The 288,358-nt window shown below is 38.0% G+C and overlaps 1 protein-coding gene across 3 annotated transcripts; it reads left to right on the forward strand.

Annotated features, from left to right (window-relative positions):
* Positions 1 to 39,336: 39,336 nt before the first annotated feature.
* Positions 39,337 to 212,193, forward strand: CDH12 (cadherin 12). 3 transcript variants are annotated; one of them, XM_086609021.1, is made up of 13 exons: positions 39,337 to 39,558; positions 72,562 to 72,570; positions 79,741 to 80,035; positions 129,642 to 129,761; positions 135,759 to 135,926; positions 158,714 to 158,901; positions 169,382 to 169,635; positions 191,777 to 191,913; positions 200,541 to 200,662; positions 202,194 to 202,311; positions 208,356 to 208,607; positions 209,512 to 209,513; positions 211,678 to 212,193. In XM_086609021.1, the coding sequence occupies exons 1-13, from the start codon at positions 39,337 to 39,339 to the stop codon at positions 212,191 to 212,193; spliced, it is 2,403 nt and encodes an 800-aa protein (XP_086465147.1). The 3 variants fall into 3 exon arrangements, with proteins under 3 accessions (XP_086465147.1, XP_086465148.1, XP_086465149.1); XM_086609022.1 differs by lacking the exon at positions 209,512 to 209,513 and having other exon boundaries at positions 211,694 to 212,193; XM_086609023.1 differs by lacking the exons at positions 129,642 to 129,761; positions 209,512 to 209,513 and having other exon boundaries at positions 211,694 to 212,193.
* Positions 212,194 to 288,358: the final 76,165 nt, after the last annotated feature.

Consider the following 288,358-nt stretch of genomic DNA (forward strand, 5'->3'; position numbering starts at 1 on the left):
TTATGAAAATATCAAGTTAACAATAGTTATATAATTACAGAAGGGATTGAGATTTGTTCGACACAACAATGTACAAAGCAAATTAGCTGTAAAGGAAAGAAAAACTGCCATCGAGCAGAAAAAAAATAAATCAGAAAACTGTCTGTGCTTTTGTGCTTAACTTTTTGAGGGAGATACTATTGTAGCATCTATGATTTGAAGGTGAATAGGGAGTCTCATGAGTTTAAAACAATTTTTATTCATGCTGCTCTGATAAATTTGAATTCTTAATACTAATTTCCATATTGCTCTATTGATTAGTGCTGGATTAATTATTCCGTGTGTTGAGTCTTTTTCTGTCTCCAATAATGAAGTCTTTTCTCTTTCTCAGAAGGTCTTTTTATGATATGCTGAAGAGTGAATGTTCTGTCAAGGCAGCATTTTCTCATGAAAGAAAAAGTTATCAGCACTTTTCTTATCAATAATGTCATCCTCAATACAAAAATATGTATCAGATGCAATTTAGAGATCCATGGCTCTGGGAGAAATGAATGACAGTCGACTTCGAGTTTTAAGAGTCTAGAGAGTTCTCTATAGTTCTTCTGAGAGAGCTGTATGCAGCCAGAAAGAGCAGTAGTGATGACATGAACCAAAGTGAAGCCTAATTAAAGCCACTGCTGTCAACAGCTCAATTTCACGAGGACATTTTATTTCTCTGGAAATTACAGGTGTCCACTGTGTGAAGCTAACCATTAGGCTGCGTTAGGTGTATCTGATTTTCATTATTATTGACTGTATTTCTATAATATAAGAATATATGTAGTATATATGTGTACGTTATTAAATATGTACACAGTCTTCAAAATTAGGTTTAGATTGTGATTTTGGTGAACTATGCAAAATAAAATATCTCATATATGTGAAGTTGCAGTGTCACAGTGCAGCAGATCCAGGCTTCTTTGAAGTGCTCTGAATGTTCCCCACTCTCTGCTCCTCCAAACTGCAATGCAGTTGATGGAAATTTTACTATACTTCAAGAGCTGAATGTAAATTTTTTAAGCTCCTTGTAGAAGAGGTGAAGCAAATAGTGTGTAAACTGCAATTCCCTTCTCAGTCACCAAAATGTTCAGTCGCATAGTTTTGTTATTTTCTATTGTCTGTTTCATTTATCAGCAAAGGGAGTGTGTTGAGAGAACATCAAAAGCCACTAGTACTCTTTTTCAAAAAAATGAAAAACGAAATAGGATGTGATTCTGTCAGTTACAGACGAGTAAGCAAAAAGTCCTGGAATATGATGATTTTCATTTTAATCGTGTTTTTATGAAATATTGTAATATAAACACAGATTTACAGACATTTTAAATAGTTTTCTGAGCTGAATTTCCATCACAGCGCCAGGCTCCAGAGTGTAGGAGGCTGGAGATGCATAGCACCGTGGCAACTGGTTAAGAACACTGGAAATATTGTCATGTGGACTAAATGAAGTACTGCACGTTTTTAGATTTAATTTAATAAACTCTGTCTGAAGATAAAAGGAATAAACCAGCATGGATATATTAAAAAAACACGCATAGGTTCAGACTCGTCTATTCAGTAGCTTTCTGTCCTCATCCCTTTTCAATGTTTCCTTTTTGATGTATTCACTTTGGAGGGAAATTTCAGATCTTAAGGAGGTGTGCAGTTCAAAAAGGATAAGAGTTTTACACACTGTATTAGCTACTTGCTGCATATTTAATTAACTAGAAAATTAGCTACCTACTGTGACTTGATGATATCAGAAGTGGACTGCTAGTTTTCTCTTTAGTGTCTTAATAGGACAACTGTGCTGTATATGCATATATATATTAATTTAACATTACTGTTAAAAGCAATTATGTGTTAGAATAGATCTTAAATCCTTTTGTAAGTATGACAGATAACAGTGAAAACTGAGCTGTTGATGTGCACCAGTTGCTGGCAAACAGTTATCTTTTCATGTAATGCTGGTCACAGTTTAGAATTTATAGCCTGCAGCCCCAATAGTTTAACCTTCAAAATTTACTTAAAAATCTCTGGAAAAACATATAGACCACTTCCTAGCTACTTCTGATGTTAGCACTCTCATTCACATGCATATTTTAATGTCCTTACTACTTACATACTCTACAAAATGTAAGTCATAAGATAACTTTTTTTTTTCCCCAGCCAATGGATTCTGAGGTCTTTACGCTTTATGCTTACCTTTCATTCTTTCTAGCTTTGCTCTACATTATCGTATATAATGGGGAGTCCCATATATTTACTAAGGCTATAAAGCAAAGCAATAATACCCTCTATATGGACAGACGTCCAAAGGTATTGTCTGTGGCCCTCTTTACTCAGTGACCCCTTAGACATGAGTAGTATTGATTGCATTGTCATGACAATCTGCTCCTTATAGCTTTTTCTGCTATGTCTTCTTTTGCTTTCTTTTGCCTCTTGCCTCTCGTATGACTAGCAGCATGTCTGTCAAGTGGCAGTTTCTCATTTGGTTGTGTGATGGAATCATATAGATGTAACTGCATCATGTCATATTATGCAATTTCTACACATGCTGTCACATGAACAGATACATCATCTGTGAATCTAACACATGAGGGACAGAGCAACTTGATTTTTAGTCTTACAAAGTTGATCTTCTGGTCAAGAAAAAGATCAGGATACATTTCCTTGAATATTAGGCTAAGAGACTGTGTGGTTTCCTGAGGCATATGAAGGTCTGTATATGAGGAATTTTGCAAATGAATGGATGATGGGGAAAACATCAGAAGACATGAAAAAGTGGCTGAAAGAATAATCCAACTCTTAGCTGTATGATTCAGTAGTATTTATCAAAGAAATCTTACACCTTGAACTGATATTTGAACCATCTGATTTCATCCAGAGCTGCTGCTTCTTGTTTTAATACCACCTTCCTATCAACATGTATCCACAAATATTTTCAGACATAGTCTAGCTAGTCATAAATCATTTGATTCATGATCTGTAACATTATGGACTGATACAAAACTAGGTCACTTTTCAATATGTATAGTATTGTGTGCAAAACTTTGAAGAGAGTTTGAGAGAAATGCCAGGTTATGATACTGACTGCTCAAAAAACCACAAAGTAGATTCTTACCACAGAGAAATGAGATAAAAAACGAACATGTGGATATATGTGTTCTCCTCCATCTGCATCTGGCTTTGGGCTGGTAGCTTTAACTAGAAATTTAAAACAAAATTAAAAGTAGAAACACTTGATGATCAATTTGAATTTGTGTCATTGCTGCATCTCAGTGCACTAAAGGTACCTAAAAGCATTAAGGGCTGAGTTTTTCTGAGGTAAAACAAAAAGCACTCTTACCTGAATTTGCTTTTAAGTGTCCCTGTGTCAGTCTGATGTGACCAGATCTACTATAGAGCTTGAAAAATGCCATGTTAGTTCTGTTCTCAGATATATGACTTCAAGGCCCAAGGGGTTGGGATGAATTAATGCTAAGTTATATGAATCTGTAAGTATATGGAAGAAATACAAAAGATTAAGCAAGACACTTTGATATACTATCTGGACTTATTAAATACATATGCCAGAGGGCTCTGCTTGGATTTCAGAAACATTCCTATCACTTTTTCCTTGCTTGTTCTTACAGGCTGCTTTGCAGATAATCATGTTATATGCACGTGGTCGTGAGATTTGTTATATTTTCCTGAAAAGATGAAAATGCTGGCTAGGAAACCAGCAAACAGAATTCAGAGCACTACCAACAACCCCAGACAAAATGCTTGAAGCAGAAGTGCACACACAGTTTAGAATTGGAAGCAGTCTATTGGAAATATATAGTCTATAGATATAAGTAAATACATGCCTATCTGGAAAGAGATGGATGCACTGTAATAGGCCACTACTTTGTGAGAGGTAGTGCTATTTAGAGGCTGGAAAGTGGCAATTTTACCCGTATTATTAAAAGTATCTGAACTACATGTGTAGGTTAATGAACTGCAGAAAGAGTGACAGTTTGTAACAACGTCTTGGTAAAAGACCTGGAATTGTCAAGAGATATTGTTTTTATAACATTTTAAGAGATGCAAAGTATTTTGGAGTTCAGAGTCAAAGCAAGATTCCAACCCTACTTGTGACTCATGTAACTAGGAAGTTCCCCTTTCCCTGGGGAAAAGTGAAAATCCATAATTAAGTTTTTTGAATAATAAGCAAATGATATGTAGTAAGTATTTATTTTGAACCTGTTCTAAAAAAAACCCAAACCACGACAAACAAAACCAAAATCCAAATCACCTGTACCTCCAAAACAAAATTATGATGGAATTCTTTGCATATGTAGAGAGCCAAATAATTCAAGAAATTTGAAAAAGGCAATTTTTTTGTGGTACTAAGAAAGAAGAAATTCTAGGAGACATGCTTTTTCAGTGTTTTTATTAAAAAAAAAAAAGTCTTCAGATTACTTTTTGGATTGCCTTTTGCATCTAGGATATCTTCTGGGAAAATACAATTTTTTGATATATTAGAGAACATATTGGACATTTAATCAGGAGAGAAGAAATAAATGGAGGAGGATGACCAGGGATTCTGAACAACACTGGAAAGAGCTAAAAATTTAAATTATATGAGACAGAGAAAATAGGGAAACTAATAAATAGAGAAAGAGTAGGTAGGAAAAGTAGAGGGAAAAGGAACATAGAAAATAGTAAATAAAACAAAATGTATAAATATATCTCAAGATATTTAAGTCCATCTCTGGAATAACTGCTTTAGCAGTGTATGGATACAACACATCCATGGATTGGTAAATACAGGGGAAAAAAAAGCAGTTTTTGGAATCTGGATGATACATAGGACGTAAAATAAAATGTAACTTTCAGTAAGCATTTTGAGAAATTGAAGGAGTTTCTATTAGAGAGATCAAGTCCTGTGATATTTTATTAGGAAGCAATTATTCAGGTTGTCTGCTGATTCTTTCAAGTAGGATATTGGCACAGATACTGTGGCTGATATTTTCTAGTAATTATATCAAATAGAAGCCTCTGCTTTGATAAAGAAAATGTGAACAGAAGCTGAAAATAAACATTTTTAAAATGAGAAAGGGATTTCAGTCATGTTCCATGAGAATGTATAAATATATTTTTATAAAAGGATATTAAGAATTGCTGAAGCTGTTATTGATCCTTCTACTAGTAGCTCGGTGAAAAGATCTTTAGAGTGTGAGATTTTGCACAAATCACAGAGAGCACTCTTTACAATATTTTAGGTGCTCATGGTGCAAAGATGGGAGCTTGATTGCAGGTCTGTCATTCAGTAAAGTGCAGTCCAGCAACAACTGAGCATGAGACACTGCAGATTTATTTAAGTCATTGGAGCCTGGGACCTTATACATACTCCCTTTCGAAGTTACCCCATGTGTCATTATTACTACAGACTAGGAATTTAAGCAAAGTTGACAGACTTGTGACTCTGTGCCACTGCAGTAAAACATATTTTTGTAACAGTGCATGAAGGCTATTTGAACTAAAAAAAAAAAAAGTTTGACCTATTTATATGAACCTCAGGTGTGAAAGCCCATTGCATAGGCCAACAGTGCAAGCTGTAGATTACAGAGCCTAAACTGGTGGTTAGTAAACCAAATAATACCTCTTACTCAGCAATTGTAACATTTCTTGCTTCCAAAGGAACACTGACTGCCTTAAATTTGTAAAAAGTATTTCTTACCAACTTGCTAGAGACGTTTTCACTTTCATTCAGAGTACAGAAGAATCATGCTAAAATGAGATCTCATAAAAGACAAGATACAGTTTTTTGCTTTATCCAATTCACAAGCAGAGAATCACAGAGTTGTAAAAGAATTCCAGCAAGTGGCAAGGAAGGAGAGTCATGCTTAATTTTCATCTGCTGTCCTATACTGTCTTACACTGAATTAGTAAAATGACAGATTGCCAATAAAACTGAAATAACCACATTCTAGGACAACATGAGCAATATGAGGAAATATGTAATCCATTTGTTGTGTTGTGTCTTCTGCTGGTAATGGAAAGTGAGTAGCTAGCTGACTTTTAATTTGAAAAAAAAAATAAAGCTAGCTAGTTACATTTTATGGTAACATGACCTTAATTTAGTGTCTGTGCTGGGCATGCCTAGTTATCTAAGAATACATAATACAAACTTGAGTTCTTTGCAAAGCTGATAGAATGCAGACAGGAAAAGTAATGCTCAAAATATAGGATTTTAATAATCACTTTCTTCAACTGAAGAAATTACTCTTACTCTCCTATATTTCTATGGTGTTTTCCATTTAGTGATACAGGAATGAAAAAATTATGTTAACACTTCAGTTTGAGGTTTCATGCAGTAAAATACTGAAGGTCTTGTATAAAAAAGTAAAAATTGACAGTAGCCTTCTGTGGGACTCAGTAATCCACATAATTCATACGAAAAGAATGAAATGACAGTGGTCTTCAGCATTTGCTAATGAAGGTGGAAGATCCGGGTCTGCTTAGCATTGTACCAATAAAAACTAGGCTGAGTCAGAAGTTGACAGTGGCTTGGAAAAAGACATTGAAGATCAGTCACCTAAGAAGGACTAAATACTACCATATTTTATCTTAATAATAATAATAATGAGCTACATATCTGTATAAAACATATGTCTAAGGAAGTAGAAAAGTACTTATTTTATTCAAAAAACACAGTCAGCTGATTTTCTGTGTAGGTAGCAACTATAGCAATTTTCAAGGAGAAAGACTGTATCTGCCAGGGTGCTTTGGGAGACTTGACAGGGGAGCATGACTATAAGAACGTAACATTTCACCGAAAGGTAATGATTTTTGATGAAGGTGATAAAGCAAGAGTGCTATCTGGGATATAAAGTAAGGAAAAGATTATGAAATCCTTACTGCCATCTTCCCTGCAAGAGCATAGCAGCTATATCTGGTTTGGAGAGGAGAAGGAAGAACATTCAGGTTTAACCTTAAAAAGTATTATTTTGAAAGCTGAGGGAGAAATATACATTTTACTTCAACTTAGATTCAGTTAAGTGATTTTTAAACGTGTTTGTAACTGCTTGTTTCTAAGATATTATGAACATAAGGATAGAACAAATCTAAACCTTATCTCTCCAACATAGTGTTTGGGGCATCCAGAAGATAAAAGAGCAAGTCCCCATTTCATGTGCATAGATCAGGCACCATAAAGATCAGAAGATCCAGAAAGGTTTTCCAATTACTCATGGTAGCCTGCAACACACTGTACATAACACACTGCTAGGATGCATGTGTGAATGCTGAGGATTCTCAGGAAACATGTCGTTTTTGCAGAGTAAATATCATTTGTGTCTGTTCTCCTATGAACTAAATCATGGTTTATCCATCACACCAGTCACACGCAATGTTACAGATTTGGTTTGGTTCTGTTTGTTCTAGAAATTTAAATTAGGGAAAGTGAAAATACAAATACTAAAGCAGAAGTCATTTTTGGAGAGTTGACATCACCTAAGTAAGAAGAGGCTGAATCATCTGGTCGTGATGGACAATCTCTCTGGTAAAGCAGTGATGTTTTAGAATAAGTATATGAATTGCAGTGGTCTCCATGGAATGTGATGCAACTAAGTATAAGTGAGTGAGTGGCAGGGCAGATAGATTTTCATAATCAGTGGAGGTCCTCATTTGAATTGTGAAAATTGCATATATTAAAAAAAAAAACCAAACACAAATCTCTTGTTCTAATAACAGTGTAGTTATTACAAAATAACAATTCCTTAAAATTCTACAATACTTTTTCTGCTTACCAAAACCAATCAGTGCGTTGATTTAATCAATATGTCAGTAATGTCTATCGAAATTACTGTCCTAAGGGGAAGAGAAATAAGCTGTATAAGATGTTGCTTGAAATCACTGTTTTACACCAGTTTCAATTTTTTAATCCACTAACATGTGCCATACAGAAAGCTTTATTAGCTCATTTTAGTTTCTTCTGGATCGGCTGTCAAAAGCAGACATTTGTATCTCATTGAAGGCCACTTATGATTCCTCTAGGATAAAACAGGCTTTAAATACACTAGTTGTGAGATGAATTGTGAAGTATCATGTAGTATTTTACATATTTATATGATATAAATCAAACAACCACATCATGCCAGAATACTTGAGAGTGAGAACCTTGACAATAAGCACCTATCATCTTGCGTGAAGTCATTAACACTCAATTTGGGGGGCTGATTTGGATGAGTAGACTTATATTTTTATTAATATATGGAAGTTTTCTGATCTTCTGCAAGCCCAGTGAGGGTTTTGACAATGAGAAATACCGAAAGAGCTGGTTTTCTCATTGAGAGTTTCAAGAGGTAGTTTGTGCAACAGCTTCTTGAGCTACAGGTCAGGAGACCTGAAATCAAATTCTGGCCCTTTGTTCTTGATCCTGTCTAAGCCTTTGAGCTCTGACATGAGCACAACTGTTATTCTCTGAAAAGATTAATACAATCACCTCTTTGGTTATATGGACAATTGAAAACTGAAAGGGTAGAGAAAGGTGCAGATGGACTAAATTTTTAAAAATGTATCTATTTGTAATCACTCTTTAAATACTATTTGATCTCTTAAAAAGACAACCTGATTTTGCAGTACAGGAAGGAAAATAGAAATATCACAGGGTCTGGAGTGCAAATGATGTAATACGTTCCTGCTCACCAGTGGACTTTGGTTCCTATGTGATGTTACTGACAATTTACCTGATTCAGGGAAACTGAGATTCCCTGAACTCATTTGTTTTTCTTCAAGCACGTTTGATAAAGAAAGATGTTGAAAAATAGTTGATATATTTGCTGCTTTTAAAATGTAGTGGGATTTTGGGCTTGTAAAAGCCATCTAAGTTATTCAGAGTCCTACTACTGTCTTTTGTAATGAATGTTACCACCTCTATGAGAAAATGGATCCATGTTGTCTATAAATGAACCAGAATAATAAATCACATACATTTCAGGCAACCACTTGTTTCCGTTTTTCTGCTGCTGATCTGATACAAGCAGCTTTCATTGTTGGAACTAGAGAAACATTTTTTCATTCTCTATTTTATTAAATGAGAATGAAATCTTTTTGCTCCATGGATTGGGGGAAGGGGGAAAGTGATGATGGGTCGGACATGAGACTTTCCTAAGCAGAAAGCTGGTGTGGGAACAAACACAAAGTGGAAGGGAAACAGCCACTTTCACTCATCCGAGTAAATAGGTGGAGTAAGGCTTGTTCAATAAGGAGAGCTTATTGTGTAACAGAAGCATGGAACCTCAGATGATGTTTCATCTGAGGTTTTTTTTTTTGTCTTTCTGAGATTTTAATCAGGTATGAACTTCTTATATGAGAAATTTTCTTTGATGCCTACAAACCATTTGTTCTTTCAGCTGTATATACTTCCTCGTGTTACCATGTTATTGATAGTTAAAATATGCAGAGTTTAAGGTCAGCTTAACCACTTTAAACGTGTACATAGTTTGTGAATCAAACAAGAAAACCAATTCTTGATCAAGGTATAGAAGTCAAATTCAAGATAATGCTGTGCTATCATTAATAAGTAATACTAAAAATATATTACCAATTCATCTTGAAAATAATGGTGCATTTCAGCAAGCTTCTGTAGGATACAAAGCATATATTAAACAAAAGCAGTGAAATATGCACAGTGTTATTAAAATGTAATTGTAATAAACAGAGGTTTTATAGAGGATGGTCGTTCACTCTGTATGGGGAAGAAGAGTTCAATAGTATTCATGGCATAGTGCACCTGAATAATCAAGTTTCTTATTCTTTTCTACACAGAATGACTTCCCTCTGAACACAGTACACCATTTAGAATAACCAAAGATTATAACTCAACGACTAAATTGCTATGCATTTTCTATAGATTGCAATCAGCCTGGAAAATTGAAATGAAGTGGAGGGGGTTTTCTTCTTTTTTTCTTTTTCTTTTTTTTTTTAATTTTTTCTTTATCTTTTTTTCTTTTCTTTTTTTCTTTTTTTTTTTTCCCCCTGGATGGCTTTCCTTCACCAAAGACTTATTGGTTTGTGTTCTCATGGATCTTATAAGCTATTAAAGAAACTGGTGGTGTTTTGGATGCTTTATTTTTGATTGAGTGTAGACATTCAAGGTTATATGTGTGATAGATCATAAAACCAAATGCATGTTGCATGCTCTGTGCATATAAATTCCTGCAATATGATGGCATCAACAAGACAATCTTAGAAGTGAAATCTCAGAAGCTGAGGAAAGCATTTTCTGTGACAAGTCATGTAGTTTTTAAGTAACATTGTCAACTATTAATCCAATTTTGTATTCTCAGGATGCAGTTTTTAAAAATGACATAACCTTTTAGATGTGAACCTTTTGTTTTATTAATCTATCACTTTAAGCCAAGAAGGACCAAGTAAATGCTGAAGATAAAGGGTTGGATTTAGTTCAAATCCTGGCTCTGGTATATTCTATTGCTTGCTCTGATGGAATTTTCAGATCATTTCTCTCTACCTTCGATTCTGTCTTTGTGAAATATAGTTACTGTTATTCATATTCTGTGAGGATCTGTAAAGATGTTTTATTCATTAATGCCTAGATAGTCATATGTGCTACACTCTGAAGCTTTTATTAATATGGTATATATGGGCGTATAAATAAGCAACCCTGCAATATACACTAGTTAATATAATTTGTAGCACCATTTAGTTTTTTGGTCTTTGGAAAATTATGAAAGAAATTTTTATGTAGTAAATATGTATTTCTTTAATCTTTAAAAAGTTTGATATGCTTCATGCTCACCACCATCAAAATGTGTGTATTATAAACGTCTTTAATTTGTGGGTTTTTTACATTAATTATTAATTCCTCAAAAATGTTTGTTGTTTGCAAGTTTGGTTTTTTTTCTTCTCAAATAGAACAGAAAAAAATGAAAACTGATTTTTGTTTTGTTGTAATGTGTATTTTCTTGGTTTGCCTGCACAACAGTTACCACAGTGTGTCAGTTTTTGTTTTTTTTTTCCTGAAAAGTTCAGGAATAAAGTTCAGGATAGCAGTGGTAAAGTATCTATTAATATTGTAACTGTAAAGCTTACAGTAGAACTTTAGTTGTGTCAGTATTTTCAGAAGGTACATACTAAGTGTTTTAGATGCAGGGGACACAAACTCATTTTCCTTTACAATGGAAGCTCTGCCAAGAGCTCATATAGTAAATATCGTGAACTTACCTTTAATAAACAGTGTATTGACGGTCTATGGAAGGACATTATACCATACAAAAAGAAAGTTTAACTACCTCTGTACGTGGAATATGATAAAATTCTACCTGCATCTTCTTCCAATGTAAAATGGAATGGAGTATTATCCATTTTCGTTTCCTCAACTGAAAAGGTAGCAGAAAAATTCTCCTTTAATGTATTACTATTTGCAGTGGGTGCAAAAGACTATAGTATGAAAGCCAAAGAATGAAGTTTTAATTGCCTTGTGATTTAAAGATTTTTTAAAAGAAGAATATTTTTAACTTCTTCTCTCTCTTCCTATTTTTACTTATCATTCCTCTGCTTGACTGTAGTTCTTGGAATTGTTTCCAGTGTTTCAGCTTCCAAGCTGAGAAATAAGTTTGTTGAATGAGAGAGCACATCCTTTTGAACAGAGAAATGGTAGAACCAAAAGCACCATCAGTAAAAACGGTCCATAGTGACCAAAGGAACATCACACTGTTTATCCAGGGCCCTGTGTATTCACATCCCATCATGCTTTGCAGCTGTTCAAATAGAAGTACTGGATGTCCTAGAACGTGTTATCCGCAGTGACCATATGCAGAAAAAGGAGCAGTAGGAAATTTTTAGGCTTTATAAGAAACATTCACAGAATTGCAATTGCACTATATCCTTGAAACAAATTTGTTTCCAAATCCTTGATTAAGTTACTGAAATTTGCAGCACTGAGTGTGTATGCTTTTCAATATTTCTAGTATAAGAATGCGAAAACTCAAGTATCCATTTTTCAGGATATTAGGGACTTGAGTTCATTTCAGGTGAAACTGGAGTTTACTGATTCTATTTTTTCCCTTCAAACTACTTTTTCCTCTTCTGAAATGCCATTTTAAAATGTCTCCAGATCCTATGTTCATAAAGGTTTGTTTTGTCATTCATATCATTGCTCTAAAATGCATTTGGCAAAAGTGGAAAGAAAAGTGGTAAATTATTTGTCAGGTTTTAGGTAGCATCATTTTCACAAATGTTTCCCTTCTCTTCTCCTTTTCCTTTTTCTTGGTCAACTTTAGCAAAACAAATGGGAGCTAATGGACTCACAGAGATGAATTATAAACAATGGACATGCCATTGACTTCATGATGTATGTGGATGCAAAAAAAGTTAAGATTTTTCACTAGCGCCCACTCATAGATTCATAGATTCATAGATTTCTAGGTTGGAAAAGACCTTAGAGATCATCGAGTCCAACCATCCCTAATCCCCATTAAACCATATCCTCAAGTAGCTCATCCACCCTATTCTTAAACACATCCAGGGATGGGGACTCAACCACTTCCCTGGGCAGCCTATTCCAGTGGCTGACAACCCTTTCAGAGAAGAAATACTTCCTAACATCCAACCTGAATCTCCCCTGACTAAGCTTATGCCCATTTCCTCTTGTTCTATCTCCCATCACTAATGTAAAGAGCCCTTCCCCTACCTCCCCACCATCTTTTCTCAAGTATTTATAGGCCGTAATCAGGTCTTCCCTCAGCCTCCTCTTCTCCAGGCTAAACAGCCCAACTCCCTCAGCCGCTCCTCATAAGTTTTATTTTCCAGCCCCTTGACCAGTTTAGTCGCCCTTCTTTGGACTCGCTCCAGGAGCTCAATATCTCTCTTAAAGCGAGGGGCCCAAAACTGGACACAATATTCCAGGTGCGGCCTCACCAGTGCCGAGTACAGGGGCAGGATCACTTCCCTGCTCCTGCTGGTCACACAACTGGTCACACTCCTGCTGGTCACACACTCCTCCCTGTGCTTCTTTTCACTGATATTTACCCATCCTATTTCTTCGCTCTTCATAAGAAAAAATGGGAGTGGAAGGTGGGGTTACAGATTAGCCTGTGTTTCTTCTGGTGGGGGTGGGTGGGGGGTGGTGGTGGTGGGGGTGTTGCGGGGGGTGGTGTAGGGTAGTTGTTGCAGACTCTATGAATGCTATACTTTTCAACTGGATGTTTCTAGCCTCTCTAATAAGCCTTGGCAGATTTTTGTGTCAGTTACACTGATAAGAATCTGTAACAATACCTTGCTTGTCCTTGGTGATTGTCTAGATGTCTATCTGTGTACCTGAAATCCAGGTACTTTATTTTTAAAGTCTGATCACTGATTGCTCAGGAGAAAATAGTTTCAAAAAGACCCACATCATTGACTTTTAAGCGGCTACAAATTTAGTAATAAAATAAATGCACAAATTCGAGAAAAAAAATAGTTAATGACAAAAAATACTCAGTAGTTCACTGAAATGTATTTACTGAAGATGATGGGACTATAAGAAAGGGATCTGAGATTAGAAACATTTTCTATCAGTTTTATCCTAATCCCCACAGGAATTTTATTTTCTTCCAAGCTCCAAAGTGCCTGTGCAAAGACAAAAAGTGCATCTCCCTCCTTGAGAGGGTCCTGTTTCAAGCAATGTCATAATGTGCCCAGGCTCTCAAAGTGACATTCGAGACTTTCCCTACCCTTGTCCCTCCTCTATGAAATATTTCATGATGGAAGAAAAGTGTTAGGCTCCTCCGAGTGATTTCTGCTCAGCCAAACTAATTCCATTATCCGTTAGTCATGTTTACATCAAGCTAACAGATAATAACTCATGTGGAACTCTGTAACTATCTTTAATCTTGTTCTTCATTCAAGCCAGTGCTCCAGGAGCCTGGCTTTCTCTGATTATTAATGGTGATGGGTAAGTGTCCTGTCAGGCTTCTGCTCACGGAATCAGAAAGAAGCACAAGGTCAGTCCTTTCAGACCAGCTTTCTCGAGTGACATATGGTAATCGCAGGTACCCCTCGTCCTAAGGGAAAGAGCCGATTATCTTGTACAGAGTCTCAAAATAGTCATATAGAGCATGTTCTCACACAGCCCATTAAATAGTTGAATTTTCACTTCTGAAGAAGTTGGAGATAGAGGTAGAGAGAATTGTGACTGATGAAAAGTCTGCTGTCAGCTCAGTGGCAGGCTATTTATATCCAAGTGAGTCTTTTTTTGTACTAAAATGATCTTATAGAAGATTTCTGAATCCCAGTAGACATAAGATACCAAAGGATGCTCTCAGAATGAAATAAAGCATGGATGACACATTGTGAAAAAATTACTTTTCTGACTGACTCAAATGATTCAGACTACCAACAGTATTACAGAGCAATAATTATTTTGTATTAAATTGGTAAAATTTTTATATATGAGTACTTGAAGGTATGAATAGGTATTATAATTCTCATGCATGTTTATGTTGACAGCAAAAAATATTAGTCTCAATACAGTAATGTCAAATCACATCTTTAACTTGAGACATTGTTGGATAAGAGAGACTGAAGTAGGAGGAAGAACTTATTTAAGCAGATCCTTTTCAACAGGGTACATATGCTCTATTGTTACAATCAGAACGAGTAGAGTGTTAGCAAGTGCAGGGTAAGTGATCATGCTTTTCGTCCTAGACAGTGCTTAAGAAGCCTGTCTTTCTTTACTGAATAAAGATGATGTGCAAGTATCCTGTCAAGCTTCAGTTCATGGAATCTGAATGAGGCCAAGAACAGACCTTGCTAAGATATCTATAATTTATGCAGCCCTGAAACGCCGAACCTACTTATATAGGAATGTTACTGTTTTTCTGATTTAAAAAAATAAAAATAAAATAACAAAACCACCAAAAACAAACAAAAGAGACCGTACTAAAACCCACCACAATTCTTTGCTGTGAAGGAAACAAAAATAAAACTTAATATCAAAATCGTCTGTATACCACGTGCATGTACTGCGTTCTGCAACTCTCTTTTATCCATTCCAATGTAAAATCTTTAAGTCTGAAATAGGCAACCAGATCCTTATCTCAACAAATACCACATCTGCAAACAAATAATGGTAATCGAATAAAAGGAAAGTTAAGGGGTATAATGGGATCTGTGAACTTGTGGATTGTCTCTTGACAGAAGCGGAAAGCAATCTGCTAAATCAGGTGATGTTTAAAACTTGACTGCATCACCATATTGTAAGAATAATTACAGAATTAGATGAATAGTCATAATGGACTTTAAAATATTTTCAGCCATTTGAGTTGATAATTTATATAAAAAAATTTTTCTTCCTTTTTTCTTCCAAAACTACTAATAGTTTTTTTTTTTTTTTACGAGGATCTAATTCATTAATGATACCTGGTAAATAAACATTTGGGGCTGAATTCAGTATTCATTTAACATATAAAAAACCAAAGCAATTTTATACAACTCCACAAGTATTTGAACTGAATGATTTTGCTGTATGAAGTTGGCACTTTATTCATTATTCTTCAAAGTTGTTCATTGGTAGCTGTGAGACTGTGAAAGTATTTTTTAGACATTAAATTTTTGTGAATGAATGAATTACAGAATGTAATTAAATTATAGAACAAGAATATAGAGCCAGATTCTGATCTCCACTAAGACTATATTAAATGCAGAATAACATGCTGATTTTCCTTGCATCACAAAACTGACACTTTTCAACTCTTTACTTTTTTTTAATTAATGTAATCACTCATTACCTTCGTGGGTAAAAAAATAAATATAAGATAATATTCCTAATTCAGACAATGGAAAAAACTACTGTGGCTAAAATGTTTGGTTTTTTTTTTAAAAAGAAAAAGTTCAAATGCAATAAAGATTAAATTCTGTTAAGCATTTTTCACCATTTTTTGGTATGGAATGAAGTGTAATCTGTTTAACCCAGTTATCTTTACTGCTTCACTTTCTTAAATCAGAAGCACCAGGTTTCTGGTAGCAGTGATTCAGTAAGATGGAAACCTTAATTGACATAGTGACCTTTGGCTCAAAGCAAGGACTTTCTGTTAATGTATGTAATGGAGAAAGATGAGAGGAGAACAGAAGTGGGTGATGAAAACAAAGGCAAGCTTACGGACCCCTCCAAGGCTGGTTTGCTAGCCTTGAGAGCTAGAGCAGGTGCAAGCATACAGATTTGCCAAGAAACTTTGTGTTGACAGCATGATGGAAATTCATGCAAATAAGTGTTTCATGTCATAACTCAGCATTTGGTACATGAAAATTATGCTGATTTTATAAAATTAAACTGTCATTTTATGGAGAGAAATATTTAGAGCTGCTGTGTTCTAGTATTCAGTCATGTGAACCTAAGTACAGTCTGGCTTCAGAATCTTTCCCTCTGAGTCCTCGCACTTCCTGCCAGGTTCCAGGAATGTTATAGCCTCCTTTGCATAACTCTTTCTGCTGCTGAGTCTTTTGTGCATGTAGCTGCTGAATTTCTGGACTCTCCAACTCGTAAGGCCATTGTCGTCCATCATGGGGACATAGATTTTACCTCTCTGTTAATATGGACACGTTTAAACCATCTGGGCAGACTTCTGGCTTATGTTCTAGATTGAAAATTACTTTTATTGTTTTTCTGCGTTTGCTTTGTTGGATGGCATCTTGTAATCCTCTCTCTGTAATTCCTCTTTTGCTTTTACTTCCCACAACTGATAACTCCAATTGGACTTACTCATTTAATTTTTGATAGCAGTGGCTCCAGGATACAGGGCTACAGATGTATTTTGTTTTTGTTTTTTGGTTTTTTTTCTGATGTTTTTGTTCATAAAGGTTTGCAGAGTTTCTACTATTAAAAGAGAATGGAAAACAATTGTTAGATAATTACTGCGTCATACTGTTTTTATGAGAGACTTTACCCTAAAATGCTTTTTGTATTAAAAAATATGGTGGTTTTTTTTCTTTTTTTTCTGTTTAAAAGTCCCTTTAGAAAGAAACCTTGTTTTACAAATGTTCGTGATTGCAACTTAGGGTTGATCTAAAAAGTTGATAATCCTATGATAATCCTAAAAAGAAAGGATTTTTTTTTTTTTAGGAATAAAGCATAATTTGCAAATAAAATATTAAATTTCAAAAAGCTATATGAAATGAAAATGTAATAATTTTTGTTTGTTTTTGAGTTTTGAGGTCAATAGGCACATTGTTTTCAATGTTGATCATTTTTATTTCAAAATGGTTTAGTTTTAGAAGGTATTCTATGTCAAAAAAAAAATAATTTTGATAAACTCTGAGAGGGAACAGCATTTTTAAAATACTTCCTCATTTTGTTTCTAAAATAATTTTTCTTTAGTTTTATGTGGTTTAACTTAGTTTAACAAACAATATTACTTCTGAGAGGAAGCATTTCACATAAATTGTCAGTCATATTTACTTTTCAACAAACAATTGAAGGACAGTTCAGAACAAAGTCAAAAAGAGAGACCTTTCCACTTTATGAAGTTTCCTATTTCATATAATCCTGGTAGAGTATATTTTACCTTAAATCTCATTTCATTATTTTTGCTACTGTATGCGTATTCTCTTTTCTTTCTGTGCCTCTATTTTCTACAAACTAAAAAGGAAGAATTTTTAAAGTTACATTTGGGATTTTACTGTGAAGATCCATCAGATTAAATCTTCCTGTGAGTCCCAGAATCCCACAGTGTGGATATAACCTCTCCACTCTACACTATCAATAACATGCAGTGTCATGTGGGAGGTACGTTACCCCCCTCTACCCAGCCCAAAATCCTGATGCTAGTAATTAAATTTTACATGTAAGAAGACTTCTGTTGGGTTAATTGAGAGTCCACCCCTGTGGTTAGCCTTAAGCTTCTCTGTTGTGACCAGAAATCAAAGAAGTAATTGTACTGCTAAAATTTCGCTGGGAATAACTATCTTCTGAAATCCAGGCTGACACCGCCATAGCTGCTGATGTGCTGTTTTCAGGCTGAGACTTTTTTATGGGCAGAAAGTTTCAGACTCCAGGAGGCACGTCAGCTTGTTCAACTCTTGGCTTTCTGGCCAGCTCCTGTTTGTGGAAATAGCAGACTTGCATCTCCTGGCATGCAGCAGCAGCAGCAGCAACTGTCTAAGACATCCATATGCCTAACAAAAGTAATATTCTCTACTGCCTCACCACTGAATGTTACATCACCACTTGGGTGTTAAAAGAAAAATTTCGTCTCTTTCTTGGACAATGAAGGAGGTATTCCAAACTTGCCTTTAGAAGTAGTAGATTCTTTATTTCTCATTGCAGTAAAATAATAACCTTACTAAAGCAGTAACAGAAGAAAAGGTAAAATATCATAGAAGAGTGTATGAAAAGATTGGCCTTTTAAAATTGTTACTCTTCTACTTCTGTCATGTTTTCTTTTGAAATTTCTCATCTTCTTTAAATCTCAGCAAGCATCCAATTCTATTTTTCACAGCTTTAATGTTTTCTAGACTTCTTAGTTGTGTACCACAGTATGAATTTGATAAGTAAGGACTATTTCTTTCATTGATAGCTTACTTTTCAAGAATGCAAAGTATGAATTATCATCTGTTGTGAGTGTTTGCAATTTATCCATTCAGTCTTAAATTTTCATCACATTAGAAACACAAGATACTGAAGGCTCCCTGTCCCATCTTCACCAGGGGGAATGTAACAATCAGGATGATGAGGGGCAATGGCAACAAGTTCATGTCCAACGTAGCAGGTGTATTGCCTTAGCAAGTCCCCCACCCTTCCAGGTGCCCATAAGTAATAGATATGAGGCTCTGCAGGTTGAGTGAACCAGCCACAAGAGAGAGAACTCATTAAGAAGGGAAACTTCAATTAGGATCAATCAAAATAAGCCTAACTTAAAAACTGCTGCAACAAAGAAGAAACGTCCGGTCATTGTCATAGGTGACTCTCTTCTGAAGGGAACTGAGGGCCCAATATGCAGACCTGACCCACTGCGCAGGGAGGTCTGTTGCCTGCCCTGGATCTGAGTTAGAGATGTGGTGAGGAAGCTTCCAACTCTTGTGCAGCCTACTGATTATTACCCACTACTAACATTCCAACTAGGCAATGATGAAATTTCCCAAGCAAGAAGCCTGAGAAAAATCAAAAGAGACTTCAGGGCCCTTGGGAGACTTCTTAAGGGATCAGGAGCGCAAGTGGTGTTCTCCTCAATCCCTTTAATGGCAGGGAATGAAGAGGGAATAAACAGAAAGACCCACCAGGTCAACACCTGGCTTCAAGCCTGGTGTCTTGTGCAGGGCCTCGGGTTCTTTGATCATGGGTTGCTTTTTACTGCACTAGGTTTGCTGACATCTGATGGGGTACACCTGACAAATAAAGGGAGGAGGATCCTTGCACAGGAGTTGTCAGGGCTTATTGATAGGGCTTTAAACTAGATTTGAAGGGGGGAAGTGGATACAGTCTGGCTTGCTGGGACTAAACCTAAGAGCTGCACAACATTGTTAATCAGACAATGTCCCAGAGAGTTACATGGGTATGCTGCACCAGCAGAGACTGAGTGCACTACGTTTGGAGATGGGTCAGACCCAATGGTCACTGGCCTGCCAGGTGTTGAGGCAGTGACAGGGAGAGGTCAAACAGGAGTCAGGCTTTCTCCCTTTAAGGAAAAGATGAAATCACTAGCCCAGTTAAAGTGCTTCTATACCAATGCATGCAGCATGGGCAACAAACAGGAAGAGCTGGAAGCCATTGTGCAAAAGGAAAACTATGATATAATTGCCATCATGGAGACATGGTGGGATGACACACACAAGTGGAGTGCTGTGTTGGATGGCTACAAGCTCTTCAGGAGAGATAGGCCAGGCAGGAGAGGAGGGGGAGTGGCTCTGTACGTTAGGGAGAGTTTTGAATGTCTGGAGATCAGCAATGGTGATGAAAGGGTAGAATGCTTGTGGGTCAAAATAAGGGGGAAGGCCAATAGGGCTGACATCACAGCGGGAGTCTGCTATAGACCACCCACTCAGGAAGAAGATGTAGATGAAATATTCTGCAAACAATTAGAGGAAGTCTCACAGTCACAGCCACTAGTTCTTGTGGGTGACTTCAACCTACCAGATACTTGCTGGAATTTGAATACAGCAGTGAGGAAACAGTCCAGGAGGTTCCTAGAGTATCTGGAAGACAGCTTCCTGATACAGCTGGTGAGGGAACCAACCAGAGAAGGCTCCCTGCTGGACCTGCTGTTTATCAATAAGAAGGACTCATAGAGGGTGTTAAGGTTGGAGGCTGTCTTGGACACAGTGACCATGAAATAACAGAATTTTCAGTCACAGAAGCAGTAGGGAGAGGGGTCAGCAGAACTGCTGCCTTGGAGTTCCAGAGGGCAGACTTCAACATTCTTAGGAGACTGGTTGGAATGGTCCCTTGGGAGTTGGTCCTGAAAGGCAAAGGGGTCCAGGAAGCTTGGACAATTCTCAAGAGGGAAATCTTCAGAGCCCAGGAGAAGGCTGTCCCAGTGAACTGCAAGACAAGCCGAAAGGGCAGAAGACCAGCCTGGCTGAACAGAGAGCTCTGGCTAGAGCTCAAGAAGAAAAAGAAAGACTATGACCTATGGGAGAAAGGGCTAATCACTCACGAAAACTACAAGGATTCTGTGAGATGATGCAGGGAGGAGATTAGAAAGGCAAAAGCCCAGATGGAGCTTAATCTGGCAGCTAACATAAAAGACAATAAGTTTCTATAAATACCTTAACAGTAAAAGGAGGGTTAGGGAGAATCTCCACCCCTTGCTAAATGCAAGGGGAGAAATAGTGACTGAGGATGAAGAAAAGGCTGAGGTACTCAATGCCTTCTTTGCTTCAGTCTTTAATGGTCAGACTAACTCACTGAATGATTATGCCTTTAGAACCAAACGGTGGAGATGGAGAGCTTTATCAAGCTCTCCATGAGCTTTAATAAGGCCAAGTGCAGAGTCCTTCACTTGGGGTATAAAAACCCCAAGCATCGCTATAGGCTTGGGGAATAGTGGCTGGAGAGCTGCCTGTTGGAGAAGGACCTGGGGGTGTTGGTTGACTACCGGCTTGATATGAGCCAGCAGTGTGCCCATATGGCCAAAAAGGCCAATGGGATACTGGCATGTATCAAGAATAGTGTAACCAGCAGGAATAGGGAAGTGATCCTGCCCCTGTACTCGGCACTGGTGAGGCCGCACCTGGAATATTGTGTCCAGTTTTGGGCCCCTCGCTTTAAGAGAGATATTGAGCTCCTGGAGCGAGTCCAAAGAAGGGCGACTAAACTGGTCAAGGGGCTGGAAAATAAAACTTATGAGGAGCGGCTGAGGGAGTTGGGGCTGTTTAGCCTGGAGAAGAGGAGGCTGAGGGGAGACCTGATTACAGCCTACAAATACTTGAGAAAGATGGTGGGAAGGTAGGGGGAAGGGCTCTTTACATTAGTGTTGGGTGATAGAACAAGAGGAAATGGGTATAAGCTTAGTCAGGGGAGATTCAGGTTGGATGTTAGGAAGTATTTCTTCTCTGAAAGGGTTGTCAGCCACTGGAATAGGCTGCCCAGGGAGGTGGTTGAGTCCCCATCCCTGGATGTGTTTAAGAATAGGGTGGATGATCTACTTAGCGATATGGTCTAATGGGGATTAGGGATGGTTGGACTGGATGATCTCTAAGGTCTTTTCCAACCTAGAAATCTATGAATCTATGAATCTATGAATCAAGGTTTCCTTCAAGGCCAAATGGTAAGCGAACTGCTGCACAGCTTAAATGTGCAAAAGTCTATGGAGCCGGAGGAGATCCATCCAAGAGTTCTGAGGGAGCTGACAGAAGTGCTTACCAAGCCACTTTCCATCATTTACCAACAATCCTGGCTAACAGGGAAGGTACCAGCTGACTGGAGGTTGGCAAACGTGACGCCGATCTACAAGAAAGTTAAGAGGGAAGACCCAGGGAACTACAGGCCTGTCAGTCTGACCTCAGTACCAGGTGAACTCATGGAACAGATCATCCTTAGTGTTGTCATGCATCACGTACAAGCCAGTCAGATGATGAGACCCAGTCAACATGGATTTATGAAGGGCAGGTCTTGTTTGACCAACATGATCTCCTTCTATGATAAAATGACCCGTTTACTGGATGAGGGAAGAACTGTGGGTGTCGTTTACCTCGATTTTAGCAAAGCCTTTGACACTGTTTCCCATGACATTCTTCTGCAGAAACTGGCTGCCTATGGCTTGGATGGGTATACGCTTCGCTGGATCAAAAATTGGCTGGACGGCCGGACCCAGAGAGTGGTGGTGAATGGAGTTAAATCCAGCTGGCGGCCGGTCACCAGTGGTGTTCCGCAGGGCTCAGTGTTGGGGCCTGTTCTCTTTAACATCTTTATCAATGATCTGGATGAGAGGTTCGAGTGCACCCTCAGCAAGTTTGCAGATGACACTAAATTGGGAGGTAGTGTTGATCTGCCTGAGGGTCAGGAGGCTCTACAGAGGGACCTGGACAGACTGGATCGATGGGCCGAGGCCAACTGTATGAAGTTCAACAAGACCAAGTGCTGGGTCCTGCACTTAGGCCACAACAACCCCCTGCAGCGTTACAGGCTTGGGGAAGTGTGGCTGGAAAGCTGCACAGCAGAGAAGGACCTGGGGGTGCTGGTCGACAGCCGATTGAACATGAGCCAGCAGTGTGCCCAAGCAGCCAAGAAAGCCAATGGAATCCTGGCATGTATCAAAAACAGTGTGGCCAGCAGGAGCAGGGAAGTGATTGTCCCCCTATATTCAGCACTGGTGAGGCCACACCTTGAGTACTGTGTCCAGTTTTGGGCCCCTCACTTCAAGAAGGACGTTGAGGTACTGGAGCAGGTTCAGAGAAGGACAACAAACAGGCTGCCCAGGGAGGTGGTGGAGTCCCCATCCCCGGAGGTGTTTAAACAACCATGTGTATTTGGTGTTGAGCAATATGGTTTAGGGACCCAGACAGTGCAGGGAAAATGGTTGGACTTGGTGATCTTGAAGGTCTCTTCCAATCAGATGATTCTATGACTCTACGATTATTCCTCCTGCACCACCCTCTATGACATCCAGAAGTTTCTGGCCTACATTAGGATTCATTTTATTTCTTTTCCTTGTCAAAATTAAATTTATAGTTTTAGTTTTGGCAAGAGAAAATTTGAAAATGAAGCATAGAATGTGAAAGTGTTACAGTAAGTGCTTTAAATTTCAAAGCAAATATTACGAGCACACAGCCAAATAATAGAAAGTACATGTGAGTTTGTATGGGGGGATTAGACTCTTTGACATAATGCATTATATTCAGTTGTTTTTTCAGTGGAAGAGTACATTTTGTTTTCTTATTTCCACAACTAGTTACTGTATCACTGCATTTCGTGGAAAGTGCAAGACGTGCTAACTGACTAATTTGTTGTGTTGTTTTTTTCTTTCCCATTGGAGAACAGCAACTCTATTGTTGAGAGTCTTTTTTGAAGTGCATATGGTATGGGAAGGGAAAGTTGCAACTTTAAAGAATCTGAAGAACTCATGTTATTGGTAGTGTCCTTCAGAAATGTGTACTCTGTATATAAATTTGGAAGTGGAAAGGATATTTACACTGTATTGGGAAGGTTAATCTATGTTAGTCAGCTGTCACTATATTTGGTGCTTTTTCTCACAACTTGCCACTCTTAAGATGGTAACTTACAGGATAACTGTAAGGAATACACTTTCCTTTTCTTATGAGGTATATATACAAATATTTGTAAATATATATATGTGTGTTAGTATTTTTGTATAATATACACATAGAAACAGCACAAATATAGGAAAATGTGTTGTCTTGAAATTTCTGGCCAAAGACCAAGGCAAATGTAGTTGTCATGAAAGCTTTGTCCCGCTTAATGGGGAGATGTGTCATATGAATGACTAAGAATTATTTGATTTTTGAAATAAGTTGAAGAAAATTAGAGACCTGAGGGTTTGCCTTGATTTCCTAGGAGTACATTAAAAAAAAAAAAATCAATAAGAGCTTAGTAGGAGAATTTATAATACTTTGGCTTTGCTCTGAGAAAAATAAACTTTTTTTTTCCTTTGGGAGATGGAATGCTTAATCTTTGCAGAACAAAAGGGCCATCTGGGAGGTGAAACCTTGCTACATCCCTTAGGCTGAAAGAGACATCAACTCTGAAAGTCAATTAAAAAGAAAAGTCTTAGTTTTGCTGCAAATACTCAAAAAGACTCTAGTGTTCTTGTTCAGAAGCATATTGGTCACAGTTTGGTCCCTCCATTTCAAACATCCCTTCAGACAGCAAACACGAACTAAACCATCATTAAGGATTTTTCCAGTGCTTACACAAGTAAACAAGCCCCAAGTTTTAACATCAAATATAGTCCATCCTTCTGTACAAACTGATCATGAAAAGATATATTATGCCCTATGCTGATATGCGTATCTAAAAACTCGTCCTGACTTTCCGAAGCACTCTGCGCACACAACCTCTGACTGAGAGCACCTTCAAGAAGCAGACTTCTAATTCAGGTGTCTAACTATAAACTGAATTTCTTGTGTTAACTTGCATTTTAATAAACAAGACAGTCCCATTTCCTCTCTCTTCCCTTTACCCTCCTCTAAATACTAGTTCTAAAAATTTTATGGCAGATAAGAGAGGAAGATTGGGAAGGCAATTAATAAGTGAACAGTAAAGGGGTGAGTTATCAATGTGCTGACAAGCTGGAGTGCTGGTGTTGTATTTTGTTCTTAATTTATGTAACTTGAGCCAGTTAGACAACTGGGATGCTGCAAAGTTGCTGACACTTATCTATGTATTTATGGGGCAATTAGCAATTCCATGCACCTTGTCTGCAGGTTCACTTAATAATTGTGGTGTGGTTATTTCTCAGTAATGGTAAAATAGGAAAGTCTCTGTAATCTGGCTGGAAGCTTTTATTTGCATAACTATTTTTTAGTTTTTTTCTGAACAAGAGCTGAGTAGGTAAGTCTTTTTCATTGATTAGCTGAGAGCCATTTTAGACACCTCATTAAGAAATAATCACAATAATTCTTTCTGCTCTGATTGTCTATTGCTCACAGGAGTTACTGCCCAGCCAGGCTGCCAACTATTGCCCCAGATGCTAACTAGTTAAATATTTAATTATCATTAGTGATGCTTGAATACCATAATGATGGCTAACGCAGGTAACGGAGAAGTAGAACCATGTTTACTGGGCTGGGAAGGACATTCAGAAGGCATAATATTTCTGTATTTGAGAAGTATGCATTCTAGAGGATGAATTGCTTGTTCCATGCTAATGGCAAATCTGAATCTTGGAATCTCGTATTTTCTTTTGGTTTCCTTTGGTGACAATAGATGTTCTTCCCTGAGCTTTCCATCATAACGCAAAAAAGTATAGCAGAAACGTCATGATAAATTCTCACACATAAACATGAGATTTCACTTATTCTAAGATGGAAAAGGAGACTTTCTGAATGTTTGGCAGAACAGAGAAGAAAAATACAGGGACAACCCTCTTCCCCATTATTATCAAAATATCGTTAGAGCTCTCAGGTAAGTGACCTTAGTCAGGGACTACCTAGTCCAGGGACTAACTTAACAGGGATTCTGTTTCACACATGTCAGGTGAGAGGTGTGTCTGCTGGGCTCCTGTCTGGTCTCTCTCTTGCTTTGGTCCCACCAGAAATTCCTTTCTGTCTCTGTGTCTGAATGGAGCTAGCAGGTAAATAGGTGGAAATACATCCAAGAGTTCAGTAGATGCTGAGGTATACAGGGTTGCAAGTGGTGAATTGATGAAAACATCTTGTAGATCATATGAGTTTGTTGCATTATGTTTTGTCTGCAAAACCAAAGGAGTAGTAAAGTCAATACTGGTTGACATCATCTCAAAAGTAAAACTTTATTCAATTTCTAAATTGCAAGGTTTGAGTTTTAATGCTCTTTAATGCCACAAGCCATATAAAAAAGTGTGTGTGTATCAAAAGGGGTAAAAGCAAAGAATTGTTTTAGTTCTTTTTGAAATGAAAAATAAGACTCTTCCTGTGGATGAAACCCTCCCAGAAATTTCAAAAGCCATAACAGCAGAGAAAATTTTAACTAAAGTGAAGCAAAGCCATAAAAGCAGTTCAGCTGGAATTTCTCTAAACGATAAGCTTTTACTGTCTTTCATATCATCAATTGCTTTTAACACCTTACTAACACCCATCAAAGCAAATACTTGATTTTATGGTGAATTAATTGTTCACATTATGTTTCTGAAAAATCTGTCATAAAATGATGAGAAATAATTTTACTGTCTCTGTTAGAGAAAGTAGGAAGCTGAGTACATTTATATGGAGTATTAGAGATATAAATTAATTAATTTGTAGATATATATTATAAAGTTCCCTATGCAAACCGAGCTTTCTTTACTTACATATGAAGATTATGCAGATAACAATTGTGTCATTAAACAAAGTTTGACTGTTACATTTATGATAAAGTATCACCCAAAAGCATTAAAATATAGAGCTTTATACGAAAAGAATATTTTTCATATAAATATTTTAGATATCCATAGGTGAGCTAGTATTTTTGTTCACTATTTGTTTACTAAGACTTAAAATGTTTTCTTCCAAACAGCATTTATTTGGTGAATTTAATATCTATTAAGTATCTGCATGTTTATTGCTATAAATTTGTAAGTCTTTAGAGTACAGAGCATGTCTTGTTCCTTGAAAGCGTTCTAAGGATTTCACCAGGTAGTTGAAGTCTCTAATAACTCTAAAAAATCAAAATACTTTTTATGTTTCGAGCTCTCATATTAACAAATGCATTTATTAGTAATTATAAATAGACACTAATGCACTTAAAAGAAGAAATGGGGAAATAATTGAAAAGTGAACTATAACTAATTCTAAAATTCCTTGGGACTTTCAAACACTCCTTTCCTAGGAGGAAAAGAAGAGAGTTTGACAAATGAGAGTTTATTTTGGCTCCCTACTGGCTTGGCATGAACAACAAAGCTATTTTCATAAAGGGACTTGGTCATAGTGCTTGTGCGTGAGGCTTCGAAACTCCAGAAAACCAGGAAGTACTAATGGATAGAGCTAATGGATAGAGCAAGGAAGATTTACCCTCAGTGGAGGAGGACCAGATTGGGAGAACTTTAACAATCCGGACACACGTAAATTCCTGGGACCTGATGGGTTGCATCTATGAATGCTGTGGGAGCTGGCTGGTGTCATTGCAAGGCCACTCTTAAGTTATCTTTGAAAGGTCATGACAATCGGGAGAGGTTCCTGAGGGCTGGAAGACAGTAAATGTCACCTGTATCTGCAAGACAGGTAAGAAGGAAGATCTGGGGAACTGCAGGCCAGTCAGCCTCACCGAAGTACTTAGTATTCTTAGGTGAAGAGCTCTGGAAACCTGGAAACCATTTCCAAACACATGAAGGACAAGAAAGTGGCTGAGAGTAGTTAGTATAGATTTACAAAGGAGAAATCATGCTTAACCAACTGGTAGCCTTCTATAAGGGGTGAACTCGTCTGGTGGATGAGAGGACAGTGGTGAATGTTGTTACCTTGACTTTAAAATGGCTTTTCAAAATGTCTGGCAAGCATCCTCATATAGAAGCTGATGAAGTACTACATTAGATAAGCAGACAGTGAAGTGGATCAAAAATCTGTCAGAATGGCCAAGCTGCTGCTGGAACAGGTTGCCAGAGAGGTTTGTAGAGTATATGTGGAGAAATTCAAAACCCAACTGACATGGTCCTGGCTAACCTGCTGTAGCTGACCTGATTGAGCTGGGGGTTGGACTAGATGAACTCAAGAAGTCCCTTCAAATCTCAACCACTCTGTGTTTCTATGATTCTGCAGTAAGCAAAACTACACAATGAGTCACACTTGACCACACATCAGAAGTTACATCAGGGGGAATATATGTTTATTTCCACCAAAGCAATAGGTCCCTCTATGATTTTTCAGTGCAGAATATTGGTCTTCCTTCTATCTTAGTCTTTGGCCCAGTACTCCACTTCTATCTGGACAAAATGTGTATGACGACACCTAGCTGGGAGACTGTGTCGATCTGCTCGAGGGTAGGGAGGCCCTTCAGAGGGATTTGAACAGGACTGGATCGTTGGGCCGAGGCCAAATGGCATGAGCTTTAATAAGGCCAAGTGCAGAGTCCTTCACTTGGGGTTGTAAAAACCCAAGCATCGCTATAGGCTCGGGGAAGAGTGGCTGGAGAGCTGCCTGGCGGAGAAGGACCTGGGGGTTTTGGTTGACTACTGGCTTGAGATGAGCCAGCAGTGTGCCCAGGTGGCCAAAAAGGCCAATGGGATACTGGCATGTATCAAGAATAGTGTAACCAGCAGGAATAGGGAAGTGATGCTGCCTCTGTACTCGGCACTGGTGAGGCCGCACCTGGAATATTGTGCCCAGTTTTGGGCCCCTCGCTTTAAGAGAGATATTGAGCTCCTGAAGCGAGTCCAAAGAAGGGCGACTAAACTGGTCAAGGGGCTGGAAAATAAAACTTATGAGGAGCGGCTGAGGGAGTTGGGGCTGTTTAGCCTAGAGAAGAGGAGGCTGAGGGGAGACCTGATTACAGCCTACAAATACTTGGGAAGGGATGGTGGGGAGGTAGGGGAAGGGCTCTTTACATTAGTGATGGGTGATAGGACAAGAGGAAATTGGTATAAGCTTAGTCAGGGGAGATTCAGGTTCAGGCTGGATGTTAGAAAGAATTTCTTCTCTGAAAGGGTTGTCAGCCACTGGAATAAGCTGCCCAGGGAGGTGGTTGAGTCTCCATCCCTGGATATGTTTAAGAAAAGGGTGGATGAACTACTTAGGGATATGGTTTAATGGGGGATTAGAAACAGTTGGACGGGATGATCTCTAAGGTCTTTTCCAACCTAGAAAATTTATGAAATCTATGAAATCTCTTTGGACTGTGTCCTCTAGTAAGGTTAATTCACTCATTTTATGGAAGTATGTGATTTAGGTTGCTTCAGACTAAACGTGTCAATCTGTCTACCTTGAGGCCTGAAAGTATTTTTTTAGTACAATAGGACTGTGCCCTTAGCGATTACAATATATCTGATTGATTGACTGCAATCTATAATACTGCAGGTATGACATTATCCTCTCTCCATAATGCCATTCTTTGTGAGTTCAGCTGAGGTGCAATTTCATCAGGGACTATTTCAGCACTTTGTTTCACTGAGCTTAACCTTAAAAAGGCATTATTGATTTCCTATCTAAACCACAGTTTTGCAAACTGCAGTAACTAGATAAATTTATGCTTATTATAAAATCTAAAAGAAATATATGCAATAAACAAGCTGCTTATTGCATGTCTTGAACTAAGTGATATGAATCATAAACCACCTATTCACTATAGAGTTGCATTTTTGCTGTAGCATAGAGGGAGCTCAGACAAAAGTAAGGGAAAAACTTTGCTTGAATTACAAATGCAGAAAAAACCCCAAACCACTACCTTTTATGAAGACTGAGGATATAGGGTGTAATATTTTTTGAAAATATATAGTTTTATTATACTCTGATCTAGGTGGTCCTGCTCAGGCAGGGGGATTGGACTAGATGATCCCTTTGAGGTCCCTTCAATCCCTAACATTCTGTGATTCTGTGATTCTGTGATACTTAATTAATGCTGCTTTATCTGACTATAAAATAATTCAAAGCATGATATTAGAGAAAAAGTATAATAAGATTATATGGTTTCTATTCTAAATTACATCAGTGCTATTATAAGCTTGAAAGTGGCTTATAACCCTTTATGGACATTTTTGTTTCAAACAGAAGTATTTTGAAATTGCAAATAAGCTTTCAAAGATTGATTAGATTTTCACATTTAAAGTTGTCTATTTCCTGTATTTTTTGTAATGCTGGGAGATGGGATATGTATGAACAACAAAAACAGAGACAAAAAACTACTTGCCTTTAATTTATTAAATTAAAGCAGATACTTTCATGAATGAAGTTATGAAAATATATTCATGCCAGATAATAGAGGCCCAATTGTGTATCATATGGGGAAAAAAGAGGTCAGTGAGAGGAAGCCTCCAGTAATTTATGTTGCTGAGTGTGTGTTATACAAATGACAGATCTGTCTCTCTTCTAATATATTATTTTCTTGTCCTTTTAATTTAAAATCTAGAAGGATAGGAAAGAATCTGAAAGGAAAATTATTTCAGAAGTAAGATATGCATTTATTTCTCTGGACAAGACAGATAAGGCTGCAGTAGTTAAGTGTCATCGAAATGAGCCCTCTATTTCTTCCTGCACCACCTCATCTATTGTCTGTGCTAGGCCTTAATTGCTGATAATTCATAGCAGGCATCTATTATAAAAGCACTCAATTAGTCTTGAATTTGGGAATGAGCAGTCTCACACAAGAGACATGAGGATTTATAAAGATGGAAGTCAGGCAAGAATATTGTTTTATCTTTTCTAGAGACTATACACAAAATGCCTCATGATTGCTTTTAACATCTCTGAGTTTAATCGCAGACTTAGATTGGGAACACTTCCACATTGACTGGAGAGTGGGAGGTCTTACTTGAGTGAAAGGTTTATTGAGGAGAGACTAGCTATTCACAGACAGCTCTGATATTTGATGAGTTTTCATGAAACACATCTGGTTCTGAACAACGAAAAGCAAATGAGGATTACTTTGGCTGGTGTTATTTATAAATGGCTGTACTCTCTAGTTAGAATAGCTGTTGTCAGTCTAACTTGAGGCTGCCTCAGTTGCTGTGATGGCCTTATATTCCATGCTGTAATGATAGGCAAACCAAAGAGAACTGTTTCAAAGACTAGAAACAGAAGCCCTAGAATTACTAGTTCTGTTGTTTTAAAATCTGAAAGATTTTTTTTTGTTAGTTCATCAATGATCAGGGAAGAGTCATGGGCTTGTTACAACTGTGAGTCCTTACATAGCATACGTAGGTAGAGTGAGAACAAGACAAAACGAGTTGTGAAAAGAGATAAATTGCTAAGCATAGGAGTTATTTCTTATTGAGCATTGGAGTAAGCCCAGTGTAAACTATGTAGTTCCAGAATATTGACAGGCCTGAGCTGAATGTTCTCACAGTTAAGAAAATTCATGGTTTATCTCTCAGTCCTGTTGTCTCTGGGTCTACCTGTTAATATTCACAAGATTAATGGCCTGAAACTTGTTGAGCAAAAATTCTGTCTGACATTTTTTCCTGAAGAGGATACCATCCTCTGAAATTACATAATTCAGTACTGTTAGCACAAATATATTAACTCTGCAGAAGACCAAAAATCATGGAATCATAGAATCATAGAATGGTTTGGATTGAAAGGGACCTTGAAGATCGTCTAGTTCTAACCCTCTTGCCATGGGAAGGAACATTTTCCAGTAGAAATGTAAGAGTTGGGTTGAAAGTACAAGTCAAGCTATGGATTTCCATAATCTATTATAGAAAGGAATATTAAGGATTAAATACTTCTTAATACTATGGTGAAGGAGACAGAGACGTTTAAATCTATTTTATTCAAATCACAATAATTGGCAATGAGACGCATATTTTCAATTTTAAGTGTCTAAGGTTATACACCAAGTTTGTATTAAGCAATAATTGTGCCATTATATACACAATACATAAACAAATGCCTGCAAGGACTTGTTTTAAAATATCTGTCCCTGAGTTAGTTTTGTAATGTAGTGTATTTATGTAGTCCTTGTAACACAAGAAAATATAATGGATTGCATCAAATTTATTATAATCAGAGTCTGAGCAAGAGCAGAAAGTCTTTTAATAACGGGATGTTAACTAAAGTATGTTTGCAGTCTGAAGTAATTTATAGAATACTTGACAGGTTTGGAAAAACAGCAATATCCTAAGGAATAAAAAAATGGTACGTTATAGAGCACATTAAAATGTTCATTTCAGCATCCCATGTTACCTACAAAACTATAAATGTATTTGAGTTGCATTGTGAGATTTGTCAGTTATTCCCTTACACATATTGCTAATGCGTTGGAAGGATTTTGTTTGTCTTCTCTCCCCCATTTCATGTATTCAAAAAAACATAGGACAGTGGAATGAACGATGGTTTCTTGATTGTCCATACTTTGACATTGACAGATTCTTACCAGAAATGAAAATGTTTGTAATTTATCAAAAATAAAGAATCTAGATCATTGACAAAGTAGGTATAGATAGATTCACCATCGTACTTTTCTGAGACAAGACCAACATAATATAATACAAGACAGAATAAAAATAAAATTGATGATGTTACTTCATCATCTGACCATCTTCCTAAAGTAAAGGAAACTTTGTGCTATTCTGAAGCATTTTGTTTCTTAATTTTAGCTGATGATTAAACTGTAGAGCTGTATTATATATTTGCAGAGTAGTACTGGACTGGATTTGAATCTCACCTAAACAAACATTCATTTTTAACCTGTAGCGAAAATTTCATTTCACCTGAGTTAACTTTCAAGAGTTCAGTGAACCCTTGAGCCTTGTGCATTGACTGATGTATTTTCCTTTTCATAATGAAAGCTTCAGTCTTTTTTTTTTTTGTTGAACAGTTACCTCCCTGACATTCTTATGCATGTTTGTGAGTTAGATATGATAATTTCCCATGTAGGGGATGATGGCTCAGTGGTTTATATTTAAGTCATAAATGATGTCTTGTAAGTATTGCTAATAATCACAAAGCTGACACAATATGTGTAAATAGTTGTATATAGAACTAGTTTGTTGTTTTGCACTCAGAATATTTTTATATTGCTTTTTTTTCATCACATTTTCTATAACCCTCGGCACTGTATAGCTATGCTTTTTTGGAAGGATGTATCATTTGATTTTTGTTATGTTACCAAACTCTTTTAAGTAATCACTTTTTTATATGAGAGAAGTCAATTATTAAAGCATGTCTGTGGAGCTATATTACTCTTATTATTGTAGAGCTTTACAAATGCCAGACATAATTAGACTCCTCTCCAATATTAAGCACTTCCTAAATATGTTTATTGAATACTGGTACAGTATATCACTTGGTTTTTGTCCTGTAAGATATCTTTGTGGCAACCTTCTTACAAACACGCTAGAAGGACAGTGATACTTGAAAATCAGGGACATCTCACTTTGGGTTTATGCCAGTAAAAGCTCAATAGAATATTCCAGATGTTTTCTTAGCAAGTAGAAACACAGATTTTCTGTTATATTCAAGATATCGAGATATTCAAGGTATCTAAATAGGTTGTGAAGCTCAAGAAAGTCCAACTCACAAAGATATATGGACATGTAGAGTCTGGTCAAATGGAATTCTTTAACTAAATGCCTTTGAGAATATCAGTCTAACTGTTTCACCTAAGGTCAGAGAAAGAAAACATATCAAGGTGAGAGATGAACTGAGGTTTTCTGTATCCTTTATCGTTCCTATAACCACAAGATACATAATCTCAAATGCTTTAGCAGTTTATTTTAATAGATACTGACGGCATAGATATTTTTTCTTCTGTTGTTGTATTTTCTTATTTCAAGATATTGCAGAGATGTGAGGTTAGATGGTCAGCTATTACAGTATATCCACAGTTGTAGATCTTAGCTGGCTTTCCATCTGGCATGGATCAACCATTTTACAGCACTGCCAAGTTTTTTCAAACCTCTTTACAGGTAGGAAAATGGTTGCTCTACATTAGCTGTTTTTTCACATAAGCGAAAGCATTCTCTGTGCTGATAGATTTATGATTGAGGTGACTGCAGAAACGTTCCTGCCATCATTGCATAATGGATATTCTGTCAGCAATTTGCCTCCATTCACAGAGATGCAATTATCAATGTTGCTGGACTGCAGAAAGTTCTGAGTGTTTCATGGAGTTTTAGTGTTTCTTGCATCTCTGCATGTGACAGTAGCTCATCTGCAGTCTGATCCAAGTAGACACTTCATACAGATCTGCACTGATTTTGACTGGGATAGAGTTATTTTTCTTCATAGTAGCTTGTATGGTGCTATGTTTTGGATTTGTGATGGACAGTGTCGATAACACAGGAATGTCTTCATCATTGCTGAGCAATGCTTGCACAGAGTCAAGGCGTTTTCTGCTCCTCACTCCCCCCCACCAGTGAGTAGGCTGAGGCTGCACAAGAAGCTGGGAGGGGACACAGCTGGCCCCAACCAACCAAAGAGGTATCACATACCATATGACATCATGCTCAGCAATTAAACTGAAGGAGAAGAAGGAGAAAAGGGGGAACATTTGGTGTTACAGCATTTGTCTTCTCAAATATCCATTATGCTATGGATCCACTTCTCAAATATCCAGTGATGGATCCCTGCTTTCCTGGGGATGGCTGAACGCCTGCCTGCTGATGGGAAGTAGTGAATGAACTTGTTTTTCTTTCTCTACATTCAGCCTTTGCTTTCCCTATTGAACTATCTTTATCTCAACCCAGGAGTTTTCTCACTTTTACTGTTCTGATTCTTTTCCCCTCCCACTGCAGGGAGAGTGAATGAGTGAGTGGCTGGGTGGGGCTGAGCTGCCTGCTGGGATTAAACCATGATAAAATCAAAGATCATTCAGAGTTTCCTTTCAAAGTCTTCTCTAAATCAGGCCTATGTGCATACTAGTGATTGCAGAGGATGTATGAGTGTCCTCTATAGAAGAGACAACATTTACCAAGCTTGGTGAGTTGATTTGTGTCTGCAGTGTCATGGCTGTCTTTGATTAAGGGTTATTGCAGCAGTAATGGCATGCATCAGTTTTGCTATTCCAAAAACATTCTATTGCTCAGGCTGTTCAGATTAATGGCAGTTTAATCCAGGTCAGTTTTAAAATTCTTGCAGGAGCATCATTTATACTATATTTTGTTATTCTCAATAAATAATCATAGTAGTGATATTTAATTCATCATTTGCGTTTTATGAGTTTCTCAGCCTGCAGTTTTGAGGACAGGGTAAATAGCATCAAGATTTCTTAATTATTGTGTTTTAACAGATTGTCCATGCTTGCTGCTGGGTCATTTTACTTTTTCAAACTGGGGAAATGAATAAATGTAATCTCGGTGTATAAAAACATGGGGAGGGAGGGGTAGGTTCATACAAGCTCTCCCTCTGTAGCTCCCTTTATGAGCTAATTAAGTCACACATAATGGTACTTAAATCCATATAAGATAGTCTGAAGAAATGAATAGCAACAGCTAATCTGGAAAAAAAAAGCAAGATCTAAGAAATTCTGGCCTTACGTACTTTCATCTTTTATGGGGTAGAGGTGCATTGAGAGTGCATGTTTGTGCACAACTCTCTTACTAGATACGTATCCCTTCATAGGCAGCAGAGGAAACAATTTCCTAAAAATTAAGAAATATAGTACCTTCCTTACGGCTAAACATTCTGACTGGATTTCTGAATCTTTATCTCCTAGTCCTCATAGCAGTTTTCTGGGCACAGATATATGAAGGTGCTGGATTTAAATGTCTAATGAGCATATGACATCATAAGAGCACCAAGACAGGTTTCGGCATTCTGGCTGGAAGACTAACACATAGCTCAAAAAGTTCCAGCTGTGTTATTAAATATGTTCTATCAGGCCACTTCCACCAGGCTTCCTCCAAAGCCAGCAAATGAAATGCTGAGGAAGAAGAGGTGGCAGGGGGACACCTCAGATTCCTACTGTTCAAGTGTTACAGAGCAGCAAGGTGGAGTGGTTCTCTTGAGTGCCGAAGTACTGGATTCTCAATTATTAGCCTTCTTACTGATGAGCTTTAAATTAAAAAAAAAAAAAAAAAAAAAAAAAGGAAAGAAAATTCTTTGTGGTGAACTTTTTTGCTGCTGCTGAGGGCATACCTGATATAGGCACACCTATTAGCCTCCCATTTTTCTCTGACCCTCCCATTCATCAGCTTTTTGAAGCTGTCGGGAATGAAGCAAATGCTGGCATTGCTCTTTCCTGACTGCAGCATGTGCTCTGGAAGGCAGTCAGGGAGACCAACAGAGAAGGGGTTAAAGTGCTCTGTGTTTTGCACTTGGTTGCTAACCTTCCAGCCAAGGGGGAATTGTTCTCCTTTCATTGAAGTCCTTCAATCTCTTTTCATTACTTTTGGTGCTGTATAACATTTTAAAAGCTCCCTGACTGACAGACATGGCCGGAGGCAGAGCTCTGCTGGGTGCTGGGAGAACTGTAATGTGCAGAGCCTCCGCAGCAAAGTGGTATAGCAGTTAAATTGAATGCAGCATGATTTTGAGGTTTGTGAAGCAGTGAAGACTATCCCACCACTTTTTTATGTTGTTTATTTCCAGCTCCCATCTATGCTGGGCAATTCAAAAGGACACTTTGAGTTCTTTGTTTGGCTTTATTTTTTTTGCTATGTTTCATGTTTACTATGGTTTTGCCGTAAAAACAAGGCATGCATCCTGTAATCATGCATGAAGAGAGGCACGGGAGTTTGGAAGTCTTGGAACTGAATTATGGATGAACATAGTCTGAACTTCGTGTTAAATACCATTGAATGCATTGAAGAGAGAAGCACAAAAAGTCATGTGAACTGTTAAATAAATAAAGCTGTTAATAGAATGCGTACCAAAGATGTTAATATTGAGTGCAGTTCTCTAGTGTGGTAGGGTCCTGTCTAAAAGTTTCTTTGCTGGAGTAAAATCCATAGAATACAAACCATAATGCAAGTGGAATTTGTACCTATTGTACTTAAGAATATTTTGCTCTAGATGGAAAAATTTGAAATATCTTGAGCACAACTTAGAGAAATTTTTTTTTAGAAGGATCATGAGGAAATAGAAGTTCTTCCCTCATTTTCATCCATTCTGAAGGTAGAATTAAAACACTCACTTGCACTAGGTACCTTTTCACCACATATTTACTTTCTTCTTTATTAACACCTAAAACATAACCTTTCTAATCAGAACAGAAAATCTTGCCTTAAATTTAGAATACAAAGGGCAGTTATTTTTCTAGTGTTCTTTTTTTTCTTCTTCAAAATGTTTTAGGTTTTCTGGGCTCCCAATTATAAATCCTTTCTATTTAGATACTACAACATGTACCTAACAAATAAGAATTTCTATGTTATTTATTGTGATGGATAGTAATAATATTATTCATAAGAAAAACATAACCTTTGGCAGTGTTAGAAAATGAAAAATATATATAGTTAGGTACTTTACTATTTATTATTTTCTGAGGTCCATGTCATGTCATTGATTTTTAAGCAGAACTCTTTATTGATTTGGTAGAAACTTCTGCTTAAAAATCAATGACACAATATGGCCTAACAAAGTAGTGAATTCCATAGTGATATAAATTGCATTTTTGTTTTTAAAATGTAAAATGCATCCATCTTAAATCCTATGAGCAGTATTTCTAGTACCTGCCAACGAGCAGACCGTAGAGTAGTCCGGTACTTCATTCCTAGGTTGTAGGTCTTAATGAGACGAGATTATTAATTTATTCTTAAATCTTCAATCCACAATGGGATTTAAAATTTGTTAGCATAGAACTGTGGTTTATGGATATGTTAATTATCAGAAAACAACTTCGATCCCCTTCTTTTCAAGCCAGTGCAACACGCATCCTGCCAGCCATCCACCCCTAATGAAGAACCATGGAAGAGAAAGTGTATTAGTTAAACAGATGCCCTGGGCTTTATGAAAGTGTGAGGGTTCAGTATTAACACCTCCATCAGGACCAGCATAGGCAAGGATAGCTTCATGGAAGCCATTAAGCCATTCTCACTGTTAAAAGAATGGTCAATAGCTTGGAAGAATGGGGAAAAATAAACACTGAAGTCTTCATGTTGACTCTGTACTTAATGCTGCCCCCCTGAAAATGAAAGTAGATGTTGTGTTATTTTTTATTGCTTAATTCTAAATTCTAGAATAGCTCTGTTTGTTTCAGCATGAATTCCATAGATTTAACAGTCTTCATGGTGTCTTTACTGAAGGCTAGGTCACAGCATTTTTAGATGTGTGTTGCTGAATTTGGCACAGAGTTGCAAATTACAGCTACAGCTACATTTTATTGAACCTGTTTCATACTCCATAATATTTAAATATTTACATCTCTAATATTCAAATATTTACATCCTTTAGCACTGTCATTTTATTAATTGCAGACAATGAATCAGAACATTTCATAAATACAAAAAGAAAGCGCCTCTGTTAATTATACTGTGGCTAGAAAACACAGTATATTTTCCTATCTGTCTTTCTGTTAAAGCTGTCTGTGCTGGTATAAACGGAGCAATGTGAAAGCGTAACAATTCCTTTAGGGTTTTGTTGGTTTTTTTTTCTTTGCTGATGGCATTTGGCTGCTACAAGGATCACCACAGTTTTAATTGTCACCTTGATGTGATAGTTCTGTCTCAGTCCTGTAGTTAGTTAGCACTGATTTATTTTTAATCCGTGTACCTGGCATTTGTCAGTATAAATGAGGATCATTGTCTTATCTTACTGGCTTCTGTGTTGTTTCGTTATTTACGCTGACTGCAGTTCTATCGTTTTCTCCATATATAAGGACTGCATTTTCACTGCACTTTACAGTAGTCCTGAAGAACAATACAGCTATCATTTTGATACAAGGCTGCTTGTGAGAAGAGAATGCCAGCCGTAGACTTCATATTGTGTGTTGGCAGCTTTGTGGTATTTAGCTGTATGGGCACTATTTCCTTTTTTTTTCTTTTTTCCCCATGGAATTCATGTAAATCTATCCTCCAGAGTCCAAGGTTCAGTATAAACTTTGTCCAAGTCTACCCACAGACAAAAGGGGATGCTTCTAAGATGCTTTTCAGAGCATTCCTGCTCTGCACAGCAGGATGGAAGAGTGGGTCCTCTGTGCCCTGATGTTTTCTGTGTGAATCCAGAGTAAGTATTTTTGACATCAGTGACGGGTAACAGTTTTGTCTCATAACTGGGTCATAAAGCAAAGGCTACAGGCCTGTCCTCAGACAGACACAAAGGTAACGCTGAACAGAGCAAGAATGAGCTATTTCTGTAATAACTGCACAATGTTCTAGAGCAGCTCAGTGCTACAATCAAAATAGCAATCTCTTTTAAAACTGTGATTCCTAATCTTTTTCTCTGTCTCTAGAAACTAACTAGGTGTGAGAATTTTGATGAACGCTTCAATGTAATTTTACGTAATTTGATGTTGCCATGTAAATCTCTTTTATAGGTCCCTTTAGATGGAATTTAATGCGGCAAAAACCTTGTCATCAGAAGGATTAATGCCTGCATTAGCATTTCCGCAATAAAATCAGAAGCTAAGTGGTGGAGGCCACAGACACCTCAAACCTGGATTCCTCTGCTCTGCATTAAGTGCTGGAGTTTTTATTACTTGCTGTAGGGAAGCCGTTGCCAATGCTTACAAGGAACTGCTTATCCCTGCTTCTCTGGGTCCTGTTTGATGGAGGTCTCCTAACGCCACTGCATCCACAACCACAACAGACTTTAGAAGCAGAGCCAAGAGAAAATGTTGTCCCAGTGCCAGGGAGGAGATCATCTGCCCAGCGAGTCAAACGAGGCTGGGTGTGGAATCAGTTTTTTGTGCTGGAGGAGTACATGGGCTCCGAACCTCAGTATGTGGAAAGGTAATTTTCTACTCTTTTTTTAAAAGTTGAAATGACATAGACAAATAGTAAAATGTGCTATAATTGTGTACCTGTTTCTGGTGGGGAAAATCTTCTTCAACTGACAGTAGTTTTCTCTGTTCATCCCCTTCACCATTCAGCCTCTCATATTGCCACTATAGATGTTACTATTATTTTTAGTACACAAGTTTATAACATTGCTTTTCTTTTTGTCTTATTTCCTTATCCTTGGTTTTGGAGTAAAACAAAAGGAAAAAAAGAGAGTTCTGAGATAAGTTTGTGGTGCACAACTAACTTTTAGTTGAATTTACTGTAATAACATACTAGATTTTTAGCAATGAATGTCAGACTGATATCAGAGATAAGATTTAAATCAGAAATCTCTAGCCTGGAATGCACTGTCTTTTCTGTGATCGGTACTGTTACTCCAAGTCAGTTTTCAGCTGATGAAGATTGCTGCTTTTTGCTCTGTTACCTTATGGCTCAGTATAATTTCCTTTTATTTTCCATTGTTCAGATTGTTTTCAAGTATTTCTAATATGTTTTATTGCTTCGTAATTCAAACTCTTGCATTATAGCTTTTATACTCTGTGTGCAGACATGCTCACTCACGCATGCAGAGCGTTTATGCAATTCTTTCTTTTTTTATATGACCACAATTTCTGTAATAGGGCATAAGTAATTTCATAGCCAACTGTTTGAGGGGTGTGAGGGATGAATTTAGAAAACAGAGTTTTCAGAAAGGAAAGCTCAAAACAAGACCTGAAAAAAATAGTAACACAGTATGTAATTGCATGGTATATATAATTTTCAGTTTAAGTAAAGGCCCTTACTCAAAGAAAATAGGAGGTCAAGGATTCATTTCCTACCCAAATACCACTTCTCTAGACAGTGAGGTTCAAATTTACCTATCAAAAAAGGAGGCATCCAGCTTCAGTTTTTACTTTAATACCATGTTTTAACTTTTTTTTAATGGAAAAGCTGGGAATGTGGGGTTATTTCTAAATGTAGATAAAATTCACAGAAAATTAATTTTCCCTCCTACCCTTCCTGGAAATCGTTCTGACTAGAGGATGTATAAATAAACAGTAAAAGACTACATGTGGTTCACTAGATTATTTTACAAACCAGCTAAAAACATACTTGGATATTACACATGTAGGCATTAGTGTTAAGCATTAAAACATATTAGTCAAAAAAAATGATAAAGCAGTATATTTAGTTCACGAAGATAATATAATGAGTTTGTTTTACAGTCTGAAAAGAGGGGGATCACATAACAAAAAAATTGCATCTTTATGACATCTGGTTGACACAAATTACTTTCTCTAACACACATCTTTGTTCTCTCATCTTTGTTCACTTGCTAAAGATGCAAACAAGGATTCTAATCACATTCAATGCTGTAGCATAGGCAATGTGATTTCTGTGCTTTTTACCTCGGAAGACAGAGATGTTAGTCCTGCACCACTCTAATTCATTAGTCTCCATTCCTGTATGTAAGAGAGTCTGGATATTCATTTAAAGTCAGTTCTAAGCTGTGAAAATAATACTAATTTTGCACATTAATTGTTATCAATACATTTTAATTTGAGTTTACAAGCAATTTCAGAACTACTGGAATATTTTTATTACGAGTAACACATCATATTACAGGTTTACCTGACATGTTTTTAACTCTTAAGACTTTTTTGAATTGTTACAAGTTGTGGAAAAAACATTTTTCAAATATGAGGAAAGATCTAACTGCAGTGTAGCACATGAAATAGTGCTGTTTCTTGTCAGGATATCATATACCACTGTCACTTAATAAATACAATAAAATATGGAAGGATCTTGGTAAAGAAGCACAAAATAAATTAGGATGTTTAATTAGTACATCAGTAAAGTTAAGTCAAAAAATCTACTTCCAGAATAATGCAATTCGGATTGTGTTTGGAATTCAGCATTCCAGATGATCATTTTTTTCAACATCTATTACCTGCTAAGCATCCTTTTGATGTTTATTATAAATTATTTTATCTATATTAACTGTTTGTTCCATATTCCTGAAAAAAGACCCTGCCAGTTTTTGGATAGGTTTTCTTCGCCTAATCTCTTTTTAAAAAAAAAACAAAACAAAACCAAAAACAAACACACATGCAAACCCTCCCCCCCAAAAAAACAAGATGGCAATGTTAGTGTTTTCTCTTTATTTTCCACAAAGCTCTCAAAGAAGGCAGAGAACTGAATGGGAGAAGTTCTTGGGAGAATTTGTGCTTTTCAGTCCAGATAGTGAAAGCTATCATTAATATAAATCCAAACCGTTGTCAACATACTGAAACGTATCAACAGTGACTAATCAATATCTTTAGATCTCATGTAATTTTTTTAATCACAGAAAAGTTTTAACGTATGAAATGCAATTGAGTTCTTGATCGATTGCAGAAATACATTTGGTTTATATTTACCATAATTTAACTTTATTTCAAAATCATATATTTTCAAAGTAATTCTTTTTATAATACTACTGTGCCATATTTTAAAGTGTTATAAAGTATATGATAAAGTGCAGGATACTTTATGTGACCTGAAATCACAGAGGTTTTTATCTTCTTCTTCCAGCCATGACAGCCAGACACAATGTAGTGACATGTGCATTGGCGTTTATATTACTTATTATAGAACTGCTGCACTAATAATGTCACAGTAATTTATAAATAGGAATTTAATGTGTCTATTAAATCAGCTGACAATTTCACTAAACAGTTAGGGGTGACTAGTTAATTTTAGAAGCCACCTGTAAGAGAACACAGATTCACTGCAATAATGTCAGCTGTTATCGGCCAATGCACTTAATTTATTTTATGTCTGTTTTTAGAAGACTATCTCAAGAAGTGTCAGGTTGCAAATCAAAATATAATTTAGAAACTGATGGCGATTAGTCTCGCTCACAGTTAGAGATCTTGAAATAGTGCTTCATGTTGACACATTTAAAGCCATGTAACCTGAATATTAAATCAAAGTTTGGAAATCCTCTGCTTGTGTAATACAGAGGAGCCATAAAAATCTAGCAGATTACCAAACAAAATATAGCCTCCTTTAGTAGAGATCTATGTAAGCAGACTCAAGCTAAAAAGCAAAGTTGGAATATGGTGTTGCCATGTGACCCATGGAAATTGAAGGGATGATGGTAGGCTAGATGTAAAATAAGACTTGCTCGTGTACTTACTTTGTTGTGCTTTACGTTTTCCATGTACTGTGTAACTGCAGAAGGCCATGCAAAACAGCATCTGTCTGGACTGAGATCAAAAAGTTCATGATGCTTTTTTTGTGCCAAAGCTCAGTCCTCACTGAATGATGACAGAAATCGTCAAGAGTACCAGATCCTCAAGCACGACCATGTCCCAGCACAGTTTATAACCACTAACAAGGTAGCAGTTTTAATTACCTTTAAGAAGGGGTAGCTCAAGGAGGTGCAACCCCACCAGAACATTAAAAATCTTGCTGTAACCTTTCTTAATTGTTGTGTTTCAATAGTGACATGCAAAGGCAGCATAATAACATGAACATTCAAGAGAATAAAATAGATGAGAACAGTATAGCTTCTTCATTATCAAGATAATACTAACAAAAGTTTTCAGTTATTATACATGTGACATGCTTCCATTTATATGTGTGTCTTTGCATTCCTAATGTGAAGTTGCATTACATTTTTCTCACGTTGTACACCTGCAAAGTTGCTCTTAATAAGGATTTTTGCTGGCTGTCCTTCAAAGCTTGCAGATAAGGGCATGTGCCAATTTGTACTGAACACAGATTGGATACATAGGAAAAGATTACAAAGTCCTCTTTGAGGTAACAGCCATTTTTCCTCTGTTTTCCGGTGTGCAACAACTAAATATCATCAGCTTACCAGATATTGTCTTGCTAACGAGTAACCCATACGTTTTGCAACATTTTGTTTTCTGAAACCTACTTCACATTATACATGCAAACATACAAACTACTACAGATATTTTTTTTGTTAGATTCCCCACCAGCTGAAAAATGTAATAGTTATGACTGCAGTCCAAGGTGCACGTAACAATGTGGTATTTTTCATCTGATTCAGTCCTGAGAAACCTCATCATCTTCAGAGGTTTCCCCATATTTCAAGGCAGAAACAGTGCTGATTTGGATGAAGCAGAGCTCTGTGTCTGTGACCAGAACAGAGTGTTTTTCTGAAACCTAATAATTTATCCTCTGTATCTGAAATATGAGCATACTACTCATTTATTCATTTTATTGTGGACAGTTTTTAATGTAATGAAATTAATGTTGACCGCCTTCCATCAGGCTTAAATCAACATATCTTTCTGAATACGCGCTCAGATTTTACAGTTATTTTCCTTCTCTGGTGACTGTCTGGATGACAGGGCAGTCTGTGAAAGAAATTTTGCACTGCGACAAACAAATTTATGGTGCTGTAGCTATCATTTTGGTGTTACTCACAAGCACTGAGTTAACTTGAAAGAAAAAATAAAATAAAATAAAATTTTTTCTTTCAAGTCAACTCAATGCTTATGAGTAACAAGGAAAAAAAATACATGCAGTGAATTTGAAAGCTACTGCCATTTGAAAAAAAAAAAAAAAGCTTAAGTCTTTGTTCACAACTGTACCCTGATTAATCTGATTTGGAAAAAAAAAATATTTCTACTAAATTTCTGCTAAGAGGGTGTTGTAGTTTAGCCCAACCGGCAGCTAAGCTATCACGTGGTTGCTCGCTCACTCCTCCCCCTTGGTGAGGTGGAGAGGAGAAAAATGTAACAAAAGGACTGTGGGTCGAGATCACAGGGAGGGATAACCCACTGACCATGGCCCCGGGCAAAACGGACTCGGTTTGGGGAGAAATCAATTTAATTCGTTAATGGTTCATTCAGAGAGGATAACAAAAAATACAGCCAGATCTCAAAAACAACTTTCTCCCACTCCTCCTTTCTTCCCAGCTCTACCGCCTCCCCCAGCAGTGCAGGAGAACAGAGGATTGGGGGTTGCAGGTCAATTCATTACACGCTATTTCTGCTGCTCCTTTCTTAAGGGAGCGGACTCCTCACACTCTTTTCCTCTGCTCCAGTGGATCCCCTCCTCACAGGACATAGCCCACAGACTTCTCCAACGTGAGTTCTTCCCGCAGGATGCAATCCTTACCCATCAGACTGCTCCAGCATGGACTTTTCCCATAGAGTCACAGCTTCTTAGGTGCAGCCACCTGCTCCAATGTGGGGTTCTCCATGGACTTCAAATGCATCTCCACCTCATTTTCAGTCTCCATCAGTGTGGGGTCCTTCCCACGGAGACAAACTCTGACCTCTCTTAGGCACAGGCATCTCTGCTCCACTATGGGGTTCTCCATGGGCTGCGGGTGGATCTCTGCTCCACTGTTAATCTCCATGGGCTGCAGGGGGCCACCGGCCCTCTCATCATCGTCTGCAGGGGAATCTCAGCTCCGGCACAGCTCCCCCCACTCCATCTTCACTGCCTTTGGTGTCTGCATGGCTGTTTCTCTCAGGTCTCAGTCCTTTTTCTGCTGCAGCTTCGTTGGGCATGACTGGCCTGACAAACCTCAGCAGTCCTGGCAGGATGATCTCTCCCTCCAGAGAGGCCAGCCCCCACCTCCTGCCTTTCTTCACTATCAAGCCTGGTTCAGGCTCCTTTGTCTTCTTCCTAAATATGGCATTTGCAGTGCTGATTCGCTCCACCCTGGCCAGAGGTGGGTCTGACCTGGCCAGAGACCAGTCTGACTGGTTTTGGAGCCAGGGAAGCTTCTCTCATCTCCTTACAATGGCTATCTCTGGCAGCCTCTCCCCTGCTACCAAAACCCCATCACATAAACCAGGCATATAGAGTCACAATATTTCATTTAAAGCTGTTATAAAGGTTTTTCCTAGCTTATCAGATTCTATGCCCAAAACTGAAGTAATAATATTAGAGAGAGACCTGTATAATATTTCCATTAGACATTTGAACAGTGCCATCTTCAAGGAGATGAGAGTTGTTTCAGGGACTGCTTCCAGTAGTGTGTTAATTGACTCCCATGATGCAGAACATCACTGTTACTCATTTCCCGATGGTTATAATATGAAAGATCTTCCAAATAGTATTTATAGGAATGAGCTTGTTCAGTACATCTTTAATCCACAGGAATTCATATACTCACCTCTGTCCGCAGACATCACAGTGAAATTCTTGTTGGGCCTTAGTGGTCCTTAGATGGTAATTTAAAGCACAGTCAGGTGTGATCACATTACTCTGGCTTAGTAAACTGACTGACCGAGTTTATAGTGTGCACGTTTTCAAGTAAAAGCATTGTCACAATTTATTACAGGTAACAAAATTAGGAGAAATGAAACAATAAGAAAAGCATAAGAGGAATCAGAATAAGGGGCAGAACTCCAGACTTCTCATCTTGCTGTGTTGAGCTGAGACCTTTGTCTCTCTCACTTATGTCTGGCTGGTGAAAAAACTGATGACTTTAAAAGCTTTGCATCCTGTATATTGCATAAACTATGTGAGACACAAAGCAATTTTGATAGCTGCACGTGAAAGTGTGAGAAGGAAGTAGAACCATGGAAACATAAAACTCCCATGAGCAAATCAGACTTGCATTTAATGTTTACTTTTGAAAGCTTTTCTTTTTACAAGCTGTATAAAGACCTCGTTTTATTGTCACGTGTGGTAGAGATGAGGAACTTAAAAGAGAACATTTCTCATCCATCTACTGGCTTCATTTATTTATTGATTTACTTAGGTAGCTCATAGTGGGAAAATCAGAAGCAAAATACTGACAGTAGCAACAGCTTTTGCCTGTGATCCTTGCATTCATGAAAATTATACAAGGTAGTTGCAGATGAAATAAAGATGAAAACTATGTTTTCATTAATTGCATGAGAGAGAAAAGTGAGTTCAGGACTGAGAGATCAAAATAAAAAGGAAGGATCAGCTTCTTGAGCTGTAAACCACTTTTTAGAGGATGTAAAACGTTGTAGATACTGTTCTCTACTGCTAAGGAGGTCATGAATAGAATTAGTTAAAACTCTAAAACTCAGCAGGCTTCATTGACCAAGAATTCAGTGGACAGTGTAGGAAAGTGAAAGTCTGCAGAGATGGTCCTGTTAATACGAAGTCACCTGCTCTCACAAGACCTCTGAACACAGCTGAGTGGATGGTGCTATTGGTACCAGTATGTGTCTGAAGTTTATGTTGTTAAGAGAGATGGAGAAATACAAATGATGTTGTAGCAATCAAACTGCTAAGGAAAAGCCGTATATTTATTGTAGTTTTATTTGGAATGTTTTTGTATAAAGGGCTTCATCTGGGTAGGAATATCATTTGAACCAGGGAATATGTGAAAAGATAATTTAAAAAAAAAGATTTACAAAATATTTTGGTGGGTTTCAGGGGATGGATAAACCGAAACGTAGTCTCTCTTTTAATCCAAGCGAATTTGAAAATTTTAAATTCATTCAGTCTAAATCTGTAGATTGGTTGAGAATTGCTGGCTCACTGACAGCTGCGAACATAGTGTTTCCGAAACTCAGGTGTTCATGAGCATGTATTATGTATGTCAGCAACTCAAAACTGCATTTACAACTAGTGAAACATTAGATCACCAATTACAAGTGAAATGAAATTCAACAAGGCCAAGTGCAAGGTCCTGCACCTTGGTCAGGGCAATCTCAAACATAGATACAGGCTGGTGATGAGTGGATTGAGGGCAGCCCTGTGGAGAATGACTTGGAGGTATTGGTGGATGAAAAACTGATTGTGAGCTCACAATGTGCTCTCACAGCCCATAAAGCCAATTGTATCCTGGGCTGCATCGAAAGATGTGGAGGCAGCAGGTTGAGGGAGGTGGTTCTGCCCCTCTACTCTGCTCTTGTGTGACCTCTCTACCTGGAGTACTGCATCCAGCTCTGGGCCCCCCAAATTAAGAAGGGCATGGACCTGTTGGAGCGAGTCCAGAGGAGGGCCATGAAGATGATCTGAGGACTGGAGCACCTCTCCTGTGGAGACACACTGAGAGAGTTGGAGTTATTCAGTCTGGAGAAGAGGGAGGTCTCCCTGGAGAGGAGCAGCTTTCCAGTACTTAAAGGGGGCCTACAAGAAAGCTGGAGAGGGACTTTTTACAGGGGCATGTAGTGATAGGGCAAGGGGTAATGGCTTTAAACTGAAAGAGGGGAGATTAGATTAGATATAAAGAAGAATTTTTTTACAATGAGAGTGGTGAGGCACTGGAACAGGTTGCCCAGAGAAGTTGTGATGTTCCGTCCCTGGAATTTTTCAAGGCCAGGTTGAATGAAGCTTTGAGCAACCTGACCTAGTGGAAGATGTCCCTGCCATTGGCAGAGGAGTTGAAACTAAATGATCTTTAAGGTCCCTTCCCTTTCTCAAAATGCGGACTTTTTTGTTTCTTTTGCTAATTTTAAGGGGATGCTGAACTGGTATAAAAACACTATTATTTGAAAAACAATAGAACAGTAGGATTCAGAAATTTAAATTTATAAAATCTGTTTCATAATTCCATTTAAAATGTAAAAAATAGATATTAAAATGTGAATGTTTACATCATTTAAATTGTTTTAATAAAATAGACAGACTTACCCCATTTTCAGCCACTGCAGTTAATATCCTTGTAGATAAGTCATGAACAGAAATGAAGATAATTGGGACTGACAGTCTTGTCAGGTGCTGCAGTTACATCTAGTATGGTTTGCAAGTCAGAGTCTTGAGGGTCTTTTCACAGCAGATGTCCTAAGGTGCAAAACCCCCTGCTCTTCTGAAGTATGTATATCAAACTGCAATTTGTAACTCTATCTGATACGGAAAGAAATGGACTTAGAGCAGGTTTTATGGCACGTACCACTTCACTCTCACTCACCTCCATGTCTCACAGGCTGTAAATGATCTGTCTCTCTTCTCCCTCTAGAGATAACCATCCTCTAATACTTCCGTCTCCCTGTACCTGACATCCACTCTGTTGCAAAAGCTACAATGGCTTTACTCGTTACAGAGGGTCTGTTTCACATCCAATTAAATCCCAAGCAATGAACGTAACTTAGATTTGAGTTAGAACTCTGCAGCTTCTGTTTAGATTTGAAGTACACCTTCCATACTGAAAAACTTGCTTACGTTTTCTACGAATGTTGATGGAAGTCTAATGAAAGGAACTACTTTCATAAATGATCCTTGTATTTGTTAAAAAATAAGTTCTATGTAAAACAGATTAGATTACATTTTTTCCACGCAGAAAAAAAAAACTGCAAAAAAAACCAACATGAATGAAAAGTCGAAAAATGTCTCAACAAAGATGAAAGGTGGAGTGTGACAAGACTAAAACTGAGGAAAGAATATTACATAAAAATAAACAAATATTATTCAGAAGTCCCAGTGGTGGAAAATATTTTCATTATAGGAACACTTTTGCACAGTTCTGTCTCTATTGTCACTTGTTTCTAAACATTTACTCAATTTAAATGTAGATTATAAAATCCCAAATATTCCTTGTCAGCATTGACCTAATATATTTTTAATTATTACTTTCTAGATTAAATTTAATTTTCTTCTGGAGAAAGTTATCTTTCATAAATACATATAAGAAAAAAACCCACCCTGTTCATTCTTGCTGAATGACAAAACGTAAAAAGTGTAGGAGAAAAACAGATTAAAATAGAATAGATGAAATACGAGTTGAAGAAATACTCCAGAAGATGACAAGAGAGAGCAGTTTTATATAAATTCAGAAATTGTAGCAATGAAGGTGTAAACAGACAGTAATGGAGGGAGTCGAGATCCTGGTGGTTTTAGAACTGGCAGGACACTTGCTGTTGCAGCAGGAAAGTGGAATTGCAAAGGACGACCTGTACAGGACATCACAGTGTGCAAGCTGTTCTCTCATTGCACTAACATTTTCCATCAGCTAGTTAAACAATAACATTTTTCTTCCTCTAGATTCATGTACTTCATTGTATTCTGAAATTCTTGGTTCCAGTGATGGTAGCCAAAATGTTATGGATTGAGCGATGGCAGTGCTAGCTTAAATAGTAAAAAATGCTTCAGAAGTACAATGGGTTTTGTCTAAACAGTTGTGTGGAGTAGTTGTTCTTCTATATGCAAGAGAAAGAAGTGTGTATAGAGAACAAAGCCGAGCTTGGAAAAAAACTCCCATCTTCTAGCACCAGCTTTAATTACAGGGATTATTTTCTTGTGTACATTGCATTTATTTTGTCAGTCCCTGAACATGTAAACTAGAGTTATTACTGATACTATTGCACTAGTGCCATTACGATCCTGCTACCACTTGCTAAAAAATCAAATTTTCAATAACAGATGGATTATTCACTCCCAGTGTCATGAAAATACTTAACTGATCACTAAAAAAAAATATTACCGTGTTTCATCCTGGATACTCTTGTGCTATCTTCAGTATCGGTAAGGATTTAGGCTGAAGCCTATGTTGTTTAACGTGATTATAAATGATCTGGAAAAGGGTGTGAGTGTCCAAGTGACTGGGTTAGCTGCCCATGTTAAGCTATTTGAATTAGTAAAGACAAAGCCTGAATGGGAAGAATGGGAAAAGGACCTTGTGAAACAGGATTAAAATAATAGAATAGATTTTATATAGAGTGTTACATAGTAGGGAGACGAGGGGAATGATTCTAACTTCATCAATAAAATGTACTTTGAGGCAACATCTCTCTCAAATGAGATCTTGTTTTATAACAGTTCTATGTGCATTTGCTCAGTGTGCAGTGGGTGCTAAAAAAGCAAATGAGATGTTAAAAATTCTTAGCAACAGGAAAAGAAAATAAATGTCATTAATATAGCTTTGTATCTAAATTTCTGGTGAGCCTGTATCTTCAACACTGTGAATTATTCATTTCTGATCTCAAAGAGGACATGTGTGCCAAAGAACTGGGAAAAGTACAGAGAAAGATACAAAGGGAATCAGTACCTTTGGACTGACTTCTTGGTAAGAAAAGACTGAGTAAGATGGAATTCCTTAGCCTGGAGACAAAGAGGAAGAGATATGATAGATCTCCATAATGTCTAAGAACAGAATGGTGAGGCTAAAGGGGGAGGAATCCCTCCTTCACCAATGCAAGATAGGGGCATCAAATGAAGCCAACAGATGGCACATTCAAAGCAAAGAAAAAGAAATGATTCTTCACAAAATATGTAAATCCAAAATAGGTAGCTCACTGCCACAGGATGCTGTGTATATGAGAATTTTTAATGTGTGTGTGAACAGCATGAAGAAGTTAATGAAAAATCAATCTGCTGAAGGCTAGTAACTACAGAGTCACCACCAATATCTCCACAAATTACTGGAGTCTTGGAAATTGTGTGGGGAACTGTGCTTTCTGTAACCTTATGTTTTTTTCCAGGTATCCTTTTTTGGCCTTTGCCAGAGACAGTTCTGGGTTGGAGGCCACTTGCATGCAGCGCAGCACACCATTCTTCTCTGGGGACCATTGACAGTAACAGACATTCTCCTCCACCTAGGGGAAAATAATGAGAAGTGTTTATATTGGTCTCGTCCCCAAAAGTGGCTCATTTAACTTTGTTGAAAGTTGTTTGGACAGTTTGATGGGCAGGAGTATGATCAAGGAAGAATTCAGTTCTAAATAGAAAAATACATTTCCTCAAATATTATTCTCCTAGTGAAAACGTAACCATTACTCCTTATATGTAAAATGCAAACATCTGCAGTATTTCATGTAGTAATTGTTTCGTGAATGTGGCTATATTAGTCATAATACTAGATTCAAAAAATTTAAGACAGTGGTGGAGGTCAGCAACCTAATGTAACATTGAGAAGAACATCCAGATAGCAAGAGGTTTGTGACATGAAGCAAACACTCATGCCTTTCGAACTCTCATACTACCTACCATTTCACACTAGCTGTTCCTTTAGTTTTCTAGTCCTTGTAGCTGGCAGAGGATCTTCCTTAAAAAGATCCTTAAAAAGAGCTGCGCCTGCTCAGGCTCCCCTACAAGCCCCTCGGAGGATCTCTGAACTCTCAGGTTGGCCTAAGAGCTGAGCACCTCTGTTTCGAGTGGCCGTGGCTGTCATTGCTGTGCTGGTAGCGGAGGGAGCGAGCTTGTGCTGCAGCCAGCACACCCCATTTCCCGTGCTGCCTTGTGATTCTCCCTCTGCCTTCAGGTGAGAGGGGACCAGCCCAGTGTGTGCTTGGGCATGGGAGGGGACTCGAGGTGCAATGAAAGCTCCCAAGGAAGCTCGTCATCTACGCGTAACGCAAACATGACAAACTTGAACTGCAGCGATACCTGCACACGAGACCAAACTCAGACACGGCTGCAAAAGGCGGGCAGATACAAAGCACAGATATTCCTATGTGCTTTCTTGCTGTGATGTTTTTATCACAGGTTGCCCAAAGAGGTGGTGGATGCTCCATCCCTGGAGACATTCAAGGCCCGGTTGGATGAGGCCCTGAGCAACCTGATCTAGTTGGAGATATCCCTGTTCCTTGCAGGGGGGTTGGACTAGATGACCTTTGAAGGTCCCTTCCAGCCCTAACGATTCTATGATTCTATGATTCTATGATTCTATCTTTTGATGCGAATCTTGCACCTTTCCTAGGAAATGCAACAGGTCACTCAAAGCATACTTTGCAGTCTGGTTCATGAAACTAAAATGACCTGTGAAAGTGGGTAAGAGTTGAAATCATGTCATGTTAGTCTGACTGGCTGACAAGCTGAAAAGCAAAAAGTAAATAAAAGGAAGCTTTTGTTATACCTGCTGCTTTACTTCTGTGGAAGAAGACGTTGTTTATCTTGCAAATTCAAAAACCTTCAGAGTTCTTTATATGTTTGCATACAATCTGTATATACAGAATGAATACCACATAAACTGAAGAAGGGTAGATGGTTCATGTACAGTTTGAATTAGAGTTTAGGCCTGTCAGGAATCTGTACACCAGTCTTTTGATTTTTCTTTTCTGATCTTCAAAAGTGGGTTTTCTGGTGCTCAATTCCATTTGCCATTTAAAGAGGCTTAAGGTGAAGCAAGATGAGAGAGAATTTTCTGTTCCAATATCTTAGAGGATAACGTCAATAAATGTGGTTTAATTAGTAAAACCTTTTCTCCCTGTGACTATGGCAGTGAGCAAACCATAGTCACTGGTGATGACACTGTGCCATTCATCAAATGTTGTTCTATTCATTTTTTTTTCTGATGATGTTGCTTTTCAGCAGTTATGTCTGAGTAAAGTGTTGACCACAGCTCATTATGAGTCTTTATTTTTTTCTTGATGTAGAATTACTCTGTTGAAGATAATACAGTTTTTTAGTATTTCATAACACAGAAACCAAAGACAATCCAGGAGCAATCCTGAGGATGGCTGTGTGAGGTGCGAGCAGGTTGATGACCTGCTAAGCCGGGTGGCGCAGCTTCAGTATGAAGTGTTGGAGCTCAGGGAGGAGGTGAGTAGGTTAAGAAAAATTAGGGAAAGTGAGAGGGAAATTGACAACTTCCATAATCTGTTTGTGGCAAAGCTGAAGGAAGAAGTGGAGAGGTTAGAGGGGATCCGGGAATGTGAGGAATTAGGGGACAGGGGGCAATGGCACAAGGTTCCTGCTCGGAGTGGCAAGCGTAACTGCCTGGCAATTCCCTCACCCCCCCAGGTGTCCTTGCATAATAGGTACAGTGCTCTGTGAGGGGAACTGGAAAACAGTGAGGATGATGGTTCTCCCTGCTTGGAGGTGTCACCAAAGCCTAGTTGGACTGCCGTCGGCATTAAAACCTCATCAGTAAGGAATAAAAGATGGGTCATTGTCATTGGTGACTCACTGCTTAAAGGGAACAGAAGGCCCGATATGCAGACCGGACCTGCTGCACAGGGAGGTCTGTTGCCTCCCAGGGGCCAGAGTCAAAAATGTAAGGAAGAAGCTTCCTTCCTTAGTATGGCCCTCAGACTATTACCCCCTTTTGTTATTTCAGGTAGGCAGTGAGGAATTAAGAAGAACCACTCCAATGACAATGAAGAAGGACTTCAGAGCCTTAGGGTGCCTGGTCAAGGGATCAGGAACACAGGTTGTGTTCTCCTCTATCCCTCCAGCTGTGGGCAATGACGAGGGATTAGGCAGGAAGTACCAGCAGATTAATACCTGGCTCCGAGCCTGGTGTGTCCAGCAGGGGTTTGGGTTTTTTGACAGCAGTTGGATCTGCAAGAGGCCAGGTCTGTTAGAAAGGCATGGTAATAGCCTGTCCCACAGAGGGAGAAGGGTTTTGGGAAGGGAGTTGACAGGGCTCATAGACAGAGCTTTAAGCTAGGTGTGAAAGGGGGTGGAGTGAAATCAGGATCACTGGAAGGGAGCTGGAATGCAGTATGCCAGTGCTTGTGGGGGAGGAATGCACTAGCAAGATCGCGCAGTCTTGTGAATTAGCAAGGGATCAAGGTGTCATGCTGGGTTGCGGACGGACCCCAGGGGTTGTTGAGGGGTTGGTTACTGTGGAAACATCTGAGCATCATCAGGGGGCTCCAGGCACCGCATCAGGGACCCAACTCAAATGCCTCTATATGAATGCCCGCAGCTCGGGCAACAAACAAGAGGAGCTGGAGATGCTTGTGAGCCAGCAGTGCTATGACCTGATTGGCATCACAGAGACATGGTGGAATGACTCCTGCGATTGGTGTGTTGGACTACAGGGATATAAACTGCTCAGGAAGGACAGGCAGGGGAGACGAGGAGGGGGTGTTGGCCTCTATGTCAACGAACGGCTAGAATGCATGGAGCTCCACCTGGCAAGTGATGACAAAAGAACTGAATGCCTGTGGGCCAGGGTGAAAGGAAGGGTAGGAGACTTTATAGTGGGGGTGTGCTACAGACCACCCAATCAGGAGGACCAAGTGGATGAGGCCCTACATAGGCAGATAGGAGTTGCTGCTCATTCACAAGCCCTGGTCCTCATGAGGGATTTTAACCACCCTGATATCAGTTGGAAAAACAACATGGCGGGGAACAAGCAATCCAGGGGATTCCTGGAATGCATTAACGATAACTTCCTTATGCAAGTGATAGAGGAACCAACAAGGAGAGGTGCCATGTTAGACCTCGTTTTTGTCAATAGGGAAGGGCTGGTAGGTAATGTTGAACTCATGGGTAGCCTTGGCTGCAGTGACCATGAGATGGCGGAGTTTGAGATCCTAAGGGCAGCTAAGAGGGAGAAGCTCAGCAAGCTTGAAACCCTCGATTTCAGAAGAGTTGACTTTTGCCGCTTCAGGAACCTCCTTGGTAGTGTGACATGTGATAAAGCCCTGGAAGTACTGGGAGCCCAAGATTGCTGGTTGACTTTCAAGGATCATCTCCTCCAAATTCAAAGGCATTGCATCCCTAAAAGGAAGAAATCAGGCAAAAACACCAGGAGACCTATATGGATAAACAAAGAACTCCTGGCTAAAATCAAATACAAAAGGGGAATACACAAAGCATGGAAGCAGAGACTGATAACCTGGGATGAGTACAAGGAAGTTGCTCGTGTACTCAGAGACCAGGTTAGAAAAGCTAAGGCCCTGACAGAGTCAAAGCTGGCCAGCGATATTAGAAATAACAAAAGGATTTTATAGGTATGTGAAGAGAAAAAAGAAAAACAAGAGAGAATGTGGGGCCCCTCCAGAAAGATATGGGTGACCTGGTTACTGAGGATATTAGAAATAACAGAAAAAGGTTTCATAGCTATGTGAAAGAAAAAAGGAAAACGAGAGAGAATGTGAGGCCTCTCTGAAAGGATACAGGTGACCTGATTGCTGAGGGCATGGAGAAGGCTGAAATTTTCAACAACTTTTTTGCCTCAGTCTTCACTGGCAACCACTTGAACCACACCACCCAAATCACAGAGGATGTTGGCTGGGTCTGGCAGAGTGAAGAACCACCCAGGGTAAGAGTAGATCAGGTCTGGGAATACCTAGACAACCTGAAGGTGCACAAGTCCATGGGACCTGATGAGATACATCCATGGGTCCTGAAGGAACTGGCGGATGAAGTTGCTAGGCCTCTAGCCATCATATTTGAGAGGTCCTAGCAGTCTGGTGAGGTTCCTACAGATTGGAAAAGGGCAAACATAACCCCCATCTTTAAAAAAGGGACCAAGGACAACCCAGGAAACTACAGACCAGTCAGCCTTATCTCTGTGCCAGGTAAAATCATGGAACAGATTCTCCTGGTAGCTGTACTAACACACATAAAAAATAACCAAGTGGTTGGTGACAGCCAACACGGCTTCACTAGAGGCAAGTCGTGCCTGAATAATTTAGTGGCCTCCTACGACAAAGCTACAGCACTGGTTGACGTGGGTAAAGCAACGGATGTCGTATTCCTGGACTTGTGCAAGGCGTTTGACACTGTCCCACATGACATCCTTGTCTCTAAAACGGAGAGACACAGATTTGACTGATGGACCACTCGGTGGATAAAGAACTGGCTGGATGGTCGCACTCCAAGAGTTGTGGTCAATGGTGCGATGTCTACATGGAGACCAGTGTCAAGCGGTGTCCTTCAGGGGTCTGTTCTGGGTCCAGTGCTGTTCAACATCTTTGTCAGCGACATGGATGACGGCATTGAGTGTACTCTCAGTAAGTTTGCCGATGACACCAAGTTGTGTGGTGCCGCGGACTCACTTGAGGGAAGAGATGCCATCCAGAGGGACATGGATAGGCTTGAGAATTGGGCCAGTGCTAACTGCATGAGCTTCAACAAGTCAAAATGCAAGGTCCTTCAGCTGGGTCGGGCCAATCCTAGGCACAAATACAAAGTGGGCACAGAGTGGGTTGAGAGTAGCCCTGAAGAGAAGGATTTGGGGGTGTTTATAGATGAGAAGCTCAACATGAGCTGGCAGTACGCTCATGCAGCCCAGAAGGCCAACCGCATCCTGGCATGTATCAAGAGAAACGTGGTCAGCAGGTCAAGAGAGATGATTCTCCCCTCTATTCTGCTCTTGTGAGACCCCACCTCGAATACTGTGTCCAGTTCTGGTGTCCCCACCATAAGAGAGACATAAATTTGTTGGAGCATGTTCAGAGGAGGGCCACAAAGATGATCCAGGGGCTGGAGCACCTCTGCTACGAGGACAGGTTGCAGGAGCTGGGATTGTTCAGCCTTGAAAAGAGAAGACTTCAGGGGGACCTAATAGCTGCCTTCCAATACCTGAAGGGAACCTACAGGAAGGTGGGGGAGAGACTTGTTACAAGAGTGTCCACTGATAGGACAAGGGGAAATGGGTTTAAGTTGAAGTAGAACAGATTTAGATTAGATCTTAGGAAGAAATTCTTCAGTACGAGGGTGGTAAAACTTTGGAATAAATTGCCTAGAGAAGTTGTGGATGCCCCCTCCCTGGAGGTGTTCAAGGTCAGGTTGGACGGAGCCTTGAGTAGCCTGGTCTAGTTGAGAGGCGTCCCTGCCCATGACAGGGAGGTTGGATTAGATGATCTCTAAGGTCCCTTCCAGCCTATGCCATTCTATGATTCTATGATTCCATGACATTTTCTCTGAGGTGTCAAAATATAAATTTGGTTTGTTAACGAGAGTCATTGTGCCAAAACACATCAGCCTATATAGATGTTTATGTATTATGGTTTATGCAAATTAAAGACTACAATTTAAAAAGTTGTGTAGAGCAGCCTAATTGCTCTAACAATATGTTTTTTCTTATTTTGAGAACTGAAGCATAAACCGTCAAAGAGCAAGCCAAGAAAAACATCTAAGTTATTAGTTCAATGTATATCTTCTAGAATCTTAGAGCACTTTTTCAACACTATTATATAAGCAATTTAATAGCTCCTACTTGTCAAATCCAGCTGTATCAGCCCAACAGCAGGTAACTGCTTCTAGTTTAACCTTAATTGATGCCAATAGTAGAGTCTGATAAAAAAAAATCAATGAGTGTTTGCGGAATCAGGAGGTTTCTGCATAAGCCTAATGAATTCTGGCAGACAGCATTTGTGCAGTTTAAGAACTATAATATAGATGCTGAAAACCTGAAACACAGACCATTTTACTGAGAATTTCTTTTCAGTAAAGTTATGTGTTATTGTGACATTTTAAAAAAGTACAGTGTTTATTTCTTTTGAGTAATTTCTGTGCTGGTAGGCTAATTTGCTATTATCAAAAAGTTAAAGGTCAATAACACACTTGTTATTTATGTCAGAAACAATAATTTTGACTTTTTTTGTGTAGCAAAACATAGAATCAAAAATAAGTTCTTCTTTCATGTGGGATACAAACAAGATTGGTTTACTTTATTTACCATTTTGACATCTTCATTGCAATGCTTCATTTGCCATGTCTGAAAGCTATTGTAAAGCCTGGTTCTGAATTGCACTGACTAGATCATTCCTTCTTGGGCAAGCTGAATGTAAAATTCTGCCAGATGAGTCTGGTAGCAACTATGGCATAATTTTATTACTAGGGGCAGTAAAATTAGACATAATCTCAATTAAAAAATATATGAATGTGTAACCTATTTTTTTGTTTTGGATTATTTTTTTTTTATTTTAAGAAATTGTAATTGATCCCACACAAAATGAATTGTTCTGTCCTCTACACTTATTACCATCTATATAAAGTACTGTGATGCAGAGAGGTACTTTTATGGGCCTCATCATTAGAGCATCAGAACATTGCAATCATTATCCTTCCAGTGGTTCTGTGAGGCAAGAAAGTATTAGCGCTTTTCTGTAAGTAGGGAGTGGAAGCACAGGAAAGACTGTGTTGCTTGTCAGAGTAATTATCAAAATTTTGTTGAAGCCCTAGAGACTAGAAAGCCCATTCTTCTGATTTTTTTATTATTTTTACGTGTGTTTTTTTAAATATAAATAATGGTCTACAGTTTGATATTGTCTGAATTGATAAGTGGGGATTTCTATCTGTGCTGAGCAACATAGTAACTGAGAGTGCTGGGCAGATCTGCTTACCTGGAAATGAAATAAAGGATTACTGATTAAATTTATCTACATTCAGCCACTGCAATGCTCTGTAGATTATATAGCTAGCTTCCCAGACCATTCCTAGTCTTGACACTAATAATGTCAAATCTGTAACTGCAAGGTGGAGTAAGCTCAAGGCAAAGAAGGAAGGGGAGAAAAGTGCGATGCTGTCAATTTCTCACTAGCCTACTGTATTTATGCATCATCAGACTAGATGACAAAATTATTAAAATAACAGAGAAAACAGTCAATCAAAAGTATTGTGCTGCTAAACTTACAATTATCTGCATTATGCTTTATGCTTCTTCACTTGTGTTCTTTGGAATAGGTTGTAAACTTGTTTCTTTGGGGACCCCAGCCCCAGAGACTGATTCTGAACTAATAGCTTTGTCAGTGTATTAAATAATTTTGTCAGGTTGCTCACTTTCTTTAATTATCTCCAAGTATCAGTAATTAAAAACGTATAAAACATAATAGTATAAGTAATTAGCCTATTGGCATTATTTTCCTGTTAAGCTATATAAGACAATAAGAAATGTGTATTGAATTTGATCACATTTTATACAGTATATAGATAATTTTGCATTATTGGGGAAAATATAAAATTATATTTTTTGAGGGGGAAAAAAGGTTTATCTCTAGTGTTATTTTTCAGTAATGTAGCTCCAATTGCAGGAAAAAAATAAGTTACAAAGATAAATTTAGGTAAAATTATGCAAGGACTCTTAAAGCCATTGACAATGTATCATGATCATGTATTTAAATAGTTGAAAGTAATTTATAGTCTTAATATTCAAGGATGTTATAAACTAAAGGACGAGATGAACAAGTGCCTAAAGGAATCTCAAAAAGAAAGAAAATGGTGACATTTGTCTAAATGCTGCTGATATCTCACACATTTTGACAGACTTTATTAACAGAAATCTTTTTCAGAAAATTAATATTCAGATTCAGGATTTTTAAATTAAATTTTCATTTTTCTTCTTAAATTCCAGTTCACTTTCTTCCAGTTCACATTATGCCACCGCTGATTTTATAACCAGCTGATGAGAGATGTGTATCTTTACTTAAATTGCTTTTGTTTACAATACAAACATAACCAAAGCCCACTTGCATTTTAACCTGTGTCCAAAATGTAAAGCGGGCCTTTCCTGAATTTTTTTTTTTTTGATTCTCTCAAAATAAAGATGGGGATATTATCCTTCTTAAATACTGAAGTCCTGACCATATTTCAGAATCATGGCATTTGTGCGTTACCTGACAGCTAGCAAATCTCCATGAATGTTTTCGTTCTGATCTAAAGTGCACTTTGGAGGCAAATCTCTTGATCATTCAGTCTTACTGTAGTTTTGTTCACATCAAGGGTGGTCTTGGAGAGTACGAACTAGATCACTTCCGAATAAAAATAAGCTGAGAGTATGCAGTACATGATTTGGCACTTAGCCCATCGAACCAGATGATATCTTGTCAGTTGAAAAGAAACCTAAGGTACATTTAGTGTGGGCATCGTTCCTCAGCATCAGCTGCTTCGTTCTACAGCTTCACTCTTACTGGTTCACGTTACTTGCTAACATAGGTGCAGCTTGCTTCTAATAAAAAATAGATATGGAGAAACTACCCAAGGCTGGGTGAGTGCTGACATGCTTAGTCAGCTCTCTTTCCATACTTTTTAGTTAAATTTTCCAGTTCTTTTAAGAAAAGCTACTGAGTAGAAGTGATTTATACAGTCAAGTATCCAAAGGTGAGGGAGAAATTATGCAGAATACTAGTATAAAATAGGAAAGTATGATCTTAGTTTTGAAGTAGCTCTTTGTGATGTTTATATTTAGATTTAGATTTATACAATATATATGCATAATTATATCATATTTTCATGCTTTTAATATATATCTTTCATAATCTGCAATCTTTGAAAAGTCTAGGTACTAGAAAATAAGTCTTTACATGGTTTGCACAAAATTAGAGCAGAGACAGTCTATTGAGTTAGAAGAAATGAGCTTCCAAGGTATAGAAGCAAGAGAAATGACTGCGCAAAAATTTTTATTACTTGCTCATGTATATGTCCTGCTGTGCTGTTGAATCACTTTTTAAACAAATAACCCTCAAATTATATTCATGGAGTCTACTGTGTATATATATGTGTGTGTCTATGTATATGTACATGTATATATTCACAAAAATGTCTATGACCTACATGTGAGGTCTACAGGGGGACTACAAGTACAAAATAAAGCCTGAGTAAAAGCTTCATTTGCCCATACACCTTCTTTTCTGGTTAATGCTCTGTCTTATTTTTGTTAGAACGTGTTCAGCCATTACTTTTTGCAATGTGAAAAAAACATACAAAGAGCGATAAAAATGATGAGACACATCAAATCCATATGGAAGTCACTGAGAGATTTTCCATTTTAATAAATTTTGACTTGATCCTAATTGATTGATAAGACAAGGCATGAAACAGGAAATGCAAAGTTAAAAGAATCATGACAGAGAAATCAAATATTACTTGTTGATGTGTTTGGTTTAGAAAATACAATCTATTTAAATTGATTTTTCCCCTGTAATAATGAAAGATGACATAAAGTCTAGTTAAATTTTTTAAAATTTGAAAAAAAATTAGAATATTCCAACTCAAAAATGAATTTTTCAAAATAAAAATTTTGGTGTAAGAGAAGGGTAAAAAAAGTTATGAAGAACAGAAGTAATTTTCTAAATATTGTTTTATGCTCTTAACAGCATATTTATTCCTGTGAAGGCCAGTGCTTTCTCCTGAATACATGTTCATCAAAATATTCACTGTAATTTTTTCTAAACTCCAAAAATTAATATTTCAAAACTTTTATATATGAAAGAGATGAGAAAGAATGCATACATTATTCACAATCTGTGATAGAGAAATCTTGTATGTAGAATGCAGTCTAAAATGCCATCTGTTTTTCTCTTTAAGATTCTCATAAAATGCGTATTTTTAAAATACTTGGCTATGTAAAATTCATTTGCCCTTTCTTTTGGAAACATTTGCTAGCTGTTTTGGAACAGCCGTTAGTAAAGCATATGATTCACACATTTGGGTTTGGTTTTTTTTCTTCTTCTATTATCTTTTTTTTTTTTTCTCTTCCATGTCTCACCAGGAAAAGAACTACTCTAAAACAAGCATATGGAAAATATGTGGGTGTATGTTTGTGTGTGTAGAACCAGCAACTGAGGAAACTTCATTTGATTATTTACTTTTGTGCTGATAGATGATGTAAACTTTCTTCTCATAGGCCCTCTGGTTCCACTGTCTTGACCTTTAGTGTTTTCATCCTTAAACCTTCATTGAACTGATGCAGTGTCATATGGAAGAACGACAAGGTTGCTTTAGTTGGCAAGATCATCATCTCTGCTCTTCTTCAGAATCAGCTGGAGTTACTGAGTTTGATCATTTCTTAGGTGTTCCCAGCTGAAGCTGTATAAAGTTAGGTTATTTTGCTGCACTTCTCTGATCTTTGACTGGGTTTCTTTGGCTTGAATGAAAAGAAAATTTAATGCTTATCTACAGCTGCTATTGTGCTGGAAGGTAGCTAAAAGAGTACTGCCATTAAAGTCACTACATTTTTACTGAATTCTGTTTACAAATTGTACCATTGAGCTACTTTGTACCCTTTTATTTCTTTGTCTGTTTTGCTTCCTCTAAGTAGGGTTGATAATGCCCTCTGTAAATTGGTGTACAGTTATCATCTGTAACTCTTCTATGAATGTGGGTTTGTAGAACCTGAACATCATTAACTTTCCTGTGTCAAAGTCCATAAAACATCCAGGACTTGTGTTGACAATGTGTTGCTACTCAAATCCTATATACATCCCACAGTGCTGATATGTGCTGCTCATGTGCTGTTGCCATGACTAGATTATCGCTTTGCCTGTCCACAGGGAAAAGTACTTTTCCATCCTTTTCACAGTACTGCTTAGCAAGGAAATATAGGTGTTCTTGTGGAAGAAGTAGAGAAAGAGTTGATATTTGTTGTCCTGGCGTAGCATGACACAGATACTTCCCCTGTGGGAGAGAGGTAGGTGTAGCAGCAGGATCAGCCCACAAAACATAGTAATACTGGGAGAACAAAGCTTTATTTGCACTTTTGTGAAGTCATCTGGAAGCACCCCACAACCTTCCCTCAGTGGTTCTGGTGTGTCTGTGGTGTTGTGCTCAGGAGCGGTGCACTGCAGCCACAGGGAGAAGCATTCTCCAGCTGAGATACATAACTGCTTCTTTATAACCTCTTTATAGATAGATGTACCTCTTCTCAGCTGTGCTTTGTACAGCCCAGCCTGGCTGAAATACTTATTCATCTGCCAATCAAAGTCGTGACATTGAGACATCACGGGCAAATTGGCGAGCCACTCTGTAATATTTTTTTCTGTCTTCCAAAAATGTTTCTTGCTGCTCTTTCTAAAAACGAAAACAGTGCCTTTCTAGGGCAAATTTACTTCGGTAGAGAGACCATGTGTCAGAAACTTTTTTCAAGGGGAGGTTACTAAGCGTTTCTGAGGTTCTTTCACGTGTATGAACAATATAATTTTTTTATTTGTGGAAATGAAGACAGCTCTTCAGATTCTACCGTTGTTTTCTCTTTTAAAATACAGATTCTATTTCACATTCATCTCACACTTAAGAATAAATTTCTGTAATTTTATCTTTACAAGGGTAAAGATTAGATTTTTTCTAAAAAGAAAAATCCCAGGAATCCCATATTCCATGGTCAGTTCCATGCTGCTGATAATAAAGGAGTCACACAAGCCCCGGAATTGTCACCAGGGGTCCACAGTACTAACACAGTTGACTACAAAATAGATGCTTCAGGAAGTCAGAAATGCTACACTGCTACTAGCTGCAGCTGGTATATCAAATTAGGAAGAAAGTAAATTACTGTTGCTCCAGGTACCAGCTGTTACAGTAATGAAAACTCCACTACTTAGAAGTACTGTTTAAACCAAACTAATTTTAAGATTATTTTTATCTTATGGGAGATTGGTGTTATAACGGCTGGTTAGTCATACTGGCTAAGCCCAGTTTAAATAGGTCACTAACTTAATGAAGATATTAGCAAAGAAATCTTGACGAATTTATGATTTTCAAAATCTTCAGCAGGGGTGTCTCATTAATTTTACCTATTTTAAAAGAATATTTATAGAAAATTTAGTATTCTGTTGAATTCTTACAGAAGATCTTCATCCTTATAAGGCTGTAAGTGTGCTGGGACATAGTTTATTCATGATTTCAAAGCATGAAATTTCTTTGTGACAGGTGTTTGGCATCCCACAACACCAACTTATGCTTCCTGTGAATGTATCGTTAAAATGAAAACTATGCACTTTTAAGGCACATGTATAGTAAATCAAAAGCTCATTTTTGCTTAAATATTTTCATTTCTCTGTGCTAGACGATTTTTCAGAGCATATTTTGCAGCACTCAAAACAAGGACAGCTCGATGCCAGCAAGGGATGAATCTATTCTGAAAGCTTAAAAAGGTCCACTACAAGTGAAAGCTGTATTCTTTTCATACCCCTAAGCCTGCCTCTCAAAAGACTTAGTTTTAGAGTAAAGGATGTAGCTCTAAATTGGATCTCATAGCAGCTCAGCAAGAATGGTTTTTTCCCTGTGCAGGTGTGGAAGGTGAAGGTAGGAGTGGGAAACTCTCTGCATAAAGCCTTTTTCTTTTTCTGTTCTTATTGAGTCAAACTCCCCATTGTTCCTATAATAGAACAAGCTCTATGGGGCATGAGGCTGGTGCAAATAGACCTATGCCCTGCTGCAGATGTGGGTTTTGGCAGTTACATGTTCTCCTCTATATGTAAATAGAGTGCAGTACTACAGACTACAGCCTTGCATGTCTTTCCACGGGTGGCTTGCACACTGTTTTCAGAGGCTGCACGTGCTATGTTCATACAGTTACACATTACCATCATTGTTCAGGAGGTGGATCTTGCCTCCTAAATGAGACAGGAAAACATAGGTTGCCTTAATGCTGGAGAGCAATAGTCTTAGATTGCTGTAAGAAATACTTACAAGTGAATACTCTTGTAAGGCAGTTTTCACTACATTGAATCTGTACAATACAGTTCTGCATAAAATAAATCACCATCATATATCCTTGAAAGAAATGAGATTTTCTAACCAATAACTTGCACTGAAAATAAATATTTTAATAATGAAATTTTTAATAGAGTTAGAAACATTAGCTTTCCATGGATTCAGTAATTTGTTTATCTAGAGTACTTTCCCCTCAAAGAAGATGAGGAACAAAAATAACTACTCTTTTCTGGCTTACTCATTTTTGGTAAATTCATTAATCAATAAGTGTAATTACCTTTAGTTCATTCTTTGACTTGGTTTAAGCAAAAGCACTCAGTTTATACATTATATTCCTAAATGAATTGGATTCTTGCAATAATTGACTTTTTTCTTATGTAAATTAGACTAAATTATCCTTTATTTTTAAATTCAGTTCAATTGATGGTGCAAATATTACTAGAGTAAGAGTTTCATTAACAAACAGATGCTAATTAGTTTAGGATTAACTGATCTAATTCTAAACAGGTACCAGTGTTCTATGATCTCATTAACGAATAAGTAGGTTCTATACATATGTCTTTCAGGTATAGTTAAAATTCATCTGTCACTAGATTGTGTATTTTCTTAAAGTACCTTATTCACAGTAGAGATTCTCTATTATTCAGTAAATAAAAATATTTGTCAGAACAAAGTAGAAATTTGTTCTTTATCCTAAGTTGTGTTTACATTGTCTTTTCAGAGAAACACAAACATGTTTCTTAATCCTGATTTCTATATTTGGAACAAGTGTTGTAAAATGGTGAACTTGAGAACTGTGCTGCAAATCCATGAAACTTAAAGGCAGATAGCAAAGGAAATAGATGTTTGATGCTTAGAAAGTCTCCAGCCAATGAATTTATTATTATTTAATAGCTAAGTCTGTCCTTACATTCAAAAAGGGCATGTGCAAATCATCTATGACATCAAAGGAATATTTTTTAGGAAAATTGCTAAAAAATGCTTCCCTTTGTTAATACGACTCTTTTGATCATAATTAGCAGCTACTGTGAATCCAGGTGAATTTAGCTATCAATAGCTGCAATATTTGTCGGTGAAAGAAGCCTTACTTCTGTGAACATTCATAAACGACTAAAACCCCTGTCACATAACAAGTAATTCCTGCACCACTGGAAGGATTTCACAGTAATTTCTATCTAACTGAAGTTTTATTATTAAAATTGCAAAAAGCATTATTTGATCAAGTTTATCTCACCTCTTGAATCTTAAGTAATCACATAGTATTATCAGAGAGAGAGAAAGAGAGGGGTGCTGAACGATTTCCACACAAGAAAAGGAAAGACTTCTGGTTTGAGATCTTCACTTTGTTAAAACTTCAAAGTGAGAAGAAAATTTACCTAAGTGTGTGAATTGAAACAAAAGAGAATGTTTACTCTCACTCTACAGGAGAGTACCCTGCTAGTACTCTGCAGGAGAGTACTCTACTAGTACTTACAAGGCCCTAATTATTATTGAATAAAATTAGGGACAATGGGAGTTTTGCCATTGACTTTCTCGAGGCCAAGTTTCAAGCTTTATGGACACAATTAAGCTTCCCTGGAGTCTGGAAAGATTTTGCCCTTGTAAATTATTTTCTCCAGGACTTCTGGAAGAACCGTATGCAGAAAGATTAGGAGCAAATTAACACCTCTGTGGTTTCATTGAGCAGCTCTGTCAGAATAGGGGTGGAATATATACTCACCCAGACACATCTCTTCTACCTTGCTTCCTGCTTCTTCTTTCTTCCAAGGCCTGTGTAGCAGCAACCTTGCAACTGTCTGTCCCTGGGCTAAAATGACTCTGTTCTCTCCACTTCCTTCTCCATCCCCAATAGCAGCAGCAGAGGTGGTTGTTCTTTCATCTTGTCAGTATAAAACATAAGTACAGCCACAGCTACAGAAAACAGAGATCTTATTGCAGCCATGCAATCAGTTATGTTCCAAATTATAAAGCTCTTTAGTTTCTTTATCTATTATACTGTATTCTCCACTGATTCTTAAGAACGTTTTTCTTTATCCATTAAAAACATGAGTAAACCTTTCAATTAAATGCTATAGCTAGGATATAACTTCATGTAAACTCAATGCGTTTTTTAAAAAATTGCATTGGGACAATCCAGCAGAGACAATCACTATCCAGATTTATAATTAAACTGCTCCATTTGAGCAGAAATAATTCAGGCTTGAGCTGTGGAAGATATTTTTATTTTGCTTGTTAGTACACAGATGTGAGTTTTTATTAAGAAGAAGGCATACTAATGTTCTTACACAGTGCAGCTTAACGATATATGAAATATGAATGTATCCATCACTTACAATATATACAGGATTTCTGTGATCTGATTCAGTTCTGCATAGTACCATATAAATGCTGCTTGTTTTGAATAATCCAAGCCTGAAGAATGAATAGTATCTGACACTTTACCTGTGCCTTAAGAACTGACTCTTCCATCCAAAGGTCAATTAATTAAAAGACCCCACTGAAAGAGAAATTTTGTTGGTTTTGCAAACCTGCCAAAAAAAAGTTCTATAAGTCAAGCTAGAATAAAATGCAAACCATGCAGTCTGCCACTTATCTCTATTATACCAATTTACTTGTTTTATTATATTCTCTAACTTATTAAGTTTTAATATCATGAATAAAAACTCATATAAATTCTATTGAAATGACTGGTTCTATTCCTGAAGACACTAACTATATTCGATTGAGTAAAAAATTATAGATATGACCCTTTCGTTATTATTTCTAAAACTCCAAAATTAAAATTAAAGTTCATATCCCTGCCAGCTATATTGATAAAGTTTTTCCATTTCTAAGGAAGCTTGCAAGTAGATCAACCTTTTTCCTAAGGAGGCCTTCTCCCTCTGCCAGTATGCCCCAGCTTCCACAACTGATTTTAGTTGTCATTCTGAATAAGAAATGTCATGTTGCAGTAAGGACATCATGATGCAGGAGGTGATGTGCAAGCAGGCCTGAAATGTGTATGCTCCTGAAGTACTTTCATTTCCCTTCCTCCAGAGTGATCACGTTAACTCAGCCACCTCAAAAACATGTCTCTGCTCTTCTTTCTCTAGTAGCTCTTGTGATGGGTTTGTGCAGTGGGGTTTTGGTAGCAGAGGAGGGGCTGCAGGGGTGGCCCCTGTGAGAAGCTGCGAGAAGCCTCCAGCTAGGGGCAAGTCAGTCATCACCTCTGTGAATAACATACTTAAGAAGGGGCAAAGAAACTTGTGCCACACAGGACATGCAGCAGAGAGAGGGCGAAGGGACCAGTGACAGTCTGCACTGGGCTGCACCTGCCCTGCTGAGGGGTGGCAGCCACGATGTGGAGCAACGTGGAGCACCCATTTCCCTGAGTGACTGCTGGGTGGAGGTCATCCCACCGGGGCTGCCGAGGTCATTTGGGCCAGTTGGACCGGGTGCAGCTGCAATGGAGAGCAGAGCGGGATGTGAGAGAAACAGCTACGCAGCCACCAAGGTTGGTGCAGATGGAGCAGGAGGAGATGTGCTGGAGCTAAGATTCCCCTGCAGCCCATGGTGAGATGGCAGGCAGCCCCCTGCAGTCCGTGAACGGTGAAGCAGTCCGTGAAGACCTGCAGCTGTGGAGGACCCCATGCTGGAGCAGGTGGCTGCACCCAGAGAAGACTAACTCCCTGGGAAAGCCTGTGCTGGAGCAGTCTGTTGGTGAAGGACTGCATCCCTCAACGGGGATCTGCACTACAGCAGCTCGTGAGGAACTGCAGTCCATGGAAAGTTCTCACGTTGGAGAAATTTTTGGATAACTGTCTCCTGTGGGAAGAGACTTCACACTGAAGCAGGGGAGGAGTACAAGGAGTCCTCCCCCTTGAGGAGGAACGAGTGGCAAAAACAATGTGTGATGAACTGACTACAACCCCCATTCCCCGTCCCGCTTCGCCGCTGTTGGGGGAGGAGGTAGAGAAATCAGGAGCAAACCTGAGCGTAGGAAGAAGGGAGGGGGTAGGGGAAGGTGTTTTTAAGATCTAGCTTTGTTTCTCATTATCCGCTCTCGTGTGCAAGGTAACAAATTCAATTGATTTTTCCCCAAGTTATCTGTTTTGCCCATAACCATAATTGGTGAGTGATCCCTGTCCCTGTCTTGACCCTTGAGCCTTTCATTGTATTTTATCCTCTCCACCCCATCCTACCGGAGGAAGGGGGAAGGAGTGAGCACGTCGCTGCATGGTTCTTAGTTGCGGGCTGGGCTAAACCCCGATAGCTCTTCATTGGTCTCATTCTCTTTTTAATTTGTTGAACATACCTACATTGAGGCCACAAGATTTTGTAAGTTGCTCCTCTGCTCTTAAGTAATCACTGCTTCTATTTTACCAATTTCTGGTTGATCCTTGAGGCAAAGAATGTAAGTTGATCAGAATAGGAACTAGCTTCACCAAGTAGTTCTAAAAATTGGAGAGACTGCTGTTTATTGCATTATTGTTTGAATTATACATAGAACTCAGTCAGTGTCGCAGGAAGTTTGTCTCAACACTGTAGCAAACGCACAGCAAGTTACAGTTTCGTGCCCAAAGAATATTTTACATGAAACCATTTCGAATGTTTCAGCAAAATTAAAGAAATACGTACAACACAACCTTTTCCTATGCTGCTTCTGAAACCTGAGGAAAATCAACAGTTGCTGTGTGAAAAGGCGATTTCATTAATACAGCCGTTAAAAATACTGTTATGAGGAAATCTTGCAACTGGAACATGATTCATGCAATTGTACTTTCTTGGAATTGAGACATATGAGCATGGAAGAAATTTTCCAGCTTCTCTGCTGTACCTTCCATTTCTGTATCTCATATACATTAAGCATTATTGACTAATGACTACTCGATTATTTTGCATTTTGTTTTGTGTCGTTGTGTGCTTATTTACCTAGATTTTGTGGGCCAACTTGAAACAAGGAGACTAAAAATTAAGAAGACATTCTGTTTCACTCATAAAATTCTGTGCCTGTAAATGCCTTAAAATTATCCCTCTAATAGATGTGTTAAAATTAATAATTTTCATTTCTGTGATAAAAAATAAGGGTTTTTTTTTGTCCTGTTTAGAAGACAGAAATGATCAAATAGTTTATGATAGTATGCCTTGTCACAGTGATAGACAGGTTGAGGCAGAATCTTTCTACTCTGACATTCCCTACATGATCTAATGTGTCATTATCAGAGACACCTTAACTGATGGTGCTTTACAGCAAGCGTGATTTACAGAACAAGTTTTTTGTATTTAACAAAACATTACATTTAAATACATGAGGAATAGAGTTTTAATATTAATTTGCAATGCAATCAGTGAAGAAAAATATTTGAAATAACTAAAAAAAAAAAGTATTAAAGGAAAGCTCAAAAAGAAGAAAGTTTAATCAGCACCAGCAGAACTTAATAGGCCTTTGCTCTAAAGTCCCCTAAAGATCAGACTAGAATTGAAGAGCATACTGATAGAAATAATGAAACAGCAGAAGATTTATTTGCTACCTAAAGTTCCAATCAATGACAAATTAAGCATAAGCTTTTACAATCAGTTTAGAATCTTTGACCTATTCAAATGCAATGGACTTAAAGTGATATTTTCAGCATGTATTTCTAACGATGTGTTTACCCAAAAAAGAGGAGACCCTGCAGCTCTTTCTTTTCATATTCTACTACAGGAACCTGTTCTTTTTTTATTCATGCTAGAGTGCCTAAAGTTGTGTTTTTGTCAGTGATTTTTTAAAATTATTAAAATTATTATTGTCATCTTTGGGATATTCACACAGAAAATATTTCAGCATAAGTAAACCACTAGGTAACGTCACAGGAGTCTGCATGATGATTTGTGTCCTTTCATGTCTCTGCATGTCAGAGACTTGTGGCTTCTTAAGGCAGGGTAAACCTAGTTTAGGAAGTCTCACGGAGGGTATGCTGCTAGGAGCTATACTGAGCCTTGGACTTTCTGGAGAAGCTATATCTGGACATTTTGCAAAATTGAGTCAAGAAGCCGGAGTCAGGCTTGGAATTCACATTGTGTGTGGTCAAGTGCACCTTTTCTATGACAATGGAGGTCAGCTAATCCATAACAATGGGATTTTTTTTTTTTTTTTGGTATGTTAGGAACTGATTAACAGTAGGAGATAACTGGTTTCATGACTACTATGCCTTTAGATGTTTATGACTATGTAGTTGGAGATGTATTTCTTCTCCTAGATGAAGTCATGGTGTGGAAATGCACTCCATAGCTACTAGATAGCTACTCTCCCTCATACAGGTTGCTGCCTCCTCAGAGAAGTAACTCCAGCAGAAAGTTTGAGTTTTCCATAATTAATTTCAGAAGAGCCAGGCTTACAAAGGCCAGCTATTCAACTGCTTTAACTAGATGGGACAGTATGATATAAAGAAGTTCAAGGGAATTCAATTAGCTCCAGACATTTGGGGTGGAGAACTGAATGCCACCAAGGAGAGGAGTGGGAAACTGTTCAGAGTCATGATCTCTTCCAGCAGTGGATGTCATTCCATAGCCCCTATTTGCCGTGGCAGCCTTCAACAGGCAGCTGTCTTTTTGTCTGTCACTTCAGAAGCAGAATGGCATACAGTACACTATCTTCCCTATGACATATTCATAGCTAATCCTACAGCCTACACAAGGGTATTCCCACTGACGTCAATAGGATAATTCCTGTGAGGAAAAAAAAAAAAGGGTCATGCACCTGAGCAGCTGTAGCTATAGCTTCCATGGTAAATTGAATCACAAGAATAAAAATGTCCATGGTGTTATGACTCATTATTAGATGAGATGAGGAATCTCATCTATTGATCATGTCGGATTTGGTATTCAAGCATGTGTTCTCTTAATGCTAATGATATTTTCTGTGTAGAGCCCAGCTAGTCAACATATAACGAATAAGGAAAATAACCCATGATTTTATACTTTGTAGCTTAAGACATCTGTAGAGTATAATTCTGCAGAAAATGGATCACATTCACACACCATTGAAAGAAAATGGATTTTATCATTTCACTTCACAAGCTTAAACACCTCATGTTAGGCTGAAAATATCTAACCTTGCCAACAGCTTAATTTCAGTCACACCCTGCAATATGAAGTTCCTGATTGCTCTCAACTTTTTGAACAGTGGTTATCTGGTGATCTTCAGAAAGATTATCTTCATAAATATAATTATGCAGTCATTAAAAATTATAAACTCTCCTCTGATAGGTGTCTTACAAATTTTATTGTAAGTATAGCATGTTTCATGTAAAGTCTTTCTAAGTCTATAGTATCTATTTTTATGATATTTATTAATACAGCATAATTCATATTTTCACACATTAATCTTTTATATATGTTGTAGAAGGGATACAGCAGGGAACATAATGTAAAATAATTTATTAATGTCGGTATGTGGCTTCCAGAGAAATGCAGGTCTTTTTGATATTCTTACAATGACTCCTGTTTCACAAAGGAAATACTACAATAGCATATACTACCTGAAAAGAGCACCATCCCTCTATACTTACCGTTTTCATTAATTATAGCAATGCCATTAAATGTTTTGCAGATCTTCCACAATTAAATAATAAGAATGTAGAATTTGATGGCAATGTTGTTTTTTCTTCATTTAGTTTTTAGAATTTAAAAATAAGTGTTGCCTTGAAAAGGAATACAAGTATCTGCTGCTGTAAGCTGTGATGACATTTCCCCAGCCCACTCTGTTTATGGCAAATTCCCTTCCCTCATTTCTCAGTTTCAGGCATCAGCATTATGCTCCCACTTAGTCACCAGGACTCCAGCCAGGCACAGAGGGAGCACCAGTGCTTGCATAGGTGTAAATCAAACCAACTCTACTGATGCCAGCTGAAATGCATTCATCTGTAACAAGTGATGTCTTGCACAGACTCCTTTGAGCTAGAAAATAGTTTATAATACATTTCAAATGAACAGCAGTGAAAAGAAAGGAAAAGTCCACGTCTATGCATGAGGATACATGGCACAACCTCACCTTTCCCATCTCATGCATTAAGGTCTTTGGACTGCGAGAGTTTCAGATTCAATCCTCTACTTTGCTCCTGTTAAATACTTCGAAAATTTCTGAAATTATAAAAATTTAATGAGATGGTGAAATCATTTTCCACTGAGCTGTCTTTAGCAGCTGCACGCTTCATTGTAGCTGATATTATTTCAGCAGGATGTATAAAATCGCATTGGAGAAAGAAGGAATTGGAAGTTGATACATTTCCTTTATTTTTTCTTCTGTTGCTGTCTAATGGACAATACTGGAATTTGTTGTTGGAACCTGTGATTACATTGTTTCATTACTGTGATAATACCTAGAGGCCTCAGCAGATTCACGGTCCCATCAGCTGTTACCATTCTGCAGAACATGTCTCTCAAATGAAATTCAACATAACTATGGACTTAAACCTATCAACATACATACACAGAGCACATTGTAACATGCAGTTATATGAATTCAATGAGAATAATTTGATAAAAAAGTTAATTCTGATATTGATTCTTACATTAAAGTTTGAAAGAGAGAACTGGGACGCAGTGTTTCTATATGCATCAACTCCAGCTGAAATGATTCAATATTTTATTAATGCTTTTTTTTTTGCATTTAGCAGTACTTTTTTTCTGCCTATAAGCAATTGCATTTCGTGAAAGAAAAATGTATTTATTTTCGAATGCACTTTTGCAAGTGTTATTATTAAATTCTGCATAATGCAACAAAAATATTGTTGTAGAGCAGAATTAGAAAAATAGCAATCCCTGACCTCTCAAGTTAGTGATGTTGATAGGATTCATTTTAACTGACCAGGTCAGGTACTGTTTTTATTCCTTGCTAATGACTTATTTGCCATCATATTACTAACTGGCAACCATACTCTTTATTGGAAAAGTCTGGTCTGACTTAGTATGCTTAAACTAAATCCCTGTGACAGAAGGAGATAATGTTTTATTTAATTGGATAATCCGTGTTTTAATTTTAATTAAGCTCAGCTTTATTTGCCAAACAAGAATCATTAGAAATAGAGTAGAAAACCTTTTTATTTAATTCCTCTTGAATAAGAAAGTATTCTAATCTAATTTGAACAGTGTACAAAAAATAGTTCACAATACAGAACCATGTTGTCTATTACAATTTTTATAAAAATTAGACAGAAGAATGCCAATTCTTGGAAGTAGATATTTTACTAAACATAGGAAAATAAGCCGTAACAATACATCCCTAAGAAAATAGTTCAAATAATATTTTTTTATCCTTAGTATATTTTATGTAAAAATTTATATATTTCTAAAATATATATGCATCCTTTAATTGACATTTTTAATTAGTGTTTGAAATTCTCATAGCACTAAGAAAGCCTAGTCATGGATGGAAGTCTCTTGTAAAAGCCCTGTACAAAGCTAGTGCAAAGATATTCTTTCCTATTGCAAATAATTTTCAGTCTTGAAAGGAAACAAACCCATCTTTTCCAAATGACCTTTAACAAACATCATTCCTTTCTTTTTTTATTCATCTTTCTTTTACCGCATCATTTTGTGGTTGGGCTCGATCTTAAAGGTCTTTTCCAACCTAAATGATTCTATGATTCTGATTTTAGTTGCTACTTCTTTCCATACGCCTATTTTGCAGATTGTTGTTCATCTGACCCATTTTGTAGTAGTGTCCTAACTCCTTCCAAGACAACCTTTAGTCTGCTGTCTTGCCTGATTAATGCATGCTAACTGAATGAGAAAATGCCTCAGGTAATCAAAACTTCTAGGATCAAGAAACATTTGCACTGAGTGTCTTGTGAGCAGATTTTGCCTTGTCTCTAAACATCCTCTGAGGGGAGGTGTGGGAGTGGGGGTGTGATGGAGAGGGGAGGAAAGAGAAAATATTTGATTGGATTTGATTAGCAGCAATTTCACTGTTGGTTTTATAACTCAATTTCCTGCATTAAAGTCTCTGACACCATCCCCCCTTTTATATGGGGAAAATTTTCAACTTTTATGTATTTTTAGAGGGAAGAAAAACATGCATTTGTATAAAAGCAGTACATTAGAATTTAATTATCAGTTTTTAAAAGGAACTATGCAATCTGTGTAGACTATAGAGTTCTTACCAATCAAAAATATGTGGAGAATAAGTACCTTTTAAAGGACAATGTTCCAAATAGAAAATCTTCTTAGCTGGTTAGTATCAAAGGTTTCTCTAGGCTCGTTTACTCCCTCATCGCTGTTCCAACACACAGACTTTTCCAGTAGAAGATTGCCAAAAATCTATGCACACATCTATATTTTCCATGCTACAATGACCTTTTTTCCTTTCCTTGGTTTAGGATATAATTCTGTGTTTACAGTCTTTGGTAATACTAGAGTTGACTGGCTATTTTGAATTCTCGAACAGTTTTCATTTCACATCTTACTCAAGAAAGGGCAGAGAGAGGAGCTGGTGGCTACAAGACAAATGGACATACTTGGAAATAGATACAGGCAGAGGAAATAATAGAATAAGGTCCTAAAATACGTTACTTAATGAAAAATGATGTAACGATACAGATATGGGATGGATAACTACTACTGTTGTGCATGCAAGGAAGAGTTAATATCTTGGAACACTTAGCAATGTTTTCAGTTCAGATATGCACCGCAATATAGCCTTTAAATTGATCTACTAGTGATAAATAAATTGAACAGTTAATTTTTTTTCAGCCTCTGAAATTGGCAATAGAATAAGACTTAGAATCTCACAGTATATCGCAGAGTGGATATACCAATTTAGAGATGTTAAACATTCATTGAGATTTAAAACTTTTTTACTTCCTCCTCTACCTTTTTTTGTTTGTTTGTTTTTGGTGGGTTTTTTTTTTATTGTATATGGATGGGAAATTCAGAAAGGGAACAAGTCAATTCATAAAATAAGTTTTCAATGTCTGTATTGCCGTGAAATTAAGATCACAGCAATCTTAGTGAATGTCATAGCAGCCCTCGTTCTTGCATGGTCTGTGAGAATATTGCAATTACTTAATTTTAAGGCTAGGCCACCTTGAAATTTGTTGGGGTTTTTTGCTTCTGATTTCTTTACCTATGTCTGTGAATTTTCAAATTTGACTTTTCAAATCATTATAAGTTCATTAATGCAAACCGTTGAAGTATTTGAGAAAAGAGAAGATAAGCAGTTGAAGATCAAATGCATGAGATATTGAGGAGCAAATGAGCATCAAGGAACAAATTATTCCGATCCATACTACTGCCATGTTGAATTTAGCTAGGAGTATACAGCAGTCCTCAAAGTATGTTAGCAAATGCGTTTCTTGATCTTTCATGTGGTTTCATATGTAATATCAAATCGTTTGGGCAGGTATATGAATTCTTGAAGTGGCACAGAGTTTATAACACTGAGTTATTGAAGCAGTAAGGCTTCAATTTATTGCTAAAATACAAATACTCATACTGCTTTTTAGGAATTGGACATAACTGCCTGAAGAACCGAATAAATAATTTCTCTCAGATGTGCTTGTAGTGAATTGTTACCAACATTTTCATCCTCTCTGAAGCAAACTAGCTTTCAGCTAGTTATAAGTTGAAGCAGATTGCTAGATCACATGGACTTGTAGACTGACTCAGTCTGGCATCTGGTATTGGATACGATTCAAGAACACTGTCATAGTTTCTGCATAGGTTCACACAATGTATTTCACAATCATTTCCATCTTATTTTTTATACTTGATTTTTTAATCAGTCATTTCTTTTGCCATATGTGTTATTGTTTGCACACAGTAGCAAGAATTGAGGGATGATATGTCTTTATCTGCCATCACAGAAGAATATTCATGTTTTTCTACACTAACAGAGTTTGCTGCAAGAAATCATTAATATGACACTTGGGGCAGATTTTTCCAAAGATCTGATACTAAACTCTGTATTATGTGGGTAGTGAGAATAACAGAGCAGATTTGAGGAAATCTATAAATGAATCCTTAACATTTCCAAACCTTTAGGGCATTTTTAATATTCAAGATTTACAGAGAAAATATAACAATAAGAAAAATCTATGTGAATACAGTCATTTGTACCACCCTGTTGCGGAAAATTCAAGTAATTCTGAAATGTAAACACATTGTAGAGGTTTGGGTAAGATTTGAGCACTTGTTCTCTTGCCCTGTAGTTTTGCTCAAACAGCAGAAGAGCAAGAATTAGAAAATAAATACAAGCAAGAAGGAGAAATGGGATACAAAATAAAAAACTACTGCTGGACACAGCGTCAGAAAAACTAGTCTCTCACAAATCTTCTATATGTTTTTCTGTACAAAAGAAAAAAAAAAAGGCTTTTCTTCCAGTGCAATACAGTTTGTAACACATAAATCACAGACACACTAGCAAGCACTTATTCTTTAGCCTAAACTGCTTTCTGGAAAATTTCAAGCACTGAAAGTCAGGATTATTTTCTAGTGTCATGCATGTCCAATCAATGCTAGTTCCTCTCTCTCCATCCTTGCATCTGGATGTCAGTATTGTGTGCCTTTTATTGTTGGAGAACTTAGTTCACTTTAAATTAAATCAATCTGCTATTCCCCTACAGTAGTTAGACACTTGGTAAGGTTGAATTGCCCCACAAATTGCGTAGCTCAACGTGGGTTGCAAATAAGCATGCATGTGCCCATTGTCCAGCAACCTCATCTGAGAAACCTATGCTGAAATCAGCAGACTAGCATGATTTGATGAACAAATACGATGTGACAGATCCCAGCTAATGCAAAGCAATACAACTTTGCTTAAATCAATGGAATGGTTCCTAGGTTGTACTAGCTGAGTAATATTTGTGAAGCACAGTAAACGCATCTATAACTGTAGAATAGCTAATGCTGCTAATTATAAAACTTTTTTTTGCTCCAGTACCTTTGAAAAAAGCTATGCTTGTGCTTGTCTTTGTATTTCACCCTTCCTTCCCCTTAGAAGCTCTTGTTTTGCGTTTTCATTGTTATTTTTTTTAACTTTTTGCCTGACTAGGGGAAGCGACTGCAACTATTTGTCTCTAGTATAATTCAAGTGCTGCAATAACACATGCAATGCAGCTTGATTTGCGACTAGTTGAACATAAACCTTTCAACTGGCCATCAGAAAGACACTCAACCATCTCAACTTTAGTGTCAAATCTAATGACAGGAGATGGGAGTAGAGACAATATTCTTGACATGCTTCCCTGTTTACAAATCCCTGCTTCAAAATCACATCTTTTGCTCTGTGATATTCTTACTTCCAGGAATACGGAAAAAGGTAGACTTCACAGTAAAGCCCAGACATATTTTCTTTAATATAGGGACACAATTAAGAAAATGGTGTGGTTCCCTCTATAAAATTCTAACATTTTTTCTTTGAGCTTTCTCATCATCATTTTGATTTTTTTATTTTTTTTTTCACTCCATGTGTGCCTGTAAGCCTCCATATGATAATGGAAGGAAAATACTAAGTTTTGACTGAGCAAGGTATAATGGAACAGCAGGAAACTTGTGAGCCACTTATATGAAAATGATGAGGAAGAAATAGACATTAATTATCTTAAGCTGTATTATCTTTTCATTTTGCAAGAAAGGAAATCTTTAACACCCCAGGAGGAAAAGAATTAACTTCCTTTGAATCTTTCCACAGTAAACCAGTACTCAAGAAGCAAAAAGCTTTGCTTTACTTTAATTTTAAATCATATGCAGGGGGCAGCTAGATGAAAGATCAGAATCTAGTATATTCACTAAGCAGCAATGATGAGATGAAAAAGTAGACAAAGAAGAGACTATCTTCTTGTTCGCTCTGTCCCACAAACCATGACCTCTTCCACAGTCACAAGGACCTATTTTCAATTTCAAGGCAATAGCTATAAATGTTAATAATTGCCTTTACCTCTTTCTCTGTAGCTTAGCTTCTTGCCCCATTACCAAAACCATTTAGTTTCTCAGTAATTCATTTTCTACATAATCTCCTTTCATGTCCCATGTTTGCTCTATTGTGTTTCACCTTGGGCAGTACATCATGTAAATAAAGCCTATATCCATAATCGCTATGCTATACTGCTTAAGGGAATTCACTCTTGAAAACTCCATTCTAACTTGTGTCCATTATAGCAGATCTTTTTAGTCCTTATTAGATGGGACAAGCTGGTGAATATTTTTAAAGATACTTCAGCATCAGTGATGTAACCTTGAATGTCTATTCAAAACTTTTAGATGTATTTAAAGGATGAGCATGAAACAGATAAAGCATCTGAGAAAATTGTTCTTTATACTATATTTTAATTTCAAAGATTCTTGCATTTGAAATAGTGTTTAAAGCCTCAGTATAGTAGTACACTAACCAAATTGACAAAAACATCCAAGAACGTGTATTCAAGTATTTTTCACAATTGGAAGTAGAGATTTAGCATACTAACAGCGCTGGATAATTTGTGTATTTGTCTTTTTAGGCAGAAATAATTGAGTTCTGTATTCTTCCAGTGAGCAAGAGAACTCCTAGCTTCACACTGTCTGCAATGTGATTATCTCAGAAAGGATAGAAAGAAATTCTCAAATATTTGTGTAAAAGAGGTTGTATTTTTAGTTTTGTTTAGCATTTACTGTAATTAAGAGGTGTATATTGTCTTTTTTAAATCAAGTTTGACTTTGTGTTTGAGTTTAGGATTCCATCAAGCTCTTGTGTTTGAAATGAAGCTCAGATAGTTCCCTTCGATGTCTCTAAAAGCCAAGTGCCTGTGAAAGCTTTTGACACTCTCTCATGTCATCTCATGTTTGTTTGATGTGATTATTGATGTTTTTCCATCCTTGACTTTAATTTCACTTTATAACAAATCAGAAGCCCTGCTTCGTTGCAGTTTTAATAGTGAACGGCATCAGTCATGGGAGAAAGCAGGTAGAATTTTGAAATGCTCTCTATGCCGGGTACTAGATAGAGTTAAAAATAATAGATAACATGCTACTCATGTTTTTTCCATGCACTTAAAGGCAGTTAAGGAATTATGAAATTGCTTCCTCTAACACCTTTTATTACATAAGAGAAAAAACTTAAAATAATAATTGCCTTCCAGCCTAGGAAAAAAGCCATTAATGTTATTTTCTTGTTTTTTGTTTTGTTTTGGTTTGGTTTTGTGTTCTCAAGCTTCATTCTGACTTGGACAAGGGAGTTGGCACTGTTAAATACACCCTTTCAGGAGATGGTGCCGGCACGGTTTTTACTATTGATGAGACCACAGGAGACATTCATGCCATAAGGAGCCTAGATCGAGAAGAAAAGCCTTTTTACACGCTCCGGGCTCAGGCTGTGGATGTTGACACCAAGAAACCACTAGAGCCTGAATCAGAGTTCATCATCAAAGTGCAGGACATTAATGATAATGAGCCAAAGTTCCTGGATGGGCCTTATGTTGCCAGCGTCCCCGAAATGTCTCCAGTGGGTGAGTAAGAAGCTTTAAACACTTGATAACTAATTGTGTATTACTTAATTGTCTCAATGTGCATTTCCTGCTGAGGAAAGAAAGAGAAGGTTGAAATGAAAATATAACTTCTAAAACTTATGATCAGAAATGTCTCACTCTGTGCTTAGAAATACATAGATTGCAGTTTTGGTTTTGCTTTATTTGCTTATTTAGAAACTCATTCTCCTGTATAATGAATGCTTATGACTTCAAGTCTGAGGACAGGAGGAGAAAAAAAAAAAAAATATTCAAGGCAGGTGTGCTAAGGTCCAGGGGTTCTGTGTACTCCCAAACCTGTTGTTTCACATGATGAAGTGCATTCCCCTCTCTTCCTAGTTAACGTTGACTGTTTGTTGTACAGAATTAAATGGTACAACAGCATCTTGCCATTTACTGTTCTTGTCTTTGTGGCTGTTAAACTCCTACAGCACTTGCATGATCTCCTTAGTTATGAATTAGAGGACAATTCTTTATCCGAGTCCTGCTACGCTGTGGGTGCTGAAAGTAACAATTGCCCTCACCTGTCCCTCCACAATGCAAGCACCGGAGTCAGAAAGGCTCAGTAAGACTGGCTCAAGGTCTCAAAAACCCTCATGTCCAAGAAAATACTGAGTGCATTGGCTTCTTAAGAAAAAAAAAAAAAAAAACCAAACAAAAAAGAGAAGACTGACCGGAAACATGGTAAGTTTTCAAAAGCTAGTGTACAGAGGAGAAAAGAATTTCCTCTCCAAAGAAAGGTGGACTGTAGTAAAGATACTGATGCACTGTAATAGGTTTTTGTTTGAAGAATTTTCACACCACTGTACACGTTTGCCGGGAAAAACCTAAAGAGCATTGATCCTTCTTTGGAGCAGGAGGATAGACTCAATGGGCCTTTTGGGTCTCTGCCTGATGGCTGATTCTGTAGTGGTCTTAAGGAGTGTGTTTGCAACATAAGCACACTGCTTGTGTCCTGCTGCCAGATGGCACTTCGGTCTTCCCTGTGGGCACCAGAAATTAATTCATTCTGGGCTGGGAGGCCTTTAGCTTCCCAGTGCTAGTTTCATTTTCTCTCTTAAGCTGTCTTCTCCCAGTACTTCACAAGCCAGTGCTATTCATTTAATACTCCCTATAGTTTCTAAGAGTTTTGTAAGTTTTCTGACTCTGAAATGTGCAGAAGGATCTTGTTGCCCTTTCAGTCATGCAGCTCAGATAGTGATGGTTTAAAAGACAATCCAGGAGGCAACCAGCTGTCTACACAAGTTACTATATGGAATTAATGAGGTAGTATTTTAAATTGTGTGATAAAGAGTGGTAGAATTTGATAAAATATAATATGAGTAGACATGTAAATATGATCACGTTGATCTCATACATGTGTAGAGATTAGTTCACTATAGTCACCCACAGAGGTGCATCTGTAGGTTCACTCTATAGGTGCACTATTGTTGTTGCCCCTATAGAGATGCTTAGTAACATTACTTACAGTTACATTATTTATAGATGGAAAACATTTGTTATATTTTTAAATCTATTTCTGTGGTAAGTTCAGAATAAAATTTTCTCACCAGTGAATGTATGGTTAGTTGTTAGATTGTTTTTAAGACTCGATCAGAGAGGAATGAGCAAAATAATGAATAATGCTATTTACACGGTGGACTGCAGTGCATGCATTCATTCTCTCACTCTGCTGCTCTCACTCCATCTTCCTTTCTTATTTTCGTAAATATGTGTGTGCAGTAGCAGACAAAATGCTAAGAGTGGTTTTATTTCATGGGAAACTGTCTTCAAGGTGTGCCATGCATTGTGGCTTTTACATCGACTGGGAGTTGTATGACTAAATGAGATGCAATTGAGTATGCTGTGTCATGCATACGTTGTGTTAAAAGAAAAGCTTTTCAATTTATTCTCCTTTGGAAAACAGCAGTAGATGCCATGGCAAAAATGCGTCCTCTTGATCTTCACTTTATTTGGTCACATTCACTACCTCTAGAAGATTTATTCATAACAATTTTTATTTCCTTCTGTAAGAAAAATAAAAGATGAATTAAAATTGATCAGAAAAGAGAAGGCAAAGAAATAGTGTCCTAAATGGAGGTCTAAACTCCAATTAGTGGTTACTAAAGCAGATAACAATTTTTGCTTTTGGTCTCTCTTGCAGTAAAAATATCCAGAATTACATTCTGTAGCCTGTGATGTGCCAGTAGATTGTGCCTTCTCCAATACAGATCTCTTCACTCTCTTGCTCTCTCTTATCCATGTTTTCGCAACCTTATGCAAGTATGGATTTCACAGAGGATCTAAAGCTTCTGCTCCCTATCATCAGTACCATTTAGTTGCACCTATAGAGATGCCTAGACCTACCACTGCCTGAGGCTGACATTGAAAAACACTTTGATTTTTTAGCTGATGCAGCATATGGTTGTCTTGGCTTAGGCAAAAACTCTGATAAACTCTTCCTCTTATTTTTTTTACACTTTCATTTTCTAGTTGCCAGTTTTCAATTCCCAAATGTCCTAAACTTCACTTACTCTATTTTTGCAACAGTATTTATTATGAACTGCATTCATGCACACTGTTTGCTTTGTGGGAAATGCACCACAACATGACTTTTTTTCTGCCTTACTAGTCGTTTCTATGACCCTGACAAAATTTTGTGATGAGTGACATGCTGTCTTTTATTGCATGACACTCACATGCAAAGCTTTACTCAGTTTAATAGTTTAACCTTGGGTTATTAGTAATAAGGAGCAAAATATGGATGCCAGAGTTCATGTTGAGAAGGCAACAGAGGAGTAGAGAAGTAGCTAATAAAATCCTCAAGACTTAATGTAAATACACGGTATATATTCCGTTTGAACAGTGAAATTAAGTGAATTGTCTAAAACATCCTTGAGGTAGCACAGTCTACAACCCTAAGAGAGGATTGTGTGAGGCTGGGAAGTCTTGGGATCAAAAGTATCCTTCAGACCCCTTACATAGATTTTAGAAATTTTCGTGGCTGCACTGTTCTCAGTTTTGTAAGATCTCTGACCTTACAACTGACAATTGTTGTCACTGAAGCTTTAGTGGCTGAAAAAAATGCTGTAACATTCACTCCTGGATTCAGAGTTATAGTCACAGACTTATAATAAAATTGCCTATCAACTTTATCTTGGACCTTGATGATTTTTTACTGGAAAGGGTACTAAAAGATTGAAATTTGTAGGATCTTCAATATCTGGTTTTCTGCACATAGATATGATTTAGACATATCTGTCATATGCAAGCTTTTTATGATAGATTTTCTAAAAACTTTGTTGTTGTTATTTTCCATGCATGTTTTAGGTGGAAATGAATTTTTTACCTTCAAACTCACTTTGAGGTTATATTAAAGTTTCTTCTATGGTTTCTGTACACTGGGATTTGTTTCCTTTTCCCTCTAAGCAATACCACTCCTTAAAATATGATAATGCATATCTTTTAGCTCTTTCTGAAGAAGAGATAATTTTAGGATTGCCATTTATACTTAGTGATGCATTCCTTATTTGGACCCAAATTCCTTCATATGCTTTTTACTAAGAAAAAAATGTTAGCAGGATGTTCAGTGTGTTGTAAAACTCTAATTTAAGCCCACGACAAGTGAGGAAACCTCCCTGTTTTATGGCAAAGGCTTGAATGGTCAGATAGCCTTGCTCCTTCCGTACATGCACTGTAATCTGCTCATGTATGATAGAGAGGGCAATCAATCAGAGATATGAAAAAAAAAGATCTCTTGAAAAGCCCCTTGGTTACCGACTGATGTAACATGCAGGCTACTGTACCCATCTATGACTTCCATTAATTCTGATACTTTCTAAGTGTGCATAGCTTCTGTATTGTTGCCGAAGCATACTGGTACCTCCAAAATTGACAGTGTATTGCTCACATAATAAATAAGGTGCAAAACATTTTATGGCGAAAATTTTATTTTGGAAAGGGCAATGATGTGAAATCCCCTACAGAGAAACTCAGCAGATGGAATCAGATTACAACGCAGAACTAGTATGTTAAGAACAGAGATTGCTGTGCTGTTATCCTATGCTTGATAAGAGACTTATAAAAGCTTAAAGACTGGACTCCTAATACATTTTTTCTGATATTGTATTGGTTTTATCAATATCTTTATTTGAAAATATTGTCTTGATTTAATAAGAGTTTCAAAACATAGAACAAACCAGAAATGGAAATTTATGTATGAAGACTGAAAATGGAGCTGTGATTTCCCCATTTGTAAGTTAGTATTAGCAAAATATGTTGCCCTTAAGTATAGTTTAATCAACTGTGCTGTCGCTTCTGGAAGCTGTGCCAGCTTCTTTTGCAGTACAGCTCACGTAAGCATGCAAATATATGGTGAGTTTAAACCAAGGTTATCCTCTTATTAAAGCTATCAGTCCAGATGACTGAGAGTAGGGGCATACCAGTTTTAAACACACATTTAAGGAAAGATCTTAGTATATTTCTGTATTTATACATAGAAATGTGCACAGGAATACATCTGCATTTCTCATGCATTTCTTTCACTGATTATGCTGATTTTAATTGATCATATGTATCATATGTGACAAATTTATAATTTCTACTGTCAGTCTCCTAATTGTTTTCCAAGGTCTTTCCATTATTCCTCTACGTTTATATACAGACCAGCTAGGACTGTACTAAACCCATCAATTCCATAACATATAGATTCCATATGTTCTTTCCTAGGAAATCTCATTTCATACCTTTCCACTAGATTAACTCTTTATTGCTTAGGGGGGCTCTACAAACTCCAGATCACTATGGAAATTATTCTGCCATTTTAGTTATTAATTAACAACTAATGGAATGTGTTCACATTAAATAGCTGTATTACTGATTAGGCTTCAATATTCTATTTGAAACTGTCTCGATTGTAACATTATGTTGTAACACTAAAATGTTCAATGATACTAGAAAGTTCGTATCATGTTATTTTTACTGGGTGTCCTCTGTGCTGCAAGGCATTGAACTGAAGCATGTTATGGATTCGCCTCCCCTGGTACTGATAGCCTAAAAATAGTCTCTATAAATTTTCTGGTAGTTTTTTGTCAAAAGTGAATACTTAATTGGCTTATATTTAAGCACTGGCTTATGCTTAAACATTGACAAAGACATATATATACATTCACAAATGGAACATATACTTAATATATCCATCTATGTAGTTTCATGTGAAAGGATTACCATGCGTAGAAAAATAACTTGACAAACTGGTGAGTAGAAGCCCAAACTCTGGTTGGGCTTAGCTTAGTACCATGTGTCTGAGTTTAGCCTGAAGCTTACACTGAGCAGAGACTGGAGAGGGAAAGACTATAAAGCATTGGAGCAAATACTGAGTGATCCTTCCCTTGATATAAATTCCTAGATTCCAGTGATATATTTTTAAGAACTTCCAAAAACGTAACCAGGCTGTTGTGGAAGATATTACTTTGGGAATTTGGAGAGGCCAGAGGAATTTTTGAATGGTATCACACACACTCATGGAGAGATAACTGGTAGTATAATCCACCAGCCTCTGTCTGCAGCCTCTCTATCTCCACCCTGGTCTCCGTGCTTTCTTCTGGTGCTATCGAGTCCTTAGAGGCAATCATAGGAACTGGATGTCATATTCAACATACAAATACCTTGAATATTCTTGTTTATTTTCTTGTTTATTCTCTTTTCCTTATCTATTGATTGTCATCAACCATTTTTTCCCTTTTTTGTCCACTGTTGATGATTGAGATAAAAACTTTGGAGGATTTTCCACAGTAATCCCAAGATTAAGAGTTAATAGGTAACCAAGCTACAACCCACCTCTGTGAAAGTACTGATAAGGTATTTTCTCCCATGCCTCTTACTTTGTATTTCACAGTGTGAAATTCCCTGTCCCTAGTTACTTGTTTCATGAAGATTTCCCAGTAACACTTTGCAGTCAAGCTTTCATTTTGTCAAGCTGTCACCTGCTTATATATTCTCTTTTGCTGGCAACCTATGAGTTCAGATCCAAGTGAGATACCAGTGGCAACACCCCTGTCATCTAAAGACTGTATATTTATTCCTACCATTTGATTTCTATTTTTATTTGGATATTATCTTGGAAAAGGCTGTTCTCTCATAATCTATCTTTTTTTTTAAAAAAAAAAAAGCCTTTGCTTAGGAACCTTGCTGAAATATTTTTTGAAATTTAGATACTATTTATCTATGCAAGTAATCCAGAGCTACACACTCACTGATTCACCCAATAGTTTTAACAGGTTTTGTGAAGAGTGGCTTCCCTTCAAAAAACTATACTGACTGCCCCCTTGTAGGGTGATAGCCACACATCCTCTAATTTGGCACTTTATTACAGAGTGTACAAATTCATCCGTCTTCTGGGTCAGACCTTGTGCCCGAGGTCATACAGATCACTTTTCAGAAAAAATCATGTCCTATCATTGTCTTTCAGTTCTGCATCCTGAGGCTATGTCAGATGGCAATTTAGCCATCATAGTTGACGTTTCAGTAGTGTCTCACTTAGAACTACTTTGTTAATTACAGATCTTGTCTTTTTGATTCATTTTTTCAATTGTGAAAAGAAACAGCTACTGCACTGATCGTCAGACTAAGCCACTCTACAGAAAGATGAATTTTAAGGCAGGAGCAGAAAGAAAGGCATGTTATGGCTGCTTAGCCTGTTGTCAAAGATTTTTTTTTCCCATGTGTAAAGGGCATTGCACAAAAATGCAAACCGAAAAAACCCCAACACTGAGATGTTGAGAGAAAATTACAAGTAGGCAATAAAAGCTTTTGAAACAAAAGTGTTTCTTGACATTATGATAGATCACTTGGCAACCCAGGCAGCTTCAGCTACTGTGAAAAATCTTACAGACAAGACCCTTTTAAATCAAAAGGGAAGAAGAAAACAATGCAGAGAATCAAGCTTTGCTTGATTTAAGGATTGTGGCTATTCTCATACTCACTGAGTTTCGTTTCATACACCCTGGCTGTTGGAAATTGTCAGCAAAACAAGGAAATTTGGAAAACACTTTTGGCTGGGAGAATGTATGTAAAACGAAGGCTGTGACAGACAGGACCCTGCAAACATGCACACAGCAAAGTGTCTGAGAAGCTTTTACTGTTAAAAAAGTGAGATGCTGGATAAACATTTTCTGCTAGCTGGTTTCACAAAATGTCAATATTAGTGCTGAATTCCTGCAAAGCATTTGAGTCTTACTTCATGTATATCCAAGCCTACTTTATTGTGTTTAACTGGAAGTGGGCAAAGTAAAAAACTCATGTCACAGCAGATAGAGCCCTTATGTTTCTATCCGCATGCTGACTTTACTGCAGCTCAGTAGTGTAAATCAAATAACATTTTCTATTTCATCACACCCAAGTCTCCTGATGCAGACCCCTCTGTTAGCTTAACCAACCAATAGTTTATTAAAATTAAGCTATTTGGTTTTGCTCTGAATGTATATGTTGGTCCTTTCAATGGTGTTGAGTATTAATTTTATTAGTATATAAAAAGGAGTTTTGTAATTATTGGTACTATATTGTGGTTTGCATAATCATCTTCAGGTTCAAGATATATTGCATTAGAGCTGTCGGGATTATGTAGGTTTTCTGTCATTGCTACTATTGCTGAGAGAAGGGTATTGGCATGTTTTAGAGTAGTATGGAGAGATGTAGGAATTGTTTTTATACAGGCACATAGCATCTCTAAACATAAAACATGTTGTATTGATAGTTGTTTTAGTAGCCACTGATCAGCTATAAATGTTAAAAATTAACAAGAAGTTGCTTTTCCTTACCACAAAATGACTCTGAACATTAAATATCTTTTCAGCAAGAGCTGTTCTTTTGGCCACCAAGTGGTTTTAAACATTAAACGTATTTTAAAAGTATTACTGTTCTCAGCCGCTGAATGACTATAAACATTAAATATGTTTTATAAAAGCAGCTTTTCAAGCTACTGCCTGCTCGGCTATGAACATCATTTTTCTTTAAAGTTGCTTTTCAGCTACTGAACTATTTTTTTCTTATAAACTCAGTTCTATTTATAATTTTTCACAGAAGAAACAACTGCAAGGTTTCACTGGCACAAGGCAGCTCTTCATTTATGACAAGTAATCATGTCCTAGTTGTCTTCTCATAAAGACAATGCAGGTAGTGAGAACAGGCCAAAATTAAAATGGATTTTTATGGGTATTTTGCATGGACAGTGTGTGCATATCTAGAATTCTTCTCCCCCATTTTTGTGTATAAATCTGCAGTAAACCAAAATAATAAAAGCAAACGAGTGATATTTTGTACTAAGATAACTGGTCTGAGACATCGGTCACTGGTGAATTGCGTGAATCGATCAAGTCATCATCAGCCCTAGAGGAGGACAAAACAGAAGGCAAAATAGTCTCAAGATTGCTAAGCAAATGGGAGTCAGTAAACCAAATATGATTAAGGGCTTTAATTCTGTGTGCAGAAATAACTCTATGGGGCAAATTAGATGTAATCCTGGGAAGGCCCGGAGTGATAAGAAAAGTGTTGTTGAGAATCTGGCTTAACAAGAGCTAAGAGAAAAAAATCACTGATCACAAATATTCTGTTAAGGACAAATTACTCTCTTTTTAGAGAATCCCATAAGGCTTAAAGTCTACAGTCATAAGGCTTGAAGTCTACAGTAAAGACACTGCAGATAAAAATAATACCTTAGGAAAAAAATCTACATAAAAAAGAGGTCTAAAAATTTCTGCAGGATGAGGAAGAGCACATACTAGAGTATCTTTAAAAGGCATGTCAGCCAATTAGTAAGTATATCTGTCTGTCGACCTTGGATTTAATGAATGCTGGTTACTTAATATTTCTCCTTATTTGTAGTGTGAACAGTGTAGATGGGCAATACAGCCCCATGGCTATCCCATACACTGTAGGTTTTTCTTAACTAAGGAACCATTAAAGATCTTACGTGAACATGGGTCTCACTTCCCTCCAGCTTTTGATCATCAAGGGTCCTGCCAGTGCTGGCTGACATCTTTCCACAAGAGCCATTTTTGGTAAGTTTTTGTAGAACTGAAAGAGATGAACATGTAATTCTGTCAAAACTTTTTATGAAAAAACAGATGGCTGCCTGGTGAGTCATCCCCCAGGTTAGCTGGTGACTGGCAAACTAAACAGGTGGTTCCCAAATTAGTAGAGAGCATTCTTTATATCAACATGACAAGCCAAGCACTGACTGGCTGGGAACCCATAGGCCAGGCAGTCTTCTCTGGAGCTGGGAACCTGGCAGGTTTGTCTGTTTCCTGATTTCTCTGCTTCACAGTTGATGACAAGGCAGGTTGCCATACTTTCCAGGCAAGCTAGTCAGCCTGCAAGCTAAACAGGTCATAACTAAGTAGGAAGAAGACCAATGGAAATGAACAAAGTGTCCTTTTTGCTAAAAACTCAGCACAATGTTGGTTTCTGGAGTACGCAAATAATTTTTTTCTGGAGTGAAGCAGGATGAAGTGAAAGGCCAAAACTATCAGAAATTTCCCAGTGTTCCATTGTCCAGACACCCTCACTTGCCAGTAAAGTCTAGTGACCTTTTGTGCAGAAGACAACAGTAAAAGTGAAATCAGTGAGGGTTAGAGAGGCAAGACTGGAAATGGAGACGAGTGTTCATTTCAGGCAGGTGTGAAAGCAAAGAATGAGAGCAGAGGAAGAGGAAAAGCTTTACAAACTATACAGATTTCAGGAGCAACTGGAGAGAAATGTAACACCTTTAGTACTGCCTTGGAATTGATTCAGACTGACGCTCCTGAAGAGACTGTTATGGTTTCTGTTAACAGATCTCAAGACCATCCTTTTATTTTCATAAGAAGCTTAAAGGATATTAATTCATGAATAAATGACACTCAAGGTATGAGTGAGACTATGGAACAGTCTTGAAGGAGCCTGGAAACAGCCTGAAGCAGGCAAGAATCATAGAATCATAGAATGGTTAGAGTTGGAAGGGACCTCAAAGATCATCTAGTTCCAACCCCCCTGCCATGGATGCTCCAGCAAGGACTGCTTGACACACCAATCTGCAGCAGTCATCAATGGAGAATGCTGCAGATCTACCCTCAGAGGTGTAATTTCAACTAACCATTTGCATCTTGGTACACAACTATTTGCAACTGATGAATTCCACTAGAAATAATTGGTGGACTGCTAGTCATGCAACTGATGTTGGCATGATGTTTTGGGGACACAGATTCTAGCTGGTAAGAGATAATATGAATCCCAACAGTCAGTTCAGTAATAACCAGGTCAGAATATCTACAGCTGAAGAGTGTCTCCTCAATCACATCCTTCATTTTCTATCTGTGTTTCTTGCCATTAGTGCTGCAAGCATCGATATTAACATTTGTTCTGATCTAAAGGAGTATCCTAACATTTGAAACATAAGATAATTACATAGCTAAGTTTCCAATATTGTAGGAACATCACCTTAGAAGCCTATCTAACCTCCTGTCTCTGTAAATGGACAGAAGTAGAGGCTAAGAAAAAGTTAAACACACATTTAGGTAGATTATCATATCACAGACTATCTGGGGGTAGGTTTTATCCAAGTACATCTTACTTGTTTATTTTTTTAACTCTGTTAAAAAGATTATTGTTAGAGTTCACAAGAATGTCAAATACTTCTCTAATCCTCATTTTGTTAGGTCTAGTGACTGTCCAGTCTCTAAATTGATCATGTCATTCTGCAAAGCATTTCTTTTCCTATTTTTAATATTTTTCGACTTTCAGTCTGAAAGATAAAAGATTAATAGGAACAGATAATTTCACTTTGGTATAGTCCTAACTACTGTATACATCTCTATCATGATCTGTTTATTTGTGTCATTTCTAAATTAAATAGATGAAATATTTGAAGTTCTATGTGGAAAACTTGTCATGTCTCAATCACTTTCACTGCTTGCCTCTGAGCCCCCTTTATTTCTGCTGTCCTTTTAACAACAAGGCAATAGTAATCAATATTTTCAACAATCTTGAGATAATTTAGGTGAGAAAGATGCCTGAAGGCCAGGGTCAAGTGCTCAAACCTGCAATTTATTGTCTTGCAAGAGATGATATAGGCACAGATGCTCAAATTATCAACCCCACTTGCAACTTCTCTGGTTCAGTGGCTCCAAATTCATCCACTTTTTTTTACTGCTTTCACTCTATATCGCCTCATGCCTGAACACAAACCAAACCCTGTCAGACAGTTTTCAGCAGATGTTTGATAATCCTGGCATTCTTTCATGGTGATTGCCTGTGATTCTGAATGAATTCTCTGTTCACAGATTTTAAATCCTAAACCAATATTAATCACTGAGCACAATCCAGTGAGACGTAGCACCTCACTGTTCAAACACCAGATGATCCTATGTGCCTTCAAGAGATCATCCAGTTGCTAACACAGCAGGGTGGGGGGGACAGGGTGGCGGGGTGATGTCAAAATTCTTCCTCTGGTTGAATAGAAAAAAAAAAAACGCTTTGCTATGATATGTTAAAGAACTGTGTTTGATAGTTTTATTTGCAATACTGGTGGAGGAATAAGGAGGGGAACTGTTAACGTTTGTGGAGGGGAGGCAGTGGCTGAACATATGTAAGTTGCTGCTTTTATTTGCCACAACCCAGATTCAAGCACTGGTGTACTAGGAATTACTCCAACTTAAAATAAAGGATAATTAGTTCCTATACCAGCTTTTTGGGGTAACAAATAAATAAAATCAAATTCTAGCCTTTCCTTCTGAAGAAAATCTTTCGTGAATGACATGAAAGATGCCAGTATGTCAGACTCTGCCTGGATCAAAAGATGGCAGCAAGACATCAGGTCCTTAAATTCCAAAATCCATATGAAGCTGGTAATTGAACTGGCAAGTTGTAAAGAAAGAATCCTTTCTTTGGGCCACTGCACAGCAATAAGAGATCTCTGAACTGCTGATTTAGAGGAAAGATACGGGATAAGAACTGCACCAGCACATCCTACTGATTTACTGTAGAGCTGAAGTTGTGGCAGTTCAGTAATGCCTATGTTGCAATCTGGATGCTTTATATTTTAGCCACCTTTATCAATTTGCTTTGGGTAGCACAAGGGGACGGTAACAGTGATGACGGGGTAGGTTTTATGGCACAGTAGTACAAGGGATTTTGGGATACTAACTCACCAGCTACCTTGCAGGGATGTCCTAATGGTTCATTTCCAGTGCTATTGTTACCCAGACTGCCTACCTTAAAGCCCATTTGAGCCTCCCTGCCCACGTTTCAAATGTGTTTTACGATTTGAGTGTTGACTTACTCATGAACACAGTGTGCATCATGTTGGTACTGCTCTCACCATCAGTAAAGGTTTTAGACTTGTTAGTAGGATCTCATTAGTGAATGTTTTTCATCAGCACATTCTCAGGCCAGATTTTTAAAGGTAACTTGGCACTAAAAGAGTTTTATAGGCATCTTGTGGGTTTGTTTTTTCTCTTGATATCACTAAGTGCAGGGCACATAAATGGTTTTGAAAACCCTAGTCAGTCTTTAGACTCCCAAATAGCTTTTAATAGCTTGAGCTGTATCACCAAGTTCCTCAAGTAGTGCTGAGCATCTCTAATGTATAGGTACCTAAATTTTGCTGGCATAAATTATAAATACAAACCTAAATGTTCTGGAAATTTGGCCAGGTATTCTGAGCAATATCTCCGGAGCCCAAATAGATCAGACTTCAAAGATCAAATTCAGTACTACTACAGTAGGTGATTTGAGGTATGCCATTTGGGGTTAGATGTGCACATGGATTTATTTGTCTAATTCCAAATAAAGTATCTAAGTACATGCCTGAACCTAAAAAAAAAAAAAAAAAAATCTATAAAATTGTTTCATGGATTCCTAAAATGCCACCTATGCCTGTTCCCGATCTGCTTGCACACAGAACCACCTGTACTTTACACTGCTGAGCAGCTAGATGCCAATTAATGCCAAGCACTGTCAGATATCATAAAGTAGATATGCTTAATTCTTTTTCGGAAGCCAGTCAATGACATTTGCAGAGTTCAGAGTTACATTCCATGCAAAATGTGACTGGAGGAGAGGTTACATGGATTTGATTTTTCAGTGAGGCAGGTAGAAAACTCACATAAGATGCTGCAGATGCAGCTTTAATTCTTTCCTTTTTTTTAAAACCCCTCCTCATATTTTAACCACCAGACCAGAAAGCCTTTCTTAGTCTTTCTCCCTTCTCCCTTTTTTGGCCTGAAGAAAATTAAATGATACTATAAAAAAAAGATCATCTTCCTCTTTCTTCAAGAGAGTGATGATGTGAGCGTTCACTTAAGAGGAGATAAGCATTCAACCACCATATAACAGAAGAACGACTTCAAATAATCTCTCTCTCATGCATCCACTGGGCATTCAGGAGGGACCATCATCTCCTACATTTTGTCAGAATAAGGTTGGTTTAAGCTGTTAACACAGAAAAGGGTTCAGAATTGATTTTGTCCAGTGAATAATTTCTGAGAAAGAACATATCTAGGATGCAACTTTTCTCATTGTTTCTTACAAGCTACAGCGCTGTTTCACTAATAAGCTCACTTGTATGGATCTCATTGTTAGTCATCTAAACAACACCAGGTAGAAAAAACCTGCATCTGGGCTTATTGCATTTCACAGTGGCTCTTTTTATGATTCATGTCCTCAGTATTTCTGTGCTGTAGTTGTTGTGTATAGAAGCACTGCATAACGTTACTTCTCTGTTTTATAGGTGTAGTCTTGAAGGAGGTGAAAACTGAGATTGAATGTTCGTTGCAGAGCATGTTTCTTAATGTGTATATGTTACCAGAGCTGAAAAAACACAAACAAGAGTGTATGTGCAAGGGAACCGGGGGAAATAAACCTTAAAAAATACTATGTCTTTTTTAATATGTTTGTGAAGGATTCAGGAAAAAAAAAATAAGATGAGGAATAGAAAAAATATGGAATAAAAAGCTAGACAGTAGCTCATAGGTGAATAACAGGATAAGAGTTTAATACTCATTAAAAAATCTGAGCAGGATTAGTTTAGTGAGCTAAGATGATAGCCATGTTGTCTGTCTTTACGTATGTGGGAAGGACTGCGCGTGGATTGTTAAAATCCACTTAATAGTTTTTTTAACAAACCTTCATAGTTTTGTGGCTGTTTGCTGTCTGACTGAGACTGAAAAGTGCCTCATTGCCATCCTGCAAATGGTGACCTGTATCCAACCTCCAACTGATGTGGCACTGAAAGACTAGTGGGTTGTGATAGTTGGAAAATCTCCTACTGTTAAGTGGGTATATATGTATCTAAAGAAGTGCCATTTAGGGTCTGGGGTTTTATTATGATCATATTTATTATTTTTTTCTTTTTGACATTTTGCAGGAAGAATTATATACTTGTTTCCTGTAGCTTTGCTCTGAGCAACCAGTTAGGAAATAATCAAGTTAAAGAAAGTCAACAAAATAACATGTTCCAGTATTTCATTTTATTTTAATTTTGAAACAGGGTTGAATATGAAATTGTTTGAGCAACTATAAATAGAATTCTAGTGGTATGATTCAAATTCCAGCTATTAAAAAAACTCTGATTCATTTCAGGGATTAAAATGAACATCCAGCTGTCTGCTAATGAATTTATAGCACACTTTTTTACTTTTCTTTAATTTGTCTTATTTTATTTGGGCTTAGGATAAAATTTTGCTTTGCAGGTCTTACCACTCTTGATCTTTGCGCAAAAGCAATATCTTCGATTGTAAATTATTTAGAAATTTCAGTTGTATATGCAGTATATTCAGGGACTCGTCCCTGAATACACTGAATATGTTCAAATTTTAGATACTTGATACGTAGGTCTGGATTTGAATTTTAACAGACGTGGATTCATCTGTAAAACAATGACATAACAAATGTTCAGCAAATATTTTCCTAAGAAATGTAAAATTCCTTTTTTTAGGAGCTAAGCAATAAGTTGCAAGATACCTAGACCATATTTAGAGGCATTTAATTTTAGCTTCGATATTTCATAAGTTCAGAATTTTATGTACATCAAGGCTTACTTATCTCACAGATTTTAGAATTTATGAATAAACGTAAAGAAGTTGGCAGGAGGGGGCCGGCATAGAAAGGCGAATTTGTAGAACAGAATCCTGACTGCAGTTGGAGAAGGGTGAAACCGCACTTGAGCCTGGACAACAATCAAATATGGTTTGCTTGCAATGCAAATGCAATCAGAGGAAAAAAATAGAATCATAGAATCATAGAATGGTTAGAGTTGGAAAGGACCTCAAAGATCATCTAGTTCCAACCCCTCTGCCATGGGCAGGGAAATCCTCCACTACACCAGGGTGCCCAAAGCCTCATCCAACCTGGCCTTGAACACCTCCAGGGATAGGGCATCCACAACTTCTCTGGGCAACCTGTTCCAGTACCTCACCACCCTCAATGTAAAGAATTTCTTTCTTATATCTAATCTAAATCTGCCGTCTTTCAGTTTAAATCCGTTCTCCCTTGTCCCATCACTATACACCCTTGTAAAAAGTCCCTCTCCAGCTTTCCTGTAGGCCCCCTTTAGGTACTGGAAAGCTGCAATAAGATCACCCCGCAGCCTTCTCTTCTCCAGGCTGAACAGCCCCAACTCTCTCAGCCTGTCTTCATAGCAGAGGTGCTCCAGCCCTCTGATCTTCTTTGTGGCCCTCCTCTGGACTCGTTCCAGTAGCTCCATGTCCTTCTTGTGTTGGGGACTCCAGAGCTGAACACAGTATTCCAGGTGGGGTCTCACGAGAGCTGAGTAGAGGGGCAGAATCACTTCCCTCGACCTACTGGCCACACTTCTTTTGATACAGCCCAGGATACAGTTGGCTTTCTGGGATGCTAGCACACATTGCCAGCTCATGTTGAGCTTCTCATCCACCAGCACTCCCAAGTCCTTTTCCTCAGGGCTGCTCTCAATCCATTCTCCCCCCAGCCTGTACTTGTGCTTGGGATTGCCCCAACCCATGTTCAGGACCTTGCACTTGGCCTTGTTGAGCTTCATGAGGTTCTCACAGGCCCACCTCTCCAGCCTGTCAAGGTCCCTCTGGATGGCATCCCTTCCCTCCAGCGTGTCCACAACACCACACAACTTGGTGTCATCTGCAAACTTGCTGAGGGTGCACTCAATCCCACTGTCCATGTCTCCAACAAAGATGTTAAATAGCACTGGTCCCAGTACCAACCCCTGAGGAACACCACTCGTCACTGGCCTCCACATGGTCATTGAACCGTTGACCACAACTCTTTGAGTGCGACCATCCAGCCAATTCCTTATCCACCGAGTGGTCCATCCATCAAAACCATGTCTTTCCAGTTTAGAGACAAGGATAAGATACTGTCGTGTGGGACAGTATCAAATGCTTTGCACAAGTCCAGGTAGATGATGTCAGTTGCTCTTCCCCTATCCATCAATGCTGTAACCTCATCATAGAAGGCCACCAAATTAGTCAGGCAGCATTTGCCCTTAGTGAAGCCATGTTGGCTGTCACCAATCACCTCCTTGTTTACTATGTGCCTTAAAATCCCAGAGCAGGCTCTGAATAACTCTAATAATGATTCAAACTCCTATTTGGTAAGAATTGTGGTTTCTACCTTAATTATTGCAACAGCATGAAGTATAGAGTTAGGCATTAACTAGAATTTTCTATATCATCGCTATGTCATACAAATATTGAAATATCTGTATTTATGCATGTATGGATGGTCACAATTAATTTGTGTGTTGTACTGGTCTTTTTTTTCTTCTGTTTTGTTTAAAGGACATAATGCGTTGCAATAAGATTGATATTAAAAAAGCCCTTGAATGAGTTACAAGAGCCTATAATTAAAATTTAAAAAAAGAAGGCTGTGACCTTACTAGAGAGAGAAAGAGCACACTGAGGCAGCAGCAGCTTATTCCTTTAGATATTGAAAACAACTAAATTTAGCGTCAGTGTCTGATTGTACTCTTTTTTTTTTCAAAGTTCAGGTATTTTAATTAAGGAAATAATATTTTTTCAATATATTTCTTTTTAAAAATCAGATAACAAGTGAATTATTTAGAGAGTGTATAAATATAGTCATGTACACCTTGACTGACATCAGGAGAAGGCTGCGTTGTAGTCACTGATGTTTACAAGGTGTTCACTTACTAAGTGGTGTGACACCGCAGAATTTTCAAATAAGAGAAATTCGTCTCAAAGAAAAATTATTTTAAACGCTGTGATAAAGATTTGTCTGTCCATAGTGCAGTGATAACACAGGAAGGTAAATAAATGTTTTCTGCTTAGATTTTACAGTTGGGAAAATGAGCAGGCAAGGAAAGTTACAGAGTTACAGTTTAGATTTTTCCTCAGAGCTTTCTGGCTACTAGTTATACTTCTAAACTTTTGGCTATGGATAAGGAACAGAAGAACATGATGAAGGAATTACCATGCATTAAGGGAATGAAGCTACTTACTATATTACCATATACCCTTCAGTCACTCCAATAATATATCCCAATTAGCTTTTTTTTGTGTATAATTATTTGATCTCATTGGCTTCAGTACTTTTAAAAGAGTTCTTTAAATTAACAGTATGCCTAAGTGGTTTGCTGAATACTTATGTTCTTAAAGGTTTGTCTTGAAGCCAGGCTTTCATTCGTATTTTAGATGGCTCCAAGGAAGTGCTTATCCAAAATATTTGTTCCTTGGAGCGATGTAATAAGAGCCGTAAGTAGAAATGCTGACCTGGCCTGTTCGTCTTTTTACCCAGGGACAACTTTCCATGAAGAGGGAATAACTTCTGCTGCTACTCTTTGATCACTGTAACTTTTGACAGCGCTTGAGCGATAGAGAAGGGAGGAGGGTGAGCCACCCTGGGTGATGGGAGGAACTCAGGACAGGGCGGAAGAAGCTGGAAGGAAGTTCTAGAAAAAGACACCCTGAAGCCATCATGCAGGCAGGGTTCAGTGCAGAGCGCCTGCTGAAACTGCTCAGAAGTCCTCTGAGAAAAGATCTGAAGAAATGAGGTGTTTTGGTTATGTATAATTTCTATAACAGAATGGCTGGGATACTGCACTCATGAAGATGTGAAGGGAGAGTATCACGTAGGCTTCCGAGGGATGTTTTTCAACATTAACTTCTAAAAACTCAGATAATAGGCAGAAATTCACAAATTTGGGTGTTTCCGTTGCCATAACCTAGAGCTGATGTGCCCCTATGTTTCTGATATTGCGAAAACATCTGTTTCAGCACATTTCATCTCTTTCAAGTGGTAACAGGCAGATGGCACATGCAGCAGCATGGCAGCCCTGCTTGGTGACTGGCTGTCATGGTTTGACGTGGGGGGGAGGTTCTGGTGGCAGGAGCTGCCCACCAGATTGGACTCACATTCCCCTTGGGGCTTGAGCCAATCGGCGCCTCTGCGAATTGCCCTATTTACATCTGGACAAAGGAACTGGAAAGGTGTGCCTTTGCCCAGGAGTGAGGAGAAAAGAGGGGGGTGCTGCCCCCGCTCGCCGATGCCCGGCTGGGTGGCAGCCCGCGCCGGGCCGGTGCCACTCAATGAGGATGGTGGCGGTGGAGCCGTTTGGGGAACTCGGGGAGAGCCCTGCTCCCGGGCTGCCCACCGGGCCAAGTTCACCCAGAGAGGACTGAGAGCTGAGAGAAATGGCCACATTAACACCAGGTCAGTGAGATGGAACAGGATGAGGTGTGCCAGAGCTGAGTTTTCCCTGCAACCGGTGGCAAGACGGCAAGCGGCCCCCTTGCAGCCAAAGGTGGTCCTCGGGGGAGCAGAGACCCACTCGCAGTCCGTGGAAAACCCACATCGAAGAAGAGATGCCTGAGCCTGAGGACGATACACATCTAGAGTCTGTGGGACAACCCCCATCGATGAGGAGGTGTTTTGTTTAAAGGAGATGCCTGAGCCCAAGGACTATTGTGAATCATGGGCACAGGTAGAGACACATTCACGCATTTATGCATTTAAAGTCTGTATGGAGACGCATTTAAAGTCTATGTGATGACCTACGCCTGAGTGAGTGGCAACAGCTCCCTAAGAATCCGAGACTTTGGTAAAGCCTGCATTGGAGCAATCCGATGGGGTAAGGATTGCATCCTGTGGGTAGGACTCACACTGGAGAAGTCTATGGATTTTTCTCATGAGTAGGGGATCCACTGGAGCAAGGGAAACTGGTATAAGGACTCCTCCTTGAGAAAGGAGCGTCAGTAACAACATGGAATGAACTGACCTACACTCCCCCATTCCCTGTCCCCCTGCGCCGCTGAGGGGAGGAGGTAGAGCCGGGAAGAAAAAGAAAGGGGGGTGGAGAGGTGTTGTTTTTAAGATCTGGCCTTGTCTTGTTTTCTTTTTATCCTTTTAAGTAACTGATTTTGCTTGTCTTTATTCTTCTAAGTAACTGTTAATAAATTGTTTTGCTTTAAGAAAGCTGAGTCTGTTTTGCCCAGGACCATGGTTGGTGGGTGCTCCCTCTGTTCTTGTCTCGACCCTCAGTCCTTTTATTATATTTTTCTCCTCTCCACTTTACTGGAGAAGGAGCGGCTGTGTGGGGTTTAGTTGCCGGATCGGCCTAAACCACGACACTGGGATAAGTTTCACAGGTCACACACTTGTTCTTTTCCCTTCATACATTGTGTTAGCAAACTCTTAAACCCTGTCATAAAGTTTGTCTGATAGAGAATAACAAATACTGTTTTCACTGTTAGAAATACCTTCATTTTTATCATCAGGAAGATAAACCACAGGCATGCCTTTAAAATCCAGTCTGTGCTATATGCTCATCTATACTGTATTCTGTCTCATCCCAACTAGACAAATAAAATGCCATATTGAATTATTTCTTTTGGTATCAATATTTAATCTTAACTGTTTGGTACCTGGGTATATGTTTGCTTTCTAACATCTGGGGGAAAAAAAAAGAGACTCCCAGTTTTTTGATTTTTTTTCGCTTTTTCGTAGCTACTTGAGCCACACTGTATTTTTACAGCTTAGCAGATGAAGGGTCTGACACTGTATTCCAATTTGCAGAATACAAAATATTATCTACTGAAAGTCTACTGTAATGAACTAATATTTCCAAATTTTTAATTCAAAACAGAATCTGACAGGATTTCAGTTTTAAGGTAAAACAATATCAGAGTTACAGAACTGCATCTGTATTCCCATATGCAGAAATAGATAAACTCAAGCTCTTGGATAGATTTATGAATCTGGGCAACTCAGAACCTCATTCTTCTCCTTGGCTGTTTTTCTCCCTAATCTCCTGTTCTCATTTAGGGACTCCCTTCTGACAATGAAGTAGTACTGCAATATGAGAAATGGAGTCTAGCCAGAACTCCCAGGCCCATATTAATTTTCTTGATTTATTTTGTTTGCTGTTTTATATTTTGTTTGTCCAATTCCACATGAGAAATATGATTTTATCTGTGTACATTAGTAAACAAACTTTTTTTTTGCTGTTTACCTATGGGAAACAAAAAAAAAAATCTCATTTTCTGAAAAAGTTCATCATATTTGTAGAAAGAATAGGATTCTTTCAATCTGGAGAATTTTGTGAGATTAGCTGTTGTAAGACCAAGAGGAGTACTGCATGTAGCAGTATATTCTGAAAGCACAATTGGAAAAGTTACCAAGACCATAGATTTCATTAGGCTAATGAATTCCCATGAACTTTCATTGTTATAGATGTTCACATCAGTTCTGAGCATTTTTCAACTTTATAAATTAGTTTTGCATTTCTGTAAATTCCCAAGCATTCCTACAGATTTTATACCCCAATTCCACAAAGCAATGTATCATTTAATCTTGCATTGATTTCAAGCATATTGAAGTACTTCTTTAAAAGATTTAAAGCATGCAGCTTTTAATTTTAAACTACTGCTTGTCTAAATATCCATACTATATGTAGAATAACAGATGACCCATACTAATTACATGCTTATTAAACTAAGAATACTGAGGAAAATTCTGCTAGCAGTATTTAAGATAAGAGAGAAATAATATAAGCATGTCAGACATTTGCTGTCAAAGCTCTTTTCCTTAAAGGATATTTTGTCACCTGTATTTTAGTGCAATGCAATTTTAAATTGTGCATTATGGTGACATACAACATTCAGTGTTGTTCTTTTTTTTGGTCCACAGGCCATATGAAAGGCTAATGACCTTTAAAGATGTTTTTTTCATACACTTGGGATTTTTGTTTGTTTGTTTGTTTTTTTAAGAAGGTGCTCACTGCACCTTTCTTTTACATTTGTACAATAAGAAAGGGCATGTCACACCTAGGTAATGTACAATATATTCAGTTTTGCCACTGGTCGCTTTCCTTAAGCAGATGTTTAACTCGTGAGGAGAAATTATATTTTCCTTTCTTGTCTATTTTTCATCTGAGGACCAAGCTCTGACATGGTATTTTCTTGTTTCAAAAATCTCATGTTTTGCAAAACGTATGCTGATGCCCTGGAGAGTCATCAGGACCTATTCTTATTGGGCAGTCAGAGATCTATTTAAAAACTATTTACTTTTCTTTTAATGTTTCCTTTTGTACCATGAAAATAAAAAGAGTTATGATGTACAAATATATCTGTACAAGCAACTTTTTTTTCTTAGTTCACTGACCTGGAAGATTAAGGTGACCTAAAAAAATTATTAATTTTGGAACCAAAGCATGAAAGTTCCAAAACAAAATGATTTCACAGTTTTCAGTATTATTTCAGAAAAATATGTGGTGAAGCTGTTCATCACAAATTTTGAAGTATCTCTGATTAAGCTGATCTTCAGTTTTTCAGTGATTTCTCTACTCTCCAAAATTCAAATAGTGTTTAGGATTTTGTTCCCAAGGTCAAAACCCATAGCAAAGCCTTTTAAAGACTTTTTAACATCTGAAATGTTTGTAATGACAATCTTAGCTGAAGATCAATTGTCTTTTGCAACATGGCTATTGCAAACTTCTGTGCAGACTCAGTTGTGCACTAAGAACTAGATCTGAGATCAACTTGGAGGCTGCATGGTATGTGTTGTGCGTGTTAAGGTTTTTTTAACAGTAGAGTTCCCAGAAGACATGTAAACAGTCTTTTATCCTAATGTCAATGTGCAAGAGGTATGTAAATGCAGATCTGTAAACACAGCCAAAATATTCATATATATTAAATATTTCTAGGATTTCTTGGGTTTTTTTCATAGACTTTTCCCAGTATTTTTATCTTCTCTCATATGACAAATATCAGCAGAGGAAACAGTTTCTTTTCCTCTAGGAGAGGCATAGAATTACACCCTTTTTTTCCATCTGTCTTGAGTATTTTACAAACACAAGCATAGCTAAATAGTTTGCAAGGCACTCACTATTTTTGTTTGCCTCTGGTCCCAACTGGTTTAATGCATTTCTGTGTTTGCCATTAGACTGCCGAGTTCTGATCACCCTCGTGACATTGAGTGGATGCACTGTACTGTCAAAGCTGAGGCTGCTGATCTCCAACCATTTTCAAATTTAGTCACTACAGTGGCTTTCACTAATTCACAGTTTTATTAAGCTACCAGTAAGAACCTGACAAATCTCCTTTCTATGCCTGAAAACCCCACTGAGCCTGTAAAAGCAGGTGATAATTCTGAGAAGCTGCATTGAATTCTAATTGAAATTAGCCTAACCTGGAGGAGGAATGTATTTTTCTTCCTAAGAATATGGTTAATATTGCCATTGCTGTAGGTAAAAACATCATTAATATTTACAATTCTGTAATGGATTATATTACACCGTATTCAGATCACCTTTTATGCAGGAAAATTATAATGCTCGAATGCAAAATATTCAAGTAAAATGAAGTAAGCAATTCTCTGGCAAAAGGGAATGCAACCAGTCACAGCTCTTCCAGATGTTTACAGAGCCATCCACATCTGATGTCAACTTGAAAGATGGGTATCTGGAGGTGTCTATTCACAACTGGCTTTAGACATTAGACGGGCCATTGTGGAGGCCAAAGAGCAGAAGCGTTTGGGAGCTGGGCTGTGAAGCACCTCACAGTCAGCTCCCTTCGGGCATTGTTCCCTCTGCTGCACAAAGTGGAGGCAAGCCAGGGTGAGGAACCTGAGACACACGACCCAGGCGGTGGCAGGTACTTTGGAAGTAAACTTAAATGAAATAGCTCAGAGGGAAGGTATAAACTTTGTGACAATGTGTTATACCTGTTGTGGTTTGTGTTTTTAAAGATATGGCTATATTTTAACAGGATGGCAGGGCTGGTTGTGGCTCTTCTGAGGACAACAGTGAGAGTGATGAAACAGCTCTGTGGTTGACACTGGGCCATGAGCCATGAGCCAACCTATGCCATGTACACAGCTGGCCCAAACGGGACTCTGCCAGACCTCAGCTCTTCCTTCTTACAAAGTGAAGGAGGTTTAGGATCAATATCAATAGGCAAAAAAGTGAGCTCTGATATACAGAGGTTTTACATCACTTAATCACCAATAAAACTGAAGTTGCCTCTAGTTTAACCAGTATGAGTTATCTAAAGATGCCAAGTGTTGTCTTTCAGTCTGTGGAAAGCATTAACTGCCATGCTAGGCAAGTGTGATACTTTTACGGGAAAGAAAAGCTAGAAAAAAGATGAAAATAACTTTTTTTTCCTCTAATTCTCTACTGTAATTTATTTAACCTCTGAAAATTATCTTCAAGAGGATTTTTTGGACACAATATGGGAAAGTAAACAGATAAGTTCTATGTTAAATTTCAGCTGAATATGAGTTGAAATGGAGATGATATTAAAACTTGAAAATACTAGGTTAAAAATGTAAAAAAAAAAAAAAGAAAAAAAAAGAAATCTATACCATATCAGTCTAAACTCTGATGCATCAGAAGTATCAGTATGGGACTGCATGTGTTTATTACATCTCAGTGGGTTGTTTCACTGTCTTTGTACTTGCTGGTCTGTGTAATCATCACTCCCTGTTGGATTTCATGTAAATTCCAAGTACAAGCAATACTTAGCTCTTTTGGAAGCATTTTGCTGTACAGAACTACCACACTAGGCGATACGATATTCCCATTGCTCAGTAGTCCCTTTGTTCTTGCAGCCTTATCTTTCAGCCCTTAGGGACTGAAGCTGCATCTGCTGTGAAACTGTTTCTGTAATAGCTCTCTGAGAGCCTATTCCAGGTAGTCCCTAATTAGACACACCCGGATGGTGGGCACTGAGCAGATGTACTGTCAGCTTGGAGTGTTTACGGAGGAAAGTTTTCTTTTGGCTCCCCATAGTTTGTCTTTCTAATGTTTCTTCTTGGTTTTTCCTCACAGTGAGCATATGAAATGTTTTTTTTTTTTTGCAATTTCTAAAATAGGAAGCAAACTCAAACACTCTAATTTTTATTGCAGTTCTAATCTAAGGTACTAAACATTCACAGTGTTTGGTGTAGTCTGAAGCCTAGACATATCAAACTCATGTTACCCAAATGCTGTCATGAACAAAACTGCTCACTTGCACTTTGATACAGAATCTTTATCAGCAATTAAGATTCTGTTCTTGGAAACTAATTAACAATTATGTTCATGCTGCCAGAGACACAAGTAAGCACACTCAATCATGTCTATGTAGCCAGCCTTGCAGATCAAATGAATGTAACTAGCTGGAATGAAGTCTGATGTTTTCAGTCACGTGAGTAAACACAAGAAGCAGGTCTCCAGAGTGAGAAACACTTATTTTCTGACAGATTATTTTCACAGTAGAACCATACTTTAAGTATTTAGCCACATCTGACATTGACAAGATTTCGAGGCAGAATACTTACCCAGCAATTTGACCCTCATGTTCTCAGCACTGTGTTCCATGCTTCATTTGCCATAAACGTTGATGCATTTTTCACAGCATTCAAGACAATGACAATTTTAATTAAAAAGTTCTCATATTATTCCTTCACCTTTCTAAGCCTTATCTCACACAGAATAAAAAAAAAAAATAATCTCAGCTCATGTGAAACCTCTTGGATTTGCAGTACAGTGTCCTTTAATCACCTGTTTCAACAGTTTTAACAAAGTCTTCAGGTATCATCTTTCTACTGTATTGTCATTTTTTTAATACAATGATTTAATGTATTTGAAAGGATTGTTCACAAAATGGCTATGCACCAAACTTAGTTGTGTATGATGTAAGAATTTATAAAGTATATGACTTGCTAACTGAAGATAAACTTGAAATTCTGAAGGCAGCCATTGTGAATCAGAATGCTTTTTTTGAGAAACTTTTGAACACATCATTACAACTTAACTGTCAAGAAAAATAACTAAAACATCATTAAGTCATTATTTGTGTGATGCTTGAATCACAAGGAAAGTGATGTTCCTTGTACATTGCTCTCTGTTTTGGCATTACTTGGAAGGAAGTCTTTCAGACTGTGTTATCTTTGAGTATCTTGTATGAGAGAGAAGTACAATGATTGTTAATTGGTGAATACGTAGGATGCCCACTAAGCTACTGCTTAGTCATACAACAAACAGCTGAAAAGCAAGGAAATATGATGGGGAAATGCTATTTATAACTCATGTTTTAAAGAAAAAGAAGCAACTAACAAAAAAACCTCCAAATAAATCCAAAACCCACAAAATCATTCGCGAGTATTATAATTTAGAAGCTAAACCAGGAGAACATTTTCCACTTTTTCAACATTTGGCCATGATGAACAACAACCAGTTGTTGAGACCATCTGACAAGATACATGCAGCCACTTTAAAAGGAATTTTATCAGTATATATGTTGTATTTAGATATATTTTAAAATTAGGTAAAGAAAGACCTATTCAGAAGAATAAGCAATCTCCTAAAATATTTCCAGGATCAAACTAACTTTGAAAATTTGAATAGACTCTCAAACTAGTCTAATTTCCCATTTTTGGATCATTTTCATACATATCTTCACCTCATTTTCTAATTGAGAGTGGTGTAAAAAATTCTGAGAAATCATAAGCAAAAGCGTTTTGCAGTTTTTCCTGGCCAATTGCATGCACAGTATTAGAAACCTACTTGAAAGAGTCTCCTCTCATAGGTTTTCAAATTCAATTTTGCAGACTCAACAGATCTAGAAAAAAATTTTGATGAGCTTTCAGACTCCCAAGTCTTTATCTGATTGAAATCAGAACTCTGAAATTCTTCAAATTCACCCATGATTAGTGAAAATATGTAAATATAATGTGTTGGTATTGTGGCTTTTCCACTTTTACAAGCAAGTTTCATTCATCTCAATACAGCATGAAATTAAGATGTATAAACCTAACTAACTAAGTAATTTTAGATAGCTTAGTTCAGGAGTAGAGGAGGTTGTGGTGGCAATGCAGATAATAGGTCTGCATTCCATTAATTCCATCTAATTAATTAATTCCATCTAATTACTGCTTCCACTGTTACTGCTACTGTCGTAGGGGATTATACTCCTAGGGTTTGGGGTTTTGGCCTTTTTAGTATTTTGACTGACCTTCCATCTCTCTGCTTTGAGGGCATTTAGTACCTTCCACAAATAACAATAGTGAAAACTTGAACGCCAGCTTTGTCTTTATAAATGTAATTTTAACTAAACATTATTTTCCCTTTGTCTTTTAAATGAAACTGACAAAACATGTATGTCACTGATCTTAAATGAATGTTAACTCACAAAATCAGAAGAAGAGAGTATTCACATTCAGCCTAAGTAATGTCTATATTATTAAATTATCTCCGCTAGTCTGCCTATTATTTTGTACTCTGAGTTCTTTCTTTTTCTGCCCTTGCTCTTATTCTTATCATCTTTCCTAAGAATAAGTTATTTATCTGATTAAATGGTAATTAATGACTTCAGTGGGGCTGCATGTCTGTAACTGAGAACAGAATTTTGCCTAAAGAATTTTTAAAATCAAATGTGTAATAATAAAAGGAAACTAAAGTGGCATATGGTTTTTAATAGAATGACCTAAAAATCTAAGAAATTGAAAGCAAGCTCTCTGGAATAAAAAACCTTTCTCAGCACGTGAACTAAACATAGTAAAGAGCACAGCACATGTCACATTTGGTAGCTTGTCCTTTCATATTTAATTTTAATTTCATAAAGTTCAGATACGTGCAGATTAAAAAGAAAGTAAGAATAAAGTCAAGTGCAGGAGTGAACAGAAGTATCTTTGTATTTAATATAAAATTAGGCTCATACTCCTACAATTGCTTTGTTCTCTTTAAATTAAACCTTAAAACACATTAACCATATGAATATTTTTCATGTAGTGCTTAAGTTGCACAGTACTTATTTTATTGGTTAGTGACTGCAAAGAGCTTGGAAAAAAAAGAAAAGACCTGCCCATTTAGTTTCTGGATAACATCTGAGGAGGCTTTATTTAGTTAGCTGTTTTGCAGGTAGCCGGCTGCTTTATATGTCCTGCAAGTTGAATTCTGCATTGCTCGGGAGACTGGTACGGGTGTCACTCGGTAAAGCACAGACAGAAACAAGAGCAGGGATGGAAACTGCAGGCCAAACGGGCAGCAGGTCCAGCAGGTTGCAGGCCATGACTGTCTGTCACTCCTTGTGCTCTGTTGTCCTGAGCAGCTGCCCGGAGTGCCTCTGTAATAAGGTGCTAACAGCTACCTGTCAGCAGTCCCAAAGCTTTATCCCTGGGAAGTGAATAGGAGTAATTGGGAATTAGAACAAGGTATATATACTGAAAAGGAGGAACAAAAGGCTTCCCAGCCTTTCTGCACTCCTGATACCTCTTGCAGAGGCTTTTCTTTTTCCTGTGATAAAAAGAGATGGAAGTGTGTTGTTAAATATACTTACACCAAAGTGTGATCTGGTTAGTCTTTCTCATATGCCATATGGTGGCATACCAGTAGCTTACCAAAGATAAATCAATAGCTTTCTTCTGTGTACCATGGAAAATAAAGTAAATATACCAACAATCAATTGCGGAGATAATCGCCTGAGCTTTGGCTTTACCAAACCCTGAGCCCAGAGAAACCACCATAAATTATGTAGAACAGAACTCCTGGCTTCAAGTTTTATAAGGAGGGATTGCTTCTGTAGAAAAAGTTTAATTGTATCAAAACAAAGCAATCTTTAAGTTGCTTGTTTTATTAACATGTTATTAAATTAGCTTTGTGCAAATATGGATGGAGTGCACCGCATTCACAAAGGTGTCGGTGTGCTTTACAGCATTTATGTCAGAGCAAGAACTTGTTTCCTTAGTGCTGCTGCCTTTGAGCAGTGGTATTTGCAAATTTTTATCTTGCAAAAAACTAATGGTGAATAGCCCTATGTGGTTTAATAAATAGTAGTGCAGCGTGATCAATTCCTGTGTTTCATATGTAAAAGGGACCAGGGATTTAGAGAGCTCATCATTTCATGCTTCTGTTTTCAAACTGAGTCTCAGTTCTGATTAGAAGTGCTTTTCCAGTTAGTGTATGACTTACATGGCAATAACGAGAACACATCTGTAATTTTCAGTTCTTTCCTTTCATGAGCTTGCACATAAAGAAGTCTGTCCTACTGTGACATAGATTTCTTGCTTGCTATATATGCTTCTGCATATATAATTTAATCTATTTCATAACTTCTTATACAGGAGGGCACAAATTTCTTATTACAAGAGGATGAGAGAACAAAAAGGAGAAATTATTCTATACTCGTTTCAGTATTTCCTTGTAATGATGGGAATACACATGCTTCTTTTAGTGTATTAAAATCAGGAAGTGAAAGAGATGAAAAATGAGACATCATTAGGATTATGTTGTCCTAATGGTCACACGTTGTTGAAGCTGAATAAGAACATAAAGTGTACAAACACTGGGGAAAAAAAAAAGGTATTAAGTAAACATGTAATTTCAGATAACTACTTGCAATGCTGTTGAAGGATGTATCCCTTTATGTGGGTCCTGCCCCAGATCATCAGTAATATCTATATGGAGTCCTTAGTATGTGTGGCATGCTGTCAGAAGAATTCCTTGGAGGTTCATGCCACAATCCCTATAAATATCAGTCATTAATCATAGCCAATAACAGTCACGCAGTCGGAAAAAGGCAAAAATAGGTAACTTTTATGGCTTTATTGTGGTCTAAACCACTGCATTTTCTTTTGCTTATTTAAGGAACTCTGAATAAAGACCTGGTTATCTTGACACAAGGACATCAGTATAAATAAAACAAAGGATTTCCCAAAGTTAGAGTCTCATTCAGAATATCATAATGACCATAATATTTTAAGTCAAGCTATCTAACATCTTTCATTCCTTCTATGTTGACAAAGAACTTACTTCAAGGGTGCTCCTGCTTAACCTTTCTTCCACTGCCACTGTTCTTTAATTACATGCATTTCCCCAGTGAAAAAGAGGAATAATGAATGCATAAGTCAGCCCTTGCATCACAGTCTAGAAGTAGCAACTAATTCCACTAAAAGTAAATTCAAAAATAAAAAAATACTCTTTGAATGCATCCATACTTCCCATAATCCAAGATAAGGAAAAGCATCACAGCTAGTAATAAAAGATATGATGGAGGTAAAAGTCAGATTCTGACAAATTTTGGATTAGTGCCATAATAACTGTATAAATTTTTAAACACTATTGTGCCTCCTGTCATTTTAGTTTGATTTCAGAGGACAGGAGTTGTACTAGAAGTGTGCTAGTACAATCCACTGTAGAAAGCAGCACTGGGCTGAAAAAAAAAATATTAGTCATGTTCAGCAGATTTGGCTTGATCCTCATGTACCTAGGAACTAGCATGACTTATGTTTCTTACTAGTTTTACTTTGTAAAGTGATTATCAATCTTCCTTTTTCTGATTAGGGAACCATTAGCCTAAAAGAGATGAGGAACTGTTACATAATGCTTTTCTAGCAATTGTGTAATTCACCATATACTTTCTTGACACTGTGTAGTTTGTATATGAAAGCCTGCTACTACCACCATCAGTTTAAAAAAAAAAACACAAAGAAACCCCCAAACCCCAAGAAACTCGATACAGTATAAAATCCTACAAATTATAAATATGACAAAATTTAACTTTCTCAGGTCAGTAACAAGACATATATATGCACACACACATACATATATACACTATATTCATGCCACAAATCCAATTTATATGCATTAATATATGCAAAAGTTAGATGTTTAAATATGGAAACAAGTTTGACTACATTTGTCTGTAGAAAGGATATTTAGTTTAATGAAAAAATCTACAGAAAAAGTAATAGACTGAGAACTGGCTGTCAGAAAGTAAAAGCTAAGGTTCTGAGAATACATCAGGCAGAAAGCACGCTTATAAAGACAAGAGTTCTGCCAAAATCAATTACCATTTTCCTGAGTAAAGTGTGAGAAACTCCAAGTTTAAATGGGAAAGTCACTTTGGGTGAAAAATGGGTCAAATGGGAGGTACTTCAGTTCCTCGGAGGACTCTGCTGACAGGGTGTTCCAGAGTTATGAAGAAACTGAAACCAGGCATTCTATAAAGATGCTTATCTTTTTATCTCAATATATATCTTTATTGCATTAAGTAGAGAAATGTCTGGTTTGGATCCATGCAGAATTTGTGTGCATATAGCAGTGATGCAAAGTCACCACCTCACCCTGCGTGCTCAGTGTGAGCTCATCTTTGCTCCCAAGGCTGTTAGTGCTCATTAGCACACGTTTGTGCAGAAACTAACATCTCCTGTATCTCAGGAGGATAGCTTAGCACTGTTACGCCTATGTGGCTTTTAGCCTTGTGTTGGCTCATAACAATATGGGAAAGCGTCCAGAATTAATACCACATAATTTAGTCTAGGTTTTCTGTTTAATCCGTTTTGCCTGTGCTTTCTCAGTAAGTGCAATGTTTATGCCAACATATGTGCCTTGTTCCTCGGGCTCTTCAAACTTTCTTGCTGTCAGCTCCGCGTACATTTGGTCTACTGACACTCCTGGGCTGGGGAACGGTAAGGACAGGTGGCCTGTGGCAGGTAGATTGTGGGAGTCTCTTCTGGGGAAGAAGGCAGATGAAGATCCCCTCTCTGACAAATGACACATCAAGGCTGAGGAAAGAAATCATGTGCTTTCTTTAAGCGAAGAGCAAGTAAGGGTGTAGGACCCTGTACAATGGTTGTCCGGTGTATTCAAAAGAAGGATCAGGCAAAACTGTGGATACTACTTGAAGTCACATTAAGATATTATATGAAGATAAAAAGAGGGTAAAATTCATGCTGAAATGAGAATCTGGACTTAGCTATTTCCATCCTAAGGAACTGATAATAGAACAGTAGATGTAAAATGATTCTTCTCTGAGAAAATGTATAACAAATTTGAAGCAATCACTTAAAAGAATCAGAGTAAGCCTGTGGGGTTTATTTATTTATTTATTTAATGGATAGATCCAATCAAGCTTTTGTCAAATCTAAGATCAAAATTTTTAAAAAAATAGAAATATATGAGCCAATGATAAGACATTCTGAGCAATTATGTAAGACAAGTAGTGATACTGAGGGAAAAAGTAGGGGACTGAGGTATAAGGTTTGCCTTTGCTTTTCTTTTCACTATTATTTTGACTGTATGCAGGTTTTATATCAGAACATGAGTTTTTTTTTTCCCCAGCAAATAAAAAGTAAGAAGTTATGAGCAAATTATAACAGCAGACAAATCTACTACTGGGCAATATGCTAGGTCATCTCTTTCCATCTACCCTTCCTTGAGAAACAGATGCTCTGATAAGTTTAGGTCTTTAAATAAAAGTCAGCAAAGCATTCATAAATGCATAGCACATAGGTAAAGTTGTGATCAAGCAGATATTAATTATTAAACAATATATATGAATAAGGATTTGAGAGCTTTCATGGACCAAATTCTGTATCCTACTAGGAGAATGGCAACATCAGGTGGATCTTCTCTTTGGAAAATTTCTAATAGAAATTACAATCAAAATTTAGAGGCTGTTTCTCTATCATAAAACTGAATATTTTGTAAGAAGTGCTAAAAATTAAATAAGAGGAGAAAAAAGGTAACAGTGACTAACAATGTAATTGTCACAATTGTTTGTTGTGGAAGCTTACAGTTATTTCTTGCACAATAAATGCCTTGTGAATGTTTAAGAGAACAAAGCAAGCTACTCAGAAACTAAACCAGCTTATTAAGCTTTACTTTGAACTACCCGTTCAGAGCTATGAGCAACTAGTAAAGAAATGATTCTGTAAATCAGTGAAATAAAGTTTTCTGACCATTTCTGACCACATAAAGTAATGGAGTACAGGAAATCAAAATAATACATAAATTTGGGTGGGGTTTTTTATACAAATGCCCTCATTACTCTCTCATTACAACACAGCTCAGTTGATTTTGAGATTTCTGTAGTAGCAATTTTTGCTTTTCAGATATGATGACAATCATTAATAAATGCATTCGGTAGATTACCAGTAGCATGGAAGTCTCAGTTACTCAGCCAGTAGCTCCCTGCAGATAACACAGGCAACTGCATTCACAGAAGTCTTTGAAGACAGCATATTAGGGCACCTTCTGCCCATCAAACTTGCCCTGCTATGTTGCACTACCTGTAACTTATCAGATAACTGGATGAACTGGATATACTCCAAGAGTTCATTTCTGTCTAAACATCATGCAGTCCATACGATATCTTGCTGCTGCATGGTGGTCCATGAGAAGAAAGTTTGGGAACCACTAGTTTATGAAAATTAACATCCATATAATCTGCATTATACTGTACAGGAAAATATTTCAGAAGACTTTTCAAAATTTGTGTTTACCCTAAATAAATAAAAAAAATGGTATTCTGGGCAATGTAAAAGAATAATTGTTCTTACTTGTATAAGGAAGGATTTTTCTTTGTGTGACCACAACCAGCGACTGATGTGTGCTTATGAGTTTTCAGTGAGAAGATGCTTAGAATTGCTTAAGGACAGTAATTTGCAGCTGCAAAATTCAATCACCATTGGGAACCCAAATAGTCCCAAGCATGTAATAGAAACATATTGAAAGCAACAAAGGAAAATTAATTAGACTTTTTACACAATAGTCAAAGAGTGCATTCCCTCATTCAGTGCAGTCTTCACGTCTACTGAATTTTAAGAAAACCAGACCATATTTTGCATTATATTTAGCTGCAATAACAAAGAAGTGAATGAACCTGTTTTCTCCACTGTTTTCCTATATATTTCTCCTCAACTAGCTCCCATTCACATGATTTTTTTTTTTTTTCTTGCTTTCAACGATGAAAAAAGCATAGAGGCCGATAGAGAAAGTGAAATGATAAAGTTAAAAGCCAGACAATTAAGGTGGCCTGACACTGCTTAGATTTCTCATTAAAATTCCATATTTTTTTAGCTAGTTGTGACACACTCATTTTTGCCAGCCTCTTGACACGAAGCCTGTTGCTGGTACTAGATGTAATGGGGCCAGGAAAAACTAATTGTGGAGCAATGTCAATCATTTTATATACAATGTGTTTCCAGAAAACACAATCTCAGTTTATGCATTCCATAATTGATTAAAAAGTATAGAAATGTGTCAAAAAGAGTTATTTTGAATATTATAAAATAAAATTAAAAAGAAGATTAAAACAAGAGAAATAGGCTGGTTAGAGTCAAAGGATGAGAGATGGCTGAGCAGTTGAGTGTCAGCTGCATCCAGAAGGATTGCTTTCTGGGAAGGAGACAGACTATATAAAAGCTTTTTTTTTTTCTGTAGAGAGAGTTCTAGAGAAAGCAGGATCTGCTTCAGGGACATTTTGTCAAGCAGGGCTTGGGCAAGGTTTGAGAGTGAAAGTCTCAGAGAAGAAAGAGGCAGGTGGAAAAGGGAGATGGTTGCAGAAGAGCAGGCTCAGTAGGGCATGTGGCAGGAGAAACAAGGAGTTTAAGAAAATGTAGTAAGTAAACATGGGAGAATGAGGATTAGATCGGCTGGATTTGTAGCAGAAATCCCCTTTCTTCTGTGTGACTCACCAGGTGGTATCTATGGAAACAGGAATGGGAATATGGCAGTGGAAGATCTAGACCTCTGGATATTGCAAAAGGTATGAGTCTTCTCAGTAGCCAAGGAGAAGACCTGCAATCAGTTTAAGTAAAGTATCACTGTTCTCTAAAGAGAAGAGAATACTTTTAGCAGCTGGATAGAAGACAAGATTTTTATTGTTTTGGATTTGTTTTTTCTATTAAACAGTAACTTGTCCTATGACCAGAAACCTTAATAATTTTGAGAGGAAAATTGAGAACTTAGTGCATTCAGTTACTGGAAGTTTAAGCATCTCTTCCTGCAGCTGCAACGCGTACTGGCAAATGCACATGCTCCACTTCATCTAAAGGATTCCACAGTTGTTAAAAAAAAAAAGAAAAAGAAAAAAAAGAAAAAAGAACAAGTTATTCTGCTGTAGGAATAAGGGTTTATTCAGCTGAGCTACAGTATGGTCCTATGCAATATTCAGAATGATCTTGTTTGCCATAGGCCTCTAGTAGTTAACAAAACAAAAATGAATGCTAAAAACAAGTGCTGTCTTATGCCTGAGGCTTGTTACTAATTTTATCACACTGTTGAATAATTTGGATCTCATTTCAGGGATCAGTTAAGTTGACAAATGTGATTGTGGCTCTCAGGGAAGAAAATGATGTTAAAAATATTTAGATTTAAGACATAAATAATAACTTATTTAAAAGGTTATTTTTTTTGTCTCCTCTAGCATCCATGATACTCTTATGGGTTGGGTACATGTCTAAAAACCTTTAAGAGTGGTCTGAGTCAGTTTCCACTGAATTTAGTAAAAGAACCCTGGCTACCATGTTTTCAGAAGCGCTAAAAATATACAATCTGATCTAGTAAGTTCGATAAATGATTCCTGTAAAAAGAAAACACATATAAAATCTTCTTAAATGCTTTGGAAAAAAACCATATTTTTTAAAAAAATATGTTTACTGTTTAATGTTACTTCTCAAAGGCATACCAATTTGCAAAAGGAATCAAAATCTTTTGAAATTGAATTTCTTGTGTATATTAATAATGAGATGTATCTGTGACAGGTGACTGAAGTTTTTATATTTTAAGAGTTCCCAGAGCGTTCAATCATTTATTTTGGATACAGAAAGCATTGCCTACATAGTTAATGATTTGAAGAAAAGAATGTTTGCAGAATCATGCAAGCAATGTTTCAAGGCAATGTTTTGAGTCAATATTTCCACAAGAAAGGCTGCTCAAAATCAGTCAGTAGCTCACAAAGTCAAGTTTGAAAATTTCAATTTTAATCCTATTTCTCTGGAGAAGTATCAACATGACAGAAAACATCTGGTTTTATCTAGAGTGACAGAGCTAGATGGATTTTAAATTTCAAAACTACAGGGATATCTGAATGTATGGTCCTTCGCTATCCAAGGTAGTGAGAGCTTCGTTGTTAACTTTAAGATGAACAGAATCTTACCCTTCCCAAACAAGTATCTGCAATGGGAAGTGCAGAATAATGTGAGCTGAAATATTCTTAATTGGGAAAAAGATGTGGAGCACAATTACATTTTGCCAGAAGATACACGCTTTGACTAGCTATGAGAACAGTTTTGTTTGCCAGTCATGGCTAAAAAAAGGAGTTTTGAGAATGGAGGGCTATTGAGTTACCTCTGATACACAGAAAAAAGTGACATACATGTGCATACAGCCTTTAATATCACCTAGAATAACCCAGAACTGCTGGCTAAGTCATCACCAGATCTGGCGTAATTCCAGCTTGAAGTTTTGCGTCCATAACCCACTCAGTCAATAATGCAGACTCTTCCATGAGGATTCAGGCATTTATTTTTAGATATAGGACTAATAAAGATTTAGTTGATAAACAAACACTGTCTGCATTTTGGAGTGGGCAGGTACATTAACTTTTAGAGTGTTGAAATTGAAATCTTGAGTGCCTGAAGTTAAATCATAAAACTTCAACACACACAATTAAGACACACTGATGAAAACAATACTAATTTTAAAATAGAGTAGTCTTAGAATAGTAATCTTCTATAAGCAGAGGAAGAGGGGATTTTGTCTGGTACTTCAAACCCCCCTCCCCTCTATATTCTCGGTCACGTTCCTTACTTGCCATGGTAATAGTTTATGCTGGAATCACAACACTGCCTTGAATCTCTCTTAGGAGATTAAAACTGAGTCACAAAGGACAAGAATGTTACAAAGACTTTTTTTGTGTGTTAATGAAGAGTTCATTCACTCAAAAATTCAATTCCAGATTTCTTGAAACTGTTTGCCAGTTAGCTGATTATACATGCAAAAATGTTCTAGGAAAGATTTTAATGCAATAGTCCAATTTATGTAGAAGATCCAACTGCTTACTCATTCTCTGCTAGCAGTGGTCTTATTTCACCTATTGTAGGTAAATGGCTGTCTTTCAGTCTCACTTGTTAATATTGTTTCATGTTGCTGGAAACACTTAAATTTTCATTGATGAGTGGTCCTCTTACAGAAGAAACCAAGAAAAAAAGATAATGAAAGAAAAAATGACATTGCATGAGGGTCAGGAAGCTGTCTTGAAAAAAGAGGCATCAAACGTCTGCTGCTGTGAATAATTGAACAAATGAAATGTAAAAATTTATAAGCAGTCACATGTATGAAAGGTGGACAGTACAAATTCAAACTTCCTCAGGCCAAAAAGGCAGCTGAACTGAGAACTTCCACAGCATATGTGTCTCTTCCACTCCTCATGTCATCTTGGAAACACGGCTTTCTTGCCCTTGCCTGTTTACTGTGCTCAAAACTGAAATGTTTTGCATGTATTAGAATGTTTGAAATTAACTTAAAATCATGATTTTGCTCAAAGTCTTTTTGTTTGTTCTAAAAGCCACAATTTAACTTTCAGTTTTCAACAAAGCAAACAAATTAAAAGGAAACGAGGTATTTGCACAGCCATAAGTTACAAGATGCCTTCTGAAATATCATAAAGTATTGTCCCAAATAAGCAATAATTTGTAATTATGCCAGCTCCTGAAATTGTCATTCGACTGCTTCTTGACTGTAGTCTGTAGTTCTTTCAAAGGTATGACTTTAAAGAGTGTGAAGAATGCAAAATACTACTGTACATGTCTTAGATTGGGATAGTCTGGTGTTCTGCCCAATGCTACATTTCTGAATTATGTATATTATTATGTCATGACCAGTGATATAATAGAAGATGTCTCTACTATCATCACACTATGGAAGACCAAAAATCACTGTGTACTGAAATATCTTAGAACAGCATTTACCACTGTTAGTGTGAAGGATCATATTTCCATTTTGTCGTGGAGAATCTAAGAAATAGTGAAATACTTTGTTGACCAACAGTCTAGTACAAGAAATAAGAACAGAACAAGATCTCTCTGTTCCAGTCTTCTAATTCAGTCACTGTCTTTCTTGATGCTGAGAAAAGCTCTGCCTACAGTACCTTGAAACAAAGATGTTCTTAGTAAGGCAGAAAAGAGTGAAAAGCATGTTTCTGTGACTTTTTTGCAAAGAACATCCTCCTAGTTATGCCTGGAAAGAGCATTCCTCCAGTGAAACACTGACATTTTCTTTGTCTCACCGGACTTAAGACAACACATTCTAAGCCCCTAGTCTGGCAGCACACGGGACAGAAATTTGCCTGTTGCGAAGGATGCTTGAGGTTTTGTTTAATAATACTGTATTGTCAAAGCATTATACTGATCCAAGTTATAAAGTAAATACAAAATTGGATTTACTGTTCAGATCAATAACAAATCAGACTGGTGCACTAGAGGGTTGTAATATGATTTTAGACAAAAAAAAACCACAAACCCATAATACAGACACATGAAAAGAAGGGAGTTGTCACACTAATGTAAGATATTTGAGACAGGAGAGTCACGCTTACAGCTTATTTTAAGTGGGTATATTTAAAACTTCCATATGTTTAATATGACCTTGTGGTTTGAATTTCTTCTCCTAATCATGAAAATACTCTGTTTTCTGTTCTATGAAATTGGCTAAATATGTATAATAATATTACCATAGCTTTTTCTGTCTTCAGTTAAAACTTTGTAGATTTTCACTAATTAATTTGCAACTGTTCCTTATATGAAATAATAATGATACTTACATATAGTTAAGGTAGTATCAAAAGGCTCCTAAAAGGATTGGAGAAGTGTTACTCCTGATGCTGTTCAAAGAAAGAGTACTACCTATGTCATACTAGACAGTAGTATGATGCAATAGAAACAGTTGTCTGTCATGAAACAGTGAGTGCTGAGAACTTGGCATCCAGAGTACATCTATTCTGGTGGTTTCAAATAGAAGTTTAAAAGTGCTCCATCATCAACCTGTCCAAATCTCTTTTCCTTGAAGTGTCACCAGTTTAATATGAAATTTGGTTACCAAAATTTGATCCTAAGCATATGACTCTTATTAAAATATAACTGGCCAAAAAAATCCTGATAAACTTCTTTCTGTCAGTCAAAACAAAAAAGATTTTTTTCACCAAATTCTGGTGTCGAAATAAGTTTTTTTCATATAAAGGTACCTACATGAAGATGGAATTAAATTATTTCTAAGTAGATCTACTTCTGATAAAAATAAATGAAACAAACCAGCCTCCATATACTGTTCAAACATCTACTGAGAATCAAACCGAAGTCTCTTTAACTGATATCCAATATGAATGGCATTTACTTAACACTAATTTTTTCATCTGTCCTGTCTAAAGCTTGAGTTTTTTTGTTACTACATTCTGAATAAATCATTTGACATTTAAGGAACTGATGTGTGAAATTCCAGTAAAATTATGGAAGTATGCTATGACATGTTTTCTCCTGAATTCTTTGTGTGATGTTCACCTTTTTTGGCTTACATTTTTAAGGGGAGGATATCAAAATTTCAAGACCTTTTCTGCACCTTACAAATCTCCAGGAGCTCTTCCATGAGAAAAGTGAATGTCGTTTCCTGGATTGCTTAAAAATGCGTCTTTTCCTGGCACTCTTTCATCTGGCACTAGAAGAATGGTATATTGTTGAAAGGCAGCTGATTTAACAAGTGCTGTAGAGCTGAACATCATGACAACCATCAAGTTGCATTAGCATTCAAAAGCTAGGAATCAATTCCAGTATATCACATAATACTTAGCCTTTGAACATTTGCATCTGAAAAATATTTTAATCACACTGAAACCACTTCACAGATTAATAAATGAATAGCAATTCTTTGTGCTATTATTCTAAGGTTGACTCTTTTTTCCTCAAATTCTTAAGATTCCAGTGCATCAGGTATGGATAGCATCTATTATTTCACAGCTCCATTGAAGTAAACATTTACTTCCCAGGGCACATCTAATTTTGTACAGTGTTTTTGGCCAAGTCTTTTGGTCCAGGCATAGCATTTGATATCAGAAATATTCTTTCTTCTGATGCAGCTTACACTACCTCCTTGCAAAACATAAACTGAACCAAAAAAAAGCATGCTTTTATCAGCACAGAGATATCTACAGCAGGGGTTTTGCCAGCATAGCTATCATGATCAGAGGGTGTACCGGTTACTTTAAACTCCCTCATCCTAGCCATGATGGGTATACTGGCAAAATTAAGTCCCCGTTCAGTCATGACCTAAAAAGTTATCAAGCTGTCAAGATGATAAAAGCAAAAGTCAAAGCTAAGTTTTTATATTTGCTAAATTTCGTGTATGCGAGAGGAATTTCTGTCATATTGGCAAGAGGAAAACGATCCGCAGACTTGAAAACAGAAAGGAAAAATCACTCTCAAGAGATGTATTTCTCAAACGGATGGATATTAAGCTTAGCATTTGCTAATTGGTTCTTGTGCTGTTCTCCTTGTGCACTATTTCCAGCAGTTACTTTACTGGCTACTCCTTTATGTGCATATTGGGTATAGACTATTAGCTGCTATTTCAGGCTCCTAGTTTTCTTCAGAAGTGCAACCTCTGTAAACATTATCACAGCCTTGGGACTGTGTAAGCAGCTGGATGTCTTTATAAATAAATAAATAGCCTAAATTAATAAAAATAAATAAATTAAATAAATATTCAATGCTAACAGAGTAATTATTAGCCTAGCCAGATTGTGTGCCCTTAGTGGCTTAACTCTGGCTGACCTCAACAGATGAGGGTAGGGGAAAAAAAAAAAGGAAAGGAAAATAATTGCTTTGCTAATTTCCAAGCTAAATAATTATCTAAACACCCACGGCTGTAGGTTTCCCCTGTTTACCCTCATCATCCATGAGGGAGACAGGGATGGCCAGGAGAAAGGGACCTATTAATTAGTTTGGAAGAAAGACTTTGAAAGACAAAAACATTGTGGGCCATAAAATGTGCTGACTTTTTCTAAAATCTTAGTTCTGCTTTATGAAGCGTTTACGGTATAAGGAAGAAGGATAAAAAAATTCTTTCTTCTTCACAATTCCATGTCTCTTAATTTGCCAGGAAAAAAACCTCTACACTTAAAGCATTGTTTTCCAGATGAAATCAGAGTATGTATTCAGCTTAACAAAGCCAGCTTCCATACTCCCTGGATTGCTGGCACTGTAAAGAAAATGTTATTCTAGAGATACCAGAAGTATGTTTGATTATGCACTAAATACTGAGACTGGCAACAGCTGCTTTTAGCTACCAGCACAGCAAAAGTATTAGCAAAAGGCTGCCATTCTTCATCAATTACAACAGGGAATGGCAGTATTGCTTTTGTGGACATGGCTGCTTCTGACAGCTGAGAGAAATATATATATATATGTTCAGTGTGATGGCTGGAATGCAAAACAGGAGAAAAGTGTTCTTCCCTGATTGTGTCTAGTATTCAAGATATTGATGGAGCCAGCAAGCTTGTGTTATTATCAGGGCTGCACAGCCATGAATACATAAACTGGAAACTGGCTTTTCCAAGTAAAATATGCCTTCCTCACATTACTTTTGTGGGAGTCAGCTTCAGGAGTATATCTTCAAAACATATTATTGGTAATTTCTTCTATAAAAAATAAGCCCCAAAAGGGCAATGTCAGCATCTCTTTTTACAGATGCACATGTTCTCCCAGTATTGGAGCTTTGCTAAAACTGCTAGTGGCAGGTCAAGGGAATATTTATTGAGACCGGGGATCTCCTGATCTGAATTGCAATGTAGTGCTGCAGTGAGTCATAAATTTACTTTTCTTTTCTTTTCTCTCTAAAAAAAAAAAGAAAAGAAAATGCAAGAAAGATACATGTTGATTAGGGTTTTACTTGAATTCTGAAAAGAGGATGGATGTTTTTTGAGTTGCCAAGGTGCTATTCTTGGAATTGTTTAGGAATAATATTGTGCAAAGTAGTGAGTTTCTATGCCAGCAGCTATATGCCTTTCCTTCCTTCATACATATAAAAAATATATACATGTTCAACATATAAAAAATGTTTGCACAATTGATTTCGTTCAAAACTACTAGGCACCAACAACTTCCAGCAGAGTGACAAAACTACAAAATCATACATGTTTTAGGGGAGATGTTGTACAGCAATATGATGACAGCTCTTCTAACTCTACAAGAAAACCACTTTTTTTGGAAAAAAAAAATAAAGTACATTCTATGAAAATTCACATACTCATTTCCTACTAACAAAAGACAGGAAAAAAGGGTGAACAAGACAAATGGTAAAATCACAGCTCTGGACTTCAAAAGAGGAGACCTGAGCTTGTTCAGGAATTTGCTTGGCAGGATCCCATAGGAACATCTGAAGAGGTTATGGAAACTGTCATTGGAAATATTCAAAATTTGGCTGGACAAGGACCTGAGCAACCTGTTCTGACTGAACCTCTGATGTACGCGGAGTGGAGAAAGGCTCCAACCAGAGCCTATAGAACACTTGTAACATGCTGAAGTCCTACTCCCGCTTGCGGTATCCCTTCCCTTACCAATTAACTCCAAACCTTTCCATTCCCATCCAGCCCTATCTTGCCTCTTCAAAGCCTCAAAGCTGGTCCCCCTCACTTTCTGTGGAAAATAATGCACTGCCACTACTTCACCAAATTTTGACATTTATTACCAAACTTATCTGGGATCTGAAGGCCTAGTGAAAGCTGATCTTAATGAGAAAAGACTTGACATATTGCCACCTCCTTTCTTCTTTGTCTTTGCAATTCTATTAACTGTACATTATTTTTGCATTAATCATGCCTAAATAAGTCTGTTATTCTCCTACTTTTAAATTTTTTCATTTTCTTCTACAGTGAAATAAGCAATTTACCTAGTCTAAGTTGACTTTTGTGAATTCTTGGTCATGCCCTTCAGTTCAACAAACTAAACATAAGATATAAAGATTTCTTGCGTGGATTTTTTGGAAACCAATGACAACTCCACAGTCAGCAAGATACCCCCACCTGCTCTTTGGTGGTGGCAAAACTTATTTCCAGGCTGAATGAGCACAAAAGGTCAATATTTGAGTCTTTTATAAGAAAAAATCAGCGTTAAGAATAATAAATCAAATTTTCTGTTTTGGAATTGGGGATGATTTGAATCTTGGAGTAATTATTTTAACAATTTTTGCCTGATCATAAGCAATTTGAAAATATAAAACTAGATGTATTAGAAAATTTTGAAACTTCTTTCTAGTACTCTTTGGATGGGAAGATTTAATTAATATTGCTCTTCTTTCAGAGTTTTTGTTGGTTTTTTTTTTTTGGCAAAATAACAGTTTTCAATACTGAAAGACTGTCAGAAAAAAATGGCAATAGTTCCAGAAGTCAAATCCTTATTTCATAAACATTCTCAGTATGGTATAAATTCAGGCTTCCTAGAGTTCCTTCCAGTCATTCTAATATAAACTACAAGGGGTTTTTAGTGCTATTTTAGTTAGTTTCGATAATGAGTTAGAGATCTTGGGCCCCATTCTATTTGCAGTTACTGCTGGATTGCCTTTGGACTTCAGCCGGAGTAAAATTCAGGACATTATGCTTGCTGCTATTAAAACAACTATTTACAATATGTTAGTCCTCAATATTGTCTGTATTACTTTAAAGAAAATATAATCTTTGTTAAAATTCCGTACCATTTCCATGAGCAATGTGAATGATTTAGCATTATTTTTCTTTTCTTTCTAAAACATTAATAACTACTTAGGCACATTATTCCATTCTTCTTCATTTTATAATGCCTTACATCAAATCTTTGTTTATGCACTTCAAAAATCAAGAATACAAGTCTTTTTAAATTCTGACTATCATATGAGGCACTTCCAAACAGCAAAAAATGCTGTATTTTTTTGTTCATTTTATTACTCCATGTAGTAATGCAAGTACATATTTTAATTAAAATGTCATGAGCTATAGTAAATGTGATCCTCCATCACTACCTTTGTGCATTAAAGATTTACAACTGTAGCACCCTGTATTATTGCCTGAAAAAAAAATTAATTAGATTTTAGAGTATACTTTTAAAAGTATATTGGTTTTATGCTTTGCAATAAAATAGAAAGCTTATTAGAGGCAATGGGCAATGCTTGATAATACTGAAAGGATGAGAAACCAATTTCAGAAAACCTACTTAGAACATTAGATATATATTTAAGTCAGTAAATGACTAGAAGCACATTAAAAAAACATACCTGACCTCTGATAAAAGTATAAGATTTACATATTATCTATTTGTTGTAAAATATCTGACAGGTTAATTAATACAGTTGAAATTGCTATCACTGTGAAATGGATTATTTTTCATGTTCAGTACCTGTTATATATCAGGCCAAAACACGACTTTGAATGTCTGCCTTAATAAAACTTAGTTTATAAATCAGCATTCTTCTTAATTTTGTTTAATAAGGTTTAATTACATGGAGCTTGTACCTAAGAATATGTAAACTAATATTTTTAAACAAATCAGAATTGGTCTGTACAGGGATTTTCAGGCACCTAGGTTGACAGCAGAACTCTCAGGCAGGCTGCTGGCCGCTGTCTACTTCCTTCATCTTGCAATGTCACATTTTTGCATGAGAACAGAGGCATGGGTATGGACTCAGCTGTGGTGTTTCACATGCCTACCTGTGCATCACTGGTACATGCAGACCAGTGCTACCAGACCCCCTGTGTCCAGCCCCTGGCTGCAAGGTCAGCTGCAGGTGCCTGGCATGAGTGTAGATGCCTACATGGTGGAAGTCTAATAATAGATAACATGAACTCCACTGTAAATATCCATGAAAGCACTCATTCTGGCTCACACTTTTTCAGTAAATCTTTGTTTTGGTAAACGATTTCTAGTTTGGAAGAAGCTGCTGCCGGTGGTGTAGTAGGAGCCGCTTGCTGGTCATTGTGGTTTTGGAAAGAAGGGGAGCTGGTCACTGCTCTGTAAGAAGGATATTGGTTGGTTTTAAGCTGCTGTTTCTAGGGCTTAGGAAACAAATAATGGAATAGGAGATGAGCTCCAAAATCCGTTCTCAGCCACAATAGCTTTGATTTGAATATGCAAAACCAGATGAACATGTTTACTGCTGTATCTGTTGCTTCAGTCTCCTGAGACACTGTATGGATTAAATTTATGAAAAATTACCAATTTTACTTTTTAAAAATCCTCTCACTAACACATTCAATACTTCACATGCCAACATCATAAATATATGTGAATACTTACATCATAACAAGAAAAATGAAGGTTGCTCGAATATCTTGAGTATTTCTTACCTAAACCTGTTGGAATTTAAGAGAAGTCCATGAATATGCTGAGTCAGTAGTTCTTGATCTGTGTTAATTTAGTATATTTGTAAATTTTCTCTTATTCTGAAGCGCTACCAATCCATGCATTCAGTTGTAAAGCATAGACTCACAGAACAGTTTGGGTTGAAAGGGACCTTAAAGATCATCTAGTTCCAACCTCCCTGCCATAAGCAGGGACACCTGCCCCTAAGCCCCAATACAGACCCCTGAGGGAGACCATTCGGTGCTGGTCTCCACCTAGACATTGAGTCATTGACCACAACTCTTTCAGTGAGACCATCCAGCTAATTCCTTATCCACTGAGTGGTTCACCCATCAAATCCATGTCTCTGCATTTTAGAGACAAAGACGTTTTGTGGGACAGTATCAAAATCAATTACAATTGTTGTATTTGGAGTGGTTTTTTTCTGTTGTATTTCACCTGGGGGAAATACATTTATGAATTCCACTAATTCAGTGCCATGCTGATGTATTTCATTCATTGCATATGACTTTTTGTTATGAGCTATTTTTTATTGGAGATCTGATTAGAACTTAAATACTCTACCATATGCATTAAAAGGTAGGCATAATAAGATAAAATATAAATAGTTTTTTATTGATTAAATACAGATCATATTTCCTTCTTTTATAACAACAATAATGAAATGTCGTTTAACCATAAGGAGCCAAAATCATATTTATTCTAGTTATTGATTTGATAGAGTAAAATAGTAAATAAATGAATGGGTGTTTTATCTATAATTCTACAAATAAAGGAATAAGTCACACTGTTCATATGAAGGTTAAAAGTTCTTGAAGTATATATAAGTTTTTCATAAGGAAAAGACTGTAACATTTTTTGCATAAACTTTACTAGAGCTAAATCTGCCTTCTTAATATGACCTAGTATAGCAAACTAGCATATCTTACAGTCCTCTTCAAAGTACTCTGTAACTATTTTTTCCTGAACTGAGCTTCTGAGGATTAAAAGAAAATCTGTGATAGTGATAAATACAGCTACAGAATTGTGATTGAAATGGATAGAAAATAAGCATTACTATCTAACAGCTTAAATACTTTAGAAGCACAATGCTTTCTTCTTAAATAGTTTCCCTAAAATCAAATCACATTTATGATATATTTTGTCTCATTGCAGCTTCAATGTATCTTTTAACATTGATTTCAAATCTCAAGATTAGTACAATATGAGGTTTAAGAATTCTTTTTTAAAAGAGCTGGAGTATAGACTTACATATTGTTCTCAATTTGCAAGTGAGGTGCAGTGAAGTAAAATTCATAAAGATGATGTATCCTAAAGTCCGAAAGTAATGCAAAAGTATTGATTATGTAACAGATTTTCCTCACTACCTGACATTAGTAGCCTTGTAACTGTCTACATTTGTTGTCCAAAGTTAGCAGACATGAACAGTCAGTAGAAAAACATGTGATTTGCCCTCTTGAGGTGATGGCCAGTGTTCTGTATGACAAGTTTGCTGTTTCTATCAGATAGTCTCAAATGTTGGAGACGTCTTTGTTATGGTGTTTGCAAGTTCTCTGTTGATAACCTGTGAGAAGACAGGTGTTTTGGTTAGCCTTCCAGAAACACTAGATTTTTCAATACTCATCACTTAATAAGTGCACATATAAAGAAGCTTAACTTTCTCCTCTTACATTTGTAAATCTTGGTCTGTCTGTTCTATTCTCTTATGGAGAACGTTGTTCCCTTCAAGGTGCAAAGCAGAGGTTTTGGTAATGTGACAAAATTTTGTCAATTCGTACACAGAAGACAAACTAAAATCATATCCCAGAAGTTGTGACCAGTGTGACATCAGAAACATGAGTCCTGGCCCAAGGGCAGAACAGGGAGTGTGGGACAGCACTGTATTTTTTTTTTGGCAAAAGTGCAGGCCATTGTCTTAAACCAGACCCACAGTAGCACACTTGTCAGCCAGAGTGCTCAGTCACACAGTTCCAGCTCAGTCCTCAGCATCTGGGAGTCTGACGCTTTGTTCCAGTGCTTTAGATGGAAGCAAAACTCACCAGCCTAAGGTCAGAACACACTGAAAGACTGAACAACTTGGTAGGGAGGGAAGGAGGTGGCAACTATGTTAAAAGGTAGCATTTCTTTTCAGTGGAAAAAGTAGACTGAATTTTTTAGGTTGGAAAGATAGTGAGATACTGTAGCAATGAATGAGGACAATTGTGTGTATACCAGGAAGGGAAATTGTACAGTAAGTGAGCACGACATGTTTTGTCAATGCAATTCCTCCAGAAGGAACAGATCTCCCCTTTTTATTCCACAACAGTAAGGATCCAAAAGCGGCACAGACAGTGAACTTCTGTTTTTCGAGGGAAGAGGGTAAAAAAATTGAAAGCTACCATTTCTGTCTCAATCTTGGTCACTGGAGTAGAGCTAAGTTACTGTTGTGGCTCCCTGAATTGCTGGAGCAGAAGACAGGGCTGAAAGTGGGAGATCCTATTATAAATATATTCCATATAGACAAGAACAGACGAAAGCCATCAAATGCTCTGGAGAGATTAGATAGCTTCTGTCTGTCATTCCAGTAGGAAAATACAGTACTATAGCTGTGTTCGTCTAAGCCATTTAAGGTATAGTCAGTCATGGTTACGTGTTATGTAAAGAAGGGCACTAGTGTTTGAGTTGGAACTACTTCCACAGTTGTTATACTGAGCCCAGACTTTGGTATTCTCTAACACATATCATTCCTCTCCCTTTACATCCAGAAAATAAAGAGAGTAACCTCATGCTTTTAGTTAACCAAATCCATTTCAATGGTTTATTTTCATTCATTAACTCATTGCTGATATTTTTTTTTCTTTTAGAAGATGATTTGAATGGAATTTGTCCTCAGCTTAAAAATATGATCATTGACTTCAGAAAGTGATTGTTGATCAAATAGCACTTCTATTTAGAATCATAGAATCATAGAATGGTTTGGGTTGGAAGGGACCTTAAAGACCATCTAGTTCCAACGCCCCTGCCATGAGCAGGGACACCTTCCATCAGGTTGCTCAAAGCTTCATCCAACCTGGCCTTGAACACCTCCAGGGATGGGGCAGTCACAACTTCTATCAGCAACCTCTTCCAGTGCCTCACCACCCTCAGATCTCCTTAGATCTAATTGAAATCTTCCCTCTTTCAATTTAAAGCCATTTCCCCTTGTCCTATCACTACATGCCCCTGTAAAAAGTCCCTCTCTACCTTTCTCGTAGGCCCCTTTTAGGTACTGGAAGGCTGCTAGAAGGTCTCCCTGGAGCTTTCTCTTTTCCAGACTGAAAAATTCCAACTCTCTCAGTCTGTCTTCATAGGAGAGGTGCTCCAGCCCTTGGATCATCTTTGTGGCCCTCCTCTGGACCCACTCCAACAGATCCATGTCCTTCTTAATTTGGGGGCCCCAGAGCTGAATGCAGTACTCCAGGTGAGATCTCATGAGAGCAGAGTAGAGGGGCAGAATCACCTCCCTCAACCTGCTGGCCACATTGTGTCTTCTTCAGGAGATAGAAAGAATATCTCTTGGAATACCTTTTCATTCTCTATTGTTCAGTAAACAACTATGACAGGAACAGTCTTATATGACCAGTCATCATGCAGCAAGTATTTTTACAATGTTAATTCAAAACCCTTCACCACCATCGTCAATCTTCATATGGAGAGATGGGGACAAGGACTGAAAAAAAAAATCCTCCAAAAAGCTACCTTTTCTGTGAGTTACTTTCCTGTCTAATTCATAGGACCTTTCACATGCAGCGTCTCTCAGTGAGGAGCTCCCAGAAATAAACTTTGACAAGTCCATTAAGGTTAATTTTAGATTGTGAACATCCTTTGAAACTTGCCAGTTTTCATTACAGAAAAGTAGCAGTCTTGAAGCACTTGCAAATGCCACAAATATTCTTGAAAAAATGTCAGATGACCTTCAAATGCAGAACATTTTTTAAAATAAATCTGGTGGGCATAACACTTCTCTCTGTGTTGTTTCTCATGTAGGTTGTCTTAACCCTCACTCACTCCTAATCAGCATTTCAAGTTCCAACATTCATTTGCACAGAAGATCGTAGGAAATTAATTCTCCAAAGCTGATGGGAATGCTAAATATGTGGCTGTTTGTTTTGCTGAAGACTATAGTTTGAACACTGTTTTCATTATGGGGCAGTGGGGAAACGCAGGGAAATTGCTTAGTGACCAGCAGGAGGGACAAGATATTTCTGCAAGGTTATTGCTGTTTACAGTGAGTTTTCTGTTTTCATGTGCGTTTATTTTGCTCCATGACATGGATCTCCTTTAAGTCAGAATACAAAGCCAACTGCACTAGGTCTGGTCTATAACCATGACTGAAAATAGATTATCAAGTGAAGGTTCTTCCTCCAGGTTCTTCCTCCACAGTACTTTTGTTTTGTACTGAGCTGTTTTAGAGAAGGAAGAAGGCTCAAATCTGCATTTTGAAGACGACTGCCTGAACCAAACACTTAATTTCATTCTACAATAAGAATGTGAATTCCACCTTTAAGAAACTGAAGTACAGTTTTTTAAGGCACCTAGAATTTACTGGCAGATTCAGGAACTGCTTGAGCAAACACTTGTTTTAAAGACAACTCACGTATTTTACTTCCAGAGTTGTCAACCTTTTCACAAAACTATGGGGCATATTCCTTTTACAAAACCCGGTATTGCACTTCCCCAGACCTCCATCATGTGTGTGCTGGGTAAAAAGTTTTTGTAAATAATACATCCGTCATTTATAAATATCTTTTGATGGTAGGCTGCTTCCCCTTTCCTTCCCATTTTGCCTCAGCCATTACCTAGATGGCTGCTAGCACGGAGCTGAAGAATTAACTGCTTTATTTTTGCCTAGTTTCCACTGGAACAAAAATTACAACAGATTTCACTAGGAAAAGGACTAATGTGTCTGAAATATCCCTGATCACTGCTTTATACTGAAAATGTGACTACCTCCATTTCTTTGCAGGTGCGTATGTGCTTCAAGTAAAGGCAACAGATGCTGATGATCCCACTTATGGAAACAGCGCTAGAGTGGTTTACAGCATTCTTCAGGGGCAACCATATTTCTCCATTGATCCAAAGACAGGTAAATAGTTTATCAGCAACAGTGGAAGATTTTAACTTTAGATTTTGATTTGTATGGTCAGTATCAACAAATAAACCTGGACTGAGCTGATATGGCCAAAAGTCAGTAGAATAACTTTGCGCATGATTCAGTTTTGAGTATTGACTGTTTTTTTAATGAATTACAATCTGTTGTAGAAACAAAAGAAACATGCTCCTCCAATCAATCCTGGAATATCTAAAATATGTATACATAGAACAATATTTTTTTAATGATTTTCTCTATAGCTAAAGCTTTATTGATTAAATGCATTCTATTTTTTGTGTTTTTTTTTTCTGATGACCCAGTTTGTGTCATTCTTTTTTCTCAGTGTTTTTACTCGCTGAACTTACAGTCAGAAATTCTCTAGCAATGATTGTTTTGCTATATAGAGCTAATTTGAGACTGTTGAACAGTTAATCATCTCCTGCCCTCTGCTTTTCCTGAGGCATACTATGTTTGTCTGAGGTTACTGGACGTGTGAGCAGAAAAGGATCATATGTTTAAAGACACTGAAGTATTTGGGATGTTGGTAGACTTATTAATTAGGTATCTTGTCCTATATTTCTAAATGTCATTCTTGTTTCCATATTTAGTAATTTAGTTAAGGAGCCAATAACCTACATGGTGAAAGCCATGCAGTGTCATCTTGAATGTGTTACAGAAATAGTTGTCCATATGCCCCTTTCAGCAAATAGTTTCTCCTTCCAGTGACGCTGTACTTGAATGTCAGATTGTGTGTTAAAGACTCTCTACCCCTGATCAATCAGTAGTTTGAGGGTCAGAGCCTCATAAGGCTGTTAGTGCATTGTCTCCAATGGGCACATTCCTTTGTCACATGCTCCATTTAGCAGGAGATTGTATTGCAATTTGCAGTGAGTGATTTTACTTTTCAAACCAAAATGGGACTTCTTCAAGTGACTGGAGAAAAAAAAGTATTCTCCTTCATACTTATATTTTTATTTCAGTCTTGTAAAGAATGAAGAGGAATTCAACAGCAAGTAAAACCTTTACTGAAGGCACAATTGGAGTTGTAGTACAAGTTTCCCAAGGTGGGGGGGGGCTCGTGGAGGGAAAAGTAGTTATTGGTACTTGAAGAAGAACTTTTTTTCCCATGGCACTTTGAATTGCTGTATCATATGCTTTTAACTCAGTAGTGAGTAGTGAGTGGACCACAGGTGATGGCCTGCACCCAACTAGTCTTGGAATATCATACAAACCCAGTGTTTCCACATCTGTCTATTAATATTTTAATGAGTTAGTCAGGTGGACCTTGGTGGTAAAAGAATGGGCACAGCTGTAAAGGAAGATTGATGAAACAGCTAGCCCAGTATAGCTTAAAATCCTACACCAGAAAAAAGCATACAGAGCCATGCTTCTACAACCAACAACAATGTGCTTTAACCTGTCTTATATTAGAGACATCACAATATGATAGTTACCAGTGAGTCTAACAATGACTGAAGACATAAACAGTATGTGAATAATAATGCACAGAATGCTGCTTAAAATCCAGAAGTCTTGGGCATCGCTACAGATCTTCTGACATTTCCAATTCTTTATTTTAAAACTGAGTAAATGATACAGTAGTTTTTCACTGCAGAGTTCTACCGCCAGACACCTGCCTTGAGTGTTTTTGACAAGAAAGGGGAAGAAAATCATTTTGGTACAAAATGACAGACAAATTCAGAACTGCTGGCAGATGGATAAGCATTTTTGAGTTGTTATTGTTGGCTTTTTTTTTTTTCTGTGTGTTGCCTTCTAGTGATAATTTTGAGATATTCCTTTGTAGCTGTTTAAAGAAATTAAGAACATGCATACTAGGTCAGACCAAAGGTCTGTGCTGCCCTGTATCATGTTTCAAAAGCTATGGCCTGTTCAGCTTTAATGAAGGATAAAAGAAGTGTTTACTGATGTATCCCCTGAATATTCATCTAATCTTCAACAACTTGTTCTTATGAAGTTCCTGGGTGATTAGTAGTGGCCATGTAACTGAAAGTCTCAAAGGTTTTCTCCTCCATGACTTTTCCACTTCCCAGTAGAGCTGACTTGTCCAGGAGCACAGTATCTGCACACCCAGTGACTAGAAATGCCACAGCAAAAGTTTTTTTGGGTGAAGAACCAGCTCCTCTTTCTTCTTCAAAACCTCTTGAAACGTAACACCTCTTAAGTTATTTCATACCTCACACTCAAATTGCACGAGACAGTTAATTCCTATTTATTAGTTCCCATGAACCTATAGACCCTGATTCTTCCCCAGTTGCCTCTTTTCTAGATTGAAGACTTCTTTAAACAGAGGTCACTCCATAACACTGATCATCCTCCACCTCCTTCTCAGGACAAGAAAGCGCACACAGTATTCAGGAAGGCAGTTCACACAGATATATAAAATGATTTAATCATAACACTTTTGTTATTTATTCCTTTCCAAACAGTTTCAAACATTCTCTTTACTTTTTAACTTCTCCCATGCAAAAGCTGATATGTTTGTGGAAATTTCTATTACTACCTCAAGATCTCATTGCGAAGTGGCAATGGTGAAACCACTGACCATAACTTTATAAGTGTAATAAGGATTGTGTTTCCCATGCACAAGACTTTCCACATACTCTTTTCTCAAATCATTCTTAATAGGTGATAAACATTTGTTCTGATATGACTCTAATGCGTTTAAATAGCTTTTAACCTTTATGTGTCTGACTGTCACAGCTGCTTCTTTACTCCTTTACTGACCTCCTAATTTTTTACAGTGCTTTGCAGGAGGTAAGCAAACTATGTGGAAGCAGAAGAGTTAGATCTTATTGCTCTTGCAGGAAGATTAAATGCATTAGAGTCCCTGCAGGAGAGCAGCTGTTGAACTGGCACATTTTAAGGCCTCAAATTTTATATGCGGAGGTTACTTTTTGATGCTATGAAATGGCTCTTCTCATATTTGTAAGAGTTTTTGTTAACATAGAGTACTTCTCTTAAGACAAATAACCTCCCTTATCTTTTGTCTGTACGTTCTGTTCCATTACTAAAATGTCCTTTTGACAAACAACTTTCCACCCAATTTTCTAATGTGTTTATGAGGTCAATATTCTTATTTATGTCTATATGTCTCCAATTTTTGCTTAGACTCAGTGTTCTAGTCCATATTCTGACCTCAGTTATAATCTTGAAATCCAAATTGGTGTCAGTAGGAGTATTGATGTTAATTTATTCAGGAGGTTTTTCATGGAACCTGGATTTTCTCTTCCACGTAAGTAGATCATCTCCTGTTGAATTATTGCTCAATAACTTTACAGAGTATGTCTTCTGACCCAGGTCCTATACATACTATTTTCAATTTTCATCAGCCTCATCGATGCTTTTCTGCACATTTGGTATTGATGACATTTGCATAGAAAACAAAAATAAAAGTTATTCGGTTCTGAAGCTGAACAATCTTTCTTGTAAAATCTTAAGGTAGAAGAACTTAAAAACACTCTGAACACCATTGCATGCATGTAAGGCCTCTACATTTTAATAAGTCTTTGACTTAAAGTTTGGATTTTATGAAGCTTAAACTGGAATACCAAAATCTGTAGTCCTTTCTTTACATGGATTTTACTTCCAGTTTATTCTTCTATTTTGCTGGTTAGATAACATTAAATCACCTTTGTCTTGCCTATATGAACTGATGATTTTGGTAGAAATAGCATTTTTGAAATAGAGCAGGTAGAAAAGGGAAAATTGCCTGTGAACTGCAGGACATGAAAACTATTCTCATTGATTTTTTTTTGCTAGAGGCCAAGATTTTTTACAGAAAATATATAGAATGCCCTTATACTTCTGGACAGGAATAAGCAGTAGGTGACTGGGAACTTTACTACCAGAGTGGTGGCCAATTCTTCATTTTCTGAAGACCATCTGGAATTTTTCTGACTGAGAAAGCCACTCAGTTGTACCTAAAACAGGTATAACAATCAGATGAACTTCTTCTCTTTCTCACAACCTATCTGCCCATTTTCATTTTTTCTGCTTATTGTTATTTTGTTTTGCTAGTATTACAAAGGAAGTCTTTAATTCTCATAGCTCTTTTCTCCTTAGAACGAGCATACCAAGGATTTTGTAAAATACTGTGGAACATATAGTCTCCATGATGAAAAAAAAAATAAATTAAGAGATTCAAGAGAAAACCCCGTAATGTTCATTCTATTAACAAAAATATTTACTCATGAATATCACATGAACAAACAAAATATTGAACAACACTGATTGTTTTTAAAATCTTGAAAGGATAGTGTTACAGTACCTAAATATTCTTGAGTAGTCACCAGTCATATTCCAGATCTATGCAGTATAGTATATGCCATGCTGAGGTAGAAAATAGCAGTTATTATTAATGTTGTCATTATCATCATCAGTGTTACAAGTTGAGAGAAAGGAAATTGTTATACAATTCAATTCAAGAAGAATTTTTAATAGGTTCCAGAAATAGCAGATGTAGGTCAAAGTTATTTGTGGACTGAACCAGAGCTCTAAGCTAACAATTCCTATTCTTGTTAATGCAGCAGCGGTTAGTTGCTATAAAGATAAGAATGACCCTTAAAATCTGTTTCTTACCATTCCAGACCCATTATAATACCAGAGGAAAAGACTACTTTTAAATTCAAATAGTTTAATACTAGAAAAAAAATATTTCCTAAACCAATAGTAACTTAGGGGAGAAACATAGAATAACAGAATCATAGAATGGTTAGGGTTGGAAGGAACCTCAAAGATCATCTAGTTCCAACCCCCCTGCTGTGCGCAGGGAAACCCTCCACTACACCAGTTTGCTCAAAGCCTCATCCAACCTGGCCTTGAACACCTCCAGGGATGGGGCATCCACGACACCTCTGGGTAACCTGTTCCAGTGCCTCACCACCCTCATTGTAAAAAATTTCTTCCTTAGATCTAATCTAAATCTCCCCTCTTTCAGTTTAAAGCCATTACCCCTTGTCTTATCACCTTGTGAAAAATCTCTCTCCAGCTTTCTTGTAGGCCCCGTTCAGGTGCTGGAAGACTTCTATAAGATCGCCCCGGAGCCTTTGCTTCCAATTGGTTTATTTTTCAATGGTGCATGCTACCTGCACCAATCTGCACCTAGCCATTTTCTGAAAAGTCTTGCTGAATATATAGCATTTTGCAATGTAATATGCAAATGTAGAATTGTGACAAAGAAATGCATTTTCTCCTCTACATTTGTTTTCACAAGAAAGGCTTGAGTGCCCAAAACCTTACAGCTTTTTACATCCTCATCAGCTAACGCTATGATCAGTAGTACCTCTCTCTCTACAAGTCTTTTTATCATACACATTCTTGACATGTCAGAAGTGAGATTGTGACGTACCTATTTAGACATCAGCTATCCAAAATAACTGAAGATTAAGAGTAATTTAGGTAATGTCTTATCATGGTATTTTAATGACATTTCTTTAAGGAAACTCCTGAAGTTTTCACTGCATCTGTGTGCTATATCAATAAATCTTTCTCACGCAAGGGAGAGTCTTCTAATAAAGCCCTCCTTTTGTATGGAAGGACTATTGTCTAGGCCTACAGTAGCTTTACTGTGATGGCAAGTGACTAGTTGGAAACAATTGAAGATGGAGGCTCTGAAATGGACTCACTCCTCTTCCTGCATTAGCCTACTCTGCACAATGCAGTGTTCTTTGGTGCCGGTGTAGCAAACCTATGCTCATGCCATTCACACCCCTAGTGAAAATGCACCATTCTCTTTCAGCCGTTCATGTCTTCATTGAAAAGACACGGCGGTAATTTTGAATGGTCGAATAGCTGATGAGCACGCTTTTGAAAAGCCCAAGCAATTTGCATGTTCCTATGTGAACTCCTCACTTATCAACCCTTTAGGAAGAGTTCCATTCCCGGTCCAAGAGATACAGTATTAAAATGTAATAATAGACAATCTCAGCCCTTTGTTTACTTATTGTTTCTCTTTCCCATTTCTTCTCCTAGGTGTAATAAGAACAGCTTTGCCAAATATGGACAGAGAAGTGAAAGAACAGTATCAAGTTCTAATCCAAGCCAAGGACATGGGAGGACAGCTAGGAGGACTAGCTGGTACTACCACTGTAAACATTACTCTCACGGATGTGAATGACAACCCACCCAGATTTCCTAAGAGTATGTTTTATTATAAATGTATTAATTTTCAAATAAGCATGATTGAAAGTATTAATGTCAAAAATTCTTTAGATAAGAATTCATAGCCAGGAAGAAGAACAGTGTACAAAGAAAAACTAAATTAGAATATACTATTGTTTTTTTTAAATAATATAAAGCTCAATTTGAAAGTATGAGTTTTGGATGCTTAAGAGGAAATATATTATCATTCCACAGGACAAGCCTGATCCTGAGAGTTAATTTCATTTACATTTTAAAATGATCTGGGAAACACTATTTTGTCAAGGGCAACTGGATGATTCTCTCCAAATAACCAAAGGTTTTAACCTGAGACTTTCAGGTACCAAAGGCAGAACTGGCTTATGCTGAGCATTGTTGTTATGATAAACAGGAACAGATTTTTTTATACATCTTGGCCCAGATTATAGCTATTCCTTGAAAATCCTTACAGCCTTAAAATATGGATCATCCACTGACAATTTGTAACATTTCATATCAATAAGTTTAAATGAGGCTTTTCAGAAGTATGCTAATTTAAAGAGCTTCACAGTCTGTGTATGATTAGCAGGATTGTCACTTACTGCTTTCCTTAAATTTACTGAAGTTTTGTATATTCTGTACCTTTGAAATGCAGACACTAATCAAGCATAAACCTTGATAACTATGCCAAAACAATTAGCTGCTAAAAGTTGTTAGTAAGGCAAATTCATATTAGAACATCCATGTGAATTTGCAGTAAGATTATGGCAGCTTTTTATTTTACATCTCTTTTCTTGCACATGAATTGTAATCCCACTTTATGTATTATAAATGCTCCTTAGGTACCAAACCACACCTGAAACTTCACAGTTTTCTCTCATCTAAAAATTGTCCTTCTTCTTTTCCTCAGTATGAAAGCATGTAAGAATGACCATGTTAGGACAAAGATCCATCTGGCCCTGCCTTCTGTCTCATACACTGACGTCTAGAGGGTATACATAAGAACAGGCCAAACAATACTCCAGAACATTCCCTCAGTTTCTAGAGATTTTTAGCCCAGATGGTATCTTTGTATGTAATAACTCTCAATGGATTTTTCTTACAGCAGGTTGCCCTGTTGCTTTGAAACTTACATGAAGTTTCAGAGTACACGACATCCCATGTTAGTGAGGCGCACAGGTTATTCATATGTCACACTAGCAAACAGCTTCCCCTCATTTGTTTTGAGTCCATCCCTACCTATCTGTCTGCATGTTGACCTCTTTAAAGAATTCAACAAGTGTTACAAAATATGACCTTTATTTAGAAAAACTGTTTTGAGGGGGTTTTTAGAATGAGATATGCTCCATGAGTCCATTAATCCTTCTTCTGTTTTGCCCTGTGCACGTCAATCATATCCATCCTTAGCTCCCATGAACTCCCTGAAAATTTTTTTGGAAAAAAAGATCAGTGTTATATTAGCACATCCAAGCCTTCATGTGCCACAGTGGTTTGAAGCAAAATGCTACACATCATAGTAGTTCACTTATTTCATCCTTCAGGCTCTTGGGCATGTAACAGCTAATCCCAATGATGTGTTACTGTTGTGTCTGCTCGTTCCACAACTGCTTCTATAGCTAATTTAACCTTCTCATGAGTTCTTCATAAAGAAGCATTCCGGGACAGAAAAATTCCCCAGCTATTCCACGCTGAAGACAAAGAAAAAAAATGTATTAAGTTTTACATTCATGATCTTATCTTCTCTGAGCACTTCTTCTATATCTCAATTTTGGGTTGGCTTTACACAGTTCCTGTCAGGCTTTTGCCTCCAGATGTCTCTAAAAGACAATTGTTATTAGGTTGTTTGCCGGAGATATATTCAAACTCATTTTTTGTCTTCTTTAGTGTTGTTTTATAGATAAAGCAGATTTTATGTTTCTGTTGTCCTCCCTGAGACATAACTTCATTTTTTCTTTTTTAAAGATATGTTCTTGCTTTTATTAGCTATGTTTTTTTTGCCCTTACTGACTTGCTTTTTAACAGGTATTGTGCATTTGCTGTGGGTCTTCAAAATGGTGTCCCTAGATAGCATCCACACCACTCACAGTGACTTAATTATTTCACGTATCCTATTCAGGTATTTTATAGCAATATTGCTCAGTTTTATTTATTTCTAATTTTTTTATTTTATTTAACTGAGTACAACTATCATGTAATTTTTGCTCTTATTGCTCCTGCACAGATAGTGCATTTAAACTCATTATGATTGCTGTAAAATTTAGAAGAACTAAAGAACTTTTCCTGACTAGATAATGTTACTAATGTTCTCTTCTTTAAGTCTTATTGGACTTAGAGCTTCTTTTAACTGCCATCGCTATTCCTTCACTGATAAGGTCTACTTTGCCTTTCCTGTGCATTTTATTTCCTGATACTTTACTGTGTGACTGATTTTCTTCTTTCCCACAGATTTCGAACATGCCTATTATGCTGATATTCTTGTTTTCATTAAGCATTAAAGCTACTTGTACTAGTTCCCATTTTAACCCTTGGCTTCTCGTTGTGGTTTTCTTTCTCCTCTTTACTGGACCCTACTTTGATTCTGTGTGACCTAGTGTTTCTGCATTTCCTACTGGACTACCATCAACTTTTGTAGCATTCTTCAGTGAAGAATGCAGAATTCTAGTGATTGCACCCTTTATCTGAACTACGTACTTTTGCATTTTTTTGAACTGTGTGCTTTCCAACACCTTCAAATTTTCCTGAACTTTGCAGCTAGAATCACAATGGTCATAGGAAAGTTTTAAAACTTTATGGAGCCTGTTTTTCCTATGATTAAAATTAATTTTGAACCCATTCTTTAGCAAATTCCCTTAATTTCCCATAATGTGAATCCTTTCTACTCACACCTCTTTCTCAGCCAGGTATTTAAAGCTTTATCTTTCAATCTTTCTCTCCCTGATTGCACATAGTGAGACAATTTCAGACTATTCTACTATGAATGTCCTTAACATCAACTTTCACTTGCCAACCTAAATTTCACCTCTAAGACCTCTGTCCAGATTTATCTTATTTTGTCAGAGCTCACATGGACTATAGCCACTGGCACCTCCTTGTGTTTCCTGACATCCTGTCAAAACACTTCTGAGATGCTCCAAATCTGATAAACAAGCAAATCATGCCAGAGGGTCTCTTTAAACCAACATTCCCACTGTCCTCATCCTCAATGCTTGTTAAACTGCCCACTACTGCAATCTGTCCTTTCCTTTCAGCTGGAACCCCTGCTGCTGGAAGGGTACCAGAGGAAATGGTATGAGGAAGTGCAAGAGGAAATAATGTAAATTCCTGGAAATTAAAATCTCAGTGCATTGGCAAGTTTCTTGGTCCTAATGCTCTTTCCCATGTCTGATTTCAGTTGCATATTTTACTTTCTTTCCTTTTAGAGGCCTTAGTAGTTTTCTATTTTATTATATGCCTTCATCTGTGATGTTACAAAAAACACAGAAGTAACAATGTCAGACAGTATTCATGACACAGAGATATCATGGAATACAGCATCCTCTTTGAAGAAGACAGCCTTGAGGTCTCATTTAATACATGCACTGTAGTTATGACGCCTTTGCACAATTGTTGCTATGAAGGAGCAAAAATAATCACAAGAGAGCAAGCTTGTCCTGTGCTTTGCATGCTAACAGGGTTGAAAACCTTTTCGTTCTGTTATACCAAATGTCACAGAAGCTGAATTATAGCAGTGACTCTCAATAAAACAGAAAAGAATAATATTGGAGGTTCGTGTTGATATTGAAAACAATAAACATTTAGCATGGCTTACAAGCTGAAATGTCAGTATGAGGACTCCAGTGTATTGGAACAAGCTTGATCAAGGCAGACAGTTACCCAAAATATTCTTCTTTTTTGGGATGTGTTACAGACACCATGTTTATATTCTCGTAAACTAAGGATTTCTGCTTAAACAGAATAGTAAAAGCAAAAATCCTGATCAGTGGGGATTTACTTAGCCAGTCCCATTTGATTAAGCAGTATGTGACATGATGTATAATGTGCCTGAAATTCTCAAAGACACAAGGCTAATTACAGCTAAACAAAAATAATTGATAGGAAAAAAGTTGAGTATGAATTTTATTTCTAGTATAGTAACTGTATATTTCAGTTTTGCTCTTAGAAAACGTTGCAATGATTCAGAGTAACTACCTGCCAGGAAATGTAGTTTGTAATTTGCTTGACTACCATAGCTAAAAGGATACTTGTGCAGAATTTTAGTTTATGTGAAAAATAAACCTTTAAAATCAGATCTGGGTAGGTGCCAAGTCCAAGCCTTGCAAGACCTAAAGAGCCCGCACTGTTGCTCGGAGTGAGACTTCCACTATCATGTTACTCATTGTGGGTCAACAAAGCCAGGAAGTTCAAGTCCAGACTGAAAAAAGGGACTGAAGATCCTTTAACACTAACTGCTGCAGGATAAATGTTTTTGCATCACATAATCAGGACCACAGTTTTCCAAAGGGCTTATACCAAAGATGCTATGCTTAGATTACTTTATCAAATAAGAAAATATTAATTATTGCAGAATAAAGTTTAAATTTATTTTCTGAACTTAGTTAAGTTGGGAAAAAAAAAAGATTTCAAGATTTCACAGTAGAAGTGGGAGAACATACATTATTAATGCTTGGAAGAAGCTACATTGATAAATAATACATTACAAGCTTGCCAAAAAAAATATATCATGGAACACCTTCATCTCATCTAGGGTCCTTTAAGGAGACACGTGGGTTCAGATGGAATATCAGCATCCATTGATGCAAAACCACTGACTATCCTGCTGAAGCTGGAATTTTTTATTTAGAAACTGTGCTTTTGAACATATTCAGTGGGGAACTCCCATCTTGTGTGTCTTACAGTAATGAGGAGAGTAACAAAGGGGAAACTTCTAAACATTATACGTCTCTGTCAGAGTCGTTTGACCTGCAGGTATGTATTGGCCCACATTTCAGAAAACTGAGACACTTCAGAAATTTGATATTTTCTTTATAACTAGAAGGAAAAATGAACCTGAATGATTTTATTAGTAGAAATTTATTTCCAAAAGTGTTTTACATACGTCTTGCCTGACTCTTCATCAGTACACTTACTTTCTGCATTACTGTGCATGATTTATTGTTAAATATAGAACTTTTTGTATATATTAAAATAAATGTTTCACACCAAAGTTTGATTCTTGCCAAAACCAGAAAAAAAAATATAAGGCAAAGACTGAAAAGGAAAGTATTTTTCCTGTCATAACAATGATGTTCAAGCAATTAAAAGAAAATTTGGTACAACAGAACATTGCTTTTGAACAGAGAAGAGTGGATAAAAGCTGTTTATCTGTAGGCATGCATCTGGGTCCAGAAGGGAACTGATGGCCTTTCTCTCTGAGCCACTCACACGCATGATAGCTGGCTAAGTAAAAAAACAGTTCAGCACATCCTTCCTAGAAGCTAATGGGCTAACCCTTAATGCATCAAACCATAGACTAGTCTGAGCTAGCTGCAAGGACAGCTGTGGCTTGTTTCCAACTCTTAAAATTCAAGAAAGGATGGATGGGTTATATTTACTTCAACATTTAAATGACAAAAGCTGTATAATTAGTTGATATAAATTATACTTTATGGAATCAAACCAATTAAGCGAAGTGGTTGATTCATATTTTGTAAAGTTATTGTGCTTCAGTTTTCCTGTCTCTTTCCTTTACCCACTGATGACAGAGTGACTGTGAAAGCAATTTAGAGGAATAAACCCTTATATGCTGAGCAATAAAAGCACATGCAAGTCATTTTAGTCAAAGGAATACTATGTCTTTTTCTTTTAATAGGACATAAATATACTTTTAGAGGATAAGGCCCTGATAGGAAAGAAATGCAATTGAATTTTAAAATAGATACTCTTTTTATTCTGATATTAGCAAATAAAAGACCATTCTCAAGTGTTTTACGAAAACAGCAATAAGCTGGGCTTATTTTTAAGGTGTAGATTTTTAAAGTGACACTCCCTTAATTCCCTTTTTGTGTTCAAAGGAAATATTTGGCTAACGCTATGTTTCATCATATCATTTCCAATGCACAGGATAAATCAATGTTCTAGGGGAACAATTGAAAACTGATTTTAATAGAAGAAAAATTAATTAAGGTTTGGACCCAATACTTGAATTTTGTCTGCTTGTGCACATCTTGGCTTTAAAGAAAGCGGCTCTCTGATGGTCAGAAACTATTATCTCAGGGCTTTTTGGCAACCACATTTGAAATGTTCAGATGGCTGTAGAGCAATGTCTAGACATCGTAAGGGCCATTTTTTTTTCTGTCATTGGTCCTTCCAGAAGCATCCCAGTGAAATCCATCAAGTCAGTTTGCATAAAAGAGCATGGCAAATTTTCAGAAATGCTAACATGCTTCGAAACAGAAATGCAATCATTCATCTCTCTGGTAACAACACCTTAAATAAGGCAAGATTGAAGGATTATTTCTAGGACCTTGCACATCATCTGCCTATCCATATTGTAGAAGTTTGCTGCTAATTCATTTTATGATTCTAATTGGATTTGGATTTCAAGAGTGGCCAGTACAATGAATTTCACAGAATATATTAAATCCTCCACTGGAGAGAGTAGGGGAAACAGCAATCTTAAATAGAAAAGTCAAAAAAACGGACAAGTCAGAAACCGGAAAAGAATATCTTTCATTGACATAGTTCCAGGAATTTCAATGCAAGTAAAAAAGACCTTTATAAATGAGACCTAGCCTTTTTTTTCTCTTAGTTATATAACCTTTGCATGCTACTTGATTGATCTGTTATCTGGATGATCTATTATATACATCTATTAATTATTTCATAATTATGATATTAATCATAGAATCATAGAATGGCATAGGCTGGAAGGGACCTCAGAGATCATCTAATCCAACCTCCCTGTCATGGGCAGGGACGCCTCTCAACTAGATCAGGCTGCTCAAGGCTCCGTCCAACCCGGCCTTGAAAACCTCCAGGGAGGGGGCATCCACAACTTCTCTGGGCAATTTATTCCAAAGTCTTACCGCCCTCATACTGAAGAATTTCTTCCTAAGATCTAATCTAAATCTGTTCTCCTTCAACTTAAACCCATTTCCCCTTGTCCTATCAGTGGACACTCTTGTAAAAAGTCTCTCCCCAGCCTTCCTGTAGGTTCCCTTCAGGTATTGGAAGGCAGCTATTAGGTCCCCCCGAAGTCTTCTCTTTTCAAGGCTGAACAATCCCAGCTCCCGCAACCTGTCCTCGTAGCAGAGGTGCTCCAGCCCCTGGATCATCTTTGTGGCCCTCCTCTGAACACGCTCCAACAAATCTATGTCTCTCTTATGGTGGGGACACCAGAACTGGACGCAGTATCTGAGGTGGGGTCTCACAAGAGCAGAGTAGAGGGGGAGGATCACCTCTCTTGACCTGCTGACCATGCTTCTCTTGATACATCCCAGGATGTGGGTGGCCTTCTGGGCCGCATGAGCTCACTGCCGGCTCATGTTGAGCTTCTCATCTATAAACACCCCCAAATTCTTCTCTTCAGGGCTACTCTCAACCCGCTCTGTGCCCAGTTTGTATTTGTGCCTAGGATTGGTCCGACCCAGCTGAAGGACCTTGCATTTTGACTTGTTGAAGCTCATGCAGTTAGCACTGGCCCAATTCTCAAGCCTATCAAGGTCCCTCTGGATGGCATCTCTTCCCTCAAGTGAGTCCACAGTACCACATAACTTGGTGTCATCGGCAAACTTACTGAGGGTGCACTCAATGTCGTCATCCATGTCGCTGACAAAGATGTTGAACAGCACTGGACCCAGAACAGACCCCTGAAGGACACCACTTGACACTGGTCTCCATGTAGACATTGCACCATTGAACAGAACTCAGTGCGACCATCCAGCCAGTTCTTTATTCACCGAGTGGTCCATCAGTCAAATCTGTGTCTCTCCATTTTAGAGACAAGGATGTCATGTGGGACAGTGTCAAACGCCTTGCACAAGTCCAGGAAAATGACATCCGTTGCTTTACCCATGTCAACCACTGCTGTAGGTTTGTTGTGGAAGGTCACTAAATTAGTCAGGCACAACTTGCCCCTAGTGAAGCCATGTTGGCTGTCACCAACCACTTGGTTATTTTTTATGTGCCTTAGTACAGCTAACCAGGAGAATCTGTTCCATGATTTTACCTGGCACAGAGGTAAGGCTGACTGGTCTGTAGTTTCCCGGGTTGTCCTTGGTCCCTTTTTTAAAGATGGGGGTTACGTTTGCCCTTTTCCAATCTGTAGGAACTTCACCAGACTGCCAGGGCCTCTCAAATATGATGGCTAGTGGCCTAGCAACTTCAGCCGCCAGTTCCTTCAGGACCTGTGGATGTATCTCATCAGGTCCCATGGACTTGTGCACCTTCAGGTTCTCTAGGTGTTCCTGGACCTGATCTACTCCTACCCTGGGTGGTTCTTCACTCTCCCAGACCCAGCCATCATCCTCTGTGATTTGGGTGGTATGGTTCGAGTGGTTGCCAGTGAAGACTGAGGCAAAAAAGTTGTTGAATATTTCAGCCTTCTCCATGTCTTCAGCAACCAGGTCACCCATATCTTTCCGGAGGGGCCCCACATTCTCTCTCATTTTTCTTTTTTCTCTCACATACATATAAAATCCTTTTCTGTTATTTCTAATATCACTGCCCAGATTTCACTCTGTCAGGGCCTTAGCTTTTCTAACCTGGTCTCTGAGTACACAAGCAACTTCCTTGTACTCATCCCAGGTTACCAGTCCCTGCTTCCATGCTTTGTGTAATCCACTTTTGTATTTGATTTTAGCCAGGAGTTCTTTGTTTAGCCATATAGGTCTCCTGGTGTTTTTGCCTGATTTCTTCCTTTTAGGGATGCAATGCCTTTGAACTTGGAGGAGATGATCCTTGAAAGTCAACCAGCAGATCCTCCTGGCGACTATGCTAAGGCACATAGAAAATAAGGAGGTGATTGGTGACAGCCAACATGGCTTCACTAAGGGCAAATGCTGCCTGACTAATTTGGTGGCCTTCTGTGATGAGGTTACAGCATTGATGGATAGGCGAAGAGCAACTGACATCATCTACCTGGACTTATCCAAAGCATTTGATACTGTCCCACATGACATCCTTGTCTTTGAACTGGAAAGACGTGGTTTTGATGGATGGACCACTCGGTGGATAAGGAATTGGCTGGATGGTCGCACTCAAAGAGTTGTGGTCAATGGTTCAATGTCCACATGGAGGCCTGTGACGAGTGGTGTTCCTCAGGGGTCAGTACTGGGGCCAGTGCTATTTAACATCTTTGTTGGAGACATGGACAGTGGGATCGAGTGCACCTTCAGCAAGTTTGCAGATGACACCAAGTTGTGTGGTGTTGTGGACATGCTGGAGGGAAGGGATGCCATCCAGAGGGACCTTGACAGGCTGGAGAGATGGGCCTGTGAGAATCTCATGAAGTTCAACAAGGCCAAGTGCAAGGTCCTGCACGTGGGTCGGGGCAATCCTATGCACAAGTACAGGCTGGGCAGAGAATGGATTGAAAGCAGCCCTGAGGAAAAGGACTTGGGAGTGCTGGTTGATGAGAAGCTCAACATGAGCCGGCAATGTGCACTGGCAGCCCAGAAAGCAAATCGTATCCTGGGCTGCATCAAAAGAAGCGTGGCCAGCAGGTCAAGGGAAATGATTCTGCCCCTCTACTCAGCTCTTGTGAGACCCCGCCTGGAATACTGTGTTCAGCTCTGGAGTCCCCAACATAAGAAGAACATGGAGCTACTGGAGCGAGTCCAGAGGAGGGCCACGAAGATGATCCAAGGGCTGGAGCACCTCTGCTATGAAGACAGGCTGAGAGAGTTGGGGCTGTTCAGCCTGGAGAGAGAAGGCTGCGGGGTGATCTTATTGCAGCTTTCCAGTACCTAAAGGGGGCCTACAGGAAAGCTGGAGAGGGACTTTTGACAAGGGTGTGTAGTGATAGGACAAGGGGCAATGGATTTAAACTGAAAGAGGTGAGATTTTGATTAGATATAAGGAAGAAATTTTTTATATTGAGGGTAGTGAGGCACTGGAACAGGTTGCCCAGAGAAGCTGTGGATGCCCCATCCCTGGAAGTGTTCAAGGCCAGGTTGGATGAGGCTTTGGGCAACCTGGTGTAGTGGAGGATTTCCCTGTCCATGGCAGGGGGGTTGGAACTGGATGATCTTTAAGGTCCTTTCCAATCCTAACCATTCTATGATTCTATGATTCTATCATCCCTTCCCTATTGACAAGAACGAGGTCTAACATGGCACCTCTCCTTGTTGGTTCCTCTATCACTTGGATAAGGAAGCTATCATTAATGGATTCCAGGAATCCCCTGGATTGCTTGTTCCCCGCCGTGTTGTTTTTCCAACTGATATCAGGGTGGTTATAATCCCCCATGAGGACCAGGGCTTGTGAATGAGCAGCAACTCCTATCTGCCTATGTAGGGCCTCATCCACTTGGTCCTTCTGATTGGGTGGTCTGTAGCAGACTCCCACTGTAAAGTCTCCTACCCTTCCTTTCACCCTGGCCCACAGGCACTCGGTTCTTTCGTCATCACTTGCCAGGTGGAGTTCCATGCATTCTAGCTGTTCGTTGACATAGAGGCCAACACCCCCTCCTCGTCTCCCCTGCCTGTCCTTCCTGAACAGTTTATACCCCTCTAGTCCAACACACCAATCGCAGGAGTCATTCCACCATGTCTCTGTGATGCCAATCAGGTCATAGCGCTGCAGGCTCACAAGCATCTCCAGCTCCTCTTGTTTATTGCCCAAGCTGCGGGCATTCATATAGAGGCATTTGACTTGGGTCCCTGATGAGGTACCTGGAGCACCCTGATGATGCTCAGATGTTTCCACAGTAACCAACCCCTCAACAACCCCTGGGGTCCGTCCGCAATCCGGCATGACACCTTGATCCCTTGCTAATTCACAAGACTGCACGATCGTGCTAGTGCATTCCTCCCCCACAAGCACTGGCATACTGCATTCTGGCTCCCTTCCAGTGATCCTGATTTCACTCCCAGCCCCTTTCATACCTAGTTTAAAGCTCTGTCTATGAGCCCTGCCAACTTCCTTCCCAAAACCCTTCTCCCTCTGTGGGACAGGCTATTACCATGCCTTTCTAACAGACCTGGCCTCTTGCAGATCCAGCCGCTGTCAAAAAACCCAAACCCCTGCTGGACACACCAGGCTCGGAGCCAGGTATTAATCTGCTGGTACTTCCTGCCTAATCCCTCGTCATTGCCCACAGCTGGAGGGATAGAGGAGAACACAACCTGTGCTCCTGATCCTTTGACCAGGCGCCCCAAGGAACAAAGTTTTATATTAGGAACAGAGTTTGCATATTATTACCCTTTAGATAGCATTTTTTCAGTGATTATTTATTGGTTCATAGCACATTTTAATGGCTTTACTTTCACATACTAAAACTTGAAGAACTATTTGAAAGAAAAGACAACCAAGCGTTGAACTTAGAATAGACTGCCTCTATGTGCTTATGCATACACACTGTGGATTGAAAACTCTTATCATAGTTATTTATTTATATGTTCTGAGAAACTTAGCACATCACAGAAATTACACACACTATTTAACATAGATTTTATTGTATAAAAGCAGGTCAATTTTTTTCACTATATAAACTAAATGTGACTTATTCCATTCATGTGGCTTTGAATCAGCCTGGCTCAGAATTTATTGCAGAATTAGGTTCATATGAATAGTGCAAGTAAAAGGTTTTCTGCTCCACATGAGAGCAGAAATCCACTGCTTTGGATGAGTGGCCTATGAGAGAGCAGTTCCTCGCATAATAGTATCTGGTTTTAAAGATTTCAGAAAAATACTACATAGATCTCATCCAGAAGTAATTTAGACATTTACAGAAAAAGACTGTGTGATGAAGAAATTATTCTGTTCACTAGCCTCAAAAATTAAAAGAATGAAAGCAGAGGTTTTGATTAAATTAAAAAATTAAAACACTACCAAATAAAAAACATGGAACATTTATTTCCTCTCTACTTCAACAATTTTCTTGAAAACTTACTTGGGATTAAGGTTCAAAGCTCTGATCTGCCTAATTATGTACTTTAACAAGTCAACCCAGTCTTCTGGGAAGTTATTCTATCCATTGCACTTTATATAGGGAAGAATGGCTTTCTCTTGGTACTCCTGTTTAAAGTTGTTGTGCTTTGTATACAGCACTTGTATCGTCATTGGTTCTCAGAATGAAAATGAGTCTGTCTTTCATTGATTAAAGAATTTGCCTGGCAGACAAGATGCCCTAATTCAGTTCCAGACGCTAATTACTTATTTTATACCAAATGGGAGATACTTAACACAGGACAGGTGGACCGATTCATTGCAGACTAGCCTGCAGGCAGTGATTAGTAGGAGACCAAGTCAGAGTAGGAGACCAGTCCACTTTGAATCAGAAAGAGAGAGAAGGTTAAATCTTAGTCTGTTCGATCTTCTTTAATATTCTAATCTCTATGCTATAATGCATAAAGGAAAAAAAAGCACCAGCTTTGTAAACCAAGCTTAATTTCCATTTGCCTGTGAGTTTGGGGTAAACTAGAACTGTATTTTTGAGTTGAACATATATTTTAACCAACTATTTCAAGGAGTGTTGGTACTCAGAAATGCAAAGACTCCAGAAACAGGCCCGTGTAATTGTAAGCTCATCACGAAACCAGCAGCCATTATAATTTTGGATTGTAACATCAGTGAGTCACTTAACTACAACACTAACACCAGCAAAACAATAGTCAAATCAGCATGTGAATAAATACTAGCAGATCAGTATTTGCACAGTGCTTTTACAGGAATCGGAGGACTTAGGGTACCTCCTCTTTAATGCAGGTTCCTTCCAGGTCTCACACCTCTGTACTATTTGCATCTCCATCTCCCTGTCCTCTGGCCTGCTCTTTCCTACTCACCCTGTCTATCCTTACATTCAACACACACTCTTGCCTCTCTTCTGAAAGAGACACAAATTTATCCTTGATGTCATTTTTCTAACTACAGTGTGGCCATCTGCTCTTTCTCCTCCCCAAGTGTTTTTTTTTTCTCTTCCCAATAGTAACACTGCTAAAATAAATTAGTCTTTGTTAGTTCACTTCGAGCTCTGAGTCTCCCCACATTTTGCTATATTGAGATCATGAGTCTTCACCATCCCAGAGAAGATCTTTATAGCTCCGTCTTGCTTGGTTTGGCCACTACACTGTCAGCTCAGTGACCCTTGCCTTTTGTTTCTATTTGACCCACTTGAGTTAGATACATGTTTGACAGCTAGTCTTAAAAAAAAACTCTGCATTTTTTTTTCCCCCCTACACCACCACTTAATAAGTGTGATTATAAACGTTATTACATAGACTAAAAGAAGGTATGCAATGGTTAATTTTATTTTGCTATGAAGACTTAAAGGATGACAGCGTCGAGGAAAGTTTCTGGACATTTACATCATCTGTACTGTTAGCCTTAGCACAGTGACTGGGCACAGTTTTGACCAACACCGAGTGACGCTTTCTCAGACAAATTCAGGGCATTTGAAGAAATTAGTGCAGATCAGGAACTATTTTCTACAGCCTCTTTCCATGAAGCTGACCTATTTTGGTGTGGGTAAAAGGATTTAATACCATGGAAATAGGTCATTCTATACTGGCTAGCTTCCAGGCTGCAGAGTACAGCTGGTACATGAAATTTCTTTGTACAGTTGTAGCTTTTTTGAGTCTATGTTTTGCAATCTAGGCCGTGCAGCCCACCTTCGGTCACAGCACCTGACAGTTAAGTAGGCTTCTGTTACTATTTGTGTGTGTGCAACATAAAGGAGTTAACATAAAATTCAACATCTATACAGATTTCTATTTACACTTCTACCAACTTTCTCTTACTTTTTTCTTATTCATTTCTTATTTCATTTTCTTATTCAAAATTCTTCGTGCACTTTCAATAAGAGCTGATTTGCCCCTAAAAGTGGATGTAGTCTTAGTAAAAGCTTCCTAGAAACTTTTTTTTTTTTTTGGTAGCTGTCACTGTTGCATGATCTTGATTATAAATCATCTTGAAGAGTGAAACATTTGATTCAGACAGAACCATGACACAAAACTCAACTAATGCATTATATTTTAAAAAGACTTGAGAAATAAACTGGAGAGAGAAATATTCAGTTCCCATAGATTCTCAAAACACTAAATGTTTAGTAAATTTTATATCTACTGCACTAATATTGTTTTTCAACTTTCTTAAGGATGCATAACTAGCAAAGACTATTCTTAGAGGACTCTTTGGAATACTGATCGAATGAAACAAAAACCCCTTTAAAGCTCTAAACTGAGAGAGAATGGACCCTTAACTGCAAAGCAGAGCATGAAAACAAATATAGCTATATGTTGGTACTATTCCTTAACCAATGAAAAATATAGGTAATTTGTCACTACTTAAAATGTAATACTCTGATTGCACAGTAAGCAATAGTCCAAGAAACACCAATGAGCACAATAGTTGTTGAAAGTTAAATATTATCTATTGGTCATAAAATTCTGTTATTAGTCTGTACTTCTCCAATTCATTTTCTCCCTATCATCAGGTTTAAGTGGTAATTGATCATTAACAGCAAGATTTATAGGTCAATTATTTTTAAACACATCATTATCATCATAGTAGATTATTACCATTAGTAATTGTGTTTTACATCTGCTACCTTCTGTATAGAAGGTGTAAACAAATACAGTTCATAGAAATTCAACAACCTTTGGCAGGAATCATGACATTCATTCCACCCCAACGTGTCTTCTGTGGGGAGCAATGAAGAAACTATTCATTCAAGACACGGAGAGTACTTAGACTGGATGCATGAAATTATCCATGGTAACCTTGGAGTGGCTTAAAATCACCATGCATCTCCACCTACTCTCTGATACAGAAGAGTAGCTAAGGCTACAGATTTATCAGCATGAGATTGCTCTGCAATGCCATGAGAACTGGTTGCAATGTGACTCACAGACTACAGTGTCATTTGCTGCATCACTATCATTTCTGGCAGCATCTGCCTTTTTCCCCAAGTCTTTCTGTCCAAGTAAGAAATCAACACAGCCTTTCTGCTTCTGACTGTGGTGGGCTTGCTTTCTGAAAATTTAGAGGCTACAGTGCAACATGAAGTGAAACAGACCATATGTAATTATCTAATTATAATCACAATAGTTTAGGCTCATAATTTTCAGAAGTACCTAACAACCATAGTTGTAGTCAGATTTTCAGGAGCACTCCGCTCTTTGTGAAAGCATTAAATGAGATGTCCAAAAAGTGCTTGCAACAATCCAGAGGTTCCTACTGACAGTAACAGGAGCTGCAGATATCAAGCAGTTTGGAAACTGTCTTCTCCAAGTCCAAAATAAATACATGTTCAGTTGAATTTTTCCATAAACAAAGTTATAACAATAAAAAGAAAATAACAGAAATATTCTAGAGGAACTCTTTCAAGTTTTCTCTTGAATTTATGGAAACTATTTTTTTCACAGTGACTTCCACAGCAAATTTGTTGATCTTATAAACGTGATCACCTATATTCTCAATAAAAGAATCTAGAATTAAGAACTCACTACTCACATATTTCATTGCAAAAGGAGCAGTATTTATATAGAGATCTCACCTTTAAACACTTAAGTTGGAAGATATAAACATCACTTTTTATAAGTTGATCATACTTGCTGTAAAGTATAAGAGACTACAAAAGTGAGGTCAAGTATCACTATTTTTTGGTCTATAACACATACTAAATCACAAGTATTTTAAGGAAACTGTATACACTAACCCAAAACTTAAAACAAAGAACAATAAACTATTATGCACTTGTACTTGATGATTTCATATTTTTATCTTTAAAAATAATATTTTTCTGTTTCAGATTGTTCCAACGTGGTGAAGAAAAGTAATACATATTTTAGGGAAAACCATTTACATAATACATACCCAATGAGCATGCGAAAATCTAAGCTTCAGAGAAAGTCTTCTGAGTAATACAGATGTGGAGCATGTTTTGTTTAGGTGATTTTAGACATGCAACTAAGGTGTGACTCAGAGGACTAAAGACAGGGACCTAATTTCCTTAGTTGCTGGAGAGAAAAATGATTCTTCCAATATATATGATCTAGAGCACTTGGCTTAGATCCTAAAGTAAATGGTTTTACCACGTTCTTAAGAGTGAATGAATTGTAGTAAAATTATGTTATTATATTTTGTGCCAGAGTAATAAAGAAAATATGAAAAAGCTCCCGCAAGGTATTTAAGAAGCAGAGATGTTAAGCAGAGCATTACAAACTCTGTATCTCATCCTTGGCAATATACTTTTTATCATGTTAACGTTTCACATATATCGTGCAATTTAAATTTTATAGAGGGAATAAGTGTATTGATTTATTTCATGGTGACGGTGTGATCACCAGAATATTACCAATAGACCTTCCTGATAAATGCCAATTACATGCTTCCTCAGATTCTGAAAAAAGACAGACATTTTCTCCTGAAAGCTATCCTTTTTCTATCTGTAAGGCATGCTACACTTTGATAATTCTTTATAACCACTACATAACTGACATAAAAACATTCAAACTTTTACACAATACCCCAAAAAATTATCTTTCTTATTGTATTTTGGACTTTTTTAACTGACATTTTTTGTTTGGTAATAATTTCTTAATCACTAGACTAGATATCAGTGGAATAGTTCTTTATTGATCATGATACATAACTAGCTGATCATCCACAACTGATTTTCTACATAAGGCCTCAAAGATCCAGGAAGTATGTTGTCTAACACATGAACGCATTGACAAAGTCAAACTTTGCACTGATGACCATTTAGCCACCACTTTTCCATATAGCAAGACCAATGGAAAGGGAAGTGATAATGGTGAGATCTTCCATACAGTAATAACAGTGTGGTTAAAGCAGTTATTCGGGAACTTGATTTGGTCTCCTCAGCTTGCTCAGCTTGTCAGAGTTCAACTCCATATCATCGAGGAGAAATCCTTTATTATAAATGTGAGGAAGTTCTAGAAATGAGTATTTTCTTCCACTCCTAGTAAAACTGTGCCACCATACAAAAGAAAATTTAAGATTCTTTAAAGCAGATTATTATTCTTGTCTAGGTATTAAAACATACACATCTGAGTGGCTGTGGCTCTCAACAACTGCTTCTAGAATTATTTCTACATTGGGCTGTTAAACAGAATATTCTCCATTGTCTTTGCTACACACAGCACTCTGTGGAGACAGAGGCTATGGGTCTGAATATCTTCAGATGAGAAAATGAACTAGTATTTCCCATTTCCTGAACCCTTGCTCTAACAAGGGGGATATTATGCTCTTAGAATTAGTCTCCGACATGCAATGGGGAGGCTTATTTTCAGAAAGCTTTCTGACAACAGCTTATCAGTGTAAAACCAGCAAATGGTTAAATTGAAATTTTTTAGTGTATAAAAACTATACAAGGTATGATTAACTTTTTTCTCCCTTTAGGGATAGAAGAAAGAGGATAGCCTCAAAAACTCAGGCTGCTAGCTCACCTGAGGGGCTGATAGAGTCCTGTCTCAGCAGCTTCCAGCTCTGGGGAAAACTCCGTTATGCAGATTACCCTAAACTTGTACAGGATCAAAATCAAAAGGAGATTTGCCTCTGCTCATTTTCCCTTGAAGAACTGGGGAACCTTGGGCATCCAGGATCTCTGCAGTCTGGGGAAATGTAGCTCTAGCTAGGTGTGAACTTCGGGATCCTCGGCACAGAACGAGGAGTTTTTAAGAATGGTTATGCTGTATCTAATTAGGCCATGATCATTACTCAGAGAAGTGAGTTTGAGGATGGGAGCAGCCTTGCCATTACTGAAGTTTTACCAGCCTGTGCCAAGTCATGTGTGACCTCCACGAAGGTATGTGGTGACAAAGCCTGGCCTTTCTCTTCCATATGGAAGGTCCCAGTCCCCTGCAGGGCACAGAGCCTCAGCTAGGACAGGCATGAATATATTCGTGCTGCTATTCTAAATCACAGCTTCCCAGTTTTAGGAGTATGTACATCAGATGTCACTAATTATTAGGCTGATTAGCTGTAGCTGAAGTAACAGGTTTAGTATACTGAATATCTGCTTGTATTTACAGTATCCTTTCTTTTGCCTGTTACACTATTGTTAAAACACTATTGAGTAAATATGAACGGTTGTCTTTGGATTCTTCCTAAACAGACAGAAATCAGTGCCCTTATAACCTGGCCAAGATAAAAACTGAAATGCCTTGGTAATTTAAGATAACAAGAATATTATAATATATGTAATATGATTCATTTTTTTTTTCCTGAGAAAACATTAGAGTTTTAGATCAAAGAGAAACAAATTATTTTATTTCGATGTTATTGCCTGTAAGATTTGTGCTATCATGATTAACTGCAATGCAATACTTTGGCGGCTGCCAAAGACAACTGAAAAAAAAATAGACAAAGAAAAAACAGGAGAGAGTAATCTTACATACACATAGTACCTGTATGATGGCAGATTAGAAAAAAAAAAAACCTCAAACAGCATTTACAGCTGTTTGGTTGAAGGCTGGTATGCATGTAGCTTAAGTCCTTAGATGCTAACCTGGGTTATTTCTTAATAGTTGTTTTGCTGGAGAGATATAATTTCTTATTCTCATCAGAATTTAAAACCTTTTTGGTAAAATGGTGTGGAGAAACAAAACAAAACAAAACAAAAAAATCATTGTAAGTAAAAAACAACCCCCAGAACAGCTTTTGAGCCTTAAAAAAGAAAACTAATCTAATCATGTCAAAAGAACTGTAAATGTGTGCTGAATTTCAGTCGATATGACTGATTACCTGTCACTTACTCAGCTATGATTTCTTCCTGCTATGCACTTTGGAACCATCTTTGTTTTAGAAACTCAGAGGCAGCATGTATTAGTTGTTAGCTCACCTCCAGCTTGGTTTCCTGAATGCTTTTGGGCTCAGTAATAAACCCTATCAGTCATTTCAACCTAAAAGCTTCAACAGCATCATTACTCATTTATTTTTATCATCCTCATCGATGCTGCTCAACCTGAAACTCCAAGGAAATTTCCCACTTTAAGTCACATAGACAGGAGACTACACCAACTCTATAAGGGAATGTCTGAATAATTATGTTAAACTACAGAAACACTGGACTTTCTTTAGTTTGGGATTATGGATTGAATTTTAAGTACAATTTAAGTGTGAAGTGTTGCATAAGTTAAGCATGTCAACTGGTACATGGCTTTTGGCTTTAAAAATAACTTTTTTTTTTTTTCTTAAAATTCCATTTACGATGAAAAATCTTGACCAGGCACAACTACTAGCTTTCCTATATGTGAAAATATTTCGACATGCATATAATATACATGACTGAAATCAGCAGAAGCATAACTAGTTGCAGAGTCCAGTTTCGTAGTGCAGTCTGAGGGAAGTAAGGGCTTGCTCCTTTGGTACGTGCCGTATCACTCATCCTTTACAAAAAGCCAGCAGTAAACTTATAAAATACATTTAAAAGAGATTTATGCAAGTAGAAGAAATTTTTTTTGTAGGCAGAGAAGTCACATGAGACAATCTACAAAATCTGACAGAACTGTTTGATCAGCGTAACCAGCTGCTGCGTAAGTTTGTCTGAGCTGCTTTTTCTATCATTCCTAGAAGCTGCAGAGAACAAGGTTTTCAGGACCTCTGGGAGTAAAAGGCTATTACTTGGGCCTGTTTCAATATACCTCTATAGCAAATGGAGGTAGTAGTGTATACAGGCAAAATGGACAATAAAAAGAGAATAATGCTAAACTGTCACAGCAAGTGCACAGCAAAAAGTAATGTCTTCTAGAAACAGAAAAATAAATATCTACAAAACTCACTTCCTGTTACATTTCATGTGCAGAATGTATTGATCGTTTCAAATGTCCTCTGTACAAAGACTATTTTCTGAAGGGAAAAAAAAAAAAAAGGGTGGTTTTCATGCTACACATTTTATTCTGTTAAAGTTTTTCGCTACGCTGGCAACAATATACATTATTTCTTTTCATTTATTTTATTCTGAAAGTATGTTGTCACAGTAGCATCATTAACAGCTTCCATATGCTGTGAAGATACCATTACAGGAGGACGATGGCAGTGTAATTACATACTACATCTTCAGAGATCTGACTCTGGCAGAGTTGAAGATTACTTCAGAGTTTCAAATTAATCTGAATGACCCCATCTTTATTGCTGTTGAATTTCTGGAAGTGAGGAAATGCCAGCTCATTGAACATAACTGATAAAAGCCTAAACCATCTGAAATGAGTAATGTGGTGTTTCTTTGACTTCATCTAAGTCTCATACACTTTACAGCCAGGTACAATATTTTATAGAGAAATGTTTGTTTTAATGAATCTGAGTGCTCTTCAGTTCACTAAGAACAGATCAACTAGGCAAAGAAAGAAAAATCCATTATCATATGTTCTGACATTTTACTTTCACCAATATTGTGGCTGTAAAGAGCAAACACTGCAGCCATGATTTCTATCATCCAACGTGAGTGTCTGTAAGAGACCTGAGTATCAGGGCTAGAACTATGTACTGGAAAGGTAATGTGAGATTCAAGTGTAGATGGAGCCCCTTTGGACCCCTTTCCTTTCACCTCTTCTGAATAGCTTTATAGCAGAGACTCAGTAATACACGTATTTGTAAGTGACATTAGATGGTAGGAGGATTTGTAATTGTCTCCTGCATACCATGCTAAAATTTTATTCTTTACTCAGAGTCATTGAAGTACAATGAGGAAGTAGCTGAGGCTATGCTTGTCTTGATAATATTTTGCATCATAGTGCTCCTTTCCAGCTGTTAAAACAAGAAGAAAAAATAAAGCTTCCTTTAGTACATTCTTTTGTAAAAAGAAGAAGGAAATGTTCCTTTAGTATGTTCCCTTGGAAAAAGTAGTGAACTGATAATTGCACAACCTTTAGTAGCTCAGTCAATGAGTACTACAAAGCTACACATGGTAATGTCTAAATGTGGATGCTGACACAAGCAGACTTTACTTACAGGGATTTTCTCAAACAAGTAAAGCAAGTTTTGCCTTCAGATATACTTTGCACACTGACAGACAGAGGGAGAAATCAGACGAAATGCATTTTTTCAGAGGCAATCAAATAGACAACTGTATAGGTACAATAGCCCAAACTGCTACCTCACAAAATAGCAGGTTTGCTCCTAATCCAGAAGTGCCAATGTCATTTTTTTCCTCATCTGGAAATATTGTGGAGCTGAAAAAGCTGACACAGCATGCATTGTAGGGAGATATCAACAGGGAGCAGTGTCTGCTGTTTAATTCAGTGGCTGGATGTGAAAGTCATCTATCCTGCTGTTACATGATATACAACTTCTCAGAGCCTTATTTTGTGAAGTGCGACTGAACCACTACCAGGTGGAAATCTTGGACACATCCTCCTAATATGCCTCCCACTAGTCACAGATACCTGTCCTGCTATATTATTGAAAAAGAGGTGTAAATTTTCTCCCTTGCTCCTACGTGCTCACGTGAAGAGGAATAGAAAAGGTCATTGCCGATGTTTTACTGTGCCAAAGGGTCTGATCTGTGAGAGCTGTTGGAAGATGACTCAAGAAAATGAGATGATGGGGTAAGCAAATGCTAGCTTTGTTGAGAGCCAAGATGAAGCAAATCAAACATCCCTGGCCTGCTGAAATCAGCTCCAAAAGCTGCTGGCTGTTTTGACTGCAAAGGTTGCTGCATGAAGAAATGCAAGTGCTACCTGCCCACCGGAAATACTCGCCATGGCAGCCAGTGTTCACTGGCAGCTGTGCAAAGTGACTACAGTGAGAGGAACGGCTGAGCAGAAAAGGCAGGTGGTTCAGCAGCCGTGTAATAAGCCAGGCACAGTGTTATAAACTGAGACCTGCTGCTGCCGATGTCATTAAAGTCAAGGCTGACTCAAAGTACTTTGAACCTTTTCTTTTGGAAATTTTAACTCTCATGTCTAACATTTTTATCAACATAACTCTTTCCCTGAATGAAACTATTTTGTCCTCACATATCAGTAATAATGCTTATTTTAAAAGTGTGTAATTTTCTTGTGTTTTTTTTTTTTTTTTTTAAATTTATTATCACTAATAGTAAATAAACTGAAAAGAAAACTGTGCACAGCTGAAAAAATTCTTTGCCATTGAAATTTTTGTAAGAGCACCCTCTGGTGGCTAATGTTTAAACAATATTTTCCCTCCCATAAGTTTTATGTATGATTATAATAATTAATATTATAGAAATGGGTGGAAATCCTTTTTCCACTGAATTTTTCCTTTCAACTACTTTGAAATGCATAGATATGTTTTCTTAAACAGAATAAAAATTCACATACTAAAAACTGTTAAACATAGAGGGAGGAAAATACTTATAAAAATGTACTGCCTACAAGTAGAATTTAATTCAAAAGGGTCAACCATATGGATAAAAATAAAGATAGAACTATAGATAAATAACTCAAGAGATAGAGATGTTGAGGCCCTTACAGTTGCTTTGGACCAAATCTAGAAACTAGGGAGAATTAGCATGTTCAGTGGGTAAAACATGCATATCTTTTTCTAATACTTTCTTGCTTTAATCTCATCGTTTTAACTGGATTATTTAAATCTGTTTATTTTGCACAGGCTTCATGGCTTTAATCAAATGTATCATGTTAATTATCAAGAAATCCCAGGAATGACTGTCTACCACTTTGTCACAGGTATCTTCCATTTAAAAGTACCTGAGTCCTCTCACGTTGGTTCTGCGATTGGAAGGATCAGAGCTGTGGATCCTGATTTTGGGAAAAATGCAGAAATTGAGTACAACATAGTTCCAGGAGATGGGGGAAACTTGTTTGACATCACAACAGATGAGAATACCCAGGAAGGAGTCATCAAACTAAAAAAGGTATGTGACATCAATGGCTCAAGTGAGAAACTAATTAAAAGAATTAAGTATTGTGCAATTATACCTCATAAGTAACACAGTAGTTTGTATTGTCATTGCAATCTGTGGTTGTGATTTTAGTCTTAAAAGAAATTGGAGTTTAGTGTTTAATTTCATATACGATCAGGTATGACTTTTCACAAAAAATATTAGTTTTTAATGGCAGAAAAATAATTCTGTCTCTGTCTAGAAAATATAATTTCTCTTTCATGATTTAGTTTTTGACCTAAAACCATATGAAAAATGATCCAGTTCAGAGCATGGAACGAAAGAGCTATGTTTTATGTTTGAGATAACATATCTCATTTTCACTCGTAAGCATTTTGTTTTGAAAATTTTGATTTTATTTTGTCATTTTAATAATAAAACCATTGTACAGTACTGTGGTGAATAAAATTTTTACTCAAAGTAGAGGAGTTCCAAATAGTTGCAAATCAACATATTCTGCTTCCAGTCTCATAATAGTGTCCCAAGGAGCAGGTTATCATGTAGTCATGAGAGGGAGAATACTGCATCTCAGCTACTGATGTTGCTTTAGCTTACTAGAAGTTCAAGGTTACTGAATTCATGAATTTTGAAGATGTAAAGTATAAGTGCTATTTGTAATTTAGTGATTAAAGCACTCATTATGAGAGATACAAAACAGAGTGTCTCATTTTAACAAATGGTTGTCATCGAAGCCCAGGCATGTACATTTGCATTGATGATCAACTTTTTTAGTAGAAAGAAATCTGAACCACCAGCTCATTTTGAAAGGCCAGGTTTATAGATAGCTCATGCTTGTAGGTGTAATTTCTGTGAAATAAACACATCTATGCCTTGAATACTTCACAAGGGTCTGGGAAGGAAAGAGTTCTGGACATGTGTATCAAGACAAGCTGCTTTAGGAAAAGAAAAGCTTTAGTTCTGATAAAATTCAGATTTTAGGTACTTAAATTTCCCCTGGCTCCAACCATGGATCTATATTTGCTTTATACTCACTCTAACGAAACTCCTGGCTTCAGCCTCTTGACCCGGGAAATCATAAATTATCCATGGGTGCATTAAAGGACCAGATTATGTCAAGTCACTTACTCTTCTGCTAGTTTTAGTGACATGAAACGGAAACTACGATACTCACATAAAGTAATTTGTCAGTGAGACACAAATCTCTGCACTTTTCACAAATGCCCTTATTTTTTGCCTAAAAGTTTTAATTTACTGCTTCCTCCTTATATGAATTTGTAAACTTTGTTTCATTTTAAAAAATTGTTCTGATCACCTTTTTCCCCTCTATGCAAGCAACTCAAAACCAGCTCCATCTGGAACTGTCAGGCTGAGCAGCTGCATGCTCCTCAGTATGCACTGCCAGACAGAAATGGCAATGAGTGGGAACCACTGAAAAAGAAATGTTTGAGCATCAAGATTAGGTTTTTGATAGGATTCTGTTCTCCCTGGTTTAGTCCCAAGCCTCAGCTGTGCTGCTTGTTTTTGCACACAGCAAAGGAATTTTTTCAATTCTTACAGTTAGGTGTGTATAGATTAGACTGTATAGGCAAAACATTCAAATTGGCAATGCAAATTCAAACAGCATGCAAGTAGTACTTGTTATTGATGAAGAGCATCCACATATGAATCTGCCTGATACGGTTATCTTAGGAAGAGCACAGGCAAAATGCCTGACCACTTTTAAAACTGCTGTATGGGGAATTATATAATATCTAATTGAACGACTAATTAGAAACAAATGACACAACTAGTTCTGTATCCAGATACTTTAGAGTTGGTCATTGTATGTCACTGCCTTTATTTAGTCTTTTCAGTAACAAGATATGTCATATCTGAAATTTTAGAGCACTTTTACAACAGCAGAACATTGGTTGACAACAGCAGAACATTGGTTGATGTTGCCTAATGTAAATGACAGATCTCCGTCACAGAACAGGAGGGGAAAAATGTATAATCCTAATCCCTTCTTAATCTTCTTTGTCACAGTGAGCCTGGGGACAGTGACAGGCTGTGAAGGTCAGGGAATGCCAGCTTTGTTCTATGCAGGAGCGTGGAAAGAAGATAAACCCAATATGCAGGTCCTCCAGCAAAGAATACCTTTATACAAACCCTACACATTGACCTTCACAAAACTTTTCTCAATGGAAAGATCACATTCACTAAGCTTTAAATGATCCAAGTGTTGTAAGACATTTTAGAAACACCCAAAACCCATCCACATAAATTCCTTGTTGGATCCCAGGTTAAGTAAGATCAATCCGCATTCTTAAAGATTCTGTTAACTCTGTCTTTTCATATTCTCTACACTTGTAATAAAATAAATGTGTTTTCATGGGTTGCAGTTTTCAGATTTTCAGAGGTGCTGGACATTCACAATTCTGTAGACACCTGTTAAAACGCATGCTACCTGTACTGCTCAAGCCTGCAATAGCACTACTCTTTTGCCTACACAGAAGCAATTTCAACTGCATGATGTTCAAAATACTGATTTGACCTTGTGAGATAACACAAATATTTAAGTTAGGTATGTATTTAAGTCCTTTTTTAAATCAAAACTGATGAACAAATAGGACTCACACTTTCAATTATGAATTATAAATAATAAACAAAGTCACTAATAACAAGTGCCATGTACTTAAAAAACAGGTTTGCATTTTTTTCTGTATGATAGCATATTCTTATGCTGTAAGTGCTGCACTAAATCAGCACTGAGCCATTTCAAAACCATTTATAAAGTTTGCTTTTACTTTTCCTGAAAAATTTCTTGCAGACAGAAACTCACAGTCAGTGCATAGACGCTTTTTTCTTCTGTTGTTATGCAAAAACATGTGGAGACATTTCTACATAATTTCTATATAATCAAGAAAAATGAAGCCTTCCTGGACTACATTTATTTTTGGTGGAAAATACATTTGAGGATAAAAAATTGCACCAGCCAAACTGTTCTTTTTGGCATGCTAAGTGCATTGGCAGTGGCAAAAGGCCGTTCTCTGCTTCTCGGACACTAAATGGGCACGAACAGCTACAGCTGAACAAGGTGCTGTTGTGGTTTTTGGACTGAGGGTCGAGACAAGAACCGAGAGGGAGCACTCACCAACCATGGTCCTGGGCAAAACATGACTCAGGCTTTTTCTTAAAACAAAACAATTTATTAACAGTTACTTAACAAGAGACAAAAGGGAACGAAAACGGTTACTTGAGAGGAGAAAGAGAAAACAAGGCCAGATCTTAAAACAACACCTCCCCACCCCCTATTTCCTCTCGTTCCTGGCTCTACCTCCCCCCCGGTGGCGCAGGGGGACAGGGAATGGGGAAGTGCAGGTCAGTTCATCCATGATGTTAACTGCCGCTCCTTTCTCAAAGGAGGAGGAGTCTTTACACCGTTTTTCCCTTGCTTCGGTGGATCCCCTACTCACAAGGAAAAAATCTCCAAACTTTTCCAGCGTAAGTCCTACCCGCAGGATTGCAATCCTTCCCCATGGATCGCACCAGTTCGGGCTTTACCAGTCTCGGTCTCTTAGGGAGCTGCTGCCACTTGCGTCGGCGTGGGTCGTCCCACGGACTCCAGATGCCTCCACGACCTCGTTGTGCATCCCATGCCCATTATTAACAGTACCTCATCGTGCATCCCAATGCTCCACGACCTCTCCTGGGCTCAGGCATCTCTTCCCCGATGTGGGTTTCTCCACGGGCCACGAGTGGGTCTCTGCTCCGCCGAGTGCACCCTGGTTGCAGAGGGGCTGCCTGCCATCTTCACACCAATTTGCAAGGGAAAACTTCAGCTCCAGCACACCTCCTCCTGCTCCATCTTGACTGACCTGGTCGTTGTGGTTGTTTTCTCTTAGATCTTAATCCTCTCTGAGGGAGCTCGGCCCGGCGGGCACCCCGGGAGCAGGGTGCTTCCCGAGTCCCCCATGCGGCTCCCCTGGCGTCATCTTGAGCACGTGGCGCCGGCCCGGGCCCGGGCAGCCACCTGGCCGGGAGCCGGGAGCGAGGGCAGTGCCCTCCTGCCCGCTCCTCGTTCCTGGGCAAAAAAGCCCAAAAAAACCTGCACCTTTGTCTCAACTTAAATAGGGAAATTCGCAGAGGCGCCAATTTGGCTCAACCCCCCGAGGGCGATGGGACTCAGATCTGGTGGCACAGGGAGCAAATCCCCTCTCCTGCCACCAGAACACCCCCCCACATCAAACTATCACAGGTGCATATCTTAAATAATCTGTTTTGGTTGCTAATTTATTTTCATGATATCATTCGATATAAACTTGATTACTGCTACCTTTCTGGTGTTAACGTATATTAAAAAAGGAATAGCTTTTCTTATATTCTGCTAAAGAAATGATGCAAATGCCATTTAGCACCACTGTGTGGTTAGTACTGTAATAGCTTCCTCTTTCTCTCAAAATAAAGGAAAACAGTATCAGTAAAAACAGGAAAATGTTTTGCTGCGTACAGTTCTCTATAAGAGTAAGAAATACTACTGTATTAGGAATGGAAGGATCAACTTCTTTCCTTGTCTAGTGCTATTTAATACAGTATTTGTTGAGTTTTATGTTTATATACTATGTGTCGTCCTACCTGAATGCTTCAGCAAACTACGGTGAGTGTAAGCTACAAGAAGCAAGGTGACAGAAGGGACCATCTCCTTCGTACTGGAGTGGCCTCAGGTAGAGGAAGGAGAAGTGCTCCCAGGTATGGAGGGAAAATGTGTCAGCTGCAGGCAAGCTCCTGTCTTCATTGAAACTGATAAGATATCTTTAATGACCATACCCAACAGAAAAGGAAAACAGAAGGATCCAAACTTCACTGAGGGCACTGAATTTATTAAAATGAGGATAAGTTTACAGGATAAGCTCATTGTATGCAGAAGCCTCTTAATTGACTCATCTCAAGCTAATCCAGAAATTGAGCTGAGTTCAAGCACTGAGTCAGGCTCAGACATTACTTTACTAATTTATGCAGTGCCATTAAAACCCAGGAAAAAAAGCACAACTGTTTCTAGGCATGATCCTACATCGATCAGGCATGATCCTGGTATGATCCTACACTGTTGCACTATACTGGGTGAGCTTCTCCATGTGGGTCAGTGGAAGCTCGTGGAACATCTGCGTCTTATTTTTTGTAAGGCATGTACCAGTGCTGACTGATCAGGTGACAGAGCTATATCTGTGAAATTGCAGCATGTCAGAGAGGACACAGCCCTGCATGATGGGAAACAGTAACTTTAGTGAGGCTAAAATAAGAGAAACCGAGGGTATGATGAACAGACCCAATAGCTGCAGGAAGGTGTTTGGGATGTGCGCTTCCTTGTAACTTCAGAGGCTGCTTTTAACAAGCCTCTAATTGGAGCTGGCAAGTAGAAGTCTGAGTGCTGACTAAGCTGAGTTCTCTTGCTCATGACAGCCCATGTACGTTGCACTGGGACGTTGCTATAATGTAAGAGCAGTCTGATAGCATCTGTACCCCACAACAGTGGGCGTAAGACATCCCTCAGCCAGAATTGCATTACAACTACCACTTTCTCTACTAGCAAGACTGTACAGACTGCTCACCCCACCCCTTCAATCTTCAGAGGCAGGGGATACCCTCTGCAGGTGTGTGCATAGGCACTGACTGCCTATAACCGTAACTCGGGGATTTGTGTGAGTGGGAATTGTGGTTCTACATTTTGAGGAGGAAGAGCATGAGATATTAAGCCCTTCAGTACAGGCAGAAAGCGGTGACTCAGGTGCAGCCGCAATCATGAAGATCAAGGCAGCCATAGAGAAGAATGACAGGAAGAGTGAGGAAGAAGAGATCTTCAGTCTCTGCAGTTTGCAGAGACAGCTATCGAGTTCCGTTTTTCCTGGAACAGTGAAAGGCACCTGTAGAAATGGGTAAGATGCTTGAGAGCACTAACCAGCTGAACCCCTGACATTGGTCAGCTTCTCCCCTTCTCCAGATACAGAACATACATATATTTTCCCCACTTCCCATCAAATCTTGAAACATTCATTTCAGATTTGGTTAAATCTACAGCACTTGCTGTAGATTTGGCCTACAGACGTCGTTTTTTAGTGTATATTTTCATCTCTGTAATTAGTGAATGTTCCTGGTTAATCTGGAACTTGCTTTAATAAATCAACTTGCTCTAAAATACCGATTATTTCCTTATGCTATTTAAAATCCGGTGCAGAAGAGCAGTTACTGAAATACGTCAATACACGGAGAATAGTCCGCTGGCAGTATTTCACGAAATATGCAGATGCTCAACCCATCTTCGAGGGGAAAGCGTTGCCTGGTTTTGAGACCGGCACATACGACACAGAATTGTTTTACAATTGCACAGTGCTAGTATGAAGACAAGTCTGTTAATATGCACTTCCTCTCAACCCAGTGCTACTGTCCATAACAATCAATATGTCCTGAGGCTTACAGTCTCATCCCAAAATACGACTTTTCCATCATTGTAGGTTGGATTGTGAAAGCCTGTATCACAAACAACACTGTTGTATCTCTAATGTGTGGATAAAAAGCAAAAATTTCCAGAGTTTCAGATCCTGCCCCTTTGTGAAGTAGAGCAAACTGACAGGATAGGTGTTTTCCCACCCTTACCATGCTTCTCATTAGAATTCCTTATATCTTTCAGCCCATTTTTTTTTCTTTCAGTTCTTTAATTCTCTCTATCTATCTATCCATCTATTCATCCATCTATCCAATATATAAATTAAGATATGGATATATCTATATAATGGCATTTCCTAACTTCTACCATGAATATGGGAAACAGTAATATTTCAAAATATATTTATTTCTAACACAGAGCTATATATGCACTTTCCTAGTCATACTAAATAAGTCCATTCATGGTATTGCCAGAGTTGCAAGATAAAGTGATTTGTCAGTATGTGTTATTTGATTTTGGGATTTGTAGAATGCCTTTGCTGCAAGCAGCTGTGTATATGCTGATAGAGCTTTACTATGCAGCTATGTAGAACAGCTTGTAACCGCAGCATAGGAAAAGGCAGATAAGAACCAGTAGGGGGGCCAAATTCGTCTATTCTGTTACTGATACTTAGAAGATCAATTAGAAATTCTCCTGCAATTGTTGAAGAGTTCACAGTTAATAAGACATTGCCGTAATATTAGCAAAAATGCTAATATTTTACTGTGGAAAAACTCGTAACTTTTGTAAAACAAAAGCCTTATTCAAATACAGCATTCTGAATGTAGTTATTTTTATAGAAGAAATAAATATTTCTGTTGGTAATTTATTAAAAAAACCCCACCTCTATGAAGCCATTCCATTAAAATTTGATTAGTTGAAAGATATTTCAATAATCTTAGTGGGTTTTTTTTCTGTAAGATTCAAACATTCTGCTATGTTTGTATACTCACCAGCACTCCAGTTTTTAAATGAAAATAGGACTTAGCACCGTCAGACATTTGTTACGTAACAGCAAAGTATGGTGGGTTTGTTTTTTGGTTTTTTTTTTTAAAAAAAAGGTAGCTAAAATATTGCGTGGGTCGTTCATTTCCTTTACAGCTTTTAGTGGTATTTACTAAAAAAAAAAAATACAATGAAATGCTATTTTAACATCTTCAAAACTAAAAATCCAAAAGGTTTTGCCTCAGAGCTAGTCAGACACTCAGTTCTTCTGCTTTCAGTCAGACTCTGGGCATATCAGACAAATGCCAAATTCTGAGACTGTCAATTGCTATCCATTATGACTCAACTGTTCAAAACTGGGAAGACCAGAACTGATCAGGCGATTGTAGCATGGAGTCCCCATAAACACAATACTTTAAAACCATACTCTTCTGTTGCATTATACATGTTGTACAAAAATTTTATCTTTTTGAAATTAAATACTAGATTTACCATTTGCAACGTTCCCCATTTTTTCACAGATGTTTCAGCTGCGATTTATCCTCACTTATATTAAAAGGTTAAATTCTGCTATTTTGGGGAATCTGTCACTGATTTCTTTCTCTGACGATGGCTCAGCAATTTCAGCCTACCTCTTCTTATTTTGAGTACCATCTGTGCTTTGCAGTGACCGCGTATTGTTTAACCTCCTACTATATTTATCATCAAACCCATAGAAGGACAGAAAGAGAGAAGGAGTTGCTCTGAGGTTACAGTGGGAAAACATTTTCCCTTCTTGGGGTAAACTGTTTTCAAAAATATACCATAGTGTTGCCCCACAATGCTGAGGGGAGAGAAGTGAAACAGCCACTTACATATCTTCTGGGTAGATGTACAGTAAAATATGCCAGCCTGAGCACACTAATGCACAGAATTGCTTGAAACCTTATTCCCTTCTGTCCATTCTCAAAAAAGCACTCTGAACCTCTTGCATCATGAAAGTCGTAACTGGGCACTGGCCAAGGACTGTGATCTGCTGCCTTGAAGAGTAGCTCAGTGAAAGACAGTCTGCAAGGACCGCATAGGTTATGGCTCTTTCCATTAGCACATCTGTCTGCAAACATTCATCACAGGAGCCAGTCTGAACAGTTTTAATGCAATTCTGAGGGTATGAAAGATACATACAAGGTGTCAGTTAGAATTACTACTTAATTGAGAGCTTAGATTCCTAGCTTTCTCTGTCTTAATCTTTTATCTCTAGCTTAACTCTTCATACTTAGACTTTTTGCACTCCAGACTGGTTCTTTCAATCCCAAGTTTTCTCCTCTTGATATATTTTTTGGAAACATGTTAACGATTTATATAATCAGCTGGAGAAGACAGGGATTCTTGTGGGGGAGGGTTTGTTTGTTTAGGGGGAATTTTTTTGGCAATGCATAACTGAACATGAATAGTATGAAACTGAAAAGGCAGTGCGACAACAATTTGGGTGATGCAGCACCATGTCCGTTTGTAGTGAAAGCAACAGCTTAGGATTTCACCACTAGGGCACAAGATCTTTTGCACTTAATTTTGTCTGTTTCGTCTTAGCTTTAGTTTTTTCTTTCTATCAGTCCAGTCATGAAGGTATAACTCATACTGGCTTTTACTGGGAATTTTGTCTGTAAGAGGATAATTGCATGTGATAGTGGATTGGTTAGTAGTACTCAGCTTTCAAGCCTGATTATTTCTATGGCATACAGACTTGGATGGCTACTTTTAAATCCCCAGCTCAGAAAAGGCTGACCATCTAGTCTATTAAAATCATAAAGTCTTTCATAACGATTTAAAATCATTATTCTAGCTGTTCAGCTCATGCAAGTCAAGGTAACTCGATTGATTTTAATGGAGCTGCTTCAATTTACACCAGCCAATCACCTGGCCAATTATGTCCTGTTGTGATAAGGACAGAAAATGGCAGAATTTGAATCTATCCTGGCTGTGACAAATGACTGGAAATGCTGCGGTAATGAGGGCTGGGGGAAAAAAAAAAATTACAGACATTGAAATATTCTTGCTTATACACTTGTGATCTCTTTTCCAGATAGCATATCCTTTTCCGTTAGAAAATTTCCAACTTGACAATTACAAGCAGAAACCACTAGGTGCCAGTGTTACCCAGACATCAGGAAAAGACTTTGTCAGTCACATTAAAACCAACATAAAAGCCAATGCAGACAAACCCTTTAACTGAAGATAAAGCTTCTGTGTCTTTTCGACTAAATAAGACTGCATTAAGGTTTTTGAGATGGTTACTTTTCTAAAAACAAAGGCATTAAATGGATGTACATTGACTGAAACCCACACCAAAACAATCTGATTGCAGGATGCATTTCCATCAAAAACCCAGAGAAGTACACAAAAGCTGCTATGATCAAAAGCTGCTATGATGTCTTCAAGTACTTATGGATTACACCTAGGATCATAAGGCAGAATCAGAGTCTGCATTTTTCAACATACATGTGGCTCAAATATACATCATGAATAGCAGTTCACTGCCAAAATAGACATTTTACAGGAAAAACTTGCTTCAGATCAAGTTTGAATTCACATTCCAAGCCATAGCTGAAGTTTAGTTTGACCCATTGGTATATATCAGTTTTCAATTGGACTCATTTCCATCATTGTCACAGTCCTCTGAAAGCTTTCCCTACTAAAAGAAATTAAAGTCTTCTGTTTAAGGAATTGGATCAGCTAGAGCCAGCTGATTGCCTGTGCATAGGAGTTGTGAATGCAAATCTCTGGCTAACCTACACATAGCTCATTTGCAAGACATCAGTCTCACTCATTTAACTTCAGACATCTACAGTGTAACTGTTTACATCCATGCCAGTCATCCTGATTTTTTTTATGTGGAGAAAGAGTCATCTCCTGAGAATGATTCATCTGGCCTATTTCAGAAACCACCTTAGCACGAAATGAACTGCAAAACAAGCTTAGATGATTAGCTTGGGAGCTGAAGTTTACATTGAAGGCATCTTAAGTTATGTCAGATTAATCCTGCCAAAGTGATTTTGCAACGTTTAATTTTTAGTCAAATCTGATGTTTTACTTCTGTTCTTTCTACAGCCGCTAGACTTTGAAACAAAAAAGGCCTACACCTTTAAAGTAGAGGCCTCCAATCTCCATCTTGACCATCGATTTCACTCAGTGGGTCCATTCAAAGATACTGCCACTGTGAAGATAAATGTGTTGGACATGGATGAACCTCCAGTTTTCAGCAAGCCTATGTACACAATGGAGGTTTATGAGGATACGCCTGTGGGGACCATTATAGGTGCAGTGACAGCACAAGACCTCGATGCTGGCAGCAGCTCTGTTAGGTAAGAAAGCTTTTCCTCCTTCAATAGCTCTCAGACAACCCGAAGTCCTGCTGACAGTGAGACTTGGCAGCAAAGAGCTTAGTAAGAAGACATAAAGTGTTCCAAGTCTGTCACTGTAAGAGATAACTGCTGCTCTGAAAAATATTGAAAAGAGATGCTGGTTTGGGTGGGTTATCTGGAAAAACACACTAAGTGCTGACAGCTTCTTATCATATAAGTTACCATGCACTGACACGACTTCAGACCTGGTGTGCTCAGACTAAGGCAGTAGCAACGTTGTTTTGCCTGGTGGCTGGGGCTTCCACAAAAGCATCTCTGAAGTACAGTAGTGAAAAAGGAGACTGTACATGCTATGTCTGTGTTATACCTCAATGGGTGACTGCGAGTACTTCCCCTTTCACAAGAGCCACTCACTCTTTACATCTGGCAAAGAACAAACGGTTTGATGAATAATTGCTACATCTGTCTTGGCTAAGGCTGTGGGGACGTGATTGCTGACCGACATGACTGTGCTCAGCAGACTTCTGTACAAGCAAACGGCTGCCAGCAAAACCTCTCATTTACTGGTATAGCTCATTTTCCTGAAATAAAAGGGAGAGGGGAGCTGTTATACAAATGCAATATATTGATTTTGCTGATGTATTTCCAGCCACATTAGAAAATATAAAGTGAACCAGACTCATGTACCAATAAGGGAGCTCCAGTGCAGACAGAGTCTAAGATATGGGTAGTCATTATACATACTTCCAGTACCAATTCATGCTGGACATACCTCACTTCAGGAAATGTTTTTATTCCCAGACCTTCATGAGCAATAGTGCAGATATAATGGAAGTCATCAATCTTAAAATATTAATGTTTATCAAATGGAACTATGATGGAACAGGAAAATGCCACTAGTGTCTACCAAGTGCACACACATTCATCCATGACTATAAATTTAATTTGGACATTTTAATCCACGCTTATTAACTACATTTATTTTGACTCAGTTCTTATATTTTCAAAATGTACAATAAACATGCTAGATGATATGTTACAATCATATGCAAAAAAAAACAAGCAACAGTGAGTGTTTAGCTCCCGCTTCATCAATTTACTGTTATTTCTTAAAACTATTACTAATATTTGTTTCACTCCTCTTTTTTTTTTTTTTTTTTTTTTAAATACACTCTTCATTCTTTTCTAACACAGAAATGTATTTATTCATGAATCTGTGACACATTCCTTCCCTGGAAAAAGATCTAAACCTTCACTCATAAAGACTGAAGTGGGAACATTTTCCCTGGTGGTAGCCTATGAAAATAACCCAACTGAAGTCAATATTCTGTTGAAAACCATACTCTCTTGCAACCAGATAGCAAGCCTTTAATCATATTGTCTGGTAGTTTTTCATATGACAGCAGAATCATTTGAATGTATAACCACTCCTCAGTGAGAGTTTTTTATTTAACAAATCCTCCTAGGAGACTCAAGTGCTTTAGTTACTGCTCCTACGTTTGCAACTACATAGAAAAAATCGTCTCACAATGGTTTCTCCATACACTTTGCTCATTATAAAAGTGAATCCTAAGCCATTTTAAAGTGTACATGTCTACCTTTTCTAACTCTTAAATTGTTACTTGTGTGTCCATCTACAGTTAAAAGATCAGGAATATTAAAAAATATCCTTGCATTTTAGTCTCACTGCTCTACTTGCCCACTCCTTATACCAAGAAACTACAGAAGTGCTCCCAGAGCCACTTTTTATGAACCAATTCAGCTGGTTTATGCCCAGGGAAAAACATGAACTGTGTCCCAGTGTAACCAAGTTCTTGGAGTAACCCATTCCTACCCAGAAGTATACTATACATCGAATTTAGTGGACTCTGGAGGGAGATATTTTGCTTTAAGGAGAGGGATGTGTTCCAGTAAACCTGTTGACAGGCTGAAAAGGTTAAGCTGGAAACCTCTCCATGCAGCTCTCGTCCAGCTTTATAAGATCACTTATTTCTATCATTTTCATGTGTCAGTCCTGAAATCTCTTCCTTTGCTCTCATTTACATGAGGATATGTTTGATTCTTTGTATTCAACTTGATCTCCAGCTCTTTGAATTTAATGATAAGTAATTATCATTACTAATTTATCAGAGCTCTGAACATGCTCTTATTCTCTGGAAGAACCTACCTGTATCCAAATGCTGACTAGTCCAAGCAGAAAAAGAAATTATATGCAAATGTTAGTTACTGATGTATTAGTGTTCAATATTCGATAAGTTTTATATCCTTTAACTGAAAAACGTACATGATCAGAAGTTAGAAAAGCATAAATTAGTTTGAAAGAGTTGCATGTATTTACAACTTCTTAATGTGTCTTAGCCAATTATGTTCTCTCAGCTGTTTAAAATCTAGTTTGTATCATAGATGTAAAGAATGGCTTCATTAATTTAATCATATTTTAAAGAAGGAATCAATGCATCTTCTGAGTAAATATTCAAACATGCCCTCTAAACAAACATGGAAAAGCAATTAATGTTCTTTGAGGTAACAGCCCATAGAATTTGCTGGGTGGCACGGTTTCTCTACAAATCCATTCGTTTTCTCTGAAATGTTTTCCTAGAGCAGTGTGGCCATTAAGATGCCCATTACAACAACAAAATCAACCATCTGCCAAACAATAGAGACTGGGATAAAGGACCAATCTGCGCTGTATGCAACAGAAGGCAAAACTCTGGAGAACAAAGCAGGCTAGAACAGCTCACATGAAAGGAAGCAGCACTAGTCACAGCAACTAAATCCCTGTTATCAAACAAAAACTTCAGCTCTGTTATGCTAGACACCTCAGGAAGGGGGAGATAACAGCTAAGAATGAAGACTGGATTCAGTTGTTAGAAAAGAATTTTGCTGCCAAAAAAAAATATTTTGTTTGAAGTCATTGAAAACGTTGAGGTTTACATTATTTTTCTCTTTTCTCCTCTTACTGGAATCAAGTTTTTGGACAAGTCAGGAATTCTAAAGGTTTGTTTTGAGAGATTATGTTTGTTAGAGATGTTGAAATGAAAGGGCACAGAGCACACATTCAGTAAGAAACAGGAAATTAAGCACAAGGAGAAAAGAGGCTGAAGGTATTCAACACCTGCAAGGGTGATCGGCTTTGTAGCTGTTTTGGAACATTACCCCAGTGCACCTGCTTTTCAAACTGTGTTAAATCTGGAGTTTACGTGTCTCAGGAGAGCTATTTTGTCTATTCCCATTTTGTCCATAGTGCTGTAAGAAATGCTCGGCATAAATGTTAAGATGAATTCCTACGTACTTTGTGGCCATTAAAAATCCCAAAGCACTTCTGAAAAGAACAATGATCTCATGTTCTTCTCAGAGTCCTCTAGTTTACAATGGTTACAAGCCGTCTGGGAGGGAAGAAAAAGCATCTTTGTTGTAGTGTATTACAACATATGTAATTTGTAAATATCCAAATGTTTTCAGTAAAGATCCTTGTAATTCTGGTAAAAGGAATTTTAAGACTTCTGAAAAATCACATCTGTATGTTTCCATACAGCATGAATGTTATAGACAGGGCTGTCTAAAGAAAAAGAAAGTGCAAATGGATGGCGAGACTGAATTATCTGCAATACTTTCTGTAATAGTGAACTTTATCTAACAGTGTGTGTGAAGTTCAACCACTTTGCACTGAGACCTTTGAAGCTGTCAGATTTCCTTGGAGATGATCTTCTGGCATAAAGCATGAAAGGGTATCTGCTCCTGATGTGAACCTCAGATATGACTCCAATTACAATGAGTTTCACATTCTGTGCCACAACACTGCTCTTCAGATCTTCTCTGCTTGACTCAAGAGTTTTGCCTTATGAACTGCAAGAACCACCCAGAGCAGGAAAGCTATGGGGACTGTGCATTTTCCTCTCCAAGTCCAGAGTCATGAAACTGTGACATTAAAGAAAGAAAAAAGTCGTGTACTATTCACAGGCCAATCCTGCCCTCAGTATCTTGGGGACAAGACTGTATTCCCTGCATGTACTTCCAGAGGAAAGGCCTTATTTATTCTCTGAGCTAGTTCACAGTGATATAGAAACTTTTATAGATAGGTTCTGTTTTCCCAGTGCAATACTTTGTCAAGTAAAGATCAAGAAAATATAAATAGTAGGTTTCTTCCTGAATCCTTAAACACTTTATCTTAACGTACAAGCACAAACAAGATTAGTTAAAGCTACGTATGTAACAGGAAAGTGCTTGACCTTCCAATCACATAATTCTTCTTTTTTTCTGTGTACTCTTTTTGAATTTGCTTTTTCTTCAGAAAGAATAATTCCATCCTATGACATCAAAATGTGTCTTATAGTTACATACAAACATAGAAAGACTGAGACATCTATTTCCAGCACCTCATGCCTCTTCATTTAATAATAACAGATTAAGTCATAGCTATTTTTCTGTGTATAGCATCACACTGGAGGGGAACAAGATGCTTTGCCAGTTGGTTTTGCACAAATGAAAAATAGTAGGTCCCAGGAATTTTCATTCCTTTTTAGCTGCTCTGGTTAGTTTTGCACACTTCTTGCCCTGTTATCTTTTGTCTGTTTCTGTCGCAATTTTAGCCCTACTCCATCCCTTGCCTTTTACTGAAGTCTCAGCCTCCTCAACCATTTTTAAGACCTCTAATCCAAGTTCTAATTTATTCACGCTAACCACTTCAACCTCCCAGTTCCTGCTGCAGATCTCTTGCTACCTTTTTCAGTCCTCCTGACTGCTGCTTTCTTACGTCTCCTATGCTCTGGCAGTGTAATATCAGTCTCCTTTTCACAGTCCATCATTCTTTCTCCCACAGATGGTTTCTGCCTTTTTCCTCCTGAACCACATCCCATTAGTTTCATTGGCATCCCACTCTACTGCCTTCCTTTCTTCTGCTGCTGGCAGACGTCTTTTTTGTTCTCAGTGAATTGATGTATTTTTTTCTCTTTGTTCCAGTTACTTTGATCTTCTTTCTAGAACTATAGAAACTGGGTTTCTATCCCAACATTTTCTCTGAATCCCAAGGGGTATATTTGGCTGACATATCTGTTTTTTCCTCATCAGCCTCCCCAATTTCCAGTCTCATTAGGCTCAGTGAGCACTCAGCTGCCATATACACAACAGCATCCCATCTATCTACCTTCCAGCAATGCTGGAAATGATATAGGGCTCCTACTTCCTTCTCCTGTTTCTCCTCAACTTTCTGATTCTTCCTCTGTTTTCTTCTCTGGCTCCTATAATTTGTCTTCATGACCTCAGGCAATCATATCCTCCACTCCATCGCCCTCTTCTTGTAGAGTTTCTCCCCATACAATCCCATGTACTGCTCTGCCGTTCTCTATGTTTGAATGAGCTGTCTTCCTCCTCAGCAACTGGGTGGCTTAAAGGGACTGAACAGAAAGGTGACTTCTCTTCAAACACAAGGGGGAAATATCTACCTCTCTGTGTATAAACTCTTTCAAAAGAAACTGGGGTTTTTTGCTGCTCAATGAATTCCTACTCTTCAGCAGAGTCACAGCAATGAACTGTATCTCTGCTTTACCTTTACCACGAAGCAAGATAGGTATAACAAATTATTATGGCAATATCCTTCATGGTAGTTTAAATTACTATGTTCTATTTCACATTTGCAATGGATTAGTTGCACACAAGCAGACAAGCACGTTCAGTTGACAAGTGACTCAGTTGTATTAATCCAAGGACTGTGGTACCTTGGTTTCAGTGATCGGCTGGGAGCTACTACAATAGCCACTACAAAAAAAAAAAACCCACAGATTTGTTTTAACCTTAATCTTAAATCTATAGACTTAAGACTGAAGGGATCACCCACTGTTTTTTGGTGGAGAAGGTAAACACACTGTCACTCATTAGCCCTCTGTGATGCTGCAGCATGTTCACTGGAAACAGCCAGAGACTTGAGCTGAAAAACCGTTGTTTGTCATTTTGAAGCACATGCAGACTGACTTTTTGATCTATGTGGGTTTTCACAGGACTGGCAGGAACATGAAGCAAAGGCGAGTACTTTCTGGCACAAGTCAGAAAGCCTGCACAAGAGGAAAGTCAGACCTTCCCAAATAAAAGATTGCTAGGATTCATTTGACATTCATAAATTTTCCTAGACGGACTCCTGGAAGCATTTGCAGCATGAAATATTACATCCTAAGTCCAGCAAGTCAAAAGAAACTGAAAACAAAGTTTAAAACTGAGAGAGGCCAGTAGCCTTTATTTGCAGTCAGTAATTCATCAATTTACTGAAGCTTGTGAAAAACAGCAAGTGATCTTCAGTAGGCATATGCAATCATATTAAGCTATAAAATGCCAGTCAGGAGTTTAGAACTAAAAGTATGTGTGGATCCCAGAAGTTTACAGACTGCTTTCAGTGAATGACCTGTTTGTGAGGCAAGTGATTGCTGAAAATCAAGAAGTGTGCATTCATCTCCAAGGCAGAAAAGAACAACTTGGCAGGGAAAGCTTTTAAATTAATCGAGAAAAGCTAAGAAGCCAGAGTGAGGGGAAAGGAACAATATGACCATAATAGTTCTGGTTTACTTCACAACACTTGCACCACCTGGTGATGTGATTTTACAAAGCCTGTTCGCATCGCAGTGGCACACACAGTAATTTTACTTTGGCTGAAATAATAGTCTTCCTGATTTTTGATCAAGGGGTCTTATTCCAAGTTTCTCCAGCAATGGAGTTCTCAAGCATTCTAGAAAGCAATTGTGAGATTAAAACAGAGATTTAATGGCTGCAGTCATATCACCTCAAGCTGTGAACCTCTCAGGGTTTGACACTGAGAATTACGAAAGGTCGAGACTTAAAACAATATCTAAGAAAAACTTACGTGCTACCAGAAAGCATGTTAGTTGGTTATTCTGCACAGTGAAAGTCAAACCTGAAACCACCTTCCTAGTATAAAATCAAGCTTCTTAACATTTTTAATTAAAGATGTTATGTCCCTTTCCAGAGGAATAACTATTTTAACCATTCCAACCTAGTCAGATTTCAGGTTCTTTCAATTGGAATTTCTCCTTTAGGTCTGTTTGTAAACATTAGCTTTGCTTTCCTGCACAAAATGCTCAAGTTTATTATTATGTTTAAATAATTATTTCATATAGTGTTTCACATATATTTGTTAATTTGTTTTTTTGCCTGCAGGCTTGTTAATGAAGTTTAAGTAACAGGGGTTTTGAGAATTATACACTTTTGGGAATCCATGTGTTTGGAAGTTTCAGTCACATCTGACTGTAGATGCAGACAGATCTCAAATACTTCTGCTTTTACTGTGTCCAATTCTGGGCTCTCCAGTACAAGAGAGAGACGAACATACTGGAAAGAGTCCAGCAAAGGGTCACAAAGATGATGAAGGAACTGGAGTATCTCTTCTATGAGGAAAGGCTGAAAGAGCTGGGAATGTTCAGTGTGAAGAAGAAAAGGTTCAGGGGGGTCTTATCAAAGCATATAAATACCTGAAGGGAGGGTGCAAAGAGGGTGCGAATAGGATGGAGCCAGGGTCTTTTCAGTGGTGCCCAGTAACAGGACCAGAGGCAATGGGCATAAACTGGAGAGTTCCCTCTGAACATCAGAAAACACTTTATCGCTATGAAGGTGACTGAGCACTGGCACAGGTTGCCCAGAGAGGTGGTGGAGTCTCCCTCCACAGAGATATTAAAAAAAACATCTAGACATGGTTCTGGGCCACTGGCTCTAGTTGGCCCTGCTTGAGCAGGGGCCTTGGCTCAGATGAGATCCTGAGGTCCTTTCCAATGTCACCCCTTCTGTGATTCTGCAACTTCCATCTTTTCTAAGCTGGAGAGTGTGGCAAAAAATGGCACAGGATCATCTAAGATGGCTGGTTGTGAAGAGGAGCAAAGATAATCCAAACACCATGCTGAGGTTCAGTATGTGCAAACACAAAAGAAAATTAAAAAGACTGCTGTCACCATTCATGTAAATAAGTTGTCTACGGATTGATAATAACAGATTAATTTAGGCAGTAAATATGAAAATAGTGTGAAGAAAACACAGTGCAGATATTCCAGCTTGGGTAGGAGGAGAGAACTGATTTTAGAAGCAAATGATGGGACCTGGCTTGGCTCAGGTCAGACATCGATGTGCATGGGGGAGCAAGGAGATGTTTATCCAGCAACTTTTGCCTGAGGTCCTCATGAAATTCGTAAAACTTTTGAAAAGTTTACTCCATACTTATATTGATTGTTGCAGATTCTGGGTTCCTTTGTACATGCAGAGGATTGGGGAGGAGAAACGAAAAAGGAAAATTCAGCAGCTCCTGCAGTGTCAGAGCTGTCCTGAACAGTCTCTTATTTTATGAGCGCTTCACCAAAACAGCTTCAAAGCAACAATGCAGCCTCCAATTCCTGACTTCACTGAGTGTTTCCTCTTGCAGAGCCAGCTGACAATCCAAGTGAGTCCCAGCTGAGGATCTAAGCAAGTGTTAAATCCCCTACTGTGTGCTGCAGTTTTCTCTAGAATCAGCATGATTGCTGTTATTTGCTTTTTCTTTGATTGTCTCAGCATCAGCATTTTACTTCAGCTTTTTTTCTGGAGAAAAATATGAGAAATTTGTTCAGATTTTATTATTCTAAAGATATAGAACAGAGCTAATATTTATGTGATGCAAAAGTAAAACAATCAAAAATTATTCCTGTTGAATTTATACCACTTGTCTTGCTCTCCTCTAGAGCAGCTGTGCTACTTGTTTCCTTAGTGCTTTATGAGAAGACAAAACATTTCAGTCTAGGAATGGGAACAGAGGCCCGGGAAGCATCTCTGTCTTATCTCATGGTGTTTAGGTCACGTGTACCCAAGTAGAAAATAACATTTCAACTTCTGCTGAGGCTGAATATCTGATGGAGTCATTACATCTCTTTTCTTCCTCTCAGCTTTCTTAAGGGTAGAAGGGTCCACTCAGACTCATTTGCTCCCTGTCTTTCTATACTAACTCTGCCCATTGACAGAGATACTAATACACATCCAGATGCCCATCCCAGCATATCCTTTCCCCACCTAAAACCAGCAAAGCAGGAGCCCGCTCTCCTTTCCACCAGATGTGGGATGTACCCTCCAGTGCCTGGGTGCCTTGGTGAACAAACGAGGGTGGTAGGTCCTTTGTGCCGTGGACAGGATCAAAGCAGAAAGAACAGAGCATGGCAGCAGAGCAGAGGGAAAATGTACACCTTTCAAGATCAGGATGAAATGATGTTCAGCACCTGTAATTTGTGGTGTTGGTAGAGAAAGTGCTCTACTTTTCCACCATAGCAATATTGACTGCTAAGCCGGGAGTGAGGGGGTTAAATTCAACAGTGCCTTCTACTGCTGCTCACAGTCCAAACAACTGAGACTTAATTAAACTACAGGACAAAGCTTTCCCTCTGCTTGGCTGTCTTGCAGTTCTGCCTGCTCAATGAGGCAGGAAAAATGATGTTAAAACTGAATAAAAACAATGCATTTTCCAAATGACAGCAGCTTTTGATAAGATGCTCAGTTGGTAATGAGAAATGCAGAGCAGACAATGGAGCTGACTGAAAGGTTTGATAAGCAAAATAACAAAACCTCAAAAGGGAGAGGGAGGAGGAAGCACAGGAATTTGTAGACAGACAGAAGTGGCAGTTTGGAAGGGCTGATAACTGAGCTGCAGCATATTTTATTTCCTATATTGCCTAGCGTGTTTTACTAAAATTCTTATGTAAGATTTATAAGGCTTATGAAAAGTTTAACAGCTTCCGTCGCTTGACTCTGACCCATCGTTAGAGTCTGGCTGTCTGAGCCACTGCTTCCCTGTCAATTAATTCTGCATAACGATCGATTTTCTCCAAAGAGGCGAAGTATAATTTGTTTGCACTGATATTACTCATTCCAGATCAGGTAAGCTACAGACTGCTAAAATCAGTAATCCTTCACCCTCCTGATTAAAAACACAGAAGTATGCAGCTATGCATGAAGGACTGTGAACCCAGTCGTGTAATATGCAGAAGACTCAAACTGTGATGTTTTTTTATGTGGAAGATCATGTGTTAGGCATGGAACGTTCTGAGAAGTGTTTTCTCCTTCTCCCAGAGTGTAACAATTCCATCTGTACTTCTGTAAAGTATCACTGCCTGATATGCAGTATAGATAAGATTCATTCTGGGAAGCTGGAGTGCAGCTCACAGCATATCAGTCTGAGACATTATACTGGTGAACTTCTTTGGAAAATGGGACAAAGGAGTACAACAACTTACTTGGACTTCTATCAAAATAATCCAAAAATTCTCTGCTTTTTAAGCCAAAATATTTTGACTAATACAAAGCTATCCATCCACTAAAAAACTAGATACATTACTTCAGTGGGATGTTCAAAAACACTCAGCTTGGACTATTGCTACATCTTTACATCAGTGCCAAGTACCTTCGAAAATCTCTACAAAATCATAAAGAAATATGGCATTTTGAGTGTAATGATCAAAGAAAAGTAATGGTAAAACTGTCAGAAATATTTTAATGTGTCAGTAAATTAGGGGATGTATTGATTTTTAGGTGTGGCTAGTGTGATGTGGTATAATATTAGAGACAATTCTGACACTTACATAGCATCGCCTGCACGAGCATCTCTAGTTTTTGCTACCTGTTAACAAAGGAATGCCACTAAGATCTTTTGCTGATGCTCATATTGTTTTTCTGTTGTTATATGGCAGTAAAGGCACTTAAAGCTAGTTAAACCAACTACATTGGCTGCTCATTTTTTGGTTGCATCTGACTATGCAACCTTGAGATGCTCATTTCAAAGCGTCACCCATGAGAGGGTGATCAGCACCAGTTCTGCAATGGCAACTGTCCATTAACCCAATTTGAGAAACGGGTTAGGTTAGAAACCAGCTGAAATCAAACTACTTCTTTACAAACTGGCCCATTTAATTTTGAAAGGAAATCACAGTTGGGAGAACTGTAGGACTAATATTGATTAGAATCGGGAGGGAGGTGAAAGTAGGAGACAACCACTTAACCTGGAACAGCAGCAGATGCCCATCTGTGACTGTGTCTGACCGGGCACTTAGGAGAGATGTTAAGATTTAATGGTAATACTTAGAAACTACTGAGTGGTGGCACTGGTTCCTTTTCATATTTCAGCTTGAGTTTGTTTTTTTTTGTTTGTTAGGGTTTTTTGTTTGTTTCTTTCTTTCTTCATGCCTAGTACATGTCCTGGAAAAAAACCAAATAAGCACTGAGATTATTATATACCTGCATGTATAGGGCTCTTACAGGATCCAGCTGGTATCCATGGGATTACCCAAAGGATAAAATCTGACAGCAAACCATCTAAGGTATTCTTTTTTTGACCTCTAACACCTCAGCAGTGTTCTGAAGATATTCAGTAAAGGTACAGAAAGCTTCTGCTCCCATTCAGGGAAATGGCTAAATAAATTATTTAAACATATAAACAAAAAAAGGCAGAGCAGCATCTGTCACTTTGGAACATTACCACTTACTTTACATTTTTTGGTTAAGGACAGGAGAATTTTACAGGAAAACTTCAGAGGTTATTTTGCTGTTATTACCATTAGATTTTTCTAACTTTTACTACAAATATATCAGATCATATTTTTATATGAGAGTAGATAAGTTTGACTGGATTTACTTCCTCTAAACAGAATATCACAGTATTAAAACCACGGTATTAAAACTAGGAGTTCTGCACAAGAGAGCTGCTGTTTCTTTTCATTAAGAAATTTATTTTTTATATTAACAGAGTTTTATTCAAGAAAAAGTATTTTTATTTTATTGCATATATTGTCCTGGGTTTTAATTGTATTTTATTTCAGTTATTAAATTGTTCTTATCTCAACCTACGAGTCCTCTTCCCTTTACCCCTTTGATTCTCTCTTCCATCCCTGGGGGCAGGGTAGGGCGAGAGACCAGCTGTGTTATGTTTAGTGGCTGGTCAGTTGTGAAACCTCGTGAGAGACCATTTTTAAATTAATAGAAAACCACAAGACTGAGAATCAAGGCTAATCTTTAAAGCAAACGAAGATATGAAAAAGTAACTAAAGGAACTTAATACTGATTCAAGTGCTACAGCCCCAAGGAAGACTTTGGAAATCTATCCTATTTAGTGCTAAAAGCAGATACTTCAGATGACTGTGTTATTTAGCACAGGAAAATAAAATATTGTGTTACAACTAATTGTACTTGTTTGAACTTCATGGCTTCTCTAAGCAGACATAGTCTACAGAGGACTTGCTTTAAAATTCTTGATTGCACCTTTAGGAAAATCGTGGCAATCACTTCTCATTCTTGACTGGTACGGAAGATACTTCCAGTAATCAACAGAAGAGTTCAGCACTTACATTTGAAAAGAGCAATGAAGAATTGAGTTATTATTTCAAATATGTATGTATATACATCTGCTGATATGATTTTTTAGAGTTTTACTTGTAACTCAGTGAATGGATCATCTTAGAATTGCAGGAACAAAATTTCAATGGCAGGATGGGATTTTGAAGGACACAAAGTGGTTTACATGCTTCAACATGTATTTTCTCTAACATTTTAATCTCTTTCAGGCTTAGTTGAAGTCTGAATTTCTTGTTTCTCATAGTAGTAGTGACTTTTCTGTTTTTCTGCCATTTAACAGCATTCTTAAAAAAACCCTCAACTTTTACGGTTATATTTTATAATATTTGGAACTGCATAGTGGAGCAGATTTGTAACTGGGTATGATTAGCATGAAGATACTTGTTATATATCAGAGTTTAGCATTACAGGGACTAACAGGATTATTCTGTCCATCTTTCTAGAAATTTTCCTTATTGCACAGTCTCCGTTAGTTTACCCAGCTTAGCTTTGTAGTACCAAGTGACAGAACTTGTATCATTCCTTTTGCGTGCAGCATAATATACATCACTGCCAGGAAGATTTTGCTCTATAACATACACTTTTCCATTCTTAATTTTGTCCCTCTGTTTCTCTGTGATGAACAAAATAATATCTTTCCTTTCTCAGTGTTTAAGACCTTCAGCTATCTGTAGACTATTATCATGTCTCCCTTTTGTCATCTCTTATCCAAGCTAAACATATTTTAGTTCATTTAATCTTTTCTTATCACTTATAATGTTTAGACACAAGACAGTTTTTCTTGCTCTTCTAAAACGCCCTCCAATTTGTTGATATCTGTCTAGTGACATGATGCCTAGGACAAAATTCTGTTGTAGTGGTGTAATTTTCCCAACACCTGGTTATATGCAATAATCTATTAATTTCCAGCCACAGTACATGATTATTCTACTGATGAAAATTCCTTTGGACTTTCAGGGATTCATATGACACGTGAAGTCTCATTTGTATTCATCTAGTCCCTCATCCCTTTTGCCACTCCTGCTTTACATGTTTCTTTCATCTATTTAGTTATATACGTATTGGAATTACAAAAAGAATCCTAATTGATCAAAATTCCCAAATGAATCTTACTATCTTTCGTTTATATTTCTAATATTTTAGGTTCCCATCTGTTATTTCTGATATGATGGGTAGTATTTAACTGTCCCAAGTTGGCATAAACTTTGAATTTCATTTACTTGCAGTTCAATATTTAAATAAAACTTAAAGTGCATGCAGTTTATGTAATTTAAGGTCACATATACAAATAACGATCTGTCACATTACAGCAAATCGTTATTTCATCTCTCATCTGTCTTCGCAAAATTTTTCTCCCAAAAAATCAGTGTTCTAGCTCACTAGGTACCAGAGTAAGGAACGTGCTTTACATCAGTGTCGTGGGTTAGGCCGATCCGGCAACTAAACCCCACGCAGCTCTCCCACCCCAGTAAAATGGAGAGGAGAAAAATGTAATAAAAGAGCTGAGGGTCAAGACAGGAACAGAGGAGCACCCACCAACCACGGTCCCGGGCAAAAGAGGCTGTTTTCTTAAAACAAAACAGTTTATTAACAGCTACCTAGAAAGAGAAAAGCAAACAAAAACGGTTACTTGAGAGGATAACAAGAAAACAAGGCCAGATCTTAAAATCAACACCACTCCCCCCCTTTGCCTTTTCTTCCCGGCTCTACCTCCTCCCCCCAGCGGCGCAGGGGGCAGGGAATGGGGGAGTGCAGGTCAGTTCATTCCGTGTTGTTACTGCCGCTTCTCTTAAAGGAGAAGGGAGTCCTTACACCATTGTCCCTTGCTCCAGTGGATCCCCTACTCACGAGGAAAGCGTGAATCCTGCCCGCTGGGGGGCAAATCCTTACCCCATCGGATTGCCCCAAGTGCAGGCTTTACCAGTCCTGGACTTTTAAGGAGCTGTAGCCACTCGCTCTGGCGTGGGTCATCATACAGACCTTAAATGCGCCTCCGTACAGACTTAGATGCGTAAATGCGCCTCGACCTGTGCCCATGATTCACAATAGTCTCAGGCTCAGGCATCTCCTTTAACAAAGCACCTCCCCATCGGCGGGGATCATCCCACGGACTCTAGATGCGTACCGTGCTCGGGCTCTGGCATCTCTTCTCGACGTGGGTCCTCCACGGGCTGCGAGTGGGTCTCTGCTTGCTCCACCGAGGACTGTTTGCAAAGGGGCTGCTGGCAAGGGGGACTCAGCCGCGGCACACGTTGTTCCATTCCATCTTCACTGACCTCTTATCTGTGTGGCCGTTTCTCAGATCTCAGTTTTTTCTGGGTGAACTCGGCCCGGTGGGCGCCCCGGCAGCGGGGCTCTCCCCGAGTTCCCCAAGTGGCTCCGCCGCCGCCATCCTGGGGGAGGGGGTGGTGCGCCGGCCCAGCCGGGTGCCGGGGACCGTGCCCCCCTCCCTTCTCCTCGCTCCTGGGCAAAGGGCACACCTTTCCGTTTCCTTTGTCCTACGTAAATTGGGCAATTCACAGAGGCGCCGATTGGCTCAAGCCCCGAGGGGGATGGGAGTCCGGTGTGATGGGCAGCTTCTGCCACCGGACCTCCCCCCCCACTTCAAACCATGACAATCAACAAAATGTGAGTTGGGACAAGTTGAGATATTTTTATCAACCAGGTTATTTGTCTCTCTCCAACTGAAAAAAAACCAACAGATTTTTTTGAGGAAATGTTTATTCTGCAGAAAGATACAATGATCAGAAGCCGTTAACCTTCAAATGCCTAATTTCCGGTTGTGCTGAGCTCATATTGCCACTGCCTTTTTTAACTCAAGGATATTCTTTGCAATGAGACATGAAGTAATTTAATAGGAAAAAGAGGAATCACTTAGGTCCGTATCTTCTGAAGTCAGTCACTTAGCTGTCTCTGAGGATCTTGGCCTACAGATCTGATATTATACATGATACAAAACGTAGCCTTCAGTTGGAGAGAAATTACCAAGACAGATATCCTTTCCCCCTTTGTAACTTTGTCTTATTGTTGTTTCTTTTCCCATTTTTTCCCCATGATCTTCCCCCTTCAAAGCAGAAAAGGTCTATGTTTCTGTAAATTCTTTCATTCCCTTAATCATTTAAGAGTCATACTCCAGAGTAACTCGTTTGCATATATTAACATTTCATGCATATTGCTCATTTGCTCCTTATCAACAGAACTAATTTCAGTAGCAATCCTCTCAAAACGCTCAAACTGAAACCTCTCAAACAGGTAATACTAAACAAATCAGTTTCAAGCACCACAATACACCAATGATTCAGCCTGGACTGAGAAAGTCACCTTTACCTGGGTTGACTGAGTTGCCTAAATCCAGACCTGCATCACAACCAGCTCCTCAGATGTCTGCAGGGTGACATGAGCATTCTCAGAGGTGCTTTAGCCCATCTGAGAGCTGCAGGCACCTCCTCCTTCCACTGCTGACCAGCCATATGGACTTTCCAGAGCGGCCAGGCAGGATGCAGTGCTTGGAGAAGATCAGAAGGGATTGGTGATCCAACAGAAGAGCACCTTCAGTGAAATTAAACTTAAAAAGATCCCAGCCAGTCAAGAAACTAAAAAAAGTGAAAGGAAGGCTCTTTCCTCTTTCCAATACAGTTCAGTTACCTGGAAAGGCATTAAGTACGTACTTGAAGTTGGAAAAAATTGTGGCTTGGAGAATCATAGTTGAAAGCATGGTTTCTCTTAGAAATGATACTTCTTTTTATTTTGTTGCATCAGGAATTTTCTTACATCTAAAATGCTTCATTCCAGTGCTTGGGTTTGATAAGCTGTAGTTAGAGTAATAAGATCCTTTCTGAACTGAGGTTGGCAGCCAAATAATTCAGAGTGTACATAGAAAATATGTGGTTTGGGTATTCTTAGTTTCACCATCTGGGTCTACTTAAGTTACAGTTTCATGACAGAAAGTAAAATACAGACAAGAATATGCTGATGAGTAGCAAAGATGATGAAGAACAACTCTGTGTCAAATATAAAAATTAAAGGAACGTTCCCTCCTCCTCACGTTTTTTTTCTTTTTTTTTTCTATTTTTAGAAAACTGGTTGCAATTACTATACCCTATTTGTGCAACAGTAACATAAAAGTGAAAGCCAGTAATTAAATGTGTTACTGCTCATTGAATTGAATGATTCCTTTCTATTTTCATGCCAATTCCAAATGAATAATGTACTCTACTCCTTCAGATGATTTTCTGTGTACATACTGTTGCAGCAGGAGCAAGTTTGGTCTTAGTGCCTTCAGCTTAACAGCATCTCTAGGGGCATGATCCATGCTTCCCTTCCGTGCTGACTATATATACAGTGACAAAGGGTGTAGACAACATCTTGTCTTCACTGTTCCTTTCAGCAGCTTGGGCAGGTCAGAGCTCTTCTCATGTTCACCATCACTGCACCTTACCTGAAGTCTGTGTTTTAACACTCTTTAACTAAAACTCCTTTAGAGTTTTACTTCTGTGGCGTTTGGTCTTAATCCTCCCAGTCTAGGTTTAAAACAATCTTCTCTTCCTTTAAAATACACACTTTTTTATATCTTACCTTGCTTATTTCCTGGCTTGAATTGCATGGCTGTAATATCATGAACCAGTTTTAAGAACTGCATATTCCATTTCAGACAGTCAGAGTTTAGCCATGTTACTAAGTGCTCCATCTATTCACCTTTCAGGCACAGTATCAGAAAGAAAACTTTCTGGAAACAAATATTTTTTCTTCAGCTTCATAAGTCCCTTCATGCACCTCATAGACACTGATATGGCAGAGCTATGCAAGACTGTTCCTGGTTGTGCAATTACTTTTTAGGAGCTATGAGTGTATCTGGGCAAGATAATGTAACTTTGCTCCTTTTATTAGTCTCTGAGACCTTCCAGTCTAAAATGAGCTTGTCTGAGACTGGGATGCTGCTTTGCAGTATGGATGGATGTAGCTGTCACCTACATGGGAACACAGGCAAGGATAGATACGCCAGGGTGCCTCTGGGCTAAGATTGCACGAGAGAGCACTTGGACCCTGATATGACCCAGTTTTCACTGTACAAACATTGTACATCTGGTAAATTTTTCTGGTACTTCTTGATTCTCTGTTACTTTTACTTTCTCTACATTTATGACATCCTCTTCAAAAGAAGGCTTGAGAATGCTTCTGTCACTAGAACAATCCCAGCACCCCAACTGTCTCGTAAGAAGGTGTCCCTATGTTCTTGAAAAGCGTAGAACAAAATACTTAAGCCAGTACTTTGTGACTGTCCTTTGGAGGCAACAAAACCCTGGTAAAAGAGACCTGAGAAGAGAAAATGATACTGAGCACCAATGGTGGATGTAATATATTTTAGCTGGTGGAAATATCAACAGAAAATTTTACATGTATGTGTGTGTGTGTATGGAATGCAAGGGAGATTTGAGTATGAAACCATAACAATATGGGTTATTCATCATCAAGGTAATATTCACAACGCTAGAATACTCAGCTGAATTTTGGAAAATAGAAAAAAAAGGCTATGACCTTGCAAAGGGCCTTGTAACTCTCTCCTAAGCTCCCCTTTTTGAGCTTAGCCCAAGACACAATATGCTTTCCTCTGCAAATTTGGAAACAGCTGAAATCCCCACTAATGGTCAATTCATGAGCACACCAATGCATACTCTCTATTGTGTTTAAGCATCAACTGAAAAAAAAAAAATAGCAATACGTTGTAAGTTGTTGCATGCTGTAACTCATTGTATGACTCCTCTGTGGTATTGTGTCACCACTGCTGTCACTATCAAGATAGAACAACAAAGATAGACTTTGGAAAGGTTTTTGAACTTTTGGGGAGAATGGACCCCTCTGTTCTCAAGACCATCCCTGCCTGGCAGGGGAAGTCTTCCCCTCCATATTTTTAAGCCCATAAAACACAACCCACGTCCTGAGCTTCACAGCCTCCTTAGCCTCCTGTCACCTCCCATCCCTCTTGAGCATGTTGTCAAGCATATTTCTATAGCAGCAGCAGGACAGCTGTCCAATTCTTTCATTCACAGTGTAACAGTCTGAGGAAACTACAGTTGTCTGCTTGATGTCTCAGAGTTCCTGTTATCCTCACAAGGGTGATCTGCCATCACTCATGTGTTCAACAGCACTTTGTCAAGAGCTCTACTATCTTCTGTGATGCAGCTAGAGTCTACACAGTCTTCTCCATTGTCTTCTGCTCTTCAAAAGAAGATGAGCTTTCTTTCAGGGGAGTGTTCTGTGAGACCCTATGAGCTATACAGAGCCTCACCATTTAGCCAAGATGAACACAAATTATTCTTGGAGCTCCTACAATGGCAGCATGTGTCTTTGTGAACACTCCGGATAAGAGTCCTTCAGACTTGACTTATTATTTTACAAACCAAATATTTCCATCCTCTGTCTTCTATCCTACTTGATGTATAAATAAAGCTGTTCTTGGAAACACCCAAACAATGTTAGCAAAGGTATATCCTTCCACACTTATCCTCCACTCATTTCAATAATATAATCTGGAATACTTCCCTCTGCTGGGAAGTATATTCGGAGAGACGTATAGTTCAAAGTTTCTTCCCCATCAGTGAATATGAACAATATATCAATGTCCTAGTACTTAGAGCTGCCAGGCAGGCCTCTTCAGGTGCTTCTGAAAAATAATACTGCTGAGTACTATGTCAATAAGTAAGACTATTCTCCCTAATTTTCAAAGAGAGAGCTGCCTCTTGGCATTAGTGTAGCTATCCATGATCTGTCTTGCAGGGACTCTGAGCAGTCAAACAAACTGACTTCAGTTGCTTCAAACTACTAGACCATGACTAGAAGATCTAGACAGCTGTCCTAATACCAGTATTTCAACAGTGTTCCTCTTTGTGTCACAATCTAACAACAAATGGCAGGCTTTATGTCCCAGATACCTGGGTTTATCTCTGGAAAGTTACTGATTTTTCTGGTTGGAGACCCTTTTCCCGTTTCTTCTCTCTTGAAAGCATTTTTTCCAAGTAAAAGACAAACCTCAGGCAATACTGTTGGCCTTAGAAAGAGACTAACTCTTGCTGTGGTGTATACAAAGAATCTCACACTGAGTGTCAGACTGAATGAAAGAGTGCTTTCAGGCTGTAGAAGGAACCTATGTTTCCTTTAGGGCCTCCTCCAAGCGACACCCCTTTGGGATGTTCCAAAAACTCTCATTTGAAAAACAGCCAGATGGGGATCCTATTCACTCTTTAACTAAGTCTTACAGACTTTGTGAAGTATCTGGGAGCAATACTATGTCCAGAAGAGCTGCCTGTAAGCGGATCTTCTGACAGGTATGTTTTCATGGGTGCTGCACATGGACAACCAATGAAAGGAGGAAAAATGGCTGCTTGTTTGCAGTTTTTCCTGCAAACATACATATTTTAGACAATACGTCTCCAATACTCCTTCCTACTCCTCTTCCTGCTGTAGTCTGATCAAATATATACCATCTTAGGATGAGAGGAGCTGAAATGACTGTTCCAAAAAAATCCAAACCAAACCAAAACAATGACAGAAAAAACCTGACAGTGCTGGCATAATAATTTCCATAGTGTTAATGCAGGCAAAGACGATAAATTTGGAGAACTGTTACAATTTTGTTTTTATCAAACAGTTCAGTTCCCACAGATCCTGCTTCCACAGAAGCTGAGTAATTTTGCCATTAGTTTCAGCAGTAGTCTAGTCTTTCAGTGTTTACCGTGGATTTTAATCCTGCTGATGCTCATGTTTAGGAGTAGGCATACTGGGCTTGTGCATGAAGTTAATCACCTGCATGAATGCTTGCAGATAGACTATCAGATTCTGATCCTACAAATATTCATGCTTGAACTCAACTTCAAACACAACAGTCTTCAAACCGAATATGTCTTCTGTAGTTTCAAAGCCTCCTGGTGAAGGAGGTTATTACCTACTCTGTGCTTTGAATTAGATCCTGTACTTTCTTCACTAGCTTATACTGTAGTGTGTAGGATACTTAGACAAAGCTCATCTTCCTAAGGGGAAATATAAGCAAACTTACTTTCTCATGCATCATTCCCATTTATATGTGTGCGGCTGCACATTTAATTTTGGAAGAAATTATAACCTATTACACATGCAAAGCCTGAAAGAGTAATATTACTGTTCCTGAAAGAGTATCTCAGTGTAATGATATTTCTAACAAATGGCTTATATATTTTTCATAATTTTTATGTTAACCAAATTTTGAGCAACGAGATTGAAATTACAAATGTGGGTAGACAATATTGTCATATTCAAGAAAATGTGCCTGTGTAAAAGGATACATGCTGCTTTTAGCAAGCAATTTCTGAGGCTTTTCAAACAGAACAGTGAACTGGTAATGACACCTGTCAATTGATGAAATAACCTATTTCATCTACAGATAGAATTTTCTTGTGACTGTGATTAAAGAAAAGATCTCCAAAGGAGCATGATACCTTATTTGTGATTTTTTTTGGCTATTCAAGTCTTCCTGAGCTGTTGGCATTCTTGAGTCTGAATCTGCGATATTTTCTTCAGGAATATGCTATATACCCCTTTCTACCATTGCTTCCTTCTACAGTGATAAACATGGTGTTTAGCATTACATTCCCTATATATTCTTTCTATAAATCACACTAATCAAAGAAGGAAATACTAGCTTTTATTCTTATTCTCACTGGTTTACATGCAATGAGGTGTCATAGACATGGTCCTCTGGCATTTATGATATTCTAAATGTACTTCTTGTTGAGTGCCATTTTGTTCTTATTGCCTACGGCTCACAAATGTCTTTCTCAATTTCATCCTGCCCAGTTTTAGAGGAACATCATCAAGGTATGAAGAGACTAACAAAGAAAGGGAAATTAGTAGCTGGTGGCAATGCATCAGAAAAATCATTATTCTGTTATGATTACAAACAGTAGCACCAAATGTGAAAATAGACTTTCAAATTAATTAGCATTTAAGGGAAATGGTTTGGGGATAATTATCAGAGTGCTCTTAAGCAGCTATGTTTACAAGCGCATCTCTGCTTTGTGTTAAGCCCTTGCTAGGGAAAAATAAATAATTACACATTCTGAGTTTTGAATCTGTTCTATGTTCTTAAGCTCATAATAATAATAAAAAAAAAAGGTATCACTGTTCCTTACAGCTCCAGTGAAAGTGAAAGAGCTGCCTATTCTTCCCAAAGCGAAGAACTTTTTGTTGCTCCTATAGATGTAGAAGAATAAGCACGCTCTTCTCCATCTCCTATACTGTGAGTCTTCCAACATCTCTTAGGTGAGGGATCTTTGAGTAGCCTGTGGCAACAGCCTGTATACATCCTCTAGGACACCTCTTTGCAAGCCCACTGAGGCTACTTCCAGCCTATTGCAGCTACAAATGGATATAAAGAGATCAGATCTCATCTACTCTTCATCGCTATTCGTATCTTAAGCACTATTTCATATATCTTTTCTCTTTTTTCATCTAAGCCTATGTAGTGCTTTCCAAAGTGACTGATATATGTGATCAAGGCCACAGAAGCTGTGCATCAATTTCTTGGGAGCTCAAAGACTTCAAATAATCCAAACACCAGAAGTATTAATTCTCCCTTGAGCATTCCAACTCTGCAAAAACAAATAAACAGATCATGCTTTATAGTCTTCTTCCTGCAAGGATGGTAATAGCTGGCAAGAGAAAAATGACAAAACTTGAGCTAGCTAGACTGCTGTTATGATCAGTGAGTAATCCTTGCACATTTGCATCTACTTTGTTTAATATCTTTCACATACAGATACTTCATCGATTGGAAGAATGATGTGGACAGCTACTTTACAATAGATGCTACTGAAGGAACCATTGCTACTAATGAATTACTGGACAGAGAAAGCACAGCCCAGTACAATTTCTCTATAATTGCAAGTAAAGTTAGTAAGTATGACACAAACTGAATTAATATGCTAATGTGGTATTTTTTTCAGAATGTAGTGCTCAGGTATAAATATGCTGTGAAGAGTGCATGTATTGCCAAGAGATTATTTAAGAAGGCCTAATAAATATCATTTGCCAAATTCATTGTGAGGCTAAGTGTGATGTTCAAACAGCCCTGTATAATACGGTTTTTCTTGTAGCCCTTATGTAGGTACAGTTCCTTCAGAAGCTGAAAAACATTTTGCCAGCACAAAGAGCGTGAGGAGCTGTATGGAGACCTTTCAATTCTTATTTCTGATTTTGTAATTCACTCCATTTGAAATTAGGTTAGTCAAATAACAGATTTGTCAATCTGGTTTTTGAAGGCAGAAAAATTTAAAGACTCATTTGATTCTCAGACAAAAAGTACACTAAAATTGAGTCAAGATTTCAGAGCCTGAATGAATCAGTCTGTATGCTGCATCTCTGCTCATGTGTTTTCTCTCTGCCCAAGACTTTATGCCTAACCACTTGTTTTCTTTTCCTGTATTATTTGCAGTGTGGGTTTTTTTTTCTTTCGTGTATTCATATCTTCTCCAACATAGCTGTTTTTTTTTTTTATAAGAACTCCCTTCTTCCGCTGTATAATGTAGCTGCAGCTTTCTTCATTGCCATCCTTCTGTGTAGCATTCTTCCTTCATGATCCTGTCAAACTGAAACTCTTGTAGGTCTATACCACTCTTTGAATACAAATGTATTGGTCACTTAGTGGTTGTGTAAAGGCCACAGAAGTCTTTCTGTTGACATCAACAGGCTATAGAAAAGGACCCCTGCTGATTTTCCTATTCATTCTGTAGTGTTTATGTGTCTAGAAACACAATTTTCTAAAGCAAAGAACATGTTTTGCTCAATGTATTGCTTGGCACTAAGTCTTCAAAAAGTAATATACGCTACCAACAGGAAGAGGGAGATTTTGGAAGCAGAGAAGGCATACATTATTTAAAATAAAGAAAAATAAATTCTCAGTTGTAGTTATCTCAAAAAGAACCATGGGCTCACTCCTTGGAACCTGAAAATATAATGAGGACACCAGTCAAATGAACACTTGAATTTTATCTGTAGCTTGGAAAAAGAGTACAGTAACAGAGGAAACTAAATTGGTACAAGTGATTGAGTATATGGAGATACATTTGCATGTGTATATTGACAGAAGGTCTAGCAGAACTGCAATTTGTTTCCAGAGAAACTGGAAAGCAGGTAGATACAGAGGAGAGACCTTGTACTTGTCTATATTTCAGTAAAGCTTAACTATTTAGATTTATTCCTGGACAAAGAACATTTGAGATTTGTGATTTTTTTCTTCAGTAAGGCAGCAGTTTTACTAAACTTGGTGTGAATCTGTTTATTATTCTCAAGAGTAATTAAAGCTAGCTAAAACCTCCAAGTTTACTTGTCTGTGCACCTTCCCAGCACATATATAGTAATATCGCGCTTATGTAGAGCTGTAGCAGATAGGTTATATTATGAAATTCCAAATTTTAACCATTACCTAGTTAAGAATCTACACCTAAGACATATTTGTGATTCATTTCAGCATACCTTGAAGTATTTATACATTAACTGCTATCCATAACATTAAAAACAATTGCCATACCTTTACTACACCACTAATTGGCAATATTTTGGAGGATTTGAGGTATGCTGTCAAAACTTTATATGCAGTTGGCTGACTAAGAGCTAATACAGAAATAAAGGCTGGGGTTTGAGAGATGACACACCGCACAAAACTAAGAAAGGTTATAGAGAAGAGAACATCTAAAGAAAAAGAGAGGGTAAAAAAATACTATATTTGAAGAATTTCTACTATTAAAAAATTGCCACTTCTTCAGTGCTGACATAGAAACAGTGAAACTGCCATCTCTTATTAAAAAAAGTGCACTCAACAGTGCCTTGCCATATACATGATTAACTAAGGAAAGTGGTCCTGTATTGCAATTAGTTGCATAAACTTGCCTCAGGAATGGACTCTATTATTACCTAAGTATTTTCAGTTCTCTGAACCTATCTCTTTAAAATAAACAGACTCCAAACTAATAATAGTCATATTAAATTCTGTTACTTAAAAAATATTATTGCTAAGATACGTATTTTTCTTTCTCGCTGTGAGAGAACGACAGCAAAACCCCACCCCTTAGACACATTCTAATGGTCATTCTGCAAATTATGTTTACTTGAACAGGTCAATTATAAATAAAGCCCACCAAGTTTATCCCAGTTAAGTCAGAGAGAAAAATAAATTAAACCGGCTTTGCCATCATTCTGCTATATGTGGAAAATGATGCCAAGGTCATGAACAGGCTTGCATGGACTCCCTGCCTGTGCCTTAGCCCTGGGGCCTTCTCCTGATTGTTACCCTTTGTTCTTCTGTAGCCATGTAGTTTCAGAATGAAACCCTGTACAAATTATAGATGATGCTTGTGTTACATTTTTTCTCATAGCCAATAAAGTCTTGAAGTAATATTATCACTACCAAGCAATCAAATTACCTTTCATACAATTGCATAAATGGCATGCAGTTTAGCTAGCTAAATATAGCAGCAGGCAATTGATAAATGTGAATGTAGATATGGATATACCATTTAGACTTTTCTTACAAGTTGATAAATCTGTTATGAACACTAAAGCACCAGAAGTTATAATTTTTAAAGGGATTAATTTAAAAATAGGTATTGCCTATTGCAAAGAAAAAAAAAAATTCTTGCTCAAAATCCTGTTTTTTGTGGGGAATTTGTAAATGGGTTCATGTCCAGTGTCCTCATTCTGCATTTATTTGACATATTCTGAGATTATTCTTCCCTAAACTCCACTTCCTGCTCTTTCATTTCTGCCTACACCAGACATGGTGCAAGGTTGGCAGCTTGAAGAGAGGCAGAACTTGGACCCTTAGAAAACATGTAATGATGAAATCTGCTTTCCTAAGCTTGCTTTTGTCAACTTGCACACTCACAGCCAGGGAAGTCCTGGTTATCCGGCAATAATACAGTACATCTTGCATACTGATGGTAGCTGCTGATTCCACATAGGGAACTGGAATGATGGAAGTTATTCTACCGAAGATATGGAATAACCAGCTCTGATCATGTATCATTATACTGTGATCTTTATTTCTAACTCTGAAAAAAATCCAAGCATCCTATCTAAACACTGTCTTGGAATATGTCTCCAAATAGCAGCACAACTGACTCTTGAGGACATCTCAGAAGTGTACCCAGCATGGAGTGACAGATAGCCTACTGTCATGTTTAGCACAAAATACCATAACTTTATTCTCACCCTTGTTAAAGAAGCCTGTCCCAAAGTAGAGAATTTTTTAAGTGAGAGGCAGATGAGTGTTCTGCTGACATGCAGATGATGACAGACGTGAAGGCACCTGAATGCAGAAGGTCCCTTACTCATCCATAGAAAAAAAATCAGCCTTTGTATAGAACAAAATGCATGAAAATGGAGAGGATGTTTCAGACTCACACTTTTTCCCCCCATTTCACTTCCCAATTTCTCCGTACTTCTTTTAACTCCCTGACTATATTTCATTGTAGTTTTTTTTTTTTCCTTCTTAGAGTAAATCAACACTCTAGTAGCCTTCATGGTTTCTGTTTCTGAACATTTTTGAACTCACAAACTCTGTCCAAACTAATAAATTAAACATGGCTTGCATTCGTTTCAAGCACAAAGGCCAGCTGGGACTGAGTAGCCTATTTCTATGCCGTTAAACACTCCTACCTTCCAAACAGGGTGCCTACCTGTAAATAATTCTTTGAGAGTGGTCCCTCACCCATACTAACATCCAGCACAATGATGTGAATTGTCCTCAAGACCACTAGTTGCCCCAGGCCAAAAATGTGCCATGGGCTGCTGTAAGAACATAACGGTATAAAAAAATCGCAGTCCAGTGCTCAAAAAGTTCTCCAGTGTGCTGATTAATTGCCTAATATGGAAATGCTTTTTGCATCTTACAAAAGAGGAAATAGATAAGATGCATAAGGTCTTATTACTGCTTTCTTGTCCTCAAGGAGCTAGTTAAGGTTGAAAATAAAGTAACCATAATCCTTCCTGTCCAAACCATCTTCTCAACTCCTTTAACTCCAAATTTTGTGAATGCTAAAGAAACCTCAGCTTGAATCTCAGGATGGGGTTTATCTTGTCCTGCATACCATAGCTGGGATTAAGGAATCACCAGTTCTCCTCAATGGTCAGCATCTATTTTCTCAGATGTCTTGGATTTTCACAGGTTCATTAGTCAAAGTATTTTACTTATTTTCTATTACTGTAATATCCTTGAACCATAAAGATGTTAACAGATGATGGTACTTGAGCAAAAGAAGGAAACAGGGTTGTCATTGTCTTACAGACAGGAGAACTGAGGAAGGAAGAAGAGAAATAATTTGCCTGTATCTTACAGGCATAAATGAAACCTGAAATCAGTTTTTTAATTCCTAGGCTAATGCTTTAACAAACTTGTCTTCTCATCTGTATAATCTGGTTTTAAAAGGCAGGAGCAGATGTTTTCAGTGGCTCATTCATTCATACCAGCATGCACGTCACTACTGTGCTCACAGGGCTCAAAAAGATTTGATTTTGATATAAACAGCAAACAAAACAAGATCAGATAAAAATGGAGGTCAAGTATGCAAAGTGGTATTTGAAATGCAATTCATTCTTGTTCAAACCAAGTATTATTGATCTTTGTAATTATACATGCATTCAAAGCTGTACACAATCTTGTTACATCATTCCTTTATATACATGAGGAGTTAAACTGATAACTCAAACAAGAAAGAAAATTAATCAAATAAATAAAGTAAAATCTAAAAGCATCTGATGGTCTACTTATGCTGTAGCAATTCTGTTTACTTTCATGTTTGATTTTTTATGACCATTTATAGAATCATAAATCAGAATGGTTCGGATTGGAAGGGACCTTAAAGATCATCTAGTTCCAATCCCCCTGCCATGGGCAGGGACACCTTCCATCAGGTTGCTCAAAGCTTCATCCAACCTGGCCTTGAACACCTCCAGGGATGAGACAGCCACAACTTCTCTCAGCAACCTGTTCCAGTGCCTCATCACCCTCAGAGTGAAAAATTTCTTCCTTAGAAATTCCTTCCTTCCTTCCCTTGTCCTGTCACTACATGGCCCTGTAAAAAGTCCCTCTCTACCTTTCTTGTAGCCCCTTTAGGTACTGGAAGGCTGCTAGAGGGTCTCCCCAGAGCCTTCTCTTTTTGAGACTGAAAAATCCCAACTCTCTCAGTCTGTCTTCATAGGAGAGTTGCTCCAGCCCTCAGATCATCTCGTGGCCCTCCTCTGGATTTGTTCCAGCAGCTCCATGTCCTTCTTGTGTTGGGGGCCCCAGAGCTGAATTCAATACTCCAGGTAGGGTGTCACGAGAGCAGAGTAGAGGGGCAGAATCACCTCCCTTGACCTGCTGGCCACACTTCTTTGGATGCAGCCCAGAATACAGTTGATTTTCTGGGCTGCACGTGCACATTGCCAGCTCATGTTGAGCTTCTCATCAACCAACACTCCCAAGTCCTTTTCCTCAGGGCTGCTCTCAATCCATTCTCTGCCCAGCCTGTACTTGTGCTTGAGATTGCCAATCCATTCACGACCATCCAGCCAATTCCTTATCCATGGAGTGGTCCATCATCAAATTCATGTCTCTCCGATTTAGAGACAAGGATGTTGTGTGGGACAGTGTCAAATGCTTTGGACAAGTTCAGGTAGATGATGCCAGTTGCTCCTCCCTTATCAACCAACTCTGTAACCCTGTTATAGAAGTCCACCAAATTTATCTGGCACGATTTGCCTTTAGTGAAGCCATATTGGCTGTCACCAATCACCTCCTTATTTTCCATGTGCCTTAACATAGTTTCCAGGAGCATCAGCTCCATGTTCTTGCCAGGCATAGAGGTGAGACTGACTGGCCTGTTGTTCCCTGGGTCTTCTTTCTATCCCTTTTTAAAAATGAGCGTTATGTTTCCCCTTTTCCAGTTGTTAGGAACTTCACCGGACTGCCATGACTTCTCAAATATGATGGATAGCGGCTTAACAACTTCATCTGCCAGTTCCCTCAAGACCAGCAGATGCATCTTCTCAGATCCCATGGACTTGTGCACCTTCAAGTTCCTTAGATGGTCTTGAATCTGATCTTCTCCTACAGTGGGTGGTTCTTCGTTCTCCCAGTCCCTGCCTTTGCCTTCTACAACTTGGGTCATGCAGCTAGAGCACTTGCCAGTGAAGACTAAGGCAAAAAAGCCATTAAGTACCTCAGCCTTCTCCATATCTTGGGTAACCAAGTCTCTCCTCTCTTCCAGAGAGGGTTCACTTTTTCCCTAGTCCTCGTTTTATCACTGACATATCTATAGAAGCTTTTCTTGTTGCTCTTGATTTCCCTGTCCAGATTTAACTCTATCAAGGCTCTAGCTTTCATAACCTGATCCCTGGCTGCTTAGACAATTTTTCTGTATTCCTCCTTACTTTCACCCTCTGTAGCCCTCAAAAAAAATATAGCCTAAAAAGACTGCTTATAGAAACTGGTATTTTTAATAAAAATGATCTAAATTAGATAATATCTCCCATGGACATGATGTGTAAGTTATGAATACATTCATTACTTTACTGGAAAGGCATTGCTAACGTATTTCTAAAGGAAATGTACTGACACCTATTGCCTGTTCTTTCATGGCAACGCATTAATCTCTAATGTGTTTGAAGAATATATCCTGAACTCTTATTGTTCAGTGTTGTACCTTCAAATAAACATATAAAAACTAAAGGAAAACTTGAGTTACTCCATGTAATTTGCTGTGTTCTTTGGAGTGAGTACTGCTAGGAGGGAAGTTTTAGCTTGTTTCTGCCAGTAACTGTGTGAACTTGATCTACTCAGGGTTTTTCCAATCTGTCTAAATCAAGAGTCGAGTTCCAGCCCTCTACTGATCAAAATAACTTTTCAATATTTTTTGTTTCCTGTTATACAAAGGAATCAATTTAACTGTGAGCAAGTAATCTAGATTTCTTCTGGCTACTCCGGCATCTAAACATTCACTGCCTAACTGCAAGCTGCTAGACCAAACTCTGTCTTCATTCATACTGCACGATGCCTTTCTCCACAGAGACATTCTGCAAGTAGAGATGATGCTGAATTGAAAATGAATTAGGATTCAGACAGATGTTATTAGATATGTTCACTATTAACTAGATATGCTAATAGGAATGAATTACAAATATTATGTTATTTGGGTAGTGGGTTTTGGTGGGTTTTTCTGGTTTTAGATTCCAAGTTGAGTTTGTAGGATGGTCAGTTTATCCACTGATTGTAAACAGGTAAATAAAGCATACTTCTACTTGCAGCTGGTCCTACTTGACTAGGAAATCATTGAAGAATACCTTTTGGCTTTGATAGTGGCCTCTTGAAAACACTTCACTGAGTAGTTCCTAAGAACAAGAAAGAAATCGTGTAGAATTTCTACAGTGCCACCATGAAGAGACTTTGCCCCTTTCTGTGTTAGTTACAAACAACAGAAATGCCAAGGTTTTTACAAACTATGAAGTAAGCAGCTAATGCAAATCATTTGAAGGGTCCATTTATGTCTGAAGAATCAAGAAAACTTAACCATGACTCCATGCTGTCGCTCCTACACCACCATGATTCATAGCATAGATTTCTTGAACAGTTAACTGGGTCTGTAGAGTGGCTGTCACTCTTCTTGAATGTTAAAGGATAAAATAATTTTAACTCACCAACTAAATTTTTTAATGTTTCTGCTGTCTTGCAAGGGATTGCAGCATAAAATTGTCTGCTTTGTATTGAATTTGCATCTCCTTTCTGTCAGACATTGCCTTTGCAGGTAAATTTGTTTATAAAATGTGTCTAGTGACCGATGAAGATTATCTACATTGATAGGACAATAGAAAGAAATATAATATATGCTGCTTTTTTGCATTTCTTCTGCACAAAAATATGTGCTGCTTTCAAATACTTATGCAGTTAAAGAAATAACTGTTACACCATAGCCTAGTGGTTTAACCACAAGGTGAATATTAGCTCTACATTTTTCACTCCTGAAATTACCACCGACTCTGGCTTTCAGCAAGATTTTTCTTTATATCTTTCTCTCTTACTTTTCTCCATCTTCTATACAGGTATGCTCCAGTTACCTCCTTAATATCTTGAAAATATTAACAGTGGCTAAATAATAAATATTGATTTTCTACATTCCATTATGGAAAACTGCATTCAGTTTTAATAATTGGAAATGTTTTCCACAAACTCCATGAGAAGCAATCTGAGAAAAGCTTGCATCTTTAATTGCAAGTACAAATTCAAATTATTTAATTTATGCTCTGATAAACGTAATCACTTTGACTGATTCCTTACTTCATGAAGAGTAATGGAACAAAGTCTGGTACAAAATGGTAAGAAGTTTGCTTCTGGTTTCTCCTTAGTACAAATGAAAAATAAACCAAAGTCAAGGGCTTTTAGAAGTCACTGTACGGGGATCAAAATAGTTTATGACAGTTCATGGGCACTGGTGGTGACAACAAACATTAATAGTATTCCTTAATGTTTTTCTCCTAAAAATCATTTATAGGTAACCCATTATTAACCAGCAAAGTCAACGTTATAATAAATGTCCTGGATGTCAACGAATTTCCTCCTGAAATTTCAGTTCCGTATGAGACATCTGTATGTGAAAATGCCAAACCAGGACAGGTATTTTGAATTTGTAATGCTTGTTGTTTTGCTTTTTCTTTCCTTATTTATAGCAATAGAAATTTCTAGGCTTGAAAATGACATCATGGTTAGAATTCTTTTACAATTAAAATGTCTGTTTTGGAAATACCATTTGGAATCCTCCTTGTTGACCTTTATAGTCCATTTATGGTTTATTTATTTTTATTATCCCTGATTATCTGGACCTGAGCCACCCTTGACTATGCATTTAGTAGCTATGACAGGAGAAAGAATTCTTTCCTTAAAGACACTTAAATATGAGAGTAAAATCGAAGTGAATAAATGGATTAGGATGGATTATACAAATATCTGTGTCCTATTCTGACAAAAAGAACCCACAACCCCCAAAACAATCCTCTCCTCCTGAAAGCTTGCTTTTATAAGCAGTTTCAAATATATACACAGCATGCAAAACCCATTTCAGATTCAGAATATCACCTTATACCATGAGTGATGCCAGTATTAATAAAGCTAGCGCCAGAAGCTGTTGACATGTGCTTTTTCTGCACTAAATTTGTGCCATTAAACATAGTGCTGGAAAACACCAAGGTCGACCATCATACATATTAACAGCTAATACTGTTTCCAAGACTTATAACTTCAACTGTTCAACTTTGAGAGTTATTGCCAGCCATGAAAAGAACGTATTCAGCCTGCGGTGTAATCAGTGACTTCTCTTTATATGTATGTAAGACGTGATCAGTCCATGTGATTTTTATTGCCTTTATTACAGATTTGTCCATTACTTTATATGATATTCCTATGTCACCATTATTTTTTTAATATGTTTCAACTAACTACTGTACAACTTAATTTAAATTCTAATTGTCAGATACCTTTAATAAGTACCTTATCCAGGCACTAACAGTAGAAAGGGGAAAGTTGAGACAAACACTGAGCTGTCAAAAATTATTATTACTTAGACCTTTGTTACATAAAAAAATGTCTTATTTTCTGAAAGATAAGTGGCAATCCTACTATAAAACATTTTAACTGCACTGTGTTTACTTGAAATCTAGTAGATAGGACTCTGGGACCTAAAACTTCCTTCATGCCTAGATGGTGCAGACATACCAACCCTCTCTACTTCATTTCAAGCTGTAAAATTAGGGTGCAGCTTTGTGAAGTACTTCAACATGTACCAGTCGTAACAGTGATCGTAGTAGTAGCAAATAAAGTGAAGTGTCTTTAAGCAATCACTCACCTGAAAATAATCACTAGTATTTTGATACAAAGGGCAAATATTAAATAATTCTGCTAAGAATATGGGGTAAATATTTCTGATTTCCTTCAGATATGTCAAAGTGAGACCTTCTGAGACGTCACAAGTCCTCTGAAGGCTATAGTATTCAGACTTCTTGCCTCGACTGTTCAATATATTAGGAGAATGAGAGTAATCCAACAGGATTTCCCTGTCATTGTTTCATTGGATGTTCACTTTGCACTTCTACAAAATTGCTTCTTTTAGAAGAGTGAACTGACTTCAGAATTAATCTTAATCTGATTTCAGGTGATACAGACTGTCACTGCAGCAGACAAAGATTTGTCACCAGCTGGGCAAAGGTTTTCCTTCAGACTGTCAGCTGAGGCTTCCAGCAAACCAAATTTCACAGTCCATGACTACAGAAGTAAGTTACTTACCCATATCTCTCTCTCAGAGCAGCAGGCTGTGATTGTAATAACAAGTATGATTAGTTTGTATTAGAGTCATATCTACAGACTCACTTTTACATTTGACATTTCTGATTGTTAAACTATATAGGACAAATACTAATATTAATGCAGGTCTTGCACCTTTTCTCATTTTTAAGGGACGCCAAAGTCTGACATTTCCCTACAGGCCTGCAAAAACACTACTACCTGTTTTATTTTCTTCCTTTTATCATTCAGTATCTCAGGAAGAACTCATATGCAGATGCAGGTATACCTTTAAACGAGGCACTGTTGCTGCCTTGTTTAATTGCTATTACTTTGCTAATTGTTTTCAAAGTACCCAGCTATTGTGCTTTCTGGAGGATGCATAGTCTTGCAGAAGAATTAGTTCTGAATATGGACACTGCTGCTGCAGTATAACATCTCACAACACTCTCCGTAATTTATAGGTTTATATAATTTACATCTCTGATTTTTCCCCCAATTTTTGTTATGGCTGATCATCTTTTTTTTTCCTCTTTCATTTGTATGCTTTTGGTAAACGGCAAAGAACAGTGCAAGGTGAAAAAAAAATGGATCTTCAAGCATGTAGTCTTGTGAACAGACACAGCTAAAACAACATAGTAAACTATTGTAAATTTTCACCTCTAATTACTTTAATCAAATAAGGAAAAAAAAATAACGAGTTTATCAGCTATTAGGTGATCTTTAAAGAACTGTGATATGACAATCTTTTCATAAAAGAGGATTTACTCTGCAAAGAAAGGACACCTAAAGCTGTCTGTGATAGTTTGATATGTGGGGGGGTGTTCTGGTGGCAGGGGAGGGGATTTGCTCCCTGTGCCACCAGAACAGAGTCCCATCCCCCCCGGGGGAGGTTGAGCCAAGGCGGCGCCTCTGCGAATTGCCCTATTTAAGTTGGGACAAAGGGGCGGGAAAGGGCTCTTTGCTCAGGAGCGAGGAGAGAGCAGGAGGGCGCTGCCCTCGCTCCCGGCTCCCGGCCGAGCGGCCGCTCGGGCCCGGGCTGGCGCCATGTGCTCAAGATGGCGCCGGGGGAGCCGCATGGGGGACTCGGTAAGCGCCCCGCTCCCGGGGTGCCCGCCGGGCCGAGCTCCCCCAGAGAGGATTAATATCTAAGAGAAGACAACCACAACGACCGGGTCAGCAAAGATGGAGCAGGAGGAGGTGTGCTGGAGCTGAGGCTTCCCTTGCAAATCGGTGTGAGATGGCAGGCGGCCCCCCTGCAGCCAGGGTGTACTCGGCGGAGCAGCGACCCACTCGTGGCCCGTGGAGAGACCCACGTCGGGAAGGAGATGCCTGAGCCCAGGAGAGGTCGTGGAGCAGGGGATGCGCAACCAGGTACTGTTGATAATGGGGCATGGAATGCACGACGAGGTCGTGGAGGCATCTGGAGACCGTGGGACGACCCACGCCGACGCGAGTGGCAGCAGCTCCCTAAGAGACCGAGACTGGTAAAGCCCGAACTGGTGCGATCCATGGGGAGGATTGCAATCCTGCGGGCAGGACTTACTTTGGAAAAGTTTGGGGACTTTTTCTTTGTGAGTAGGGGATCCACCGAAGCAAGGGAAAAATGGTGTAAAGACTCCTCCTCCTTTAAGAAAGGAGCGGCAGTGAACAACATGGATGAACTGACCTGTACTCCCCCATTCCCTGTCTCCCTGCGCCGCTGGGGGGAAGGCAGAGCCAGGAACGAAAGGAAAATAGGGGGTGGGGAGGTGTTGTTTTAAGATCGGGCCTTGTTTTCTCTTTTCTCCTCTCAAGTAACCGGTTTCGTTCCCTTTTGTCTTTTGTTTAGTAACTGTTAATAAATTCTTTTGTTTTATTAAGAGAGCCTGAGTCATGTTTTGCCCGAGACCATGGTTGGTGGGTGCTCCCTTTCGGTTCTTGTCTCGACCCTCAGTCCAAAAAAACCACGACACTGTCCAATAAAGTTCAGAAGCATTCCTTTGTCTATGTAGGTTATAAATGTTACTTTTAAGAAAAAGTAAATAATTCTTATTTTTAAATATATATATTATTAATTATATTCATCATTATTTTTATTTTAAATTTCAGACAATACTGAGTATGATGTAAAGATTTCTTTCTTGAAAATTAAGTAACCCAAACCCTAAAATGGGCTAGAAATGAGTAATATACAGAATGAAAAAAATTGCAGAAACCACTTATCTAGCCTTTTTAAAAATTATTTAAGCATATGACTCGCAGTATTTTTGAAATCAGGCACTTTTGTCAATGTTAACCGATACAAAATTAAAGTCAACAAAATAATCACAACTGTTAATCATGATGACCATTATTAAGAAAGTTTGGGAAAAAATACATTTGAAACTGCAGAAAAATAAATTGTGCTTATTTTTTCTTTTTATATAGCTCCTCTGTGAAGAGATGACAAGACAAAAATGGTTTATTCCCACACTTATTATTTTTATCTTAGTACGTCATAGATAGCTAAAAACATTTTACAGATCAGCAAAGAATTTCATTTAATGAGTTGTAAATACAGTATATAGTGAAACAATAATAATTCATAATATTGCAGACGTGAATAACATTAACTTATGAAACCAAAAATATGTAGTTCAGCATTTTGTCAGAGGCTGTTCAAATTGTTTTATTGAGACAGACAGCTCAATGAATATGAAGGGCAACCTTACAATGGATTATGTCCCCTTACTTTTGTTCTTAGAAAATTAACTCATTCGTCTTCTCCAGAGGTGCTTAGTCTAAACACTTTGGTTTAGACACAGCTACTAGTAGTTTAAAATGTGACATTTCAATATTTAGCTGTAATTATGCCAAGCAAGAATTAAATGCTTTACATCTGTGTCCCACAAAACTTAGAATTTTGGATAATGTTTAAGTTTACTTCCTCTTAGTGCTGCACTGTAGTTTCTGTTATTCTCTGTTCCCTACTTAGCTGTTGGTAGTATTTCCTTGGAAAACTCTGCATGACAAACAAAAAAATGTTCTCTATATCTTAACAGAAGAAGGAAAACATTCCTCTTTAGAGCATCCTCATATTTTACATTAATTACTTTCATCTTTTCACTTTTTAACACATTTGAAGACCCATATGGGTAGTATCTTCATAATTATGTAGTCCTGTAACATGAATACGGTGTCTTTCTAAATACCTTTGCTCTTTTGGTCAAGATTTCTTTGAAGTAAGAGCTTTAGTTTCTTTCTTTCTGTCCATTTACTAAAAAATACTTTTAATTTCACCAACATTTTTTTTCAAATAATTACAAATTATTATTTTAAATATAATTCTTCCAGTTCTTCTCAGGTCATTTTAACATATTTAATTTCTCAAAAAAATATTTAAACTTAAAAAGGCTATACAATAATTAAACTCGATGGCCTTTCTCGTTTATAACTTTTTTGAAGTGTGCTTAGCATCTAAGTTTGGTGGGGAAATTGCTCAAATATTGTTAGATAATTAAATTTCCCTGTTTAATTCAGTAATGTTGATACCAAAATGACTTTGGATCTCAGTAGTCTGTTAACAAGCTTTTTCTACTGTACAAAACCAAATGCAATACTCCCATAAAAAATGAAATTAAAAACCATCAAGATATAAAATTTTTCATCAATAAATATTTGTGTGTGTACATAGCTATATACACACTCTTAAAAGCATTTCTTAACCCTTACTAAAAAAAGAAGTACAATATTTATTGAAACAAAAGGAAGAGAGAAAAAAAGCTTTTGCGCCATGTTTTCCAACTATACAAGACTTTTTAATTTTTGATGATTTTACAGAGCTGTTAGAAAAATCTGTCCAAACCAAAACTCTGTACAATATTTTCAATATCTTCTGCCTTTTGTTTGTCAAAAAGGTGGAAAGTCTGCTCTGTGCACAATTTAAAGGCATAATAACACAATCTTATTTTCACTACAGAAACTTTTTAAAAACTTAAATATCACTATCTTTTGACTTAGCGAACATGCTAGTACCAAGCAGGTACTTCGTGAAAGGAATTTTGATTTTTTTTTGAGGAACCAGTCTTGTTCACTGTGTTACAACAAACACTTTTACAGGTAAAGGTGTCATTTAACATTTTTAGACACTTGAAAAAGCCCAATAATTGGTGCTATTCTACACAGATAAAAATCATGAGTGGTGTGATATTACTGCAGGTATAATATGTTTGTAGTACACCCAAGACAGTATATTTTTCCAGATCCCATACTTCCTCAGAATATAACTCAATGAAGACAGAAGCAAGGCAGAAGCTCAAGGTTGCCACTTGGAATCTCTATAAATATAAGCACAGTGAAATGTTATGTTCCTAGACCATGCCTTCAGCAGCACTGAGACCAATTCACCAGTTATGAAAAGAAGTGAGAGGCCCTGACAGAGCTGTAGTGCTTCCAGTGAACCTCCCATCTTCCTCTTTCTATTTTGCTGGCCACATTCTCCTCTCTAGAAGGCTACTTTCTTGCTGGGAACACTCAGTTGATTTTCCTTCTCTCCAGACTGTCACACACATCCTGAAAATGAATTTATTGCCAACAGACTGAAGAACCAGAAGCTGTCTTAGCTTCAGGCTGCAGCTCCAGGCTGCTTTGTAGAGAGTTCAAACACACGCCTGTGTCCATGCTCTCAAAAGGAGCTTGAACAATTGAAAGGGGTCGTAGAAGGGCAACAAAAATTGTTTGAAGTCGAAGACTTAAGAACTCAATCTGTTTTATTCTTCTCAAAGGAGAATGGAGAGTCATTTAGTTGCATTGTAACATGTATTAAAGTGGTCTTCGATATTGCAATTATAAGAAAAGAAAGAGTAGAAATAATTGTATTAATAGCAGTGAGAATAGAAATAAGATTAAACTGGATGACTTTAAATTAGATCTAAAACTCTTTATACAGTGCAGATAATTAATCAAAGAGAGAAAGAACAAGCTGAAGATGGAAGTTGGTTTGATTCAAGTAAATTTGTGACATTTTTGTTTTTCAAAACTAGGTGTCACTGGACTTGATGTGTCCATGTACCATGTTTGAGTTTGATAAAGAAGGGACCTGAAATAAGCATTTTGTCAATCAAGTGCTTTCTCAATGGTGTCTGATCATAACATATCTGAATTTGAGTATTTAGGGTTCCTTCTTGTTGTCCTTAATCAGAACAGCACACAAACATTTGGGTATTAAATTCAGAGTCCTTAATCCATCTACTAAGTGACAAAATCTAAGAGATTCAATTCTTAACATGGACAGCAAGTGACCTCCTTTAAAGATATAGTAAAGTACATGGGTGAGATGACAAAACGGTGACTGCTTCAGGTTACCTTCACGCAAATCTGTCAGCTAATTAATTTCCTTCCATAGTTCATTTTAGTTTTGCTTTCAATGTAATTATTTTAATCTGCACATCATTTCCTTGCTACTCTGATTCAAGAAAAGCAGTGAGAACTGAGTATCTACTGGTAAGAAATAACAAAACAGAATTTCTAGGGGTTCTGAATGCATTCATGACTAATTGATGGAAAATGTATTGATTATTAAGTATTCAGTTAATTTCTGTACTTTTATTTTTAATGGGACGGGAAGTTGAAGGGGTTTTGCATTTTGTCTAGGTTTATTTTTTTCCATTTTAAAGGGAAATTAATTGATTAATAGAGACTTAATTCTAAATCCGTGTGCAAAGTCCTTTGGACTACATGCTTGGAATGTAAGGAGATAAGGAAAAAAGAAAAACTGGAAAACCTTCTTAATCTAATACCTGTAATTCTTTTTTCAATTATTATTTATGGCTTTGAAATTTTAGCTGTCAAGCTAACAAGTTTACAAGAAATGGAATATTATTTAATGCTCTGCAAAAAATAGCTGTACCAGTCAGAATACAATACATTCTGTAATGATAAAACAGGCAATTACTTAAAGCATGTTATTCACTGTTTCAAAAATAGAAGAGCTATTACTAAAGATGATATAAACTACAATGGTGAATTGAAGTACAAAATAAAAATCCTGTAATAACTGTGTCCTGTTTTACAGACAACACAGCAGGGATTGAAACCAGGAGAAATGGTTACAGCAGAAGGCAGCAAGAGCTGTACTTTCTTCCCGTAGTAATAGAAGATAGCAGTTACCCTGTCCAGAGCAGCACAAACACAATGACTATCCGCGTTTGCAGATGTGATTCTGATGGTACCATCTTGTCCTGCAATGTGGAAGCAATCTTCTTACCAGTAGGCCTCAGCACAGGAGCACTGATTGCAATCTTGTTGTGTATTGTTATACTTCTAGGTTAGTTCTCATGAAACCGTGTGAAGTGCATTACTCCAATGATTCATCTGTGAATTAAATTACATTGTTCTTGGCTTCATCTATTGTTTAAGAAAAGCCATTGAAAATGTGTGACAGTTTACGAGAACTTTTATGCTTCTGTGTTTCTAGAAAAGCATCCCAAAACGCTGACCATGACCATGAATCTTCTAACCCCCACGTATTTCTTGTTGCATGAAGAAGAGCACTAGTTTTCAGTGGAATCCAAATCATAATTTTTTCTCTGAAACAGTTTTGTTTGAATACTTTTCTTGAAGAATTAGTATTTTTTAGACTATTACTAAGGTAGACAAGTCCTAATGATAGTAACAGCAGTAAGGACTTAGTAAGGGTCTTTATTTAATTCTTCATGACAACTTGAGCAAAAGGAGAATGAAGAAAAGAGAAAAGAGAAATTAACTGTAATGTAGGCTGTGACTGGCTAGATCCATACAAAACTTCACAAGAACATTTTAATTTCAGGCAGGCATGGATTCCATAAGATAGCATTTTCATTTGATCTACATTATATTTAAATATTGCCTTATTTACAGCATGGCCAAAGCTGTTAATACTCATGTGCATCCTACTTATAATATAGCCTTAATGAACAGGTAATGAAATAAAATCAACTTTGTAGCTTACACAGGCACAATATGGGCTGCAGAAAGCAGACTGATTCTTACAGATGCTAGCCTATGCCTCTTCTTGATACTAGTGGGTTTCCTAGATCTCACGCTACTCCTTGTGTAGGTCTAATGCATGGGCAAAAATAGCTGCAGACACAGAATATAACATATGGATATATCTTTGCATTTGGATAAAAGAGTAATTAACCACTTAAGTAAATTATGACATGCTCAGGATTACATAAATAGCTTCTGAGTAGTAGTGGTAAAAGCCAGAATTTCTATTTTGTGTAAAAATTTTATGTTTTGAGAAAAACATTGTTTCAAGTCAGCATGAGAGTAACAAATGGTCATACTTCCCGTGGAATAGGAATTAATAGCAAATACACCCATTCTGAAGAATTAAAACAAAACAAAACAAAACAAATTTAGGTCAGTTTTTTGGAAGAAAGAAGAATGTGAAAGAAGCTGTCTCCTTTACCACAGTTCCTTGGGACTACTTTTTTACTTTTAAGGGTTTCCTGTGTAAAAGCAGTCAGAGGTCAGCCTCAGCCTCAAAGAAGTTCCATTACAAACTAAGGTTTAACTTATTTTCACGTGAAGAGATAAGTCATTTAGAGATCTGTCTTAGGGCAGGACTCCCAGGCTATCTAACCTCTCTGTTACAGAACGAAGTGCCTGGAAACCCTAAACACATAGCTGTAGCAAAGCTTTTCAAGTTGCCACCTTTGTGTCCAGTGATCTGGACGGTATGAACTAAGCAGCAGAAAGCTTGGTGCTCTTTGTACAAAGATCATTTACAATGGTGGAATATCTGAGGAAGTGGGGATACCTAAGTCTGAATTTCCCCCAAATTTGCTAGGTGATAAAGGAGACTTTTAACGGAGCTTTGTTCATGTTTCCCTAATGGTTTGTTGAAATAAATAAATTTTGTATTAAAAAAAAACAGTATATTCAATCAAAAACAATTATGTCAAAGAACTTACCATCTCCGCTGCTGACTGATGCTTTGGCATATACAAAACCAATGAAAATATTTTAATTTTCACTTTACACAGAACACCAAACTGAATTACTGAGATTATGTCTGGAAAAGAGTTTTGGTCCTTTAATAATTTCCTTCATCCCAATCATCCTGGCAATATTGCCCAGAAAAACAAATGTATAAATAACGAGATTTCCAGTGCTGTGTGTAAACTAAGAGAATGGTGTTTATCTTATATCTAGACTGCCTCCTTACTATTCCATTGATTTAAAAACTGCTTTTGGATTTTAATTTCTTGCTGTGAATCTGGCTTGACACAGAGTCATTAAAAGTGTAGTTGAAGTAAGTCTTGTGGAACTCATTTCTACACAAAAGACAGCCAGAATCAGGAGTTATTTTAGACCACGAGTCTGACCATAGATTTATAATCATTCTAACTCCTGTATTCATCATTGTGTTAGTTCAATAACAGTGCTTAGAACACTGGCATTTCTACCAAAGGCAGAAAGCAAAGAAGCCATTGAGTAGATTAGCTTTTTCTGTGTCCTTTGTCAACAGGTCCCCTGCACCATTCAGCAGTGGGCTCGCATTTTCCCCACTTTTCTTTTGCTGCTGTTGTACTTGTACAAGCCCTTCTTGTTGCCATTCATGTTTCTATGAATTGAGTTTGAGATTTGATGCCAGACAGGCTTTGACTTTCCTAACCACATCCCAACATATTCAGTCACTGTGTATTCCTCCTGGCTCACCTGCCTCTGCTTTCACATCTTATATGCCTCTTTTTTTTTATCTCTGAGTTTAGTCAGGAGATCCTTATTCATCCATGCAGGTCTCCTACTGCCTTAACTCGATATCCTTCTCATCGGGATGGACCACTCTTGAGCTTAGAGGTGATACTTGAAAATCAACCAGCTCTCCTGCACCCCTTTTCTCTCCAGAACCATATCACATGGGATTTTTCAAAGCAGATCCCTGAAGAGGCCAAAGTGTACTGTACAAAAATCTCAAGTAGGATTATTTTTTCTCCATTTCAAAGATTCCAAATTATTTTTTTCTCTTTAATACTGTGAAGTTTTTTTCTCTTCAATATAGAAATTTGGGAATTTTTCTCTATTTTGCTATGGAAGACATTTTTAAAAAAATCCCATCTCTCTGTCTCTCTGAACCAAAAAGCTGAAGCCCTGGCCAATTCTATTTGTTCACAATGCAGGCCAGTAGGGAAATTATTACTTCCTTCAGCAGCACTAAGGAGTTAGACTCATACATCAAACAACAAATGACTTTTCATTGGCTAGAGCACTCCTATTTTTAAAAAAAAAACAGTAGAAGCATATCTTCTAAGGAAAAAAGTCCCTTTGATTGCTTGCAGCTTTCAAAGAAAGATAAGATCATGCATCATTAGAGTACCAAGTTATTTCCATGTATGTCTTAACTTTAGTTTTCTCTTTTTACAGTTATTGTGGTACTGTATGTAGCACTACGAAGGCAGAAGAAAAAGGACACCCTGATGACCTCTAAAGAAGACATCAGAGATAATGTTATCCATTATGATGATGAAGGAGGTGGAGAAGAGGACACCCAGGCTTTCGACATAGGTGCCCTGAGGAATCCCAAAGTGATTGAAGACAACAAAATACGCAGGGACATAAAACCAGACACCTTGCGTTTTCCGCGTCAGAGACCACCAGTGGAAGATAACACAGACATAAGAGATTTCATTAATCAAAGGCTGCAGGAAAATGATGTAGATCCAACTGCACCCCCTTATGACTCCTTGGCAACCTATGCTTATGAAGGAAATGGATCTGTTGCAGAGTCTCTCAGCTCTATAGACTCCCTTACTACAGAGGCAGACCAGGATTATGACTATCTGAGTGACTGGGGACCCCGCTTTAAGATCTTGGCAGACATGTTTGGAGAAGAAGAAAGTTATAACCCTGACAAAGTCACTTAAGTACAACTGCAGCAGTTAAATAAAAAGAAAATAAACCAACAACAAATTTAAAAGATAAACCTAAGCTTTATAATAGGACAGGATTCCTTTGATTATAAAAGACAGCAACTGTTTCCAGCAAGTTACTACATTTATCATACTGTCAGTTTTGGTTTGATCTGCAAAGGAAAGATAAATCCTGTAATATACACAGTTTTTTTGTTGTTGTTATTTTGTTACTCTGGAATTACACTGAGACAAGCTCAGGCCTACAAGGTACAGTTTACTGACCTGACTTAGAAAGAAGATAGTTTTCTGGCATCACGGTGGAAGAGTGGTAGCTTTTTCGTAATTCCACTAAAGTGCCTATTGAAACTTTTATCATTTAAGTGGTAAAGAGTCTGCTGTGATGGTGTTACAAAACTGAATGGTAAATTGGACAAGAACTTTAAGACAAGAAGCAATAGCAATCTGCTGACTTCTTTTAGAACAGAAATGGAGATCATTTCCTGGAGTATATCTAATGACTAAAATTAAATGAGGGGGGGTGGGGATGTGGTGGTGCTGGGTGGTGTATGTTGTTTTGGGGGGTTATGCTTGTTTTTTTAAAAGACAAAAAAAACTATGTCAAGATGTCATATTTCTTCTTCCAAAATTTCACTGAAAATTTAAATTTAAAATGCTATTGCTCACTCTGAAGGTGTAAAGTCCAAATTAAAAAGGAAAAGATCTTAGCATATATCAATGAATAATTAAAATATTCATGCAAGTATCACATTTTTCCAAAATAATAAAAAAATGAAAGCAGCTATTTCTTTATGTGAAGGAAATTTCCCTTGGCTCCCCCTCTTCTTTTAAAATGAGGCTATTATTAGAAGGTAAAATGGAGAGGTTTTTTTAAGAGTATTATTGTATTTTTAGTACAAAGGCATTTTTTTTCCCTTGTAAGTATCACTAAAGCAGTATATGTGAAGAACTCCACATCATTTTTCTTTGCAATTAGATTGTTACTCTGTAGATACTATAGACATACATATTATAGAGATAGTTCTTTTTCAACTGACCATCTGCTACAGTCTGGTATATCACTGTATTTCACTGTCAGACCCACATCAAACATTTTAGAAACCCTTTTGAGGATGGAAACCTTACTAGTTTTGTTTTTGCCAAAATATTAACAGAGGCAGAATAAAAATATAAAACAGCATGTTTGTCCACACTTTATGTACATACTCATGCATAAATATAGCTGTGCAGATAATAGAACAGATATGGGCAAGGTATTACACCACAGAAGATCTCCTGTAAAACTATTTCATGTGACTTTTTCTGGTGATCTAAGGCATAGACATTTTGTTAGACAATGGTTTCTGGTTCCCAAAGTGCATATATCCTTATATTCTCCTCAAATCTCTGCAATGCTATACAATCTGTTTGAGCTCTGCTCATGATTAATGGCACTGGCAAGGTGAACCCAAGTCTTTCATGAATCAGAAGTGTTTTGTTCACCTCAGTCTCCAACTTACATTTTTTACCACTGAAAAATTAATAAATATCAGATATAGTTAGCTCACAAGTCTAATATTAATATACACAAAGTTCCCTTTACTCTCTTGAGAAAACGTAAAGGTGTATCAAAGTTGTATAAATTCATCTCTCCATGAGAATTTAAAAGATGTATAGCTGAAATAAATTTTGAGTCATTCAGTACAAGTGGACAGGGCTGCATTAAAAGCACGATTGACATAACTTCTACCAGCAAAGTGCTGAGGAAGAGACACACTATATAGTGACAGGAAAGGTTTGTGGGGTTTTTTCATTATCAGTAAAGGTATCCTATGTTCCCTGAAAGACAAACTAAGCCAACAAAAGCTCTCATTTCTCAAGACAGGGAAGCAGATGGAGTGGCTGGGCCTATTTGCGAGCATAGGAATTTGTGTTTGGAAGGTGATGGTTTTAATTTTTGCATATATTAGACAGCGTAGCAAAGGCAACTTGATACTGCAGAGTGAGCCTAGAACAGGGCTCTGAAAAAAAAAAAAGAATACATATTTGCTATTTATTAGTTACAACACAGGTTTGATTTATACAAAATTCACACTTGTGGAGGTACTTAGCAATGCTTCTTCATGTAGCATATGCATAGCAATGATTCCTACCCTGCTGCCACAGCTAAAATAAGTATCAGAGACCGTTCATTTACAAATATGCAATCCTGTAGCCAAACTCTCATCTTAGTAGCTGTGTTAGTCCTTTACACGTATTTCACTAGTAAAGTCAACATACTTGCTCCTGCGAAAGTTGTATTTGTAGCAGATGCTGGGTGAACATTAGGTCTCTTGAATAGGTTGGCATTTGCTCTAAGCAGGACAGTCTGTATGAAAGTCTGACTTCCAAAACGGGTAGACAGAAAACATGATCTTGAACGTGCTGCTACATACAACTCATATTTGAGAGTGAGTTGTTACATGTTAAATTAATACCAATTGAATATCAAATGCATATTTTTGACATTTAAGAGGTTTGTAACTGAGATGTTTCTATCACATAATTAATAAACCTCCAGGAAGATTTTTTTTAAAAATGGTATATAATTACTAATACAATTGTCCTATAAAACTATAATTAAAATCTTTTCAGATCTTTTTTTGAAGACTGACTAAACAATTTTAACTTAACAGGGGATATTTTTTTCTATACATCTCTATAGGACTTAGGAAAAAAATTGTCTTTTATTTATGTATAACATGGGATCCAGGAAATTTGTCTTTAATTCCGTATTCTCTTACTATCTAAACCAAGTTTGTAAGGTTTTTATCAACATATTTTTTAAAATATAACTAGAAAAGTATGAAATGTACAAGATTTAAAATATGTCAAGGCATCTCAAACAACAGGTAGACAATGGGATTAAGGAACCTCAGTGCGTTTGTAAATTGTATCCGATAACTACTTCAGTTGTTAAGCACTGTATCTAAAAAAAATCACTAGAAACCTTTGCATACTCAAGATGTTAAAGTGAATGTCTGTCTGTCTTTTGATTCTAGAAAGAGCCATGAACCTCAAATTCTATCAGAGTGACAGAAAGCTAAGATAATGCCTAAAAGGCACAGAAGAGAAAGAATTGAGAGAAATACTTTTGTTGAAATTCCAAACGTAAGATACTGGTACACAAACACCTAACATCATCTTAAATGTCTCAATAGTGCCTTCGCCGCAAATCACAAGACATTCTATAAAATGCCTTCTGCGTATGAAGGCATTGAGGCACTTCACTGGTACAAAGAAATCTGTGTTTTAAGTGAAATAGTTATGAAATGGACTAGTGGTGCTGCAATAAAAGTCTAAATGTAAAGTATTCAGCTAAGAAGAGAATTATTTAAGAAAATCTAGCTGATAAGCTTATGTTGTGGACACACAGAACTCAAGACAAATTTATAACAGAATATTTGAAAGGAATTTCAGAGAAGAAGGAAAAAGCCTTCCCTGCTCTCTCAAGAAAGCTGAAAATGCCAGTATTTAGGCAAGTTCAGACAATTTCTCTGTGGGATCAGAACATAAAAGCTTGTTAATATTTGTATTTAACACAAATCTGAAAATGCTGTTATTCTTGAAACACAGATTTGCAATATTGTCAGTGAGTCATCTAGCAGGAATTTGGAAAACAATGAGAGTAGATTATGTCTCTTGCACAAAGATATGTTTGAATATTTTATACTTTCATTATTGTTACATATTTTAGAAATTTCCTCTAAATTCTGCCGTTCAATTAAAATCATAGTCACTGAGGATTTACTTTGGGTTTTGGAAGCAAAGTTCATTATGGAGCAAAGAGCAATAAATGACTTGAGAGATTACTGACAATATTATCCTGGAGACTACTTTGAAAATATTCTTGCCTTAAGAGTAAGATGCGCATATCCATATAAACACAACTGATCCTTCACACTAGTAAAAAATGTGGTTCTGCAGATGCTATATTAATTTTAGATTTACTTCCATTATTGATAATGAAAGAGTTCTTAAGACTGTGTTGCTATGAAATAACAAAACTCTATTAAACCAATACGGGAAGAAAATATAATAATCCACTGAGTTACAGGCATTTCATATGACATTAGTGACTGGATTGTACTTACGGAAATTTGGGATTGTAAATTCCTTGCAGTTATTTTACTAGTTTTGTTGTTATTATTAACATAGACATTCAAATTTTGTGTGCATACAAATATATTTGAACTTTACAAACCTTCATGAAAACAAATAATCAAATGGCCCCTAGTAATAACCCTACTGAGGTGACATTTAAGTGTAAATGAAAATCAAAGTTTATATTACACACCTTCACAACCTTCTCTTGAAAGCAAATCTATAATAACCTGATTCTTTTTCTCTTTTTATTTAAATGAAGAACCCGATATGTTGTCAGAACAGAAGCAACAGATGCTATTTTGAGCAAAACTAAGATAAGTTCCTATTTTTTTGGTTTTTTTAGTGTTCTATTTATTTAATTGATAAACTTCCCTTATTCAATTTTAGTTTGCAACTAAAATCCCCAGATAATTTTTTTCTATCTTACTTTCATTGCTGTGGTCCCACTCAGAATACTCCCAGGGCTCAGGGAGATCTTATCAATGTGTATAAATACCTGATGGATGGAAGTGAAGAAGATGGAGCCAGGTTTTACCCAGTGGTGCCCAGCGACAGATCAAGAAACAATGGGCACAATTTGAAATCCAGGAAATTCCATTAAAACATAGGAAAAAAGCTTCTTTACTCTCAGCATAGTCAAGCATTAGATCATGTTACCCAGAGACGTTGTGGTGTATCCATCCTTGGAGATATTCAAAACCCAGGTGGATTTGTCCCTGAGCAACTTGCAGTAACTGACCCTGCTGTAAGCAGGGAGGTCGAACTAGATGATCTCCAGAAGTGCCTTCCAACTTCAGCTGTTTTGTGACTTATGCTAAAACCATCCTGTTTATTTAGACTCCTAACCTCTAGTAAACTCACTGGCATTAGGGACCTAGCTACACATGCATAGTAACTATGACTAGTAGAAAGACAGTGCTGGCAGGAGTGGAGGAATAGGATAACAATCTATAAAATTGCTAAAACTACTAGCAACATGGATAGACTGGAGAAGAAAAAATTATTTACTGTCATTTCCAGTACAAGAAGTAAGGGGCATCACATGAAACTAGCAAGAGTCAGAATGAAAATTAAAAAATAGAAGTGGTTCTTCTAGCAATGAGTAGCTGAGATAGTCATGGAGGTTCAGTTTACATAAGTTGAAGAAAAGGTCGGACAAATTCATGAAAAACTAATAATCTGTGAGTTGTTTAACACGAAAGAATCACATCTGGCACACAGAGTCCCATGAATAGCACTTGATTAGCATCTGGGGGAGTCACATAACATGGTGTGTACCTACATGTTTTGCTGGGATATCAGCTGGAAAACTACTAGCTCAGTTTGACCGATCTTATTTTCTTATTATGATTTTATTGTAAATTTAATTGATCCTAAAATCACCATTCCCTCAGTTCCAATTTTCCAAATTGCATAAAGTCAGTTTTTTCTTTTTCATTACATATCACATGCATCTATACATGCATATTTACTATTTCCTTCAGATTTTAACTATTGTAACTGCCATATTTCCTTCAATTTTGCGCACCTTTACACAGTACTTACGCACTTTTGTCTTTAACAGGGACACTAACACTGATTGTTGTCTGTGATGATGACACAGTTTGGCTTAGTCTACATTTAAAAAAGAATTATTTCATTGTGTTCAGCTCAGACCACCAACACAAGAAGGACATGATGCTGTTGGAACGATTGCAGAGGAAAGCCACGAAGATGATCTGAAGGCCACAGCACCTCTCCTATGAAGACAGGTTGAGAGAGTGGGAGTTTTTCAGTCTGGAGGAGAGAAGGCTCCATGGAGACCTTCTATCAGCCTTCCATACTTAAAGGGGTCCTTAGGAAAGCTGTAGAGGGACTTTTTACAAGGGCGTGTAGTGATAGGACAAGGGGTAATGGCTTTAAACTGAAAGAGGGTAGAGAAGTTGTGGATGCCACATCCCTGGAGGTATTCAAGGCCAGGTTGGATGAGGCTTTGAGCAACCTGGTCTAGTGGAAGGTGTCCTTGCCTATGGCAGGGGAGTTGGACCTGGATGATCTTTAAGGTCCCCTCCCAATTCAAACCATTCTATGATTCTATGCTTACTGTGTAAAGATGATAACCTCTACAAAACATGTCATCTTTTACATGCATTTCATTTCCTTAGCTGTCCTAGTTATTTCTCTGTGTCCTGAGAACACATGAAGAAAGAAAAGGGGGAATGTAGTAGCTGTCTGGCTGGACAAGTGGCCAGTATTAGTCCAGTATTCAGGAGTGCAGCCTACTACTCGCCTGTTACATGTTGTAGTGTTAGAAGTGATTTATTGTTCTCACATGTGGAATATTGCATGCTTTCCTACTATATGCCTCTGTCAAAAAGGATAATTTGAGAAGCATAAATTAATCCCCTTCTTTCTCTACCAAGGTGTATGGGATGGAAATTAAATTATATTAGGAGAGATCAAAAATAAATATGCCTTAACAGAATGTCTTTGGTCACATGCCTGCAGTAAATAGTTACATTTTTAGTTTTATCCTTAGAGTTCATTTTCTCTCAGTAGTCAGTGAAGTCAGGATAATACTTTTAATATTATTCAGAATGCTTCCGTCGCCTTCAACCCCTGCTGCTTTAGTGTCTTTGGGTTACTTTGAAGTTTGATCTTTATCCCCCTGTGCATTCATTCCTCTTGCAGTTACTGGTCTTGATGAATGTCTAATTACAGCTGAACTTTCATGGTGGAAACATTTGACCAAAAAATACATGACACAGCAGTACAGGTTCAGAATTGTAGTTTGGGTTTACATAAGATGTTTCAGAATGAACATCAACTTACTGTTCTGCAATCTGACATCAGTAGAAATCAGACTGTGAACTTAATAAGGAAAAAACTAATCTCAATATAAAAACTTTTAGCATATTTTCTCCCATTTTTCTACAGCATGTAACTCACATATCTGCTTTCTATGAAGGGAAGGAGATATAAAGAGACGGAGGTAAAGGACTCTGGGGTTGTTAAGTCTTCTTTTTTCTGCTATTTGCATTTAAAATTCCTTTGTATATATAAATAACAATCCAACATTTCTTAGCTCAATTTTATTTCTTAGGCTTAAATTATGAAAAATCTGTTTTATGAAAATAAGGGAGATTTAGCATGACAAATGAAAAACATACAAATGTTTCAAAAGCAGTACAGCAAGATATTACTGTTCGAGTCTTAGAAGGAGAAATTTGAGGAGGGAAATTCAGTTTATCTTTTTTCAAGTTTGCTGAATTTACCTCACCAATGAATTATTAGTGTTATTAGTAATGCTGTTCCACAATTGCTAAGTGCTTTATTTAACTTTCTAGGACTCATTTTTACAATTGCGATTGTAGTGACATAAATTCAATAGTCTCAGATCACATAATTTACTTGTTGAGCTTGGTCCAGATGATGTGAGTGAAAGTATCTAATATCATATGTAGTCAAGAAAGCATGGTAGGTAAACTCAAAAAGCGATTTAATGAAACTATCTGCTGACCGGAGATATTCAATGACAGATACTGAGCCTGGACATGTGTGCGAATTGTTGCTTATGTGGAAGATAGTAATCTGCAGCCCAAGCTGACAGAGGTACTTGAGTTCTCTCTTGTTGCTAATGGAGTAAAGAAAGTCCTGCCAGGACTCAGATTTTATGAAACAGTATATTGATTTGATAACTCATCTAGTTAATAGCTCTAGAAAACTGTTGTCATGAGCAGAGTGAAACCCCTGTTTCAAACACTAAGCAGCAGGGGAACCTTAACTATGTGGGAAAAACTGAATGAAAACATTCTTCCCATTGAAATGGTCTGTAAAATACTGTAGAGCAGAATGGCCTCTCTAGAAATAGCACATCACTTCTGATCTGTAATTCAGAGACCATTTATGCATTTGCACTAAAGAATGGCAGAAGTAAATGAAACAGCATAACATCAAACAGATAAAATAATGTGAGCCATGACTGATCTCTCCATTTTGTCAAAAGTTTCTAAGCTGAATTAGGCTCCATTATGCTTTTTATTTTCTCTGTATTCAGGAATTTAGAAATCTGCCTTCTTTTGTGTAGATGACAGAGCCTCTATGGTGGGTTGGCCCCAGTCAGCAGCTAGGCACTACCTAGTCACTTGCTCACTCTCCATCCCCCCAGGGATGGAGGACAGAAGAGGAGGAGTGAAAATGAGACAACTCATTGGTCAAGATAAAGACAGTTTAATAAATGAGTGAAAGAGGAAAAGGAAAAAGAAACAAAACCAAAACCAAGTGATGGACTTACTGCCTCCTAGACCAATGCTTAGCCAGTCTCAAAGCAACAACAACCTCCCAAGAAAAAGCCTTCCCTCAGTTTTACTACTGAGCATGACATCATATAGTGTGGGATATCCATTTGGTCCGTTGGAGTCAGTCATCTTGGCTGTGTCTCCTCCCAAAGTCTTGTGCACTCCCAGTCTACTCACTGGAGTGACAGAGTAGGAAAAATAAAGCCTTGACTGGTCATCAATAGCCAAAGCATTCGTGTGTTATCAATGCTGTTTTAGTCACAAATGCAAAGTGTTACTATGAAGAAAAGCTAACTCCATCCCAGCCAGATCCAGTACAGCCTCCAAAGGTGTGCAGTCTGAAACCTTCTCACAGACACCTATACACCGCGCGTGGTCTCATTTAAGCACAATTGAAAACGTGCTCTGAAGAGTACTTTTCCTCCTAAGACAGTGTGCCAGGTTCTTGGAGAAGTTGTCCATAGGTTTTCTTTACTAACTAAGATAACTTTTCTATGGAGAATTTTCAGTTTAGGTAGAAAGCAAGCAGCAGAACAAATCAGAATTTAATGTAATGCTGAAAATCCTCTCCCACTTTATGCCTCTTCCTGTTTACATTTCCTGTTACATGAACTGCCTCAGCCTTGACAGTGCTCTGTAACACATCTACATCCCACTGAAATGCAGAAGGAAGTCCTCCCTGTCCTAAATTATCGGTCAATCCCATATATAACAAGCCTAGTATATCACACAGGCTGTAAAAGTCGCGTGCAGAAATCAGTCTAAACAAAAGAAGAAACTAACCTTGCCAAATGACAAGAAGCTCACTCTCTCTTATGCAGTAGCTGCTCAGAATTTAAAGCCTGCACACAAAAATCAAGAGCCCCAGTTTCAATGGCCTCGAAAGGTTACAGCGAATGAGCATCTCACCTCTCTCAAGAGCATACTGAGGCCACTACTGTGTTCCTCACACCACCTACTGAAGCTATGTAAAAATTGTGTGCAAAAGAGTACATTATTTATTAAGCCAAATGCAGAAAACATAATCAACATACTCCATAGGAAAGGTTAGACTCGCAAGCAAGGCACTCTGCTGCCTAGGTTCTTCTCCCACAGCTAATCCTATGCCTTTTACAGGCTCTAAAAAGTCCCTGGCAAACTCCACTTCCCTGTCTCAAGAAAGAATAAGCCTTCATTTATATGTTCGTTCCAGAAACTTCTCTTCCTTCAACAGGAAGACCCTTACAAAAAGATTGGCCTTGATCAATAAAGAATAAATGCAAAATGGTCTTTAAATGCTTCTTAGGATCGGGACTGAATATGCTCCAACTAGATCTAGTCAGGTATACGCTGATTCCCTCTGTGTCTGACTAGTAAATTGGCTGTTCTGACTCACCTTTCTGAGGCACGCAGAAAACCTACATATCTAGACCAACAGTTAACCTTGAAGTACCTTTTTGACTTTTTTTCTGGCGTAGAGTTTCTTTCAGTAACCATCCAATACAAGAAAGTAAAAAAGCTTTTTCTAAATAAATGCTCAATAGCTGTTCATTTTTTCAGTGTTTGCACATGCTGAATCAGCAATATTTAACATGACTGAAGAATTTTGTTCTATTTTCTATTTATAGCATGGCAAGCACTTTAAAAAGAGCCTACTGCAAGTAATCATTTTTAAAAGTATGCAGAGCAAATTGCCTTATACATTCCTCCTGTAGTGCTCGAACACCAAGACTTTGAGAAATTGAGGAGAAAAAACTCAATCTGTATAAAAAATCCATGGAAAAACAGTAAGCAATTTTTGATGAGATATCAGAACACTGTTTTCCCTGTACGTGTCAGAGCATCTAGACATGCTAGTCAACTACTTAACAGATACAGATACACATATTTTTGAACAAGAAAACTTAACAATCTTTTTTTTTTACTGGTATCATTTTGTCATATGGTGTTTTTTGAGTGCTTGACTTAGGATGTTATACATGCTTTAAGTAATTGAACACCATGAACTCTACTAGAGACACTGCTGATTGGCGCTGACACAAGTCTGTATATACAAATAATAGTTATTTTGAGTTGCAAAGTCTGTTTTGGAGTACAGAACAAGTTTGCACTGAAAACGTGTGTTTCAATATGTTAATTATTATTTATGATATTTCAATTTAAAATCATATAGAAGTACAGCAGTCTACTTTGGCATGTCTAGGCACAGGAACAGGAAATATGCTTTAAACAGGAAATGTGTTTAAAACAAATACATGAACTTATCAAGCATGGCTTTAAGGCATTTCAGATAGTTTTAGTATGATTCACAGGACAAAACAGTTAAGAGAAGTAACTGAAATAAATGAGGTACAGCATATTGGGAAAAATTGACAGTAAATTGTTTTTTTTTAGTATCAGATAACATCTTTCAAATTAAATCCCATTAAAAACAGAAAAAGTTAACAAAAATTTTAAATAATATTGCCTATCTATACCATAAGATCCCCTTTTCTAACCCTAGATGTCTTACATCACTACTAGAGTTTTCACTTTTCAGACAGGCTGGTACACTCAGGAATACAGAAGAAAAACCTTTACTCTTCTGGATGTGGTGGTGTCTGATTTCCCTTATCATATTGTTTTTAAAGAGTTTGTTGACTTTTCTTTCCCCTAGTCATCAAGAAGTTATTCTAAAAATGCATTTAATAAAATCTGGTAACATTTTAATTCTAAAATATTATTTTTTAAAATCAAATTCTGAGCATTTTCAATAAATATTTAAAATTGGCTGAAGTGATTTATGTAATGATCGATGCATTTCAATACATTGATTCTTAAGCATCTGAAAGAGCTTAAGGAAATTATTTCATCATAAATCTGGCACTTTTATTAGGATGAATAATTCCAGTATAAAGACTCAGACTGAGATTGTTTAATTTGATAAAATGGTGCAAAATCAATGGTTCTGTGGTGGAGACAACCTCGGTCCAAAGCATAACTCTGCTACCTGTGAATCACAGAATCATAGAATGGTTTGGGTTGAAAGGAAAATTAAAGATCATCTAGTGCCAAACCCCATGCCGTGAGCAGGGGCACCTTACACTACATCAGGTTGTTCAAAGCCTCATCCAACCTGGCCTTGAACACCTCCAGGGATGGAGCATCCACAACTTCTCTGGGCAGCCTCTTCCAGTGCTTCACCACCTTCAATGTAAAAAATTTCTTCCTTATATCTAATAGAAATCTCACCTCTTTCAGTTTAAAGTCATTACTCCTTGTTCTATCGCTACACGTTCTTGGAAAAAGTTCCTCTCGAGCTTTTCTGTTGGCCCCCTTTAAGTACTGGAAGGCTGCCATAAGATCACCCCGGAGCCTTCTCTTCTCCAGGCTGAACAGCCCCAACTCTCTCAGCCTGTCTTCATAGCAGAGGTGCTCCAGCCCTCTGACCGTCTTCGTGGCCCTCCTCTGGACTCGTTCCAGTAGCTCCATGTCCTTCTTATGTTGGGGACTCCAGAGCTGAACACAGTATTCCAGGTGGGGTCTCACGAGAGCTGAGTAGAGGGGCAGAATCACTTCCCTCGACCTACTGGCCACACTCCGTTTGATACAGCCCAGGATACGGTTGGCTTTCTGGGCTGCCAGTGCACATTGCCGGCTCATGTTGAGCTTCTCATCCACCAGCACTCCCAAGTCCTTTTCCTCAGGGCTGCTCTCAATCCATTCTCCGCCCAACCTGTACTTGTGCTTGGGATTGCCCCGACCCACGTGCAGGACCTTGCACCTGGCCTTGTTGAACTTCATGAGGTTCTCACAGTCCCATCTCTCCAGCCTGTCAAGGTCCCTCTGGATGGCATCCCTTCCCTCCAGTGTGTCCACAACACCACACAACTTGGTGTCATCTGCAAACTTGCTGAGGGTGCACTCAATCCCACTGTCCATGTCTCCAACAAAGATGTTAAATAGCACTGGTCCCAGTACCGACCCCTGAGGAACTCCACTCGTCACTGGCCTCCACGTGGACATTGAACCGTTGACCACAACTCTTTGAGAATGACCATCCAGCCAATTTTTTATCCACCGAGTGGTCCATCCATCGAAACCACATCTTTCCAGTTTAGAGAGAAGGATGTTGTCAATGCTGTAACCTCATCATAGAAGGCTGCCAAATTTATCTGGCAAGGTTTGCCCTTAGTGAAGCCATGTTGGCTGTCACCAATCATCTCTTTCTTTTCCATGTGCCTTGGCATAGTTGCCAGGAAGATCTGCTCCATGATCTTACTAGGCACAGAGGTGAGACTGACTGGCCTGTTGTTCCCTGGGTCTTATTTTATCCCTTTTTAAAAATAAGAGTTATGTTTCCCCTTTTCCAGTCATTGGGAACTTCACCAGATTGCCACGACTTCTGAAATACGATGGATAGTGGCTTAGCAACTTCATCTGCCAGTTCCCTCAGGACCCACGGATGCATCTCATCAGGTCCCATGGACTTGTTCACCTTCAGGTGCTTTAGATGGTCTCGGACCTGATCTTCTCCTACAGTGGGCGGGTCTTCGTTGTCCCAGTCCCTGCCTTTGCCTTCTGTGACTTGGGCTGTGCCGCTGGAGCTCTTGCCAGTGAAGACTGATGCAAAGAAATCATGGAGTACCTCAGCCTTCTCCATATTCTGGGTAGCCAGGTCTCCCTTTTCCTTCTGGAGAGAGGAGTCATTGAGTATCTCAGCCTTAATTTCTTGCCTGTTCACTAACTCACATTTTTGTAACAGGGTGCTGGAACATTCACAATAGACCTGCAATCATTACAAATATTGATGCACAATTGATATGCTCCTTATCATATCTGTTTTGTGGCATAGTACACTCATGCTGCTTCTCATCTCAAAACCACCAGCTGCTGACAAGCAATCGATCTTTTGTCTTTGAGACAGGTCACATATATGCTTATGCCTCAAACAAGGTATGATAGGCATGAAGTCCTTTCCCACACACAAAAAAAAACCCAAACCCAACATGTGACACAGTTTGGGAGTCAGTATATGGCCTTTGCATATAGTAAACATAAAAGAAGTTCTTTGCTGTGAGGACTTAATTCCCTCACTCAACGGAGCAGCTAAGGAGAACTCACAGTGTCCCAGCATATGCAAGGCAACACTAGTGTTAGCAAAAACCCACATTGCTATCTGTTAGAAAGACTGAGTTCTGATTATGATTATTGGGGGCTGGGAGTTAATGGGTAGGTCAAGGGTACTATGGAAGAGAGATGTCCACCATTCATCTCTACTTGCTCTATTTGAGCATCAGTGTTACAGTCACTTGGTAGAAAGTTTATATTAGCTTCAGTAAGAATAATAAAAGTAATGATGTCCAACATTTCATCGCCACCAGGATAACAATGTCAGACTAAGAAGGTGATCACCATCATCAACTTCTTGCTCTATGTGATATATGACTGAGTTTCATACCTGGAAAAGGTCGCATTCTCCTACTACAAATATTTGATGGCTCAGGTAATGTTCATATTTGTCAGCAATAAGGTTTCAGAAAATGTCACCATACTGATTCACCACTACCGGGTGAAGAAGCTTGAACATGGGAATTTCATCAGCTTTCTAACAACAGCTGCATAGCAGCAGCAATGTGTCAAACCATACAGCTTGCAGGTTTTAGAATTTTAAGCTACAACAAAAGCTTTATATTTCAGAGGAACTTGATTCAATTTTGACATAAATTTTGACTCATTTCACTGTGTTTAGTTGTGAAATTTTCTGTTTAGTACAAGCCAAGAAGGGCTGCAGGCCATTCATGCTTATTCATCTAAATTTTATACATTTCTATTTCTTTTTAAGTTTATTCTCTGACAAGTAGGAACACTAGAAAGTAAAGATACAGTAACCTGAAATGCATACTCTTGCCATTTAAGATAAGTTTGTACTGAAAAGGCATTAAATAGTTGAGGGTTCTCTTGGCTCAGATTACACAAAATTTTCATTTGTGGAATTTACAGACAGTTGAAACTTAATAATAAAGATCATGGTATTCAGATGCTTTGTAATCAATGTGACAGAAAAAGCAAGTGTGAATGTGAACAGAAAAATGTGCTACTAAGAAGAAGAAATAGTGCCAAATCAGTGTATCACAGGAAAATTTTCCATATTATGCATCTTAGGAATAAAGAAGAAGAGTTTTGGTTTTTATGCCATGATTCATTTCCTCTCATCCATAGCGTAGAGAAAACAAGCTTTACCAATCTGTTTTTGGATTACAAATTAACGTTGTCAATGCCTATTGAAAGCCACTTTCCTCATGGCAAGAGAGTGCCGTCAAGTATGTACCATCAGAGGCTTGTCCAATTATTTCTAAAAGACTGCAGTGATGGACTTTCCACCGTCACTGATATGACCTTCCTAAAATTTAGCTGGGAAAAGAAAAAGGGACGTTGAAGCATCAAAAAGCTACTGTGGTATGTTTAGTTTTGTCAATGGCTCAGGCAGCCCTTTCTCAGCGTTTGGGTCTTGCTGCCCTCATGTGGCTGGCAGATTTAAGAGTCCTCTAAAGGCAGAAAAGGGGCTGTGGTGTTCAAACACTGGACAGGTTTATTTCTGTTACAGTACATTCAAACTTCCCAATATCTGATGGGTTTTAATTACGCTTAGACATGGTAAGTACTCCTTAAGAAACAAATCATAGCAAGACATATTAGGGATTTCTATTTGACTTCTTATTTCTACTTTTTAATATGAATACTTCCTTGATATAACATGTACACCTGCTGATTTTTTCATGTGTTTTCATCATAAGAGTAATTTTGGATGCTTTCAAGTAATCTCAAAGCAGTAAGTTTGATTGCTACCAGTTACAAAAATGTCTTATGTATTTAAGAAATGAGATCTAAAAATAACAATGTAACTACAACCTTTTTTTTTTAAAAAAAAAAATCTGTTAACAGATCACAGGAACAAAGGCTGAAATCCAGATTACCTTGCTGTCAACAGTGAAATTCTCATGAAGTCTAGAAGAGTCAAGTTGCCATTTTGATCAAGACTGAAATTTAAAAAGGATGAATACAAGCAATGCTAAATTCCATACAAGTGCAGTTTCTTAACCTGTTCATTCTGCAGCCCACTCATATATCATCAAGTACTTGCTATGTGGTCTGCAACAACAATCCACTGACTCACACCAGTTGTTCCCCAGTTTGTTTCTCAACAAAGCAAAGATTTGCCAGAATTAGTTCTTGATGTAGGCAGTCATTTACTTACTTGCCTTGAGCTTTTCAAATACTGTTATGGAAAAGGGCTAATATTCAGAAAATCTGCAATTATTTTAAACAGCTTTATATCAGGGTGTATGGGGTTTAGCATAGTTGTATAATATATAGTGGTATACTAGCATCAGAGATAATGGTTCTTTCTATATTAAAGTCACTTTAGCCTGCCCAAAACTTGATAGAAACAAGAATAGAATGTTTTGGCAATCAAATACTAACCAACGAGAAATCAGCAGGCTCTGAACTCTATTCAGCAGTATCACTGACTGCAAAGAGAGGTTTGAATCCTACCAAAATAGCACTGTGCGACACATTAACACTGTGGAGGGCTCTGTACACTTCACAAACATAAATTAATAGCAAGTACCCAGCAATGGCTCTCCACAGTTCTTGTATTAAGTGTAATGCTTCTTCGGCTAAGTGCTCACAACTTTATCAAGAGCAATGGACCGAACTCAGCTATGACAAAAGTGCTGATCACTCCAAGCTAGCAAGTTGTGACAGCTTACTTATGAGCTGAATTTAACTGTATGATTATCAGAGAGGCCTCAACAAGGAAGAAATTTCTTTATCATGATAAAAGAAGAATCCTCTATAACACCGCAGGAGGCAGGGTATGTGTACCATAAGCCTGTTGCACATCAGACAACAGTTGCACATCATCTTACAGAGCAATGAGTTTCAAAATTGCCTCCAGTACTGATTTCTCGTTAGGGTAAAACTTAATGCCTGCAATAGGACCAGTCTCTTAGAAGAGTCCTATGCAATTGTGTGCATAAATGAAGCAGACAAGAAGTGCATCAACTTCTAACAGCAGCTCTTCTCACTTCCAGCTTGACAGCCTCCAGACCAGAACTCGCTGCACCTAGACACCAACATAGAATCATAGAATCATAGAATGGCACAGGCTGGAAGGGACCTTAGAGAACATCTAATCCAACCTCCCTGTCATGGGCAGGGACGCCTCACAACTAGACCAGGCTACTCAAGGCTCTGTCCAACCTGGCCTTGAACACTTCCAGGGAGGGGGCATCCACAACTTCTCTGGGCAATTTATTCTAAAGTCTTACCACCCTCATACTGAAGAATTTCTTCCTAAGATTTAATCTAAATCTGTTCTCCTTCAACTTAAACCCATTTCCCCTTGTCCTATCAGTGGACACTGTTGTAAAAAGTCCCTCCCCGGCCTTCCTGTAGGTTCCCTTCAGGTACTGGAAGGCAGCTATTAGGTCCCCCCGAAGTCTTCTCTTTTCAAGGCTAAACAATCCCAGCTCCTGCAACCTGTCTTCGTAGCAGAGGTGCTCCGGCCCCTGGATCATCTTTGTGGCCCTCCACTGAACATGACTGGAATTAGGCAAGTACTCCTGAAGCAGTGCAAATGTACTTTTCCGTTTTAATTTAAGGCTGATTTGGTAGACCCAAAGGTTCTGAAGATATTTGCACCAAAACTTCAGCAATCAATATATAAAATTTGACATTATGGATGCAATTTAAGTTTTACCTGTGACCTTTCAAAGACCCTCAGCACTATACTGTCTTCACTATTATTAATACGCAGAGATAAATAAGGGGTTTTGTTGAATAACTCAAAATATATTTATCTCTGAAATTTTCTTAATCTTAAATACCATTTTCATGTGGTTTTCTTAACCTCCTTCATTCTCATTCATACTATGTAATTGTCAAGTAAGCAAAAGGATTAATTTCATTCCTGTACTTTTTTTTTTTTTTTTTTTAGTTTGGTGCTACCCATTAAGAATACAGTAAAATAATCAAAAACAATTAAGTAAAATAGAACTCAAGGAAACACCACACTAAGAGGCACAACCTATTTCCATTAAACTTTCTAAGAAATGCCACTAGGTGCAAACATGCTAGTTCCACATCTGCAAAATTCAACCACACAGTACCTGAAGGTTATTTACTATGTAACATATTTTCTATGCTGGACACTAAAAAACCACATTCATTCTCTGGAACCTTCATCCAGGAAAAGCAACTCAGATTTTGAAAGCTGAGATGATAAATCCTGTAACTTGCCCTGGAATTTTTCTTACTGTGAACAAAAGAAGGATCTAGCCTAAGCAGTTTTGATGCCTTTTAAATTGTCTAAAATAAACCCCCTCAATTATTATGCAACAATTTTCTAAAATGTAAGATGTAACATCAACATGGCTTCAGCTGTCCATATGAGATTTTGCAGATGTGCATGAGGTTCGTTTGAGTGTTCTCCACACTGGTCAAAAGCTGTGAGAATGTAATTTGTTTTGGCTCAATATGGATCTGAACTTAAAAATGCAGTCTAAGAATTTATCTGGAAACCAATGAGAAGTCATTGTAGGTATCAGTGCACAGGTTTTACATACTTTCTAAAAAGAACTCAAGTTACTGAGCAGATATATCCTTCTCCAGCCCCAATTTTCAACTGGGTTGTTCTATGTAGCTGCTAAGAATATGTATCAATAGCCTGTGGTGACAAAGGCAGATGGCTGTTGCTAGTCCCTCCTACTGTAATAGTATTGGTAAATAACTATTTGTAAAAGTAAAGAGGAAGAAAAACTTCTGTAAAGCTTTCATTTTGGCTTGATTTTGTAAAGTGCTTTCACGTGAACATTTTGGGCACTTAAACGATCTATTTAATTCTCGAGGCCAAATTTCTGTCGTTAAAGGTAGGAATTTGTCCATACTGAACCGAGGCCATGGATGGCAAACACCAGATGAAAATGAGCTTTCTTACAGTCTCACAAAACTTAGCTGTTTTCCATTTTTGGAAAAAAAGCTTTTGCAAAGCTTTTGACACTGTCCCGCACGACATTCTTCTCTCTAAACTAGAGAGGCATGGGTTTGATGGATGGACCACTCGGTGGATAAGGAATTGGCTCAACGGCCGCACTCAGAGAGCAGTGGTCAACGGCTCAATGTCCAAGTGGAGACCGGTCACGAGTGGCGTCCCTCAGGGGTCCGTGTTGGGCCCGGCCTTCTTCAACATCTTTGTCGGTGACGTGGACAGTGGCATGGAGTGCACCCTCAGCAAGTTCGCCGAAGACACGAAGCTGTGTGGTGCTGTCGACATGCTGGAAGGGAGGGATGCCATCCAGAGGGACCTCGACAGGATGGAGAGGTGGGCCCGTGTCAACCTCATGAAGTTCAACCAGGCCAAATGCAAGGTCCTACATCTGGGTCGTGGCAATCCCAGGCACAAATACAGACTGGGTGGTGAATGGATCGAGAGCAGCCCTGAGGAGAAGGACTTGGGAGTACTGGTGGACGAGAAGCTCAATATGAGCCGGCAATGTGCTCTTGCGGCCCAGAAGGCCAGCCGCATCCTGGGCTGCATCAAGAGGAGCGTGGCCAGCAGGTCAAGAGAGGTGATTCTTCCCCTCTACTCTGCCCTCGTGAGACCTCACCTGGAGTACTGCGTCCAGTTCTGGAGCCCCCAACATAAGAAGGACATGGACCAGTTGGAGAGGGTCCAGAGGAGGGCCACGAAGATGATAAGAGGGCTGGAGCACCTTTCCTATGAGGACAGGCTGAAAGAGTTGGGGCTGTTCAGCCTGGAGAAGAGGAGGCTCCGGGGTGACCTTATAGTGGTCTTCCAGTACCTCAAGGGGGCCTACAAGAAAGATGGGGAGAGGCTGTTCAGGAGGGCCTGTTGTGATAGGACAAGGGGTAATGGTTTTAAAATAGAGGGAGGTAGATTCAGATTGGATATTAGGAAAAAATTTTTACCATGAGAGTTGTAGAACACTGGAACAGGTTGCCCAGAGAGGTGGTGGATGCTCCATCCCTGGAGACGTTCAAGGCCAGGTTGGATGAGGCCCTGAGCAACCTGATCTAGTTGGAGATATCCCTGTTCCTTGCAGGGAGTTGGACTAGATGACCTTTGAAGGTCCCTTCCAGCCCTAACCATTCTATGATTCTATGATTCTATGATTTACCCTACTGATAAGTTCAGCCATGGAACTGCTACATTTTAGAAGTCTCACTGGCTACTGTGAGACTACGCGCAATAGGCTGACAGTCACTGACTACATATGGGGAAGACAAGCTTTTGACACATTTTAGTGTGTTAGAAAATCTCTGCTGCTCCCTGTTTTAACATGAACATGGACAAGGAACTATAAGGGTTAACAGCCTGAATTGAAATACAGAGATTTTTTTTGAGCACTCCAGGCAGAAAGAATTCAGTTATATAAAGCAGCTGAAGTTATCACCACTGTACATGCAATTATAAATGAGTCTGTATCTTCTGCATCAGAAATGACTGTGTGTGAAGAGATAAGAATATTTTATTTGCTGCACCACAGCAAATATTTAAAAATTACAATAAAACTGCTATGGATATGTTGTAAAACTATATTCATAGAAGTATTCCTATCTTTTCATAGATTTCTAGGTTGGAAAAGACCTTAGAGATCATCCAGTTCAACCGTCCCTAATCCCCATTAAACCATATCCCTAAGTAGTTCATCCACCCTATTCTTAAACACATCCAGGGATGGGGACTCAACAACCTCCCTGGGCAGCCTATTCCAGTGGCTGACAACCCTTTCAGAGAAGAAATTCTTTCTAACATCCAACCTGAATCTCGCCTGACTAAGCTTATACCCATTTCCTCTTGTTCTGTCACCCATCACTAATGTAAAGAGCCCTTCCCCCACCTCCCCACCATCCCTTCTCAAGTATTTGTAGGCTGTAATCAGGTCTCCCCTCAGCCTCCTCTTCTCCAGGCTAAACAGCCCCAACTCCCTTAGCCGCTCCCCATAAGTTTTATTTTCCAGCCCCTTGACCAGTTTAGTCGCCCTTCTTTGGACTCGCTCCAGGAGCTCAATCTCTCTCTTAAAGCGAGGGGCCCAAAACTGGACACAATATTCCAGGTGCGGCCTCACCAGTGCCGAGTACAGGGGCAGGATCACTTCCCTGTTCCTGCTGGTTACACTACTCTTGATACACACCAGTATCCCATTGGCCTTTTTGGCCACCTGGGCACACTGCTGCCTCATATCAAGCCGGTAGTCAACCAACACCCCCAGATCCTTCTCTGCCAGACAGGTCCTTTCCTCTTTCTTTAACAACAATGTTTTCATTCTACACTTCAGAAAGTAATGAATCCCTGAGAAAGTTGTTTCTCAGTGGAAAATAAGCTCATCAATATGCCAGAATGTGTCTAAAAAAGTAATGACCTGCAGACTTTAAAAGTGTACAAGAGAGGCTGGTTTTATTAAAAAAAGAAAAGAAAAAAAAAAGGCTATTTAATTACACATACTGCTTTCCTCTTTGGTTCTAGTTTCTGAAGATGATCTAGCTTCCTTCTCTGTTCTGAAATAAGACAGGATCCTCCAGTGAGTAATGCAGCCTCATCTTAGGCCACCTGTCTTCGTTGGCTATAGAGGGAACCCGAAGTGAGTCGGGGGGTGATTTAGGTGTTGCAGTTCAGTGTTTAAAGATAAACAGAATAACTCTAGATTTCTGGGGGTATTTTCAAAGGTTCATTAGCAGCTACTAACGCTGCCCCAAAAAAATGCCCAACTGCCTTAATCTCTCATAGAATTCTCCATCTGCTGCAATTTCCCCATCAGTATAACAGAAATAATCCTGCTATTTTGCCTCTCAGTTTTCTCCATGTTTTCGGTTGTTTTTTTTTGTTTGACTTTAGCATTTTTTTTAAATTATTATTTATTTATTAGCTATTATGAGTATCCGTAGTGCTCCCTACCATACGTATCAATCTGCCAGCCTTGGTTCTACAGCAATAACCATGAAATTCCGACAATCCATTCCTTTGTTGTTCAATACCACAAATCTCTCTGAGACTGCTTCTCATTTCAAGCTGAGAAAAATAATACCTTCTTATCTCAGAGGAAAAATGTATTAATTTTTAGAAAGCACTTAACTTCTGAAGTGAGTGAGAATATAAAAGAACACAAATGAAGTGAAACTGTGCTACTCATCACTAGAAGTAAACTTTCCAAATCTGTTTTTCTTTAGTATTGCTGACAAGCAATCTCCAGTTTTAACTGTGAATTCTAGATTCCATTCTGCAAACACAGAAAAAAAAAAAAAAGCACTGAAAACAAGTCTTGTCCAGTTTCAGAGGAATACTACAGTTGTTCAAATTATTTGTTAGGAATTGTTTAATTACAAATGTAATTAACACTCTGCCCTTCCCGCCCACTCCCATGATTCATATAGAATCATAGAATCATAGAATGATCAGGGCTGGAAGGGACCTTCAAAGGTCATCTAGTCCAACCCCCCTGCAAGGAACAGGGATATCTCCAACTAGATCAGGTTGCTCAGGACCTCATCCAACCTGGCCTTGAATGTCTCCAGGGATGGAGCATCCACCACCTCTCTGGGCAACCTGTTCCAGTGTTCTACAACTCTCATGGTAAAAAATTTTTTCCTAATATCCAACCTGAATCTACCTCCCTCTATTTTAAAACCATTACCCCTTGTCCTATCACAACAGGCCCTCCTGAACAGCCTCTCCCCATCTTTCTTGTAGGCCCCCTTGAGGTACTGGAAGACCGCTATAAGGTCACCCCAGAGCCTCCTCTTCTCCAGGCTGAACAGCCCCAACTCTTTCAGCCTGTCCTCATATAAAAAAGCTTTTCTTTTTTAAGAATTTTCAAATAAAACTTTTGCACAAAAGCACAAAATTCTATCTTAAAGCAACTGAAGTACTTATATTTTTAAAACTAGAGTTTCTACAACATACACAAACTATTTGACACTGTGAATGAAAACAAAATGTGCACGTGTATACATGCAAAAACCATACAGTACTTGTTTTGATGAATCCAGGAAAGAATATCACACAAGTCTTATGGGCTTAATCTAGGTTATCATAACTTGGTGTATAACTGTACCAAAACACAACAGTGTAGAACAACTTTCACAACCCCAGATTTCAGCCTACTGCCCAAAAACGTGAACATTTTTGAAAGCCATTTACAAAGTGATTTTAAACATTCCACTGAAGAAAGATACAAGGCCACAATTGTTCTTCTTATGCTGTAATTTCTCAGCATTTATTATTTCTATAAGAATGAGAAAGAGGATATGACTCTGTTTGGAGTTTCCATTTACTTTCTCTGAGCTCTTTAATTAGAAAAACTTACTTTCTCCTCACTAAGTGTTAACTTGGTCATGTTTGTCTATACCATGATTCACTTAAATGTGTACATCTTTAATAGGAAAATGTTAGCAGTGAGAAATAGATAGCAACACCTTGCATCTGCATTTTTTTAACTTCTTTAACATGCTTTTAATAAGGTTTACAAATGTAAAGTGTGAAGGCCAATAGAGTACAAGGTGAAAATGTTTCAAATTTCAGAAATAATCCAGCAACAGGTCCTCAGAGTCACAGTACCTTTGAGGAGAAATGTTTAAGGCATATGTGGAAGGCGGACAGTTCCTTTAACTGAGTTAAAGAGTTACTCGTTAGTTTAAGATGTATACGGAAATTCCCTGTATATTTTAGATATAAAATCATTTCTTCCAGGAAATGGCGAAGACTGTGCTATGTATATTCTACGTTGCAGTTTCTTTTAGGTACTTCTATTTCTGCACAGCAAATACTGATGAGTCTGCCTTAAAGGACCTGAAACCACACATACTGTCTTCAGTGACAAGTATCTATCCAATTTTAATAATGTAGGACCATGGTCTTAATCAAGCAAATCAGTAACACTCAGAATAAATGAAATTATCTTTATGCATTACTCATACGGACCATTCAGCTATCTAACCCAAGGATTCACGCACACAGTTATCTTCATTGACCTGAACACATATCCACTACTTCGGGAATATACTTTTCCAAGTTGTTAGATTAAGCGTAACAATGTAATGGGTACATTTACATGAATTTCTGTGCACCAAACATAAGAGCCTAGAGTTTCTACATTGCCAGAATTATACTCCACAAATATAGCCTGCCTGACAAAGACTTTCCTTGTATTCTAACTACTATGTCTGTCACTTTATCTTCATACCTATCAGACTACTAAAGTCCCATGTTTCCCCTTTTTATTAATTCCTTTGGCCTTAAGTGTTTGTTCTCCATTTCAAAGTCTAGCATATTCTACTTTTTCTGTCTTCAATGCAGTGACATATTATCCATTTTTTTTTTTCTCAAACTGTTATCCTATCTTTCTCAACACCGGTAAATTTCTTCATCAAACTGGTTAAAATCAATACACTCATGTTCTTTTTTGCATTAGTTCTGGTGCCCTCTAGCTATATGAAAAATAGCTCCAGTAAAAAAAAAGTCCTTTTTTGTCCCTGTGTCAAATTATGTTTTAGGATCAGTAAAAATTTATTCCGTTTTGGCGAAACCAACTCAATAGCTTTAAAAAATGTATGTAACCAGCAGCAGGGTTGGGACGGAGTGGCAAGTTGAGAGAATACACAAAGAGAATACACAAATTAAACTACAATGTTTTCTGATTGCGATTTAGGAAAAAACAAAAAAAAAAGTGAATGGATGTTTACTTAAAATTTTCAATTTCTTTACAGAAAATTTTCTTAGTTTATAAGATACATTCACTGGAAAATAATCAGCCTCTGAGAAAAAGCAGTCAGTCCCTCATCTTTGGTATCTTAATCACTCAGACTTTCATGGTACTCTTCTCACATATCTTTCTTTTTACCTCTCATCACTTTCAGTCTTTCTTCTCCATTCTGTCACTATTATAATGTAGTATACTATTGTTATAATATTATCTTACTGTTATACTGTTATTTATAAAAGTAATACGTGTAAAATATCATATCTCATTTCTTCTATTCCTCTTCTTTAGGTGGCTTGGTCTAGTCTCAGTGCCAAGTCCCACTAAAATATTCAGCTCCTATACAGTTGTTATTTCTTTGTCCCTATTCTCACACCTATACTTTCACGCCTTGACTGTTTTATTATTGTGTATTATATCAGTTTTAGGCTCCACTTTTTTATGAACTAGTTTATGTTCAAAGCTAATAGACATTTGCCAAGAAATTGCCATACACTTATATGAGGTACTGTCTCGATCTTCATTATCTAGCATTGTACTTGAAAACTTGCACACATGACAAATAGTGTTGATGGGTGTAATTGGGGTAATCAAGTGCGAATAACTTTAGATATATGTGACCACCACTATAAATATTAAAATGAAATTCTTCTATCAAGTTGCTATAAAACTAAACAGACAGTTCAGTAAATGTCTTTTTTTTTTTTGCTTGAACTGATTTGCCATTTAGCAAAACTAAATACAACAGTCTTCAGAAGGTGCCATGTTCTGTGGAATCTGACCTAAATCACCATAGTGGGTTCTTTCAAACACAAAAGAAAAAGTTATACAGAAGTATTTATTAAAATTGCCCAGAGATGCATAAAAATCTATTCCAGTATTGACTATTTTTCTTTTTTTTAGTTAGAAGAAGCTATCACATTTAAAATTGTAGGTGATGCTCTGTTCTCATACATGCATATGAAGTGTCTTCATTTAAAGAATCATTTGACATGATTTATTTTTAAATCCATACCTGAATTAGCATTAACATTCAGAACATTAGAATTGTATCAATTTTTTAAGAGTTATTTCTTTTTCAATGGTTGCAGAGGATCATTTCCTTTTTGATTTTTCTAATTGAGAAAGAATGGATCTATTTTGGGCACAGTTAACTTTATTCGTTCTCACAAACTGGAGAAATAATGTCAAAGATATAATACTGCTTTTAAACCTTGTTAATCATGCAGGCCTCAGTTAGGTAGGCATTAAGAACCAACCTTTCAGAAAATGTGAATATTGCCATTTTAGATCCCTAAAGTCTTATATGGTGATTCTAAATATCATCCTCTATTTTAGTTTCTGATCTTAGTGAAAGCAGGTCTTAAAAGAAGCATCATATGTTGAAATTTTTTAACACTGCATTTTCGTAAGGCAGGATTTAAAATTCTTCTTTAATTCAAAAAATTCCATCAATGTATCTAACAGCTTATTAAACAGGTATATATTTATTAGTTTTCTTCTTCCTTAGTTAGCATTATTGTAACACGCATGTTATAGAGGCAATAACACAGCCTTCAGAGTGTAAAACCTCTCTACCCACAGTACAATTGGATTTCACTCTGTTTGGGTTTATTGTTTTTTTTTGGGGAGTGTGTGTGTTTTTTGATACTATATGGTGCTTTCCTAAAAGACAAACTGAGTAAGTTGGATAGACAACATGACCAGGAAGATGCTCTTCACATACCCCTGTAATAAAACCTTTGTCTCCATGAGGAGACTGATGGGGCTTATGAGCTCAACACAAATAATTGCCTATATGCAGATGCATGCATGAAGTAATTTTCTGGATGTTTTTTTCTGTTTTGAATAGTTCCTCTTCCTCCAGGCATGTTAAGTTCTAAAAGCAACAGAGATAACATTCATTTACTTGTGGCCACTAATCAATATGAAATACTGATTTGGAAATCACAATACTTAATGCTTGTGCTGAGAATTAACTTAATATGTTTCTAGCAAACAGCGAGCTGATAGTTATGGTTCAACAAGATGCTAGGTGGAAACATGATCGTATCCTTAGCTAACACACAGCCATGAAACATCAGAAGGGGTCAAGTTCATTTCTCCACCAGATATCACTGTACGGCATGTAGACAGCACTAGCAATATTGTTTATTGATGTCATGAAATAACCATCACAATCAAAATAATAGCAAAAATCAACAAGTCTGGAAACTTTGGGTTTAGAAGAGTCACCTAGGGATTTGCTTACTCTGTTTCTTAGCAGCTGGGAAAAATTTTCTAAAGATATTAAAGTAGTTCTACTGCTAAACAGTTACTGAAGAAAATAGTATGGGTTTGGAGTGTTCCTACCATAGTCAACATATGCTTTATCATTTGTTTATTTGAGAATTACAGACAAACAAATTAAGTCAATATATTTTCAACTGTGTTACTGTCCTGGTTCTGACTTGAACAGAGTTTTTCTTTTTAGCAGCAAGAAGAGCTCTGTGTTTTGGATTTAGTCTGGGATTTACTATGAGAAGAATGTTGAAAGTGCACTGATGTTTATAGTTGGTGCTGAGACATCAAGGGCCTTTCAGCTTGCCGTGTTTTCGCCAGTGTGCAGGAGCACAACAGGTTGGGGGTAGCACACCTGGGACAAAGGGTCCACAATTCCCATTATGATTTGAATGTAGACTTAGGACTGAGGGCCAAACTGGCCAACGGAGTATTCTATATCATGAAACTTCATGCCTGGTATATAGGTGAGGGTTTACAGGGAAGAAGCTCTCTTGCTCTTCCTAGGGCTTTTTCACTTCCAAGGCTCTCTCTGACTCTTGGAGTGCTCTCTTTCTCACTCTTTTTTCAGGCCTCTCACTCTTCCAGGATTGCAGTGTCAGGACTTACATATTTTGGGATCACTTGCCAGGACAGGACAGGCCTTGATCTGTGTGTGGTGAGCAATTACACTGTGCCTCACTTGTTTTGATATATTATTATCACTATATATATTCATACGTTGTTGTTATTTTATCATTATTACTTTTAAATAATAATGATAATGATAATAATAATGATAATAATAATAATAAATTGTTCTTATCTCAACCCACAAGTCTCCTTCCCTTTACCCTTTAATTCTCTTCCCCATTCCGCCGGGATGGAAGAGGGTGAGTGAGTGGCTGTGTGGTGTTTAGTTGTTGGCTGGATTAAACCATGACAATTACTTTCTATCATCATGGTTCATGCCAATTTTTCTTTTGAGACAGCTACCAGCCTAAACTCAGGATACTCTTTTGAAGATCTCCAATTTTTAATGACATTCTTGGTGAGTTTTACAAAGCAATTCCTTATCTTTCCCCAGTGTAAATGTTTGGAAACTGTAATTAAAGAAAAGGATATGTAGGTAGGTCTCCTCGACATTTCACCAATCTGTTTGAAAAGCCTATGGAGATAGCTGGCAGCTGATAAAGCTTGCCTTTGGGAATGTTTTAACTTAAAATAGAGACTATGCCACTTGAAGGTAAGCCTGAAGAATGACACACTTTTTTGTCTTGTCTCCACGTATCACTGAGAGTAGCTTGATACCGTAGAAGCATATAAGGTCCTAAATGAATATAATATACTGCTTCCAATAAAGCACTATGAGAGGTGATAGTTCCATGTCAACTATCCCATTATTTCAAAGAATTGACCTTTAAGGAAGAACTGTCGTTATTTGACAAAGTAGATAAAAATATTGGTATTTGCCTTGTGTAGATGAAAGACTGTGTCCACAAAGAAAGTTTTCGTTCAGTTCTAGTTGACATTTAAACCAACCATTTTTTATTTTACTATTAACATTTTAGATAAACACAATTAGATGTTTGTTTAACTAATATCCCAGGGCCACATACTTAATCTGAAGAATGTAGCACTCAATTATTCTTGATAAAAGAAGCAGGACTCGTTCGTCTCTGCTAGAATGAATAGGCTTTCTAAGGGAAAGATGCTGAGAAAACATCTGAGAGGTGTGTAGATTTACAGCCCCATAAGAGAGGACCTAATCCCATTTACCAGCTAACCTTCAGTCTGCAGTTATTGATTTGATTGCTGGGATGCACTGCGCTGTTGCTTCAGGGATTAATTAGCCTTGTCCCAGCAATAACCTGGTGAACTCCACTAGAAAAGGTGCTGAATAATGAAGAAGATCACAGCAAGACATTCAGCAAACCTGGAGAGAGAAAAACGTAAAATGAACATAACTTTTACAGAATGTTAATCTAAACAAACAATTAATTTAAAAAGGGAAGAATCTTGTTACAAGGTAGTTATCTTAGCATTTACTATATGGTTTTGTTTTCATAATTTCACATGATTTATTCCAAAGATGGAACTTGGCACTGATTTTTAAAGGAGTATAAAAAAAAGGAATGAAAATTTCCCACTATGTTGCACTTCTGAAAATTATTCTCATCTTAAATTGGTGGCAGAACATAAAAAATTTTCCAAGTGTTCCTTGGCATTAATGTTAACTAATTCAGGAAAGAAATCTCAAAAATTTCCTATGCTTTGTTTAGATTGCTGAAATTAGTTTCAACAAGATATTATAGATAAACTACCTTTCACAAGAATTTTTTTTAACAAAAATTATTTGTTTTAATGTTAAAAGGCAACTTTTGCAATCCTATGAAAACACTGGTTTCCAACAAACAACTGAATTAGCAATTTTGCTCAAAAATTTAGTTTCGGCAAATATGCTTCCAAGAAAACCAAAAGAAATACAAACATGTTGGTAGTGGAGGGCAAAGGGACCTTTTCTCACAATATCTCATATAGTTCCAACTGGCTGTTAGTAAACAGATAAATGTACCAAAGTGCTAATGTGTGGAATAGGAACATAGCAGCATAGAAAATTGTTTCTTCAAGACAATGTGGGAATTGTGGAGGAGAATAAACGTCCTGACAGGAGTCTCATGGCGAGCAGTGGGACTTGCACCAGCTGCTGTGGGAAATGATGCCCTGCATGCATTTCCTTTTGTAAACCAGCAAAATGAAAAAGACCGTACGATCACTGGATGGAACAGGACGTTTCTGTTTTCTACTCTCCTTTACAGGAAATTTTCTCCTTAACTACATTATTGACGAGGCACCTCGTACCAACTAATCACAGTACCTGTTTTAATGCCATTAAAACCCACCAAAGAAAACCTCAGCTTTGACAATATTTCAGTGCAACATGCATTACTTTAAGGCTTCTGTCATCTTTTCGTTGTGAAGATAGATGGTGTCTGGAAAGGGGTATTTAGAATTAGAAAAGTGCAAGAAAGAAACCTAGTTCTTCACTATTCTCCCAGGACACAACAGCAAGTACAGGAGGAAAGGAAGGGCTGGGTCACTACCTCATTGCCTTTGGGGTATATTCTAATTGCTTGAGAGACCATGTATGGGGAGGCAGCAGTAGGCAGGATGCCTCTGGGTACCTGGACAAATCCAGAGTCTGCCAGTTTGGGAAAACCAGAGACAGTTATTCCTCACTACAGCTAATTTAGTACTAGGCTGGACTCCTTGCAACAGTCCAACTAATGAACTATGCAGTCACATCAACTATCACCAGTGTAAGCTGCCTTCTAGGTTCCCTCTGTAAAACTGATTTTTTTTTTTTGTATCTCTATCCTAAAACACTAAAGCAGTAGGAGTTATCATGATGAGGTGACTTTATGCAGAAATTGTCTTAAGGCAACAAGCTTCAATAGCATTTCTCAGGCGGCTAAAACTGCCAGCTTGAAATTCCTAGGGTTTATGTCCATATGAATTTATGTAGATTCATAGAAATTTATAGTTTCAACAATTACAGTGATGAGAGCCTGAAGCTAAGCAAGGCTTTCCCTCGTGCATCAGACTTCAAGCTGAATATTTCATTTATGTAGATATAACTTGTTATGAAAACTACTGTTCTGGCACTACAAACAAAATCATCTTTAATATTGTTTTATAGATAATTTAGCAAGCAAGTGTTTACGGCACACTCTCATTCTGAATTAATTTTGTTGCCAGAACAATGATAAATATAGTCAGCCAGCTAGCTTTGTGCTGTACTTCATAACCAAGCCAAAGGATGCTCCATGTCCATAATTACATAAAGGACTTGATCAAGCTATATTCTAGACACCATCTTTTATTTTTAACGTTGCTACCCAGACCTGTTTTATACTCTATAGTCTTATCAAGGATAATGTGAGAAAATGCTGCTTCTGACTGAAAATCAGGACCTTTGTGACTCACGCTCTCCGTGTGTCATCTGAAGGCCACAGTACTCAAGGCGGTTTCTCGAGACGATACCTTTAACTGCAATAAATTTATGCAAGACTAAACAATATAGTTACATTAATTTACATCTACAGTAAATCATAAAGCTTTCTAACAACAACTAAACTGTGCTAGTGAAGAAAGAGGTTTTTAATATTAGGATTACAAAATTAATTTTACAGGTAGAGCTGTGCAGATAACTGATTGAGTTGATGAGTCTGCAGCACCAATAACCAATAAAAAATTATTAGTATTTCACACAGATACAATAATAAAGAATTTCTGTTTACTTAACAGAAATGGCATTCTTCCTATCCCCCTCAAAACATAGTTCTCAGTTAAAGTACACATCCCCTATTGTAGCTAAAAAATTAAAGGGTTTTTGTTTTTTTTTCTTGATGTTGGCTGTTTTTTGTGTTTGTTTTTTATTTAATTTAACCAAATATGAAGTTGAGATGTTGTTTTGAAACAGTAAGCTGAAACATCAAAATGAAACATTTCGGATTTTCTTACACATACACACATCCACCCTGTTCTCTGCATCCTTCCTAGCCTTCTTCTCCCACTCCTCACCACAGACTATTCAATGGTTCTGACTAGAATTCAAGGGGTGAGCTTTGTCCCAGTCCAAATTCTCAGGCTGTAAAGGCAAGTGAAACAAATCAAGCCCACAGTTTCCATCCTTTTTTAGGCTGAGCTCTGGTATGTTAATCCACAATCATTCCCATTAAAATTGCCACATAAATTTGTACCACAGATATGCAGCCAGAGCAGCTCACCCTTCCTCAGTCATCCTATTAAAGGAAGCTTTCTGAAAAGTTGTTGTTTTATCAGTGCACAAAATCCGCAGCCACAAAGAGAATGAAGAAAGTGTCTATACGGTATGTACATGACAAAACAAAACCCAAAACCCAAAAGATTCTGAAAGAAAAATAAGAGGGAAAGATTAAAAAAAAAAAAAAAAGAATCATTTGCTCATAAAATAAAGAGTAGGAAAACAAAATTATAGATGAACATTACTTTGTGAAATTAAGCCATACATATTCTGTCTCAAATTCAGCCAGTTTATGACTTTCTCTGTTTTCTTCCACCAGCCCTCAACCCTTCTTCTCTTTCCTCAAGTCACAGTTGAGTGTGTAATAACATAAGTGCTCTGAGTACAAGAGTTTAATATAGCTATTAATGTTTATTACACACTAGGAATGTAACATTAACAACTGTTACATTATTAAACTTCTATAAAGTATTTAGTGTAAAAGGTAAACATGGCTTGGAAATGCTTAAATGTATTGTTATCATCAGACTAAACAGAGTACTGAGAACTGAAGGGGTGATAAGCATTATCTAAGATCTTTCCTATAAAGTTATTACAAATTGTACTCTAAAAAGACCCTAGCGTATTTGAACTCTAGCTACTATGCCAAGTTCAAAAGTGGATGGCTACTTTTGCCTGTGCTGCAGAGAAACACTCATCTTGCTGTGCACGTGTTTAAAGCATAAGACAAAGGGCAGTGTAGAAATCACACTACAGGAAGACATATTCTGGTGGTCTTAGCACTTTGCCTTGTAAAACATGCACCAGTATTTGTAGGGCTTTCTTTTTGTCATGGTTTTAGGCCGATCCCGCAACTAAACTCCACGCAGCCGGTCTCTCACTCCAGTAAAGTGGAGAGGAGAAAAATATAATACAAGGACTGAGGGTCGAGACAAGAACAGAGGGAGCACCCACCAACCATGGTCCAGGGCAAAAGCGACTTGGCTTTCTTAAAGCAAAACAATTTATTAACAGCTACTTAAAAGGACAAAGAGAAACAAAACCGGTTACTTGAGAGGATAAAAAGAAACAAAGCCAGATCTTAAAACCGACACCTTCCTTCCCCCCTGCCCCTTTCCTTTTCTTCCCGGCTCTACCGCTTCCCCCCAGCGGCGCTGGGGGGCAGGGACTGGGGGAGTGCAGGTCAGTTCATCCCATGCTGTTACTGCTGCTTCTCTCTCAAAGGAGGAGGAGTCCTTACACCCTTTTCCCCTGCTCCAGTGGATCCCCTACCCACGAGGAAAAATCCACAAACTTCTCCAGCGTGAGTCCTACCCGCAGACGCAATCCTTCCCCATCGGATTGCCCTAGTGCGGGCTTTACCACAGTCTCGGATTCTTAGCGAGTTGTAGCCACTTGCTCCGGCATGGGTCGTCACGCAGACTCCAGATGCCTCTCTACCTTGTCGTGCGTCCCAACACAACCGTCCTCAGGCTCAGGCATCTCATCTCCACGGGCTGCGAGTGGGTCTCTGCTCCACCGAGGCTGTCCTGATTGCAGGGGGCCGCCTGCTATCTCACCACCAGCTGCAGGGGAAACTCAGCTCCAGAACACCTCCTCCCGCTCCATCCTCACTGACCTGGTGTTGATGCGGCCAATTCTCTCAGTTCTCAGTCCTCTCCAGGTGAACTCAGCCCAGTGGGCACCCCGGGAGTGAGGCGCTCCCCAAGTTCCCCAGCCAGCTCCACCGCCGCCATTCTCCGTGGGTGGCGCCAGCCCGACACAAGCAGCTGCCCGGCTGGGAGCCAGGGAGCGGGGCAGTGCCCTCCTCCCTTCTCTGCTGGATCCTGGGCAAAGCAGCTTTTTTTTTTTTCCTGGTTCCTTTGTCTCGACTTAAATAGGGCAATTCGAAGAGGCGCCAGTTGGCTCAACCCCGAGGGGGATGGGAGTTCTGATCTGGTGGCCAGAACCAGGTCTGACCTGGTTCCAAAACCAGGGAGGTCACAGGAAGCAAAGCCCCTCTCCTGCCACCAAAATCCCCCCCCCCCATCAAACCATGACACATTTTCAACGTTGAATTTTAAAGTGTAATATAAGACTTGCTATTCAGTAAGTTAGAAAGCTCAAGCTCTTCTTGTGCTTTCATATACCATCCATTTGGACCTTCTAGAACCAACAAAAAGCAGCACCTCTGGTTCCCTGCACATCTTGTCCTTCTTTCAAACTAGCAGACAAGTGTGGGGGAAACTGCATACCTCTGCCTGCACAAGAATCAAGGCAGAAATTAACCCACAGCTCTAAGTCAGGTCAAAAAAATACAGAGGTCAAAGTAAAAGAGGCTTGTTTTGCCCAACATGACCATTTGTTTTTACCTTATTGTTTTACAGCTGTGACGTTAAGGTCACTACTACTTTAAATCATTAAAGGTTGTGGAGTTATTTTCCTTTTTTTTGTTGTTTACAGTTGTTGTCTGTCTCAATCCTTCTGGGCACACAACATATTTGTTTTCTCTCTTTAAGTTAACCAAATATGTCTTCAGTGATCTTTCCTCATCCTGGTTACTGCACATTGCAGTGAGAGCTTATTGCCTTGTGAATCTTCCCCATAAATCACTGAGAAGAGAATTTTCTGTCAGGACACTTACAAGTTCCTTGCAAATTTAATTTCTAAATTTTGAGTAGAAATAAAAGAACTTGTTTAGCTCTGCTATGAACTTTTCCAATTCCATCAGTTTTTCTCTAAGTGAACTCGATAAGGATCAAACTACTTCAGAAGAATAAACACTAAAATAATTCTACTTAGAATTCTACATTAGAAATTCATTCAGAGAGAAGTGAAAAAATACTGAGTGGCAAAAGTAGAAAGTCCATTTGAGTGAACTTTGACTAACGTATTTTAACATTTCTTCTCTGCTTAAAATTGTCAACGAGTATTCAATGCTGCATCTAATGCTATTTTATGTTTGCCATCCTGTATCTCTGAGTAAAGGTGTTGTAGCATTGTCCTGTAACACAGTGCTCAGTTTGATACATCTGGTGAAAATTGCAGGCAGCAGTTTTTTCAAAAGAACTAGAGGATTTGCATCTTTACATCATAGGATTAAAGTAGTCCAAACAGGCCTTGAGATCCAAAACATTAAAAACTTCCATGCATTTCTAGACATGTCATTTTGAAAAATGATTATACACTCCGATCTTGAGAATAGCTATAATGAGTTTCGTAAGGAATCTTAGGTAAATACTTTTGGTATTAATACAATGCATCTTTGAAAATCAATCAAATCACAGGGGGACATCAAAAAAACACAGCTCTTCCTTTAATCTAAGGATATACTCAGTCCTTATGCAAATGTTTTAAAGATATTTGACTTTTTCTCTTTGTTTTAACTTTCACTTCTATACTGATAATGGAGAAATTTAGTTTCAGCCTCTCCCATTGTGTCAGGATTTGAACTTCTGATTTGAATGGGTAGGCATCATCCTCAGCTTAACCCTTCCAAGCATAATGTGGGTGAAATGCATGGCTAGCTAGGATCTTAGAGCACACTTTAATATTGACCTGACCACCCAGCCAAATTCTCTGCTTAGAATCATTCTTTCTTTCTTTAGGTCATCAAAACCCCCTTCTTTAGACTAAATTGTGCTTATTCCCCAAACTGACCTGAAAAGAATTTCTCCCAGCCTTCATTACAATAAATGACACCATTGCACAAATAATTATTTCTCAGATTGCCCAGTAATTCCAAAATTATGTACCAGCAGGATACTGGGCCCAGGCTCTACCTCCTCTCTGTGAATCGACTAATGACACTGGTGAGACACTAAACTAATCCCTACAGTCTAGTAGATGCTTCCAGCCATAAAGGCTTTTCTGCTCCATAAGGGATGACGTGATTCTGCACAGCCCTTAGTAGACACTGTCCTGAAGTGACACTGCTGAGCCATTTGTGCACAGCAAGAAGTATGAATCTGCCTAAATGGCTGTTATTAAAAGTACAATGTTGTTTCATGACAACAGTAGTTTCACTCCACATGAAAACAGCTCTTAACAACAGAAATAAAAATAAAAGGAATGGGGACTACTAATGAGGTGAAAAACACTCAAATCTTTTTCCTCTTAGCTATGTAAAGTCAAATTATCCTGTCACAATAAAAGTATGATTCTATTTACAATAAGCATGCAACTACGAAATTACATTACACCTGTAGAATAGTTTAAAATCATAACTAAGAGTACAAAGTTTCTCCCTTCTTTTTTCATGTAATGTTATTTTATATTAAAAAAATAAACCCTCCTGTAATTACAAATGACAGCTATCAGTCTTTACCTTTGTTTTCTCATATGAAATGCAATTTTTGATTATATTATCTTACATAATAAATTCTCTAGTTTAGACATAACAAGAGGACAATTGTTTTGCCTGGCACCATACAGAATTTGTGTAGGCGGGAATTAACTTCTACACATCCTCTTCATTTTGATCATTAAAAATGTCCTATTAAATATTTGCAACCTGCGTTTCCTTCTTGCCAGGATCTCAATTCCCATCTTTCTGTTGTCAGTCATCACATAAACATAATACTGCCAGCAATCAGGCATCCAAAATCTGTTGTTCTAGAATGAAGTTTCCATAAATTAACTTTATAGAACTGCACCTGGAATTTACTCTTTGCCAGAAATGCATTGTTTGTGTTTGCTCAGAAGTAAAAACAAATCATATAAAGGAAGTTTCTCTTCGCGATGTTCTGCTTGTGTAACTAGAGGCTGTCTTTTTAAGATTTATCTTCATAAAAATGTGTTTACAATATTAAAAAAAAAAACACCTTACAATTTCCAAAGTATAATGCAATAAAACTAAGGCATAAAACATGTACACTCTTGTTCTGCAGTGTACACTACACTTGAGATACAGCTTATTTTCTGTGATAGTGGAGTCAGAATACAGTGAACAATATCTATAGCTTAATCTTTCCCAGTATCTGTTTCCCTTTTATTTGTCTTAGCAGGCAAATCAGTACTGTAAAAGAAAAAGAAATAAATGCATGCAATTCTAAGGGTAGAGTTGTCAACATAGTTTCTTACTAAATAATATAGATGGTGCGTTCAATCATGCCACAGAAGCAAGACTTCTGGAAGGAATCTACAGATTTTTTTTTTTGTAGCAAAATGACTTCGTTTTTCTAGACAGTAGCAAATGCCTAGTTATACAATGAGCATCCAAGAATGCAACTGTCAGGATAAAAAAGGTCAATGTTACCAAAATCGAGTAATACCTGAGCATAAGACTCTGCAAGAAAAATATATAAGCAGAACGGATGATGGGAAATGTCACAGGCTGATTGATCATGTGTGATGGGAGCCAAAGATTGTTTGATAACACTTTAGAAAGATCTTGCTCCACAGAAAAGGCTGAAGTAGACTATGTAAGCGACAACGAAAGATTATATGGTTACAAATTTCTAATAACAAAAATCTAGTAGCACACTGTTAGACAGAAATGGAAAAAAACATCTTTCTGGAATACTTTTGCAGCAGGTAGTTGTGTCAAATGATTTAATATCTTTCTCAATTGTTGCTAGCAGGGATTTTTTTTTCTATTTATTTTTAAATGACTGCTCACAGTTCTTACAATACAAATCAATCAATTTATAAAATTAATTAGTATGTATTTGTATTTTGTGTTTATTTACACAAAATCACAGAACTATTTAGGGTTAAAGGGACTTCTTGAGGTAATCTAGTCAAACTCAGCTGCTCAGTCAGGGTCAGCTACAGCAGGTTGTCCAGCTCTGTGTCCAGTCAAATTTTTAATATCTCCACAGATGGAGAATCCACAACCACTCTGGGCAACATTATCCAGTGATATCTGCCACTTTGACCTATTTCTGATACCAAGCTATGTACATATGGTTTTCTTGTTGCCTTTCCAGAGTCAACATACCTAACAAAATTTATTTAACTTTGTTCCACTATCAATATCCACAAATCTTAATCTGGAGCTTAATCTGGCAGCTAACATAAAAGACAATAAGAAAAGTTTCTACAAATACCTTAACAGTAAAAGGAGGGTTGGGGAGAATCTCCACCCCTTGCTAAATGCAATGGGAGAAATAGTGACTGAGGATGAAGAAAAGGCTGAGGTACTCAATGCCTTCTTTGCTTCAGTCTTTAATGGTCAGACTAACTCAGTGGGTGATATGCCTTTAGAACCAAATGGTGGAGATGGAGAGCTTTATCAAGGTTTCTTTCAATAGCAAATGGTAAGTGAACTGCTGCACAGCTTAAATGTGCAAAAGTCTACGGGGCTGGATGAGATCCAGCCAAGAGTTCTGTGGGAGCTGGTAGAAGTGCTTACCAAGCCACTTTCCATCATTTACCAACAATCCTGGCTAACAGGGGACGTACCAGCTGACTGGAGGTTGGCAAACGTGACGCCGATCTACAAGAAAGGTAAGAGGGAAGACCCAGGGAACGACAGGCCTGTCAGTCTGACCTCAGTACCAGGTGAACTCATGGAACAGATAGTCCTTTGTGTTATCATGCTTCATGTACAAGACAGTCAGATGATGAGACTCAGTCAACACGGATTTATGAAGGGCAGATCTTGTTTGACCAACCTGATCTCCTTCTATGATAAAATGACCCATTTAGTGGATGAGGGAAAAACTGTGGATGTTGTTTACCTCGATTTTAGCAAAGCCTTTGACACTGTTTCCCATGACATTCTTCTGCAGAAGCCGGCTGCCTATGGCTTGGACGGGTGTATGCTTCGCTGAATCAAAAATTGGCTGGACGGCTGGGCCCAGAGAGTGGTGGTGAATGGAGTTAAATCAGGCTGGCAGCCGGTCACCAGTGGTGTTCCGCAGGGCTCAGTGTTGGGGCCTGTTCTCTTTAACATCTTTATCAATGATCTGGATGAGGAGATTGAGTGCACTCTCAGCAAGTTTGCAGATGACACTAAATTGGGAGGTAGTGTTGATCTGCCTGAGGGTCAGGAGGCTCTACAGAGGGACCTGGACAGACTAGATCGATGGGCCAAGGCCAACTGTATGAAATTCAACAAGACCAAGTGCTGGGTCCTGCACTTGGGCCACAACAACCCCCTGCAGCGTGACAGGCTTGGGGAAGTGTGACTGGAAAGCTGCACAGCAGAGAAGGACCTGGGGGTGCTGGTCGACAGCTGATTGAACATGAGCCAGCAGTGTGCCTAAGCAGCCAAGAAAGCCAACGGAATCCTGGCATGTATCAAAAACAGTGTGGCCAGCAGCAGCAGGGAAGTGATTGTCCCCCTATACTCAGCACTGGTGAGGCCACACCTTGAGTACTGTGTCCAGTTTTGGGCCCCTCACTTCAGGAAGGATGTTGAGGTGCTGGAGCAGGTTCAGAGAAGGGCAACAAAACTAGTGAAGGGTTTAGAAAACTTGTCCTATGAGGAGCAGCTGAGGGAGCTGGGACTGTTTGGTCTGGAGAAGAGGAGGCTCAGGGGGAACCTTATTGCTCTCTACAAATACCTGAAAGGAAGTTGTAGGGAGATGGGGGTCGGTCTCTTCTCCCACATTATGAATGACAGGACGAGACAGAATGGCCTCAAGTTGTGCCAGGGGAAATTTAGGTTAGATATCAGGAAAAATTTCTTCACAGAGAGGGTTGTGAAGTATTGGAACAGGCTGCCCAGGGAGGTGGTGGAGTCCCCATCCCTGGAGATGTTTAAAAAACGTGTAGATTTGGTGTTGAGCAATATGGTTTAGGTACCCTGACAGTGCAGGGTGAATGGTTGGACTTGATGATCTTGAAGGTCTCTTCCAACCAGACGATTCTATGAAAAACATAATGCTTGTACCATGAACAAATATCACTAACAAGGTTGCAGTCTACATTGTGTTATATACGCTGCAAAAAATCCTCACAGTTTGACAGAATCTAGCCACACCATGAGAAAATTGTGACTGAACTGTATAAATATATTTTTACAGCATTTCCTACTAAGGTATTTGTAAAAATGCACAGAAAATGGAGGGGGAGAGGGAATCACTGCAACGTTAATTGCGCTCATGCCAATTTTATATTTTTCTTTTAGGTCAAGAAAAGTTCTGTCCATCACTGAAATTCTCCACATAGAAACTACCTGAAGAGAAGTCGCTCCTGAGGGTATGCAGCTTGCAAAAGCTACCCCTGAGTAGTAAATTCCCTATTTAATTCTCTATAATTTTTTTTTTTCTCTTCTAACCTTTTGGTTTTTTTTCCATTGAACAGAACATTTTTTATGTACTATGATCTATTGCTGTTCATTTTTATTATTGCTAGAGATTCTATGGAAGAATAGAACAATGAAATAAGACGACACTGACGCACAAGTTGTATTCTGTAGTGCAGACAGCTGTATAATTGTTATCTTTAAACAAGTGTAACAATTTCAAATGTCTAAGCGAGTCATTCTGAATGCTACTGCTGCTGTTCTGTCAGGTAATTTTACGGCATGCTATAAAGGCACTCTGTGCTTTCTCATCAAGGTATTATATGTGATTTTCCATTTACTCTGTGCTTCCTTTTGTTTAAATCTCAATTCTTGCCTACTGAAAACACAAGAGTAAGGAAGCAACAGCTTTTCCAATTTTCTATAAGTAAAGATAAAAAAAGGAAGAGAGGTAGGAAGAGGAAAATGTGCTGACATGCAACCTAAGTCTCATGATTCTTTTCTGCTTTCTGAAGAACACAAAAACAAAATCAAGAGGCAATGCTTCCAGTATTAACAAAAACTAGTGAAGGGTTTAGAAAACTTGTCCTATGAGGAGCAGCTGAGGGAGCTGGGACTGTTTGGTCTGGAGAAGAGGAGGCTCATGCAAACTTACCCATTCTTTGTAAGGCACAGAACAAGGAAACCGTGCAAGCTAATTTTTCAGTAATTTACTATTAAAGGGATGTCTTCCGGTGCAATTGTGGCCAGTGATATTTTTTTTTATTAGGTAGTCTTTTTTCCAGGCAAGAGAATGTGCTCTGCTTGTGCACTGTAAGGGTATCAAATAAAGGTTTAAACTGGTGTAAAGGCTATAACCTTTGATGAGCTACTCTGAAAGTGATGATGTTGCAGAGCCTTACAACTGACATCTCCAGGTGTTCCATCCAGTCGTTTTTCACACTGTTTTCTCATGGCTAATACAGGAAGAATCTTTGAATGCTTTTAACTACAGCACTAAACTCACACTTGTCCTCTCATCCATATGCCTTCACTTGTTTCTGGGTTTATGATTTCTCTCGCCACTCCCTTGGTCTACGAGATGACCGCTAAGAAGGATTCTGTGTCTCTGGTTACTTTCTGGTATTCTTTTCTGAGGCCTCTGATTCTAGCTGGGATTTTTGTACGAATATAGCCCTGCAGGTTAAAGTGTGAAAGAAAGATAGCTTTTATAGGTTTTACTAGCTTGTTTGTAGTTGCTACCCAGGTTGTTAGCACTGTTAATACAATAAATAGAAAAATTAAAAGAGTGAAACTTCGAGTTTATGACGGATGTGTTGCAGATCACAATCAAGAAATGCGACTCTCTAAAGGGATTCTAGGATGTGTCAGGAGACATTTCTATGGGAACCTACTTGGAAAAGTTCATAAGTCATGAGTGGAAAGGATTGAACTAGTTAGTGCTCGTTCCACCACTATAGCACAAGGATTACTAAAATGTTGACCATTTTAAAAATAATTTATATGTTCTATAAATGTCAATCCACTACAGAATGCAGTTTTCTTCAGTTATACCTCAACAGTGATCTCTTATTTTTCACTTTTGGAAGAAAGCTGCCAGGTGAAATTCATCAAAGAAACAAACATCATAGTACTGAATTGCAAAGACTGTTTTTAGAAATGTAATTACAGGTTCCTTAGGCATGCACAGTACATGCTGAGCCAAAGGCTTTGATAAAAGTGTTTTAGAAAATCTCATCACCAAGGACACATGATAATGAAGGAACCCAGAGTCAGATTCAGCTGATGGTACTGACAGAATAAATACGAAATTTATCCATTTAAACAGCTGAATTTGTTCTGCATTTACACCTTCGTATTCCACAGCAGAATCTGGCATTGTAATATACCATAAGGCTGTGTTCTGCTTGGTTTAAACTTCATGGTACTTTTTCACCTATGAAGAGCTACCTCATGTTACTCATCCTGCATTTAAATCTGAACCAGCCTTGACTTTCCAAACTTAAGTAGAATATTTCCCTAACTTTGAAGAAGCCACTATTTTCTCATTCTGTGAAATTACTGAGTAGAAATTATTGTTGGTGTTGATTTCCCTGGGAATATAATGAACCCTAATGGAAGATAGCGTTTAGAACTTTTTTAAAAAATAATTAATCTTTCATGCTTAATAACATGAAATAAAGTGTAAACAGTTGCAATGGAGAAGGAATATAAAATACAGGTACTTTTTCATGGATGAGGAAGTCTTTGTTTGTCTCAGTCATTGTATATGGAAGCACGCTGTTCACAGCTAATTAGCAACCTGAGATTTCAAAAGCAAATGAGAACAAGCTGGCTATAAAACTGAACTTGTCTCCATCCTGTAAATGATGATATAAGGAGTCTCCTGATGGAGGAAGTAAGATATTGTCAATACGGCATTTTTTTTATATTATTCAGAGGAGTATAATTTCAGTATATTTAAAAATTCAAAGTTGAATTTAAATTCTTTTGAAAAATACATTTTAAGGTCTGGTCAAAGTTCTGAAAAGTTTCTACTAGAAATCTTTTATTTAGATTTTCCAAAAACTACCATGCTCCCTCCCCCCTCATTTTTTTTTAACATTGTTTTTTGTAACAACTAGACATAGCAAATTAAGAGAGATATAACATCTTGTTTCTCAGCATAAGGTTTTACTGTACAGTTGAAAAAATAATTTATTTCCTCTTGTCTCAGAATTTAGGCATCAAGAGTGAAAGGAAGAAGTATCTTGGATGTGGTAGATGACTGTCCCTTTCTGGTACTACAAAGCTTCCCCCTCATGAGAGACACAAGACACAGCACAGAATTACCTCTGCAAATGCAGGTAGTAGACTTTTCCTAGCCAGAAATACAACATAAAAAGGAAAACATTCCTCCTACACAGACACATGCACATACACATAAAGACACACACTCTCCTCCACCAAAAACTGGATAGCAAATTGGGTACATCACTGTTAATTACTTCATGTGGCTGTAAAATTAAAATATTGCTCTCAGTATTTTACATTGGCTTTATGCTCTTCATGTAGCTAGAAATCTCAGAGAATTTTTGATTCTATCTTCTGCACTAAACACTACTAAATACTGTTTTCTTAGATCATTACCCTGGTTTGTTTCGTACCACAAACACGAACCTTTTTTCTTCCGTAGTTTCACAGCATGTGATAAAATATTCTCTTGATAATTATTCAGCATCTTCCAGAACTACTTCTTTTTCTTGTCTTAGAAAAAGGTAAAAGGAAAAGCTGACAAATGTCCAAACCTTCAGTTTTCCACTTTTCTCATCAGAATTTTCTTCTGTCATTTCCTATGAAGAAATGCATTGAGAGGGCATTGAGAATTTGGAGATTTTTGAGGACAGCATAGGAAAGAGAACTTGATTCCTTAAAGGCTTACTTAAATCATCCCTGTCAACTGGAATAGGTGGCCTTGTGGCAGACTGGTGAAACAGAAGTGTATGGTTTATATATTCACTTAAGAAAAAGGACACAGGCCTGGCAGACTCATTATGAGAATGATTTTTAAAATATAAAATATTTAGCAATGGGTTTTATAAGAGAAAAACATGGTGCCTTTTCCTAGGTAAATGACAATAAAACAGGACATGAAGGTATAATTATTTTTTTTTAAGGACTAAAAATCTGTGATGTGTAAAGGTTCCTTTTTTCTTAGAAAATACAAGGACATACTCCAAAGCTATAGCTTACACATATAATAAGATGTAAGGAAGGCCCTACACAAGCTTCAGGCATTGCAAGTCATCCCTTTCCCCTTATACCTTTTAAGAGCTGGCTAGGGAAGGACTGCCCTCTTGCCAGCATACAGTGCACCATGACAGACTAACACATTCTCTGAAGGTTCAGGCTTTCTCCTTACCAAGATTGGCAACTGTGTGGCGTTTCAGTGCCAACTCTGATACACCACGTATATTTGCAAGATCAGGGAATCAGCCACCATCAGGAAGTGGCTCTTTCCAGCAGCAGACAACAACAATACACATCCTAGAAGTGGCATTTGAGGAAATCTCTCACAGAAAGTATCAGAAGTGATATTTAATTCTCTGACTGAAAGAAAAACAAAGGAAGCGAACATGAAACTCAACTTCATGCTAGAAGAGCAAGTGCACTCCAAACAGGGTGTGCATATGCCCATCACCTGGCAGACCCCCGGAGGGAAAGGGACATTACCTGATAACAGCACATCAGCTCTGGGCTGTTCTAAGGAGCAGCAAGTGTGGGGCTGCTCTACAAGGGAGAATGAGCAAGGCCATCACTGCTGGGGTGCAGCCCTACAGCACCCAAGCAGGGCTGGGCTAGGGATGGTGACAGTCCGAGTGGGGAAAGGGGGTAAGTCAGAGCCAGGGTCCATCCAGCAGGAGAGAGGCCTACAGAGACAGCTACCTACAGCATGCGTCCAAGGCCCATGCATGAGACAGGGCTAGAAACGGAGCGGAGAGAGATGCTGACACTGGTAATATTGAACTGTACCTAGAAGAGGCTGCTGTGGTTTATTTGATACCATCTTTTGTACAGGCTCCTCAGCTGCCAAGCCAGATCCACAACTTTGACTGACACTGATTGGTTTTGGAGCACAATTTAAAAAAATTTAAAATGTACTAGGAGATAGATTTTATGGGACCTAACTTCTTTCCATTCTTGACAAGAAAAAACGTAAATTCAGAAATGATTATTAACTCTTTTTCTTTTGCAAATATGGTCACATATTTGATTTACAAGATGGTGTTTTCTCCTTGTTAAGTGTATGACTACATAATAGGACTCTGTCATTCTTATTGTATCTTGTTATTCATTCAGGCTGTGGATTTTGTTCAGGGTAGAGACTGGCTCACTTCATATTATTTATGAATGACCAGCAGTCATTCATAAATTGATACAGTGACCAGCAAAACCAAAATTCTCATTAGTCCAACCAAGCATAACAGTTCTCTGAGCAATAATACATCATGATAATGGATGCTGGTATACTTCATCCTATGTATATGTGACACTATCACATGAAGGTGTTGCTGACACTTAGAATTTTTGGTGATTAAAATTTAATCAATAGTTTGTAATTAATAGTTAGTAGTTGATTTTAATAATATAGAATTATAAGAAATCTTTTTAATGAAAAGTATGCTCATATAGTAAACACATGCTGCTATGAAACTCTCTGTATAGCCCTGTACCAGGACCAAAGGGATAGGTCAGAATCATTTAGTAAGAACATGTAGCAACATGTAGTACAAAGCACAAGTTGATTTGTAAACTGATTTATGATACCTACATAGAACTAGAAGAATGCATGTAGCTATCAAGGTCTAGATTAATGAAGATGAGGAAAGCCAACCGTAACGGTTTTGTAATAGTCTATGGGTACCTGCCAGAAACCGTGAACTTAAGCAAAAGGTAATTCCAGCAGGGGGAGATCACGACCACCGACTCACAGGCCACCTACCTATATTGCACCCCAGACTCATTTCTAGATGATTCTTTTATTGCGCAGAATCAGAAATGGGAGGAGAATATGCTAATGGTTTTTGGGAAATTATATGTATATGTATGATTACCTAATGAATATGCATATGTCAGTTCTATATAAGAAGTTTGATTTCGGTGCAAGGGGCGCACGCTAGGAGGAGATATCCCCCGTGCACCCGGCGCCGCAATAAAGAAGTGTCTGCTTATCTACATCCCATTGGTGTTGATAAGTTTCTTATTCCGGATTTTCGGTAACAAAGGCATGTGTGCAAACACAAATTTTCAAGCATTGCATGACTTAAAATACATTGTGTTGAAATGGTGTCATTATATCATCACAAATATGCATACTACCATTTCAAAAATGAGAACTTTTACATTTGTGGGAAAAACTGTAAGGATAAAATCTGTAGGAAAATGAACGAAGAATGAAGATGAAGCATTATTTGATATAGCCATATTTCTGAAAATGAGATTTTCCTCTTGTAAAAAAAGAAATTCTGGCTAAATCTCAGAAGAAATGAAAACCAAAGCCCATATTTATTCCCACTGATGGCTGATAGGAACTAGTTTTCAGGTACCCTATAATATTTTTTTAATAAATTTACAGAAATACGTAGTATATAGTGTTAAATTAAAAGTAAATTGCTTGAAGGCATACAGCAGTGTTCAACCCAGCATAAAATATAAGGGTTAAAATTTTTTCCTACTTTCTCCATGTATAATCTTAAGCAACTCACAAAAATAAGTAGAACTACTCCTGATTCAGAAGACAGAACCACAAAACTGAATTTTCAGAAAAACCATTTCAAATTGCTTAAGCTTCCTGGAAAACAGTACAGTTTTGTACTAGTGTAACGACTATGGTACCTAATTTGAGTTACCAACTCTGGAGGTATTTAAAAAACATGTAGATGTGGTGCTTAGGGACGTGGTTTAGTGGTGGCCTTGGAAGTGTTAGGTTTACAGTTGGACTAGATAATCTTAAGGTCTTTTCCGACCTAAATGATTCTATGATTCTATAATTCCATAATTTGGTGCTTTCCTGAGCATTTATTTCTGTATTCTATTTTAACTTGCAGCTCCTCTGCATAAAGCTTTAGTAATTCACTCTGGCTAGAAATGTGGTTCATGATCAATTTTCAGAAGAAACATTTTCTATAACCATCATCCACAAGATTATTTGTTCTCTCTTAGTAGTAAACGCACTAAGAATATGCTAACAAAGCTAACTTCCTATGAAAAGCAGGAGATTCAAAACCCCTCTAGTCAGTAGAGGTGCATTAACTTTATTATATCAATTTACAGGAATGCTAAGGAAACTGAAGTATTGTTCATTAAAGGGCTTCCTCCTGATTACACGACAGTGTAGAAGACAGCAGTGTCCACCTCCCCGTAGCGTACCCCATTTTAGAAGGACTATCAATCTAGTTTGCAGTTAAGCTTGCCCTGGGAGTCAAAGCAATAGTGCCATACAATTTTCAGCTTTGTGACGGGCCCAATGAAGTAAGAGAGCACTATTAGACCTTTGGTCTGTTGCGACCCTGGAACCCAAAGTAGTAGATCTGCACAGAACTGCACTGTACTGTTTTGTGCAGACACAACACCTTGTCTGAAGCTAGATTGACTGTTGGTGTACCATGCAAGTATGTTCTAGGACTCTGCCCATATCAGTTTATCCATTCTCCAGCATATACTTACAGAGATGTTAAAAGTATATTCAGTGACATGGAAGACTGAGTACTTTTCCCACAACAGTGCATATTTGAACTGTGTTTAATTAATATCTATTTGTTAATCTTCATAACTTGACATAACAATGTAAAAAGCAATATGAGCTCCTAATGGAATAAATTTAGACACAGGTATTTGCTGAGCATTTCTGGCTCTGCAATAAAGAGTTACTAATTTGGAGGTCCCCAAATTTATCTGATGATGTATTGGTTTCTAACTGCTAATAATTCAAGACTGTAATTGACTTTTTCCTGCCACACAAATCTGTAGGATTACTTCAAAGTGCTTCAGCTACTTGATAAAGCTCAATAAATGAGAAAGCTGTGCCCATCTAATAACTTCCCAAAGGTTTATAAGGTTTATCTAAAGGTTTCTAGAAAATACAAGTTCAATTTCTGTGAAAACGATTTTTCACTTGCACTCCCCAAGGTCAATAAAACTCCTTTCAGAATGCAATTACAGAGTATAAATGCAATACTTTGGGCAACTTTCCATTATGCTGATCTGTATTTCAAAATTTGCATTCCACTTTCCCAGCAAAAGAAATGACAGGAAATAGCAGAGGTTAAGAATAAAGTTAACTACAAAATGTCAATTATGGTTATGAAAAGGAAGGCGTGAATCTGATTTGTAAGGGTCAAGTCATGATTTGTGTGGGCATCTGAAGTGACAGCTAAGGCTCTATATGGCTCCCACAGGAACACACCCTGTCGCCCCATTTTTAGAGCTTCTGATAAGTCTGCAACCTAATGTGGATGCCTTTTATACATTTAAAACTGCTGCTTCCTATATAATTTTAAAGAATATTAATATTTAGAAACGATTTTTAAAATCTTCAGAAGGAATATCTGCATTAATGAACCTTTTTCAAATGCTGAATGGAGAAAATCTCTTAGAAATTATAAGGATCAAAAAGTTTGACGAGAAAATACCTCAATTTTCCAAGATATTACCATATTTAGTAGAGTTAATAATTGTACAAATTTGGCTTTCATTCTTCAGTTCATACAAATTGGAATTGAGTTAATGCATGGTGCTAGACCAGAATGTGTTAAACTCCAAACTAGCCTCAGGAAATTCCTCCCACTTGAAGCAAGAAAATTCCTCAGTTTCCAAGAGAAGCTGCAAGGGAAAATCAATTAGTCAAACTGGTTGCCAATTCATTTTCTGTGGAGATCCACTTCAGAGCAAGTAAGACTGCGACTGGGGAGAGCTGCTACAGAAAAAAGCCGAAGAAAAGCTCTTTTTTGGGGCTTTCTTGAGGCATTATCTAGCCGGGACCAGATCTGCCGCTGTTGGGGGCGGTGCCGGCATAGGCGGGTTGCTGTGGGAGCCGGGGCGATGACAGCACACCCGCGGGTCACTGGGCTATAAATAGCCTCAGGGAGGCAAGCACCGAGAAGGAGGCGAGCAAGCCTATTGTTCCTACCTAATGAGTGGGCAACTGCTGCTGCTTACAGCTCGTTGGATGGGATTTGAAGTGCTCCACCTTATCAGGGAGTCATGGTGGCTTCTTGGAGAAGGATATTGGTGTTCAGGTCACAGGCTGTGAGGAAGGTCATAGCTTTTCCCTGGTAGCTGGGAGCAATCCTGAGGATGGCTGTGTGAGGTGCGAGCAAGTTGATGACCTGCTAAGACGGGTGGTGCAGCTCCAGGATGAAGTGTCGGAGCTCAGGGAGGAGGTGAGTAGGTTAATAAAAATTAGGGAAATCGAGAGGGAAACTGACAGCTTCCATAATCTGGTTGTGGCAGAGCTGAAAGAAGAAGTGGAGAGGTTAGAGGGGATCAGGGAATGTGAGGAATTAGGGGACAGAGGGCAATGGCACAAGGTTCCTGCTCGGAGAGGCAAGTGTAACTGCCTGGCAATTCCTCCGCCCCCCAGGTGTCCTTGCATAATAGGTACAGTGCTCTGCGAGGGGAACTGGATAACAGTGAGGATGATGGTTCTCCCATGCTTGGAGGTGTCACCAAAGCCTAGTCGGACTGCCGTTGGCATTAAAACCTCATCAGAAGAGGAAAATATAGATGAGGGCCCAAAAAGGGGGCTGCCTAAGGTGAGACAGTCTGCCCCATGCATTCTGACTGTCTCTATTAAAAAAAGGAGGAGGGTAATTGTCATAGGTGATTCCCTTCTGAAGGGAACAGAGGGGCCAATATGTCAACCAGACCCAACCCACAGGGAAGTCTGCTGCCTCCCTGGGGCCCGGGTCAGGGATGTCACTAGGAAACTCCCTGGTCTGGTACAGCCCTCTGATTATTATCCATTACTGGTCATGCAGATCGGAACTGATGAGGTAACAGAGAGGTCCAAAAGCCATCAAAAGGGACTTCAGGGCATTGGGGCGATTGGTTGAAGGGTCAGGAGCGCAGGTAGTGTTTTCCTCAATCCCTTTAATGGCAGGAAAGAATACAGATAGGAACAAGAAAACACACTTGATTAACAGATGGCTCAGAGGCTGGTGCCACCAACATAATTTTAGTTTGTTTGATCATGGGGAGGCTTTCACAGAACAGGGTCTGATGGCAAATGACAGATTTCAGCTGTCTCAAAAGGGGAAAAGAATCCTTGCTCATGAGCTGGCAGGGCTCATCGAGAGGGCTTTAAATTAGGTTTGAAGGGGGAGGGGGTTATAACTAGGATCAGTAAACTAGGCCCAGGGAATAATGCCTCCCACCCTCCTAGGGTGAAATCAGCGTGCTCAGCTGGCTCTCTGAAATGCCTGTACACCAATGCACGCAGCATGGGGAAAAAACAGGAGGAGTTAGAAATCTGTGTTCCATCAAGGGGTTATGATCTTGTAGCAATTACTGAGACTTGGTGGGACAGCTCACATGACTGTGGTCAAGGATGGCTATGTCCTCTTCAGGAAAGACAAGGTGGTGGTGGAGTTGCTCTTTACTTGAGGGAGCAACTAGGGTGCATTGAGTTCTGTCCAGGGACAGATCAGGAGCAAGTTGAGAGCTTGTTGGTGCGAATTAAATGACAATCTGGCATGTGTGATACTGTTATTGGTGTCTGTTACAGACCACCGGATCAGGATGAGGAGGTTGATGAGGCCTTCTACAGGCAGCTGACAGCAGTCTCGCAAATGCAGGCCCTGGTTGTCATGGGGGACTTCAACTATCCTTATATCTCCTGGAAGGCCTACTTAGCCAGCCATCCACAGTCCAGGATGTTCCTTCAGTGCATTGATGATAACTTCCCGATGCAAATGGTGGATGAGCCTACTAGGAGAGGAGCGCTGCTGGATCTTATTCTCACTAATAAGGTGAGTCTGGTTGAAGCGCTGAAGGTCGAGGGTAGCCTTGATTGTAGCGACCATGAAATGGTGGAGTTCAGGATCTCATGTGGCAGGAAAGAGAATATCTAGCAGAACTAGAACCCTGGACTTCAGTAGGGCCAACTTTGATCTTTTCAAATAATTACTAGGAGAAATCCCATGGGACAGAGCACTGGAAGGTAAAGGGGCCCAAGATAGTTGGTTAGCCTTCAAAGACCTCTTCTTCTGAGCTCAAGACCGGTGCATCCCAACAGGTAGGAACTCAAGAAAAGGCACCAAGAGACCTGCATGGTTAAATGGGGGACTGTTGGGCAAACTCAAGTGGAAAAAGAGAGTGTACAGATCATGGAAGGAGAGGCAGGCCACTTGGGAGGAATATAGGTCTGCTGTCAGAGGATGTAGGGAGGCAACTAGGAAAGCTAAGACCTCCTTGGAATTAAACCTTGCAAGAAAGGTCAAGACGACAGAAAGGGCTTCTTCAAATACATTGCAGATAAAACTAACACTAGAGGCAATGTAGGCCCTCTGGTGAATGAGGAGGGTGCCCTGGTGACAGAGGACAATAAGAAGGGGGAGTTACTGAATGCCTTCTTTGCCTCAGTCTTTACTGCTGGAGGCTACCCTGATGAGCTCCAGAACCCTGAGGCTCCTGAGGAAGTCAGGATAGAGGAGGAGTCTACCCTGGTTGATGAGGACTTGGTTAGGGATCAGTTAAGCAACCTGGCCATCAATAAGTCCATGTGTCCTGATGGGATGCACCCGAGGGTGCTGAGGGAGCTGGCAGATGTCATTGCCAGGTCACTTGCCATCGTCTTTGCTAAATCATGGGGAACAGGAGAGGTGCCTGAGGACTGGAGGAAAGCAAATGTCACTCCAGTCTTCAAAAAGGGCAAGAAGGAAGACCCAGATAACTATAGACCAGTCAGCCTCACCTCCATTCCTGGAAAGATAATGGAACAACTTATCCTTGGTGCTGTCTCTAGGCATATCAAGGATAAGAGGGTCATTAGAGGCAGTCAACATGGCTTCACTAAGGGGAAGTTGTGCTTGACAAACCTGATAGCCTTTTATGAGGACATCATCCAGTGGGTGGATGATGGTAGAGCAGTGGATGTGGTCTATCTTGACTTCAGTAAAGCATTTGACAGTCTCCCATGGCATCCTCACAGCTAAACTGAGAAAGTGTGGTCTGGATGATCGGATAGTGAGGTGGATTGTGAACTGGCTGAAGGATAGAAGCCAGAGAGTAGTGGTCAATGGGACAGAGTCCAGTTGGAGGCCTGTATCCAGTGGAGTCCCTCAAGGGTTGGTTCTGGGACCTGTATTGTTCAACATATTCATCGATGACTTGGATGACAATAGAATGCACGGTCAGCAAGTTTGCTGATGACACTAAACTGGGAGGAGTGGCTGACACACCTGAAGGCTGTGCTGCCATTCAGAGAGACCTGGGCAGGCTGGAGAGTTGGGTGGGGAGAAATGTTATGAAATACAACAAGGACAAGTGTAGAGTCTTGCATTTGGGTAAGAACAATCCCATGTACCACTAAAGTTGGGGACTGAACTGTTGGGGAACAGCACAGGGGAAAGGGACCTGGGGGTCCTGGTGGCCAGCAGGATGACCATGAGCCAGCAATGTGCACTTGTGGCCAAGAAGGCCAATGGCATCCTGGGGTGTATTAGAAGGGGTGTGTAGGTTGAGAGAGGTTCTCCTCCCCCTCTACTCTGCCCTGGTGAGGCCGCGTCTGGAATACTGTATCCTGTTCTGGGCCCCTCAGTTCAAGAAGGACAGGAAACTGCTTGAGAGAGTCCAGCACAGCACCACAAAGATGATTAAGGGAGTAGAGCATCTCCCTTATGAGGAAAGGCTGAGGGAACTGGGTCTCTCGAGCTTGGAGAAGAGGAGACCTCATTCATGTTTATAAATATGTAAAGGTGACTGTCATGAGGATGGAGCCAGGCTCTTCTCACTGACGTCCAATGATAGGACAAGGGGAAATGGATATAAGCTGGAACCTAGGAGGTTCCGCTTAAACATGAAGAACTTCTTCCCAGTAAGGGTAACAGAACACTGGAACAGGCTGCCCAGAGAGGTTGTGGAGTCTCCTTCTCTGGAGATGTTCAAAACCCACCTGGACGTGTTCTTGTGTGATCTAATCTAGGTGGTCCTGCTTCGGCAGCGGGATTGGACTAGATGATCCTTTGAGGTCCCTTCCCATCCCTAACGTTCTGTGATTCATTAATATAATATGAATAGGTCAGTATTTTGATATATGTATGTTTGAACAAGTTAATAGTCATCAAGAATATTGGGAGGCATTTAAATCTAATTCCCCTGACTACACTACTTTGGCTATTCAATCAGAGACTTCTACTACTTGTCAGCAGTGAACTGTTGCTGTTCATGCAATAATATTGAATAGAATGATGCAATTGATACAGAAAATCTCTAAATCATGGAAGATACCAAAGCCATGCTAACCTATATCTACCAATTAAAGACATAAAGCACAAAATGCAAAACAAAGCCTGCTAGTTAATCAAGTAGTCGGAGTTCTAGATGATGAAGCACGGAATTTTCTTTTTTACCTTAGCTGCTTTCAGTTTTTCTCTTTGCTACTCCATGGACTTTTTGTAACCACATCATCATGATGAATTTAAGGATATCTTTTTTCCTGTCAGCCTGTAGTCTTCCTATGACTTCATTACCAAACTGTTAACAATAATTTAAATAGTATGCTAAAGCAAATCACTAGGGCAACAAACTCAGCCTGTCTTTGTAATTAAAATCAGAAGACAAATGTACTTGGAGCCAAACTGCAGTACAGCTCAAGACCACACTGATTACACTTTTGAAAGCTCCATCCTCTGAGCAAGGTTAATCTGAACCTTAAAATCCTAACCTTTAAATCTTCAAAAAGTAAATGACTAAAAATTGCCACTCTAGTGTCATTACATTCGTTTCCCTAAGGAGAGGCAATGAATTGCTAAATAGTTACCTTTAAGCCTAGGAATCATGGAAATCTTAACTCTACAACAAGTTAAAATGATTTGCCCATTGAACAGAAAGTAAAGAGAAATCAACAATATTCTGCAACAGTGAGACTTATAGGGATTTTGAAAGTTTAATAGTTGCAAATCAAATTAAAGGATTAAAGGTGTTAGAGGAAATTAAATGTCTTTCTTGCTGTATCCAAAATTATCACTCTGAGGGTCTCCATAGGAATCACTTTAGCATAAATGCCTATATTTTAGTAACAGTTGTAAAATATGACCTTTTAAAACCACTGAAACAGCTTCTTATTTTTAACTACCCACATCAAAGGAGGCATTAGACCTTTCCCACTTTTTATTTCCCTTCTAGTACCTCTTAACAAGGTTTTGCAAAGAACAAAGTATAATGGAGTCTTAGCAGGATATTAGACTTCATGTTTCTTTTTAAGAGCAAAGCAATTATCCCTATATCCTTATCTTCTGATTTCCTTTCATTACAGTAAAAATGTTTTAAAGAAAAAAAACAAAAATCACGTTCTCCTTGGACTTTTTTTTTACTTTTTGAGGCATTGATTGGACTAAGTGGGAAATGCGTACTTCAACTACTGAGTTGGCTACAGGGTGTTTTGGTTTATATTTTTTTCTTTAAGGTAACGATACATTGATGTTATGAGCTATAAAATGGATGGATAATTTGCTTATGGAAGAATAGGTGAATGCTAACATACTACTACCTCTGAAGAAAGCTCAGTTTGCTTTGACATCTATAAACCTCTCTGACTCTAAGACACAAGAATGGACTACCAAGTCTCATACAAAGGTCTTACAAGGGCCTCCTGAGAAAAGCTGAATGCTAGAATACCTTATATAGACTTGGTTATGTCTCTTCAAAATGAACCCCCATAGTACAACAAATAGTGAAAAATACTGGGGTAACAGATTGCTGGCATGGGCCAGCAGCAAATAACTAACATTTTGAAGAAAAATAAGTATGCCCCTTCCAATCCTACATGGTATATCAGGGCACTTAAATGAATTTTCTGACATAACTACATCATCTTAATTTAGTGTGTAAACTTTCTTTTTAAAAGATAGGAAAATGTGGAGGTAATGGAAAGAACAGGAGAGGAATGCTCACTATTACTTTGAAAAGCAGCAAAGAGTTGGACAGCTTTAGCTGGTAGAAAAGAGAGAGAAGAGAAAGATCAGAATGTTCTGTCTCCCACAAGTATTACTGATGTTATTAACATAATGACTCCTGATAATCACCATTTAGAGTCCAGGATTAATTGTTTTTCTTACAACTGTTGGATGGAGACAGATCAACTCAGTGTCTGGTACTGGAACAAATTCCCTGTATGACCTTAAGTGCATTGTCATTGACCATGAGGTCATCTGACTTCTATACAGAATGATTTATGTTTAGTTTTTAGATCTAGTTCTTAATTTCAGTTTTCAGATCTCTAGGATTCCACTTTTCCCATGTTTCATCCAATCTTATTTCTTTATATTGCATCTAAGGTAGGAATTGATTCTTACTATAACGCAGAAAGAAAAAATACTGCGAAAGGTGAGCAATAATTGTTCAAACTCTCTACTGCAATGCAGGTAAGAAAAGATACTACATTATAATGTTTCTGCCAGTAATTCCTTGCTAAAAATCTGAAAGAGTTTTAATCTTATTGTTTCCATCCACAGCACAGGAGAGTTAAGTAAGAACAGATATAAAAAAACAAGCCAGATAAGGTATCACTAATTTTTCCCTTAGATTTTGCTTCTGCTATACTTATGACGTTAAAACAGAAATAGTATTTATACCAAAAAATTGATTAGACTCAAGAAAGCTGGTGGAAAAGTGAAAAGAAAGAAATCTGATACAGAATTCAGAGAGTCATCTTTTTCCTCTCAAGTTCCGCATGCCTTAAAATCAACTTTTGGATTTTTACTTTTTGCTGTACTCTTTATATTAGCCTCCCTGTATTTTCAAGAGAAAGTAACCAAACTATTATTTTTCTACCCTGCTAATTTTTTCTACTCTGTTTCAGAACTTCTCCAATACTAAAAGGAAGAAAAGATGGAAGTCTCTCCTCATACATAAAAAGTAAAAACTCTGGTTTGTAAACCTCTCATTCCTTCACTGATGAAAAGAAAAAATAAGAGAGTTGTTAGAATTGTTGGAACACCTTATTTAAGTTATTAGCAGGCATTTGTTTATGAACATTGACTATATTTATCTCATATGGATCAACATTCCATTTCATTTCTGAGTATCAGCTTTAGTTAAATTTTATTATCGTGTATTTTAGAGTAAATAAAAGATAATTTTCTTTCTTTGTGCAGTACAGTTGGTTTATGAGAATAAATGAAGGAGGAACATAGTCAATTGTGATGCTTAGAACATTCCCAGATCTGTTGGGGTTTTTTTGTTTGTTTGTTTTGTTTTTTCTCCCTGGGAGAGCATGTGTGGGGGTGTGTACAAAGAAATAAAAGAAAATGAAATTGTACCTATTAGTGAAAGACTTTACCAAGATCTAAAATGCACATAATTCACTTTCTAATTTACTGCATAACCAGTTAGAGTAGCTAGAAATAGCCATCTGCATTTTCCTCCCAATACTGCCTGCAGAAAAAGTGTTGAAGTCAATGGATTTACACCACAGATCTGTATGATAAATAATTTTGGAATAAAAAGACGGTTGAGTACTGAAAAACAAAGAGAAACAAACAAAAACCCACTGCCAAAACATTAACTTGAACAGCAACTTTCCATCATCAAATAATGAAAAATAAAATATACACAGTAATATGTGCTTTTTAAAGTGATTTTTGCCATTCTAATGTCTTGTCTGTCTTTGCTGATCTGGCTTGGACACTTGAGGAAATCACCTTGGTTACAGAAAACAAATTAAATATTCACACAAAAAACTTTCTGATCAGCTAAATTAGCAACAGAAAGAAGTTCAGAAACTAAAACAAAAACCGCAATGCATCTATCTACTCTGAATGTCAAAGAATGCCTAAATTTCTATTTGATGATAAAACATGCTTACATAACTAGAGTATGATTAGAAACATGCTACTTTAAGTTGGACAACTGAGCTATTTAAAGTTAGAAACTTAAAAACAAACAACCACCCAGCCATGTGGGCCAGTATCCTACTGACATCTAGATAGCTGTTTCTAAGAAAACATGGACAGCGTGGTATCAGTGAAATGAAACTCATGGTGTAAAACACTGAAAAAAGTAGCAGGTTCTAGCATAAACTGGTGTAGACTTCATACTCCTATAGAAGAAGATAACCTGACAGCCTCTCGAAAGTGTTGGGTTTACCACTCTGCTGTCTTTGCCTCTCTTGAGTTTAATCTCAGACTGTTCACAGATGTACTGCTTCCAGAAAAGCAGCAATGCTGGTGTCAGGAAGTAGCTTAATTTATCTTATGATGCCTAAGATATGATACACATTTTAGGATTGTTCAATAACCAGAATTATTTCCATATTTATTTCCAAATCATGTGTCCTAAAGATCAACTATGGACTCATGTCTATATGGACCACTGAAGCACACCACAAGAAGCCTCAAGTTACATCCCAGAGGGGTAGTGTATTCACGTAGCACAAAAAAGCATGATACTACTTTGAACTCAGAATGCAAAACATACACAATAGCTTGGCACAGGGCCTGGATTAGTAAGTCTATCTCAAGAGTAATTAATTCAGTCACAGCATTGTGTATACACAGTATCGTAGTAGTGCTGTGTAAACATTAGATTTTCTCTGTTAAGCACAGAGAAAGTAACCGTGATACCAGAACTACCAAAGAGAACCAACTGTTCATACACCAGCACCTGTAAGACCTGTTAGTGCCCTGGGTTTACACGAAAGAACGTCTTACTAACAAAAGCCCAAATACCCTGATACCTAACAGGACCCTATAAAGTTGTGGAACATCAGCAATGCAGAAAAGGACTGGAGCACTGAAAAACACTGGCAGACCGGTATGTCTCAGAAATGAGATGTTTAACAGGAGAGTAAGATTAAGGACTAATGTGGATACTGACTCTTCACTGGGAATTTGAGTAGTCAGAAATACTGAGGGAAAAGACACTAAGTGACAGACAATTGCGACTGAAATGGACCTGTGAAAAAAGGCAACTTGATCCCCAAGATGTATGAATCAATACTTTTCTGTGCAGAAAGATAAGTGATGGCACTATTTTAAAAAGACACTAGTGACACTTCATCTAAATTACTCAGGCACTAATGGTTAGAATAAAAGAATCCCAGCTAGAGCAGTGGAGTGAAGAGTCATTTAGACAGTCTAAGTGCAGAGCCTTTACTGAGACAAGAGCACAGAAGAGCAAAACGAAGGTCCAGCTGGGATATGAATTTCATGATGGAGACAGAAAGAAATACAGAATGGCTGGTAACTGATCATTACCAGCTATTACGTCCAGTATACCTCTGTACTGGCTCTAGTTGGAATGGAGTTAGCTTTCTTCATAACAACCCATATTGTACTTGGTTTTGGATTTGTCACTAAGATGGTGTTGATAACACACTAGTGTTCTGGCTATTGCAGAGCAGTGCTTGCACAGAGTCGAGGCTTTCTCTTTTTCTAATCCTGCCCCTCAAGTAAGTAGGCTGGGGAAGGGAAGGAGGTTGAGAGGGTATAAAACCTGGACAGCTGACCCCAGCTGACCAAAGGGATATTCCCTACCATATGATGTCATCCTCAGCGACAAAAACAAAGGAGAGGGTTTTTTTTTGGAAGGTGACCATTGCTCAGGGACTGGCCGGACATCAATCTGCTTGTGGGAGGTGATGAGTCATTTCCTTCACATTGCTTGTTTTGCGGGGTTTGGGGGAGGACATGCATCTTCCTCCTCTTTCCTTTGCTTATTAAACTACCTTTATCTCAATCCATGTGTCAACTACTTTTGCTTTTCCTATTCTCTCTTCTGTCTCAGTGGGAAGTAAAGCAGAGAGCGAGCGAGTAGTTGTGTAATACTTAGTTGCCGACTGGGCTTAACAAAAACTACCACCACCTCTCAGCTGCACCCTGATTCAAGCTGCAAATCATATGTTGGCACATACCACTCCCTCTCTTTTTTCGCTGGTTTTTAGAGGAAGGGAAAAAGCACATGGCCAGAAGAATGCCACAATATATTTTAGCCATGTTTAGGATATGGATGACTAAGGATACAGAACTGTCACGTACCTCTTTATGAAGTAAATATAATCCCCTGAAAGCCTGAAGAATGAATGCATACACAGAATTTTCCTATCTCTTATTCCAAGACCTCAACTAGTCTGGGGAAAACCATTCCTTCTCTCTGGAAACCTTGCCCATCTCTTGCAAATACATAAATAGCAGGACAAATGGGAGTAGGGGTGGCACGGGCACAACACAAACTCTCAATACACGCATTCAGCTCAGAAACCCAAAGTGAGAGATTCTAAAATATTCTTCCAGTGAAATTACAAGGTGGAGACTGGGAGGTAATTTGTAAGATGAAGATTGATACATTTGTGAATTGCTATATAACCTCTTTTCACAAGAGCAGCAGACTGTATTTTATAGCCTAGAGCTGGAAGCAATTTCCTACACAATACACAGCCAAACCAGCATCTTTTCCAGGATTAAACTCATCGGTAAACTTATATACCTCAGATAGATCACTCAGCTCACACAGTTCTCTGTCCTCAGGAAAAGACATCGAATCTAAATTTCTATGAAAGTCTTTCAATATAAAAGATAGTATAAAAACAGCCTTTCACCATTTTTTATAGATAACAACTAGCATACAGACGGAAATCTCTGTAAAGGAATTTGAACCAATTATAAAGAAAATAGTTTTACTTCTCCCAAACAAAGGAAATATTAACATTTTATGTTGTAATCACTATGAGTAGATAACCTCCTTTCATGAATTCACATGGTTGTACTTTGTTTTTTTTTACTGTATTTTAGGCAAAGAGCCTTACATCTCGGTCACATCTGCTTCCAAAAGGAGAATGCAGAGTGTATTTTGTTCTACTTTATTGCCTGCAGCGAGCTACATATTACTCACCAGAAGACTCTAGTTGAGTCTCGCCTCAGTTCATCTTCCTCCTACTAGCCTAGAAGAGATAGAATGACCCCCAAGGAGTCTCCTTCCTTCCAAATATTGCACAAACGGTAGTAAGAAATTATTTTTGCCCTTGCATAGCAGTACATGACTGTCAACAATTTTTAGCTCCAAATACTACATAAGCAGATGTAACAATCTTGTTCACTTAGGAAAAAAAGACTTCCAAGAGCCAGACCTTCTAGTATCCACCAAAATAAAACTCCTGTTACAGCAGGACTTTGGATGTACTTCCTCTAAAAGTTGAGAGTTTTTGCGGTGTTATACTTCATGAAATTTATTTTGGAGTTAGTTTTGTTTTTACTTGACTGTAATTAAACAGTAAATCTACCATCCGGATTGCACTAAATTACTAATGCATGTCAGTAAATAGTTAATTCTGTAATACTGATCTGTTAATACTGACTGTAAGAGTCTGTAGTTCTATTATAAAAGCATTAAAACCAGTGTATTTCATCACAGCAGATAACCCACATCAACTTGGCTGCATTGCATCGCATGACAGAGGGCTAAAGGCTAAGCCTTATACGCTGGAGAAAAGAATCTGCAAAAAATTTTTTTGAGTGTTACTACTTTTTGAGATGTCTAATTGCTTTAGAAGTTTTCTGTTGCTCAAAACACTAATTAGTCAGATTCTACTTTTTATTAAGAATAACTGTATTTATCGGATGGATGTTTTACATGCACAAAATACTGAATTAACATCCTTCTCAAGTAAGATACAAGGCCAGATTCTAGCCCTCTGGTTTCTCGGCTAAGATGTAAGGCCAGATTCTAGCACCATGGTACTGTTACTATAGCATAAAAACTATGGAAAAACCATAGACAGTCCTCTCAGCTGACATGGAAGAGTATAAAGTAGGAAAAAACAGTGAAAGCACTCTAGTGAAGAAGAGCATGGTACAGCGATGCATCTCTGCACTGATGTTACCTTCATTTCTTGTTAAGAGTCATCGTTCTGCTTTAGGTCACTGTAGAAAGATTCCTGCATTCTACTTACTCCACAATTCTTAAAGACGTTTCTGGTATAAAAATATATTTGCACCATACAAAACAAGTACAGAGTATAGAACAAAATCCTCACCATATATTACAATAGAAAGGAGTGAAATATTTTATTACTAAATACAGGCCTGGAATTTTAGAGGTAACATTCCTGTCTCAGGAATTAGAGACATGAACAGTAGAACTTCAATAGGTTTGTAGAACTCTGCACACAGAGTATGCAGAGATGTAAGTTTCACTTCCAGCTCTGCCATAGGTTTGCTCATAATTTTCTTGGTAAATTATGTGCTTTCACTGTCTCTTTGATAAAGTTCATTATGTGAGTGTCGTGGGTTAGGCTGAACCTCCCCACACAGACGATCACTCCCCCTCCCCCACCCCCAGGAATGAGGGAGAGAATTAAAGGAGAAACAGGAAACCCGTGGGTTGAGATAAGAACAATTTAATACAGATGATTTAATACACAGTGTAGATGCTCACCACCCCCTCGTATGTGAAGCCCGTCTCGTCCCGAAGCTGCAATCCCGGACGAACGCGAGGCCCCGAAATAGAGAGGGGCAGAGAGAGAGAAAGAGTACTCCGAGAGTGGGAGTACTGGGAGAGAGAGAAAAAGAAAAACAATAGAGCAAAAGCGCAGCAAGCGCAAAAGAGCCAAAGCGCAAAAGCCCTTCTTTCCGGCTGACCCTCACTTTTCTACTGGGCATGGTGTTGCATGATATGGAATACTAGTTGGCCAGTTTGGCCCTCAATCTTAAGTTCCACCACAAGTCACAAGGGGAATCATGTCCCCCTTGTCCCAGCTATGCTCCCCCCTTATCCCGCCTTGTTTCTGCACTCCGGCACACTGAAAAGTCCTTGGAGTCTCAAACATCAGCTTGCTATCAGCATTCTTCTCAGAGTGAGCCTCTGAGTAAAACCAAAACACGGAGCTCTTCTAGCTGTTAAAAACTCTGTCCCAGCTAAAACTAGGACAGTAGGAAATAATGTACTGCTGTTCACATATCTCTTATACTTGTACGAAAAAGAATATTATTGATGTTAAATAACGTATTGGTTTCTAGAATTTTGAAGCAGACGATAGGTCAAAGCATGGTCTTTCAAAATATGTATCTTTTAAAAAAATATTTTTAATGGCAGCTTTAGAAAGATCAAAATGAAAAGACTTTTTTCCTGAATCTGTGATTTTTTTCTATGAACAAGAGAAATATTTCAATAGTCAAGTATCTAAATTTAGAGTTATTGTACTTTTTCACAAAAAGGTCATTAATATGTGACAGTATGATTTGCAGTACGCCATGCTTTACTGAGTTTGTTATAATTGAGTAAAATAATGCATATTCCTGCCTGTAACTGCTACTTCCTTTCATCTATTGAAGAATGAGTATAATTTTAAAATATAGTTTAATTTTGCTCTGATTACAAACAGTGAACAGATAGGTGATTTTTTCCCCACCCTTCAGACTATGTGATGGTTCATCAACCCTTATACTGCCCCTCTACAGTGGCTGTAACTATATACAAAATTGACTGGAAGAACAGAAAATCGTTAGGTGGAACAATCAGTAAATTAAAATTGTTATGGCCCTGAAAAATACTGACAATCTTTTGTCTTCAGATCTGACATCTAAAGTAGTTCAATACTCTTCGTAAATCATAGGCATAACAATTATTTCACAGAGTTGTCATACAACTCGTGATCTTTTCATAAAATAATAAACCATCATAATCATAAAAATTAAAATCTGAAAAATTTTCCAAACTACAGTGGTAGCAATCTAAACCAGACCTGTAATCTCTGTGAGATTCTTTAACATCAAGTAATAGAATGGTATAACCCACTCACTGACTTTGTTGCAGTGCAGATATAATCACAGTAATTTGGAGTCAACTTAAGCATGCTTCTTTAAGAACTGGTATGGCTAAAAGCTAAATTTCAAAAGCACTAAAGGAGAAAATTCCCAGCTATGGCTACAACTCGCTTCTAATAAGCCAAGTAACGCTTTATAAATTATCACTTCAGTCCAAAAATTGATCAAATTTACTGGGTAACAAACACACATACATATGTATATGTATGTATGTGTAAGCGTGTGACTTAAGAAGTTGCTTAATTAGCTCATGTTTCCTCATCACTCAAAGCAGATATCAGTAGAAGGCAGGCAAACAGGTATATGTGTCTGACAAATGGTTAACCTGAAATAAAACCTGTTGCATGAGAGCAAACAGTAATTTCAGTTTAAGAGCTCATAACAGATTCCCCATGATGCCACAAGTCAGTAAAAGTAATTACTGAGTCAGTGGGATCATATATCACAAACAGCAAGTGTTATGGTGGGAGCTGAGTCTTCATTCACAATACACTTTTCTCATACATCACCTCACTCTTTCTAAAGAATTCTAAGGTATGTTGAATACATACTCAGTTTGTTACTGGGTACAGGATTTTCCAGCCTAATGTTGTTTATTTTTATCTAATCTTTAATCCTACACATAAACTAATTATCTTTATCTGCAACAAAAGAATTATTAAAATCATTGAGCCCTAAATAGTTGAAATTCATATGAGTGTAACCTCTTACACTATGGAACACGCTTTACTTGTACTGCTTGTTGTTTCTATGGTTGATAACACGCTTCCCAGGACTTTAAAAAGTTTCCCATGAAAATAGTGAATAAAACATATGAAGTAGAGAAGTAGCATATTGATTCCTTTACAGAAGGGATGCAAAAGTAATTTTCAATCCAGCTGACACTGCACTCAGAGAGCTAAACAATTCAATCAGTTTAGTTCATCCAAACAAAGGTTAAGAAAAGAGCTAATAGTAGTACCTAACTACCGGTGAGTCTTCAGAAAGATAATACGTATTTTAAAGATAGACAGACTAAATATGAGACCCACATCAATATTTGAAATTAGCTCATTTCCAGACTAGAAACAGAGTCAAAAACATGTCATCGCTGAAATATTGTGATAGTGTATGCGTCACTTTAAATTATTGTCAAAATGAAACAGTGCTTTTAAGAAGTTACAGATGCAATGCAAAATTACTTTTTTATTGGGGACCATCTGCTACAAATTATCAAAGTAGACATGTATAATTTTTTGTGATCCTAAAAGTTGTACAACAGAATGTCAGCAAACTCAACCTAAACAATCAAATATCCTGACACATACCAAAGACAACCTTAATTTTCTTTGTCATTTGATCTACAATTGTTTGTTGTTTTTTTTCCTTTTTTTAAATTTGCAGCAGGGAACCTATACTCAAAAAAATATAGGTTGCTCATACTCAAAATAGCTAAAATATCAACTAGTTATTATTTATCTTTTATAACATGTGTTGTTTAAACTGAATGGTCTGACAGTTATAATCAGTTAAATCAGCACTCATTCAGTTGAAACATTGCAGGTCTTACTAAGACTTTTAGAATGATTTAGAATGAATGAATAATTAAACAGCTATCATTATTTCCTTTATGCAAGATATTAATTGTGGTCAAAGATAATTTAGAGCACAGTTACCAGACTATGCATGTATTAAACAGAAAAAATAGAGAAATGTGCTTTGATAGCCTAATAGGTAAGTAAGAGCTGCAAAGAGATAGTTGTGGGAAATGTTAAATGATTCCTATGAAAGCTTTTTGAAATGGATTGAGTTATGAATAAGTCATACATAACCAGGAAGTTCTACTAGGGCTTCAATCATCCTAATATCTGCAGGAAGGACGCTAGGGTTGGGCACATACATCCAGGAGATACATGGAGTGTCCTGAAGATTCTTTCTTAACACGTGTGATCTATAAACCAAGGACAGGAGAGGATGTGAAAGTCAGTAACAAATGTCAACAGCAGTGACAAAGAACTGAACCATGAAAAAAGGGAGCAAGACAAATAGTAGAATCATATCCCTCAGGATCAACCAACAGCAGAACTGAAGTTTTCCAAAAATCTATACTCTCAACAGTGGTTTGGGCCTTCTTGTGTTTCAGGTTTTTCTTCCCCACCAGCATTTTCTTATTTATGTTTTAAGGCACTGCCTCTAAATGTTCCAAAACCTGATAGACCAGTTGTTAGAATGCTCATCTAAGGTATAAAAGGACCATTCACTTACATAGCTGCTCTGTCACACAGAAAAATTAGACTTTGAAATGCAAGCTCTCATGCCTACTTCAGTGCCCAACTGTAACTTCTAGATTACTAACTTAGTCTCTCCAGATATGTTTCAACTTTAGATTAAAATCATTCACCAAATGAAATAGAGATGACAGAGGTGGCTGAAGAACCTAATGGTAAGGTAATGACAAAATACCAGAACAAGGATTTAAACTTAAATATTAAGTATATGAAGTATAAACTTTAGTATTTAACTACCCCTTGACCATTCTACAGAAGGTCCTTTTGTCTTTTGTGGTTCTGATTAAGCATCCTCATTTGAATCCCAGGTATCTCTTTCATCTTAAATTCTGTTTAAAGCAGTACAGCCATGTGAAAAGCCTTCCTTAGCTCAATTAACTGAATTTGGTATCCAACTCTACTTGAGAATGGAGTTCTCAATTGAAAAGAAGATTCTAGGGTTTGGGATGGTGGGGTTCTTTGGCTGTTTCTTTTTAATGAAGATGTTGAGAGAGCATCATTTTAATCCCACAAGGTGATGTCTCTAATCTTGACCCAGAACTGCATTTAAACACCAGCTTCACTTCAGGACTAAGGATGTTTCATAATAGTAGCCATATACTTAAAGTTAAGAACATGCCTTTTTGGTTGATCAAAATCAAAGTAGTTAAATGTCACACTTTCAAAAAGATGTAGAGCCACAGCTGTAACTACTCACTGCCATGTTGTAAATGTGACATAGGAGCTCTTGGCAAAATTAAGTTCTCTCAGAACACAGAGATAATTTAAAGTGCCAAATGGCACAGGGAAGATAAAAGACCAATGAAAGATTCATGAAACAAAAATTACTAGTATATTCACTGAAATTCTAGTATAAAAACATAAAGCGTATGTACAGCTTCAGTGTAATAGCCAACTGTTTTCAGAACTTTTTAATGAATATCAGAGCAGTTTTCAGCTCAACTCCTATTCACAGCTTAGTTAAGATGAACATGTGCTTGGGTTTGCAAATAGATATGAAAGGGAAAACTATTGCCAAAATAAAGTCTCATTTCAACACAATAAAAACTTCACACTATATGTGTCGGAAGGGCAGCATTTCACATTTAGCACATTATTGTGCTCAGCTATAAGCTTTGTTTCAAGACAGCCCAATGCAAAATAATTCTAAAGAAAGATTTTATTTGCAAAGATATATTAGACTTCAAAATATCCCATAAGAGAGACATATGGGATTTTTTTTAATGATCTATAGAAGCTTTAAAAGTTTTCAATGTCTTATGATTGTTTCACTAAAGATATAAATCAGTATTTATGTTACACACATTTAAAGCCCAATAGTGTCTTGTCAAGACACCTCTAGCACAGTGTTTTGAATTCCAATTTCTTTGAGGAAATTGTATTTACAATGAGAAATTCATATGCTGTTTCATGTTTTGATATGGAAAAATGGATCATTCAAATTATTTCCAAAGGATATTAGTGCTATATGAGTTAATGTATCACTATCTACATTTTTACTGACTAAATACGCGCTAGTTATTTGTCTACAGCTTTTGGGGTCTTTTGAGTATAAATTAAATGCAGCCTTCAAGGCCAGGTTGGATGAGGCTTTAAGTAACCTGGTGTAGTGGAAGGTGTCCCTGCCCATGGCAGGGAGGTTGCAACTACATGATCTTGAAGGTCTCTTCCAACCCAAACCATTCTATGATTCTATGATTCAAGTTATTACTTGTATCAAATGGATGGTTCAAATGACATATAATATTTTCTTTTTCTAGAACACAAGATTATTAAAGTCAAGAACATTTTTTCACAGAGTCTGTTTTATAGCATGTTTGGAAATCACGCATCCATAAGGATGCCTGCAGAGGAAGGCAGAAGAGAAGTACATATATTTTTTTTCCTTAAAATATTCTAGAATTATAAGTGTTAGCATGGATACTACTTCAAGTAAGTGCTCTTCATAGCTAGAACTAGTACTAAAGTATTTTTAGTTTGTCTTTCAAACAAAAATAATTTTAAAAAACCCAAAACCCAACCATATTACTACTGTAAACTGTTTGTGGCCTTACGATTTTTTATAAGTTAACAAAACATTGGCTGTACTTTATAAAGGTGCTATTTTAATACTTAGATACTTTTAAACATAGACCACAATGGAAAAAGTATTAACCAGCTATTAAAAAATAACCCAGGCATTATGTTAATGTTTGCTTGATATATTGCTTATTATAAAACTCGTTCTACTAATAGAAAATAAATGAGGCTTCTGTATTCCAGAAGAAATAAATCTGTTCAACAATAAAGTCTGAAATATAGGATAATTAAAATAGAAAGAATAGCATATACTGAAATACACAGAAACATTCAATCTGTGCATCTTACATTATTTATAAAAGGGGGAAAATGCTGTCTTTTCTTTAAGGCCTCTGCTATGGTATAAATGTAACTAAGCACATACTATGTTTGCCTTCAGATAGGCCACCAACTGTTCATCAAAAAGACAAAACCAGTTTCTGCATAGATTTAATTTGATTTGAACCGTCATCTAAAATGATTACAAGAAGATTCTGTCTTCCACAGCACTTATTTATGCACAATGTAGAATCGGCTAGCTAAAAAAATAAGTGATGTTAGGAGCTCACAGTACAGCTACAAAAAAATATTCCAGCTTGCTTTTTCAATTCTCCAGAAGACTGCACTCTAGAAGACAGAACAGGATAGATTCATTGAGTGAAAGCCAGCAAAACAAAGCCTTTTCTTTGTATGAATCACTGGTCTGCAAGAAACCAGATCTCTCTGTATAAATGTTGAAAGACATTTTATGTGAGCTTTAATTAGGGAGAATGCAACCAAAAAGTTCTTTTTCCTTTAAAATTCAAGGAATTCAAAGTCATGACTGATGAAGAAAGAAGAGGACAGCTGTAAAACTTCCAGTCAAGAGTGATGAAGGAAGAGGAAGGTGATGGACCTGCAAGTCAAGAGGGTTGAACAAAGAAGATGAAGTCTTTGGTCCATCAAGTCTAGAGTGACAAAGAAAGAAGAGGAAGAAAAGGAAGAAAAGCATGAGACTGAGCACAAAGTGGGACACTAGTCGTAACAAGAAAGGAGCAAAAAAAAAGGGCTGAACTTTTCTCTTCCCTTTCTGACAGCTCTGAAAGACTGCCAGATAAAAAAAAAAACAAGAAAAGACAAACCTAGAGAAAGATGACAGAAAATATTTGTTGCTCACCAGCCTGGGCTGCAGCTCCAAGGATGCCATTGCATCTTCTGCAGCCAGAAGGAAATGGCCCACCTTTTATAGGCAGGGTCTCAACCTTAGTTAATTAGTTAATTACATTCAGTTTCAATTCAAGCCAGCTGGGTAATAATAATTGGATGCCACAAATATTAACACAGAAGAAGGTACAAGTTGGAAACACAGAAACTTCTTTATTCATCAAGCTTCACTCACCGGTCCAACAAGATGTTTTTCTTCATCACTCCGGAAAAGATGGTCCAACATCTTCATCTTCTTTCTTCATTAATCTTGACCTGCAGATCACTAGGCATTCTCTCCTTTCTTCATCACTCTTAACCCACAGATCACTCGCCATTCTCTTCTTCATGAATCTTCACCTACAGATCACCTGTCACCTTTTTCTTTCTTCATCAATCTTGACTCGATTGTCCAACATCTTCATCTACTTTCTTCATCTTCTTTCTTAATCACTCCTGACCCACAGATACACTGTAGTTCTGTTTTTTCTTCATGAATCTTGATCCGCAGATCACCTCTCGTCTTCTTTAGTCATCACTCTTGACTCACAGATCATCCACAGACCGCTTCTTTTTCATCACTCTTGACTCTCAGATTACCTGTCATCTTTTTCTTCCTTCATCACTCTTGACCTGCAGATCACCTGACGTCCTCATTCTTTCTTCATCACTCTTGTCTCTCAGGTCCACCATCTTCTTTCTCCATCTCGCCTTTTACTCTGCCAGCTATGTCACCCCAAGAAACACGGAAGACTCAGCTAATCCAACTCCAATTCGCACAGCCCCATGAGGGTTTAGTCTCTCTCCCCACACCTCCCTGCACCACACAGCAAGGCCACCTTGCGTTGGTCTCTGCTCCCCATGCAGGCCTTCACTACAACTCTGCCCTGCTGCAGCCCCACAGCTTACTGCCACACACCCTCCCAAAGCAGTTTTTCAGGCTGAAACCCAGTCTGATGTGTAAAAATTGTTAGAGCAAACAGTATCGATTTCCATAAGCCTTATCTGTTGATTGGAATGTGCGCAGGTTCAAGCTTGCTGTGTCTCACTCCGCTATTCATGCACGGCTCTCTTCAGCCCTACCAGGTGGCAAGAAAATGTCTACAGCTGCCAGCAGCATCTTGAGTTTTAGGGTCACTTGCAAAAACCCACTTCTCATTAGCTATCCACACCAATCCAATTGCACCACACACTCAAACTTAACTTTGCTCTCTACCTTACACATAACTCGTAACTGTCCAACCAACAACTTACCAAAATCAACCTTCAAACTATCTCTATTTCATCCTTTCACACTAAACTGCTCTCCTACTCACTTTACACCGTCTCTTAGACAAACCTTCACAAAGCCACTCATCCTGATAGCACTCTGACCTCAACAAACACCTATGAGAAGACTTCCACATCAACACTCCAACACCAACAATGAGCTCTGCCACAAACAAACTCCACTTTCTCCTCAAGATTCCACCGTACACTAACTGCTGACAAGACACACCCTCCTCACCAAAGCCAAACACTGCAACAACTAGTGCCAAGTTAAAATCGCCTGTGCAGCGCAATGTTGTAGGTGCGAGTTAATGCAGAGGTGGGCTTGGAAGTTACAGAACGTCCACCCTAGGGTTAAATATGGCATTTTATTGGGGGGATCCAGGTTCTCCCTGGCAGAAGAATATAAGCAGAGACTGTTTCAAGGCACGATGGCAATGATTCTCCAGGTCTCTCAAGCTGACAGCAAGAAGCTGTATCTATGTTGCAGTGTTGTGGCGCACCATCTTCTTTTCCCCATGCTTTTCCATCTGATCGGGTGCTGCAGAGGAGGTGGAGGCAGGACAGGGGAGAGAGAGGGAGAGAGCGAGAGAGATTTAGGACAAGGTTAACAACCTCAACGTCCCCATCCCAAGCACAGTTAACCCGAGCCTGCAGACACACCGGGAGGCCTGGTAAGATTTATGCTACTCTAGACTCCCTCCCCAAAGCCTGGGCATTAACAGATTCATACAGCAAATAGGTCTTCAGGAGGCACCGAAAAGGTTCCTGTTCTCTTTCAGGCAGATGCTGGTGCAAGAAGGTGGACAATAACTTGACAACTACCAGGAAAGTCAAAATTAACGACTTGAAAAGGGAAAGGACCAGGCAATGTTTCTCTTCATCATTTCACGCATTTCTCCCTTACCAGACCCTCCTGCACTGTTGACCTGTAAACTTGAAGCTTGGATGCAGAATTCCTGATATTCTGAAACTGAGGAAGAAAATAAAAAAAAGCACGAGACTGAGCACAAAGTAGGACACTAGTCATAACCAGAAAAGAGCAAAACAAGGGATGATAAGAGGTCAGCCTTATTTCGACAGCTCTCGTAGTCTGCCTGTTAAGGAAAAGAAAAATAAAAGAGAAACCTAGAGAGAGACCACAGGAAATATTCACATGGAAGAAGGTAGGAGATGGAAAGACAGCATACAAACAAATAGAATCACCACTTCTTTACTCATCAATCTTCACTCACTGGTCCAACACGATCTTTTTTCTTCATCACTCCTGACTTGATGGTCCAATGCCTTCATAACCAGTCCTCATCAATCTTGATTCAAAGGTCCACTGCCATCCTCTTCTATCTTCATCACTCCTGACTCGATGGTCCAACACCTTCATCTTCTTTCTTCATCACTCTTGACCTGCACATCACCTGTCATCCTCTTCTTTCTTCATCACTCTTGACTTGCAAGTCAAACACCTTCCTCTTTTTTCTTCATCATTTTTGATAGGAAGGTTGAGCACCTTCCTCTTCTTTCTTCATCATTTTTGACTGGAAAATCCGCAGCCGTCCTCTTCTTTCTTCATCATCCTTGATCACAGATCACCCATTGTCCTCTTCTATCTTCATCACTCTTGACTTACAGATCACCCGCCATCCTTGTCTTTCTTCATCACTCCTGACTCGATGGTCCATCACCTTCATCTTCTTTCTTCATCTTCTTTCTTCATCACTCTTGACCCACCGATCACCCATCTTCTTTTCTTTCTTCATCACTCTTGACTCACTATTTGAAAAGAATTAATGGGAATCTGTTAAAATCCTAATAATGGCAAAATATTTAAAAACAACCTTATTGATACGTATGTCACTTAGAGAAATTAAGATATTTATCTGCATTGTATAAACTGGTTTAGGCTGCATACATTTAAATATACAACTTTTGCACCTTTTCAAAAACTCTGGGTTCATTATGTCTTGTCTTTAACTAATACTATGTTAACCAAGACAGTAAATGCAGAAGCACGACTTCAAGTGTAATGACCAACATTATGTCTCACTGACACAATGGTGTTTTTCTTCTCTATTCTATTTCTAATATTCCAAATGCTGTGGCAAACTCCATTACTACCAATTCTTTGAATGATAAATGATTCATAGCCTTTAAAAGTTATCTGAAGGGAAAAAAAAAAAAGGTAAAAAAGTAAGTCTTTTTCCCTTAGTTTCTCCACATCTCCCTTGTAGAAAATAGAATCAAGTGGATATTTCTTTTTAAAGTTTTAAGTGAAGCAAGGTGGTGGTTGAAGGAGTCACTGAACTGTATAGTGCAGATATAGCTGCTGAGTGTAAGATCAGAAGTATAATTCCTACAAATATTATTGCATTATTTGGATCCACTTCTGGCTATAAGAAACTTATAAAAGATGTCAAAATACATGTTATAGTAGTCCATTATGGTTCAGGAAGGAAAATGCAAGTAAATTCTTTTCTTTTTTTACTTTTACCTTTTTTTTTTGTTTACTTAACTGTCCAAACTTCATGAAAGATTAGTTTACTTCAAGTGGGAAAGTACTTGTCTAGAAATTTTAAGACTACATCTGTCATGGAGAAAATATGAACAATTGTAAGATTAAGAACTCAGATAAGTAGGAGCATAATTTAGACTTATACCTTTATGAAAGTTGAGGAAGCAGAGTGGGAAAATAAAGTGGAATAGCGATTTGTTACTTAACAAAACATGAGATAGAAGAAAATATCCCAAGTTCCAGAATGAAATTTTTGTTTGCTTAGCATCTACTTTTCTTAGTACATGTGAAAAACAGTTAGAAAAGAATCAAATAAGCATATTAAAATTCTCTTTCAAAGTGACTTTTCCCATGAATACTAGTCTGTTTGTAAGTACCTTTTAAATCAATGCATTTTTAAGAAACTCTTCCTCTTTTCCCAGGAGGAAGAGGGGAAAACTGAGAGTAGCTATTTTTTATTTTTTGTTTAATTTAATTGAGTTGCACAAGGCAAGTTCAGCTTTGTTCACCCCCCAGATATTTCCTTTCAGTATGATTAATTCAGACGAGCTGAGTCTGTGAATATGATACAGTTGGACCAAATGCAGCTTTTTAATCTCCTTAAGCTTCCTACAAACTGAGATCACATTCAGTCTGACTGTTATGTTCAGCTTTCCTGCTATAAAACTTTGTAGATGTTAAGAACTATATTCTGATGCAATCATCACAGCTCTAGAGTAAACGCCTCTCAAAGAGTGAGTGGTCAAACTACTGAGTGGTTAAGGTAAATGGGAAAGGTCTACCTGTTTTGTTTCACAACATCATTTTAGGGAAATAGCAAATGACAAGTGCTTAAAATATACCTTTGGCTTGAATGTTTGCTTCAGATAGTTTAACTGTTCTCTACTTTTTCAAATCCTAGCACTAGATGCCTAAAAAGATAGGCATTGCCAAATCTCAAACCAAAAAATGCATCATCTCCAATCTCAATAAGAAGATTTCAGTGCCGTGGTCCTGTCCTGCAAATATCAATCTGGATGAATGCAATACCTGGATTTTAAAATGAGCTGAAGAACGCAAGTATCAGCCTAATACAGATTAGGTGCAAAACGCAAAGCATGAGCTCGGCAGGAGAGCCACTGGAAGAGCAGACAACAAATAGAAGATGATGAGGTGACTATTTTGTTCTAAAAGGGACATGAACTAAAAGCGTACAAAATGCAAAACATGCCACATAGATGGAAAATACATTAAAATAAAATATACCGTAGGAATTTGCAAATCGATGCCAAATTTATACGTATAAGAAAATTCTTAGTTGTTTTTTTCAAAAATTACCAACGGCAATATACCTTATTCACAATGACCCAACAGCTATTAACAATCAGCAATTTCAATGCCATTGCACGCATGATATTCACTTTACAGCACAAAACCAAGTTAACTGTTTCTCTTATATCTTACAGAACATTAAGTCTGTAATTATTCAACAATCTCTGTGTTGAATAATTCCCAAATTATGCTAATGTTATCAACACCGAATTCTTTTAATTCATCACTGAATCTGCAGGTTTGCATTGCAATACTGTGCAACGTGATATGGAAATTGCCAACAAATTTCGACACATGTAGAATTCACATCAGATGTAAACAGGTAAGTTACAGACTTTTAAAAACCAGATAAATTGTTTGAGCAACCAAGATCAGGTTAGAAAAGATAAAGTCCACATAGAATTAAATCTGGCCAGGGACATCAAGGGCAACAAGAAAAGCTTCTATAGGTATGTCGGTGATAAAAGGATGAATAGGGAATTTGTGGGCCCTCTCCAGAAGGAAATGGGAGACCTGGTTACCTGGGATATGAAGAAGGCTGAGGTACTCAATGACTTTTTTGCCTCAGTCTACACTGGCAAGAGCTCCAGCCACACTGCTGGAGGCAGTCACAGAAGACGAAGACAAGGACTGTGAGAATGAAGAACCGCCCACTGTTGGAGAAGATCGGGTTCGAGACGACCTAAGGAACCTGAAGGTGCGTAAGTCCATGGGACCTGATAACATGCATCCGCGGGTCCTGAGGGAACTGGCGGATGATGTTGCTAAACAATTATCCACCGTATTTGAGAAGGCGAGGCAGTCTGGTGAAGTTTCAACCAACTGGAAAAGGGGAAACATAGCCCTCATTTTTAAAAAGTGAAAAAGGAAGACCCGGGGAAATACAGGCCAGTCGGTCTCACCTCTGTGACCAGCAAGATCATGGAGCAGATCCTCCTGGCAACTATGCTAAGGCACACAGAAAAAAAGGAAGTGATTAGTGACAGTCAACATAGCTTCCTTAAGGGCAAATCCTTCCTGACAAATTTGGTGGCCTTCTATAATGAGATTACAGAATTGGTGGATAAGGGAAGAGCAACTGATGTCATGTATCTGGACTTCTCCGAAGCATTCAACACTGTCCCACATGACATTGTTGTCTCTAAATTGGAGAGACACATATTTGACAGATGGACAACTCATTGGATAAGGAATTGGCTGGATGGTTGCACTCAAATAGTTGCAGTCAATGGCTTGATATCCACGTGGAGATCAGTGATGAGTGGCACTCCTCAGGGGACGGTATTGGGACCGGCACTGTTTTACATCTTTGTCAGTGACATGGACAGTGGGGTCAAGTGCACCCTCAACAAGTTTGCTAACGACACCAAGCTGTGTGGTGTGGTTGAGATGCTGGAGGGAAGGGATGCCATGCAGAGGGACCTTGACTGGCTGGAGAGGTGGGCCTATGTGAACCTCATGAAGTTTAACGAGGCCACATGTAAGGTCCTGCATATGGGTCAGGGCAATCTTAAACACAAATACAGGCTGGGAGGAGAATGGGCTGAGAGCAGCCCTGAGGAGAAGGACTTCGGTGTGCTGATTGATGAGAAGCCCAACATGACCTGGCAATGTGCGCTTGCAGCCCAGAAAACCAACTGTATCCTGGACTGCATGCAAATAAGTGTGGCCAGCAGGTTGAGGGAGGTGATTCTGCCCCTCTACTCGGCTGTCGTGAGACCCCACCTGAAATGCTGCATTTAGCTCTGGAGTCTCCAACATAAGCAGAATATGGGACTGTTGGAGTGGGTCTAGAGGAGTGCAACAAAAACAATATGAGGGCTGGAGCACCTCTGCTATGAAGACAGGCTGAGAGAGTTTGGGTTGTTTAGTCTGGAGAAGAGAAAGCTCTGGGGAGATCTTACAGCAGTCTTCCACTACCTATAGGAGGCCTACAAGAAAGCTGGAGAGGGACTTTTTGCAACGGCATGAGGTAGCAGAACAAGAGGCAATGGCTTTAAACTGAAAGAGGGTAGATTTCAATTAGATATAGGGAAGAAATTTTTTACAATGAGGGTGGTGAAACACTGGAACAGGTTGCCCAGTCAAGTTGGGGATGCCCCATCCTTAGAGGGGTTCAAGGCCATGTTAGATGAGGCTTTGAACAAGCTGATGTAGTGGAAGGTATCCCTGCCTCTGGCAGGGGAGTTAGAACTAGAAGATCTTTAAAGTTTCTTCCAACCCAAACCATTCTATGATTCTATTATAACAATGAGATAAGCTGCACGTATTTTAATTTTGCATATGCTTATTCAGAACTGCTGGCACATTTGAAAAATTAAAACCCAGTATTTTGGAACTGTGAAGATTTTTCATTACAGTGCCCTAGCTTGCAGAATTTTGAGCTACACATTTCTATTGAACAGACTGTGTTGCAGAAATAAGCTCATTTAAATAATGAAGAATGAAATTCAGATCATGTAAGGAACAGCAACAGTTTAGCTTCATAAACAATCTCTCTCTTATATTTAAAAGAATCATAAAAGCCACAGAGCTTAATGGTAAAATTTTGTAAAAGTGCTGTTGTTGCACTACACAGTATAACGTTCCTGCTAGCACACAAGATATGAGAACGCATTATTAGAGACAGTAATTCAGCGTCAAGGAAATGCTGCACCAGAGGAATAATATATGTGATCATGGAAAGAGAATTATCATGTCACTTTTTGCTTGTCTTGTGAAGCCAGAAGGAAGGTGAGAACAAAAAATCAGAAACATGTTCGCTAAGTGTAAGAGAAGCTACATATCCCAGCTTTGCAACTAAAGTGAGTGGCACAAAGGTGGACTATTTAGAAAAAAAACTCCAGTATAGTATTTGTCTTTAAGACACAAACTGTTGATGGAGTTTCAGGTGACTAATGCAAGGACTCATAAACTCTAGCCTGAAATCTCCATGTGCAAAATAGATTAGGCACTGTATTACGGCGGTGCGTTATCAGTTCCACAGTTGCAGTTGCAGTGAGGATTTTTTCCCAGCTACCACAGATATTTTATCAAATAAATTAATTTCTCATGAGTGCTTGCTAAGAGCCAAGAATGCTTTAGAATGTGGCTGCAATAACAATTCATAGCTGATAGGATAACCTAAAGATCAAGAACAAGTATCACTTACTAAGAAAGTGAATAAAAGATGGAATAAGAAGTTTCATGATCTAAATATTTCCGTGATTAACATATCTCTCCTTGACTATTGCTAAAACACAACCGTCTGTATTTAATTGTAGAACCTGAAAGACAGTGGGTTTTTTTCTGCTTACATCCTGTCAAACCATTAAACTTCATTGAATCCATCTGAGAAACTGAGTCCTCTAAAGCATATGCATATGCTTCAAATCATTTTCCACCCTCAGAAAAATATCTACAACCTGTGTAGGGTTTTGAATGACTATTTCACTACTTCACTGTTTTTTTTAAAAAGCAGCAAGTCAATAGTGAGACACAGATAAGGTTTAGATGAACTAGTTTTAGGTACTCTAACTTTATGAATCTCACTGCCAGCTCTCCAAGTGATTTCATACACATATCCAAAAGCAATGATTATTAAACTGAACTTGTGCATTAGAAAACTGTTATTTACTACATCTCCCTAAAACATAATCATGAAAAATTAGCAGAGCTATACAGGTTATCAGTCCCTCCCATCCGTA

This window comes from Tauraco erythrolophus, chromosome 3, assembly GCF_009769465.1.
Source record: "Tauraco erythrolophus isolate bTauEry1 chromosome 3, bTauEry1.pri, whole genome shotgun sequence".
NCBI classification, from domain to species: domain Eukaryota; kingdom Metazoa; phylum Chordata; class Aves; order Musophagiformes; family Musophagidae; genus Tauraco; species Tauraco erythrolophus.

Excerpts from the sequence above, each read along its gene's own strand:
- CDH12 (XM_086609021.1), top strand. The coding sequence starts at position 39,337 with ATGCTTACAAGGAACTGCTTATCCCTGCTTCTCTGGGTCCTGTTTGAT. Across the intron at positions 158,902-169,381 it reads GAGTCATCAAACTAAAAAAG|CCGCTAGACTTTGAAACAAA; the intron begins GTATGTGACATC and ends TTCTTTCTACAG. Across the intron at positions 200,663-202,193 it reads AAAATGCCAAACCAGGACAG|GTGATACAGACTGTCACTGC; the intron begins GTATTTTGAATT and ends ATCTGATTTCAG.